The 288,358-nt window shown below is 48.3% G+C and overlaps 3 protein-coding genes across 20 annotated transcripts in view; 1 reads left to right on the forward strand and 2 right to left on the reverse strand.

Annotated features, from left to right (window-relative positions):
* LCOR (ligand dependent nuclear receptor corepressor) overlaps window positions 1-8,672 on the forward strand; it is a 142,723-nt gene extending 134,051 nt beyond the window's left edge. For all 14 annotated transcript variants that reach the window (XM_046027060.1, XM_046027061.1, XM_046027067.1 and 11 more), the window contains one exon: window positions 1-8,672. This exon is cut by the window's left edge and continues 6,479 nt beyond it. The gene's annotated coding sequence lies outside the window, so the exon portion shown is untranslated.
* Window positions 8,673-13,218: 4,546 nt separating this feature from the next.
* On the reverse strand, window positions 13,219-177,989 carry SLIT1 (slit guidance ligand 1). The gene is made up of 37 exons (XM_046027075.1): window positions 177,472-177,989; window positions 154,355-154,426; window positions 152,236-152,307; window positions 147,020-147,091; window positions 64,567-64,638; window positions 63,319-63,390; window positions 62,645-62,716; window positions 61,973-62,136; window positions 60,624-60,771; window positions 60,005-60,076; window positions 59,420-59,491; window positions 57,202-57,273; window positions 56,315-56,458; window positions 51,618-51,781; window positions 50,887-50,910; window positions 50,604-50,748; window positions 49,946-50,020; window positions 49,618-49,761; window positions 47,087-47,230; window positions 46,627-46,793; window positions 44,552-44,684; window positions 42,290-42,358; window positions 39,625-39,696; window positions 37,345-37,416; window positions 36,436-36,507; window positions 27,875-28,038; window positions 26,051-26,175; window positions 25,641-25,738; window positions 22,820-22,959; window positions 22,596-22,689; window positions 19,912-20,049; window positions 18,394-18,631; window positions 16,813-16,943; window positions 16,219-16,373; window positions 14,904-15,192; window positions 14,359-14,570; window positions 13,219-13,577 (listed from the first exon to the last, which is right to left on the reverse strand). Exons 1-37 carry the CDS (start codon window positions 177,666-177,668, stop codon window positions 13,339-13,341), a joined length of 4,605 nt encoding a protein of 1,534 aa, XP_045883031.1. The 5' UTR covers window positions 177,669-177,989; the 3' UTR covers window positions 13,219-13,338.
* Window positions 177,990-215,880: 37,891 nt separating this feature from the next.
* ARHGAP19 (Rho GTPase activating protein 19) lies at window positions 215,881-280,182 on the reverse strand. Of its 5 annotated transcripts, none has more exons than XM_046027916.1 (12): window positions 280,123-280,182; window positions 255,377-255,642; window positions 254,039-254,119; window positions 251,929-252,138; window positions 248,830-249,056; window positions 246,446-246,532; window positions 239,207-239,272; window positions 236,468-236,659; window positions 229,733-229,831; window positions 224,391-224,501; window positions 223,815-223,893; window positions 215,881-219,654 (listed from the first exon to the last, which is right to left on the reverse strand). In XM_046027916.1, exons 1-12 carry the CDS (start codon window positions 280,176-280,178, stop codon window positions 219,644-219,646), a joined length of 1,485 nt encoding a protein of 494 aa, XP_045883872.1. In that variant the 5' UTR covers window positions 280,179-280,182; the 3' UTR covers window positions 215,881-219,643. The 5 variants fall into 5 exon arrangements, with proteins under 5 accessions (XP_045883872.1, XP_045883876.1, XP_045883873.1 ...); XM_046027920.1 differs by lacking the exon at window positions 280,123-280,182 and adding an exon at window positions 279,856-279,954; XM_046027917.1 differs by lacking the exon at window positions 254,039-254,119.
* Window positions 280,183-288,358: the final 8,176 nt, after the last annotated feature.

A 288,358-nucleotide genomic window follows, 5' to 3' on the forward strand; every position in this document is an offset into this window, starting at 1 on the left:
ATATAGTCGTCACTGGATCCTGTTTTTAACGGTGACTTAAACAGCTGAGGTTTGCCGAGGCCACATGTGCCGACTCCAGGTGCCCCCTTAGCGGCACGCAGATGCCTTGTAGCGCCGCTTGGATGAGGTTAGGGAGAGGTGTGAGGCAGGGAGCGGGTGCAAGCCGTCCAGTTTCAGGCTTATAACGCATTCCATTACCTTCCTAAGTTCTTTTTCATTTTAAAAAGCTTGCTTTAAGATAATAACCTTTTCTGTCATCTTAGGTAGCAGTTGAGAAAAGGTATCAATGTGTATGCATTTTTTTTATATATACATTGCAGTGGTCATCTTTAAAATCAACTTAACATTTTACAGTAGTAACAACACTTTAATAGACTGAGATTCTACATAATTAGAACACTTAAAAGTTTAGAGGTATTTTTGTATTTGTTGAATCTCATTTTTGCTGATTCAGTTAATTTTGCTAATAGAAGAAGGGGGAAAAAAGTGAACTTGAGGGCTGGCTCTGAAATGCCCTTTTACACTTACAGCCAATGCTGTCTAGCTGCTCCTAGACACCTCCAAGCCAGACCTGCAGCTGACTCAAGTCTCCCCTGGTTTTACCTGTCTTGCAGAGACGTCCTCTTTATAGCTGTTGTCACAGTATGGCTGGCCGCCAGATGCAAAGGCAGTCTGTCCCACATTCCAGATTCCAAATCACAGAAGAATTCTGCTCCTGGGGCTAGCACCGTGACTGACCCAGCCCCAGAGCTGAAGTTGCTGATCAGAGAACACTGGTATTACCTCTGAGCTTCTGGGAGAGCTCCAGAGAAGCAGTCTCGGAAGCTCTACCTTAGCTCCCCAGAGCTGGGCTCTCTTTGGGAGACCTCATCTTCTGGCTCCCACTTCCTGGCCCCTAAGGCTCCCTGGGTCTGGGAGGATAACATGCAGACTGTCCCTAGTCAGGGCCCAGAGCCTCACCACAGCACTCCCTCAGACCCCAAGCAAGCTACAGCACACAGGGAGGCAGCCACCCTTTATTCTGCTCTTAAGGCTTCCTGCACAGGAACGTCACTGCTGTCTGTCAATCTGCAGTTGCTAGATCCGTGGGTACCATAGGTAGGCCAGTTCTGTCACATCTATATTTCAGTAAAGATTTCTACACAAGCCTTCTCCGAAAACAATAATCTTGGGCTGTGGGTTTGGTTCTTGCGGTAGGATGGATAGGAGAGGTGCATGTCACATCCCTTCACAGATGTGCTCCTGACGGGCTCCTCTGTGCGCTTCTCACTGTTCATGTAGATATTAGTGGACAGTTGCTTTGAACTGAAGTTTGGTCTCTTTCCTGCCTTGTGATGGAGTGTGTAGTAAGGGCTGTAGCTGTTACTTTCCTCTCTGGGCGGCGTCTTGCTGATTGAAGGACCTGAGAGCTAAGTAGGAAAGGACAGCATGCAACACAATGCAGACATCACCATCCGTGAGTCTGGTGGCTTGTCACCACACCTGGGACTGTTTTGGAATTTCCCAGGGTGCTGGGTCCAGGAACCACCCCTGTTCCTTTTGGTTTCCTGTCGTCAGCCCACACAAGCCATCTTTTTTACAGACACCCTATCAAGGGTCTGCAGAATATGGGCTGGTTGCTCTTTTGTAAATAAAAGTTTATTGGAACATAGCCATGCCCATTTGTTTATGTATCTTTCATAGCTGCTTTCCAGCACAGCTGAGTATCTACAACAGAGACCATATGGCCTGCAAAGCTGGAAAGATTTACTGTCTGGGCTTTTCAGAAAAAATTTGTCGACCCTCCTTGTTTAAGAAAATAATCCTTTCTCAAGAATAAACTTTGCATGGTTGATCTCCTTTCTTTTGCCTCCCCGTCCTTCTTTTCTTCTTTTTCCTCCTTATCTTCCCTCAGTTTTGTTCTTCCTTTTAGATTTCTTTCTTTCTCCTTGCTGCAGAAGAGACACGGTGTGTTGTTACAGCACACTGAATACGTCTCCTAACACTTGAGCTACCGCAGCCTCACATCTGCCTTCTCTAAGCCGCCCACAGTGAGGCCTCCGGCAGCCTCCAGAGTTAGGCCTCACAGGCAAGGAGGGCTTCAGAGTTCTCCGTGCAGCCCAGGCCTCTCATTTCACTCTTGTCCTTATCTTAGACCTGACTCTGGCTTCACATCTTGAGTGTTACTCAGACAAGCCAAGATTTGGGGGTTTTTGAGGGGGGGTTTTGTTTGTTTTCAAAATTAGTTGAGAATACTTTAGTTGGAGACTCAGTTTTCTGAGCCCCATGTTTAGGGAAAATATGGAAAAAGCCTTTCCACAGAAGGAAAACAAAGTGCAGTCACTAACCCAAAGTATTCATTATGTAATGTTTTTGACCAACTTCTAGGAAAATAAAAATGTATCAGTACTGATACTTTTTTTAGTCACATACTCTTCAAAATAACTTCATTAAAGACAAGCCAACAAATAAAAAAATAGGGGCTTGCTTTGAACATGCTTTTAGGAAAGAATAGGAAATTGGAGCACATTAGAACCTGAGTGTGACTGCGAAGTTGTCCATTGTGTCTTTGGATAAAATCCAGTCGGCCTCCAAGCTATTGGTCTTTCCTCTCCCCAACAAGTCAAGGATAAGCTTCTATACTGTTCTGCAAATGAAGCTGAATGTCGTGTTAGTGAAAAAATTTCTGTCAATGGCCCCAGAACAGTGATGATTTCAATTATTTTGAAACAGTTAATTATTATTTTGACTTCTCAGCTATTAATTTTTGTTTTCTTATGGCTTGATGTCCCCTGAAATGCTGGAATTTTTTCCTACAAGTATGAAATCGTGTCTGTGTATATCTCATTGGGAAGGCAGTCATCACATCCCCAGCGGTGAGCATTCTTCCCCCAGCTTGCTCCCAAATCCTTTTTCAGGGAAGAAATGAAAATAAAAAGATTATTGTATTTAAAACAAGCAGAATTGTGGAAAGCCTTTTGAGGCAACCTTCAATACAGTTCATCCCTTGAAATGTCAGAACAAACTGCTTGTTCTACAGTGGACAGATTGGAAGACTTGAAGGTCTGACCTCTCTCCTTTAATGATATTAAGTCATACTCAGGCAGAAACCCAGAGCTCTCTGATGCTGCTTCCGACTTTGGGCTTTGCCATGTTGTGCCGGGGGTCCCAGAGGACCACCTGGGGCACTTCTGCAGACGGTATGCTTGCTTATGCTTTTGCTCTTGGAATTGAGCCAGCGCTGGTCAGTTCCTTCCATTACCTCCCGTCTGCCTGATCTTCCTTTTCCCAGAGCACTGGTGGTGTACTGCTCGGTGCTCAGGAGACATCCTTGGCTTTGGTGTTCAGCGGGGCAGCTGTGTGGTTATGCCCAGCTGGCAAGCACAGTGACACACAGAGGCTTTCTCCCCTGCCTGAGACCAGTCCATGTCACACAAGGTACTCAGCAGTAGGCAAGGTACGTGAAAAAAACAGGTTTCCCATGAAACAGCCAACAACAGCAGCAAAAAACAGGTGCTTGTGGTTTTATAATATACCAGAGGTTGGAGGAATGCATTTTACCTTTTTTTTTTAAAAAAAAAAAAAAGGATTGTATTAAAAGAAAATAAATAACCGGGACCTACTGTGTAGCTGACACAGCCTAAAACATAAAATATCCACCACCTGGCTATTTACAAAAAAGGTTTCCTGGCCCTTATAGTGTATCATTCGAGGTCAGTTGTGCAGTTAGGCACAAACATTTTCCCTGCATTCCAGCCTTACACCATTTCTGTCCTTTCGGACGGGAGGGCATCTTGCTACGCTGTCTCGGCACACAGCCGTTATTGCACGTTACTTCTGAGTAATGCTTGTGCACTAAAGAAAAAGAAAATATTCCCCTTTGTTGATTGAATATTTGTTGAATCATGATCTCGTCTAGTAGGATAAGTAGTTAAAACTAGAAGTACAATGTCTTTTAAGTCTTCCTCTGTGGCAACAAATTTAGTAATGGACCTGAAGCGAAATAGGCCTCTCCTGGCCAGCCCTGGTGGGCTCCTTTCACCCCCTAGTGCTCTCCTTTTCTTTTCCGTGTACAGTATATTTGCAAGCTCGCTCCCCAAGCTTTGGTCACTATTTGTGAATATAACTGGCCGGCCTGGGCCTGTTTGAACCTTGAATCCAGCCCAGCTATTCTCAGCTCTCCTAGAAACACCAGCATGTTGATGGCCCTGGTTGGCACACCAGCAGCTCAGAGCCCTCCAGCCTAGCTCGGCTCGTTTGGGGGAGCTGTCCTAGACACCTCACCTCTTCCCTCTTCTGCTTAGGCCACCCAGCCCCCTTCCAGGAGGTATCTTCTTGGAGACGGTCTCCCATCTCCTGAGCATGTCATTGACCACAGACATGTCATGCTAGAAGCATCTTTTCTCCCCGTAACTCTATTTTCCTTCTAGAATTTAGCCATTGGGTCCGGATGCTCTTCAGCTTATCAGCTTTTTCAGCCCACTTGTTTTCTACAATCTGCACTTCATGCTTCTTGCTGCTGAAACTGTATGTAGTATATGGGAGGTCGTGTGTGGGAAAGATGCTCTACAGACAAGATCCGCATAATTTTGTATATTTATACCACAGATAGGGATTCGTTTTAGAGCTGCTGTAGCTTAAGGCTATTAGTTTCACCAGTGTTCTAGGAGACTGTGATATGGACTATGGTTTCAAATATGTTATATAATACATAGTTGTACACACCACCATGGAATTTATTTCACTGTGTAAATAGTGATATTTTCCTGTTCAAATGCTTCTATAGAAAATATTTATTTTAACAACAAAAAATTAACTGTCAAAAGGGCTTTCCAAAAAAGTGTTCTTTCTAGCCACTCATCTTCCCCAATTACCATACTCATCCATTAAACCCCCAAACAACATCGTGAAGGCAGAGGGTGCAGCCTTGAAACCTTCCCTCTGTTTGGGCATATGCAATGTGGATTGGGAGCCTGAGTGCTTCCCTCCACTGTCATCCCATCCCAGAACAAAGTGGGTCTCCCACACCGGTATGGCTGTGCCAGGTATGGCACCAGGGCTCGCCTCAAGCAGCCCACGTTTTGCATACAGTTAATATCTTCCGACTGTCCAACAGCCTGTAGAGGGAAATGAGCCTTAGTTGTAACCCCAAGGAAATCCAAACCCATACCTGTGGGATATGGAGAAACCACTGGCTGCCTAAAGAAAGCATTAAGATAGGTTTTAGTCTTTCTCATGTTTGTGAAAGACACACACCTATTCACATTCATTAACCATGGGAGATAAGCGTGTTTCCTTCTGCACCTTGGCAGCACTCACGGGCACCTCAACTCTTCTCCTCTTCCTCCTCCTCCTCCCTGTCTCAGCAAGCATCTGTGCAGACGTGGGCCAGTCCCACCCGTAACCTGTGTTACAGAATGAGACCGTCTGTCCTAAGATGCGTGCAGCTTTTACTTCTCAGGAGTCTTGCTCTGCGATTCACAACACCCCTAGATGTAAAGGAACTGATGGCTTTATGATCATGTTCCTCTTCCCTGTGCCCCATTCCTGGGCACCTCTGTCCGAGTCATGATTCTCGTTCCGCCCAGTGGCTGGACTGAGAACCAAGGCTCTGGGATGGCAGAGTGCTTGGGACTGGACACAAGGGGGGGTTTTGTCCTCCAATTGAATTGTAATTTGCATGTTTTCTAATGGCCTCTCTTTTTTCTAACAAATGAGGAGGACACTTGAACAGTAATGCTGGAGAATGTTTTTTCTAAGTGACTATTTGTAAGCAAATCTGATTTTAAGATGAAATGTGAAAGGGTAACTAGGTGCCAGGGAATTTAGCACTGAACTAAACAGTCAACACTTTTTTAACCTTTGCAGGAGGAAATAGATTTTGCTCTCATCTAATGTTCACAAGAAGTAATGTTGTAAATAGTTTTTAAAAAATATTTATTATGTGTGCTGTATACAGATTCACGTTCTGAGTGGTGTTGGTCTGCACTGTAGTATTTGTAGAAGGATATATTTTGAGCAGTGGACTTACTTTCATAACACAGTTCACACATGGAGAAAGAACAGAAACCAGCAGGTTGAGAGCTGTTTGGGGCATTTGATCTGTAATGCTACATCAATCCAAGCTTTAACTGCCCCCTCTTCTCCTCTGGTTATGTTATATGTTATATATATTATATATACACATATATGTGCATATATAATATATAGGATAAATTGGTCAGTTCCCAGATCTGCAGAGCAGATTTCCAGGTGTTCTTTCTGATGTGTTGCGCATAAGCAATAAGATCCTAGGAAATAACATGTATTCTGGGCTCTGCGTTGGCCCTTGTCTCAGAGGATAGGGTGGGGGTAGAACAGCTCTTGCTAAGACCTCTTGCCTTTGCCAGAGAGGTGGCTATACTTGAAATTGTTGCTTCTGTTTGTCTGCACGCTTCTTCATGTCATACAACTCTAGCAATGGATGAGAAATCTGCCAGCACCAGACACATCAAAATTCGGGCATGGACTGAAAAATGATCATTTTTCCATGAATTTGTAGGGCTTCTAGAATCTAGTTGAGGCAAAGCTCATTTGGCTGTAAACATAAGAATTTTTTATATTAGGAATTTAAATTGCCAGCTAAAAGTCCTTTGAGTCTATCTGCCCTGCCTTTGAAGACTAAACCCATTTCCTGGGGTCCTCCTCTGTGCCTGGGTTTGAAATGTCTGGGGTAAAAACCCTTTAGAGCTGAGCGAGGCAGGCAGTCCCTCTTCCATGGCTTCCAGCGTGTCCAGTTCCACAGCTTTCTGAGCTGTTTAGCAGCCTCTCCTGTGACCGTCCTAAACTTTATGAAAAATACCCCACACCCAAATAACCATGAATAGAATAATGTAGTTTTTTAGGCTTTTGGGATATGTCTTCTCTTTTGTATTTATGATGGTGTTTGGAATTTTTCACTAGTGTTTTTTTAGATTGAAGTGGGTGCGTTAGGATAAAACTTTCCATTGCTGAGCCTGAAAGCAAGCAAGAGGAAAGAAACTGACCTATATTGTGTCATTGGGAAGGTGACTACTTGTGGTGGTGGGAGGGCGGGGAGGGGGCATTGTAGATTATGTGGGAGTAAAATAGAACTATGGCCTGAGGCTCCCCAAGTATTATTACCTTGTAATAAATAATCCCCTTATTAGCCTCACTTAATCTCAATAGAAGCCTGCTGTTTACCCTCAGGGAACAAGTAGTTTTCAAAATTGAGCTCCTCCAAGGTCACTGGCCAGTGCCTATGTGGAGGCACTGGTCATCTTTGTGAACTCATGGCATTATTTCCCCATATGCATTATGATACTAAGAAATTCACCCCCAACCTGTATGAAAAGCACAGCCCAGGGTCCTACTTCAGGCTAGAGTCAATGCCTTTCAGGGGCCAGGGGGGCATAGGAGGCCCATGCAATTTAACTGAAGCTCAGGTGCCGTGTTGGGTTTTTATTCTTTATAGGCCACGACCCTTCAGAATGAGATTAGGGCAGGGGCTGCTGATCCGGCTATGGATCCAGGGAGCTCTAAGATGAATCTCTACCGTTCCTTTAAGGTCTTTCTGGTTCCTCCCAGTGTTGTCATTGCCAAGGTCAATCTTATAGTTGTTCAGATGTGCTCCTTTTTGCTGTCTTGTGAGTCTTAGCCAGTGATCCAGATGCCCAAGGAGAGAGTCTCCGGAGGGCCTAGCCCCTGTCCAGTACCAAGTGTGTGCTCCTAACCTATGCGAAGGTGGTCTTTCCAAAAGCAGTGAATTGAGAAATTCTGCAAATGGTAATCTGGATGATCAGCATGTATCTCTTGGGCCTGGATTTCCATGATGTTAGTGAGTGTAGGAAAATACTGTGTCTTTAATGGATGAAAATTCAATGTATGCTGTGAATTTGTTGGTTTGAAACATTGAAAATTTTTCATTAGACAATGTTTACATACCTCACCTGAAGAACCTTTGAGAGTGTATATATGAAATTTAAAAATATATTAAGTTGCTTTAAAACAATATGTATAGCTATAAAAGTTGGAGTTATTTTAACTTTGAATATGTACCACGTCTCTTAAATATTGGAATCTGTGGATTTTTTGTGCTTCTGTGTTTTACTTTCCTATTAGGCCATATAGGAAACTGTGTTCTTGTTACTGGTAAAGGGGCCCTCACTGAAATCCAAACTTGGAAGGATTTCCTTTGTTGTTTCAGATTTTCTTGTTTGGGTTTGAGGGATGGGGTATGGAACTAGAGGATGTGTGGGAGGGATTTCTCTAACATTGACATCTATTCCATGAGCTTTTTCTAGGCGCTTATTTTATTGCAGCGTATTAAACTTCTTTGATATTAAAGTGTGTTTGTGTAGTTACTGGAGAGGGAGCAGAATGCATGGAAGCTCGGTATTCCACTTGCAGCCTCTGGCGAAGTTGAGAAGTTGCCAGAAGGAACAAAAAGCAGTACTTCTTTATACTTTTGCCTCAACCACAGTGTCAGGACTTAAAGGAGCACTGTTTGGTAGATCTGTGGCCATTTTGTGAGGTATGCCTAACTTCGGGGGCAAGAGAACACCATGGACGAATCCTTGGGAATTCCCACCGCAGACTTGGAAAGTTGCCTGTGCTTCATCCCAGCAGCAGAGAGCAGCTGAACCAGGTAAGCCACTGTTAAATTTGGGGGTGATTCGTACAGCCCCCGAGGAGGGCTACCCCCATTCCCTAGAGTCCATGTTGGGGCCTGGCAGAAAGCTGGCAGGAAATTCTTGCATTTCCTAGCCTTGTGACCTGTTCCACTGTGTTCTTTCAGTTCTGCTTGAGCAGGGTCCATGTAAGCATCCAGGGGGCCTGTGATTCCTGTGAAATCAGCCATGATTTCATTAATAAGTTAGAGGACGGTGGCCACTGACATGGAGAACTATATCCGAAACATAACCCTGCAGTTGACAATCAGGCTACCTCTCAGTCTGGATTAGGAGAGACATCTTGTCCCATGTTAGGACTTTTCATTATTAAAAGAGACTTCTTTTCCTCCCGTATTGATCCTATGGTAGAATAACTAGACTGTATCTCGGAGGTGCAGGCTGACTGGCTGGGGGTGAGGGGCCATCGGGAGAATTCTCTCTCAAGAACGCAGGGCATCGGGACAATAGGGACGCATTAGCGCCGATCTCAGGAAAACTAGGCAATGTTAGTTGGAAGCATGGTCATTCATTCTTTTTGTTGCTTCCACTCCCCAGCCAAGCCCCGCTATGGCCATTTCCTTGGCTGGGGATTTCCTTTGACCTATTAAATTTGCTCCTTACTTCACTTTAACTCAGAGGTTGTAAACTGGTGGCTCACAGGTGTGTTTTATTTAGCCTAGTGTTTAAAAAATTATACACTATGAGTGTTGACATAAAATTTTGGTTTCTGTCTTCTCTTTTAGAAAATGATAGTGAAGATCTGGTAAAGTTAGTGCGTGGTAAGATCCGCTGGAGTTCAGTAGATTGGAAAGTGTGCCTTGAAGGTCACCACAGTCCCTTTTTTCTTTAACAGTCGGGAAATAGGTCTCTTTATCAGAAGTGATACAAACAATGGGCCAGACGGGCATGTAGCTGATTGACTGACTTAGCCCACTGTCCAGACACTTGAGCTTACAACCGTATTTTAACCCATTTTCTCTCCTATATCCAGGTCATTACATTGCATCCCAAATGGCTAATTGCTTTGCAGGCACTGCTGTTAACCATCACTGCCCACTTTCAAGGTGATCACGTGCTGTTAAGGTATGATTGGGCAACCATCATTACAATCTAGTGGGAAATCATTCTGTAGTTGTGGCAACAGAGGAGGGCCAGCTGGGTTCCCTTGGTGGTAGGGGCCTTGCCCCGCCTGACTACCAGGGCTGGGTCTCCCCTAGACGCTTATATCATGGATCCTACAAAACTCCCAAGAGCAATTTCGCAGTCTGAAATCATAGTTGAACTACCATAGAAGTACGTTTGCCTTCTTTCTCCACTGATCCCTGTGAACCCCTGGTTCATGGTGACAGGTTAACCTTATAGGACAGTTTCAGAAGCCACATTGCTTTCTAATCTGTTGCCCTGATGAACTGAAACCTTCAGAGCCAGGTTAAATGTGAATGTGGCTCTGTTGGCAAACACAAAATGTGGGTGTGGGAAACACTTGAAGGGAAACAAGGCTGAGCAGCCTCTCCACTTCTCTGTGTATGCTGTGCCATGCCGGGGTCTGCCTGGCCTGACATCCCCAGGGCACTCTGACCCAGCCATCCCCCTTCAGGAGGAACCCATCTCCTCTGCCACTTCAGGAAGACTAGAGAGTTCCAAGGGCAGATGTCCTATCTGTGCTGCATCTGAGGGCCATCTCTGGATTATGGCCAGTGTGGGGGCAGCTCAGAAACCCCCAAGCCCTGGGAGGCGGCCATGTCAGCAGCCCTGCGCTCATCCTTGGTGCAGAAAAAGAGATCAACAAGGCAGAATCTGAGTGAATCAATGTCGTGTTCACATGGAAGACAACAGACAATATCCAGCACGTTCTAGAACAATTCTAGGGAAAGGGTGGGTGTGGCTCCCTCATGGGCCTGTTCTAAACCAGTCTCTCTAAAAGAGTGACAAGACTGCAGAAACCCCTAAACAAAATGTCACAACCACACCGCATCTGCAAAGCAAAACGAGACACCAGATATTGACTTTAACATATAAAAATACTGTAACAAAATGAAATACAAATATATATATTAGAATCTGTTAAGTATTCTGTATAAAGAGATACTTTCGTGGTTAGGCTAATAGCAGGAAAAAAGGAGACGAGTCTGGCCTTTTCCTGACACCTTCACAGGAAGCCAGGGCTGCCGTGGCCAGCAGTGGTAGCAGCAACCCCAGGACTTGTCCTGCTTGTGTCTCTTCAGCGCGTGTTTAATGGAGAGAGCCAGTGGCGACATGAAAGCGAACGAAGGTCTTTACTGAAGGGGTGACCAGGTATGGAGGTCATTTAGCAGAGATGATCTGGCCAGAGTCTTCTGGGCCTCAGTGTGAACAGGCAAGTGGAGTGCTGATCCCGCTCCTTAGCAACTTGCAGGTTGGTGGGTAAGCTGAGGGAATGTGGATCTGGGCCACGGAGCTCAGCCCCTTGCTGCCTGCACTTCTGTGGCAGAGCCCAGCCTTCCAGCTTGACAGAGGGTAAGCGTGGGGCCAGGCTGGGATGTGGGGTGTCATGGAGGGGTGGGTGAGGGCCATGGCCAGCTCACAGGGCACTCCCTGTGAACAGACCCCCTGACCCCGTGGCACTTGGGAGTGCATCCACTGGCAGCCATCACCTATCTGCAGGTGAAGAGGCTGCTGCCAGTCTGTGCCCCTCAAGCCCAGGGAGCCTCATCTACTCCAGGGCGATGGGGAACAGTGATGGCCAAAGGCAGGTAAGTGTCTCGGGGCCGGTGGTCCCAGAATGCCTGTCTTCCACACAGGGTGAGCTAGTTACACTTGAGCTTTCCTCCATAGATCAGCACCTGCCTCGGCTAGAGCTGCTTGCTGCAGTCCCCCAGGGGCCAGAAACTGTAGGTAACAGAGGGATGACATGCAGGCCTAGGAGAAGCCTCTCAAAGGCTCCACTGCTGTGCATGGAGGGGAGCGGCACCACAGCCTTGCTCAGAACTGCAGTAGAGCCCCGTCCCTGGTGAAAAGCCAAGCCCGCCGTGAGAACACCTCTGCACTTGGGCAGGACAGATCCCCTTTGCATTACAGGACTTCCAGGACTCAAACTCAGTGGTCGGAGTCCCAGTGTAGTGGAACATGCCAGGTTTCCCCAGCTGTAAGGGGCTCCAGCCCTCTGCTGTTCAGCATCCAGAGCTCCCGCCTCCCCCGCTCCTGCCCATGGTGGCTGAGGATATGGGCACCAGACCACCTCAGCCACACCACAGCCTGCTCCCCCAACCCTGTCTTCTGGTTGTAGATGGAAGGGGCCAGGAAAGGGACACGCTCACTCCCCTTGCCCACTGCAGTCCCCTGGTGCCACACTCTCTTGGGAAGACATCTGGGCAGGAGAGTGACCTATCTTCTAGCCAGATTGCTATTTAAAGATAAGCTTTTTGTGTTTTCTGCATGGAAAAGAAGCATTTGTAGTCACGTGGCCACACATTCAGTGACTCTTCAAAGAGTCCTTCCTTGCAAATGCCTAGGTGAGCAGCTCTAGCCTGGGCCAGCATCTGTGGTTGGTGGTTGGAGCCCTCAGCTCCTCTCTTCCCAGGCATCCTGTTTACTCCTGGGATGCGCTACGTTTGTTCGTATCTGTCCAGTAGAGCAGCCCCGTACCAGCAGCCCATAGGCAGGTAAATACTTGTTGATCTGATTAATGACAGTGGATCTTCTGGCTCCTCCAGCCTCCCTTCTGGAGCCACGGTGGGAGGGTCTACATTGCTCCTACCTATGTTCAGTCAAACCACCTCACCATCTGATGGCTGAGGAGACAGAGGCCCAGAGTCACAGAGGCAGCAGAGGTTTCCTGGTTCCTGGACTGCTGCTCCCTACTGGTCTGCATTGTGAGGGATCTGAGCCCTGTGTCCATGGGAGCAGACCCCTCCTTGGCTAGGGGATGGAAGAGCACGGGACCAATACCTCTTCGGTGGTCAGTGTCTGGATGGGATGGTTATTCAGCTGGAGCCAAGAACTAACCTCCCCTTCACTTCCCCACCCCCCATTCTCTCTGGTGGGATTCCCATCCCAAACAGACCCAGGGAACACTGCCTCCACCTTCCTTGAAGCTACTGTGGTCAACCCCTAACTTTAGGATTTAGAGGTCTGGTCCTAAGACCCAGCCTCCTTCCCCATGGAGCAGTGGCTGCAGGGCTCCTCAGCCCAGGGAGCAAGGGTCAGTCCCTTCCTGGCCAGCAGGAGAGGCCCTTCCCCTCTGCAGCCTGGCCTACTGCTAGCAGATGCTGCTGCAGCAAGCGGAGCAGAGAGCCAGGCTGGCTACCCCAGAGGAGGCTTCAAGGTCATCCGCAGGGGCAACGACCTTCTGAGGCCAGCATGGGCCACAGGTGAGAAGGAAAAGCTGGTTTGGGAAGGGGCCAGTCCCTTCTTCAGACCCAAGTAGTAAGCAAGCAAGGGATGTCACCATTCTGCACTCTTGGCCTGACCTCAAGCACACATTCATTCAACAAATATTTATTAAGCGCCTATTTGTGCAAGGCACTTCTGGAGAGGGCAGCCTGCAGCCCGGGCCCCGCCCACCCATCCCGCCCCCAGTGCTCTTGCTCTGGGAGGTTGGCCCAGGAGCCGCTCCGCTGGCCCACACCCCCAGCCCGACTGCAGGCCACTGGGCTCCGCTGCTGCCGTGTCCCCTTGCCCACCTCACCCCTCCCTGTCCAGCCAGGCACTACGCGCAGACAGCACAGCCACACTTGGTGGGCTTCTCCACCTCCTCCGCAAAAGAGGTCCCGTCGCTGCACTCAAAGGTGAACTTCCTCCGCTTCAGCCTCAGGCCCTGGCAGCAGCCCTGGCCTGGGCATGAGCCCCGGCACTCCACCCACGACAGCGGGCGCGTGGTCTGGCAGATGGCATAGCCCCTCTGGACCTGGTGAAAGTCCCGGACAGGGTCCCCCCGGCACTCGGACTCTGGATAGGACAGACACCAAGAGAAAGCCTCAGGGCCCACCCGTGGGCCAAGGCCGGCACAGGGGGGGAGGGCAGGAGGAGGAGGAGAGGCAGCCTCCAAGGACCAGGTCCTCCAGCGCTCAGACTCCACCTCCGTCCCCACCAGACATGCACATGCACAGTCTTCCTCCCGGGCCCACAGTCCAGTGAGTAGGAAGGAAGAACTTTCTAGCTGCCAGGACCCTCCAGGACAGCGTGGGCTGCCAGGTAAGTGGGCACCGTGCAAGAGGAGGCTGGCGGCTGGGAAGGCAAGAATAGAGAAGGAAATTGTGCCAGGAGCAGGGGGGCCCGCGGGACCCTGAAGGTGCTTGCATTCTGGACTTCCCTCTCTCCAGCCTCAGCAGTCTCTACTCCAGCAGGAGCATCTTGGTCACAGGGGCCAGGGAGGGCCTGGGAAAGAGTTCCCAACCCTCAGACTTCTGCTGCTCCCAGGGGCCCAAAGTAATAGGACCAAGATGTGGAGGTTTGGGCAGGAGCGCTTACCCTGGGCAGTCTCTTCTGTAAGGGGAGACCCCACCACAGTGGTCATGGGTAAGGGGGTACATGCCCTGGGTAAGGGGGCTTCAGGGCAAGCTGGGCCAGGTGTCTGGTGGTGGGGCTCAAAGCCCAGGACTGCAGCCCAAGAGCAGTCTAGGGTGCAGGAAAGGGGAGCGGGCACAGAAGGGGATGCCAGGTTTGGAGGAGGAAGTCAAGTCACTAATGCAAGTTGTGGAGAGGGCATGTCAGGACAGGGGCCCCTGACCTTGCTCACACAGCTCGCCCGAAAAGCCAGGGTCACACACGCAGTGTGCCCCCTTGGTGGCCAAGGTCTGGCAGTGGCCGTGGAGGCACCGCAGGCCCCCACAGGGGTCCACAGGTGCCCCAGCCTGGTTGCACAGAGCCCCCGAGTACCCATCCTGGCACTGGCAGTTGTAGGAAAGAGCGTCGAGGGGCACACACTTCCCGTGGACACACCTAGAGGGGACGAGAAAAGGTATTGTGAGAATAGGCTGGAGCCAGTCCAGCCCTAGGGCACCCCACAATCCCAGCCATGGTGTCAGGGGATGTTATACTGTGCCCAAGAGCAAAAGGGAGCAAAATGGGATTCTGTCACCCCAGCCACCCCTAGGGCCCTCTTCCTATTAATAAAAACTGAAAACTAGAAAAAATTAAAATCCTTTGTTGGGCCACATGTTCCAGTTTGGAGGGGTTTAAGAATACAGTCCATGCAGCAGCCCTCGCCCTGGAGCTAGGAGCTGGCAGCCAAGGGAAGAGAACCTGCAGGTGGGGCAGGGACTGAGGGCTCACTTGTGGCCATGGCAGGGCCCGTCCGCTGGTTGGTCACAGTGCCGGCCCCCCCAGCCGGCCTCACAGTGGCATACGGGCCCCGGGGTGGCATTGGGCTGGCAGATGCCATGGAGGCAGTAGAGCTTCCGGCAGGGCTCACAGCCCGGCACCACGCCTGGCTTCATCCGTGTCTTGGTGAAGTCCTGCAGCTCGTTGTTGATGTAGAGGTTTCGGATGCAGCCATGGAAGCTGGTGCCATTGAGGATCTGCCACAGGCGGAAGGCGGCGGAGTTTACATCCACAGGCATCCCTGGGGGGGCGGGGGGCAGGAGGGGACAGAGCTGGGCCAAGGCAGGCTCAGACCATGCCTGGCACTCACCACTGAGGTCTGCTGGACATCTGCACAGGGTTCCCTCCTGCCCTTGCCCTTGGAGTCCTTCGGTCTCCGCAACCCTGAGCCAAAGTCCTTTGCCACCTTGGAGGGTCCAGACTCCTTTCCCAGAAGAAAAAGAAAACCTGCGCCCTATATGACTAGAGCCCAGGGGCGCCAAGCCTATAGCAGCCAGCTGACAAAGAGCCCCGAGTGCCTAAGCTCAGGCTGCCCTCGCCCAAGGCTCCTTCCTGCACTGTGAGACACAAGCTCTTACCTCCTTACTCCAAGAGCAGCAGAGGACTTGGGCCTAGAGCTTTGTCACCTGCTTTTGTGGTCGTCGCAGCAACCCTCTGAGGTCAGAATGGCTAAACCCCATCTGGTACTCAGTGACTTGCCCGAAGTTGTACAACTAATAAATCGCAGAGCTGGGATTAGAACTCAGGGTTCTCTCCTCTCCTCCTGCTCAGAGTCTCACCAAGGCCCTCCACAGCACTGAGAAAACCCCACTATTGCAGAAACCTGACTTGTCTGGACCTGGAAATGTTTGTAGGTACAAAGCACGGAAAGCCAGCTGGGGCATCCCAGCTGATGTGGGAACTCCGTGCTGGAGCCTCATGCAGCAGCTCTGGGCCTCAGAGAGCCCCAAGGACCCTGAACACTTGACAAGCTCCTGCTGGTCCAAAGCCAAGAGGAAAGGTGCCCACTTTGGAAAACAACTAGGAAAGCTCCAGGCTCCCCTCAAGGCCAGACCTCAGACCAAACCCAAGGTACCCATCCTCGGTCAGCCTGGATTCCAGACGGGAAGGGCCATCCACCAGTGGGCTGGAATACCCCCCCAGTCCAATGGCCTGGGCACCAGCCCTCCTGGCAAGCCTTAGGCCAGAGAGCAACAGAGGCTCCACCTGGAATGGCTGTCGCCATCACCTAAGTGAGCCTTAGCCTCTCCCTGGGCCAGGTCCTTACCTCCCACGTAGAGGGGGGCCTCGCTGTTCAGCGTGTAGTGTTTGCCAAAATTGTCCATGGTCATGGGACTGCCTCCATCAATGGAGAGATTCACCATCTGGTCAAACGTGACCAGCTCAACGGTATGGAACTGTCCATCATTGATGGTCTCGGCACTGGAAGAAGATGGGGTGCCCCCACCCCAGGGAATGGGCTTCAGTTTGGCCCATTTCTGCCTGGGCCCTTCCCCAGAAAGGCCACTGTTACTCAGCTGCTTCCCAGGGAACATCTCTAAGGGAGGAGCGTGTGTAGACCTAGGCCTAGGGTCTAGTCCCTCCTGCTTCCCTCCTTAGGACTCCCTGGGCCAAGCTGAGCAGTTTGGGACAGGGGTTTCCAACTTACCATCTCTCCCGTCCCCTAAAGAAACCCCAGTGAGGAGGAGATGAGATAGGGAAGGGACGGCCCACTGCTCAGGCCTCAGCTCCAAGCTGGGGCTGCACTAGATGGTTCAAAGGCCCTTCCCACTGGAGCCGCCCAGTCCTGGTGGTCCCCATAACTACCTGCTCCTGAACCGGGAGACCCTGAGGGAGGGCAGTGAGCATGATGGAGCCTTACCTGTAGATGGCAGAGCTGGGGTAGCTGCCTGGGTCATAGCTGACACGCACATGACCCTGGTATAGCTCCACTGCAATGTGGTCATTGTCCCCATTGTACAGCAAGATCCCATTGTCCTCTGCCGTGGAGACCTGTGGGGCAAGGGCACTTTCTCTCCCACATAGCCATGGCCCAGGGAGGTGGGGCAGGTGGGGGATCCACATTTGGAAGACGAGTGCTATGTGCAGAGCGGGGCCCCTGACTACCCAGCCTACCCAGGGGATACATCCTCCAAGGGATGCTGACAGAAGCTAGTAGCCCCTGGCTCACATGCCATCCACCACCAGTAGGAGAAGTCAGATGGACCAGCTGAGGCCTGGAAACTGTGTGCTAGGAGGGGCAGGTAAGAGACCTAAGGGCACCTGCCCGGAGAGGAAAGTCCGATGGCGTGAGGTAACCCGTTCTGTGGACCTCTGGGAGCCACCAAGAGGACAAATAAATGAAGGCTCTTAACAGCCATGACCACCCCAAGCTGGAAGGAGCCATTCAGGAGGGAGGTAGTACCTGTCTCCAGAGCCGTACATGCAAAAGCTGGAGCTATCGTGGGAGGGAGAGCGCTCTCCAGTGCTGTAGGGGCCATCATCCTGCCTTGTCCCTCTTCCCCCACTTCTTGGTAAAGAGCCTGACTCCCTGGTCGCATAGGGCTGGCACAGGGCCCAGGCTGGACCCAACATAGTACCCCATCAGGCTGGACTTCATGGCTGGGCCAGGGACAGGCAAGTGACTGAAGGCAGGCCAGTCCGAGATCTTCCCTGAGGTCGGTGGCTGCTGTCCAACCAGCTGGCAGGGCAGAGCCTGCAATGGGACAGCAGGGCAGACCCACCTCTCTGTGGAGGTGCCGGAGGACGTGGGGGAATTTATTTTATCAAGCAGTTAGGCTGTGTTCTTGTAGTGTAGACAGTGGACGTGGGTGGGATGTGGGAGAGGTGATGAAATGCGGGAGCACAGTGAGCATGTTGGGAGGCTTAGGGGCTCTGGGAGCAAAGGAGGAAGACGTGGCTGCTGGGGTGGGGAGTGCAGCTGGAGGAAGAGAGCTGGCCAAGGAGGACACAGGGACTTTGATCATTTCATCGTACACCATTCCCTCTTCTCCCTGAGAACTGTTGGGCAAACAGTGCGGTTCAAGGGGGATGTGCTTTTAGGCCTCCACAAACTGACCTTGGGAGATGAAATTCAAGACATGGAATGGCAAAGTAAGGGCCCCAGGGCTAGGAGGCTAAAAATATAAGGCCAGAGCTGAAGCCCAGAGCCAACTCTGGCTGTGTTGCAGCCATATGGAGTGTGCGCAGTGCTGGAGACTGGTGCCGAGGAGCAGGCGAGACAGGGCGGTGGGAGAGGACCCCAAGACCACTTTCCCTATTCCCTCCTTCCCTGATGGGAGATTGCTTTTGTGAGCCAGTAACCTTCCCACATCTGCTTTACCCATATCCAAAGGGTTTTAATTAACATAGGCTCCTCCCAGTTCTCCCAGGCAGGGATGCTCCTCACTGCTCTGACCTGCCTGACTCCCTTCTCTGACTGGGCACACTGGGCATGACGCACCTGCAGCGTGATGTTGGCTCGGGGCCAGTTCTGCAGGTCCGTGAACTGCAGGTAGGTGTCCCGATCCACAAAGTTGACACTGAGCAGCTTCTCACACTCAGGGCCGCCGAAGCCTGGGAGGCACTGGCACACGGGCCCGCTGCCCTGGTCCACACAGTTGGCCCCGTTCTGGCACTCGGTCCCCTCACAGGGGCTTCTGGGGGCGGGAGCGGGGGAAGGTACCTCACAGAACTGCCCACTGAAAGGAGAAAGACACAGGTCAGAGAAGTCAGAGCAAAGGGGCAAGGGGACAGCTTCCTCTCCCATGGTCCTGGAGAGAAATACTGAACATCAGGAGAAACAGAAGATGCTCCTAACGAACACTTTTCCCAAGAGAACTAGGAGCCAGAAGGATACTGAGAACAAGGTGAGAAACAAGTGTGGTCCCTGGGACAGCATCATCGCTCTCCCCTGGGCCTCTGTCAGAAACGGAAAACCCGAATCTGCTTAATAAGGTCGTGTGCACGTTAAAGTCTGAGAAGCACTCACGGCTTAGGGCAGTGAAGTCTGCCAGCAAATTTACTATTGCCACAGGAGAAAAAAACAGACACAAGGAAGAGAGAGAAGACTCAAATGACTAAAGAAATAAAAGAGGGGACAGGACCACCAGCAGGGAGTTCTGATCCACGCTACATCCCCAGCACCAGGACTCACGGCCTCCGAGAGCGGAAACAAATTAAAGGTCTCTCCGTAGAGGATCAGATCCACCACTGTGGTCTGTCCATACAATGGAATACTAGTTGGCCACAAAAAGGAATGCAGTTCTAATGCACACTACCACGCAGATGAAGCCCAAAACCATGATGCCAAGGGAAAGAAGCCAGTCACAGAAGACCACAGATGGTGTGATCCCACTTATAGGAAACATCCCGGACAAGCAACTCTATAGACACAAGTAATAGATTATTGGCTGCCTGGAGCAGAGACTGGGTGGAGGGTGACAGATAGGAACAGAGTTTCTTCCTGGAGTAATGAAAGTGTTGATTATGGTTAATAGATTCTCAATCCTGATAGTACACTACAAGCCACTGAGTTATATACAGAAACTGGGTGAATTATAGCTCAATAAAACTGTTAAAGAAAAAAAAAAAAGACTCAAAGAGAGCATGGGAGGTAGGTGGCCAGAAGGAGAGGAGGGATGCCCCACCCCAACCTTTCAGAGAAGCCACCTTTATGCCAGGACGGGTCATCATTGGCTCACTGGACAGATATGTGGCAGGCACTGGCCAGTACTCTGTACCCACTTCCCAGTCCCTCTACCAAACAGTTTAGGGACCCTGTGCTTATGGTCTCAGTGACTGGGGAACTTTCCCAAGGTCACACACCAAGGGAGGGCATAGCCACGGATAGACCCTCAGGATCCAACTTCCCGGCTCAGACCCTTACTCCCTCCCACCAGCTGTGCTTGGGTGCTCCTGCCAGCTCTGGGGCTGGAGGCTAGGAGGCCTCAGTCGCTCACAGTGCTCTGGGGCCACTCACCTGTAGCCCTCAGCACAGAGGCAGGAGTAGCTGTTGACTTCGTCCACACACTGGGCCCCGTGCTGGCAGCGGTGGTCCCTGCAGTCATCCTTGTTCTCACTGCAGCTGTCACCTGCATAACCTGGTGCACACTCACACCTGGGAGGCGAATGGGGTTGGGGGGGATGGGTGGAGGGATGAACAGGAGTTGGGGGCAAACGGGTGAGGGAGAGGATTGAGGGGGCAGTCAGGCCCTCAGAAGCCTGTGGGGCCTGGGGGCCATGTGTGTGACTGAGAACCTCAAGGCCCATGCATCTGTGGGACAACCAGGAGGTCAAACAGAGCCCTAGAGAGAAAGATGTCCCCCAGTACATCCTGGGACCCTTTTCTGGTACAGGAAGGGAGCTTGTGTGGGCCTCTGTGTGGGGGCAGATTCTGGGCTGGGAGGTTGGCTATCCAGTGGCAGGAGAAGGGGATCTTGTCATGGAGGACCCACCCTGACCACTGACAGAACATCCAAGGCCAAACTTCAGCCCCTCTCAACCTGCTCAACAGAATAAGACTCCACATCATAGGGCTCAACTAGCTGTCTTCAGCCTCCCCATATCCACTGGACCAGCCTCCTAGCCCTGCCCCAGCAAACCTAGTGCCCCCGCTCAGGGATGCCAGGCCAGTCCCCAGCCCCCAGCTCTACTCTGCTGCTCCCATCACCCGGAGAGCAACCATTTGCCTGTCACAGACAGAGTACACTCCATCTAACTTCAGTCAACAGCCTTGCAAGACATCCCCTGTCCTGCCCCCCCCCCCCGATCAGGCCCACCCTGTGGTCAGAGCTATCTCCACTGGCAGCAACACCCACCCCACCAGCACTTCCCTGCCTTCATGCCTATTGATTCTAGCACATCCTCTTCTCTCTCCCTGCCTCAGTCCAACCTGGGCAACACCACACCTCCTCCAGGAAGCCCTCCCAGCTGCCATCAAGGGATCCCTGTGCGAAACTCCTCCAAACTAAACTGCAAATTCCACAGCTCAATCACACAACCTGGCAGGCAGATGCTCTGCTCCTGCCTGGATGTTTTTATTCCCAGTTTTTCAAGCTGTTCAATACTTTTCTACGCAAATAATACATACACGTACATATATATACACACACACACACACACACACACCCCTAAAGTCAGTTTACGCCATAATACTACTCCTTACTACATAAAATGGCATGATTCTCAGTTTCTCTATTTTAGTTTTTTTTTTTTTTTAAGATTTTATTTATTCCTGAGAGAGAGCACGAGCAGGGGAAAGAGCAAAGGGAGAGGGACAAGCAGACTCTGCCCTGAGCACTAAGCCCGAGATCACGACCTAAACCACCAGATCCCCCTCTATTTTAGTTTTTAATGTTCATCTGGACCCACCGTTTGGATCACAGGCCACGACTAGGGCTTGTGCTGCAGTCTGGACAATGCTGCGGTAGCTAAGCCTCTGCCCACGTTCACGTTCACTCGCTCACTCAGGGAATGTACTGAATGCCCGCTGAGTCCCAGGCACAGCAGAGTGAGTCCCGTCCTCCCTCCAGAGGGGAGGGAGGGGGTCAGTCCTGCTTTAGTCCACTGTCTGAGGTCCAGCCCCTCTGAGCAGCCGGTGTACCCCTTGGTCTGCCACTGCTTCTTGGTCTGCCGTGCCAACTCCACCCCAGCAGCTCACCGGCAAGTGCAGCAGCTTCGGCTCCCATGCACCCCCTTGGTCTCAGACCAGGCCTCAGGAACCCCGCTCTCTTGCTTCCTGCCCCTGTCCGTGGGTGGCCCCTGCTGAACCGTGGGCTCCGTGGGAGGCTCCACTCCCCACCCTCGCCTGAGTGTCTGGGGTTTGGTCCCTCAGCCACAGGCCCTCAACCCTGACCACCTGGGCTGTCCTGACTGGTGGAATGGGTCCCAGAAATGGGACTGTGTTGACAAAACTGCAGTTGGAAACATTTTAAAAGCCCACAACCTTCATGTAGTCTTCTTGTGACCATGCACTTCCATATAAGCCAGTAACAAAGAAGGCGACAACAGTCAAAGACCTCTTATCCAAACCTTCCGGGGCCAGGCAGATTTTGCAATTCTGAAATTTTGGGATTTTGGAAAGGTTATACACGGCCTAAAGCATTATGTAACACAGCAATGGGATCTGGGGCAGCCCCTTAGTTCAACATGTTCACATTTCTGCAGCAAATTCTACATACGTTCTAACTACATGGCAAGAATAGTGACCTTAAGTAGCTTTGTAACCAACCGTGCGGGTCAGGTTTTATTACCAAATATGTTCTGGTCAGACCAGATTTTGCTATCAAATGGGCTTTTGGCTTTCAGAGTTTTGTGCATTTTGTATTTGTGGAGGAGAAATGGTGGATCTGGAAAGCTAAGAGCCCTTTACAGAGCACCTACCAGAGGTCAGCCTTGGAGTGAAGTGCTTTCCACGTGTTTGTTCATCTGACCCTCGCAACCACCCCAGGAGGAAGCCACGGGGGGCCCACTTTGCAGAGGAGAAGACAGGCTCAGAGCGGTCAAGGCATCCACCATTACCCTGTCCCCATATTGACTCACAGGGACCCTGTGTAGCCAGGACCAAGCCCACTTGACAAGTAAGGAAATAAAATGGGGGGAACGGAGATGAGGGGACTTCAAGGCCCATGCCCTTGTCTGGCCCTGAAAACAGGCAACACTGACCTGGGCCCGTCTGGAGTACCCACACACCGGGCCTCGTGCTGACATGGGTTCAAATCTGGGGAGCAGAAGTCCACCAGCTGCTCACAGGCCCTTCCTGGGGAAGAAGGAGGAAGGAGGAGAGAAGTTGGTGCCGTGCTCTGCCAGGCAGCTGGGCCAGCAGAAGCCTGCCACGGCCCTTCCACTGCCAGGAACAGGCTCAGGGCATGAAACCCCACCGCGCTCACCAGTGTACTGCAGGGGGCACCTGCAGCTGTGGTTGCCCACGCCGTCGACACACACGCCCCCGTTGGCACAGGCGTGCTCTCCACAGTCGTCCGTATTCACCTCACAGGTTGGTCCTTCAAAGCCGGTGGGACAGGAACATCTGCGGGCGGAGGGCGAGGAGAGCGCGCCAGGTGGGCCCGAGCCAGGCCAGCAGCCTTCCTGAGGCACTGGTGGAAGCCCATGTCCCCCGGGGACTATCCTCATCCCAGAGCTCTGGTCCACTTCAGGCCAGGCCCTCACTAGGTGCTGGGGTTAGAGTGAATCAAACAGGCCTGGACTCTGGGGGCTCACTCACAATCTAGTTGGAGAGACAACGAGGAGACAGGCAACCACACGAGAGTTGGGAAGTACTGGGATGGTGCCACATGGAGGCTGGGAAGGGTGGACAGAGGCCGGGGACTCTTAGCTCATACATCAGGGATGAAGTGAGAACAGGGCTGGAGGAGGAGCAGGAGTCAGCTCGTGGAGAGTTCCCCCAGGGAGGGCCCAGGGTCTTCCAAGTGAGAGGTGGGTCAGAGAGGTCTGAGAATTTTCCAGATCCTTCAAGTTCTGCACAGAACCTGAACTGTTCCCTGAACAGACCTACTCCAGAGCTTCAGAAATGCACACACACCTCCCCAGCCTGAGTGTGAGCTGGGACTGCCTGGAGCCTAAAACCCTCGTGCACCAAATAAAGGGACAGTTAAGAAGGCAGAGGTTTCCCAACTGGACAAACACTTTTGCAAGACATTCCAGTTCTGTGTATTTAAAAAAAAAAAAAAAAAATCACTGAATGGTCAGCTGATCGAGCATTAAAAATAACTTTTGATGACAGATCAGTCTGGGGTTTGGGTATATAAACTCGGAAGGGTTTCAAATAATTGAGTGACATGCTACAATAAAACTTCTAATCCCAGTGATTTATGTGCACAAACTTTCCAACATTTCTAGCTGTATAGATTTTTTTTTAAAAAGGAACATGTTGGATGCTGAGCCTTCTCTCATTCTGTCCCATTCACCCTGGGACACAGGAACCAGGTAGAAGAAAAGCATCACAAAAAGCCCCACCTAGCTCATTATGAGTCATAACATTTTCCTTTCATGTGTAACAATTGCCAAAGTTTGTAGAGTTGGGTTCTGATTGTTGACAATATCATTACAATTGTTGACAATTGTAATGACAACTCTGCAAAGGATACTTCTCAGAGGTTGATGGTGACAAGAAAAAAAATCTATAAACTTACATCCCCACGTGGGTGGCAGAGAAGTAGGGCAGCGGGCTTAAGAACAGACTCGAGCATCAGAACATAGACATTGGAAGAGAAACGGAGGTGGGGGTGAGGAGTAAAATCAAAATACTAGTTCGAGGAGCAAAGGAAGGAGATAATGGGTTTAAGCTGTTAAATGAGCTTGTTGGGGTGATTTTTAAAAATGGGATCAAATTGCTGTGTTCATCAGATTCCACTGGAAAATGATAAAAGTGAACTAAAAAGGGAGATTTTTAAAGGTTCATATTTACAGTATCCTGGAAATTCACTCTTTTACAATAAACAGTTCAACTTACACTGAAAAATGCTGGCTGTCACTCTAAGGACGTACAAGAGGAGACATTGTTTAAACACCCGTTTGGCGCAGGTGATTGAGCATAACGGTAAGAAGCTCAAAGTTTCAGGGCCCACCCTCCAGCTGGGAGGGGGCTACCGCAGCTGCACCCGCCCTCTGCCTAGCAGGCATTTCTGAGGGGTCCTCTCAGCCCCCCAAGCTCCATAGAACACCCCTTCCCAAGAGCCTAGTTGGGGGGTGGGGGGGGGGCTGGATGGAGCGGCTGCCAAAGCCCAGAGGAGGAGGGAGACGATTCTAAGGACGTTGTTTCCAAGGTGACGACCTGTGAGAGCCTGTGTTTTATTTTTTACATCTGGCCATTCGGGTTTGCAAAGGCAGGTTTGGCCATTCCTGCCAAGCAGATTCAACATCTTTTTCCAGAGAGCAGATTTGTTCACTGGGCAGTTTATTTTCAGCAACTAAATACTATATATTCCTCTGGAAAAACTCTGGGTCCAGGAGAGCTCTGGGGAGGTAGGGGGCTCCTTGAAGGGGCCTGGGGGAAATCCGTGGTGGGGGCGCTTACGTGGGAAGGTTAGACAGGAGTCAGGAGGGCTGGCCCTTCACGAAGTCCAAGGCGGGGTGGGCATCGGCTACCCAAGTGTGACCAGTGGGACCCAGATCATGGGGAGAGGCCATGGATGGCGCACCTGGGACTTGCTCCCACCTCTGGGAAGGCCTCCCCACCTGCCTTGCGGGCTGCCTGATACGAAGCAGCTGCCTGATACGAAGCAGCGGGCTAGGGGCCCTGCCTTCAGGCAACATGGGCACAGCAAGCAGCTGTTTGGCTTCAGGTCAGAGGCCTTGGGAGTTAGTGGAGATTAAGGGGTGTAAAACACCCCCGCACTGCCCCTCAGCATTGCCACCACATATGCCCTTGGCCACGGATTGCCAGGACCATCCGAAGACCCTCTGGCCCCTGGCACGAGCAGGGAGAGGGCTGGGGCAGGGATGGGCAGCACAGCTCTGAGCCCCAGCCCTCCGTGCTGCTGAGACTCAGCAGGACCCCATCTCTCTGGGCAACAGGGGTCCGGCCTGGCATGAAGGGGTCTCTAGCTGCCTTCCCCAGCACAACCCCACCTTCACCTCCAACACAGGGAGCACGGGGCCATCCTACTTGGAGGAGGGAGGTACCCAGGCTCGGGTGCTAGACCCATCAACACCCCTCCCACCAGGTTCCGGCCTGCCCAGGCAACTCACATGAAGCCAGCATCCTCGCCCTCCTGTGGGTGGCAGGTCCCTCCGTTGCCACAGGGGCTGCTGGAACAGCTGTCCAGGGACACCTCACAGTTTCGGCCCTGGGGGGCAGAGTGAGTGATGAGGACCTCAGAGAGACCCAGGGATTGCTGTGAGTCAACAGAAACAGCCAGCCCCGCAGCAGGAAGCCGCCCTGGCCCAGGAGTTACCTCTTCCTTCCTTCATTCATTCCTCCCTCCCTCCCTTCCTTCCTTCCTTTATTCATTCACTCAATCACATGCTGGATCATTGATTAAACACTCCCTCACGCGCCTGCCCTGGACACGGTGGGCAAAGTGGTGAACAAGCCAGCCCAACCCCGTCCTTGCTGGAAAGAGCAACCCTCCTCCTCCCCAGGCCCAGCCTCCACTCACCTTATAGCCGCTGGAGCAGGCGCACCTGTAGCCCTCAAGGGGGTCATTATGGCAGGTGCCCTCATTCTGGCACGGGCTGGACAAGCAGGGATCACACTTGGCCAGGACAGCCAGGGTTGGGGGACCTGAGGCAGGGGGGAGGTGTTAGGGCAGAAGGGAGAGAGGAGGGCAGGACAGCCCTCAGGGAGAGCAGTGGAAGTCCTCTCCCCAAGGAAATTTTGGGCCCTCCCTCTATTTCCTCTGGGTCATGTTCATGCCCTCCTTTGACTTCTATAAAGTGAAGTTAGTCGCAGGACCTGCTCGGAGGCCATGAGGACTAAATATGCTAATTGGAATGTACTCAGTGGGCGGGCGCGGGATGCCCATGGAGCCCCCACATAGTGGTCAGAGCAAAGCCATCAGGGTGAGGGCGTCACAATCACAATGACCGAGGTGGGCTCTGGCTTTCCACCCCGTCCCAAGGAGCAGGAGTCCGAGGGCAGCCACCTCGGCAGGGAGGGGCACGGCTCTGCGAGGGGCCATGCTTAGGAGGAAAAAGTACATTTGCCTTCAAGTTGTTTCTCTCCAAGGCTGAAGGGGGGGTTGGTGTGGGAGAGTCTGTCCCATCACCACAGGCAAGACCTTCTCCAGCCCCTGCAGGACTCGCGCGTCCTCTTCCCTGAACTTGGAAGTGGGCCAGGAGCGAGCAGCCAGGCTGCCTGGGGCACCACCTATGAGGGGAATGAGGACCTCACAAGAATAAAACTCAGGTTTCCACTCAGGTCTCCTTCTAGAAATGGAGAAATATCAGTCCTGCTGAAGAGGCGTGAGCCTTAAAAGAGACAAACACTTTTCACTGGAAGGATACGTGAGTGGATTTCCCAGGTACTGGGATTCTGTTCCTTCCTCTGGGTGCTATTTCCCTGGTGTGTTCAGTCTGAGAAAATCCAGGGGAACCCCCCCCCCACTTATGATCTGTGTACCTCGATGTTATCATGTTATATTTCAACAAAAAATTTTCTTAACTTACCAATACCATCTAATAACCATTAGTTAAATACTGAACCAATGTTTTGCTGCCAACAGCCAAGCCACAGATCAGGGCCCTCTGAAAGGTTACCCCCCGTGACAGCAGCCTGCACGCCAGGTGACCATTAACTCAGGGCTGTCAGTTTCATTTCCGATGAAGGGCCGTGAGCTTGCAGAGTGCAGGGGCTGGGCCCCCTGCTGGCCCCTGGGGCACACAGCTGGACCTGGGGCAGCCCTCAGCCCCCTCCCGGGCTCCCCTCCCAGCTGGGCTCCCAGGCTATCAATCAGCCAATCCACCTCTGAAGGAGAATTTCCAGACACCCCAGGTGAGGCAGCTTCAGTGCTAAGTGTGTGGAGTCTCCAATCACACTCGGGCCCTGTGTTTCTGCAAATGTCAGGAGAGTGGCAGCGGGGTCCAGTGGCTTGGGGCAGGGAGGAGGGGATCAGGGCCAAGTACAATTTCTACCAAAGGGAGTCCTGAGCCCTCCCGCTGCTGAGAGGCTGCTACTATTTTTATTTTCCTTATGGACCCCAGGGAGAGGGATTAAGGCCTTCACAGCCTGAGCTGTTCTACCCAGCTTTTCTCATTCGCTGGACATCAAGAACAGAAAGAAGGTGGCCATGCTAACAAGCAGCAGGCCCATCATTCCTGCCACCTGACCCCCCACTCAGCTGGTCACCATGGGGACACAGGAGCCCCTGGAAGGCCCTGCCAGAATTAGGCAGGTCCCGTAGTCCCCCAGTAGCAGGTGGTGGGGACGCAACCGTGTACCTACAGCCCCGCCCCAGCCCCTGCTCTCGTGCTTCTGGGCTCACCTTGGCATTCAAACTTCTTGGCAGGTGTGGTGAGGAGCAGCTTGCCCTCCATGTCTGGGGGCCCCGCACAGCGGGCAATGCCCGGTTCCTTATAGCCTGTCTTCACCCAGCCGGACAGCCAGCGGAGGTGGCAGTCGCAGTACAGAGGGTTGGCCCCAATGGCCCTGCATCAGAGAGCAGAGGGCAGCAGTCATCCCGAATGGGGTCCTTCACCCAGCAGGCACTGAGCTTGCCAGGCACTCAGCCAGGGGCTGCCAAAAATCCTAATAGTCCCCATGGCATGAGCCTTTACTGCACAGCCAGCCCCGCTCTAAAAACTTCCTATGTGGTATCTTCTTTTTTCTTTTTTTTTAAGATTTCCTTTATTTCTTTGACAGAGAGAGCACAAGCAGGGGGAGAGGAAGAGGGAGAAGCAGGCCCCCCGCCGAGTAGGGAGCCTGAGGCGGGACTCGATCCCAGGACCTTGGGATCATGACCTGAGCCCAAGGCAGATGCCTAACGGACAGAGCCACCCAGGCACCCCCGTATGTGTTATATTCTCAGTCCTCCCCACAGCCTGCTCTTTTCATGGCATATATTGAAACAGGCTCGAAAAGCTTGGGCACCCGCCTACGATGGCACAGAGAGAAGGGGGAGGTGGGATTTGAACCGGGGCTGTTGAGGACAGGGCCGCCTCCAGAGTGCATGGGAGGGGGGAAGGAGCCACCATTTACTGCTGAGAGGAACCAGCTGCTTTCCCACGGCCCCACATCGAATCTTCTCATGAGTCCCACGGTGTGAGCTTTCTTCTCTGTCTCCAACAGGGGGAACTGAGCCTCACGTGGACCGAGTAAATTCCCTGGGGTCACACAGCAGTGAACGGCAGCCCCCAGCTCCAGACCCAGGGCCGTCTGACTCTGAAGCCCATACTCTTTCATTTTTCTTTTCATTTTTAATTAAACAAGGAGTCACGAACGCATTCTCATTGTAAACCCCTTCCAAGTACTGCAAACAAAGTCCCCACCTCCTGGTGAATGTACTAAATGCCACTGAATTGTACACATTAAAATGGTTCATTTTATCTTACGTGAACGTCCCCTTAATTTCTTCAAAAAGGCCCATTCCTGTGACTGGTGGGAGAGCAAAATGGCGTTAACTGAGACAGAGGGGGTTTTGTGATGTCTATCAAATCACCCATGCAGTGGCCTTTTGACCTAGCGATTCTGTTTTTGGGAGTTTCTCTCACAGATACACCTGCCTGGGTGTGTAAAGTCACCTGCGCAGCGGTACTAATCACAGCACTGTTTGCAGTAGAAAGAAACAATACATCCACGATACAAAGGCTGCCCACCCCCCTGCCAACCCATCACTACCAAGCACAGAAGGACCCATATCACAAGGTCACCACTCCCAGGCCTGTAGCCTTCCGGTTTCTCCCAGAGTTACACTTAGGGCTCTTTTTTAAAAAATTATTTTAATTCAATTAATTAATATATAATGTGTTATTGGTTTCAGAGGTCCGGGTCTGAGATTCATCAGTCTTCTGTAATAGCCAGTGCTCGTTACATCACATGCCCTCCTGAATCCTAATAGTCCCCATGGCATGAGCCTTTACTGCACAGCCAGCCCCGCTGTGGGGCTAATGGGAGGGGGGCGACACCTTCCTTTCTCCACTGAACAGGGCCAGGGCTGCCAGAGGTCGAGGAAGCTCAGAGGCTCTGATTTTTCTGAAGCTATGCGTGTTTAAAATAAAAAAAAAGACTTTCTGTGAATAACAGGAATACAAAACCTTTGAGCCCCAACACCTAGGGCTCAAAGTATATCCACCTCCTGGATCATCACCGGGCAGCTTCTTGTCACTAAGTGGCACGTCTTGGAGATCTTCCCAGGTCGGCACAAAGGGACCCCCCCTCATTTTATCAAAGCGCTTCATAGCATCCCAAAGGAATGGATAGCTCAGAGCTTACTGAGCAATTTCCCTACTGCCATTCTGGTGTTTTCCAACGGTGTGAGCATTTCTCTAGAACAGGTGCCTAGAAGTGGGCTTCAGGTCACAGAGGAAGCTCAGGCAGGATGTTCAGAGCTGCCCTCCCAAACAAGTATCAGCTCGTGCTTGCCGGCAGTAGCGTCAGGCCAGGCCTGCCCCCTCACCCCGACCCAACACCGCACCCCCAGCACTGCAGTGTTCACCAACCAGCCGCCACACTCAGCAACCCTCTGACAAACAGTGGGAGGCTGAGAGAGGAGCGAGAGCTGGCTTTGGGAGAATGCAGGGGCCAGAGCTCCTGGGTCCAGCGAAGAGAAAAATCAGAGCTTTGAGCCTGCCGTTCATTGATATCAACACTATTTTGTAAGTATAAGGCTAAGGGATGATAATGAGAATGGGCACATTATTAAATAACGGCTGCGCTGCCCTTTTCCACCTGTTTCTGGGTGATAGAGAGGAAGTGGTTCCCCCGAGGTATGTTTGGTCTGATGATAACAGCAGCAGCTCTGAGCAGGAATTCCCCAAAATAGGCCAGCGGATGACTGCACAGTCTGACAAGGCGTCTGGACAACTTGGCCTCGGGCCCCAGCGCGGCTGCTCCCTGCCCGCTGACCTTGAGCAAGCCGCGTCCCCTCTCTGGGGCTCACTTTACGACTCGATAAAGAGCCTGCAATCTGGAGGCGGGCAGGAAGACAAGCACAAATAACCTAAGATGGGCACCAAGGGAATAACGCAGCGTGGAAAAGAAGGCCAGTTCAACCTCGACGTGTGTTTCATTTTTTCTGTCCTGATTTGCTGACAGCATCCATCCCGGCTAATGGGAGGGGGGCGACACCTTCCTTTCTCCACTGAACAGGGCCAGGGCTGCCAGAGGTCGAGGAAGCTCAGAGGCTCTGATTTTTCTGAAGCTATGCGTGTTTAAAATAAAAAAAAAGACTTTCTGTGAATAACAGGAATACAAAAATTGTGCTATATTTAAAATGTTTATGTTAACTAGATGAATATTTTTAACATAAAAAGTGCAACGTAATGTGATTACGTTATTCAAAATGTCAATACAGACTTAAAATATTTTTTTTGTCATGCACTTGCAGGAGTGTGGTCTGCTAATGAGCCATGAGCTGAAAGTTTATTATAAATGACTTCTTCTCTCAGTCCTGTAGCTAGCTCATTTAGAGAAAATGCCCCAGAGACTGAAGCCACTGTGAATGTGGAGACCTTGACAGGTCAGGATTGTCACAATGCTGATTCCCCCTATGTCCACCCGCCCCCCATAAAGGGCAGCAAAAGTGCACCTCAAATCTTTTCTTCAGATTTTTTTAAATTTTTTTTAAAGATTTTATTTATTTATTTGACAGAGAGAGATCACAAGTAGCTAGAAAGGCAGGCAGAGAGAGAGAGAGAGAAGCAGACTCGCCGCTGAGCAGAGAGCCCGATGCGGGACTCGATCCCAGGACCCTGAGATCATGACCTGAGCCGAAGGCAGCAGCTTAACCCACTGAGCCACCCAGGTGCCCCAAGATTTTTTATTATTTATAAGTAATCTCCACAGCCAAAGTGGGGCTCAACCCTCAGCCCCGACATCAAGAGTCACGATCTCCACGCACTGAGCCAGCCAGGAGCCCCGTGTGCACCTCCAGTCTAAGTGTTCCCTCCTGACTCTTTACGTAAAAATAACAGTAAAGAATAATAAAAACTCCCAAAGTCAATATTGCTATTCAAAAGTTAAGTCGGGGTTGACACGCGTTTTCTTTGTTCGTCTACAGAGCCAGCTGTGAGCCACACCTGGTTTCAACCACTCACCCTCTCTGCCACCTGCAGGCTGGGGTTTTGAGACCCCTTCACTTTCGCCTGGGGCCATTTTTCCCATCCAAAGTGACTGAGAGCTCAGGGTGGAGCAGAGAGTTACTGGCCCAGCCCAGGCGCAGTGATGGGGACAGCAGGCAGGCTGCTTGTCAAGCCAGAAGGGCTGTGATTCAGGTTTACACCCTCGCCAGAGTGTAAATAATTCTGTGTTGTTGATCATTGGTGTAACCTGGAAATCGCTGAAACAGCAGACACTCGGTGTGTCCACGCCAAGGCCCTGCCGGGCTTCGGCTAACGTAACCGCGGCCAAAATAGCTCTCCCATGGCCGTTTCCCAGATTTAGCACGTACTCGGAATCGCTTCCACCCGAGCCGGACCTCCTCTGCCTGTTCTCTTCTCAAGCAACTTTCTCGTGCCCTGCACTGTCTCCTTCTCCTGCCCTGAAGCAGGACACCAGCAGGCAGCCCAGGAGTGCCCGTGAAGCAGCCTAACCCTGACCCTGCCCAAAAGCATGAGGAACGCACGGAGCTCAGTGTGAAAGCAAAGCAAATTCACAAGGAAAAGAATCCTCCCTTGTCCCATAAATCTAACTAATTTAATTTTTGTGTATTCCCTTCCAGGTCTCGTGTTCACACATGTGTGTCCGCGAAATCCGAGTGTCGGGTCTTCCTTATGCCGCGTTTTCATCAAATAGTAAATTATGGTGCCATAGTGCTCTGACTACTTGCTGTGCTGTCCTGTGGGCATGCCATGATCTAGTTCATCGTCCGTACTGACTTTTCACACTGAATTCTTTTTTTTAAAGATTTTATTTATTTATTTGACAGAGAGAGAGAGAGATCACAAGTAGGCAGAGAGTGAGAGGGGAAGCAGGCTCCCTGCTGAGCAGAGAGCCCGATGCGGGGCTCGATCCCAGGACCCTGAGATCATGACCGGAGCCGAAGGCAGAGGCTTTAACCCACTGAGCCACCCAGGCGCCCCTTCACACTGAATTCTTAATGAATTCGGAATCTAGCTTCCCGGCACGCAGTAAATCAGAGACAACAAAACGCCAGATTAGAGAAATGAAGAATGATGTTGGGAGCACTGGCTCAGGAACTGGCACACAGTAAATATTCACTAATGAAGAGATGGTTGGATGGATGGACAGACAGACAGACAGACAAGTGGAGGAAAGATGAGCTAACTGCAAAGTGAAGATAAAAGTTAACAACAGTAGAGAAGTGTGCAGGGTATTGGAACCCAGGATGGTGATGAGCGCTCAAAATCATTATGGTATATGGACCATAGTGGACCTTAGAAATAACCTTTGTACAGGCAAGGAAAGAGGCCCAAAGAGATGAATGAATTGTCAGAGATCCCACTGCAAGTTGATGGCAGAACAAGGCCCTAACACCACACATCCTGATCTTCTAGAGTTCAAGAGGTTTAAATATGGTGGACCTGAGCCTCCACTGCACCCTCTGCCTACCGGCCCCTCCCCACCACATACTGCTAGTGAAGAGGAGAGGCCCAGGCTAGAGTCATAGTAGGAACAAAGGGCACCTCCAGGAGCCAGGGACACTGGATGCCAACTCTTGGGTGACTCCTGCCCTGGTGCCCGCCGGGACAAACACAGACTCTCTCTGGAGAGGAGCATCTCTAATTTAGGTCCTCAGGATTCCAAACTTCAGCAAAAAATGAGCTCACAACAACTAACCACCAAATACTGATGGAAACAAGGCCCTGTTGAATGGGAGTCATCATGAGCAATGACCAATGTGGCCCTGGCCTGGCCTTTGTCTAGAGCCACCGTCTATCTCTAGCCAGGCTCCCTCCTGCTTCATCCCATGCCAGCCGGCCTCCACACGTCACCATGGCTTTCCAGGACCTTTCTACAACTTTGCTGTTCCACTATTCCCTTCTATTTGTAACATAAGGTCCACGCTCCTTAGCATGGCACAAAAGGTCCTTCACAATGGAATTCCAATGCCCCTTTCCAGATTCATCTCTTCCCACCCCACACTCCTCACCCAACCAACCCCCTACTATCCTATGTTGGACAACATCCCTGAATAGGTCATCTAATTTCTTGCCATCCTGCCCTTGTACATGCTGTTCCCTCCTCCTAGAATGTCTTTCCCTATCTTCTCCAACGGCAAATCCCTAGCTAGTCCCTTTCTGATGGCAGCACCCGCGTCACCCCCTCTGTGAAGCTCCTCAGACTTCCCCAAAGTTAGTCACTGCTGCCTTTAAATTTGCTTCATAATATTCCTGATGGTCACAGAAGGCAGAAAGTTGTTGGTAGTAAATTCTTCAGCACTTGGCTCACTGAGGTTATTCAGGCCATAATTTATTGAGGCAATACAGAATAAATCAATAGCTTTGGAATCAGATACACCTAAGTTCCAATCTTGTCTCTATCATTTCCTAGCTTTATGACCTAAGGAAGCTGCTTCATTTTTCTGAGCCTGGGCCTGAGTGGAAAATGTAAATAATAAATGTAAATAAATGCAAATAATAAATGTAAATAAATAAATGTAAAATGAGGGGTGCCTAGGTGGCTCAGTGGGTTAAAGCCTCTGCCTTCGGCTCGGGTCATGATCCCAGGGTCCTGGGATCGAGCCCCACATCAGGCTCTCTGCTCAGCGGGGAGCCTGCTTCCTCCCCTCTCTCTGTCTGCCTCTCTGCCTACCTGTAATCTCTGTCAAATAAATAAATAAAATCTTTAAAAAAATGTAAAATGAAAATAATAAATCCTACCACCTAGAACCTAGAGCCCTTTTTCCCTTTCATCCCATGGCAGACATCACGAATCAGTCACTGCACTCTTCCCACGGAGTCCAGACCAGCACTGGAATCCTCACTGTGGGCTCCATCAGTCCCTGTCAAACTCGCAGAACTGGTGAGCACAATACCTACTTCTCACTTCAGTCTTGGAGTAAACGAAACACCACAGATAAAGTATTCACACACAGTTAAGTACAGGCCCTCAATAAATAGTACATATTACTACTTATTTCCTCAAGTCTAAGGTTAATGCATTACTGACGTAACATGCTTCAGGAAGTGAGGAGAAATATTATCATATTAAATAGATCGTTAACTATAGGTAATGGTTTCATTCCCTACGCTACGATACACTATGATTTCAGAGACGAGCATGAAGAAAAGGCGAGTCTTCTCAACGGAGAAAACCCAGTGAGATTACGGGAAGAATGAGCCTCAGATGGCGATGCTGAGGGCTCCAGAGGGCTCTCTGAGGTTGTGTGTCAGCGCTCCACTGTGCACATGAGTGTGGGTCCCAGGAACCCCCGGCGCCCCGGCTGCCGTGCTCCTGGCCTGATCCCTGCCTCGGCCTGGAGCTGGGACCTGGGACCGTGAGCTCAGCACCCAGACCCACCCCCAGAAGCAGGATGGGCCTGTCATGGCCTCGCTGCTTTTTCTTTCTTTTTTTTCAATTGTGGTAAAAATACACACAACACAAAATTTGCCATTTGGGGGCGCCTGGGTGGCTCAGTGGTTTAAGCCGCTGCCTTCGGCTCAGGTCATGATCTCAGGGTCCTGGGATCGAGTCCCGCATCGGGCTCTCTGCTCGGCAGGGAGCCTGCTTCCCTCTCACTCTCTCTGCCTGCCTCTCTGCCTACTTGTATCTCTCTCTGTCAAATAAATAAATAAAATCTTTAAAAAAAAAAAAAAATTTGCCATTTGGGCCATTTTAAGTGTACAGTTCAGGGGCATCCATGAGCACAATATTGTGCAACTCTCACCACTCTCGGGCTCTAAAGTGCTTCGTCACCCCCGAACAGGAACTCACTACCCACTGAACAAGACTTCCCCACGTGCTCCTGCTCCCGGCACCCAGAAGCCTCCTCTCCCCTGCCTCTACCTGGGGAGTCGACCATTCTGTACCCCATGTCAGCGGAATCAGACAACATCTGTCCTTCCACGTCCGGCTGACGTCCCTCAGCATGTCACCAAGGCCTGGCTGTGTTTGTAACAGAGCCAGGCTTTCCTTCCTTCTTTCCTTCCTACAGCTGGAAAACACCCCATTGTACGTGGACACCATCTTTTGTCCAACAACTCGAGCTGCCTCTGCTTTTTGACTACTGTGTGAAGGATACTGCTATGTGCCCGGGTGTACGAGTTTTCTATTGTGAGAATCTGCTTCCAATTATCTGGGAAAGACGCTTAGGAGTGGATTTGCTGGGTCACAGGGTAATTCCACATTTAGCCTTTTGAGGAACTGAACATCCTGCCTTTTACAACCCCACACGGTCCTGCCAGCTGAAAGGCTCTGGAAGCAATCCTGCATCGCATACAGCACTTCCTGGGGGGGCAGTAAATGTCCAGAGCTCTTCCCCCACCCTGTGAAGTCAGAGGCTCCAGAGAGGAGCCATGCTTAAGAGCATGGGCTTCCGAGCCAGAAGATTCTGGCCCCTACCAGCTGTGCAGCTTTGGGCAAACTTCTCACGTTTTCTGGGCCTGTTTCCTCATGTATAAAATGGGGATCACTGTGCCCACGTTGAGGGAAGGCTGTGAGGATTAGGTCAGCTGACGCAGTCCACAAGGGCATTACTCCTCGTAGGACTGCTTAGGAAGAATGGTCCTCCAGCCCCACAGCTGGGACTGAGGAAACACAACGTGTAAGGGTCTGAGATGGGCGCTGCTTGAAGGTCATGAGCTTGCCTAGCTTCAGGGTAAAAGCCATCCACTCTGCCAGCTCGGGAGGTGGGGGAGGGGTCTTCCTCGGAATCCAAGCTCTGTTGAAATCCAAAAAGGCCTCAAGAACTGGCCCAAGGTTACTTACAGGTGAGACAAGGAGGTCACGTCTGTGAAGATGCCCTCTTGGAGGGTGGAGATGTCATTGCCATGCAGGGACCTGAGGAGAGAAGAGGCCGTTGGTGACTCACCCAGGGGCAGAGACCCGAGAACTGATGGAGGCGTGTGTCGAGCTCCTCCATGGGTCTGTCATGGCCAGAGGGAGACGGCCCTCAGCTCAGAGACCTGGCCCCGCCGGCCACTGGCAAGGGAGAGGGAGCCCCCTCACAACCCAAGTAGACGACCCCGTGCCCCAGCCCTCCTGGAGGGCTTGTTTTGGCCAGCACAAATAACTCAAAGCTCCATTTCTGTTTACACGGCCAATGGAACGTGTGCGGCCCCGTGCCCGCCCTCCCTTGGCTGGTGAGCCCGATGTGTAGGCTCCCCCTGGGTGAACAGGTTACCATGGCCAGCCATAGGCTGAGGGTAAAGAATGTCCCCTTGTCCCAGGCTCGGCTGCCGGGGGTGGGTCCCATGCACGAATCGTCAAGGGGCCTTCCTAACAGGCGTGACAGCGGGCTTTGATCACAGGGCAAAAACTTCCCAGTGGGAATTCTTAGAAAATGTTCACAAGTCTCTTGCAAACATTCTCCACCTGAACCGGAAACTCACAGGCAAACAAGGAGCCACCTTATGTTCGACGGCACTCCCCCAACACACTGCTCCCCCAAACACAATGTGGGGCGGATCACAACCCTCCATTTCTCAGTTTCCCATTCGTTCTTCAGCCTCCGGGGGCCTTGAATGAGCACCGGCAGGTCTGCTATCTCAGGACACGATTGGCCCTGCTGGGGCCACACACATGGAGACATGTCTGCCCACAGGGTGGATCACAGCCCCCCCCACCCCCCACCATGGGCTGGATTTTCATGGAGGAATGAAGAGCGGGGAGACTTACAGCAGGCGCAGAGAGCGCAGCCCCTGGAAGGCCAGAGGAGGGATGCACTGGAGGGCGTTGTAGCTCAGGATCCTGTGAGAAGAGAAGGATGAGGGACAACCGGAGGTTGGAGCGTGGGGGACCAGGACAGGGAGGGGACGGCGCCAACTTAGGGACTGGGCCCCTGCAGGCTGGCTGCAGGGGGTGGGGTGTTGCTCAGCAGCAAAATGAGGGAGGCCTGAGCATGGGAGGGGGCACAGGCTGAGCCCCAGGCTAGTAAGTCCTGTGACCCGGCCACGTGCCCCAGCCCTTCCGTGCCTCCATCAGTTCCCTCGGCTGCAGAGCAGGGACAAAAATGATGACAACTTGGTAGGGCTTTCCTGTGGGTAAGGGGAAATGGCCCAGGTGAAGTCTTCACCGCGCCATGCCCAGGCTCCCCGTGAGTCTTCGGTGAGGACACTGGGCACACTCCCCTGCAGAGGCTGCCCCAGTGATGGCCGGAGTTGGTGTCCCTGTTAAGTTGTCCCCTGACCAGTCCCAGCCTCACTCCGGGAAACGACAGGTGAGGTCTGGGCCCACCTAGTGATGTGCTGTTAAGAAGCTGTGATGGGGGCGCCTGGGTGGCTCAGTGGGTTAAGCCTCTGCCTTCGGCTCAGGTCATGATCTGATCTCAGGGTCCTGGGATCAAAACCCACATCGGGCTCCCTGCTCAGCAGGGAATATGTTCCTCCCTCTGTTCTCTCCCTCTCCCTCTCTCAAATAAATAAATAAAATGTTAAAAAAAAAAAAAAAAGAAGAACAAGAACAAGAAGACAAAGAAGAAGCTGTGATGGTGTTGGGAAGGGGCTGTGACCCCCACCCCCATCATAAAGATGGGGACTGAGGCCCTACAGGGAGAGAGAACTTCCCCAGGATGCTGTAATTAAGTCCCTAAGCTGGCTTTCTAAGTCACCTTCTCAGCTTCCTGGGTCCACAGGCTACATCACTCTCCCCCCTAAGGCTTCCAAATGAATGAATGAGCAAGGGCAGACAGGCAGGTTGATGGTAAAGGAAACAACTCTCACGACAGCCCCACAGGTCCGTCAGCGGACAGACAGATATGGAGCCATACAGTGGGAGACCACCGCTCACTGACCAGGAGCAGGGAGCCACCCCATGCAGGGACAGGGAGGAAGGTCAGAGTAACTATGCTGCTGCAGAAGCCAAACAAGAGAGAGAGGACTGTGGGAGGAGTCCCTTCATGTAAAACTCCAGGTGGTTCACACTCGTCCATAGACGTCTGGGTGGGCGGTGCTGGGGGCAGGAGTGGCAGAGGAAGGGCTGTCACAGGGCGCGAGGAGAGAAACTTCTGGGGGTGATGGAAGAGGTCACTGCATGGATTGCGGTGATGGTTCCGTGGATGGAAACATAAGTCAGGCTGTAGCCACCTGTGGGCTTTCAGTGAGTACAACTGGCTTTCCTAAAATAATGAGAGTGAGGAGATGCTCCTGTCCCAGGGACGGGCTCTGTGTCCCCTTGCAGGGGCCAGAATCACTGAGAGCAGGACTGCCCAGCCTCGGCACTATGGACAACTCGTTGTTGGTGTTTAGCAGCAAAACCCTGGCCAGTGGCTCCCTCTGGCCCCCTCCAGCCATGACCCGCCCCCCCCCAAAGTGTTTCCAATGTGACCAAATGTTCCCAAGGGGGCAGAATCAGCCCAGCTGACGGCAGCTTCAACACTGGCTCAGGAAGACTGACAGGGGACCCGGCTGATGTTAGACCCCACAGCAAATAAGCACAGGTGCGGAAACAGCATTTCATGGCCTCAAGCCCAGTCCTGCTCCTGGGGGGTCTGGCTGGCTCATGACCTTGCTTTTCTGGGTCTTGGCTCAATATAAGGTTCAAAAATGGGCAAAATAAAACTTCCTTGTATGGACGTGCATATGTAGATGGCGAGACTGTAAAGAAAATCAAAGAGTGATTGCCATAAAGGTCAGGCGAGGCACAGTCTGGAGATGGGAGGAAGGGGAAGGATCAGGAAGGGATGGGGGGACTTTGGGGTGTTGCGTTCTATTTTTTTCCTTAGGTATTCACATATGGGCCAGCTTTATGACTATTTGTTAAATGGTACATTTATATTTTTTGCATTTTCTGTAGGACTGCTATATTTCCCTTAAATAAAAAATTTGGTTCTTTTCTTTCCGGCTGGCAGGCCCTGGCACACTCCCCAGGGTGATGCCGCCGGTGCCAGCAGGGCTCGGGGGATGTCTCAGTGGCCAGAGCGCTTGTGCCCTTCCTCTGCCTCCCCGCCCCGGGACTCACAGGGTGGTGAGCTGGCTCATGTTGGTGAAGGAGGAATTACTTAAGGAGCTGATCTTGTTGTTACTCAAGTCCCTGGAAGACAAAAATACATTGTTTAGAAAGGAAGAACTCTAGCCTGCTCTCAGCTATGGGCTCCTCCCCTCCCCCACTCTGCCCACGGAGGCCCTCCCTCCACCAGGTGGCAGCTGGTGGGGGCAGGAGGGGTAGAGAGGGGCATTGGGTGCACAACTAGCTCCAGTGCTCTGTTCTGCTCCCCGAACCCCCACTCCATCTCCAGGGCTGCCTGTCTCCATTTCCTTACCCCCACCCCAGGCTTCTGCCCCCTTCCTCCCTGGAAATGCTCCCACCAAGGAGACGGGCTGCCTCTGAACTACCAGATCTAGTGGGTTCTGGGCTTTCTCCTCTTGCTAGCACTTAGCTAGCGCCTTCCTAGCCCTGCCACAATCCAGTGGGGAGACAGTAACCACCGTTTTTCAAATGAAAACACGAGGTCTCAGATGAAGCCCGTCCAAGGTCACAGCTGACACCCCTCTTCTCAAACTTCTTGCCTCCCCATCTTTCCTTCCTCGGACCCAGACTCCCTTCCCACACTTCCCTCCACCTCCTTGGCCACACCTCCTTAGTCTCTTAGGGAAGCTTCTTTCCCAGCCAACCCTGCCTTCAGCCCCTCTCCGCATAGCCCACTCTGGGAGCCTCAGGGGACAGGGCTGAGTGCTCTAGGCTTCCCTCCCCACAACAGGCAACAGTGCTCTCCTCTGTGGGGCCAGCAGCCTGGCTTGTGAACTCTCCTCCAGAGACATTCCAAGTCCAGTCCACATCTTGGGCGTCTTCCTCCACCCACCCAGAAACATCAGCCCCCCCGCCCCCTCAGCCTCCTCCTCTCCTGCTCACTTGAGCCATCTCTCTCCCAGCTTCCGGCTCAGGTGTTCTCTCGTCTCTTACCTGCAGCTTTGCCCCCTTTCAACCCATCTTCCATGTGGCTGGGCACCACCACCATCCTTCTAGACACAAATCTGACCAAGTCACTTCCTTGCCAAATCCTGCAATGGCCCCCACTTGCCTAAAAAATTGGCCCAGACACCTGCTAAGTGCTCTGGGTTCTGGCCCATCTCTCCCTCACTGGCTCCCCCATGCCTGGCGTGGATTTGCTACCCTTCCTGAAATTCTCTTGCCCCTCTGCCCTTCTCTTGTTTCCTCTGCCCACTGGTGAGCTCTGCCTCCGCCCCAGCCCCCCACACTGAGTTGATCACCACCGGCCGCCCCCCCCCCACCCCACCACTTTGAGCCAGAGCCCTAATGTGCATTTCCCTCTGTTGGAACACTCATCAGTCCCATGACTTTGTGTGCCCCAAGACTCTCTCTGCATGCCCACCAGACCACCACTTTTGGGGGGAGGGCCATGACTTAGGGGCCTTTATATCTCCTCACTTCATCCCTCTCTTGGCTCAGGAAATATTTGTAACATGAAACCATATGCCCTACCTTCAACTTGCCTTCATGAACATTCTTCTAACTAATCTCATTCAAGACCAGTCCCTTGTTCTTAGGACCCCCTGAGGTTTTTCCCCTTAGCACTCAGCACACTGGGTGGCCCCTCCTTGTGATGGGCAAGGACTGGCCGCACATCGGTCCCGTCTCCCTCCCTCCCTCCCAGGTGTATCTGAGCCACCAGTGCAGCTGCCCCAAATCAGAGCGGAGAGAGGGTGTCTACGTCTTTGCTAATCTGTCACCGCCTCCGTCCCCTCCCCACCATGGGAACGGTCCAAACACATCTGCTAGGTCTTTAGCAAAGACAGATACACCAGAGCTTCGAGATGCTGGAAGCCAGTGCTACTCAGAGCAGCCGGTCCCTGAACCAAATGTCCCACAATCAGGAACTTCTACCAAAGTCCATATCACTTATGACACTGAAACACATGACGTAGTTTAGCTAATAGGTTTGTCAGTGAAGGAAGCAAGACATTGATTTACCTTCTGGTGCAAGTTTCTTATCTAGCTGTGGACCCATGACCAACAGTTCTCTAGGGACCCCTGGTCTATTTACCGCACCTGCAGAGCTCCGCTCCAAGCCCGACTGAGATGGAATGCCATCTGGTCTTCTTTTGGGGGAGAATCTGGCCAATGAGCAGACCAGGACAACTGAGGTGAAGTGTTAATTAGGCTGGAAGGCTAAGAGGAACTGAAGTTATTCTGAGGCTTATCTCATGTACTTTCGTGGGGTGAAATAACAGAAAAAGATGTTAGCCTAAATTCACAGACGTGAATTTGTAGCTGTCATCTTTCCTGTTTGGTCTGGGGACCATGCTGGAACTGAGAAGTTTCCCATCAGCCTCTTCTTCTCTGGCTCTCTCCTTTGCCAGGATGACCCTCGTTAGCAATCATTCTCAGCCCAGAGGGAGGCTTGGGGTGATGCGCTGGGCAGAAGTGGACAGGGTCCAACCCAAGGGAGCCGGGAACATGCCATTCCCAAGAACGACCACTAGGTGGCAACACAGCTCTATGCACGGACCTTCTAGGCGGGAAGGGGCAAAATTCAAAACCTGGTCAGCCCAGAGTGGGGTGGTAGGGAATCCCAGGAAACCTGGAGCCAGAGGGTTAGTTAGATACCAGGGGCTCCCTGGCCTCTGAGGCAGGCCTGGGATCCTCGAGAGACCTGGATACTCACACAAGCTGCAGGTACTTGAAGGTGGACAGCTGTCCCGGAACCAGTGTGAACTGATTGCCGTCCAAGTAGCTACAGGAGAGAACACAACCGTTAGTGGGCGCTGGGAAGCCTCCCTGCCCCAGCGGGCTTGCTGGCTCCTCTCCGCTTCTCTCCTCTCCTCCCCTCCCCTCTCCTCTCCTCCACGCAGGCCACACAACTGGTCCAGAATCGCTAACTGGAGGAGAAAACATACACTCTCTTAAGTACATGGGTAGGTGCCAGCCAAAGAACTTGGTAGAAGCCCTGAGACACAAAGCCTCCCTCGGCTTCCTGCCTTCCCCTGCTTCACCCTCTCAGCCTCCTCCTGTTGGTGGGCTACCCCCCCAACCTGCCCGGGGCTCACTGCTGGGCTCCTCACCCATCCCATACCCTCTCTGTCCCATGATTTTCCTGGCCAGACAGGCCTGATCTGCATATTAGTCCCTCCCAGGCCCACCTGCCAGGCCCCTCGCCAGCTAGCGGGGCCCCTGCTCCTGCTGGTAAAGTGCGTGAGGCTTGTCCTGTGGAAGCCCCAGACCCAGACAGGCCCAAACCTGAGCTCAGTGCTTTTACACCCAAACGGGCTTCCTCTGACTCCACCAGCATTGCACCCATGTCCTGCCCACCTAGGCTCAGGACCCTGATGGTGATGCTCTGACTCACTCAACAGTGCCCCAGGGCCACTGACTCTCCCGCCTCCTGGTCGCTGTGTTCCAGACTCACATCTCCCCCAAATACACACGATCACCCACACCTGGACTCCTGCAGCTGCCTCCATCTGTTCCCCCACCTTGGTCTCCCTTCTGGGACCCACTATATACACGACCTCCCAAGTTGTGGTCCTCAAAGCCAAGGCCACCAGAAATCCTAACACTCCTGAAGTTTCCCCTTGTCTGTGGGATGGTGCTTGGGATTCAAGATGCTGTGAAGGTCACCTACCTGCCCCCAGCCATCCTTGCTAAGCAGTGACCCAAGGACCAGGAGCTGAAACCACAGCTGGGCTCCCTGCCCGAGACCCCCACCAACCACAGCCCTCAGGATGGCCCGCCCCCAACCTCCAAAGATTCAGAGAGCAGCAAAACCAGGGCCTTACTCACTCTAACCCATCACTGTGTCACACAAAGTGACTTCCCACCCATCTTATGTGACCTTTTCAATGGGTCAATACACCCGTTGTTGATACATCCCAGTGGTCCCATTTGACAGCTGGGAAAACGAAGGCTTAGAGAAGTCAAGGGACCTTCCCAGCCTCTGCACTTCAGCAACCTCTGTCAAAGAAAGCAGGCTGTCCCCCCTGTCCCATTATGCTCAGGGTTGCTGTGAGGCACCAAGGAGAAAGCAGGTCACTAATGGGATGATAGAAAACTGGGCAAAGGACAGGGTGGCAGGCCACAGGACAAGGACAGCAGTGGTTAATGTGCTTGGGAGCAAAGAGCCTGCCTCGCTGGTAAAGATAGAAACACAAATGAAAACCTCACGTGCTCCTTGCAGAGGAAGAATAGCCCAGCCTGGCCAGGGGACGGACCACGTCCTCTTATTTGGGGGTGTCTGTTGAAGAAGCCCAGCTCTCCATCTCTGTGTGCCACACACACAGACATCTACACCCCCGTGTAAGCTCAGATACCACATCCAAATCAACAAAGAATTTAGCACCATGACGCCCAGAATTGATGGGGTGGGGGTGGGGAGGTAGTGGTGGGAGGAAGGCCATTTCCACACCCGGCCAGTAGGAGGTGCAAAGGCAAGGACTTTTCTGGAAGGCTGTTAATGCGAAAGGCAGCAAGAGTCCTAACAATGCATTATTCTTTAACTAGCAGCTTCCCTGAAGGGATAGTCGCCTTGGCACTATTTATAATAATACAATCTAGTAAAACACTGGAAACAACTCTCCAGCAAAGGGGGATTTGTTATGTAGATCATAGTGGAGTCACAGGGTGGAGTAGTATACGGCCAGCAAAAATGCACGTCTGTGGGAGCTTTCGTCGCAGAAGGGGACGCTGAGGAGGTGATGTGAAGTGGAAAACACACGTTACTTCTTATTTGAACAGCAGACACCAGCTGAGAGTGAGAAAGCAGCCACTGTGGGTGACTCAGGCTGGCGGGTGACTACAGGGGGTGTCACCCCAAAGCTCAAAGCCTCTTGGAACCCGTGTCTCCTGCAACACCCTAACTCCAAGCCCTAGTCAACCACTGTCCGTTCTCTGTCACCTTGTCCCCCCCGACGCCAGGCCTGGGGCTACTCACAGTTCTGTGACGTTCTTGGGGATGCCCTTGGGCAGGGCCTGGAGATGCTTGTTGCTACATCGGACCACCGTGTCGAGGCAGGAACATTCCTGGGGGCACTGGGGGCGGGGCAGGCAGCCCCCCTCCTCCTGGCCTGGGGAAGAAGGCCCGAAGCCACGTCAGTGAGGGGACAGGGCTTCTTAGGGCCTCGTGCGGCCGGGGCCCTGCTCCACGGTGCCTGGGAAGACCTTCTCCAACAGTCTCCCAGGCTCCAGGAAGTCTCCTCTTAGCTGTACCCCTTCCCCACCAGGAACAAAGCCCCCCGGGCCTGTTCTGAGGTTGAGATGGGTCTTGGGTCAATCTCCTGCCTCAGATCCGAAGTGGACGAAGGCACAACACAGAAGGAGGATGGCAACACACAGTTTCTTGAGCACCTACTGTGTGCCAGACACTATGCTGACATCATCTCTTTAACAGTGCACTAACAGGCCACTAGCTCCCCTAGAATGCAAGCACCAAGGACAGAGGCTGGTCTCTTCCTCTTCTTTGCTCCCAGAAGGAGCCCTGCCTCTGGAGCACAGCCTGGCACACAGTGGCCCTCAAAGCAGACCAGCTGACTGAACACATAAATGGATGTGTACTTTATTGAGGCCTGGAGAGGGTCCCTAACCTGCTCAGCTCCCAAGGCTGCTCAGAGGCATCGCAGGGTCCACCCCCATGTCCAGCCAACACAGAACAGGCTCCTATCACACGTCCTTCACGTATTCATCCATTCCTTCAGCAAATACTGCTGAGAGGCCGCTGCCTGCCTTCCCTTCTGACTGGGTGCAGGAAGACTAATAAGGACACTATGGCAGGAGTGGCTGAGGGCACTAGGTGACCGTGACGGTGGGGAGGCTGGCTGTGGGCAGGCACCGAGCAATATAGATGAATTCCCTGAGTCCTCAAACCAGCTCTCTGGCAGGCGTGCTATGAGCCCAATTTAGAGATGAGGAAACTGAGGGCAGAGGGGTAGGGTAACATGCCCCAGGTCCCCCTAGCCTGGAAGCGGTGGCACAGGACAGGAATTGAAGCCGGCCGCCACCAGAGCCTGCCTGCTCAGCCGCATTGTTCTCCCTCCCGGCAGCAACATCTCAAAACATCCCATCTTTCACCTCGAGGAAGTTCTCCTGTGGGGGTGAGCTGAAGAGAGCTGTCTGCCAGCATGTCCTGCCAGGCAGTGTGCGGCATGAGAGCAGAATTCTGGGAGCGTCCGAACACCAAGCAGCAGGGGTGGCTAAATCCATCCCGACACTCTCCAGACAATGAATTTCATGTCACAAATGTCTGCACAGACGGCACTGCATGACCCTAGGTGTGTCAGGTGTGTTCGCGTGCACACAAACACACACACACACACAGAGCAAAGCTCAGGAAGGTCATACAGTGAATCACACAGGAGTCATTCAGGGCTGGGAAGCAGGAGGGGGGACATAGTCATGATCTTTTTACTCTTTTGGATGGTCTGTGGTTGCTTTTGAAGGAAATGATGATGCCTCCCTTTGCAATAAGAAAAATAAAAAGAGGGGCCGCCTGGCGGGCTCAATTGGTTAAATGTCTGCCTATGGCTCAGGTCATGATCCTGGAGCCCCAGGATCAAGTCTAGGATCAAGTTCTGTGCCAGGCTCACCCAGACACGGGTGTGAGAAGTGACCAGGTTTCCCACAGGGAGGAGGGGGACCCGGGAAGCGACCCTACCCACTGCCCCTCACAGACACGGGGAAGCTGTGAGCCTGGAGTGCTGAGGCACAGCCAGGAGGCAGATCTGTCCCAGCGCATACTTCTATTAGAAACCACACTAACAGGTGAACTATGATTTTTCTCTGAGTGATGGAATAATAGGTAATGTTTATTTTCTTCTTTTATCCATAGTTCCCCATTTTTTAAACAATAAGCATATTATTGTTTTTAAAATCCCACGAAGCCACTGCCAGGCAAGGGTCAGTGCAGGATGAAGAGGGGGTCTCCCTGCTCTCCCCCCAACACACACACCGGAGCCCTCCTCTCCAGGGCTGCCAGCCCGCCTCTCCCCTCCTGCCCAGGAGCCCACAGCTTACCCTCCTCACACCTGAAGTCTGGGAAGGCCACGTCCTGTAGGGGGATCTGCCGCAGGAAGTCTGGGTTCTGGCACCGCGGGTTCCCGGTCACGATCTTCCTCCTCCGCAGCCAGTTGCCCAGCCAGGCCAGCTGGCAGTTGCAGTTGAAAGGGTTGGCCAGAAGGTTTCTGGAAGAGGTGGCCGTGTGACCAGCAATACACCCTGCCAGGCACGGTTTCCCTGCAGAGCCCTCTCGCGCTTCCGCGGACAGGCCACGCCGCCACACAGCCACCCGGGGCTCCCTCCCAGACGGCCAGCACTTATGAAGACATGGCACCCGGACACAGTGGGACCCTGGGGACCACGAGCGCCTGACACCCCCCCAGTGAGTAACAACATCAGGAGGGCAGGTGGCTGCCAGGGAGCGGACGCTGCTGCCAGAGCCCCAGGCCCGCCCGCCCTCCCTTCCGGCCGGACTTACAGTGTGGAGAGGGCCTGGAGGGTGTCGAAGGCCCCAGGCGAGATGGTGGCGATCTGGTTGTCATAGAGCGAGAGGAGGCGGACATTGCGCAGGCCCGTGAAGCTGTCATTGTGGATGCAGCTGATGCGGTTGTTCCTCAGCATCCTGGGGGGCGGGAAGGGGACAGCCCCCACTGTGCCCTGCTGCCATCCAGCTGCCCGCACTGTGCCCCCCCAAAGGTCCCCCCCAAAGTCTCCTCTCAAGGCAGTAGCCGAGATGGAGGACTGCAGCACCAGGACTCCCTGCACCTGTGCTCCCCTCCGCACCCTCCCCCCAGATGCTCCCCTGTCCATCCTGCCACCGCCTTCACTTCCTGGGTGCCCAAGGCACCGCCAGGCCAGCTCCACATTCACCCCCAGGGACATTTGCTTAAAACCTACACCTGGTTGTGTTCCTGTCCAGCCTGAAGCCCCAGGGGTGCCCGTACTGCCCACAGAATAACGTCTCCCCACTTTACTGTGACCTGGGGGAGCCCGTCTGACACAGGCCTGGACAAGCATCTGCCCACTTTCTAAGAGAGAGACACACCTGCCCTCATCTGGCCTGTAGGCGTGCCATCTGGGCCTGCATGACCATGCCCTGGCTGTGGTTTCCTTCTAGAATGACTCCTTTCCTCACGTATGTCTGTGAAAGTCTCTGTTCACCCTCAAAAACCTGGTTCAATCCCCCCCACACAAACGAAACCAAGATTGACCCAGGATAGGCAACTCCCAAAGAAATTAAAATGGCTTATGAAAGTTGATAAAAAATGTTTAAACGTGCTGGTCATCAAGGACACATAAGCACATTGAGTCTTTGCCTGACAAACAGCAAAATAAATAAAAATATAATAATAATGCCCAGGGTCATCATGGGGGGATGGGCACTTTGACACTTGGGCTGGCAGGAGAGTGAATGGGAGCCTCCCTGGAAGCGACAGACACCAAGGACCCTGAGAGGGCCCTTCATGCTTTTTTCCAGCCAGGCTTCTTCTAGGAATTTAGCAAAAGGGAAGAATCCTGGAGGGGCACAGAATTTCGTGATAAAGATATCAATCAAACATTGCTTATAACAAAAATTAAAATAGCCTAAATTTCCAGTAATTACATAATACATAATCCTTCAAAATAATGTTGTAAAGGAAATTTTAATGATACGTACAGGTGCTCGCGTTGTGTTTAAGGACAGAGCAGGTCACTGAATAAAATGGATTCTAGGATTCTGTTCAGAAATAGCTACATGGAAGCATCCCGTGTGCGGTGCACGGGTGTGTGTGAATGCCAACATACCTGGGGGTACACGAGACCAGAAAGGTGGCTGCTTGCCACCCGCGGTAACAGCGGTCACTTGTGTGTGGTGGCGAGGTTCTGGCCTTTCTCTGGTGCCTGCACTGTGGCTCCCGTGTGCTGCTCTGCCCCAGCTCTGCCCCAGCACCCCACTGCCCCTCTCCTCCATCCCCCCGTCCCCCTCCAAGCCTCCCTCAAGGGGACCCCGAGTGCTAAAGAGCCCACAACACCCTCATTCAAGACAACCTGGCCAGGGTGAGGACAAGCGGGGCAGCTCTGTAAGCACAGCCTGGGAAAGCAGCCCCAACCGATTCGCATGTGACGAAAGCAAGTGGCGAAACACAACACAAAAGGAATCCCCGTTTGGTAAAACAAGCCAACAGAAAAACACAGAAAGCCACAGGGAATCCCTTCAAGTATTCATTTCCTTTACATGAATCCCACGGGATGTGCTCGGGAATCAGATTGCTAGCCCTACAGCCGGGCCGGGGGGATGGAAACCCAGCCAGGCGGCGTTAGGAGCTGTTCTGCCCAACGTGGTAGCCATCAGCCACATATAGCTGTGGATGATTAAGATGAAATGAAATTCAGAATTTTGTGTCTTAGTGGTGCTAGCCACACGTCAGGAACTCCAGAGCTACCCGTGGCTACTGACTGGACAGCACGGTCTACTGCACACTCGGAAGGTCTACTGGTCATCAGAAGGCTGGCGCTGTCTGGGTGGAGAGAGGGTGCTCCCTGAGGGATGAGCCCAGGATCCTACTTGAGTCCTGACGTCTGGTCAGCTCTGGCCAGGCTCTGGGTCACAGGATCCCAGAATTTCAGAGACGACGGGCCCTCCCAGCTCCCCCATCTGTGCTGGCTGAGTCTCCTCAGCCATGTGCCCCTTGGGGCCACCCAGCCCTCCTGCCTCCATCCCTGCTGGCCACTCCTGAATGAACACACGGGGGAGCTCTTGCAGCCTGACTGGAGGGCAGCTAGAGGGGAACACCCAACGGGGCCCACCTCCGCTCACCCCTTCACGGGGCATCGACCCCACCCCCTGGGTGACATCTGATCACCGGCCCCACCGGCCCTACCGCAGACAGGGTCCCCAGCTGTCCCTCGCCCACTGCAAGCTGGGGTTAGGGGAAGAGGGAGTCTCTCGTCCTCTCAGTGCAGATGCCCATACTCTGGCTTTGGTTTGCCTGGGGCAGACCGGCCCTGCTCCCTGGACTGCACACTCACAGGGTCCTCAGGCCATCCAGACCTCGGAACATGCCACTCCGGATGGACTCCAGCTGGTTGGCGGTCAGGTGCAGCTCGCTCACAGAGGCTGCGCCCTCGAAGGCCCCATCTTCAATTTCCGACACCTTGTTGTTGCTCAGATTGCTGGATGGGAGGCAGCAGTGGGATGATGGAGCTGAGGATCCCCGCCCCCTGACCCCGCCTTCCAGTACCCACCCCCTGCACAGGAGCCCTGCCTCCCCGCTGGGAGCACCCCCACACCCAGGATCTCCCTTCTCCCTCCCCAGCCGGAGTCCTCACTGCCACCTCCCGCCAATGGGTAACTCACATCTTCTTCAGATGAGTGAGTTTTTTAAATATCCCAGTGGCCTCCAGGATGGAAATCTCATTGTTGTTTAATCGTCTGTAAGAGGCAATGAAGAGAATTCACACATTCATAAATGACAGACATGAGAGCATCTTCTAAATTGAGATTATTTGGGACTCAAAAAGGGTTCCCAGAATTTATCTGGCAAGGCAAGCGGATCCTATTTCAAAGGAAGGATGGATAGGCATACTGGGGGCTATTTTTAACATGGCATTAAAAATGCCACGAAAATGTACCTACACAAATGACAGGCATGTGTAGCTATTCACAGATGCGCGCGCACGTGAGCACAAATTTACATTTTTTAAAGAAAGAAAACAGCTGAAGGATGGCTTAAGAGCCAACTTGGTCTGATGGGATCATATCCCCCAGAAGAAGGCAAAAGCATGCCGACCTGCCCGTGGGCCCGAGATTTCTTTGAGGGTCTGAGGCTGTGATTGGGAGCAGAGGGGCTGTGGGGGGCGGGGGGGGGGAGCCTCTCCCTGCCACACCCGCAGCTGCCACGCTGGGATCTTCCGTGCTCCCCGACAGAGCTGGACCAGAGGGAAACCCAGAGCAGATTGAGGGGGGTTAGTGGGGCTGGGGGGAGGGGTGGCGTGCAGAGGGCAGGGGGCCTCACAGTTCAGCTGTGGACTGGGGGATGCGCTCGGGGATCTTGGTGAGCTTCAGGTTGGAGCACTCAGCCAGGCTGGCCTCACAGCGGCACTTGTGGGGACAGACGGCATCGCTGTTGCACTCGCTGTTCAGCTGGTAGTCCTCTGTGCCTGTGGGGACAGGGCAGGGGATGGGGGCTGAGCAGCCCAGAGCAGGGCCTCCCTGGCCCCCCCTCACAGCCTGCTGCCCCTGCCCACCCATTGTCATCGGCCCACCCTGACTGGCCTCAGTCCCTCCCACTCTCCTACCTGGAATGAAGTACTGCTCTTTGGCTGGGGAGAGAAGCAGAAACACCATGAAGCTGTGATCCTCTAGGACTTGCAGAAGAGCCCACGCTCCAACCCCACTGCCCAGGTGAGGGCACCCCAGGAACAACACTGTGGTCCCGAATCCGGGCTCCAGAGCCCACCTGCCCAGCCCCCAGATGGAGAAGAGCATGGACGCTCCCGTGATGGGCTGAGGCTGCGGACAGTACCAGCCCCGGCTGAACCTCTCAGGGAGCACCAAAAATACGAGAACGCTCATGTGCAGTGGCCCAAGACAGGGATGGGGCTGCGAGGCACCACGTCCCTGACCAGGATCCAGGCTCGGAAGCTGACCCACACTGTCCCCAGCCAGTTTCTGCTGCTCCCAGAGCCTGGAGAAGTCAGTTCTCTCACTGAGGAGAGGTCCCAAGCTTCCCGAGTCTGAAAGCAGTACATGAAAGCGAATTGACCTGGGAGCAAAGAAACCTGGGTCCTTGACCGGGCAGGCCTCCCTCAGTGACCTCCGGCCAGCCCTAGTCTTCCCTAAGCCTCCATGCAAGGCGGGGTGGAGCTGGCCGACCACTCAGATCCGGGGCTACGATTTGGGACCCTCTGGCGGGGGTCTGGAGTGGCCAAGGACACACCATTGGGGCCATTCAGAAAGCATCACGGGTCCCTAAGCAGACTGAAGACAGGCCGGCCGGTGGACAGATGGGGGAGGGGCGGACGCCTACCTGAGCAGCGGAACTTCTTGCTCTTGATCTGCCCGATGCGCTTGTTGGCGAGGCGCCGGGGGCTGGCGCAGCGGGCCCCGCTCGTCTCGATGGGGTTGGTGCGCAGGAAGTCCGCCAGCCACTTGAGGTTACAGTCACAGATGAAAGGGTTCTGTGCCAGATGCCTGTCCCGGGGGTGGGGGGCAGAGCGGGGATCAGAGACAGGGTGGCAAACCGTGCTGACCTCTGCCTGGAGGTCGCTGCTCGCTGGTGGCTTGAAACACACGGCCTTGGGCCACCACCTGGGTTCGCCCACCAACTACAGAGAAGCCTTGCCAGAACCTGGCAGCGGGGAGGGCTCTCCACAGGCTCTGGAGCTTCCCGCTGTCCCTGCTGAACCCCCCTGCAAGCCTCACTCTGTCCTCTGTCCCTCTACCCACCTGTACCCACCCCCCAGCACACTTCACGGACACGAGTGGAGGCAAGAGTGACCTGGGGACTGGCCGGACCACCCCAGCCTTCCACGGATGAGGGGACAGAACGGGTATTAGAGCCCAGGACTGTCAGTGCCCAGAGGCCTTTGTCGTGGGTCGTCCCCTCCCTGCAGCCTCGGGCAACAGCAGCTTCTCTCCATAGCCTTTGTCAGGAAGGGAAAGGGGCCGAAAACCATGGCTGAACAGCTACTTATTGGGGAACCACTCATATTCTCCTGCCAGGCTGCCTGTGCGACCGGCAGGATAAATGTGGGAGGGGACAGCCGGCAGATGATGCTGACTGTAGGAACCTGGGGTGCTCTCAGCGACCACGCGGGTGGCTTTCCCATTCGCGGGCCCTCTGCACCCCAACAAGGCTCAGACCAGCCACATCTGAACCGCCAGCGGCCAGCTTGCTGGCCTGTGTCGTGGCCATTACAGCACTGGGCAGGCCCTGCTTTCTAAACTGACACAGGAAAGAATATTCTAGCACCTGTACCTGAGAGCCGACGTTTTTGCACGCCAGTACAGAGACAGTGCAGGGGCCAGCTCCGGGATTTGCCACGGACAGCCGCTTTTCTCCACTGAATGCTGCCAGGGTAGACCATCTACTTATTGGCCTCAGCTCAGGGCCCTGATGGTGGTCTGGGGTTGTGCAAACAGAGGCATGAGCTCTGCCCAGGGTCTGCACCAGCTCAGCTCCGACCTGGCTGTGCTCTCTCCTATTCGTCACCTCCTGGGCTCTGCTTCCTACTTGGGCTACCTGGTCAGAGCCTTCTCTGCCCAGATGTCCCTGCCACTCCCCTGGGCTCGCCCTCACTTTCCTGCCTGAGTCCAGGCTCCCGTCAGCATCGCCAGGTGATCCTGCCCCACCCCCACCCCTTCTGCATCTCATTGGACATTTGTCCCTCATTTAAACTGTCAGTTTGCACGGAGAAGACGTGTTTGCTGACGCCCCATGACAGAGTCCATCAATGACTGAAAATACATTGGGATTCGGGCCCTGCTCCGGGATCCGCCCAGCTGCCCAGCCACATTGGCCCAGGCCGCACTGCCGGGCCTCTGCCTGAACTAATTGCTTCCCTTTATCACAATCTCAGTAGAGAACTCTGTTTAAAATCAATGCAATTATGTTGTTCAGGCATGTATTAAAATGTTTAGTGGGTGTGGGGTAGAATATATCCTTTCTAAGAACAGGTTATTTGTGTCAAAGTCAGTTTATACAAACTGGAACCACCCACAGAGACAAGTGGCTTAGGTATTTGACACAAATTGGAATTTTTAACAATCCTAAAGAGCAGGGAGCTGAGAAGGGAAAATGCTCAGGAAGAAGGAAAAAAATACCTGCTTGGGAAAGTAACATCATGCTAAAGGCACACCCAGAAATGAGCTGCACGTGGGGCCATGCCGTTCCCTCCATGAACATTTGTGGGAGTAGGTAGAAGGCAGAAGGGAAGATTGAAATACACATTAAGACGTCACAGTTAGAAACCTTCTGGGGCAGGTGCTCAGCATCATTAGTCCAATTAGACCCACAATAAGACACCACTTCACACCCATTAGAGTGGCCATAATGAAAAAGACAAGTGATACCAAGGATGGGCAAGGATGTAGAGAAACTGAAATCCTCATAAAACACTGCTAGTAGGGATGTAAAATAGGATTTACCTCCGCTTTGGAAAACTGACAATTTCTTAAAAAGTGAAACTTAAATTTCCTATGAGACCCAGAAAGCCCAAGAGAAACGAAGACATTTGTCCACATAAAGATTTGTAAGCAAGTATTCGCAGCAGCATTACTGATAATGATCCCAAAGTGGAAATCCAATGGCCATCAACTAGGAAGGATAAACACAATGTGGTCGATCCATTCAGTGGGAAATCACTTGGCCATAAAAAGGAACCAAGCACTGATACATACTGAGGTGCAAATGGACCTCAAAAACATGAAGTCAGTCACATGACATATTATGATGATTCCATTTCTTTTTTTAAGAGAGAGAGAGAGCTAGCAGGGGTGGGATAGGGAGGGGCAGACAGAGAGAGAGAGAGAATCTTTTTTTTTTTTTAAGACCTTATTTATTTATTTATTTGACACCGACAGAGATCATAAGTAGGCAGAGAGGCAGGCAAAGGGGGAGGGGGAAGCAGGCTCCCTGCTAAGCAGAGAGCCTGATGCAGGGCTCGATCCTAGGACCCTGGGATCATGATCTAAGCTGAAGGCAGAGGCTTAACCCACTGAGTCACCCAGGTGCCTTGAGAGAGAGACTCTTAAGCAGGCTCCAGACCCACTGCAGAGCCCAACTTAGGGCTGGATCTCATGACCTTGGGATCGTGACCTGAGCCAAAATCAATCTTCAGACATTTAACTGACTGAGGCACCCAGGTGCCCCATGATGACTCCATTTTTATGAAATGTTCAGAAAAAAACAAACTAGAAAGACAGAAATTAGATTATGGGTTGCGTGGGGATCAGCAGGAACTCGCAGACTGTAAAAGGGACACAAGGGAGTTGAGGGAGGTTAGGGGAACTTTCTAAAATGTGATCGGGGTGATCATGGGACAACTGGAAATCTACGAAAAATCATGGAGTTGTATGCTTAGCACAGGTGGCTTTTATGGTATATAAATTATACCTCATTAAAGCTGTTTAAAAAAAAAAAAAAACACTTTGAAAAATCTCTTGGAACAAGGAAAATGGCAGCAAAGTCAGGAGCAGGTCCCAGGCACTCGGCCACAGATCTCAGAGAGATCAAGCAGACTGTGGGTTGTTTAAATCCACTCAGGCCTGACCCGTGACTCAGTCAAGGCGTTTAACCCTCCAAACCTGTATTGAGAGCATCTGATTATTCTTGGGTCTGTGTTTCCTTTATTCTTCTTCCAAACTGTGCTCTGGTTGTTAATACATAATAGTTGTTCATGAAAGGCCGGTTCTGCTCTCCCGCCTTAAATAACGAGGTCTATTCTGATGGAAAAAGCACAGTCCAGGGCAAAGCTAACTAACTTCTCAGGGATGGTGAAGAGGCGCCTGAGACCAAATCCCTGCTCTGCGAGTATCGTGTGACCTAGAGTGAGTCCCGTGGCCTCCTGCCTCAGTTTCCTCATCAGTGAAGTCGGGACGACAGACCATACGCCCACCGGCCTCTGTGAGAGTTCAGGAAGATAACGCGCGGAGCAAGCCACGGCCTGGCACTGGGTCAGGGGCTCGACAATCAGTAGCGACTGCTGTTGTTCTCAGGGTCCCACTGTTTCTGTCTTGCCTGCAGGAAGACTTCCTGTCCCAACGTTCTGCCCCAGCTCTGTGCCCCACTAGCACCTGCCGGCAGTGGCCAGGATCTCAGGCCTGGTGTCTGGCAGGCAGAAGCGCTCTCTGAGATCGCACCAAAGACAGAGGCCACCCCCAGGAAGGCCATCCATGTGATGATGTGTTCACTCTGCTTCCACCCACAGAGGGAGACAAACTCCTCAAATGGACCCTCGGTCCTGGTCCCTATTCCCCCTGCGCTCTCCTGTGTGGCAGTCCCCAGCAACGAAATCTCTTTCGTGCATTTCCCTTGGACATCCTGCCAGCTGCATGAAACCTTCCACCTTGTCTGTGTCTCCCTATAACTTCTGATATCACATATTTGGCAAGATTTCCCTGTTGCACTCCATCTTCCTCTCCCTGCCAGAAGTAAGTTAATTAGCAGGAGGGGGGCTGCAGGCAGGAGTGTGTGGGCTTTAACAAGTTTGTCTTCGTGGCTTACGTCCTTGCTGATGCACAGGGTCCTCAGGGAGTAGGAGCTGAGCCTTTTATTTGACCTGTTTCACACCTGTGCAGCCTCCCCAATGCGGATATTATCTGATGGAGAGCACTGTCCGGCAGATAAACAATGGCCATGACAAAATTAATAATAAATGCCCATTAAGCATGCATTTAAGAAGCACTTACAATGAACTCAGCTCTGTACAAACGTCCCCTTTTGTCTCCTAACAACCTATGAAGAAGAGTATCCTCATTTTATAAATGAGTGAACTCAGGCCCAGAGAAGATGATTAACTTGACCAGGGTCACACAGCTATAAGAGGCACAGCTAGGAGTTGAACTCAGGACTATCCCACCCAAAGTCTGTGCTCTTTCCTCTATAAGAGGCCACTCCTGGTGAGCAAAAGGCACAGGGCAAGACAGCTGCCTGTCCCCAGAGTCTGTCTCTTCTCCCTAGGTACTTTGCTGGGCCCGAGGGGAGGAGGGCAAGAGGGCACTCACAGGGTCTGGATGGCCCGCAGGGAGGTGAAGGTGCCCTTGGCGAGGCTCTGGATCTTGTTGTCGTACAGGGAGAGAAGTGACAGGTTCTGCAGATCCTGGAAGGCATCGGGCCGGACACAGTTGATCTTGTTGGCATTCAAGAGCCTGTGGGCAGACCAGGGCCAGGTGCAGGTGGGGAAAGGTGCAGAATCAGCTGCGTCAGCATGCCCAGGGCACCTCTCTGGCACCAAGCATGACTGTGTCGGGGAGAAGTGCCCAGGAGCAGGCGCAGGGAGGCTGGCCCTCTGGACGTCTACTGCATACAGGAAGCCGAGAACTCCAACTGCCCTCTCTGTGCAAGGGACTGTCCTGCCCCCCCTGCATCTCTCCCTTTCAAGGAATGGCTACGAGTGCTCACAAGGTTCTTGGGAAGCAGGGAGCACAATGGTCAGGCCACCTCCCAAAGGCATTTTGGACGCGCCCCTCCTTTCCAGAGTCTGCGGGGTTGCCAGGCACCTGAGATGGACCATTTGGGTTCTGCACCTCTGGGATCCTGGGAGGGAACCCCTGCCTGAACTCTCCTGCTTCACGGAGCCTGCGCTGGGGTGTCCCCTGTAGGAGACAACCCTGTCCCCAGCCCCGATGACCTCCTCGGGAACACAGGCTGCCTTTCAGGAGCCTCTCAGCTCCGGCGTCCTGTGATTAGCTCTGAATCTCACCCCCTTTCCCTCCCTGGCCTCGCAGGGCCCCAAAGTCCCTCGCGGCACCCCCAGCTCTGCCATCATCCAAGCTCCTCACCTCATTGAGTCCCAAACCCCAAAGAGGCTGGCAAGGCTAGTCTGAGAGGCCAGAGGAATACCAGCCCCCACCTGCACGCCACCCAAGGACACCCGCAGATGGGTCCTTACAGGAGCTGTAGAGTGTACAGGCCTCCAAACACACCCCGGGGGAGGTCTGTGATCTTGTTCCCATACAGGACCCTGGAGACAAAAGGCAGCAGAAAGAGAGAGTAAGAGGACAGCCACCAGGCGGACATGACTTTGCAAGGGGCCCCCACACAATGGCACCACCTCTCAACCATTCACAGGGCACAGCGCAGGGGTGTAGGTCGGCTGTAACAAGTGGCCAGCAGGTGGCAGTAATGTGTGTTAAGATAGGAGCCTCCTTTTGTAGTTTGCGAAAGGTACCCTATGGGTTGGGGCGGCCATGACCCCCACTACTGTGGAGCATTCCCCCAATACCCGCTCTCTGCCTCATGCATGGAACCCACAGAAGCCTGCAAAGGGGCCCTTTGGGGAACTTCACAGGAAGAACCTGGCCCCGGATGTAAAAGGAGACATTCAAAGAGGAGACAATCCCATGGGCAGGATAATGTGCATATTTCCAGAGAATTACAAGAAAAAAACCATGAGTGCCAGACATTATACACGGAATGAGCTCTGACATCAAACAACAGATAATACACCAGAAAGAAACAGGTCAAAGTTTAGCTGTGCAGAGGCCTAGGCAGTGGGGGTACAAGTGGGTTTCTTCACCTTAGTTCTCTTTGTTGAGCAGGAATTCCGAGTGTGATTAGAAAAAAAGCAAAGGTTCCACAAAGCCATGCAGGCAGGAATGGGTTCAGGCAGAGGGAGAAGTATCAACGGGGCTTGGGGACAGGGCACACTCCATTCCCAATATTGAAAGCAGCCCTCACGAGCCACCCCGGAAACAACTCAGCCTGTGTCAAAACAGTACGTGCTTTAAGATCCTTTCTGGAGGAGGGCATGGCAGGAGCAAAGGCTCCCCAGTGGGATCCTGGTTGGGCTGGAGGTGGGGGGTAGGGGAGGGGGACTCAGTGTGGCTTGAGTAGAAGAAACAAATGGAATAATGGCTTGGGTTTTGCTGGGGGAGCACCAGGAAGCCTCTGAGACAGGATCAAATTTGCATTTGGAAAGATCAGAGTGAAGGGGGCAGGGGCTGAAGCAGGGAGACCAGGTCAGGCTCCGCCAAGGTGGAACTGTCAATGAGGTCTATAAGCTTGACATCAGCACACAAGTTCCATATACTGGGGAGATGTCTTTGTGAGCAACAGGAACCCACTTAAATGGGTCATTGTCGTGTTCCAATTTAGGAAGGGTATCATTTGCTTCTCAGATGAAGAGCCCTGCATTTTGGAGGTCACCTCCAGAATCTGATCTCCTCAGCCAATGAGAGAGACCCATCACCAAGTTGTCAGGTACAGCTGTGTAGGTTGTGCACTGCACAACTTAAGGGGTGCCATTCATAATTGGCCCCACCCACTAACTCACGCTCCACTCCAAGAGAAGAGGGTGCACACAGAGGGACTGAGCTGGCAGCCTCCTACAGGTCCCAAGGGGGAGTTCCATCCTATTTCACTTCCCAGGTCCCTAATCTGTGCAAGGCATGTATCCAGTGCTGCCAGGGATAAGCAGAAACACTCACTCCTCAGAGAAACAGAAGGCTCCTCACAATGGGGGGCTCACCCAACTATAGGGTGCCCTGAGTGTACTCTGTATAGACAAGTGCTGTGGGACCTCAGACAGCGAGGGGCTTGGTGAACCTGGGGGGTGTGAGCAAGGGCACTGGGAAAAGAGAGATGAAGTAACATTTCCAAGAGAATGTTTGATGTTGCATGGCATTTTGTAGATTCATGGACAACCCCCCCCCCCCCCCCAGTAAACCCTCCAGGGAAGGGAAATGGGGAGAGGTGGAAGAAAATGTTTTTTTCTTGTCTCCCACCACAACTTGGGAGCACACCTGGGATGAAAGGCACAAGGTGTGGCCGATGTCACAACTGGAGTTGGGAGTGGCAGCCCTTATCGGGGAGCTGAGTAAGGTTTAGGAGCACAGAACGCTGGGCCTCAGTGGGGAGGCAGGGCCAACATGAAGGCTGGGCCACGTCAGGTGACTGCCGCAAAGAATGCTGGGAAAATCCCTTCCCGGCAGGAGGAGCATCAGAGTTGCCAGGGGCAACAGCTCTGCCTGGATTCCCTCTACCCTTCCCAGTTGCAGAGTGTCCACCAGTGAGGAAGGGGGAGCTGGACACAGCCTCCCCCTCCAGAGGGACCCTGGCACAGGGACGGGGGCACCCTGGACCCTGGGAGACTTGGTATGGCTACTCACAGCGAGTTCAGCGAGCGGAGGCCCTGGAAGGCATCGGGCGCGATCTCTGCAATCTGGTTGTTGCTCAGGTCTCTACAAGGGGAGCAGGAGGGAAGATGGCTGAATCCCTTGGCAGCCACCAAGCCCTGCTTGGCCCCTCCTCCCAGGTGCCACAGGAGGGAGGCATTTCTTTGACATTAGGGAAATAAGAAGCCAGTTCGGTCATCCACCTGAAAAGCCCCTGGCCACTGTTTCCCTGTGCAGGCTGAGGCTCGTGCTCGAGCTGGGCCATCCAGCCTTGGTCTGTTCTTGAGGAAACTTTACCCTGATCCCAGCTATGCCCTACATCTCCTCTCACATCCACAATTGCTCCTAGGAGTACCCCCGCTGAGATGGGAGGATGACGGTCAGCTCTGATCATGTGCCAGACTCGGGCTCAACACCCCATGTGGGCCTCACACTGACACTGTGAGGAGGTCACGCTGCCACCCTCCACGCTCACAGATGAAGCTGGAGGCAGAGTCAAGACCTGCCCCGTGGCCTGCCAGCTCTAGACCCTGCCCCCTGCCCCAGGCTGACTCCCAAGAAGTAGCAGGAGACACTCACATCCTCCGCAGCTTTCTGTAGGGAGAGAAGGCTCCTGGGGGGATGGACTTGATCCCATTCAGCTCCAGTCGGCTGCAGAGAGAGAACACAGAGGAAGCCTGGGGTCCTGACCAACTGTCGCCTCCCAGGCTCACCTGCCCAAACCAGGCCCTTTGCCCTGCTCCCATCCTCCATCTGGAGTAGATAGGCTGGCATGGGCAGAGGAAAGGAGCTGCCGTTTTTGAGTCCCATTACCCCAGATTTTGTGGCCGAAAGGAGCCCACAAATCAGGCTACTACTGAGAAACCAACTCCAGCAGGCTCACCCCGCTGGGCTGGACAAATGGACCTCAGAGGGACACCCTCTCCCAACTCTCTAGAGCTGCCCAGCTTTGGGTGGCCACCAAGGATCCGGCCTGCTGATCTGTGGACCTCACATAAATGAAATCAGACAGCAGGTATCTGGCTCCTTCCGCTCAGTGCAAAAACTCTGACACTCGCCCACGTTGTTGTGCGTCTCGGCAGCTTGCCTCTTTCCTCCATGTGTACGGAGGGGCCTCAGGCGAGCTGTTCACTGGGCCACCAGAGCCCAGCCCGGCTCCAGGGCCCACATTCCAGCACCTGCCCTGGACCATACTCACATTTCCGTCATGGTCTCAGGCAGGTTGGCGGGGATGGCGGTGAGGCCCTTGCCGCGACAGTCCACAATGCCATTGCCACAGGTGCACATGGCTGGGCAGGAGCCGGAGGAAAGGGTGCAGGAAAGCGATCGGCCTGCCTCCCCTTGGCCTGCGAGAACAGAGGGTGGTGACCTGGGGGCATCCCATGCCCGCACCTCCACCCCCAGACATGGTGTTGGGGTGGGGACAGGGCAGACAGTGTTTCTCTGAATGCCGATAAACCAGAGGAGATCCCTGAGAACGACCATGCAACTCTGTGGGCGTCCCGCACACAGCACGTGCTGGCTGAATGTTTGCCGATCTTGAATCTGAACCTAACCTAACTGCTGCCTGAGAGTGTGATTCACACACAAGGAAATCCTGGCCCACGTTCTGAAGCTCCAGGTTCTAGTCCGTGTCACCCAACATTCTGGAGCCTCAGTCTCCTCACTGGTCACCAGAGAATGACGGGGACCCCGTTTATCATTCTGGGCCACATGCTGTGGAAAGGGTTGTACACGCAGCACCTCATTTAACCCATCGTGGCCATTTTACAGGTAAGAAAACTGAGTCCTTGATATTAATTAATTTGTGGAAAACCACACAATACTGATAGGTGACAAAGCCAGGATAAAGCATAGTGGCTGATATAAGTTTTTTTAAATTGAAGTATAACACACTCGTCACCATCTTCAGTGTACAGCGGCTAAAGTTCTCAGAGGTGCACCCACCGAACCGTCCCCAGACACAGAACATTTCTATCCCCCAAGAGGGCTCCCTTACGCCTCTACTCCAAGGCAGCTGCTATTCTGAGACCTGCCACCAAGGATCTGGCCTGCTGATCTGTGGACCTCACATAAATGAAATCAGACAGCAGGTCCTCTTGTATCTGGCTCCTTCCGCTCAGTGCAAAAACTCTGACATTCGCCCACGTTGTTGTGCGTCTCGGCAGCTTGCCTCTGTCACTGCTGAGCAGTATTCTATCGTACGGACAGACCGAAATTAGTTTATCCATCCCTTGCCGGTGGACATTTGGGTTGTCGCCAACTCTGGGCTAATACGAAAAAAGGCTGTCTTGAATATTCTCAGACATGTTTTTTGCGATGGGAGGTGATGGGCGGGGACAGGAGGTGATGGGCGAGGACAGGGGTGGTGGGTAAGGACAGGAGGCGATGAGCAGAAAGTGATGGGCCGAGAGAGGAGGTTATGGGTGGACCAGCTGTTAGTGCAAGGTGACGGGGGTCAGGGGAGGGAGCAAGACATGGGGGGTGGGGCGGGGAGCAGAAGGCAGGTGTTGGGCAGTGGAGAGTCCCAGCAGGGCAGGCACCCACCTGAGCAGCTGAACTCGCTCTTCTGGACCTCAGCCACGTTGAGGCCACGCAGGCTGGCAGGCCCTGAGCACTGCGTGAAGAGCCCGATGGTTGGCCGCTGCCTCAGCCACTGTGAGAGCCAGGCCAGGTGGCAGTCGCAGAACAGGTGATTGGAGTGCAGGCGGCTGTCGGGGGAGAGGGCAGCTCGCAACCTACCCTCCTGGGGCCCCAGCCCCACAGTGGGAACCCCCTGCCGGGGAGTGGGGTGCTGCACGTAGCCCCAGCCACCCGCTCAGGCTCACTAGGGGTCACCGGCAGCAGCAGGATGCTTCCAGCGGCCGCCCCTTCCCTCCCAGCTGTTTGGGGCAGCCGCTGGCCTGAGTGTGACCAGAAATGATTCATCTCCCTGAGCTCACACAGACCCGCTGCCCGAAAGCACAAAAGTCATTTCTAAATGCAAAAACAAGTCACCTGTTTTCGGAGGAAAAATCAAATAGAAATGACATTCAACATCCATTTTAGGTCACTTCCATCTCGCTTGGACTCCAACACCGCCCCCCCCCCCCCCCCGCCTGAGTGGATGACTGCTGAGAATGCAAAGAAGAAGAAGGAGCTCTTTCTCCCACCCGTGGAAGCCTTCATCCCCTTCCCGGCCACCCCCGGCCCCCCTCAGCCGCCCAGGGGCTGACTCACAAGGTCCGCAGCTTGGGCATGTGGTTGAAGCTGGACACGGGGATGGTGCTGATGTTGTTGTTGTTCAGGGTCCTGGTCGGGGGAAACCAGAGTCACTGGGCGTCTGGGCGGTAGGCAGTGATACGGGAAGGAGGGATTGGGCTTCTCTCTGACCAGCCCTCAGACTCTCACACCCAGATCCATGGTCCACCTTCCAGGGGAGCTAGCACCGGGCTGGATCCTGGGGAGTCCGCCCCGGGAAGAGCGAGAGACACAGAGCTACCCTCCGAGGAAGGCCTGAGCTGGGACAGTGGTGATAAGGCAGCCGGGACAGGGAGGAGGAGGGAGAGGAGAGAGAGGCTGCCTGCCCGCTGCAGCTGGTTGGGAGGCAGGAGGGAGTCCTTCATGCCTCTTGTGTCAGAAAGTCCTGGAAGACACAGACACTGCCCTGGGCTTGGTTGTGAGCAGGGTAAGCCTAGCTCTTACACTACAGGCATGACCCCATGAGCAGGTGTCTCCATCACCCTGGGTGGAGAGCCCAGGAGAGCAGAGAGTGTGGCCTCTGCTGTGGGCCAGCACAGCGTCGGGGGACTCCCACCCCTTGGACTGCTCCCAGCCCCGGTCTGGCTGCCCAGCCCCAGCTCCCGCATTCCCAGGCTCTGGAGCCCCTGCTGCTCTTCCCTTGTTTCACTTACAGCACCTCCAGCCCCCGCAGGGCCCGGAAGGCCCCTTCCTCGATGCAGCTGATCTGATTCTTGTCCAGCTGTCTGTGAAGCAAAAGAAAGTTGTGCAGGAAACCATGCTGCCTAGGGCAGGGGCATCCCAACGTTCTGATCAAGCACTCCGTTAGTTTAAAACAAAGAGGCCTGGCCCCAGTCCTTTGTTCAGGATATAGGTGTCGATCTAAATAGCAAATACTAACAAAAGCTTATATTCTTTCTTATTTTGTTAAAACAATAAATATAGGGGCGCCTGGGTGTCATGATCCCAGGGTCCTGGGATCGAGCCCACATGGGGCTCCCTGCTCAGTGGGAGCCTGCTTCTCCCTCTGCCCCTCCCCCTGCTTGTGCTTGTGCTCCCTTTCTCGCTGTCTCTGTCAAATAAATAAATAAAATCTTTTAAAAAAATAAACAATAAATATTTAAAAAGTTATATCCTATTCCTCCACCTAACTTTGGATATTCTCCAGGGAGCAGGCGCCTGCCCCCTGGCCCACTTTGGAGACCACTGGAAGGTGCTGGCCGCTGGAAGAGGAGACAGTGTCTCCTAAGGGCAGCGGCAGCCAAGCTTGCTGAGACTGACCAGCCATGGCCACCTGGAATGCCGCTTTTGGAATAAACTGAAGCTGTGATTGGGGTCCCTGGGAAAGAAGGCAGTGCCCAGGTGTCTACTACAGACGTGGGGTCAGGGAGTGACAAGCATGCTGGGCATTTGCCATTCTAGCCGCAGTCAGAGCTCGGGGAGGTGAAGAGCCTGCACCGGGATAAATGTGAGTAGTAGGAAGAAACCATCACATTTAAATAGCACTTGAACAAGCCTGGGAGGTAAATATGACCATCCCATTTTATAGAACAATATACTGAAGCTCAGTGAAGTTAATTGACTTGCGGCCATTTCCACAGTATGTACCTGGAAGAGAAACTCACACCCGGCTCTCTCTCAGTTTACTCAAGGGCAAGAGCATGCAGACTGTGCCATTCAAATGGACCATGAACTTCACCTGAACACCCACAGTTCATGACACTCCCTTCTACCCAATCCCCAAAGGCTGCCTGTTTCCTTCGACCCCAGACTGTTCCAGAGACCATGCTGGCACCAGCATCTCAGAGCCCATACCAGCTCCTGAGCTGCCTGGACCACAGGGCTTGGGGAGATGCACGGGGATACTGCGAGGGGCAGCCCTCCAGCCCCTATACCCTTCTCCCTCCCAGGCTTGGACTCACAAATTTTTGAGGTCTGTAGCTCCACGAAAAGCTTTTCTGGGGATGGCCTGGATTGTGTTCTCACTGAGGTCCCTGAGAGGATAAAGCCAGAGGGAGAAAAACACTGGTCAGGGAGGCCAGGATGGCCCAATGGTGCTCCAGCATCCGGGAGAGTGCTGGGCACCCAAAGGCTGGCTCAGGGAGCATCTGCTGAATGAAGGAAGGAAGGAAGGAATGAAGGAATAATGGAGCTGGTGAGAGGTACCCTGCTCTGGATGGAGGTTTGTCCCCAACCACCTCCCCTCTCTGTGCAGAGGTGGTTGCGGCTGGAGGAATGAGCCTGGGGCAGCCGTGACTGACTCCACCAGACCCCAGCCCTGCCCGCAGACCCCCCAGAGGTTAGCTCAGCTCCCAAGGCATCATCCAGCACTGGGAAGGAGCAAGCAAAGGAGGGGTTCCTTGATGAGCTCACAGCTACCTGACACCTGTGGTAACACACCCATGACCCACTCTGTTTTACTGATAAGGAACGAGGGCTCGGGAGGAAGGCACTGCTGGAAACCCGGCCAGTATGTGGCAGAATCAGGTCATGAAGTCCAGCCTGGGTCTGACTCTGGATCCCGTGCTCTCGGGCCTGCCGTCCGTCGAACCACCTCCGAGAGTCTGAGCCCACGCTGGGGTCGACCCCGTGCAGCCCCTCCCTCATGCTGGCAGTCGGTCACGGGGCTGTCTCCCTGCACCACAGCCTGGAAGGCAGGGGTCACCGAGGACATTAGTCTTCACATTATCAATGCCCTGACAGGAGGGAGGAGGAGCCGCAGGGACTGAAAAATCCCTGGCCCCGGCAAGCCCAAAGCAGCTTCTGGACACCTCCTCTGGCCCCACGGGAAGACAGGGCTTCAGGCACCTGCCCACCAGCCTCTCCCTTCCCCTCTCAGCATCCTTCCTGCAGACTTTCCCAAAGCCCTTTTGCAGGGCAGCTTTTGCTTGCCACGGTGGTAGGCTCAGCTGCCACCATGTTCCAAGCACTGCCCAGCACGTCACATACGGGGACCCACTTAACCGTGGTACTAACCATGGAGCAAACACTCTTACTTTCCCCTTTTCCGAAGGAGAAAAGGGAGGCAACGGGAAATTCAAGGGAACACAGCTGGTGAGTGGTGGCTCCAGAACCCTAAGCCAGGCAGTGAAGGCCCCAGAGCCGACCCTCTGCACAGCTGCCCCAGGCGCAGGAACTAGAAGTCGGGGGTGGACGCCCTCCCCTACTCTGCAGAGGGCATTGAGCTCCAAGAAGTGAAGCAATCTGCCCAAGGTTAAAGCAGGATGGGACCCAGGCGGTTTATTTACAGGAAAGCCCACCTCAAATGTGCCCTCAGGGTCCTTGAGCTGGACAGTTGGGGGCTGACCTGACATGGGATCCAATGCTGGGCAATTCCACAGACCCTCAGCCCCTACTGGGCTAGGCCTTCAGGGTTTTAACCATGACCTTCCTTTCAGCCTTTCACCCCACAGGCCTTAGGTTTCCCTGCCAGCCCCAAAAACACGGCCACAGGGCCCCCCCCCGCACACAGTCCCTGGGCTGTGAGGGCACCACCCCTCCACCCGGGTTTTCCTGCTGAGAGATTGAAACAGAAGCACGATGTAGCAAAGTCCCACAGAAAGGCCATTCTGATCCCGGCCCCCTGGCCTCCTGACTGTGCATCTGAGGGTCGGGCCCCTTTCCCTCCTGAGCCACAGCATCCTCGTGAGCCAAGTGCAGATAAGAGCCTGGCAAAGATAGTCCCCCAGGTTTGCCCAACCCTGTCCCCTCAGGATAACCTGTGATCTCTCTCCCCCGCAAACCCTAGCCTCTCCCCTCCCCCAAGCCCCTAAGTGGCCCCAGGCCTATGGTCTAAAGCCTTCACCATCACAGCAACCTGTGCCCTTTTCTCTCCCTCCTGGAAGGAAAGCATCGCAAGCCTGTGACACAGACACTTTTCTCCTCCAAAATGATATAATTTTCCATTACAGCTCGGGCCCTACTTCACTACAGCTGGCTGTCTCTGTCCCTTAATGCAATAGTCACTCCACATTGGACTCCCACCTCCGGCCAGGAGGCAGTGGGTTTCAGGAGACGCTGGAGCCCACCTTCCTCTCCTTCCCCCACCCCACAGGCGAGTCTTCCGGCTCTTTCCAAGGGTCTTTGATCTCAGCTGTCTTCGAGCATCTCAGGCACCTCTGTTTAGTCTGTCCCTGTTCCCAGAGACACTCTCCACATTCTGTCAACAGGCTGCTCCCAGAACTGCCCCCAGCGCCCCCACCCCACATTACCTGCCCAGCTGCCCCTGGTGTCCCCACCCTGTGCTACCTGCCACCCCGCCCCCAGCCAGCACAGCCGCTTCCCCTTTTCTCCACAATTCCCAGCAGCCCCTCGGTCTTGAGAGGACGGGAGAGTTCTTGAGCCATTCCTTATCTGCAAATCCTGTTGTCACCTCTTCCTTGCCTGGAGACAGCACCTTGGTGGCTCTGTCCCCTGCCCAGTTTCCTTTATGCAGGTAATTGCTCCCGAGAAGGTACACCCTGTACTGGACTGGGCCTACTGTCCCCCTGTTTCATGACCTTGATATCTCCTTCTTGTTAAGTAGACGTTTGCACTAGGCAGGGCGGTCTGATGCATAAACTTCTGACTTGGGAGCAAGGGCTGTACGGGCCACACAGGGAAACGAGAGATCGCTGGCTCACAGGGGCACACAGTCTCAGGGGTTCCCTCCTCACGCTCTCTGGGAGAAGCCAGCCGCTGTGTCCACAACACTCAAGCAGCTCTCTGGAGAAACGCACATGGAGAGAACCAGCAGCCTCCTGCCAATGGTCAGCACCGGCTTCCAGCAATATCCATCAGTCATCAAGGAAACAGACTGCCCAGCCCGTCAAGCTTCTGGACTCTGTACTGATGTGCCCCCCAGAATTCAGACCCTGAAATCCTAATGCCCAGTGTGACAGCACTGGGAAGCGGGGCCTCAGGGAGTGCTTAGGTCCTGGGGTAGAGCCCCCGTGAACAGGATGAATGGCCTCCCTGGAGAGGTCTGAGACGGGAGGACACAGCAATGAGCCAGGAAGTGGGACCTCCCCAACGTCAGTCTGCAGGCACCACGACCCGGGACTTCCCAACCTCCACGCCGGTGAGGAACAAATAGTGCCTGTTTATAAACTACTCAGTTTATGGTATTTCTGTTACAGTAACCGGAATTGACTAAGCTACAGCCCCAGCCAACGTCTTGCCGGCAATCTCGTCCAAGACCTCCCAGCCACCTACAGAAATTGTGAGACGGTACATGTTTTTTGTTCTTTTCAGCCACTGTGTTTCAAAGTTCAACAGTCAATGACTAACGCAGGGCTACTTTGGGGGGATGGTCCAAGAGAGAGGCCTCGATGCTGTGCTGGAGAGCCTGCTCTGACTGGGAGGGGACAACGGCCCCTGAGAACCTCTGAGGAAGGCAGGGTCACACTCAGACTTGATGTGAATGAGCCGAAGTATGTTCACAATGTGGCCCCATCGCTTTGCACTTTGGGCCTCAGTTTCCTTGACTGTCAAATGCACAGACTGAACCAGACAATCTCTTCCTCTCCCACCCCCAACACAATCCCACCACATGCTGACTACCCCAAGCCATGGCAAGCCACGCTGCTCCCACACAGCAAGTTTGGTTCCTAGAGCATCTGAGATCCCAGGGGGAGGGGAGAGGACGGAAGGGGAGCCCATCGCTGACAGCACACTTTCTGAGAAAGGCAGGATAAGAGAAGACAGACAGCCCTCCACTTTCTCCTCCCCACAGGGAGCCAGGGAGAACAAAGCATGGATGGTGAGGGCAAGAAAAAGCAGGGAGGGGCAGGGGCCTGGAGACTTCTACAGAGTCAGGACTACGGAGAGCGCACAGGAGGTGGGCAGCTCCAGCGGGACAGTCATCTCGGCCCCAGCTGGCAGCTGACCCTCTGGCCAAGCCTGGGAGGGAACTCTGGGCTGCTACTGACATCCACTATCCTGTTTAATCCCCACCACCACCCTGCAAGGAAGGTTTTTTATTTGTATTGATTACTTTATTGATTTAAGCCAACCTTGTTTCAGAAAGGCTTTCAAGTGGCTTATAGGGATTTACAAAACAGCAAGAAAGCAAGAGTGAAAAGTAGGGCAAAGAGAAGAAAAATCAATGGCAGATACGAAGAACAAGGCAGGATGTCCCCCATGCACATCTGTCAAGTCTGGGGCAGAGCACGGGCTCTGGGCTCTCTGAGAGCTGATGGAACTGGGGGGACTCGTCCCTTAACAGTGTCCCCAGTATATGTATAAATTCAGTTTCTCAGGAGGATAGCTGCTCAGGGCACTAAGATAAGACAAGAATTCTCCAGGGATCCTTATAAAAAATGACAGTGTGGCCTAATCAATGATACTAGACCCTTATAATAAATGGGTTTCAAGTGTCTGGTTCTTATAATAGTATTGCATCAAAGTACAATTCAGGAAACGCAATTCTATAAGGACTCACACGGGGAGCTAAGTAGGGAAGGAAGGGGCAGAATAGTCTGTACGAAGGCAGGAGGCCTAATCGAGGCTGGCACCACCCAGGAGCGGGGAGGTTTGCCTAGAGTAGAAAGTGCCAGCAACAGGACAGAAAAGGTGACAGCTTACAGCAGAGAGGTCTTTGATCCGATGGCCTTTTAAGACACTGCTCGGGAGCCCCAGAGCTTACGGAGGAAACATGCTGTCCCCAGGGCAGGGAGGAGAGGCGACACCAAGAGCCCATCCAGGAGGAGAGGGTGCAGGTGCAGGGGTGGGTGCAGAGGGGCCCAGGGCCAGCCCCCAGGAGCAAGCCCCTCCCACAGGAAGGAAAGGGAACTTAAGGGAACTTAGGACCCTAGAAGAAGCCAGCCTCTAGACCTGAGGAAAGGGTGGACCTTAAAAGCCTGGGGAAAAGGCAGTATGCCTGAGGCACAGGAGGTGCTGAAAAGAGCCAGAACTCTGGGAGAAGCGGATCTGGGTTGGAAGCCTGCTGGTACCATTCATCAGCCGGGCCCCTGGAAGGTAGGTGCTGAGTCCTTAAGTGTCCCTGCTTATAAAATGGAGACAAAAACATCACATGGTGGCAGGGGTGCCTGGGTGGCTCAGTGGATTAAAGCCTCTGTCTTCGGCTCAGGTCATGATCCGTGGCTCTCTGCTCAGCAGGGAGCCTGCTTCCCCCTCTCTCTGCCTACTTGTGATCTCTGTCAAATAAAAAATTTTTAAAAATCTTTAAAACAACAACAACAAAACCCCAAAACAACACCACACGGGTTTGGAGAAGATGAGTTCTTACAATTTCGCTTCTGTCTTAGGACCTCCATTGGCAGAACTTAAGAGAGCGGGCTTCTGTCCCTCGTCCAACATAGCGGGCTGGTCCCTTTCCGGAGGGTCTGACTGTTGTCCCCAGTTTCCTCACAAGGGGGCACCAGAAGCCTGCCCTGGCCTCCAAGGCCTCAGCCACCGCACAGACCCAAACAAAGCTATTCTCAGGGGGGTTTTGCCCCAGTTAACCTCCTATCTGGTCAAAAATTGTCTTGTCTTTCCCAGTCCTCTTTGAAGTAATGTTTCTCCCCTCCATTTTGCCTACATCTTGTTTTTGCTCTACCTTCATCCCACAGTGACCTTGTCACAGGCACAGAGGTGAACATGGCCTGGGGTCGGTCAGGGCAGAATGAGATACACTGAGACAGGGAGAGTGCCAGAGCTGGAGAGACAAACCCAAACTGGGAGCCGCTGGTGGCCGGACCCTGGCCAGGGGTAAGCAGAGGGGGCAGAGCCACGGGGCAGATAGGCGCACAGGAGGAAGTCCCAGGCAGGACAGTGAAAGGCAGACTGGAGAGCAAGGACATAGCAGCCAGACAAGAGTCAGCCTGGGGAGATAAATAGAGGCCTGGGGCCAGATTCTAAGGGTAAGGATGAGGTCTTGGGCTTTGACAAGCTCCCCGGGGATACGAAGGCTGCTGGCCCAGGAAGCACACACTAAGAGGCAGCGTGTGGACAGGAGAAAGCCCACAGCAAAATGTCATCATAGAGATGGGTTCAGTAAGCCCTGGCTTACCCACTTAAATCACATGGTCTCGGGCAAGTCACTTAAACTCTCTGGCCTCAGTGTTCTCATCTGCAAAATGGGGTGGGGATGAGAAGTGGCACCGACTTTGCAGGGTCTGATGTGACAGGTGCTGTGGTCTGTCATCCCTGCCTATTACTCTACTTACGCTGTCACTCCTTCAGTTCCTCAAATCCCTCCTGCCACAGGACCTTTGCAGTTGCTACTCCTCTGCCTAGAATATTCTTCCTCTACCTTTTACCCAGGAAACTCCTATTCATCCTTCATATCTCAGTCTAAAGACACTTTCCCTGACTGCTCCATCTGCTTCAGACTCCTAAGACCCCATGCTTTTCCTTCTTAGCTCTAATCCAGGTTTATAATGAAATATTAGTACACCGAATAATAATACTGACCTTGGGTTAACATCCTTCTCCCACTCCAGACCATCTCTCTCTCTGTCTTTTTTGCCCCAGACCATTATCTCTTAAATGAACTGTCTCCGTGCTCCCTACAGTATTGCCGGACCTAGAACATTGCAGGAGCTCACTAATTTTTAATTGAACTGAACTAATGTGGATGTGATGTAGTAAAGACATTATTAGGGTTGAAAGCTGACAGCCAAGAAATAATTCTTGAGATGTCTTGGTGCGAAAAGGGTAATTTTATTAAAGCAAGGGGACAGGACCCATGGGCAGGAAGAGCTGCCCCGGGGTCATGAGGAGGGACCCATTATATACTTTCAAGTTGTGAGGGGGTTAGGGATAGCTAAGTCTCTAAGAATTTGTGGAAACAAGGTTTCCAGGACCCTGAGGGGGCTAGCTATTGTTGGGAAAAGGTCATTTATTACTGTCTTAATAAAACCTTAGTCATGAAACCCTTCAGATATATATCAGTGGGTCATATGCTTGGGGGATGGTTGCCAACATGTACCTTGGGAAGATTCCAAAGGAATTTTTAGTTAAGGTAGACTTTCGGGATCTTGGGGGACTGGGGGTCAGGCTAAGATTGCCTTTTGCCCTTTGCAAAGTCTTAACATTGAGGCAGTTAAGTCCCTTAGAGGAATGTCACTCTGTCTGCTCCAGAACTTATCAGTGGGCTCTAGGTAGTAAAGAAATTTAATTTTTCTTCTGTTTTTGTTTCCCATATTAGATGCACATTCTCTCGCTGTGATCCATCTGCATTTTTCAGGCCAAAACAAGGAAGGAAGACAGGCAGAGTGACAGAGAGAGGAAGCCAGGAGCTTGGAGCTGGACAGGCTGCCTTTGTATAGTCTTTGCAGGAGACCTAAGCCTCCTCAGTCGGGCACCGGGTGTGCTTGACCTCCTCGGCCTAAAGCGGCCTCAGCAGACCCAGCGGGAGCTCTGAAACAGAGAGGAGGCGCTGGAGAAGCACTGGTCGCTCTTGTTTTCCTATCACCCCTGCCCTTGCCTTCACGTACCCTCACGGAGCCTTAGTAACTGAACACCCTTGGGTAGTTCTGAGCTGGCGCCAGCAACATGAGCAGGGAGGTCTGGGCAGCATTGGAGGAAGGTGACTCCCCTGGGACCCCACAAGATAGAGAGGGAGCTGGAGCCCTTAAGAGTCCACCTGGGCTGGGTGGGGAGCTCCAGTTGAGAGTCCTGCGGCTAAGATCCTTACATCTGAACCCCACCACCCAAGATCAAGGGCGCTGAGAGGCAACCGTCCGCCAACTGCAGCACCCCCCGGTCTGGGAACACCCCCAGAGACCCCGGTCTGGCCCCCTTTCTGTGAAGAGAAGGAGTTAGCCAGGCCCACACCCTGACTTGGGTGCTATCCCAGGGGCCCCCTCCTCCCGCACACTCTGCCAATCCCTCCAACTTCTGCCAGGGCTGGGGAAAGCAGGGCCTAGGAAGCTGAGGTCAGGACCCCATGTTCTTGCTGCTAATCCCCCTTCACGCTCTAACCAGATTGGGCCCTGCTAGCAGACCAGCCTCTGAGGGGATCAGCAGGGGGCCCAGCTGGGGACTGCTGGGCACCAGCCAAGGCCAGACTCGGCCCTAGGATCCCTGCCGCCAGCTTGCCAACCCCACTGCAGAGCTCAGGACCCTCTCTGTCTGCCTCTCAAGCCACAAGGAAGCTCCAGGCAGCCCAGCCTGTTCCCTTGCCCTCATAGCCTGACTGGTGACCCAAAGCCCACCCAATTAGCGGCCTAGAGGGGAAGGAAATAGGTCACCTTACCCAGGTCTTCCTTGTTGGGAGACTGTCAGGGAAGGACTTGAGCCTGGGATGGACCCATTGTGGGGACTCACACAAGTTTTCTAACCCCTAGAGGCTCCTTGGCTGTGAAGCAGGAGTCATCACGGACTTGGGGGCGTCACTAAGGCTGTGTGCAGGGCTCTCAGCAGGCCCGGAGCCATCAGCTGCCACACCTGGCACTGGAGGGAGGGGTGGGGAGGTCAGGGTTGGAAAATCCAGGACAGGAAATCCGGAAGCTGAGACTTGAGGCCAGTTCTGCCATCAGCCCCCTTGGCAACCGGGATGAGACCTGCAGTCAGTTCCCAGTCCCTCAGGCTCCCCTTCCAACACCACGACCCCTCTCAGCAAGGTGGGTGTGTGGTGGCCCGGCCTCAGGGGTGGGGGCTGGCTCCCACAGCTACTGCTAGTGAGGAGTGTCCCCTCCCCCCCACTGACCCCCTTGGCTCATGCCCACATCCCACCCTGGGCAGCTCAGTGCCTGGGCGGGCCTCAGCCGAGCCCCTAGGGACTCTGTTCGAAGTCCAGATTTCCGGCCCCACCCGCTGCATCAGAATCTGCATTGCAGCGAGCAGGCCAGGTCATTCATATGCTTATTCAAGTTCTAGAAGCCCCAAGAGGGACGCAGGGAAGTTTCCAACATTCTCTAATCCTCAACTAGGGCCACCCTGCTCCCAGCCAGCATTTCAAAGCGAGAGGCAGGGGCACCAGCCCCTACGCTTGCGGCGCGCCCCCTCCCATCCCCGCACTTAGACACAACCTTCCCGTAGTGAGCGGACAGAAGGAAGAGTAGCAGCCTCTGGCCCGTCCTCTTTGGCTTGCTCCTGCCTGCTGTCATAGGCCAAGAGGAGGCCCCCACAGGAGTGGGGAGAATGTCAACCACCCCGGCCCCATAGCTTTCCTTGCTTTCTTGGTGGAGTTTGCAGGGCAGGGGGACACTGCCTGGGGGCCTTGGGGAGAACTGGGCTGTGGCTGGAATCAGCACAGGAGTCGCTGCTCCTGGGAGACTGAGCCCCCGGTCTCCTCTGCACCCCACTCGCTGCAGAATGCACCCACTGCAGTGTGTACTGTCAGGATAGAGGGCGGCAGGGCCTCCTGGGTGGGATACTGGGATGCTCACCCTCCTCTGAGGTGCTCCTAGGATCTGGCAGGAGAAACTCCCACCTTGTCTCTGCCTGTCCTTCAAGCTTGCCCTCAAACTCTACCCCTCCCCCCAGGAGGGAAATTAATCCTGCAATTGCCCTTCTCTGTTGGCTCTCCCAAGCCCATGGGATGACATTCAGGTGCCCCAGGTCTACCCGGTGGGTGGACTGCCTATGTGTGCACCTATCTCCGGCTGACCTTCAAGGTGGGTCTTTTAGAGGCATTTGGTGGCAAGGACCTAAACTGTGCTGCTTCATCCTCTGACCTCGATGACCTTAACGACTTCGATGACCTTAACGACCTCAACAACCTCAGCGACCTCAACATAGGGAGCAGGGCTTTGTCTGCTCAGAAATCTCAGGTACTCCTAGGAGATGCAAACTTTCTCAGAGCTGATCTCAATGTGAATGAATTTGTTTCATTGCCTCCAGAAGTCAAGTTTGAATAGGAAGAAAGAGGACGGGGCAGAAGTGACCAGGGATCAATGCCAAAGGGGCACACGGCGGGGGCGGGGGAGGGGGGTAAAAGATGAAGGTGAAACTAGTTTCCTCTGGCCTCGGCCAAGTGGCCCTGCTGTTGTCAAGACAAAGGAAAGACCAAGGGAGCTGCCTTTGTCTTCTGCTTGTGGGCTGACTGCCCTCCTAAGTGGCCAGTTCCCCTGCTAATCCTTGTGTGCCCTCCTGACCCCCTTTCCTCTATTCTCCTAATCAGCAGAATCAAGCCAGCAAAGGGCAGGGCCAAGAGATAGACCAGTATCCCGGGGGGTCTGGGGGTGCTCAGTGATGGTGAGGAGCTGGCCAGGCAGGAGCCAGTCTGGGACGAGAGAGCCAGGTGACCTGGGTTCAAACACAAGCTTCTTTGTGCCTCAGTTTCCTCATCAGTAACATAAGCTTGTAAGAAGAGTAAATAAACCGAAGGGTGTGAAATTATCGAGAGGAGTGTCACATACAGTAGGGGACAATGGCACCGCCGACAAGGCTTCAAGCTACCCCTAGGAATTATTGCTGCGCGATCCCCTCTCCTTCCTCTCCTCTCCCCGTCCTGAGCCATTTTTTTTTAAAAGATTTTATTTGAGAGAGAGTGCAACAGGCACACACAGGCAGAGAGGGAGGGAGAGGGAGAGGAAAACAATCTTCAGCAGACTCCACGCCCAGCACAGAGCCGGAAGCAGGCTGGATCCCAAAGCCCTGAGCTCAGGACCTGAGCCAAAACCAAGAGTCGGGTGCTCAACTGACTGAGCCACCCAGGCACCCTGTCCCCCCTCCCATACTGGTTTTAAGATTCACAGAATTAAAGCTCACACGTGCTCTGTGAGATCTTGAGATTTTAACAAGTGTTGAATACCCAGGTTCTTCTCAGAGAACCCTTGATATCCAGACTCCTGTGGGTGGTTTTAAAGGCTGACATCATGGATGGCGGGGTTTGAGCTTTGCAGGAGAAATGGGCTGATCTGAACACTATGTGCCAGGTGCTGTCAGCTGGGGAGTTGTCCTCCCTTCTCTGCCCTCCATACTTCCCCAAAGCCACACACTCTTCGGGGGCTGCGTCCCTCCCTCCAGCCCTGTAGAGTTAATGTTGCAGAAACCTCATTAGGAAGAGGCATTATGCAGCCCTGGCTGGCTGCACCATAAAATCAGCCTGGGTAACTTTTCCTCCAACCGGGCTGTGTGTTATGCAGCCGCTGAGCATCACTGTAATCAATTCCCACAACAGAGATCTCAGATGAGATGCTCACACCCCAGAAAGCAACCTCAGAGCCCTGCCAAGGACAAGCTGCTCAGAGGCTGGCGTCCCATTCAGAAGTGAGTAGCTCGGGGACAAGCAGGAAACAGAACCAGCGGGCATGGGTCCCAGCAAGCATGGCAAGAACAGAGTAATGGCAAGAGGGTAAAGAAGGCAGGGGGGAATGCAGACCCCTTTTAATCTGAGTGCCAGGGCAAGGCCTTCCCTATACACAACCACCACACACTGACCCCCAAGAAATCACCAGGCATTCTACTGAGCCCAAGCAGAGATGCACGGGGCAGACAGAGCTCTTGTCCTGAATACCTACAGGTTGGTAGAAGCAATAACTTCAGGCATGCCCAGACCTGACACACATGGTGGGGTGGGGGGGAGCACAACTGCAGGAGAAAGAGTTAAGATCTAGAAGAAAGAATGTGAGGTCTGGAGCCAGACAACTCTAGGCTCGACTCCAAGCTCTGGCACCATTTACTGCCTGTGTGCTCCTAGACAAGTTGCTCCACCTCTCTGAGCCTGGTGGCTCATGAGTGCAGGGGGGTTAAAAACAGCTCTCTCTTGTTGAGTTGTGGTAAGGATTATAAACCACACATGCCTTTTATATAAAGCACGAAACTAACCGATGTTGTTAGAAGTCAGAATCATGGTTACCCTGGGGGGTGGGGAAGATCAACAACCAGAAAGCGGGACTGGAAGATTCTGGGGACTCCAGATGTCTTCGTTCTTGACCCCGTGCTGGGTACATGGGTGTGTTTGCTTGTGAAAGCTCAAGTGAGTCATAGATACGAAATATAGATATGAAATATAGATATGATATGATATATAGACGATATATAGAAATACAGATATGAAAACACATGACACACACACAGATAGCTGCAGCTTGCTGTTTGTATGTTACACTTCAGTGACAAGGTTTTCAAGATTACATACGCAATGCCACTCCCAGTCCCTGGTGCTTTGTAGGCATGCAACCGACGCCAATGCCGGGCCTCCCTGACCCCTCACTGGAGGAGGCTACTGAGGGAGAAAAGCTGTCAGGGTGACAATTCCAGAAGAATCGGGGTCATGATTCTTAGTGGGGGGGGATATGCAGACTGAGGGGATGGTGGGGCAGGAACAATGCCCACCCCAGAGTGAGGAGGGACTAGAGACCAACTGCAAACAGACACCGACGTGGGAAAGCAGTCTCGGTGGGCACGTGAGGAGTTTGTGCTGGGCTAAGATGCTGCATTGCCCAAGGAAGACACAGCAATGCTTGTTTTGGTTCCATATCTTCCTGAATACAGGGGGTCTGTGCCCTGCCCCAGGACCAGACCTCAGGTGAGCTAAGATGCTGCTTCTGGAGGAGCAAGGATCTTGGGGAGCTCAGGGCAGGAGCAGGGGGAAATGGACCCACAGAACCGCCCTCAGAACAGGTCTGGATTCTTTTTCTGCCTTGTTTCAAGAAGGAGCTAAGACAGTTTGAAGGATACATTATTAAATGGAGTAAGGTAACAGAAACCAGAAGAGGTTAAAAAAAAAAAAAAGGACAAAGAGACAGACAGAAATGGGTAGACATATATAAAACAAGAGATAGAGGGGCACCTGGGTGGCTCAGTGGGTTAAGCCTCTGCCTTCGGCTCAGGTCATGATCTCAGGGTCCTGAGATCGAGCCCCGCATCGCATCGGGCTTTCTGCTCAGCAGGGAGCCTGCTTCCTCCCTCTCTCTCTGCCTGCCTCTCTGCCTACCTGTGATCTCTCTCTGTCAAATAAATAAACAAAAGATTTTAAGTAAATAAACAAATAAATAAATAAAACAAGAGAGAGAAACACACTCTGTAAAAGCCTTTGCATCTACTTACACAGGGGCCCTGGCTTCTCCTGACCGAGGGGAATGTGGAGACGGAAGTGCTGTGCACTTTATGAACCTGCAGACGAAAACAAGGTTGGGAGAGGCGTAGCCTTTTCTGGCTCCAAAACCAAGCATCGAGGCCTCCCGCCAATCTCCACAGAGAGTTGGTCAAAGGATGGAAAAGCAAGACCCTCATCAACATCTCCAAAGGAGGCCCAAGTGTGTGCTAGGTCACTCACTTCTCCCTCACTTCCCAAGAAGCCAAGTCACAGATCAGCCAATTCTCCAAGGGGTCAGTTTGCTAAATTTCATTGTTTCCTTTAACAATCTGGTTTTAGCTGGGTGGTTTCCCATTTGTCTTCACAGCAGCCTCTTAGAATCTTAGATCTTAGAATCTTGGATTGTCCCTGCCCCACCTCCCTGCTCTGCAGCCACAGGAAGAGACTAGGGGTGGTTTCACCATAGTTCAAACACCAGGAGTAGGGGCAGAGACAAATGGAGCAGTCCTGCAAATACTCTAATAATGACAAAATGCAAACCGGTCAACGCACACCAAACAGTTAAAGGAAGTAAGTCAAGGTGATGAATTGGTCATTTGACAAATTGGCCATTCTGTGAATTGACTTTTGGCAAATTGGCTTTTAGCAAAACGACATTTGTTTTAAATCGGTCTGCTTCTGACATAGCGATGTGTTTCACAGGACAATTACTTACACTCCCGGTCTGGTACCAGAGCTTAGGAGAAGCTGTTTTGCAGACCAGTTAGCCCCCACACTATCTAATACGCTGCCTTCCACTAGACTGGCCTAACCCAAGGTGGGATTTAGACTACTTTGAGGGACACACAGCACAACATGCGGGCCATCCCTCCCCTGTATCATTTTCTTCAGTTAAGCTCACCAAAAATCTGAGGGGCACACTCTTTGGGTTTTCCCAGGTAAGGACCTTGGAGTGGGATGGGTGGGAATGAGTGTGGTTTGGGAAGGGAGAGAACCAGGGAGGGGGGCAACAAGGCTGGGCAACTAGAATCCAGGCTGTGCCGGGGGAGGGGGCTCCACTCGGTGCCAATGACCAAGTGGCCAGTCTGAGCTTCCCCACGGAGAAGATGGGGCCCTGACCAATGTGATGGGGAGCTAAGGCCAGAACAGATACCTGATTCTATCTGATTGAAGCCTGTGGCAGGAGGAGTGAACCAAGGAAGCCAACAGAGTTTCACCAAGTCCCTGGACCATTACCAGTCCTCTATTTCCTGACATCCTTTTTTTTTTTTTTAAACCAAAGGCAACACCCAATGTGTCCCCATTTCTTGCAGTACACTCCAGGCACTGTAAATCTTGGCCTCTGGAATTGCTCAGAAGAAAAGGGGAGCTTGAGGGAATGGGGATGGCAAGAGAGAGGTCAACCTCCCCTAATGTCCCTTCCATATAGACACGCAGGGGCACCCAAAGAATATAAGACCCCTAACCACTTCCCAGGCAGGCAGAAAAACAGAGCCCTGGCTGGTTACAGGGAGAGGATGGTCTTTAGTTGCTGACAGTAATCCACAAGGGGACACCGTGGGAAAGCCCAGGAGCTAGGAGGAGCCCTCGCCCGGAGGAGCTGTCCATGGTCCGAGGAGCCCTCATCTGGAGGAGCTGTCCGTGGTCCTGAACCCTCTTGGCTGCTCTTCTTCTGGTCAGGACTGAAGACACATTTTGGATCCCATCAAATTTCAACCTTACCCATCTGGCCCACACACTAGAACTTGTCTACTGAGTTTTCCCAAAAAGCCCATAGGACTTTTAGCATACACAGAGAGGGTCAGGTAAGCATCATTATAAGTTGCAAGGGACCCACTCTTAGAGAATGTGCTAAGCCCAATCCACACAGTGAAGCTACTTCCAGATAGGGGTTATGTTTGATCCCGTCCCATTTCTCCAGAAGTCAGACCTCCCATTGCCCGGACACAGACCTAAGCACAGAGAGGTGCTGAAAACTGGCCCTGCCCCCAAACACCTTCCCTCAGATTCTCCCACCAAAACAAATTAACTTTAATCCTTAGGACCCTAATGGTCATCACTGACTCTTGTATAACACACAATTATAATTAATGATGATGATGATAATAACTACATATATTAGGCACATTTATTATGTGCCTGGCACTGTGGTAGGTATTTTATATGTTATATATATATTATTTTACCTTCTAAGATAAATACCCCCACCACTCGGCTGTGCTGACTGTTGACAGTGAGGGAGGTTGGGCATGTGTAGAGGGTATGGGAACTCTCTGTGTTTCCCAGTCAATTTTGCTACACATCTAAAACTGCTCTAAAAAATAAAGTCAGTTTAAAAATTTATCACCATACCTATTTTCCAGACAATGTAACTGAAGCAAAGTAACTTTCCCAAGCTTTCTGACTGCAGACCCCACAGCTCTCCCACTATGCTACACTGGTTTAGCACGTTGGAATCATCAAAGTGATGGACAGGTGGGTGGGAGGCATCTAGATGCAAATACATGTCAGCAGTGACATTTGATGAACTTGGGGGAAGGAGGTGAAAAACCTAAAAAGCAGAGTGTGATAATGAACACTCATAATGTTGACATTGAGTCATCAAAAAAAGGTTAAATTACGTTCAGGGCCCTCTGTTTTAGAACTGAGATGACTGCATAGTAACTTTTAGACATATCTCATTTTTACAAATGGCAGGAGGTTCAAGTATTTTTCCCTGAGCAGTCATGCTGTGGGGAGAGCAGAATGTCAGCCTCAGGCTGGGATGAGCATGGTTGAGGGACTTCTTACAACCGGATTCCTATAAGTATCTCAGAAACCATCACTCCTTCCAACCCCCCTTGTGGTTGAAAGACAGGGAGGCATGCTTTTGAATCCTGTGATGAGGGACGTCAATCACAGTCAGTGCGGGTAGGTGTGTCCCCAGGCCTCTCACCCTGCCGCTGTTCCACTCTCCTCACCACCTACCCACTCCTCCGTGCTTCACAAAAGCATCTGCTGTTTCACATTGCATGTCTTGAGTCTCTGGCTGTCAGTAAGGACAGCACAGCTGTTGGGAAGGACACATCTGCCCTCTGCCTGCCCCCTGGAGAAAGGTGGACTAACATGAGGAGACAAACCAACATCTAGGTCACATCTACAAATGGGCACAGCCATGCCACCACGGAATGTCAAGTGCACTGCATGCCAGCCTAAGATTGCCAATCATGGCTTTTGGTTCCTGTGTAGAGCATCTAGCCAGGAGGCAGTAACATCCCAGCTTGCAAAGCCCAGGGCCTCCAGCCCAACCCTGTGCTCCAATTCACATTTGCCAGAGCTCTGTGCTGGAGAGATTGTGTGGATCAGCACACAGCCAATATTTCCCATTTTTCATCTGTCTGTTTCAGAACAAAGCCACATTGGAAAATATGCAGTAAAAACTACAGCCTTACTACTCACAGTGTGCTCAGAGATGCACAGTATTGGCATTGGAAGAAAGGCAGAATCTCATCCTAGACCTTTGCCCTTTTTTGGAGAACAAGCACCTCAGAGGAACAGAATCAGACTCTGCATTTAATAAGGTGACTTGTATGCACATGTAAGTTGTGAAGAACTGGGTAGAGAACTAGTGCTTAAACTTGGCTGCACATTAGACTCTGGGGAGCTTTAAAAAATACTGATGCCTCGATCCCACCTCAGAGATTCTAATTTCATTGGTTGGGGTAGAGCGTGGGCATTGGGACTTTTCAAAGACCATCTTACCCATTCCAGTGTGTAGCCACAATGGAACATCGTTCTTCTACACATGTGATCTTTAACCCTGTCCTCTCTTCCCCTCAGACTCCTCGTCTTGTCCTCCTCCACCCAGCGTACCTCCCCTTACAATGCTGTTTGCTTCTCCAACTCTTTCTTTCTCAGGATTTCAATCTACCAGGATTACTGAAACTAATTGAGTTCAAGAAAAGTAGTTCAGGGGCACCTGGGTGGCTCAGTGGGTTAAAGTCTCTGCCTTCGGCTCTGTTCGTGATCCTAGGGTCATCCCAGGGATCGAGCCCCGCGTCAGGCTCTCTGCTCAGCCTGGAGCCTGCTTCCGCCTCCCTCTGCCTGCCTCTCTGCCTATTTGTCATCTCTGTCTGTCAAATAAATAAATAAAATCTTAAAAGAAAAGGAAAGAAAGTAGTTCACACTAGAGGGTGAATGACTGACAGCCTTGATGTCCATGAAGTATGTGCATTTTTAAAAGAGGAGGATTCCTTCATCCCTGGTGACATCTGATTCGTTTGAGGAATGTAAAGAAGATGCCTGTAGCAGAAAGGGCTTTTCTGGTCTCTTGAATTTACTTTTTCTATTCAGTTAAACTTACTATACTATACAGGAAAAGAGCTATTTATAGCATGGGTAAAAGTTTACTATTAAATTCTATGGTTAAGCAAAGACACCTGCCTGTTTACCTGTGTGTATGTGCCACTCTCTGTCTCCTACTGATGGGGGGCTGTCCTGAGACATTTTTGGTGGGAGGGAGAAAAAAAGAAAGGGGAGAGGGTAAGAGGTACTTTCAGAAGTCAGGAGCAGAGCCTGGGGGCCAATGCCATAGGAGACAGTATCAGATGGTGACCACATCTATCATAACTTTTTTTTTAAGATTTTATTTATTTATTTGAGAGAGAGTATGTGAGACAAATTGAGAGAGAGCACGAGTGGGTGAGGGGCAGAGGGAGAAGCAGGATCCCTGCCGAGCAGGGGCTTGATTCCAGGCCCCCGGGATCACATTCTGAGCCGAAGGCAGACACTTTACTGACTGAGCCACCCAGGCGCCCCATCCCTCATACCTTTGTGGTGACCCTGGTGCCAATGTTTCTGCACGAGTACACTCCCCTCAGAATCAGGAGCTGCCGTGGGGAGGGTCCAGAGACTGAGGGAGGGTAGAGGCCAGACCAAGTGTATTTATCACATGAGCAGCAGAGGCTTGAACCGAAGCCAGAATCCCAGGCAAGGCCTCTGAGCCCACCAGCACACCCTTGGGAGGCACCCCAGAGGAAGACCCCCTGCGGGCGCGATGGGCCACAGCCCCACAGCTGCAGCACCCACCCCCAGGCTCAAGGGACAAGGAAAAAAACCCTGGTGGAAAGGCAAGGAACCCAGAGACAGAATGAGAGACATGGAGATGAGAGACCAACAAAGAGAAATGGGCGAAAAGAGAATGAAGGAGAGAGCAGCTGAGAGAAAGAGACAAAGAGAGCCAGACAGAAAGAGATGGCGGGGCGAGACCCCCTGACTGAGGCTGAGGCTCAGAGGCAGGGACTTGGCTTTTCACAGTAGCCAGAGGCGAGCCTGTGTCACGGCTGACAGCCGCTGAGGTGCAAATGAAAAGAACCAGTGTGTGAGCCTGCTGGGGCCCTAGGCTCTGGGCGCTGGGCTCAAACACCCGCCCCCCACCCCCCAGCCTCTCTCCTTGGCCAGCGGGGCGGCTGGGGTAATTTGCCCCTGGCTGGAGGTGTGAGGCTCCGATGATGAGTGTGAAGCCTGCAGGTGACCTGCCCTCAGGGACACACCCTGTGTGAGTAATCACCCGGCAGAGGTGGGAATGGAGCCCGGGCTACTGCCTGCTTCTTCCAGGCAGAATCAAGTCCTGGGGTGTGCGGGTGTGTGTGTGTGTGGTGTGTACGTGCACATGTGTGTGTACATGTGTGGGGGGCTGCTGTCCTCGCTCGTGGCTGGAGAAGGAAGGCTTTTACAAAGAGAAGGACCTGAGGGCTAGTGGTAGGCTAGGGGCCAGAGCCAGTAGGGATAGGAGATTGTCGTGGAAGGGTGGGGGGCTCTGGGAAACAGTGGCGTGCTGGGTGCACCGTTCATGTTCTCTCTTGCATACCACAAGTCCAACAAGCACTTTCCATGTAAGCTAAGAACAGAGACTCTGGAGCCAGACTGTCTGGGTTTGAATCCTGGCTCTGCCCCTTACTAGCTGGGTAACTCTGAGCTTGTTGCCTAACCTCTCTGTGCCTCACTTTCTTCTTCCTTAGACTGGGAATAAGAAATAATAATTCCTTCGAGCTCATGGGCTCCTGTGAGGATTCGATGAACGAATATGTGTGAAGTGTTCAGATCAGTCCCTACTGGCCCACGATAATTGCTGCGTGTGTTAGTCATTGGCATCCTTGTTGCCGGTAGTCACGCAGCCCCTGGAAGTGCTGGCCAGTGAGCTCGGGGCTGGGGTGCTGTCGGAGCAGCAACCAAGACAGAAGAGGTCCATGCTTTCCATTCGGGTTGGGGAGAGAGAGAGAATAAAGAGCACAACCGAAGACCTTCAGGCTGATTTCCAAGATGGATGAGTGCCACGTGGAAACTAGCACAAGGCACCCTGCTAAGGTATGACTGGGAAGGAAGAGGTTTTAGTGGCCAGTGTGGTCAGGGAGGGTTGCCCTGTTTGTCCAAGGGGAGGCCAAGTGGTGAGAAAGAGGGAGCCAGACAGTCCTGGGGAAGAGCATTCCGGGCAGAGGAAGCAGCAGGGGAAAGACAATGAGATAGGAAGGAAGTGTCAGGGGACAGAAAGGAGGCCAGTGTGGCCAGTGTGCCATGAGCAAGGGAGGAGACATGGCTAGAACAGAGGCAGGGACCAGCCATCAAAGGCCTTGAGAGTGTGGCAGGGCGTTAAGCTGGACTCTACGTGAGTTAGAGGGTGTTAAGTAGGAGACAGGCCAGGTCCCACTGATACCTTCAAGACCGGCTGCTGGGAGGTGAATGAATTATGAAGGGGGTGCAGCAGGGGGCAGTGAAAGCAAGAGTTGAACCTTCTTAACAACCAGGGAGGGAGGGTTTTTAGGATGAGGAAGCTGAGGCCCGGACAGCAGCTCCAGGATAAAGGGAGGACAGGCCCACAGCACTACTCTCCATAGAGTGCTTACGTCTCCCACGACTTGGTACCTTCTCTCACTACTTACAGAACAAGTTCAGTTGGGATCCCAGCGTCATCCAGCTGGTCCGGAGTATGGTCGGGTCCCAAGTACGGCTGGCTCCAAAGCCCCTGCCCACGGAGGCTAGCCCCCTGCTGGTGCTGAAGGGGGGCAGAAAACCCCCAGGGGCACTGGTTCTGAACACAGAGCTCTTTCCTGTCCCAACCCCAGGACACCTGCCCCCGTCATAGATGGAAATAACTCGCTGTGATGGGAGGAGGGCTGTTCAATGTCAGAGGCGGTGCAAGGGGCAGAAAACTCCTTTATGATGCATTTGAGGTCACTTCCCTAAGCCAAGAAGACACCTACCTCCCCTACCAAACTTTGGTCCCAAAAGGACACTCCGGTTTGATGAGATTCTATCCCCATCCCCAGAACTCAGCATCTGTCCCTTGCAGAAGGCAAACACTATAAATTCAAAGCATGGATTTATTTTGATTTTTTTTTTCCCCATTTAACATGGACTTCCCAGCTGCATCAGAAAACCCATCACTGTGGGCCTGTTCAGACACATCCCCTGCGTCATTTCCACCATCCTCTCCCTGGAAAGGAGCGTCTCTTGATGTCTTCCCATGAAGCCTGCCAGGCTCCCTAGGGAACTTAACCTTTGTTCATCTCACTACTACCAATTAGGGTTTCTACTCTGTGAAGTTACCCGCGACATGGGAGACTTTTGTGTGGCAGAGTAGCAAATTATTACTGCCGGGCAGCGAAGATAACCCCCAGGGTTATTTACTGCCCCACAGGACACTAACCAGCTCTGTATCTCTCGCTGTCATTTTACTTCAACGTTTTCAGTCTTTCACTGCATATAAGCACTCAGTGCCTGAAACTCTCCTTGAGACAACTTTACCAGCCTGCTGGCTTTCTCATTAACAACATAAATAAACCTTTGGCACACAACTACTTTCTATTTGTAGGAGATCAAGTTTCTAGCTTTTTTAGAGTAATGCTCGGGCCGTCGTTTATCTTCGTCTTGCAGGCGAGACCAGTGGGGCTAAGAGAAGCCAATGAATTAGCTGAAGGGCACAAAGCCAGCAGGTGCATAGGCAGGACTTGGATGCCCCGCAGTCTGCTGCCGGGGCCCACAGTCCCAGTGCCCCTGCAGGTCTCATGGTTCATCTGGGTGGACAGGGGGCCTTCGAATGACCCGATTGAACTCCTTTATGTTACAGGAGCGGACCCAGAGACCATGGGAGTGAGAAGGCTTGCTGGTGAAGGGCAAAGGACAACTACAGCTGAAAAGACGTTTCTCTCTTAATGACTGCCTCGTCTACTGACATTTAGCTCAGGTCTTTGCTGGGTCAAGGCCACCCACAAGGAGCAAAGAAGAGTGCCAGCCACACAACGAAATCTCACCTGCCTGCTGGGGAGGAGAGTCATCTCCAGCAGGGAGTCACTTCTTAGAGTGTCAGCAGGGCTCTGACGCTCTGACCCGGAGGCCGCGGAGGCCCCAGAGGACCAAAGAGGGGCCGCACAAAGTCTGCACATCTCCCGGGATTACGTGCATGCTTTGCCCTCTGTGCACATTGCCTCGGATTCTCAAAGGGATACAACTCCAAAAAGATGACGCATCCTGCCTTGTCTGCAGAAGGCCCCTGTCAGAAGCAAATGAGCTGCCTGAGAAAGAAACACATTCATCTCCGAGCACTTGCAGAGGTCAGCCTGCCCAAATGGGCCCATTTGTGACTATGAGAACAAAGCCATTCGAAAGTCATTGTTTTTTTTGTTTGTTTGTTTTTAAAGATTTTATTTATTTATTTGACAGACAGAGATCACAAGTAGGCAGAGAGGCAGGCAGAGAGAGAGGGAAGCAGGCTCCCCGCTGAGCAGAGAACCCAATGCGGGGCTTGATCCCAGGACCCTGAGATCATGACCCAAGCCGAAGGCAGTGGCTTAACCCACTGAGCCACCCAGGCGCCCCCGAAAGTCATTGTTTTTAATTGGGTCATTTCATTGGTCAAGTACCTAAAAGGCCCAGAATCTATAGGACTGCCTGTGGAAGGTCCAGGCCTAGGGACACATATACCCACTCAGATGCCACTTCCAGGGACACACGAGCAGCCAAGGGCCACAGGGCCTCACCCAGCAGAATGGAACATCAGCTCCCTGAGGTAGGGATCCTCGTCGGCATTGTTGGCCAAATACGTCAGGACTAGAAGGGAGCCTGGTATAGCCTAGATGCTCCGTAAGTGTTTGCTGACCAAATGAGAATTGCCCAGGAGGAAAGAGATATGTTACTGACTGATGAGACCTCTAAAAGCCATGCCAAGGGCACAACCCAAAAATAAGATTAATAGCAACAAATACTTGTCCAAGGTCCCAGAGCTGGGGAGCCAAATTGACACCTGGACCAGGTCTGTCTCAGTCCAGGTCTTAACCACACAACACTGCCTCCCTCGATTCGTGGGAGAGGTGGCGGAGGACAGAGCCACAGCAGGGAGAAAGGAAACATTAAGTGGGGTGAGGAGAGAGCAGTGCAACATCAGAAGACGTGACCTGTGTTGCTGGGACAGTACTTATGAGGCTCGTGGAAAGGAAGAGGGGAGAAGCAGCAAGATGTGACAGAGGCTGCCAGAATCCATTTTTCCCTTTCCCTTCTACTAGAACTGTGATTTTATTTGGCTAACAATGTGCCCAGATAAAAGAGTACATTTCTGGCTTCCCTTGCATGTAGGTATGGCCAAGAAGAGGTAAGCAGAGGTTGCTAAGTGAAAAAGCTTCCAGAAAATCTCTATAAAGAAGGTTGACTTCGTTGGTAGAGATCCCCTTTTATCCTTTCCTTCTTTTTTCTGCCTAGAAACCATATGAGATGACTGGAGCTCCAGCAGCCTTCCCGAGCCATGAGGTGACATTAAGGATGGAAGACAAAGCCTAAGGATATTGAAGCAAAAGGCAGGAGGACCTTGGGACCTTGACTCCTAGCTGGTTCTGGAGCTGCCATGCTTTGATGTGAGAGAGAAACTCCTATACTTAGTTTAAGCCACCTTTTAAATATTAAAAAAAATTTTTTTTTTAGTTTTCTTTATATAGACTCAAACTCAATCCTCCCAACTGGCACAGAAATCACCTTTGGGGAGAAGACAAGCAGAGTTGTGCAGCACCCAGCACTCTATCTGCAGAAACATCAGATGGAGGAGCTGCAGGCTTTGACATTGGGCTTGACCACAGCAGGAAGCGAAGTCCTGAGATGGGGGGTGGATATGCTTCCTTCACATCCCAGACTCTCTCTTGACGCAGGTAACAAGGGAGGGTGGGAGGACACAAACAATGATGTTAAAATGAGAGTGAATGCCAGAGAAGCTGATAACTCCAAAGATGAGGATTTTCAGAAAGTTCCAAAAGCATGTTAATCTGTGGGAATAACTGTAGGCAGCAAGTTCCGGAGCTAGTCCTAAAGCCAGAACCTTCAGGACCACTGCCAGGCCACAGGGGACCTTTATGGGAATTGGAGAAAGGTGCCCCTCCCTCAAAACACTTTTATATACTTGGAAACTATCAAAATAAATATACAAATCTATATCTACAATGTGACTGGTGTCCCTTAGAGATGGCACCCTTGGACAGTGCACAGCCTGCACAACTGTAGAGTGACTTTGCACATCCATCTGCTCCCACCACACCTGCATCAACCGCACAACTCCGAAACTGGCTGAATGCTGTGCTCCTAATGATGTCTCAGCCTTATTAAGTGAGGATTGCATAAAGCCATGTGGGCCCTGGTTAAAAAGGCAGGAGATATTTCCACCCTAAAAAAAGATGCAATGTCAAGTTCAAGCACCTGGTTAAATGTCCTTCAGAAGGAAAATGCAGCTATGTGGAGCAGGGAACAGTTACACTAAGATCAGAAGTTACTATATCTCTTGTCCATGAGTGTGATAAAGACCAAGCACACGGCTTAAGTAGAAAGTCACAGTCTAATAATTTGTGGACTGCAAGAATGCATGGCAAAATGAGAGGGGGCACGGATACCTCCGGATTTTACTGTAATTAATTAAAGTTTGTTTATGTCATTTTATTGGTCCAATCCCAGCCCCTTGGAGGGAGGAAAGCACTTTTACAATTTATGGAATTTAAATAAATACAAGCAAATGATAGATCTCAAGAAATAAATTATTCCAACTTTAATTCTCTGCCCCTGCCCCAACTACCAAAAAGTCCCCAAACCAAACCCAAACCAAACCAAACCAAGCAAGAATGAATTAAACTCCATCTGTGCTTTCCAGCCAGGGTCCAGCTGCTGACGTCACCACACCTTAATGCTATTCCTGCACTAACCACGTTTCCCAGGGAAGGTCCCTCTGCTTGGGGCTCTCCAGGCCCACCACACCCCTGTCGTACTTCACACCTTCGGATGCCATCTCCAGGACAAGAGAGGAGAAGTGAGCATGCCTCAGATGAAGGGGGGCGGGGGTTGAATTAAGTGCCAGTGAGAGTCTTAATGAGAAGGGCTGGAGTTCACCCATCAATGCCAGACAGTTCCTGGAACTAGTGCCCAGGACAGAGACAAGCCATCCCACTGTGGCAGGGAGAGAAAGGATAGCATCTTTGGTGAACGTGCACCTGTGCCTGGCTCTCTAACGGATGGGGCACTGTTGGGAAGCTGACAGGGGAAAACGCTCTGCACCCTGAGGCAGAGGCTTTGTTTCTTGCACTGTGTGACCTTGGGCAAGTCCCTTGGCCCCTCTGAGCCTCAATGTCCCCACCTAAAAAACGAGGGCCCTAGCTATATCTAAGGCAATGCTTCTCAAGCTGTAGTGCGCACAGGTCCTCTGGGGTCTGGTTCACAACCTAGGGTGGCCTGAAAGTCTGCCTTTCTGACAACACTGGTCCTTTGCCTCGTTCTCAGCAGCCGCACAGGGAAAGCAAGCCTCTCGCTGAGTAAGCTTGGCAGCTGGTCCCTCTCCAGGCTCTATGATTTCATCCCAGCAGACAAAACAGCGAGCTGCGGACAGAGCCCAGCGAGCTAGCCAGCTGCCTTCTGCATTTCCCTTTCCGAATAAAATTTGAGATGTCACTTTTTTTTTTCTCGATCACAGAACAGCTGAGGAAAGAAAATAAGTATTTCCTCCATCTCCATCTCTGATTCCCAACCCCAATTACCACTTGCCAGAAACTAGCCTTGATATCTTCCTGTCCTCTACTCCCAGCCCCCACACCCTCACTCTTACCTGACAGGGTCCCCCCAACTCCTCAGCCCCCCCCCCCCGGCTCTCTGAGCTCACCTCTGGCAGAGGATCACCAGGCTTATTTTTAACAGCTCTGATTGAAGCTGGGATCCCGCTGCCATTTATACTCCCTCCTCATTATCAGCTCCAAGTTTCCAGCAGCCAAGCTAAAAAGGCTTCACAGAGCAGGAGGGGCCAGAATGAAATGGCAGCAGCTCCACACCCGTGCCTCTTGACTCTTGCAGAGCTGTCCCACCACCTTACGGTGGCCATGGTCCACCACCAGCCCCCCCAGCCCCCCACAAGCCTCCCCACCAGCCCGGCCCGGTGTCAGCGGGGTCTTGTTCTCGTGACCACATTTTCTCTCCCAAGCATCAGGACACGTGGTATGATTTAGAAATGCACAGATGTGAAAAGACTCATAGAAGCAGAAAAATTAAATCCCATTTAGTACTGTACTGAATGAGAGGCACCAATGAGCCCCTCCTGGGCAGCTTTGTCCCCATTTAGACATTAGACACATGTAAACCACCCACCCATCACTCTGCTGAACTTAATGGCCTTCTTGCCCCTCTCTTGAGTTCTGCAACACCCAAAGCTCTGTTTTCTCCCTCTAAAAGGGGATTGCCATCCCCACTCTTTGGGTTATTGGGACAGTGAAATGAGAAGAGGCAGGTGCCTGCAGTCGGGCTCTGCCAGCGCCCCACCTTCCACAGCCGCCCTCTCCCTCAGGGGCCTCCCTCATGCTATACCTCAGACATCAAATGCTACGATCACCTCTGGTCCTTGAAGCTGCTGACCTGTTGAGCCTCAGAAAGAAGGGACAGGCTAGCAAGGAGCGCCTCGACACTTCACTGTCTCTGAAGAAATTTAAGGTCATGTTTTACATCTGCTCTGCAAGGTCAGGGTTCATGGGAGTGCGTCGGACTCACCACGAAATAATTTACTCCTGGGTCATCGGGGCAATAATTTTTATTGAGAAAGCACTTCCAGCTCAGTACAATAAAATGTCAGTTCATTAGGGTCGTGGGGGTGGGGTCAGGTTTAGAGGTGAGAATTAGGATCTTGGTGACACTTCTGTTGGGAGGAGAAATGAGCTGTTAAAAGCACAGAGACAACATGAGATGGAGTGAAGTGAACCACATAGGCACTGGGACATAGCATTAGGTCACCACTGACTTTCTGATCATACCTCAGGAGGATCGCCTGCTTCTGGCCCAGAGTTGACCATGGGTAACTGAAACCGGGGAGGTGAAAAGCATATGGGTACTGGCACAAAAGAAAACAGTCTAAAATGTATGATAAGTGAGTATCTTAAAAAAAAAAAAAAAAGCCTGTGCGTCTCAAGGAGACCCCTCCAGGAAGTCTTCCCTGATTTACCCCAGTCTGATCATTGAAGACGACTTTATAGTCTTTCAGCACTTGGCTATGTGGTCTTATCTGCAATCCATTGCACCTCAGGAAAACATTAAATTTCTCCTTGTTTCCAGCATTCAGGGAAGCCCATCCCCAGCCACACACTGTCCACGGGCAGCCATGGGCCTTATCCTCTCTGCCATTCCCACACATACATCTACAATCACCAGCATAACAATTTTGTTAAGTTATTGTTTTGATATTACCATTTCAAGTGAACCAGGAAGCCCAGATTATAGTTCAATTTGCAAAATTCTGATCACACTACCAGCTATCAAATGTCTGGCAAATCCAGTCGCCTTAAACTGTGACAGCTGGAATGAACGATTATTCCCAGAGTGCTTTCCACATCAACACAGTGACTGGACTGTGTAAGGGGTACAAGCAGGCATGTAGGACAGGCCTTGTCCTCACGGAGCTCACCGACGAAACTAACAGCGATGAGTGATCCTGATAGCTGAGAGTTCTGGAACTCTCTCTGTGCTCTATACCACATTTCACCTTCCTCAGAGCCCTACAGTTCAGTGCTATCCCGCTCCTCAGTTCAGAACTGGGGAAATGAGGCTGACTTAGGAATGTGGTGACTCAGAGAAAGCTGTACCGCTAGAAAGCAGAGGCCAGGTTTCCAACTCTGATATTCTTACTCCAGAGCTGAAGTATTAACCATGACATCCATTCTACCACCTCAGACCCTGACTGAGACAGGACCCTGAGTGACAAAAAACCTGGGGGGAGGGGGAACCCTGAGAAAGAGAGAGAGAGAGACAGGACCCTGAGAGAGAGAGAGACTAGACTCTGAGAAAGAAAGAGACTAGACCCTGAGAGAGAGAGAGAGAGGCAATCCTGAGTGAGAGAGAAAGACAGATCTCTGACAGAGAAAGAGACAGGACCTTCAGTGAGAGAGGGACAGGATCCTTACAGAGAGACAGGACTGTGACAGAGAGAGAGACAGGACCCTGACAGTCAGAGTCAGGACCCTGACAGAGAGAGAGAAAGACAGGATCCTCAGTGAGAGACAGGACCCCGAGTCAATGGGACGAACGTGTAACAGTCACCCAGCACCCACAGGCACGGCTACCCAAAGGACCTGACTATGGAAGGAAGTCATGTAGAAGAACGCCCCTGGGCTGGAGAGGCCTGGGAGGGTGACTGGAAGTCAGGTGAGTGTTGAAGGGAACGTGAGGATTCAGAAAGGCGGAAGATGAACCACGCCCACGGGGCTGAGCTGTGCTGGGACAGAGCTGAAAAGTGGGTCTGCTGGGGTGTATGGGAAGAAACAAGCCTGGAAGGGGCCTGGTGCCAAGGGGCCCCTGAAAGCCAGCAAAAGGAAGGTAGACCTGAGCCAATGCAAAGAAAACCACTGAAGTTTCAAAACCAAGAATGGACCAATCAGAGTGATGGCCAGGCAGGTGATGCCTGGTGCCCTGAAAGGGGACGGCCCAGGAGGGAGGGGGGCCATCTGGCTTCCCCCAGATGTGGAAATGTCTAGGGCAACAGATCAGTGTGGCTCTGGACCTCGCCAGCTGTGTGGCCCTGGACGAGACAGCTAGACCCTCTGGTCCCATATTTCCCGAGCAGTGAAACAGGAACAACCCTAGCCCCTCACATGGAGCTACTAAAGGATAGAATAATCTCATGTGCATGAAACACCTAGCCCAGCACCCAGCTCGCAGTGCCTCAAGGTCATCGGCTCTTATGACATTAACAGAAACACAGGCAGGGAGGTCCTGGGATTTGCTGGGACTGCACCTCCATCAGGCAGTTGGGAGTGAGAGGCCGGGCTGGGGACAGGGGTCGCGGTGAGCAGTCTTGATTTGCAGGTCACCTCGGGAAGGGGAAGGCTGAAGTCAGAGGAGGGCGGGAGGGGTCAGATCTCCCAGGCGCCCAGGGGACACCCAGAGCAGCAGGTTCAACAACAGCAGTGTGTGGCCACTGCCCCTGGAGAATTTCCAAAAGCAAGGATGGCAGAAAGGTCGTGAGACTCTCCAGGGGCAGAGGTCCAATGTTACCGGATCTGTTGTGCATCTACTCAGGGGTCTGTCTGTTTGCCCCCAGTCACAGCTGGCTCAGCCCCTTTCCACCCCTGCCCTTTCCCCAGGCCCTGGCCCCCATCCACATATATGTGTTAGGTCTTCAGGGCAGGGGCACTTTCGGTTGCTTGTTCTGCTTTTCCTTTTCAAGCAAATTTAGTTCGAAGGCCCTTGAGCAGCTGTCCTGACCCAGAAGGGGAAAAGGCAGCCCCAGGAGGAGAAGGAGACTCTGGCAAGCCTCTGGCCTGGGGGAAGCCACACACCCAGGCAGCGGCCCAACAGCGGCTGCCTGCCAGGAGATGGAATTCATACATGAAATCAGAAGACAAGCGGCCCCAGGCACCCCCGGCCTGGCTCTGACAGCAGTGACAGCTAATTAGAAAGTTCCATTTGAGCCTCACGTTGAAAAGCCATTTAATAATTAAATGTCTTATCTGTACTGAAATTCCTCTGACAATATATACTTAGAGTGTGGCCAGAGAACACATTTTCTCACTTCCGTCACCATACAAGACACAATATTTGAATCCAAGCATCTCCCCCACTGACAATAAGTGACACCATGTCACACCATTTGTATTGAGAGTGTTTGAGCGTCAGGGGGACTCTTCCTCCAGGTCCGTGGATCGATGTGGCACAGAGAGACTCACACTCAGAAACAGGCTTGACACGAACATTTCCCTGCACAACTCACTGAGCTGGGCGGCAGGGGACAGGGGAGGGCCAGCAGCCTCATGGGCTATGAGGAGGGGCAGTGTGATCTGCGTGGTCCCCCGAAAGTACACCCCATCCTGCTGGAAGCAGGGGCCATAATGTCACCAGCATCCCTAGGTGCACTCTGAGGGCAAAGCAGAGCTGTGGGCAGAGGGTAAACCCCAAAGGAACACACAGAAGTCTCTACAGGGTGACCAGATTGAGGTGGGAGGGAGTCCCAGATGGTCCCAGTTGGGGCACAGAAAATAAGAGAGAGGGAGACTTCCCACATCCTCCTGCTATTGGTTTGAAGCTCTCCTCCTGGGACAACCCAAGCACTACTTCCCCCCCTCGACCCCACAGCAGGCTCTCAGAGAGCACAAAGCTGTGACTCTGTCTCTGTTTCTGGAACTTTCTCTTGCCATCCAAGCCAAGGAAACCCCCAGCAGAGACTGCATACTCAAAGGAATAAGACCTGGAAGGGAATTTAAACATGACCTCGTTCAACTCTCTCCTCTGACCAATGTAAGAAACCCAGAGAGGTCAAGGGCCTTCTCCAAAGTCACCCAGCTGGTTAGCTAGTGCTCTTTCCACACCCCTGCCTGCCATGCCTCCGGGAAGCATTATGGCATCGTAGGGCCTTTGCAGTCAGCATGTTCAGGTCCAGATCCTGCTCTCGTCTTACAGCCGTGTGATGTGGTCTACACCACCAGCACTGCCCAGCCTCGGGTAGCAGCCGGGACTGGTGGCTGGCCTGACGGTGAGCGTCTGTGCAGGGCCACAGGCCCAGACAGCATTGCCCTGCTTCGGGGTGTTTATGACTTTGCATATCAGGGATGCTTGAGTCGCAGCCAAAAAACCAAGCCTCTCTCCTCAGTTCATGCTGTCTGCTTAACCATTGGAACTGTCCTGGACTATCATAACTCAGGGATTCCAAGGGTCTTGGAAAACACTCACTGTACCTGCCCCAGCTGCGATCCTGCCCTCAAGGTGCTTTCTATGCTCTTGGGTTCAACTGTTGACTTACTGTGGGCTCAACTGCTGTCTCGCCATGTGTGGTCCTCAGAGCAAGAGGGTCCAACCACCTGGGAAAAGCAGAGCAGCAAGCCCCTCCCGGACCTGCTGGGCTCTCCTGCATAGACAGGAGACCCCCAGGGGACTTGGATGCTCCTTCCAGGCTGGGAGGCCCTGATTTAGGACACCGTGGGGAAACTCGAAGCTGAGGGCCCCAGAGCCAGGCCAGCACCGAGCGCACCATCAGAGACCATCACAGACCACGTGTGACATGGTGCCACTGTCCCTCTGCTCTCGAACAGGAGGGCAGGAGAGGCCCAGCTCGGCAAGAGCTCAGGTGGAGAGGTTCTGAGTTTCTGCGGACAGCAAGCCTGCTGCAGCGGGAGTCGTGGCAATGCGGCCAGCCACCGAGTCAGGAAACCATTACACAGCATCTGAGGGGCACATGTTCCAGGCTCCCCGACCTGGGTCTGCACACCCACTCTTATTCCCCAGCCCTGGGACCGCTGCAGTCTGCTCGGGGCTCCAGGACTGGTTCCCACATCTCCACTGTGACGGACAGATGCCCGGAGAGCCCACAGGTGAAAAGCGGGCCCTGGCCCTGTCCCTGATCGGGGTTCCAGCACTGACAGGTCTGACTGTGATCGGGGCTGCGGAGACAAACTGCTGCTCCACATATCCTGGGGGTAGAGCTGGGCCGGAGAACAGTGGGTGCAAGTCAGGACAGCAGTCGGTGCCGAGCACACAGGCCGAGCAGGAGCCGTGAGCTCTCCCACAGGGAGCAGGGCGTGTGCCGGGGTTCAGGACAGGGAGCAGGGTACACGGGGGGCCAGGTGAGACTGAGAGGGACATTCTTTCTCCTCCTTTCTGTCTCCCCAACACACAAACAGACAACTGCACGTCCTCTCTGCCTGTAGCAGGACACAAGGCCCAAAGGATCGAGCTGCCCTGGGGTAGAGGCGGGCGAGAGGCCAGAGGCCCCAGAACACTGCCCCGGACCACAGCAGACAAGCAACTCTCCCTGTGGGGCCGGGAACCAAAAACCAAGTCACTGCCGGCCTCCCTAGTAACCACCTCCTGGGCCCCTCCGTCATGACTTTAACAAGCTTCCACACAACTGCTTAATTTTTACAACAGCTGTACTCTTTTTTTTTCCTCCTCGAAATGTTCATTTTAGCACAACTGAACAGAACACTGGAAATTCCAAACCTAGGTAGACCGTGATTTCTTCAGAGGGTCATGCCCCAGGTTAATGAGCCCTCCAGGTGTAGAGTTCCTTCTAACAAGGATGCCATTAAACACAAAGCCCCCCAGAAACCTCACACAGCCCCTAAGTGTCTGTCACCCAGTCACAACCAACTGACAAGAGGGTGTGTCCAGAGCAGGTTATGCGGACAGCTGGGAGCCGGGCAGGCTCAGCCATTCCTGGCTGCTGAAAGGAAGGGAACTAGATACGTGGGTATCTGGAAGAAAGATTGTTCTAGGCAGTGGGAACAGCCCATGCAAATGTCCTGAGGCTGAAGTATGCTTAATGTTCACGGAAAGGCAAGGATGTCAGGAAGGCTGGGGTAAGAAAGGGGGAGAGTGGTAGCCCGCTAAGGATTGAGGATATCACACAGAAGGAAGCAGGAAGCCATCTTATAGGGTTCTGAACAGAAGAGCAACTTGATTCATAAGATGGTGCAACTAAGTCACTGAGAACAATATGGAGCACGGAGTCAGTGTTCTATTAACATTAACTATTGTTAGACTTTACCCCCTGAATTTCCACGTACGCACCCCACATATGTAAATGCGTATATCATTCAAAGCCCTTCAGTAACACCCCTCTCCCTACTGAGGTGTTCCAGGTCCTTCTGTCTGGGATTCAAGCCCCGCTATCATAAGGCCTCATGTGCACTTACCAGCCCAACACATGCCCAGTGGTAGACTCACTCTCCCTAGACCTGCACACCTCTCCTCCTCTTTGCTTTCGCCTATACAGTTCCCTTCTTCCCGAAGGCCCTTGCTTTCCTAATGTCACATCCATCTCAAAGGCCACTTCCTCCATGAAGGCTTCCCTCAGCCCCAGATGGATTTCAAGTCTCCACCATTAGCCAAGCATGCCGTGCCACTCATGGATCTTCTTATCCTTGGTGCCCATTTCATCCCCCCACCAAACCCCACCTCCAGCCCCTGCCGCCATCCATGAGGAAGGTACCTACCAAGCTCCCTGACTGGGCTTAGACCAAGCACTGGATGAGCCACTTTGACGATCAGCAGAATAACACAATAAACGCACAGCCCCTGCCTACCCCCACCCACTTGACGAAGACCTGGCCAAGACTCCGCCAAGCAGAGAGGGGCAGCCTGCTCTCCCAGGCTGCCGGGCTGCCCAAGGGGCCAGTTAATTATAAATAGAAAAGGTAGGAGGGGAGCTTCTTCTTCCTTCAAATATAAAACTTTTGTCAACAGACAAAAATAAATGTAACAACTGCTCAGATCAGAACTGTTCCCCTCTTAAGCCTAAAGGCTTTGCCCCACACCCCATGAGCACAGATGCAGGCATTTCCCAAGACAAAGAGCAGCCATGATAAAGAGGAGGAAGGGGTTCAAAACCCCAGCCCAACACCACACACACACACACACACACACACACACACACACGTCTAGCATGGCTGCATGGCCATGTTCAAGCTCTTGCGTCTGGAGAATGGACATTCTTCACGTGTCTGGTAAGGCCCAGAGCAGCCACCAGGCATGAACCCGATGAAAAGGACCTGAGGTCATCCTTGGAAAGTCAGCGGTGGTCAGCACTTCCCCTCCCCCACAGAGGCCTCCAAGACCATGGTGTGATGACGGCGGGGAACACGACTCACCACCTGTCTTTACAGAAGACATATTAAAGCGTTCTGAACTCCCGCACAGTTTTCTAAAGCAGGCAAAAGAGAATGGCATATCAAACAGGGGTCAGAATCTTCTAGATGACTGACTAACCAGGTGCAGATAAATCACAGGACCCCAGAGCAGGTCCAGAGGGTCTGAATTAATGAACTCAAGGTGAAAATGGGTCCAGGACTCGTGAGCCGGTGCTCCCCGGGCGCCTAGGGGAAGCTCTGGCTTCTCTCTCTCAAGCTACTGCACCAGGTTAGCCCCTGCCCATGGCCAAGAACCCAAGAGATGAAGCCAGACAAAGCCAGCCAGAGAAGCAACTGGTACCCAGAATCTGTTCCAAAGGCCTCCACCAAAGTACAGTCTATTGGATCCCCGGTCCCGTAAATGCACCCATAATGGACATCCAGTGGTTCTGCTCCATTTGTTGTTATCTGCACCATCAGCTCAATCTTCTTCCCAGTGATAAACCCAATTTTTTTTTCCTCTGGGAATCTACCCACCCCCTGCTGTGCGCTCATGGCCGGGTACCTGTGACTCCACTCCCAGCTCCAAGCCCCTGCCTCATCATCTCCCTGGCCACCGTGGCTGGTTCAAGACGGCCACAGAATCCATCAGAGCCAAGAGAATGGTGTGAGACTTTTGGGACAGAGGCTAACACTCTTTCCTGGTGGACTGGAGCTAAAGGCTGGAGCTCCTGTGGGCACCTTGAAGCATGAATGCAGGGAGTGCTGAGAAGGGGGCCAGTGTGGAAGAGACTTGGGGTGGGGCGACAGAGACAAAGAGAGAAGAGATGGATGGATGGACAGAGGAGTGAATGAATGAATCATCACATAATGAATGAAACACCCTGGTATCATCTTTTGAGCCCCTGATCAGGCCTCATCTGATGTAAACTCAGGTCTGCCTGATTCCAAACGAGGGAAGGAAGGTAATGGGTAGTGAGTGTTTATCGCTGGGCACGATACAAGTGTCATTGCATTTAGTCTTCATAATAGCCCTGTGAGGGGGGCTTCTTCCCCCCTTATTTCACTTGTAAACAGGGAAACTGAGGGGAAAGAGGTTTTTTGAACTGTCCCAGGTCAACCGATTCACTACAGGCAAAACCGCAGCCAAGGGTCCTTCATCTCCAAGGCTGTGATCTTCAAGCCGTGCCACTCCACCCCTGGGCGAACAGGCCGGGGCTCCAGGCCAGAGCCCTGACGAGCTCCTCAGAGGGCTGCGGACCCAAGGGAATTCACATTTTGGTAACCAAGCCAGAGGAGGGCTGCCAGTAAAACACCTGCATGAGGAAACAACAGGCATAATGTTCTCTGGGAGACAATGCCATGTCTGCTGGAACATGCTCCAGAAATATCTTTGAGGGCCGCAGAAGCTTGTAGAAGAGCTGCTGACGATGTCAGTGCCCACAGTCCTCCTGGCACTGGGGCCGGGGTGGGGTGGGGGAGGGGGACAATCACCTAAACTTCCTGAACAACAGTGACTCCACTTGGAGCCCTCAGTCGCAAGGCCAGAGGAAGCCTTCAGTTTTCTCTGGGGATTGCCAAGGACACAGACCAAAACCAGAAAAGTCACAAAGCAGTAAACACCATCAGGAAGGTGTCAGCAACAAAGACAAAGCCCGTCACATCCTCACCGTCCCATCATCACATCGGGGAACCCCGCTGCTCCCGCAGCCGGCGCCTCGGGCTGTGGGGGAGCAGGGAATGCCACCAGCCTGTGTTCTGACCACCACAGTGTGCTGTAAAACGCGGGGCAGTGGTGTTATTTTAACTCTGCTTGGTTTGTGAAGACTCAACTTCCTTTGTTAAGATGACCCCACAGCCTTTCCCCAGGGAGGGCAGTGACAGCTCTGTTCCCTGGGTGTCACCTCTCTCTGGGTATCTCACCTCTAACTATACCACACAACCCCCATCGGGCTGCTGATTCCCCCTGATGTTCAAGCCCATTTGGTCTTGGGCCAGACCTTATTCCCTACTGCAGAGCTCTTCGCTGCCCAAAGAGGAATAACCAAGAGCTGCAGGAAAGACTAAAGAAACAAAGGAAAGAGTGGGGAAGCAACCTCCGCCAGGGGCTGGCTGGGACAAAGCTTGCCCCTCACCCCAGTCCTGGCTCCCCCTCCAAGACAGGAGGGCCCTGTCCCATCCCTCGTGCTGCCATCCCAGCTGAGTGGGGTGAGCCGGGGCGGATAGGGAGCCCACTGGCAGGGCCCGCACTCAGGATAAAGCAGGAGCCAGGCTGGGCTCGGAGAGGTCCCAGCCCCTGCAGAGGGAGCCTCGAGCACCCCACTCACGTTTCACCCACGAAGAAGTGCAGAATTGCTAACAGGAGGGCAGAGCTAGAGGCCGCTGTGTGAAGGTTTGGGAGGAAACAAGATCCTAAGTGAGGCACAGTTGTGCCTGGGTCTTCCCCGCCTTGGGGCCCTGCCCTCCTCCCCCAGCTGCGCAGGAGATCCCTCCTTCAGGAAGTCCTCTGGGACGTCCACCCTCCTCCTCCTCTTTCCACCCAGCCCCTCTCCACTACCAGGGGCTGTGCCCTCCCCTGGGACTGGATCAGCACCTGGCAGGTACCTGCCTGAAGCACTTTCTGGAAGATAAGAAGCAGAGGAAGTAGGGGTAAGAAGGCAGGCTCTCCTTGGCTGCCTGGGTTCACACCGCAGCTCTGTCACGTTCGTCATTTTAACCAAGCCACTGAACCTCCTCGCCTCATCTGTAAAATGGGGAGAACAGAACTGAGGCGTGAATGAAATCATTCATGGAAGGCATCTGGCTCAGAGCCTGGCTTATGCAATAAACGTGAGTTTTTGCATCTCTAACTTGTCCCTTTCCTCCACGGAATGGAGAGTTTCTCAGGGGTGCGGGCTCTGTGTCACCACCCGCCCCCCACCGTGTCTCCAGCACAGAGCCGAATCCACTTCCCCAGTAACAACATGGAACAACCACTCCACAGGGTGATCGGGAAAGGTCAGAAATGGAGTAAGGGACCCAGGCGACGCTAAGAGCCGCACTGAACTTAGTGGTCTTGCTCCGAGTGGGTCCTGGATCAAGTATGAGAGCAGGTTCCTTTATTCCTCTGAACCTCAGTGTCCTCATCTTTAAACCCGAGAAAAAAATGACAAGTTCACAGGGTTACTGGAAGGAGTAAATGAAAGGATGTTTCTAAAGAACTTAGCACAGTTCCTGGCCCACAGTAAGTCTCAATAAATGTAATGGGTTCTGTCACTTTGGTAATAATAATGCTGGATTGCTATCAGTAATGAACACTGACTACCCTGAGGTCATTTGCAGCCACAGCTACTCTCTCAAGAGGTACTTAAAGGAAAAAAGCAGAACAGAGGACTGCTTCTGAGATGCTGGGGGAGGAGAACTGCCTACTGAGGGCCCAGATCAGAAGAAAGTTCTGGAAGCATCCTGGCAGGGACCCTTTCCAGTGAGAAGCTGTGGGCCCCTGCCGTTCTCTCGGCATCTCTTCTCTAATTCTGCCTTCTTCCCTCTTTGCGCTGTTAGCCTTGTCACACAGAGAGGAAGGCGTGAAAGGTTGGAGTCTGGAAATTAACATTTCAAAGTCAATGTTGGCTGAGCTCTGCCTCCCGCTTCCCGAGCACAGAGGAGGGTTGAGGGGCGGAGCTGGCATGTGCGGTCCCCACAGCTTTTGTGCCTGATCAGTCATCTCACATTTTCCTTCTGCAACACATGAACGAGAAACATCACTGACAACGCTGTCCCAGCCAAGATGAGCCAGCCTTCAAATGCAGCTCTGTCCTCTCTGCTCAGGAAGACATAGAGAAACCTTAGGCCTCCTCTCTGCCTGCAGACCTTTGTCAGACAGGCTGGGCCAGAGTCTGGGAGGAAGAGAGCATTGCGTTCAGCCCAGTCTGCTCAGATACCCACCCCAGCAGCCATTAGGTCAGACAGCGAACGACCTCCCAGACCGGCCCCAAATGAAGCACAGAAAAGCATCAATCGCTTGCTCATGGATCCACTGTCCATTCTACAACCCCTGTGAGTAGATTCTACCTAGAATATTTGCTGGCTCATTCTCTTCCCATCTGAGAATCATGCCTGGGGAGAAGGCACCGAGAATATTCTATGGCAACCCGACAAAGGTATGGCTCAGCCCCTCATCTGTGTGTGGTCAGAACAGTCACAGTCCCAGGAGACTCCCCTAAGAATGACACAGGGTGAAAACGCACAGACATTCTGTAAAATCATTCTGTAAAACCATTTGCCAAGAGTTGACAACGCTCATGCATCCTAGCAACCCCACTCCCAGGAATTCACCTGAGAAACTCTCCCCAGTGGGCACCGGGAAGCACACGTGAGGACTTTCTCAGTCACACTCTCTGCAGCCAGAAAACCTGGAAACAAGTCAAACATGTACTGGCAAGAAAACGGATGCACTGTGGAAATGTATACAGTGGTGACAATGCATGGGCCGCAGTCACCCACGCCATCATGGGCGAACTTCAGAGACATCGTGCTAAGTTTAAAAAAAAAAGAAAGAACGAAAGAAAAAGGAAAAACCTGATTGTAGAAGAATGTACATCGCTGGGTTCCTTTTATAAAAACTTAAAGAGTAAGCAAAACAAAGTAACGCTTACATAGACATGTCTTAATAATACAAAGAAATCAAGAAAATTACACGCACAAAAATCAGTGAGCGGTTCCCCCTCTGTTCCTGGGAGGCTGTGGTGGGGTGGGGGGAATAGGGGGCCTTCCAACAGCATCCTAATGCTCTTCTGCCTAAATAAGTTGGTGAATTCATGGATACTCATTTTACTAGGATGCTTCGCCATTAACATATACATTATTTATAACACATTATAAATATTATTTTTGTATCATGAAAAATTCACTTAAAAATCATTTTCAAAAAGAGGACTGGCAGTAATATCGGTCGGGACACATGAAGGCCAAAACGGACTGAAACCCCAAGGAATGCTGAAGCTGAACCAGACGATCGCTGACAGCCCTCCAGCTAAGGGTTCAGGTTATGAAAACTGGAGACAAAGATACAATCATACGCTGCTTCTGCCGCTGCCCGCCGTGTCATTGGCACACGCTGGGCTCGCCACAGGGTTGACTCTAATTCCCACTTGTGGACGCTGGGTGCCATTCCTGCCATGGAAAATGTGGCTCTGAGAGGTGAAGTGATAAGGCCAGGGTCATCAAGCCGGTCCTGCCGCGGAGTGAGAAAGCAGATGCTCCCCATCTGTCTGCGCCTGCAAAGACTGCGTCTTTCCACGATGCCAAGCAGCCTCTCAAATATTTATAGACATAAATGGTGAATGAACCAAAGCGCAATTCAATCCAACACATATTTATAAATATTTATAACCAAATGTTTTGCTTTGATAAGGCCTATTCTCTGAAGTGCCTGGCGTCAGACACACGGGGCTCTTTCCATGGGAGCAGGCTGTGGTTCACCTGGGAACGTTAACTCATTTCCATGAACGCACGCTTACGGCTGTGCTCACATCCTACACAGATGGCCCTCCGCCCCCGTTACTCATCATAATCAACTTAACACACCATGAAAAGAAGGCTCGGGTGCTTTGGGACCACAGGATGCTGTGTTTGTGAGGGAATTCATGCCTCTCTGCCACCTAAAATCTGCCAGAGGCTCCCCACCGTTTTCGGAATGAAATCCAAACGCCTCGGCAGAATGACACTCTGCCACGTCCTGGCTGAACTCATGCCTTTCTGCTCACGGCTCACACTCACACTCACACCCTGAAGGGAAGGCTGGGCTCCAGTGGCAGGTTCTCGAAGGCCTCGTGCTCCCCTCTGGCCACCTGTCCTTGCACAGGCCGTTCCTTCTGCCCTTCCCCTTTTCTTCACCTCTCTGCAGGCCAAGCCCATGCCCGCTGCGCTCAGAGCCCAGCAGAGGATCCGCCTCCCGCAGGGAGCTTTGCGGAGCCGCTGGGCCCCCACCACTCCTGCACAAACTGTCCCCTGGCTCTCATCCCTCTGCACCAGCTCTCTGTTTTCTTGTCTATCCTTCACCACAGACCCTGAGCTCCCCTTTCTACATCCCCAGCCTCGCGGCTGCGCAGATATGAATTCAGAGCTCAGCAGAAGCCCTGCTGCCACCTGAGCCTCCTGCCCCGGGGCCACAGGAAACAACAGGGGGTTGGGACATGCGATCCGTGTTAACGGGCCTGTGCCAGCCTGTGTTGAGCTGTAGCAGCGCGATCTGCCGGCAGCGCGATCTGCCTTCAGTCCTCACAGCCACATGGTGAGGCCGCACCAGCCCCATGCCACCGGTGAGGAGACCGAGCTTTAGAAAAGTCCGGGAACGGGAATGAAATCATGCAGCCAGCCGCCCAGGCCTGTCAGACTCCAGAGCCCTTGACCTGCAGGTAACCTTTGAATAAATAACTGAATGCCCTCAAAATCCAGAAATCGGAGGACTGAAAAGCATCTTGGGAAAGCAGTAACAACTTTTAGTTGTCCCTTCTGGGTCCCTGAGAGTCTTTTATTTTTTAATCATCTGCAAAGAGGGCTAATGAGGACACCTTAGAGATTTTGTACTGCTTTGTAATTTCAAAGGATTTTCTATCTAAATCGGCTTTTCTGAAAATTTGCCTTTGAGGACTTTTGAGGTGGGTTTTATGGGTTGTCCCAACGGTGGGACGAGCCGATACAGAGACCTGGCCACAGACACATGAAGAGACTCACTAGCCACCTGCCCTCTCCACCCAGGGAGAGGCAGAGGATGGCGGTGAGGCCCAGTGGGGGATGGAGGACCCCCCAGCTCCCCCCAGCATTCTAGGCCTTCCATACCTGAAGTCACGCCCACCCCTCCAGGCCTTCAGGACACCAGGGACCTTCCCCCCAGGACAGGAGATGAGAATGAGTGACCCAGAAGAGGAGCACCATCTGCCTTGAGAATTCTTGACCACTTCGCAGTATGATTATAAGCCAGGGACCAATGGGACAGGTAGGAAGAGCAATTCATCACAATCTTCAGGGTCAATGTGGTGGCAGCCAAGGCCTCAAGTGCCCCACAGAACGAAGTGGGCTAGACACAGGGTGCATTGGGCCAAGGCCAGGGCCTCCAACTCTGGGGCCCGCCCAAGAGAGCCCAGAAGCAGAGAAAGGATCACTATTGGACAGTCCCAAATCTTCCCCTAAGGACAGCAAAGGCCCTGGGAGAACTAAGCCTGGACCCCAGGAGTCCTGCCTTGGCCCAGGAAGAGGCCTACAGAGGCTCGGCCTCCCTGCCTCCCCCAGCCCTGGCTAGTCTGAGCCTTGGTTTCCTCCTCTATGAGATGCAGAAATTAACAAACAATTCCAACCTCATAGGCTTTTGAGAAGATTAAATAAGACAAGGCATCGGAACCCCTTAGCACCCGGGAGGCCCCGACACTCGGGATCTCTTACTGTTCGGAGGTTCTGCTGTGACAGGCAGGCTTGTGAGCTGCACACGGCCTGGGAACAGGGACCGTGTCAACCTCGTCACCACTGAATGCCTGCATACAGAATAGGTCCTCAGCAAACAGCAAATGACTGACCCATCAGGCCATCAGAGGCCATTCAGACCGGGAGGAAAAACCTGGATCACAGAGTGTGGGGGCTACTGGGCTCAGGAGCCCCTTCCTGGCTTTCCTGGGGCGGGGGGCTGGCGGGCTACCCACCAGGCTCTGCGTGATCACCCCCAGGGCCAGAGTTCTCCATACTGCAGGAGGCCCAGCACCCTCTCTCAGGCCGCTCTTCCTCAGACTCGACCTCCGCCTACCTGCCAGTGCTGATCCTCCTTCTGGAGAATGCAGAAAGAGCCGCATCCTCCTGTGCCTGACCCCTTTCTCAGCAGCTCTGGGGACCACCCCATCATTGGCTGACATCGCTCCAGTTTCTTCACTGACCCTTCACAGGCCGATGCTGGGTGCCTGTGGGTCTGGCAAACTTTCCAGGCAAGAGCATGGAGCCTGGCAACCCATGCTAGGGAAGGAGGCTTCCTTCCTCAGCTCCCGGGCTTCCTCCCTCAGCTCCCTTACTGGCCTCCCTGACCCCCAGTTCTGGGCCTGAAAAACCCTTACAAATCCTGTCCCTGGAGTCTCTCCTATCCCTCTGTGGGTGTCATGTCAATGTCATGTCAGTGATTCAGGTCATTGATTAGGGGAGGGCCAATAAGCAAGACCCATTACTGGGCACCCAGGTGTGCTAGGACCTCTCCCCTAGAAATCTAAACCCACCTATGAACCACCCCATTCTCCCATAGCACCGTGGAAATAGTATTTTTCTGCCCTTCCTTCTAAGGAGCCAGGTTCAGAGAAGAAGATTGTCAGATTCCAAGTTTGTGAAAACTAAAGAAACATATACTCCTCCCAGAAGGACTAAGGGGTTGGGGAGAGCTGGGCAGCTGGGGAAAGCTGCCTTCCCATGAGGGCAGCAGGTTCTGTCCTTGTCAAGAGAGTGTGGGTATCAGGGATGAGTGGACCTAGCACAGACTTTGGAGTGAAATTTGCAATCAAGTGTTGGCTGTGTCAGCTCCCTTGCTGTGTGACCTTGGGCAAGTTGCCTGACCTCTCTGAGCTTGGATGTGAAAGGAGACTCAACAAAATGTACTTCACAGGGCTGTTGTAAGAATACAATGAGATGATGTATGGAGAGTCATTAGCTGGCCTGGGTTAGGGCCAGTACTAAATAAGTCTTCAACTATGATAATGATGAAGAACCAGGAGAAGGGGGAGAAATAACCATTCATCACCACACCACCCCCACCTGAGAGGATGGCTTCCTGAACTGCTAGAAGCCCACTGCAAACATTCCAGGTTCCTCCCCACCACGAGCTGTCCTGAGGCTTGGGGTCAACACCCCTTCCCCACCTTACAGAGCCTGGAAGAGTGGAGACCACCCACAAACAGGCACCCACCGCCCCCAGGCCTCCTGGCCCCTCTCCGCAGTGTTGCTGACCGGGAGCCTGCCCCCGCTCCCTTACAAGAGAGGGTCTCTTCCTGCCTCACTCGTTCTGGAGACAGTGGGACCTGGGGCTGGGCACCCTGCCCAATTAACACTCTCAAGAACGCAGCTGCAGTGGCAGCTGGACTCCCCGGGGGAACAGGCCCAGGTGTTCCTGCCTCCTCTCAGGTGCAGGCTGGGGGGTCCGGAGCACTGCCAAGGAGTGGAGAAGGCGGGGTGCCTGCCAAGGGCCTGCACTAGGCCTAGGGCCCACCCCAGGGCACCTGGCCTTCCCCTATAAGCATACGGGGGCCTCACGTAACACTTGTCCCTTCTGTGACAGGCATACCGTGGAGACAAGAGAATCGGTGGCCTCTGGAATGAGCAGACCTGGGATTCCCTGCTGGCCCCAGCTTATCCCCCGTCTGGAAAGTGACAGCACGCTCTGCCCCATGTTGTCACAGAGTAACATGAAGACAAGGCTTGGAACTTGGTCCACAGTCAGCACCCCAGGAGACACCTGGGTCCTCTCTCCCCTTGCAGGCAGCAGACACACGCCAGTGCCGTGCTTTCCAGGGAGGGAGAAGATGGACTCGGAGCCACACACAGAGAAGCAACTTTCTCTCTGCCTCTGAGAGACCAGCTTGAAAGAAAAACACTTGGCATGAAGAAAAGTAAAAGAGGCTCTGATACCAAGGAACCTACCCTGTCAGGTCTGAGAATAAAACACACAAACGGAGTGTGCAAAAAACTATGTAGGCACAAAATGAACCAAATACAGGGAGAAGAGAGATGGGGAACAACACCTATTTAAAAATCATAAAGACAGCTTCTCTCCTCTAATAATTTTCTTGCTTATCAACATACAACAACTTCAATAGCTGATTGATGTTTGCTTGCACTGAGCTAGTTTAATAAAGCTATTTACCTTTGTGTTTAACAATAACCACCACCACAACAAGAACAGGATGTGACTATTTCCAGTAGTTTAATCCTCAAGGGGCTGGAGCACACTACCGCCACCTCGTGGCAGGGCACCTAAATTGGAGGGACAGAATCTGAGAAGTATATTAAATCCCTATGGTGGCTGAATCTGAGAAGGAGCCAGGAAGCTTTGGTCATATCACCCACATGCAGGTCACCCCTCAGTTACCAGCAACTAGTTAGAAAAATCAGCAAACTGGGGCACCTGGGTGCCTTATTCGGTTGAGTGTCTGACTCTTGATTTTGGGATCGGGCCCCACATTAGGCTCCACGCAGGGTCTGCTTGGCATTCCCTCCCTCTACCTCACCCCCGCTCTCGTGCTCTAAATAAATAGATAAATAAATAAAATCGTAAAAAGAAAAATCACCAAACTATGCTCCATTCCCAGCCCTCCTTGAAGAAAACTCATTCTTTTTCTTATCCATAAAAATGAAGGGAGACTACCTTAAAGATCTCTGCTGGTTCTGACATTTGAAAGTTTTATAAATATACTTCAGAACCTCTAGGAGTGTCTGTTAAAATGCAGATTTCTGGAGACGTCTGGGTGGCTTCGTTAAGGATTTGCCTTCGGCTCAGGTCATGATTCTAGGACTCTGGGATCCTGCATCAGGCTCCTTGCTCAGTGGAGAGCCTGCTTCTCCCTCCGCCTGTGCTACCCCTGCTTGCGTACACTCTCCGACAAATAAACAAAATCTCTCTGACAAATAAATAAATAAACTCTTAAAAAAAAAGGAAAATGCTGATGTCTGGTTCTAGCCTCAGAGTCTAAATGATAATATCTGGGGAAAGGCTCTAAAATCCACATTTTTAACAAACAGGCTCTTATCTCTTTAATGTTTGAGAATGGCTACCCCCAAGTCCTTGCATGTAATATTTAAGATGCTGCTTTATTAAATCTAGAAGTTTTGAGGTGTCTGGGCACATCATGGCACCCTAACATTTCCTGAGGGCCTAAATATTACACAGCATTCAGTGCAGTTTCATAAGGACTCCATAGGGTAAATCAGTTTTAGGTCCATTTTGCTGATGGAGAAACTGAGGCTCAAAGAGGCACCATGAATGGCCAAGAGCACAAGCCGAGCGAGCTGGGTCTAAAACTTCATTTTTCGAATATCCATCAACCTGCTAAGGAATCCAAAACCTTCTTGACTCCAACCTCCATTTCTCAGTGCAGTGGGGCTGGGGTTCCCAGAAAGCAACTGAGCTCAGGGCCTGCTCCCAGCTCTCAAGAGCTCTCGGCAGCCCTGTGGGACGTCAGATTCCAGCCCAAGCTAACAGAAGATCGTGTCATCCTGTGCCATCGTTCAAAGCGTTCCTTTCACCCAAAGCCGTCACTGTGGGTTTTGATATTCAACTTAAAAAGACAAGGCTGTGACCAAAACCTGCACTCATCTCTTCTGCCAGGAGACCACACGTTACTTGAGGAGGAAGGAAAGGTGCCTAATCTTTGCTATGATAGCTACCTGCACTTTGCAACTAGAAGCCGTGTGCTTAGGGTTCGAACTCCAGCTCTGTTGCACACTGGCTCTGTGACCTTGGGCGACTTTCTCTCTCTGCGCCAGTTTCCTCACTGGAAAAATGAGGATTACAAAATCTGACTTCACAGTGTTGCTGTAAAAATTCAATGAGATAATAGACATAAGGTGTTCCCATGATGACTGGGATACAGGAAGTGCTCAATAAATGGTAGCTTAAAAAAAAATATTTACACACATTCACAACATACGGCTCAGAGAGAAATGGAAATAAATCCCATTTCCCAGACAGACACGGAGTCCCCCAGAGGCTGGAAGGATGCCACACCGTGTCGGTTATGGGCAGGCACTGGGCTAGACCCACATCTGCTCTGCTAGAGCGCCAGTTTCCTAGCCTGGGAAAGGCTTTCTGGCTCCAGTTAACATTAGAAAGAGTTTCCCTTCCCCACTGCCCCTGCCACCTTCCTGTAAACCCACAGGAAACTTCTCTGGGGAACCCGACCTTCCACGTGAAGGTCAGGGCATCCGCTCGTCACCGTCTTTATTATTACATGAGATGGCAGGCAAATCCCCTTTTCGTGATCCTCGGAGGGATGGGGGGGTCTGTTTATCTTTTAATTGAAACAGGAGGGGGGGGAAGGGAGCCGCTCCTGACCAACCTAACCACCGCCTCTGTGTTCTTCAATTACTGGTACAAAATGATTTGATGAGAGGAACCAAGCCGACATCTGGGTTTCAGTGAGCATCTGACATGGGGCCTCGCTAATTAATCTGGAAACATGAATTGACAAAGGCTCAAATCCAAGCGCAGTCAGGGAGAAAGCTGGCTGACGGGCCGTGAACAGAAGGTGGTGTGTGGCAGGCGGGTGCAGAGGTCACTGGGAGTGGCCAGAAGGACTCTGAGATGGCGCCTGGCTTTGTCATCTGACCCCCAGAGGACGGGCTGGAGGTGGCCCAGGAACAGCTGGGAGGGGCCGGACTGACGCACCGCCTGCTCTGTGTGGGCAGCCCGGGAGGCAGACAAAGGGACCCAAGCATTCAGCGCCATCGACCAGACCAGTCGTTTTGTTCCCACCTGGCCTGATGCCGGCACATTGTTCCATCTTCCCCAGTCCTAATTCTTCTCATGTAGTCTTAAAAGTTAAAAAAAAGAAGAAGAAGAAGAAAGAAAATCATCTGTATATACAAGAGTACTTACCATTTCACAGTCATTTCTCAGTAAGTCCCTTTTGGAGTTGATCCCTTATTAGGTACCAGGCGCAGAGCTAAGAGCTTTACATACATTATGACCTTTAATCCTTTTAAAATCCTTATAACCAATGTAATGAAGTCTTATTTCCATTTTACAGTTGAGCCAAATGAGGCCCAGAGGGGTTAAGCTAGTTGCCTAGGGTTGCACAGCTAGTAAGTAGAGAGCCAGACTCCAGCCCAGGACTGCGTGCCAGGCCCTTGCTAATGCACGGAACTTCCTACAACAATTTCAGTGTGACGGCCAAGGGCGGGGATGCTGGAGTCCCAGAACCTCTGCCAACGAGAGCTAAGGAAATCCCAGAGATCATGGGTGACCGTCCAGCTGTATCCCACACAACGTTGGAGCAGGGCCTGAGGCTGAGGGGCAGCAAGGGAGTGGCCCAGGCCCCTGCCCTCCCCGCCAGTGTCTGTTTCATATCTCGGGTTCCCTGTGAGATTTACTTTGACTGAACAGGTTGCTGCTTCTAAAATCCGTCCCCTGCTGATTCAAATCCACTACTTTTAGAGTGAAAGGTACACAAATCCGGGAGCGTGCAATGACTCATCTCAGAGCACAGGAGCCAGAACCCATGTCTGCAAGCCTTTGTGCTCCACGCCGTGTCCAGAGGGGAGCTCCACACAGAGGCACAGGCTTCCCTGGCATGGCATTTTCACGGGCTGTGCCCCTACCTGTTCGTTTGTCCTTCTGAGTGCCTGGCACCCAGCAAGTGCTCCGGAAATCCTAACTAGTTGGATTGTCTTTCATTGTTCCCTGGTGCTAACATAAAGCCTCCCAGCACCCGGACTCTGGCCCAACCTCCCGACCTCCCACCACCACCCAACAGGAAAGCTGTGTATCTGAAACAGGGCCGATCCAGTCCCTGGCTTGTAACTTGTTGTCCCAACTTCATTACCTGCAAAGCTCCTCTCCCCTCCTTCCCACTGCGTCTATGAGCCATCAAGATCTGTGTCACCGGCCTGGGAGTGCCAGCATCTCACACCTTTCTCCCGGCTGACAGTTGGCACTGCTCTACATTCTCTCCTTCTGTAGACCTATTCATCGCTCTCCCGTTTCCTTTGGCTTTTGAAAATTAATTATCAGTGATTTGTTAAGTTCATTAGCTCTGCCTCTCAACAGCATGGAAGGCCCGCCATCTGGACCCGTATTTTCATTTTCATGCAAGTTGTTCCATAATTACACAATAAGTGGTGTCACCCTGCGAAGCCACGCTGAACGCACGCAGCTCACCCCGCCCTTCTTCAGACTTACACGATCTCTCGCCAGGACAAGGCAGGTCTGTCCACCCTGCTCCTGGAGCCCCCGCCATCTTGCTCTTAAGCATTTACTGACCCCATCCTAGGACCGCAGCCAGTGTAGGCACTCTGACACGTGCTTGCATACGCGCCTGTCATTCTAGGAGGTTACTATCATCAACCCATTTGCAGATGGGAACACTGAGGCTCAGATGAGGAAGTCACTTGCCCAAATAATGCTGAATTTTTAAGTAGTGGAGATCTGAATCCAAGCCCTAGGTCTATACCAGAAAACCCCCAGGCTGAAGGTGGTATGATCCTTCAGGGCCACCCCTGACTTTCCACTAAATCCACCTTCCTTCCTGCCTTCTAGCCCAGGACCTTCCGGGCGTGCAGCCCTCACCTGAGTTCCACTTTGTCACCCATTCCTGCCTGATCAGCTAGAACCCCGGTCAACACCACTGCCTCACAGACACCAGATTCTTGACAGGGTGGACGCACATGCAGTGATATGACGAATAAATTCTATTTATTGAGCACTCACTACATGATAATTGCCAAATGCCTAGATTATCTCATTTAAGTTACACAACAGACAGACTCCCACGACTCCACTGTGGGCACATGAAACCCTGTTTTCAGGTGAACAGTTACTGATAGGGAAGATTCCTAGAACTCTCATTCCACAAACATCTACTGGAGGTCCATTAGAGAGCAAGGACCACACTGGATGTTGGGGACACTGAAGACAACAGATCTTCATTCCATCCTTCAGAGGCCACAGACGCTGGACAGAGGATGACAAGTGTCCAAGCCTGATGCATGTTACAAAGAGGTGAAGTCAGGGGTGTTGAGGGAACACATGGCAGGGGGCCCCACCCAGCCCACGAGGTGATGAGAGACGGCTTTGCTGAGTAAGCAGTGTCTCCGGTGAGACCCAGAGGATGACAGGAACTGTCACATGATGTGTGTCGGTGTGTCTGTGAGAGTCTATTGTGCCTCTCTCCAGGGAGCGCATGTTCTGGGCCAGGGGAACAACAGGAACAAGCCCAGAGAAGCACGAGGACAGCACCCGTGAGGAGCTCAGCGAGGCTGGTACCCCACACAGCAGCAGGGGTGCCCCCTCATTCATTCAACAGATGCATACCCAGTGCCAGAGACACTCTCTGGGACCGCCTTGTCTGACAGCTGCTCTGCGAGCCCAGCAAACCTGGTCAGTCCTGGAACTGCCTTATTTTTGGGCTCCTCAAACCATCTCTGAGTCTGTACCTCGCCCACTCACAGCTCTCCCCGAAGTCCATTTTATCTGTCTCTGTCTCGAGAGTCACCCCCTCCAGCACCTCCTAGAACTTCAATGCTGGTCCTTGTCCACAGGCGCTACAGCCACTTCATCCAGGAAGGGAACTCGGCTAATAACGTTTACTGAAGCCAGTCCCACACCAGGGGCCTTCTGACACCCTCCAGTGAAGCTACACTACACCGTACCTTGGACTCCCGTTATCTCCCTTTACAGATGAAGAAACTGAGCCCGGGAACGGTGTGACGTTTGCCCCACCTCACAGAGCTGGTCCTCTCTCCCCAGCCTTGCTTGCTCCCTCTTTCCCAAAGAAATGACCTTCCAAAACCAATGTTCTGTCCTCCCTGAAGGGACTGTGACAAAGTCAGGGACATGAGGCTGCTTCTCCCTAATAACTTGACATCACTCTTCAGCAGGTCACATTCTAGCAAAAGGAATGGATTCCTTCCAAAGTTCTGTGGAATGTCATCTGTGAGCCACCCACCCAGCAAAGCGGAAGCGAGGGGCCCTCCCTTCGTTTGACAGAGAATATAACCCATGGGGAGACTAGACAATTAGATTCCTCTGGAACAGCTATGCCTGGACAATCCAGAACAAGAACCTACTATGTGCCGAGCCCAGTTTCCAGGAGAAACCTAGGCCTGATGTCCCCTTCCTGAGGAGTTAACCACTGGCCACAAAAACACCAGAAATACTTATGCATCAAAGCCAAGCCCTAAAGCTTCATTCCCATCCAGAGGTTTGCCAGCCCTCGGGCAGTGTCGGACACACGCCAAGGAGGCCTGAAGCCCTCCGTCAAACGGTGTCGCCTGAATAAACAGTGCGCCTTCCCCATGTACACAGACTCCGGTGGGATGAGTAAAAACAAACTCACTTAAAAGCATTTCTGCAACAGAAGCCTCGGGGATGAGACCACACAGGATCTCACTTTCCCTATGACACAGTTCTGGGATCTTTACATTTTTAAAGTGAGTATGTATGACCTTCATGAATTTTTAAATAACCTAAATTAAAATGATATTAAACTCACAGTAGCTTTGTCCCTGTATTTTCTGAAATGACACAGGCTCCAAGTCCACTTATGACCAGGCAGGGCAGTGGAGGCAGAGGAGGTCTTCGAAGTCTTTTGACATTGGGAGGGACCCCTGGCCTTGGGAAGGTTGGGCCCCAGGGACAGGGGCTTTTCAGCCCTGAGTTCCTCCTCAGCACAGCGGCTGCCCTCCCCCGAGCCCTGCTATTCCAAGGCTGAGGCCATTTCATGCCTTATCAATAATTCACGGCTACAAACAATAGTGCCAGCTGGATATCTTCGAGTGGGGGAGGGGCCTCTGAGGAGGCTGGCAGGAGAAACCTTTAACCGCCTGGAAGCAAACAACCACACATGTGCCCACACTGCCTACTAGAGAGAAACAGGACCTAGAAGCACTTTAAAAGTCAAGGTCCAACCTGAGAGGAAACCCTTGCTTGGAAACCCTCTCAAAGACCCCCACATTCCTCTCAGGGCCAAAGGTATTCCCGAGAATGCCCCACATGAGATCCATCCCACTCCCAGGGACACAGGGTAGGACTCATCCAGCTCTCATATAGGAAGACAGCCTGGGCACTAGAAGAACCACTAGATCCGAAATCAGAAGAATGAGTTCTGGTCCCGGCTCTGCCATGTGCCTGCTGTGTGACCTAAGATAACTGAATTAACCTCTCTGAGCTTCAGTGTACTCTTATACAGAAGGCAGTCAAAATAGAAAAATGGGCAAAGGACTCAAACAAGAGGTTTAATGGAAAAGGAATACAAACAGCCTTAAAAACATGAAAAAAGGATGTCCAACCACACTTATAATTAAAGAAATAAAAATTAAAACACGATTTTTTTAGCCCATCCAACTGGCAAAAATGAAAACCTTAACGATACCCAAAGAGTGTGAAAAATCAGAGATCCTCACGCACTGTGGCAATGGTACAGCCCTCCCGGATAGCAATTTGGCAACAGCCATCATAAAATAAAATGCATTTTGACTGAGCACTTCCACGGCTAGGACTGTGTCCTGTAGACCTATCCGTAAGGGCAACAGACAGACAGACAAGGATTTTTCTTTTTGTTGTGTTTACGAGAGCAAAAGAACACAGTTTAGTGACCCTCGATGAATACACAATGAGAGTTCACGGTGCCAAGGAAAAGAACAGCAGCTCTACATGCGTTGACACTCAGCACCCCCGAGCTCTGGGCGGAAAGAGAGAGGGAGAAGTGGGAGGAGAATACATCTGTTTTTCCACGCACAGAATATTTCTGAAATCTCCACACGAGGCTGTTTCAGTAGCTGCATCTAGGAAGGGGAACCAGGAGGTCTGGACTGGGACAGATTTCTTTCCATTGTATAGGCCTTTGTCCTAATCTATGTTTTGAACCAGGTATTACATTTTCAAGAACTTTAAGACACGAGGGTTTTGTCCCACTTAGACGGGGAACATCTTTTTTTTTTAAGATTTTATTTATTTGACACAGAGAGAGAGAGAAATCACAAGTAGGCAGAGAGGCAGGCAGAGAGAGAGAGGGAGGAAGCAGGCTCCCCACTGAGCAGAGAGCCCGATGTGGGACTCGATCCCAAGACCCTGAGATCATGACCCGAGCTGAAGGCAGAGGCTTAACCCACTGAGCCACTCAGGCGCCCTAGACGGGGAACATCTTATCTGCGTGGAAATTCAGTGCCCCTGCTGGGAGCGTCATTTCTCAAACCATAAAGGACCATGGATGTGCCAAGTGCTGTTCGTTGGCACACACGTGTCAAGTCTCATGTGCAATGTGGGCATTTCTGAGGGAAGGAAACCACTTGAACGTCTAGGGGAACGATGAGTTCGGACAGACTGCTCACTGCTTCCAAGTGCTCACACCTCACTCTTCCCCAGAGATGTTTCAGGGGCCACTGAAAACGACAGGGTGTGAACTGGCCGTCACCGGGTTCCAGGTGAGGACGGGGACTAACCGATTCTGTCTGATGAAGGCACCCTAGGGCCAGAGGCTGGATCTCCCAGTGCAGGGCGCAGAGATGCCTGAGGGTTTCGTCTCGCTGATACCAGGCTGTCTGAGCATGCCACCTCACAGCCGGAGCGGGGGTGTTCCCCGGGCCCCCAACACCTGGCTTGCTGCCAGGCACAGGCACCCACCCAGCAAACATCTGTGGAACGGATGAATGAGTGCCTGTGAGTGGGCTGCCTGCCTGGGAGCTCACAGACAGATCTGGAAGGTCTTTCTGGAAGACCCAGCGCCCAGGCACAATTGGGACTTGCTCAAGGCCCATGGCAAAATGGGACAGAGGCAAGACTGGGACCCAAGATCTGTGACCCTCCCCGAAGCTTCCTGGCCCGCTTGCTCCCTGAGTGTCCACAGAAGTCACCTGGTTCCAGATCCAACGTGCTCCCTCCCTCTGCCCCCTCCTCAGGCTTTAGAGGTTTTTAAGGTGGTCTCCGGTCTGAGGTTTTTGTAAAGCATCCACACCCACTGGCAGGGAAATCGTAGTGCTGGCCCGTGCAGCACCCCCATTAGGCCCTGTCGTTCCAGACCCTGCAAGATACCAGCGTCTGCAGCTCACTGTCTTCAAGAGGCAGACTTAAGGTCTCTCCCCAGCAGGGTCACTGCAGGGCTGAAGGCCAAGGGACTCATCATAGACCGTGTCCTCTGGGTACAAAGACGAACCCAGTGAGCTCTACTGGCTCCCTTTTCTGTCTGCAAGTGGCCCTTTACAAAAAACCATGCACCCAGGTAGAAATCTGAGTCTGGGGTCCAGCTCCCAGCCCTGTTCCCAGCCCGCTAAGAGACTCTGAGTAAGTCATGCCATGTCTGTGGGCCTCTGTTTCTGCATTTGTAAAGATGGGCTGTGGATTAGAACCTCTCTCGGGCTCTTTCCCGTTCACACAGAACTAAAGCAGTAGCTCCCCCATGATGAGAGATGGAAACCCAGAGGCAAAGATTTGCAACGAATTGACAAGCATTGGTCCTGGACAGACACAGCTCCACACCAGCTTCCTAAACAATGCCAGCGACGAAGGCCCTTGGAAGCCACCATGGGGCTTCGGGTGCTGTCCACCCTGCAGGAAGCCAGGCCCTCCACATCCCACCTCCCATGAGAGAAGCCAGCCTCATCCCTGGCCCCAGATCTCTTCTCGGTCCTTCATCCACACCACCCTCTCTCCGCAGACCTCTATGGTCCCAGGGTCCCAGAGCTCCCTTTCCACGCAAAGCCTGAGCCAGAGTCCCAGGGAGCTCTTCACTGCACTTAAGAAACAAGCCTTTTGAACAGACATGTGTAATTGGAAAGATGGGCCCAGCAGGAGAACCAGGAGTGTTTGCCTCTCACCTGGCACAATGCCGGCCTCAGGCAGCTCAAGCCGCTTGGGGTCCGCATGCACACATGCACACACACACGCACACACACACACTCCTCAGCAAAGAGCCGGGAGCAAGTGTCCACCAGCTCACCTCTTCCTCCTAACTTCCCAGCAGACCCTCCCCTCCCCACTCGACCTCCAAGAGGGAGCCCACAACGTGCATTGTGTGTGCAGGATCCACAGAAAGTATTATAGCAAAGAAAGGCACGCTTGGAGCCTGGAGCCCAGAGCCCAGGGCTGATGGCGGTTGCTAAGAGACAGAGGATGCCCAGCTGGAACCGTGACTGCGGTTTCTTGTTTGTGCAAGAGCAAGATGAAGAGGAAAGGAGAGGATGTGTTTGCTGTGATGAATTTCAGCCTCCACCAAATCCTGCCAGAGGAAGAAGAGATCTCACTTGAAATTATACCCAGTGACGTTCAGTCTTTCTAGCCTTCTGGCAGCAGAAAAAGCTATAAGCTCCATTCTTTCCCTATTTCTTAAATATATACCCCAAATAACTCAGCATCGCCCCCCGCCACACAAAATCCTGGGAGAGGATAAAAGCTAGCCGTTCTATTTGTCAAGGTGCAGCGCTGTAGGGAAGAAGCTTCAAGTCCAATCCATGGGCTTGAATGGTCTCCATTCAGTCCCAGCTTCTCTGCTTACCGGCTGTGTGTCTTTGGAAAAACTGCTTAACTCATCTGTGCCTCAATTTTTACTTACATAAAATGGGACTAATACAAGTGTTGTGTACTTAGCACAGCCCCTGGCTCTCAGATAAGACCCACAGATGCTCACTTTTACTAAATGTGGCTTGTCAGAGCTAAATCTTCCAGGATCCTAATTCTGAGCAGAAGAACGAGCGCTGCAAAATGGTCCAAACCAGGAGTCCTGTGACTGATTCATACTGGGTTCGGGGAAGATAGGGCCGCCTCCCTGCTCCTCCACCATCCCTTCTCTCCCCTCCCCCGGGAGAGGCAGCAGCCCAGTTCCCCAGCCTGCCGAAAAGGGAACCCTGAGCCACTGCCACTGGAGCCTTTTAGCCTCTTCATGTCCTCGTCTCTGCCCGGCTGGCACCACCTCAGGCCCTGGGCACGGCACAAGAAGGTGACAGAGCTCTTCTCCCCACCCCCAAGCTTCCCACCTATGAAGCTCACACGTGTCCCTTTACCACCAGATGCAGCCCAGACACTTCCCCCTGTCCCCCAACCAGACTCTTAGCCAGGAAGAAGGCCACTTCTCTCGTCACCCAGGCCCTGCAGCCAGTACACACACCCGCCTGGCCTGGCCCCCAGATCCCAAAAGTGGGGAAGATAATGAGAAGAGGGAAATCAGAAGGAAACAAACTCCTGGCAGGGGCGTCCCTCTCTCACTTGCACAAGGACACAGGTCCAGGGAGAGGGAACACTGGGGAAAAAGGAGAGTGCCTGGACAGCAGCCAAATGGGCCACATAAGTGAAGCTTCTAAATCCTAAATCGGACATGTCCTTGATGCATGGGTTTTTTGTGTGTAAAAAATTCTGGCAGTATGGCAGTTCCTCAAAAAATGAAACACAGAATTACCATTTGATCCAGCACTTCCATTTCTGGGCACAGACACAGACCAATGAAAGCAGGGACTCACACTGATTTGTATACCCATGTTCAGAGCAGCGTGATGCACAGCAGCCAGGTGGACATAACCCAAGTACCCGTCATCAGACGAACGGATAAGCAAAACGTGGTAGAAGCACACGATGGAATATTCCTCAGCCCTAAAGGAGAGGCAGTCGTGTCTCATGCTGCATCGTGGACAAACCTGGAGGACACTATGCTGAGTGAGATCAGCCAGTCATAGAAACACAAATACTGGGCGAGTCCACTTCCAAGAGGTGCCGGGGTAGTCACACACAGTGGAATGGAGCCTGCCAGGACCTGGGGGTGTGGGGGGAATGGGGAGTAGTTAGACTTTACTGGATACAGATGTTACCTGGGGAAGGTGGAGTAAGTCCTGGAGATGGACGGTGGTGACGGCTGCCCCAGTGTGAAGATACTTCTGTCACTGAACTGTGTACTTAGCATAGTTAAAAGGGTCACTTTTATGTTATACACATTTTACCATACACTCAAAAACAGTCTGGCAAAGGCTTCCCACCAAATCCCATTTAGCTGCATACCGAACACAGTACGCTTCTGGCAAAGACTGAAATAACAGGCCATTTGGGAAGAGCCCAGAAAATACAAGAGGGTGAGTTCTCACCTGTGAGATGGAAACTTCCAGAAAACATCCCATGAATGAAGCTCACAGAGTACCCAACCCCCGGCCCCAACCAACTCCCACATTCTCCAGAGTAGCTGGAACCAGGAAACAGGTCTCCTTGGCCGCTGACTGGGAGACTAGGAGGCAAAGGGGAGATCACATGTCCCTCACAAGTGGGTACTGGGGCCCGGGTGCCACCGGGAGGGGCCACACAGACAGGGCTCCAGAATCCCACAGAAAGAGCCCATGTTGGGGCCCACATCCCACCCAGCTGGGGGACCTCAGAGGCTAGTTACTCTGTGGGCTTATTGTTCTCAGTAGAAAGATCAGGGGAAATGATCCCAACTTTGGAGAAGTGTTAAGAAGATTAAAGAAATAAGGAGAAACCTGATGTAATGGGAAGGAACAGGAATCCTGGAGCCAGATGCCTGGGTTCAAATCCTGGCTCTTCTACTTTCTAGCTGTATTCAGCTGGTTACTTAAACATTCTGTGCCTCAGTTTCCCCACCTGGACAATGAGGATAACTGCATTTACTTTGGAGGGCAATCGGGAGGATTAAATTAGTTGATGTATGTCGAGCATTTGGAACCACAGGGAGCGCATGGAAACACATCAGCACGTTATTGTGATCGGTGGTGGCGGTGGTGATTCTACCCAGAGTCTGGGTGTCTAAGGACATTGCTGTCTTCTTTCCTTCTGCCAACACCTCTCAGCACACACTCCCCTCCCAGGCAGGCCCGCTCAGGCAGCTCATCTCAGCCAGTACCACCTGTGTGCTGATTTCCTCTGGTGGCCAGGAAAATGCAAACAAGGTCTCTCCTGGCCACCCACCCCACCCTGCATGGGGCAGGAGAGCTGAGCAGCCGCCCTCGGCATGCAGGCCCAGGCCCCCGCCAGTGGTGCCAGACGTGGGCCGATGGCACCGTCCCTGTATGTAGCAAGCAACTGTGGCCACCCCATCTGCGCCAGGCACTGGAGAGCCCTTGTGAACAATGGACCGGGTTCTGCCCTCTGGAGCCCATGGCATTTCTCCAGCAGCTCCCCTCAAATACCCCAAAAGCCAAGAACAGCCGCTCCTAGCACATAACTTCTTGGAGGCCTTCTGCTCTATGTCACACGTTCCAGTCCCTTTTGCATTCTCCTTAATGGCCCAGATTTGGTTCTACCAATGGTCAGGATAAGAACAGCCACTATCTATGGAGAACTTGCTTGTTTCAGGTGATTTCCTGACCTCTTTATAGGTGTCAGTTCACGGGCTGTAAGAAGCCTGTGAGGAAGGCACTGTTAGCACCCTCAGGTCACAGATGAGGGCGCAAAGGCCAACAGAGGTCAAGCAACACGCCTGGGAGTCACACATCTTGCAAATGGCAGGGCAGGGATGTGGAGCCCAGCCTGACCCGTAAGGCCACTTCTTTAACCACTATCTAAATGTAATACGCAAAACCATTTTTAATCTCCTAAATGCCCCCCCACACACACTTTTAAGCAAAATTGAAACTCCAGGATAATTGCCCCATTTAGCCCTAGGACTGCATACCCATCCTGACTCCCTGACCTGGCCCCCAGGGCACCCACTCTCCTCATAGGTCAGGTTCTAAGCACTGTGAACTGGGGCTCTGGCTTCCCTACCTTCTGCAGACTCCGGTCGGGCCCCTCTGCATACTCGGGGAAACCCAATTCTCAGGCAGCCGCCTCAGGGTACCCCTATAGTCTCAGTGCTCCCTTCTCCACTACGGCAAAAGGATTGAGAATTATAGCACATATTCTTTAGTTGCCTTCTTAGGGGTTCCAAAGCTGACCCCCTCATTTCCCAGGATGCCCCAGTCTAGCCTGGACTCCTTCGAGTAGGTTCCCTAAGCCTCGGGCCACCTCCAGAGCTGCCACCCCACAACAGATGCCTGTGCCAAAGTCCCACAGCCAAGACCTTGTACTTGAATTGTCCATGTGAGCTCCACTTTGCCCCCCACCCCCGGCTACCAATCCAGTAACCAGCCCATCCCCCCTCCCCATTCATATCTTTAAACTCCAAACTATCACTGGACAAAACCGCAAAATACCAAATGCTCCCTCACTGTATTGCCAAGGGACATACACCCCAATTGTTCATTGTGCATTCCCCTACCTAAAGGGGACTGAGTTATTACCACGCTCTCCAGTACCTGCCAGTATGCCGGGAAGCCATGCACCTGAGACACCGGGCCTTGTCCACCCGCCGACATCCTCAGCATTTGGCCGGGCCAGCACTCCATCTCCCAGGCCTCCTCCCCCTTCCTGCCTGAATGAAGACACAGAAGTCATCAAGCAGAAGGAAACAGCCAAAGACGAGTATCTTTGGTAAGCATGAAAGGAATCACTGCCGGTCCTGCTTTCAGGAAGCCTGGAGTATTTGGATAAGGAGCAAGGCAAACAGTCACCTGCCAATGTCCCTAAGTCATAAAAAGAAGTCAGGGTGAGCTTCAGCATGAAGGAGAGGCAAGTTCAGAGCAAGTTCACAAGAGCCAAAGAATGGAAGCAACCCACCAACGCACACTACAACGTGGGTGAACCTTACGGATGTTATGCTAAAGTGAGAGAAGCCAGTCACAGAAAAGACAAGCTCTGCGTGAGTCCCCTTCTAGGAGGCATCGCAAGTAGTCAAATTCTCAGCAATAGAAGGTAGAGGGGAGGTTGCCAGCGGCTGGAGGGGGGAAATGGAGAGTTGTTGTTTAGTGGGGACAGAGTGTCCGTTTTAAGATGACAACGCTCTAGAGACTGGTCACACGGTGGTGTGAATGCACCTGACCCCGCCCCGCTGTGTGCTTTCAAATGGTTAAGATGGGAAGCTTTATGTTATGTATATTTTGACACAACTAAAAATCTAAACAAATACAATAAAATCAAAGTGGGAAAAGGGCTATGTGGCAAGCTGATCACACATACCGGAGCTCCTCTCTGGGCCCTCGAAACCGCCTCTGTGAGAAGCTGTGCGTGAGAGTTGGCGGAGGATCTGGGTCTGTCGTGGGCCTGCTATGATGTGATGTCCCTGTCCTACCCCTAGGTTTCCCACGGCCCCTGCCCACGGCTGGGTCTCTGATTTGCTATCATTTTTGGACAGCCTAGTGTCCTTGGTACTGGCTTTGGAGAGTCTCTTGCTAAGCGGTGCCCCTGGGCTCTCCGGGCCGGGGAGCAGAGGTCCCATTCAGTTGTTGACGATTTCCGGGAGCATCATCAGGCCTGAGGTCTGGCAAGCCCCCAGCTCCCAGCGGGCAGTCCCGGACCTTCATCAGACCCTTCACAGGCCTTCTGAAATCTGGGGCGGCCTCACTTCCTTTCCTCAAAGGGGCATGTTTGCTCTGCTCTGGGGGGGGATCATTAGCCTGCCCCATCTCGTGCCCCTCGGCCCATCCAGACCCCACCCACCTCCTCCCCCAAACCCCCGTGTCTCCACTGTCGTTGGGAACCGCAATTGCGTGACAAATGACTGAGGAGGTCCCGGGGACGCCATTTCATTCTGCAGGCGTTATTGTGCCTGACCTAAACCCAAATACCCAGGCGCCAGTCTCCCGGGTGACACCTGAAGGCCCCAGTTTCCTGGCAACTGGGAACAATGGCCCCTGGGAAAAGCACACACAGATTGGGAAAGGGCAGCCTTTTTTCTCTGCGCCCCTGGGTAGGACAGGGAACTCCCACTTCTGCAGGCAGAGTCTGGAGGGAAAGTCAAGCCATGAGGGTATTTGGGCCTCCCATGCCCACCTCCCCACCCTAACCCTGAGCTGCAGGAAGTCTCCCAGGCGAGCTGGAGCTCACCCACCTGGGGCTGCCTCTTCATGGGACAAAAGCCCCTTTGAGCAGACTCACTGCCCCTCCTTTCCCCGGAGCAGCCCTCCTTGCTAGTCCCCAGTTGTCTTTGCTTCCCAGAGCTGGCCCAAAGCATTCGGACTTCTGTTCTGGTGAGCCCTATGTCACCTTTTGCCTGCAGAAGTGACATTCTCTTTCCCCTCTGAATGCCCCCAGAGAGTGTTAGGCTTCACAGCAGCTCAGGCGCATGGCAGGAGCTCAGTACCCAGCAGTTGCTGTCCAGGCCACTTTCTGGCTTCTGGAGTAGCCCCTCTGTCCCAGTGGAAGCAGAGAACCGAGTGACCTGAAAGAGACTGAGGAGGTCCGGGGGCTGACCCGGGCCCTTCACCATCCACCCCTCAAAGCGCAGACATTGGGGCGGGGCTGGACTTCCTGGGTGTGGCATCACAGCCCCCGGGCTCCCCACAGATGCAAGGGGCTCTGATGAGGGTCCCAGAAATCTCCTTTCAAAACCAGGAACTTTCTGGTGAATTCTACCGTGTTGTAAAGGCTGCTACTTATGAAATAACGCTTGTCTGTGTGCTCAGAAAAGAAGATCACAATGTGTTTTAAATTCACCCAAGTCCTGCTCATCTAAAAAAATTCCATCTGACAGAAACCCCACAAGGCAGCTTCTGCAACCTGAACTAACTGAACTTGGAGTAATGTCTCTTCTCTTCAGCCATTCTGCCGTGGCTTCTGGGGCTCGACGTTGCTGCCCATCCCCAAGAGGGCAAGGAGGGAGGAACAGTGTGGCTCCTGTTCTGCACAGGGGATCCTGGAGTACAGGACACTCAAGGCCAGCAACGTCTCAGCTGGGTAATGTCACAGCTGGGACCGGGCTCGGCCATCCTTTTGGCAGAGAGTGCCAAGAGCAGAGACAGGAGCCCCGAGCACATGTTAGAGGAGGGGCTGGGGTGGGGGACCCGGGCCACAGGAGCAAGACCAACTCCCAACCACAGACACAGGGAGAAGACGGGCAGCAGCACAACACTAGAGTCAGAAGACACCACGGCCAGGGACGTCCTGAAGCAGGAGGGCTCTGGGCATCCTGAAGTGCTGGGGAAGGTGGGACAAGATCTCAGTTGTTGCAGATCTGACCTCCCGAGGCTAGACCCGCAGACACGGAGTCAGACGGGGCAGCTCGAGTGAACAGGAAGACAAAGGGCTGCACTCCAGCATCCCAGCCGGCCCTCAGCTCCATGGCCCCCGTTTTAGCTCCCAGCGAACCACAGCCCTTGCCTTCATCACCCTCATCGTTCCCCATTGGAGTGCCAGACCAGGGGCTATCTCGGCCCCTGGTGGTGTCGGCCCTGGTGGCGCAGTTCCGTCCCGCACTGCCGGCCGGTGGAAGTTCTGAATAAAACTCTTTTTCTTTTTTTTTTTAAAGATTTTATTTATCTATTTGACAGAGAGAGATCACAAGTAGGCAGAGAGGCAGGCAGAGAGAGAGGAGGAAGCAGGCTCCCTGCTGAGCAGAGAGCCGGATGTGGGGCTCGATCCCAGGACCCTGGGACCATGACCTGAGCCGAAGGCAGAGGCTTTAACCCACACCCCTCTCCCACAGGACCTATCAGCTCTAGAAAGCAGAGATCACCTGCTTTCTTTTCTCACGGCTCTGCTCCCCAGAGACTGGAATGAGGCCGGCAGAGAAATATTTGGCCAAGGAAAGATTGAGGATCAGACCCCAGAAGAGCCAGCACGAGGCCCTGGGCATGCCGACTCCCAGGCATGAACTTCTCGTACAGCAGCTACACAGGACGGCGAAGCATTCTGGGAGCATGTGGCCCAAATAACTTACTCCGGATTTTGTTCCCTTCCCAGCCCTTCTGTGTGCACCTATGTCTTCACTGGATGGATGATGACAGGTGAGCCCACTGACGGGCTGTTCCGGCAAACGGAGGCCAGTGGCCACGCACCGTATGACCCCATCAGCTTTTCCCTGGGAGAGCAAGACAAGGGGCCAGCCCATTCCAGCCTCTGCCCTAGAAGGGACACCCCTCAAAGACAGCAGTGGACCTGAAGGGCCGGGGCCACGGAACAGCCACCGCTCCCACCAGAGCAGCCATTCACAGAGACCCAGGCACGGCCCCCTCATCCTCCTGTCACTCCACGCTGGAGGCGTGTTCATATCCCCAGTTCGCAGAGGACACAGGCTGGGCGGTTACACCGTGGGTCCACAGCCACGTGGCTACCAGTGGCAGCCAGGGAACTTGACTCCAGAGCCCTCTCTGGCAACCCCCACAGCCTGGGCCTTGACGTAGGATCCCCTCAGGAGGCAGGGAGTGAGAAAGCAGAGAGGGGCAAACTGGAATCAGCAAGGATGAGACATTGGGAACTGGACCAACATCGGCGATGCCCAGGGGGCGGTGGTCTCCTGCAGGGCAGCCCTGAGGTCCCAAACCCGAAACCGGAGCAGAGGTAAACCCAGGAGGGGTGCCGCAGTTACCTTAGCTGAAGACCCCTTCAGCCTCCGCCGCTTTCACCGGACCCTGGGCTCCAGAGCGCGTCTTCAGGGGGAGTGGGAGAGGGAGAAACAGGCTTCCCACTGAGCAGAGAGGCTGAGGCGGGGCTCAATTCCAGGACCCTGGGATCAGGACCTGAGCTGAAGGCAGATGCTTAACAACTGAGCCACCCAGATGCCCCAAGGCCCCCTCTTTCTAAACAACGCGATGACTTGGGGGTCAGTCTTCCTCTACAGATGTTCCCTTTAGGCTATCCTATTTTGCTCGCCCTTCAGAAAAACCCCTCATGAACGGACCCAGCAGGCCTTGGGCGGAGTTCAAGAAGAGGTGGTGGCTGGATGGGCACTCCAGACCCCTGCGTGGGCTCCTGAATTCCTGGGCTCCCCAGGGGCACCCATGCTGGGTGGGACCCCAGGGCTTGCTAGCCTGAAGCCTCGGCATCTATATTCAGCATTAGTGATAAAGACCAGGGACTGGCTAGTAAAACCATGCTCTGAGAAAACCCATCTCGCCCTCAGGTGAAAATACAAACCAGCCATCTCTGCAGGGCTTCCGGCGGAGCGCTGACAGGCAGGATGCTCGCCCTGAAGGGCTGCCAAGGCTGCGAACTGAGCAGAAAGGAATGATGCTCCCATGTTCACAGAGTCCCTCATTTCAAGACTCGGAGGCACATTCTTGGTGAAAAAGAGGCAACACCGTGTCCTCGGGGCATGCTGGGACATGCCTGAGGGCTGTGGCCTCTGTCACATGGGGGGTGCCGCATGTCACCCCAGGACCGCCTGGGTGTGAGCTCATGTTCACAACGGGGACAAGGGCTGGAACACACTGAACAGGGCCGAGTCCTCCCTGTTAGAGCCCAATCGGGCACCTGCCCAGGCCTGTACCTCAACCACGCCCGACGCTCTCCGAGTTAAACGACCTATGATGAGTGGCGTCCGTTCACCTGGGCCGTGTGGACGCCAGTGGAGTCTCATAGGAGGAAAAGGAACCATTTTGCTGGTGAAGCTGCCGTTCCCAGAGCCAGCATTAAAAACCATCACGTTTCTGTTTTATTTCTTTAAAAATAATGGTTTTCTCCTCCTAAATAATACAGGGAATTCTTTACCACACAGCTCAGTCAGGAAACATTAGTGATTAACAGAACCATTCTGGAGAGAGGCACTGTTTTCATGGCTCACTGCCATCCTGCTTGAAAGACTCCAACATGTTTACTATCCAGAATGAATTTCCAGAATTTCAGCCACCTTTGGTTGCCCAGTTTTCTTTGTTTGGCGGGGCGGTGGGGGGGGGGGGGGCAAATTACAAATCAACAACAACAACAAAACACCTTTGGAAAATTTTGCCCTGACAAATTCTAGGTATAGAATGATAATAAGAGGCTGATTACTGGGTAATGGAAATGTGACTTTTCCTTCTTTTCCTGCATTTCCTACGGGGCAAGGAGCTAGGGCTTAACTGTGAAGGAAAATACAAGCTCAGTGTTTCCTGATGGTTCACCACAAGCACCACGTGGGCCAGAATCCCAGCCCCCACCCTTGGCATCATCTTATTTAATTCCTGCTCAGCAATCTGAGATGTCTTTATTATGCCCTTTTCTCAGGGGAGAAAACGGAGTCCACACAAGCTGAAGCAATTTGCCCAGTGCCGTTTGGTAGCAACAGGGCTGTTGGATTCCAGAGTGCAAACTCCTAACTTCCACATTATGTCTGACTCCCAGCTCTGGTTATTTCGGCAGCCCAAAGGATACATACACATGCAAACGGAAGCCGCATAGGGTTTCTAGCAGGGTCCCTGGGTCACCAGTGCCCATGCACCCCTGCCATCAACAGATGGCGCTCACCAGCAAGGGCCACACCCCTGCAGGGAACCCTGGGGGACTGAGCCATTTGCAGTCTGTGGTCAATGTTCAAATGACCACAGCTTTCCCGCAGGGACAACAGAGGTCTTGTGCTGTGTCCAGCTGGCTGTGAAAGATGCTATTAAAAATCATCGATAAATGAGGTCTAGCCTTTGCTTCCACAGTTTACTGTAAGGACCTATCAACAATGATTTCTTACCCTTTGTTTCCTATCAGTGGAGCTAATGACTGTAGGAAACTGGGTTGTATCTTCCAGATGCCTTTACAAGAAGGGAAGTGGGAAATGCCCAGGTGTAGTGACATTTCAATAGAGTGTGGGGAAATTCATGTCTGACCAGTGGTATAATTGATGCATGCGCATTTGTCCCCATGAAATATGATTTTTCACTTCTATTAGTTTTCTTTCACATTTCTTTCTTTCTTTTCCATTTCATGAGCACTGAGAGGAAAAAATCCAGGCTACAAACTGACCATCAAACTCTCACAGCCAAGCCCACCATCCTCTTGAGGAATCAGCAAACACAGAACCACCAGTCAAGCTCCAGCCAAGCCCTAGACCATAGATAATTCACCCTGATATTCCTCGAGCCCAACAAATCACAGTGCACAGCAGGTTTGTAATAAGTTTGTAAAAGTAAGTAATAAGAATGAATCCATCCATCCATCCATCCATCCATCCAGAAAAGCTAGACCCAGAATCCCCAATGCCATGCTGGGCAAAGTGACACTCAAAAGGAGGGTTGCCTCTCAGCCAGGCAGCAAGGCCAAGCACTCGGGAGCCGAGGACCAGTTGCTGCTTTGCAAACATCCAGCAGGACTTGCATTAAGGATTCCCACCCACAGCCGAACACCAAGGAGGGGAGACTCCCGACGTGATGCCCCTTTACTAATGCCCCAGACCCGCACCTGGGGCAGATGTGCCTGCGGCCCCCACCCAGGGCCCTCTCTTCTTTCTTCCACATTTCCTAAGTGTTATGAAGAGCAGAGCTGGTCACACATCCAAATAAATAGATAAAAATTTGGTCTGCTGTTTTGTTTTCTAGTAAAAGAATATTAACGTAATCGAAAACTGGTTGCCTCCACCAGCGAGGCACCATTCAGGACTCCGGGATGGCCCTGGTTGTTTGGGGGAACCTCAGGGAGGCCCTAAAAGTCCAAATACCAATTGCTAAATGGCCTCCTCCAAAAACCCCCAGGAAATAGCTACTTCCTCCTTGAGAGTTGACGCATCCAAAAGATTCTTCTAGAAATGACGGGCAGAGTTATGGGGCTGGTTGAACTAGGGCCCTGATGTCTTGGGTCTTCCTCCACAGCAGAGGTGTGCCAAAGACAAGGGCCTGTGGCACCCCCTGGCCAGCTGGGGACTCTTGGGGGTCTGCCTGGGGGATCCACAAGTGGGTGCCCTGGGGTGGCACCAATACGGGGCGGAGCCTCGGCTGGGTACATCTCCCTCTACCACGCATGGAGAGGTGGCCGTCGGACCCCTCTTCTTTGCACTCCTTTCTGGCCCTCAGCCTGGGGCTGTGGCTTCTGCAGGGAACGCTCTTCCCTTCCTGTCCATCCTTTCCCAAGGCTCCCTTGGGCCATGAAACCCCAGCTCGCTGGTCGCCTCCTAGCCATCCCTCACTCTGGCCTCCTCCCTGAGAGGAGGAACATCTCTGGCGTTGGCACTGGGGAGGGGAAAGAGTGGCCCCTGTCCCCCTGCCAAGGGGGATGTCACGCCACCAGAATTTATGTGCCAGCTCTCCTTGTACCAGCTTTTCCCAGGTTCCTCCCCAGCCATTACTACCCCATTAGTTGCCCCGTGTTTCCCCCCTAACTGTCACCAGCCCACACTGCCTCTTTGTTAGCCTGAGGAGCTCAGGCCGGCCCCTTCCCAGCCAGGGGCTGAGCATCGGGAACTGTTTCCTCCCTCGCTCCCCGCCCCTCCCCCCCACCCCTGCCCCAGGGCCTTGAGTAAAACAAACCCACCAAAGGGCATTCTGGCTCTGTTTGCACAGCACAAGCCCCCCACCCCACCACCACCCCCCGCCCCCAGTTGCCTGGCGCCCCTCATCCTCCATGAACACACTTCCCCTCCTTATTGGTATTCAGTCAATACCGTCCTTTTCTGACCCTTCCCTGCTTGGCCCCTGAGATCTGCTGACAGAAGGGCCTTTGTTGAAGGAGCAGAGGGTGCAAACACCAGGGCTCTGGAGATAGCACTCCCCGACTTCAAAGGGGGGAATGAGTCACTGCTCATCTGGCTGGGCGGAGGGGACCAGGAGCACGGCTCCTCTGCGCACCTCCAGGACCAGACTCTTCCTGAGGACAACCCTTCTGTAACTTCTCACAGGCCAATAGCATTTCCAAAGCGGTAAAGTTATTGTTCCAGGACTGACTACAAGATGTGGGCCAGCCGGAACCCGAGGTCTGGTAAATATTCTGTTACGGAATTTGCTGGAAACCCTTTGCTGCGAAGGATGGTCTCCAGCACCGAGGCTCAGGCTAGGAGACTTCCAGGCCTCCGCCGCTGCCCAGTTTCATGTCTGTGAGCAGATCACCCGTCCGAGCGCCCCTCGGAGCCAGCCACTCCCCCACTCACTGGCCACCCCTGTGAAGCTGTTCGAGGGCCCTAGATCCACAAGCTGCCGCGACTGCGAAACCCAGGCTCACGGCATCTTGGGCACATGGTTCTAGCAGAGGCCAATTCCACTGCCCCGGAACTCTTCCAGGGAGGAGGCAGAAAGCAGAGTCGCCCAGCTGCAGTCAGCTCTTGACAAGCCTGCCTCGCTCAGAACAACATCCACTTGCCCACCTTCCACCCACTGGACCCACTTCTGCTTCTGCAACCAGTCAGCTCCCTTGTTCTCAGGACAGCCCTTCAGATAGATTAGAAAACTGCTCTGAGTTCCTCTGCATTTGTTTTCGTCACACCAAATAGCCTCAAGCTGCTTGACTACATCTCCCATGAAATGTTTTCCAGAGGCTCCCAGTGTTAGCCAACCTTGTCCAGAACACAAGTGGTGTTCTCCCTGCAGCGGTCCATAACACAACCCAGATTCCAGTACGGATCCTGTTCTCCGCACGTGCGTAAGTCAGCACAGACTAGAACAGGTCTATCCCCTCCCCCAGAAAGGACACCTTTGCCTCCATTAATTCAGCCTGTGATCACATTCCCTCTTAGAGCCACTTTCCCACACTCAGCTCATCCTCATCTTTTTTTTTTTTAAGGATTTTATTTATTTATTTGACAGACAGATCACAAGTAGGCAGAGAGGCAGGCAGAGAGAGAGGAGGAAGCAGGCTCCCCGCTGAGCAGAGAGCCCGATGCAGGGCTCGATCCCAGGACCCTGAGATCATGACCTGAGCCGAAGGCAGAGGCTTTAACCCACTGAGCCACCCAGGCACCCCTCAGCTCATCTTCATCTTAAAGTCACAGGCCCTTTTCCTAACAAGTGCTCCCAAACCAGTTCTCCCCCTTTCAGCGCTTTCAAAGTTGTCTTCATATTTCTCAGTATTTAATTTCACCTCATCGATTCCAGCCCCGTGTATGGAGTTCCTTTTTCAGTCTTGTGTCACCTTGGCTACAATGCTTGTCCCTTTGCTGTTTTGTGCCACCAGCACATCTGCTGAACATCCCTTCTGTGTGCTCACTCAGTCCATTAATAAACACGACAAACACAGCAGTGTGCAAAGATATTGATGACTTGTCCAAGGTGTCACAGCCCGAGGGGGACAGACCCAGATCTAGAACACAAGCATCCTGGTTCTCAATCCAATGCTCATTTCTGTCACAGTCGGCCCAAAAGTGTGGCCCCAGGCCCCCTCAGACTACTCTCTCTCCGGCCCTCTAGTACCCTCCCTCCTTACTGGTCTATGCCAAGAGACCCTGATTACAGACAGGAAGGGCTGGTAAGGGCTGGCTTCCTGAGAGGAAGATGGGGAAATTACCCCCTACCTAAAAGATCCTACTTTGTTAAATTATGCCTCTGTTAAATTATGCTTCTGGCAGCTATGGTCCTACACTTCTCAAGGGAGCCTCTGAGCAGCCCACCCAACAGACCAGTTCAAACAGGACCAGGAAGATGAGGAGGTCCTGGGAGAGAAAAATGGGTTAGAATGAGGAGGCCAACAAAGATTCTGAGGATCGCCCTGAACGTTAGAAAGATTCTATATAACGGACTATCACTTAAAGATAGCTTCAACCCTAGAGCCTCTCATGAAGTCTTGCATGGTCCCTTGAAGATAATGAAGATAAACCTACATCCGTGCTCCGAGTAGAACTCTAGAGAGCAGCACCAAGGTCACTGGGTGAACATGCCAGGAAAACAGGTCAAGGTTAGTATGAGAATTCCTAATCATCAGAGCCACTCGCCACAAGAACCGCTGTCTTGTGAGCTCCCCATCACTGAAGTGTTTAAGTGGAGTCTGGAGCAAATGACTTTTGTCCCGTTTGAATCCAGAGATCTAAGTTTCTGTAGCCTCTTTTCTGTTGTGACAGGTCCCTTGCGCTTCCAAGTAAAAAGCCATCACTGGACCCCAAGTGATTTTGAAAAAGAACAAAGTTGAAGGACTCTTACTTCCTGATTTCAAAGCATATTATAAAGCCATAGTGATCAAACGGTGTGGTATTAGCATAAAGACAGACAAATAGACCAAAGGAATAGAATGGAGAGCCCAGAAATAAACCCTTACCTGTATGGGCAAATGATCTCCAACAAGGGTGCCAAGACCATCCAATGGTGAAAGGACAGTCTCTTCTTCAAATCGTACTCAGAAAACTGGATAGCCACACGCAAAAGAATGAAGTCAGGCCCTTAGCTTTCACCATATATAAAAATTGACTCAAAATGGATCAAAGACGGGTGGCTGGGTGGCTCAGTTGGTTAAGCATCTGCCTTCTGCTCAGATCATGGTCCTGGGGTCCTGGGATCAAGTCCTGCATCGGGCTCTCTGCTCAGCAAGGAGTGTGCTTCTCCCTCTCTCTCTGCCCTTAACCTGCTTGTGATCTCTCTCCCTCACCTCTCTCAAATAAATAAAATCTTTCTTTTTTTTTAATGGATTGAAGACTTAAATGTAAGACCTAAAACTCCTGGGGGGAGTGGGGAACAGGAGAAACGCTTCACAAAATTGTATGTGGCAATGATTTCTTCAACATGACACCAAAAGCACAGGCAAGAAAAGCAAAAACAGACAAATGGGACTACATCAAAAATTTCTGTGCCTGTAAGGACACAATCAACTGAGTGAAAAGAGAACGTATGGAATGGGAAAAAACATTTGCAAACCATACATCTGACGAAAGGCTAAATACCCAGAACATACAAAGACATTTCTCCAACAATGACATATGCGTGACCAGCGAGCATACAGAAAGATACTCGACATCATTAATCATCAGAGGAATGCAAATCAAACCCGCAATGATCTATTGTCTCACACCCACTAGAATAGCAACTATCAAAAAAAAAAAAAAAAAAAAAAAAAAACCCAGAAAATAACAAGTGTTGGCAAACTGGTGCAAGCACTATGGAAAACATCATTGGCAGTTTCTCAAAAAATTAATAGAACTACCAGAGGATCCAGCAATCCCACTCCTGGAATATACTCAAAAGAATGGAAAGCGGGGTCTTGAGGTATCTGCACGTCCGTGTTCACCGTGGCTCTATTCACAGTGGCTGAGGCTAGAAACAACTCAAATGTCCATCAACACACGAGTGGATACATGAGACAGAACATGATTCAACCCAAAAAATCAGAAATCTTGAGCACATGGGAGCGTGGATGAGCCCTGAGGACATGACGCTGAGTGGGATGAGCCAGTCACAGAAAGACAGACATTGAATGAGTCCGCGCCCGTGAGACCCCCAGAGCGGTCACATCCATAGACAGAAAGCAGAATGGTGCTTGTGGGGGGGCTGGGGGGAGGGACAAGGAGGACTTGGCTAATGGGTACAGACCCACAAGATGCAAAAGTTCCAGAGCTCTGCCTCATAACAACATAAACACACTTACCATTGCGGAGCTGTACACGTGAAAATGGTGACGATGGCAAAATTTATATGATGCGTTTTTAGTCACAGTTTTGGGGTTTTTTTTTAAGCCACATTTGACAAGAGATGGGACAGACTAGAACTGGGAAGGGCAGGTGAAAACCTGGATTTAATGAAGCAGAACCAAGCTACAGATATGTCAGGGACAGCTGAGAAGACTTCTGGAATATCCGGTCCTTCATTCGCATGGGACAACCTCTGCAGTCCCCGTGGACTTCTAGGGCCAAGATGGCCTCAAGTCCCAAAGTAACAAAGCCACGTGTGTGCTCTCAGGTGAATGCCTGATGCTAAGAGGCTCAACGTTAAGGAATTTAAGAGCAGATGAAACAGAGATCACTACCGGTCCAGAATTCACGAAAATGCAGGGCGCCTGGGTGGCTCAGTGCATTAAGCCTCTGCCTTTGGCTCAGGTCATGATCTCGGGGTCATGGGATCGAGTCCCCCATTGGGCTCTCTGCCCAGCAGGGAGTCTGCTTCCCCCTCTCTCTATGCCTGCCTCTCTGCCTCCTCGTGATCTCTCTCATTCTGTTAAATAAATAAATAAAATATTTTTAAAAATTCACGAAAACAGTAATGAACAGTCTCTAGCATTTCCCCCTCAACTCTGTGCTATCACAGATCACAGATTTAAATGTTATGAGTTATCATTCGTGTTGATAGTCACGCCAAGTTCATCTACTAAAGCTCTCTCCATTAGCTGAACTCCTGGGGAAGGCATTCAGAGAAAGAGGCTGTAGAAATAATTCTTCCATTGGTATGAAGTCACTCTCATTTTCAGCCTATAAAACCAAGAAAAGAAGAGGCTGCGTGAGTAAAACTCTCGGGCAACAGGCTAAGCTGCCTGCCAGATCCAGAGGGAGTTGCGGCAAGATGCAGAGGGAGGTGGGAAGCTCTGGCCACATGGAGAGCACAGGTGCTGAAACGGAAACGGCCCTGCTCTGAGCCAAGGAGACAAGTAAGAAGGCAATCGGGACCCTCGCACCAGGCCTAGCCGGGAACCTCCCGCTAAGGCCTGAGGGAAGGGGAGCCAGAGAAGCCCACCAGCCTGAGACAACCCAAGAAGACGTCTAGACAGCAGATCGTTCTCTGCATCCAAGTAAGATGGCTGGAGGGGTCATGCCCGTCTACCACCTCCATTGCTTGCAGGATGACGGTTTGAGTGATGATCGAATTCACAGCACTTGAACTGGGTGGTCTGTACAAAACACCCTAATTCTCACAATATCCCCCTCCCCATTTTACAGATGATGCAATAGATACAGAGAAGTTAAGTAATTCACCCAGAGTCCCACAGCTAATCAGTACCAAATGATCGTCGGAGGGAAAGAGAGGACTCAATGCCGATGAACCTAACCATGACCTGAAAGGGCCAGGAAGACTGCCCAGAGGCGCACTTCTCTGGAGAACTTCTGGAACTACAATGGTATGTGCCCATGATTCCCTAACCCTAGGCAGGGAGGAGCTATACCATGCTTCTGGTCACTGAGAGTTACTGTCCTCCAAAGGGAAGCCACAGCGCAGTATTCAGAATAATGTCACCTGAAGCTGTCCTTGTCCTTAACTCCCAAGGCCCCTGAATGTGACCTTACATGGCAAAAGGGGTTTTGCAGATGTGGCGTTGTTACAAATCTTGAGACAGGGAGGTTATCCTGGCTTATCCAGGAGGACCCCATGTAATCACAAGGGCCTCACAAGGGAAAGAAGGTTCAAGAGAGACAGGGAGACATGGAAGCTGAAGTCATTGGAGAGAATGATGCAGCCACTGGCCAAGGAACGCACCTGACCTCTAGAAGCTGGAAAAGAAAAGGAAGAGATTCACCCCAAGCCTCCGGAAGAAACACAACTCTGCCCACACCTTGACTTTAGCCTCACATCGAGACCCGTTTCAGATTCCCAACCTCCAGAGCTGTGTGATAACACATTTGTGTTGCTCAAAGCCACTGAGTTTGTGACAGTTTGTCCCAGCAGCATAGGAAACAAATCCAGACAGGAGGGCAGAGCTGCCTGTGGCTGTGGCTGTGTCCCCGTACGGGTCCCCACCAGGGGAAGACAATCCAGCAAGTCAACGTCCTTAAAGGCAAAAGTGGTTCCAGCTTCATTAAACCCACAAGGCAGTACGGGGAGAGGAGGCCCGTGCTCTTTATCAGTTCAGGGAGCCAGCAACCTTTAGCCAATCTCCAGTTGCCTCCTTAAGAGGTGGAAAAATATGCCATATACCAACTCCAAGAGGTTTGCTAAGAAGTTTTTTTGCAAAGTGTTAAGTGGTCTAAGAATATACAGTGTCCATTTCATGATGCCCACTTCTCATAAAAGACCAGCGTTTCCTTTCAGGTTAGTGCACACCTTTACTGGCTCTCATCAGGACCAATTCTGACCCTCCTCCCTCCCCGGCTGGAGTCTACTCTCTCACCCACGGTCTACACCAGGGTCTGCTCATGCCAGGTCACTTCTCAGTGCCCACAACTGGCCAGGTAGAGGCCTGCATCTTTTTTTTTTTTTTAACCTTTTTTTTTTTTAAGATTTTATTTATTCATTTGACAGACAGATCACAAGTAGGCAAAGAGGCAGGCAGAGAGAGAGGAGGAAGCAGGCTCCCCGCCGAGCAGAGAGCCTGATGTGGGGCTCGATCCCAGGACCCTGAGATCATGACCTGAGCTGAAGGCAGAGGCTTTAACCCACTGAGCCACCCAGGCGCCCCATCCTGAGGCCTGCATCTCTTTAGCAAAGGTCTGGATCCCACGGAATTATGGGGAACAGAGCCAGAGATTTGGGAAAGACTTGGGATGGGTTTTCAGCTCCCTGCCTCTCCTTTACCCACTCCGCACCACTCACCCCACTCCCCACCAAGAGCAGGAGACCCAGAGCTGTCCTGGGACAAAGATGGAGCCTCTGCCGAGAAGCTCCGTATCAACACTGGGGCCAAAGCCACACTGACCACGGAGAAGAACAACCAGGGGCTCCTTGCCCTTCAGCATGGGGGTGGGGGGCGTGGGGCATAGGAATAGGTCCAAACATATAAGCCAATGTTTCCCAGCCATTTGCCAAAAGAATGCCTTTTGCTACTTCCACTTCACACTCCCCAAACATTTGAAATGTCTGGGCCATTAAAATATCTTTAAAAAAATAATAGTAATAAAATATCTTTATTAATAATATATCTTTCCATATTTTTATTATTACTCAAGAGCCAATTAATCAACTGCCAGTCGGATCTTTTTAGCAAAAGATGGCCAGTGTTACTCCAAATTGATATATGATTCCAGCCAAAAATCAAAAAAAATATAATTGAGTTAGGTCATTTGGCCTGACTGCACACACTGCAAAGAGCTTGAGGAACCCCAGGGTTTCTTCTTTGAGCTTCTCAAGCCCTGTGGGCAGCTGGCTAGAATCCCAAGTAGTAAACAGAACCACTGAAGCCACAGAGTTCCGTGGAGGGGAGGGTCTCAGCAGCTCATGCAGGGGTCTGGCCCAACCTAACAAAAAATGGAGTCAGTCGAACCCTGCCAGGCATCACCTGGGGACGGTTTCTTGCTGACTCGCGTCCATCTCCACCTCCTCCTTGGTTCCCTCCTCCCTCGAGCTCTCATGGCCTCCCAGAAACAGGGGCTCCCTATAACCACCCTCCACACCCCATTTCAAGCAGAGGGATACCCCTGCCTGCTTCTCCAGAGACTCCATCCTGCCCACACTCAGTAGAATTCACTTCTCCTACAAACCATCACTAAGCCCTTGAACAACTGGCCTCATATTTCTGGACCACAGGTCAAGGTCAACCACTGGTCAAGCAGAACAGAGACCGGCCGGCAAGGACTGAGTCTATCAAATCCATGAAGCTGACACACAACACACAAGTGTGAAACCCGAGCCCGGGGATCAGAGAAGGAAGGATGGAAGTCCTGAGCCCCTTACAAAGAGCAGAAGCCATTCATTCTCCTCCCATAGCCTTTGGGACAATGTCTGCCACCAGAAAGACACGGTTTGCCAGCCCTGCTAAAGCCACATGTGCTGGGGAAATGAGGACAGGCAGGCCTTCATCCCCGAGAACACCAGGCTAAGTGAATAAGCCAGCCCCAGAGGGCAAATGTCGTCTGCTTCCACATGCGTGACGAACTCAGGAGACGAACATTCATGGAGACGGAAAGTAAAAGAGAGGTGACGAGGGCTGGAGGGCCAGGAAAGGAGAGTTACTGTTCAGCGGGCTGGGGATGACGAGGAAGTGTGGGGCACAGACAGCACCAACTCCCAACATAGGAATACATCGTGAATGCCACTGAACCGCGCACTTAGACACAGTTAAAACGGCAAGTATTAGTTTATGTTTATTTTACACCCCCCCACACACACAAGTTATAAAGGAACTAAACAGAAAGCCCTGAAGAGCCAAGAGTCAGTTCTGCGTGGGGAGGGGGGACGTGAGGAGCTGTGACCAGGAGGTGGCATTTCAGGCAAGCCAAGGAAGGCACAGAGGCCATCTGTCCCTCACGTCTCAGGTACAGAGACTGGGAGGGGAGAGGGGGGCCTTCATTGAGAGAGTGGGGTGTTGAGGAAAGATCATATTTACTCTCTGCTCAGTTGCTCTGCTCATAAGAACCCTCTGTGGCCCCCTCTATCACCCTTTCCAGACTCTTCCCTCTAGAAAAGAGAGACCATCTACACTGCCTTCTGCTGAGATCCACACAACACTCTAGATTGTGGTGTCCCTGCTCTTAGGCCAACTCCATCCTCTCCACCCACCCATGTCTCCCACAGCCCTCAACTCCAGAGTCAAAACTTTTTTTTAAGATTTTATTTATTTGAGAGAGAGACAGCACAAGCAGGGGGAGAGGCAGAGAGAGAAGCAGGATCCCCGCTGAGCAGGAAGCCCCACAGGGGACTGCATCCCAGCCAGGACCCTGAGATCATGACCTGAACTGAAGTCAGACACTTAACCGACTGAGCCACCCGGGCACCCAACTCAGAACTTCTTGCCTCCCCAGAAGACTGCTGAGCAATCTCTTTCCTCTTCCTATTTCTCTGTTTCCTATCATGAAAAGCAGGATAGCATGGAGGGTTAGAGCGTGCCCCACATTCAAAGCCTGGATCCGCCAACAACAGCTACACAATCCATTACTTCACCTCTCTGTGTCTCATTTCTCCCCACTGTAAAACAGGATAATAGTTGCATAGGACTTTGAAAATTAAAATGAGAAAATCCACAAAAAGTGTTCAGTGCACAAAAGCTTAACAAATGGTAATCACTGTTATTGTAACAGTTATACATTGCTTTGGTATTAAACTAATTTTAAAAAATATTTGAATGAGGGGTGCCTGGGTGGCTCAGTGGGTTAAAGCCTCTGCTTTTGGCTCAGGTCATGATCCCAGGGTCCTGGGATGGAGCCCCAAGTTGGGCTCTCTGCTCAGGGGGAGCTCAGGGGATCTCTGCTCCTTTCTGTCTGCCTCCCTGCCTACTTGTGATCTCTCTCTGTCAAATAAATAAATAAAAATTTTTTAAAAAATATTTGAATGATAGCTCAAGTATTTTTAAATACCTTATTTAATTTAGAAAACTTTCTTTATTGGCATGGCAAAATTATTTATATAATAATTTTATATATAATAATATATAAATATATATAATTTTTTATTTATATAATTTCTGGAAGGGCTTAAAAACAGTCCTCACTCTCCTAAAAGTTATTCACAATAGCCCCCTCCTGTGCGCACTCTTCTCTGTTCAGAATCTTCTTGATGCTTATGGATTCAGTTCGTTCCATGATGATTTTTGTAAATGCTGTAAGAGAGGACCTTTCATTCTTTTGAGCCCCTGGAAAATGTCCCCAGCAGAGCACTCTGCCTTCGCCGGGCATTCTCCTGGGGGCTGACCCATCGGCGGCTCTTCCCTCCAGCCCTCCTCCAGGCCCCGGCTGCGTGTGTTTGTGAAGGCCTGTGTGGTTCTGAAGCTGCAGGGTCAGAGCCAGGGGCCAGCGCTGCGTTTAGGACATTAAACCATGCTGGGCGCATCAGCCCTCTCTGGCACTCAGGACGTCAGTCTCGGGCTGGCTGCCCTCTTCTGCAGAGGCTCCCGGCCAGCCCAGTGGGACGCTTGCCTTTTTCACTTGAGTCTTGACAGCAGGCACAGATTTAATGATTGGAAAGCACTTTGAGAATTCAGAGTGCTCCATAATTGCTAATTCATAATCCCCAAATTGTTCTCGGTGTGGCTGCGGGAGGCAAAGCGTCTGCCCTCGGGAGGGCCTTTGTTAGCGTGCCCCCGCCCCCAGGAGAACCCAGCCAGGCAGGGGCAAAAGGGGGCTCTGACCGTAGAGGAGTGTCTACCTAAGTGGACTTCTCTTCAAAGTGTGCTGAGAGCAAGGCTGCTCTAAGTGTGAACCAGATAAAGAGGGGCTTGATAAGGATGCAGATTCTTGGGCCCTTCCGCAGTAACAAACTCAGGGTCTCTGAAGATAACCTGCATTTTAATAAACTCCCCTAGACAACTCTCATTCGCACTAATTAGAGCACTAACGGGGAGAGGTAGGTGCACAGGTTTGGGGTCAGAAGGACCTGGGTTTGAGCTGGCCTTGACCCTCACTGTCAGAGCTCCACAGGCTCGTAAGATCTCGTTTGGGCAATGACACGCCCCCCCTCCCCCTACCCCCATCCCCATACATGTGCTTCATAAGGCACATAGCAGCTTAGAGGGGCTGAACAGTTCCTCTACAAAGAACCCTATTTGACCCAGAACTTCCCAAACTGTCTAACCAAGGAAGTTCCTTTCCAGCGCTAATGCCAGAATCATCTCACAGGCTTACTATCTCAGAAACAAAGCTCGTGAAGGTCCTTCCTGGGGACCGTGAAGCCTAGGGAGTAGGGGACAGCACCTTAAGGCAGGGGTTCTGGCAGGAAGGAGGCCCCAGCTGGTGAGGGGCAGCTCCTGGAGCCCTCCTTATCCCACAACTAGGGTCCTAGGCAGCATGGCTTGTTCCGTTTTCCACAGACCTGCCGCCTGGAGTGGACGTGTCACAACAGCGAGGTCACCTTCCTGCTTCGGGTAATTTCCCTCAGAGGCAAGACAGATTCATTTTTTAACAGCTCTTCATTTCAGCAAAGAATGCCCTCCCGCCTCCGAGGGGGCTGGGTACCAAGACTGGAAGGGAGGCTTTGTTCTTCTGACCAGTGCTGACAGTTTAATTAAACCCAGCTCCAGACGGGGTCAGCGGGGTCAGGCATTCTTCAACAGGACTCCTGCAGGAAATCACCTCCACGCCTCTCCAGACACCAGGGCCCTGTTAATGAGCTATCCTGCTCCTCCTTACAGCAGGGATATAAATAAGGGGAAAGAAGTGCCCTGGGCTGCCCTTAATCACCCACCCCCACCCCTTCCAAGTCCAGCAGAGACACAAAAGGTTGATCTTGTCCTGACGCATATTGGTTTCAAGGCTAAAAAGAAGCCCAGAGGAACTGGGCTGCCGGAAGTGGCTTCTGGTCGAGGAAGGGAAGGCAACCAGAGAGAGGAGGAAGTACAAGGCACGGCACAGACCCCGCCCCAGATCCAGAAGGACAGAGGCACAGAGTCTGACCCTCACTGTTCTCCACCCCAAACGCGCATGGAGACTGGGTTTTGCTGATATAAGAGAAGCTGTGAGGTTCAAGCGTGGCTGAGCCCTGTACGCATCCACAAGACACCTCCACATTCTCCTGTGATCGACTGTCAGGGAATGAAGCACGCCAAAAGCCCAGGCCACCTGCCCCCGGAGTGGAGCCGCCCCCGCAGGGGACAGGGATCCAGCCAGGGGAGAGTCCGCCCTACCCACTGCGTCCTGCTGCTGGTCAGACACAAGCCAATCGCTCTCTGAAAGCGCTGATGATAACCCTCCCCTCCCGGAGAGACAGCGCCTGCCCTCTGCCCTACACAGCTCCCTCCCAGTGTTCTCACCACCTAGAACAGCGCCTGGCCCACAGGAGGCCCTGAGTAATTGTTAAATGAATGGGTGGGCGGGGGAGGGGGGGGAAGCGTAGGATTATAGGTAGATTGATTGGTACATGGGTCAGTAGAAGTTGAATGGTGGGGAGCTGGTTGGGGATGGTGACGGTTGTGGGTAAGTGAGTGGGAGAATGGATGGGTGAGCAGATGGAGTAGGGGGGTGGGAGTGTGTTCGATGGAAAGATGGGTGGGAGGAGACGGGAAGATGGAGGGATGGTACAGGGTATAGAGATAGATGGGCAGATGGAGGTTGTCTGGTGAATTGGTAGATAGGTAAGTAGGAGTGCAGATGAGCGGGGGGTGGGTATGTGACAGATTGATGGGGTTGGAGCATAGGTAGGTGGGTGGGTAAGTGAGTAGGTAGATGAGAACAGGAAGTGGATGGATGGTAAAGAGATGGAAAAGGGGGGTGGATGACCGGCAGGGAAGGGTGAGCTTTAGCATCAGAGAGACCAGAGTTTGAATTTGACTCAGCACCTTGGGCATGTCCCAAACCCTCTAAGCACATATGTCTTCATCTGTAAAATGAGGGAAATGCTGACTCAGAGATGTTCTGATGACGAAATCAGATCATGTTTGAAGATTGTCCCCCCCCCCCCCCCGCCATGAGCCTGGAACAGAATTCCATCTGTCCTAACAGTTACTGTAACAACTGTGGTTCCTCAGACCTTTCATGACAGTCCTGGGAGACCCAGGTGGTGAGAAGATGTCACAGGATAGGCACACTTCTGCAGGGGCTCCAACTCCCACTACCTGAAGACAAGGGGTTGGCGGGCGCTCTCTTCTAAAGAGGTCAGGGAGTGAGGGTGCTGAGCGGGAACTCAGGGTCCACCCTTAAGGGGGGGCCTCCCCAAGAAAGCAAAGAGCACACAAGTGACTCCGGGGCCCTAAGAAACATTTCAGGGCAACATCGCCTACCAGCTCGACGCTTGCCCAGGAAAGTACCCGAGAGTACAAAAGGCACATTCCCTTTGGCAGCTCCTGGGCCTGAGTGACACCAGTCCCAGGTCACCCCCCCACTAGCCCCATGGCTGCAGGAAAGCACGCCAGCCACCCCCCTCCACAGCCCCTAGGGGTGTCTCTGCAGGTGTGCCTCATGAAACACAGCCTCTCGTGGAGAAAAAACAAAACAAAACATTTAAACCTGTTGGGGGAGATCCCTGCCATGCGATGAGATGGTTCTACGTGAAAACAGACAGATGGACAAATGCTCACGTGCAAGGTCAACTTGGAGACCATGATGCCACTGCCAAACCAGTCCTCACGTGGATTCACCCCATGTTCCCTAAGCATCTATCACCGGCCACAAAGTTTACACCTGCCATCAGAGCAGGTTACATCTTTCTCCAATCCCCGCAACAGCCTGCGAGGTAGCCAGAATTCTCTTTTTCCGACAAAAGAGCAGAGCAGCTTTCCCCGGGGTTGGAGGAAGCCCTCCAACATCACATGGCCAGCACTCACTTTAACTCTAACCACAGAGGCTTTCCAGCGCTTGTAAAAGCTGGGAGGTCTCCTACCATAAAAGTCACACATGCTTCTTACAGAACATCTGGGAAACCCAGAAAAGAAAAAGTCACCCGAAGGCAACCCCTGTTGGCATTTTAGGGTCTTTTTCCATGCCTTCTTTACAGGGATTTATTTAGTGATTTTATCGTCAGTACAGTTTTGCATCCTGGCTTTTGGTAATGCAACATTTGTCTGCGATACTCTACATCCTCCATAAAGACCACATTTGACGGTGATATAAATATTTCCTCAAGCAGCTATATTATAATTTACTGAACTGTTCCCCCAACATTGGACATACATTTCAATATTCAGTGTTCTATATTTCAATATAGGAATATTCTACATTTCAGGGCACCTGGCTCAGTCCGTTACGTGTCTGCCTTCAGCTCAGGTCTTGAACTCAGGGTGCTGGGATCGAGCCCCACATCGGCTTCCCTAAGCAGAGAGCCTGCTTTCTCCCTCTCCCTCTCCTCCCTGCTCATACTATCTCTCTCTCTGTCTAATAAATAAATAAAATCTTAAGAAAAAAAAAGGAATATCCTACATTTCAAATTCTAAATTTCTAAATAATAATAATAATAATAATAAATTCTAAAACTCTAAATAATGCTGCAATGAATGTGTTCGTGCTTATGTTTTATTATTTCCTTAGGCTAGATTCCTAAATGTGAGTTTTCAGGATCTTCGAAGGCCTGGTATCTAATTCCAGCCCCAACACCAAACTGCTCTGTGGTCCAAGGCAATTCACGTCTCTGGGCCTCAGGTCCCACATATGGAAAGCAATGGACAGACCAACCCAACAAAGGGGAAATATTCCTGAAATAGGCAGTACCGGGATTTTAGCACCTGACAGCCACACACACAAAGTCAACCCAAATATGGACTGTGCCATCTGACCCACTCTGTGAGCACCTCACCTACACATTTGGTCTCTCTCAAACCTGTTTCATGCTGATTTAGCATAATGGCCTCTGCTGAAAGTCCATGATTTGCTCCAGGTGGGAAGGATTAGCAACAGATCCCTCAAAGCAGAGGGGAGGTCAACAGAACCACCAGGCCCTGCCTCCTAATGGAATGTGGCCCCCCCTCCAGTTCCTAGAGGAGTGGGCTCCCCAGTGAGACAGGACCAGGCGATCCCACAAACCCCCAACTCAGCTTCTTGGCCCAGGAATGACCTCATGACCAAAGGTGAGCCAATCAGATTCTTTCCCCAGAAATCTGGAGTTGGGACCTGAGACACGGGGATTAACTCCAAGGTCACAGGAAGTAGGAGGGGAGTCAACACTGGGGCTAAACAAAGTCATGGAGGAACTGAGATGCTCATAAGCCCAGGACACTGGTCTGCAGGGAGAAGCAGGAAAATAATGAGATATTCAGAAAGAACTGGAAACACCCTTCACCTCTCCGTTCTGGTCCCAACAATACTTCAATTCCTGTCCCGGGAACGTGTAAGTTGGCTGATTGTGCACTTGCAATTCCCCACCACCCTTCCCATCACCAGCCTGCAGGGGTTTCTGTTTCCAGAGCCCAGAGTGTCCAAGTGTTCCTCAGCCAGACCAAGCAGACTGCGACAGTTATCAGAGACGTTTGCAATGCCAGATGCTCAAGACAATAGATTGAGGGTGCAGATGGGACAAAGAATGTCAGCAAATAAATCTTTGAGCACCTACTCCTGCATCCTTCCTCAGCACAACAACAAAGGTAAAAAACCCAGGAACAAGCAACCAGATCAATAAAAGGGTCTGTTTAACCATTTCCCCCAGGATGTGCACTTTTGAGATGGCCTGACTTGGAGGGGCGCCAAGTGGCACTAAAACTGGTTGGGCCCAGCCCTAAACTCAAGTCCCAGCCTGACCTGAGCGGGGACACTGCACAGGAGTCCTCCTCAAAGTCCTGCGGGCTGCCACACTTGTGCCTACAACCGAGCTTCAGAAATATTAACAGGAGAGCTGAAGAAAACAGTTTCCCTCCACCAGATCTGGCTATGCTCCTAGATAGGAAACATCTCCTGCCAAGAGTTAGGGACCCATTGCCTAAAAATAAAAAGCAACAGGCACTGGGGAAATATTCTGGCTCTAGAGCCTGGCAATACTCCCCAAAGAACCACCAAGCTTTCTATCAGGGGTGCCCTTCTCCTGGAAGTCCCTCCGTTCGCTGCTGACTGGCCCCCTCCCCAGGAGAGCCAGCCCCAGGTCACAGGGAGGAGAACATCCGGTGTTTCTGGAGGCCGCTGCCTCCCCTGGTTCCCAGCCCCATAGGGTGCCAAGAGCAGGAGTCAGGCAGACTCCTGTCCTCTTCAGTGGCTTTTCCACTCCTTGAATGGAGTTCCTAGTGCCAGCCTTTACACATAAAATCCAGTCATTTAAATTTGTTAAAGCATAGAAGTACTTTTCTCCAGTAAAATACGAAACCATGAAGAGCATTGAGTGGGGAGCCCAAAAGGGACTTGAATTCTGACCCTGAGAAGGTCACTTCGCCTCTCCAACTTCAAGACAAAAATTTGAAGGCAGGTCCAAGGACACTGGGGTTGCCTGGGGACCACTAGGCTCATCGAGAGCTCTGGAAATCGTGACACATGTGCAAAGAACTGGCTGTGCTGAATCCAGATTCCAGGAACCCACAATCACGATGTCAGCACTCAGGCAGTCTTGGGGTGCTGTCTCCCTCCCAGGCCCCACGCCTCAGGCCTGTCAAAGTCACTTGTTGCCTCTTCCTCCACCTACGCGCTGCCCTACAAGCTTTTCCAGGCAAGACTGACAGACTCACTACCATGCACACAGTGCTCGGCTGGCCACGCTGAAGGTCCCAACCAGGGGTCTTTCAGGTTGTAAATGGCAACAACTAAAACGACTCAAAAACCTCCCAAGTCAAAATTCAAAATCCAGACAGCCCTTCAAAAATCTAACAAGAGGGCCCCCTGTGTAGTGCAGTCGGTTAAGTGTCTGACTCGTGGTCTCAGCTCAGGTCATGATGGCAGGGTTGTGGGACTGGGCTCTGAGCTCAGTGTGGAGTCTGCTTGGGATTTTCTCTCCCTCTCCCTCCGCCCCTCACCCCCCTCCCCCTGCTCATGCACTCGCTCTCTCTAGGGCATAAATAATAAATAAATCTTTTTTTTTTTTTTTACTCTAACAAGAGTACACAGTTGTTCTAGATGCTTACAGAAAGCAAAGCTAAGAAAAACATAAATTGTTGGGAAACAGATTTAGGGCTCAAACTTAAAAAAATGTTTCTAATATGCAGATCTGTCCATTACTGTAACTGACTGTCTGGAGAGGGAGTGAACTCCCCATCATTAGAGGTAGCCAAGCAAAGCATGAAGGACCACAGGCTAAGGAACAGCAGAGGAGATTCCTTAGGGAATTTCTAAAGTCCTGCCCAACCCAAGACCCCCAAAATGAAATAAACGGTAGAACAATCACTGCCACATTTAACAAACCATCGAGCAGCAGAATTAGACACTACCCTTGAAGCTTGAAAGAAGTACATTTACAGAAAATAAAAGTATGACCTTATGCCATGGTTGATAAGCTTCCCGATCTCGTGGCTCCGATCTGATAATAGAAAGAGGTCCAAAAAGGGCTTCATTGAATGAATCAATATTCAACCCAAGGCAGAACACCGAAGGCTGAGACAGATGTGCAGGGTTGGAAAGCCTGGCATCATGGCTGACAAGAACGCCCCCACCACCACCCTAAACATTCTCACACCCTCACTGTCAAAGGCAGCACAGAGAACTGAATGAGCCGTGGATCCCAGTGGGCACGACCACTGAGAAACGCAGCACCTTCCTACAGGAGGGCCTGGCCTTTCGTGCCCAGCACGATTCCGGACAGGTGGGGAGAAGGGGGTCATGGTGGCTAGAAAGTCCGGCCCCTCTGACAAGACACAGCCCCACCCACGGGGTGAGGGACAAGACCCACAGCCAGAGCATCAGTCGCCGTGTCACTCACAGCCTCGACAGAGCCTGGTTATTCTGGAACAGCAGTTCGGGTAACATGTGCAGCTGGTTCCGGTTCAGTCGTCTAAAAGAGAGAAGAAAGAAAGGGTTGGAAGGTGCCTCACAGTCCAGGAAATGCAAAGACTTTTCAGAAAGCCCTGGGTTCAGAGTGGGAGGGCGTGGGGTGCAAATCCTAAGAGGGTCGCTGTGTTACTCCCAGGAAAATGAGCTTCCCTGGGCCTCGGTTTCTATGAGTGGGAGTTCATCATCGACACGTGGGGAGGATGGCCCTGAGCAACTGGGGAAGCTGCCCGCCAAGGACCCGATGTGTGGTGGGCAGTCGACCCCTCCCAGGGTTTCTGCCCACACTCCTCTCGTCGTTACGTTACATGCATGACGCCCATTGTAATTCATAAGACACGGAGTGAAATACTATGCTGGCTCTGTGAGCTGGAACACCTGACTCCACTTGAAACGGGAGCAGGGGTCGGACTAGCCCCAGGGTTCTGATTCTTCCTTGCTTTCACCCACATTTAACTCAGGGGCAACTTAACTTTATTATTTGCTTTAGGTCTTTTTCTCAAAATGAAAAGAGCGCTATTGATTTTTTTTTTTAATTATTTATGAAAATGCATGCTAAATTCTTTACAAACCTCAAATAATAGAAGAAAATGGATTTGGCCACCTGCATTTTCCTTACCCAACAATCTGCAGATGTCTCTCCATGCCAGACAAGAAAACAACCCCTTTATTTTTAATGACTGGTATGTCCATCATTTCTAATTGCTCTACTGGAGGACAGAACAACTTCTCAGTTTTATACACAGAGGCAGGAGTGGGAAGTCTGGTTCTGGAATGTGACCTGCACGGGAAGATACAATGTGGAAAAAACCCAGACTCTTCCTAGGAAAGCTGCGACACCTAACCGCACGTCAGCAGCTCGTTCTTGGACACGGGAGCACGAAACTCCTGCCCACCGGGGGTGGGACCCCTGCAAGTATGGAAGCTTGGTGCTCACACTGTGGTCCACGGGCCACCTGCAGGGGCTTCGCCTGGGAGTTGCTAAGAGCAGCAATATCGCAGCCTCTCCCCTAGACCAGTGGAGTCAGACTCCATTTCAGCAGGATCCTCAAGCGATCTGGGCGCACCTGAAGGCTGGAGAAGTTCTGGTGTAAAACCCAGCCTCCGGGCACCTGGGTGGCTCAGTGGGTTAAAGCCTCTGCCTCCGGCTCAGGTCATGATCCTAGGGTCCTGGGATCAAGCCTCACATCGGGCTCTCTGCTCAGCAGGGAGCCTGCTTCCTCTTCTCTCTCTGCCTGCCTCTCTGCCTACTTGTGATCTCTGTCTGTCAAATAAATAAATAAGATCTTTTAAAAAAATAAAACCCAGCCTCGGCCCTACAGACCACAGCGCAATTCGGATCTCGCACAACTATGTCCTTTAACAGCACTGGATGAGGATAAACCAACTCGGCAAAAGCTTTCTTGTGCTGGGAGGGAGGAAGAAACATAATTGTTTGTGGCTAATAGTAACTGGCCTATGGTTATCTCCTGGGAGGTCACCCCTCATCTGATATGTGAGAAAGGCATCGTTTTCCAGCACGGTGCAGACAAGGAGACCAGCTGGAAGAAGTTTACTCAAAAGGCCAGGCTCCTAGAGAAACACATCACTGCCTTGGGGGAAAAAAAAGACCATCAGTAGAATCCTTAAAGCACAGGGGTGGACATCAGATTACCCTAAGTTCCTTAACCTTGTCCAGTAAATTAATTCTGTATTTACACTGCCTGGTAATCATCGGTTTTTGTTTTGTTTTGTTTTCCCCCAAGACTTTCTCATTTTTCCAGCTTCAATTTCTGCAAACACTGGAGAGGGGAAAAAAATTCAAGAGCCAGTATAAAGTAGAAAATCAAAGAACACCAAAGGAGGGCCCCAGCATGGTGAAGGAAGGGCAGGTAGCTAAGAACAGATGACAGTAATGTGACCGATCCTTAGCCCTCCGGATGTGCCAGGCACGGGGACGAGTGTTGTAGGGGCACTACCTCACCATCAGAGGGAAAGCACAGGTGGGTGTCTTTCTCTGGAGCATGACAAGGGCTCGCATTCACACACCTACCCTCCCGTCTCTTTCTCTCAACAACCTGCGGGAAATTTTTACCTCTACCGTCTTACCGTATGGCTTGGCTCTTAATAGATGCTCAGGATGTTAACCGAGTCCACTGAGCTATCTCTGTGATAGCTGAGGAAGCTGGGATGCCCAGAGGTGAGTGACTCACCCTCGTCACGGCCAAGTACGAGAGCTGGGTTCCAAAGAGCGCCTTTCCCCCACAATTCACAGCGGCCCCCCACGGCCAGCGCAGGGCGGCTGAGCGTATCACTCCCCCTCCATGTCCATGGCACGCCCACCCCCATGGCCAGCGTGACTGCACACTTCCACCTCTGTACTCGGGCCTGCAGGAACTGCTTGCAAAAACCAGAATGTCTGTTCCCAAACTTACCTATACCAGAGGCGCTTATAATTTTACAAGGTAATTAACTGTGACAGAGGGGAACAGAATACTCTTGTGGAAAGAATCATCTCTGGGAAAACCAAATTGGAGGCTTTGGGAGAAAGTCAATAAACCAAAAGCTGTTCGTTGAAGGGCTGTTGAATTAAGTAAAACACTGGGCCAGGGACAGGAGGGTCACAAAAAATCTTGGGGGCACCTGGGCGGCTCAGTCGATTAAGCACCTGCCATCGGCTCAGGTCATGATCTGTGGGTCCTGAGTTTGAGCCCCTGCTCAGAAGGGAGTCTGCTTCTCCCTCTCCCCCGCTTGTGCTCTCCCTCTCTCTCAAATAAATAAATAAAATCTTAAAAAAAAAAGGAATTCGGAATTCTCAACCCAGATAGCTTCTAAGGGCCTTTTAAACATCTCCCTCTACCTTAAAGAAACCAAAAAAAAAAAAAAAAATCATAAGCAAATCACTTGTGTGTAGTGTAGGTGACAGAAGCAATACAGAACTCCAGTCTCATACTAAGAAGAAAAGCCTTAGGAGGGGATTAAAAAAAAAAAAGGTGGGGAAGAGAGTCGATAAATGCACACTTCTATGTTTGTGCTCAAAAGGGAACGTTTTAGAGTATGTGCGGTGTTTACGACTGCCCGCTTTATGCAACTTGTATGATTAATGGATCTACCACTGGTCTCCAGCAAGTCAGAGGAGAGGGTGCCGGCCCGCTGTGGTGAGAGCCACACACCCCCCAGGACACAGCAGTCACACCCCTCAAGAAGAACCACCTTCTGGGAACTTGTGGGGCACCCGCACAGGAAGAAAGGAATAGGAGCAGGACAGAAGAGACAAAGTCTGCAGTGACAAGTCTTGACTCAAAAAGGAGGGCCCTGCCCCCTCCCGGAGGCAGCAGCAGACATGAGGCGGGCACCCCCATCGGGTGTTGACACCCCCCCACCGCCCACATTTCCTACTCCAGCACCCAGAGCGGAGCTGCGGGGTGGGGGGAGGGGGGTTCGGTCCGGGTCCCAATCAGCCTCACAGCCAGGTCAAGAATATGTACTTTGTCCTGAGCCTTTGGAAGAAAACAAACAGCACCAGTCCTCTATTCTCCCTGCAGGCCCCTTATTGCTCACTCTGGGGCCTGGGTGAAGAATGTAAAAGACACGCCTTGATTTTCTTCCAGGCTGCAGGAAGGCAAGGCGACAACCATAGTCTTCTCCCTTTGTTTAATACCCTACTCTCTTTGAAGTAAAAGAGAAAAGTGAGGTATTAGGTCATAGTCGTTAAGAGCTCAGGCTTCGGAGGCAAAATGATCCGGGTTCTAATCCCCTCTTAATCGCTTAATAATGCAAGTGCCTTAACTTCAGTGCCCTTCTGTTTCTCTTCTGTAAAATACCACTGACCACAGCGTTGTTTTAAGGATTAAATGAGATATTGTAGGGCAAAGAGCTTATCTTGGTGCCTGGCACAAAGTAAGGCAATCAACTGTAGCTATAGTTATAATTATAAACTCATTGTACGAAAATCCATAAAAGCGATAAGCACAAAGAGTAAAATTAAAGTTACCTGATATCCCACCACTCAGTGCAATGGGAGTTAATCTTCCCAATTACTTTTCTCCTCCTGTGTTCTATATACACAGAAGTTGATGTGATTTACATAAACATCACTTCCTGCCTTTTTCATTTAATATTATATTGTGAGCACATTCCAGTGGCCTTAACCGTTCTTCAAAAATGTGACTTGATACCCTATGTCTCCACCAGAATGGCTTTCTCCATTTTTTTGTTGTTGTATTTAAGTGATGTGCAAAAAATATCCCGGATATATACATTTTTTAGCCGCATCTCTGATAACTGCCTTAAAATAAAATGGACTTTCTGGTTCAGAGGGCATGAACTCGAGGACTCTTGACACCTCTTGAGAGCCAAACCAAAGCAAAACAGTGAGACATGTGACCCCGGAGAATGGAAGTCCATCTCCCACCTCATTCATACCACAATCCTTTTTTTTTTTTTTTTTTTTTTTTTTTCATTTTTGCCAACCTGAAATGCAAAACTTGATCAAGACCCACTCTCGGGGTGCCTGGGTGGCTCAGTGGGTTAAAGCCTCTGCCTTTGGCTCAGGTCATGATCCCAGGGTCCTGAGATCAAGCCCCGCATCAGGCTCTCTGCTCAGCAGGGAGCATCCTCTCTCTCTGCCTGCCTCTCCGCCTACTTGTGATCTCTGTCAAACAAATTTTTTAAATCGTAAAAAAAAAAAATAAGACCCACTCTCAAATGCAAAAACCCTGGGTTTCGAGAAACCATGTAAGTCAGAAACATCACCTTCCAGTGTCTGTGCTGTGGCCCCGAACGTCCAAGACCCAGCTTCTCAGGTGGCCACTGGGTCTTCCCAACAGTCCCCTTGGCATACCCATTCTTCCCCACCGCATATACACAGGAGCACAGACAGTGGTCACGCCTGGGCTTTGAGATAATAGGAGGCAATTTCACTTCCTCTGTACTGCGTGGGGTCTTTGCCATAACGCATTATCAGGGAAAGACAACAAAGAGACTTGCATTTAGAGTGTCCATTTCCCTGGCTGTGGATGCCCCTGGCGCCCATCAGCCAGCAGGAGGCAGTGGGGTGGAGGGGGTCGTGCCAGCCTCTCCCCACACCCTGTCCTCGCTGCTGGGCTCAGCTGTTCGGTCCCCTCAGCGCCACCCCACCGCCCTGAGCCTGCGCCCGCGGATACTCACAGCCGCTCCAGCTCCTTCATGTCGTCAAAAGCCCCCCGCTCCACCACTCCAATCTGGTTCTCCATCAGCTGCCTGGGGAAGCAAAGACACAAGGACACCTAGAGGATGCTGGACAGGGACTCCCAGTAGCAGCCGGCAGCAGGCAGTGAAATGGGAGCAGGGTCCCAGACGCACGCAGACCCAGGTCCCGGCCTGAGTGAACAGAACTGCCCCCCAACCTTGCAAATTCCCAACAGGTATCCTCAGCACCCCCAAGCCTGACAGCAAGACACACTTCCAGCCCCTGAGCCTGTGCAGAGCTCTCTGCAGCCACCAGGGCCACGGGGCACCAGGGCACCAGAGCGCCAGGCCATGGCTCCAAAGGCATACTTGCTCCGGGAAGCCGGGAACCCAGGCAGCAGGAGCGACTTGGGGCTCCTGGCACATGCCCTCGTTTGGCCCAGAGGGCGCCTGTCCAAGGGGCAGAGCAGGGGGACGGGCCCATAGCAGAGGGAGGGGAGGTTGTGCCAAGTGGGCAAAGCCCACACATGCAGCAAACACACTCTTCAGTTGGCAGACAATACCCCCTCTGCCTGCACCCCTGCACTGCCTGGCCTCATCTGCTGCCAATTCAGCCACCTGGCTCCATGAGACTGTACGTCCCTACAGCTCAGAACATCCGCCTGGCAGGCGGTTTGCTTGTTGCGTGGTACCTTCTGAGATGCTTGAGTGTAATTTTCTCCCGCCTTTCCCCCCATCCACTCCTAAGCAGGTGGCTTGAGGTTCCATGTGGACCTCACACCCTCCTAGGGAAGGAGGCAGAAGCTGTTACCGCACACTTCTCTTCTTCCACTTTGTTTCCAGAAGCCTGAGCTGTTGAGGAGCTCAGGCTGGAGGACAAGGTGGGTGAGGTATGCCAGGAGGGAAGGAGGGTTTCCCCAGACTCAGAAGACACTCCTGGAGATTGGGAAGGAGTCAAGGGTCAGTGGGTTCTGGAGCAGCAGAGACCCCTGCCCAGCAACCGAGAGCTAGGACCCCAGAGAAGATAGAGACACAAAGTCCCCAGCCCCACCAAAGGCCCTCTGAGCTGAAAAATAGTTCTCAAAGAATTGAGGCCCCGGACCCTTGCACTACCCTGGGAGTAGGGGGTAAGGATCCTATGATTGTCTGATACAGAATGTGTCAGAATGCATGCATGTGTCTGAGAGCCACAGAGCAGGGAGAGGTGAAGGGATCCACTCCTTCCTCTCCTCACACCTCACCCCTGCCCAGCTCGACAAGGGAAATTCTACAGATGGCTCCTTTGCTGGTTATTGATCCCAGTAGAGCCACACCTGCCACCTCCAATATCTGCCACTGTCAGACACCCGAGGAGAGCCACCCCTGTCCTCAACTGTCCCCACTCACTTACCCTCTCGAGTCAGTGGGAACTGTAGCCTCACTGGCGAGTCTGTCTGAGGCACAGAGTCAAAAGAACTATGGAGACGGTCATGGACTGAAATGCGTCCCCCAAAATTTGCACACTGAGGCCCTAACCCCCAGTGTGATTTGGAGATGGAGACTAGGGAGGTAATCTATGTTTAATGAGGTCAGAACAGTAGGTCCCTAATCTGATAGGACTGGTATCCTCATAGAAGAGCAAGAGACACCAGAGACCTCTCTCTGTGCACACGTGAGGACACAGCAAGAAGGTGGCCCAGAAGAGAGGCCTCACTACGAATAGCCTGGATGGCGCCTTGATCTCAGACTTCCAGCCTCAAGAACTGCGAGAAAATACATTTCTGTGTTTAAGCCCCCAGTCTACGGTCTTTTGTGTGGACGGCCCCAGCAGACCAAGCCAGAGGCCTAAAGCTTCCTCACAGTCACCCAGGCTTCCCTCATTCCAGGATAGGATGCCCCATCTGCCTGGCCCTGGTCTTGCCAGGTGGCGACCGCTGGGGCCTACACCACGTCCAGCTCCTCAGCCCTGTGCAAGGCGGTGGCTGTTGGGGCTCAGGCCTCTCCATCACTTCCACCCCAGACCCCTCGGGGCATCTGAAGACTGACTCCACAGGCAGGGGCCCTACAACCCACAGCCAGGACCGCTGCCTGGGGCAGAGCAGGAAGGAGGCAAGGAGCGTGGGCAGCACCCCATACTCACAGCACTCGCAGCTGCTTGAGCCCCGCGAAGTCGTTCTTGTGGATCCGAGTGATGTTGTTCCCGTTGAGTTCCCTGGGGGAGGAAAGGAGAATGGAATGGTGAGATGCCAGGGGCAGGCCCCCAGGCCAGGGCTCAGCTCCACACTCCCTTTCCACGGAACTCCAGCCTGTCTTCTCACCAGTGGGGCTGGGTGCTTCCCAGCCAAGCCCTGGGACCCCCGAGTCCATGTCAAGGCCCAACAAGCCAAGGCCCATCTTTGCAGCGCAAGCCCAGCCAGGGAAATGCACAGGGCCCGGGATTGCTGCTGGGAGAGCTGTGCGAGCCAAAGTCATGGCTTTTGCCCAGAAAGAGCTCAGGCTGATTGGAGAGACAAGACATTCTTGCAGGGAAGAATTTGGAAACCAGCAACTGGAGGTTATTCAGGTAGATGCCCCATCTATAAAGTGAGGGTAATAATTGCGACTGTCTCCTTGGGTTAGCACGGGGCCTAAACAGTAAAGTGCATGGCCTGTGCCGGGAACGGGCCCCCTTGCAGACACCAAGGCTCCTAAGAGCTGTCCGGAGTCTGAGCAGGAGGGCACAGGGTGGGCCATGCATTTTAAGGAGACTGAGGACGTGGGGCTCAAGCTGAGGCCTAAAAGACAAGGCAGATGTGCCCAGTGAGAGGGATGGAGTGGACATTCCAGGAGAAAACACCCCGCAACATCTGGGGGCTGAGTGAGGAGACAGGCTGGGAGTCGGGAGCTGCAGGAAGCAGGGTTGGGGGCAGGAGAATACAGATCACAGGCGGCCTAAGAAAGCAAGCAGAGGAAGACAGGGAGTCAAGGTGGCCCGCAGGCAGGAGGGCACCATGAGGACAGTCCTCCATCAAGGGGAAGGATGGCAGGGCCAAGGAAGCCACTTCTCTTCCCAGGGAGCTGGGGCAGCCTCAGATAAGCAGGTCCTTCCAGGAGGCAGCTACAGCACTCCCCAGAAAGCTCTTCCACTGAGCCACACACAGCAGAGTCTCTGTCAGGCCTGGCCCCACACCCAGCTGTCACCTCCGCATCTGATCTGTCTCCCTGTGGCAGCTCCGTGTTCACATCCACGCCCCCTCCTCCTCTTTCTCACCACCTCACAGTCACTCAGGGTCTTGGCAACAACCTAAGCATCCCCATCCCAACGCGCATGTGCGCACACACACCCTGTTCCCCCACAGCTTCCTCACTTACGAGCCCCGCGCAACCCAAATCCCAGCGGCTTTGAAAAACACCAAGATCCCTCTCCTGTAAGCATTCGGGGAGTACGTTGGGCCTAGACGGTGTTCTAGAAGTTGCACCCACTACAAACCCCATATTTTAGTTTCCACACATTCCAGACACAGGGCTCTGGGGCCACCGTCATGAGGGGCTGGAAAGTCGTGTCAGCAGCTATGTTACCGATGAGGACATTGTGCCTCAGAGCAGTCAGTTGTCTTTCAGAGGTCACCAGCTGGGACACGACAGAGCAGAGATCTGGACACAGCTGTCTGATCCGAGGGCCCACACTTCTTCCAACAGGCCGGGCCGCTGACACACGGGACACACATTCACCCATCGCTCTCTCTGCCCTTCCCCTGAGCCTGTCTTCTGATCCCGAGGAGCAGCTGGAAAAACTTATTCCCTGTGCCTCTCTTTTCAAACAGGATCTCTGTTTGAAGAGAGAGGATTGAGCCCTCTCCAAGGCGACGGGGCCCTTGATGAGAGCTCCAGGCTGAGCCACTTCCCACCCTAAATCCTGTGAGGAGGCCTTCTCCATGTCAGACAGGCTCTTCTCTTTCTTTCTTTCTTTTTTTTCTGTTTTGTTTTAAAGATTTTATTTACTTATTTGAGAGAAAGAGATCGAGATGGAAGAACAAGTAAGAGGAGGGGCAGAGGGAGAAGCAGACTCCCCGTAGAGCAGGGAGCCCGATGCGGGACTCCATCCAGGACCCTGGGATTGTGACCTCAGCTGAAGGCCCATGCTTAACCGACTGAGCCACCCAGGCGCCCAAGAGAGGATCTTTCCAACGTGAGGCTCTTTTCTCTTGAATGAAGTATTCTTTCCTGAAAGCGCCACCTGTGAGCCTCACCCACGCTGCACCCCAACCTGCTCCTTCTGCTGACAACCACGCTTCAAGCTTCAAGAACATCACCAACAAACCCTTCAGACGGGTTCCCTCTGCAAGCAGGGCCGGTTTCCTTGGGCCATCCTGATGAAACCTTCTTCCCCAAACCCAGAACCACACGGAATTTTTAGTTGTTTTAATTTTTTTATTATAACGACACATCGGCACTGATGACAAGAACAAGAATGTTCAGCTTAAATGGACGTCACCAGAGCAACGTTTAATGGACCTTCCAGGACATCTGAGAAACCAGACACTATGCAGTCGTTTAAAATGCCACAAATCATCTTGTACTAACAGGGAAAGATGTCCACGATACAGTCTGTGGCGAAAGGGCCACGAGCCAGCTTGTATTCTATGAGCCCACTCAGGAAAAATCGACATGCGTGTCCATCCTGGTCTGGGAACAGAGCAAGCTCCCCGGGGGCTGTTTGCCACACAGTAATGCCTAAAATTGCTAAATGGTGGTTTGAATTTCCTTTTTATGCTTTTCCGTACTGCTTGAAATTTTTAAAAGATTTTATTGATTCATTTGAAAGAAAGAAAGAGGGAGCACCTGAGCGAAGGGGGAGAGGCAGAGGGAGAGGGAGAAGCAGACTCCCTGCTGAGCAGGGAACCCAACACGGGGCCCGATCCCAGGACCCCAAGATCACAATCCGAGCCGAAGGCAGATGCCCAACCATCTGAGCCACCCAGGAGCCCTTGCTTGAATTTTTAAAATTAATCAGTATTTTTATAAGCCACCATAATATTCAAGTTATTGCATTTAAAAATAAGAGTAATACAGAGCACCTGGGTGGCTCAGTTGGTTGGGTGTCTGGCTTTTGATTTTGGCTCAGGTCAGGATCTTGAGGGCCTGGGATCAGGCCTCCTTTCAGGCTCTGTACTGGGCATGGAGCCTGCTTGGGGTTCTTTCTCCCCTTACCCTCTGCCCCTTCCCCACCCATGCATGCTCTCTCTCTAGTAAAATACATAAATAAAAATAAAAGTAAGAGTAATACATGCACATTGTTTAATTTGTTTCAGTTTTCTGAATAATAAGGAAAAAAATTCAAATCACACATAAATTCATCACCCGGAATGAAGCCCTGTTAGCATTCTGGAATAGTTTCATCCAAGCCTGTTTTCTTTGCACACAATCTTTATATAGTTGAAATAATTTAATAAATATTGATTGAAGACTTACTGTTTGCAAAACATTTTGCAAGGTTCTGAAGATACAGGGATGAGTGAGACATACATGGTACGGACTCCTTCCACAATGTTATGCCCTGTTCGTTCCCCACTGATGATTTTTGAACGGCCATCAGTTAACCCTGCATTCGCATATATCACATTACTGGGGCATTCCCTGAACCCTGGCTACAGGACACCTGGGCTGTTTTGATATCATTCAATTATAAACAACACTTTGCAAAGCTTAATTGGCATACGGGAGGACTATATCCCTCGATATGGTATTACACAGCCAAAAGTCATGAAAAAGCTAATGAGTTTGACAGTAACTGGCTCATTCTTTCTTGGGCCAAGCACAGTTTATAAGACAATTGACTTCAATAATTGTTCATTTCACAGGCAGCAAAACTGAGGCAAACAAAAATGTTAAGACTTGTCTGAACAAGGCAGGGCCCAACATGGAAATCAGGAATCCCTCACCATGGAATTCCCACGAGGTTCACACGGACTTCTGGTGACACCGTAGTCACATGCCTCTCTTCTTACCCTTTGGCACAGGCCCCACTGCTCAGACCCCAGATCTGTTCTTCAGCCCAGTCAGGTGGCTCCCTGCCCTCCTCCTCACTTCCTGCTCCCCACTCCACTCCCCATGCAAGAGAAGACCTGGGACAGGCAGGCGAACAATGCGGCAAATACAGCCTCTCTCTAAGGAGGCCCTGCTGCTTCCGAACAAGAATGTCCACAGACACCCAAGCCCATCCAGCCCCCACCTCTCCCCATCAGGCTGGGTCTCTAAGCTGAAGCTCAGCGCCTCCTCTCAGGGGAGCGCCCTCTGGAGGCAGCCTGGGAGGCAGCCACTTGGGCCCAGAGAATGACCTCCCCTGGGCAGCCCACCCTTGCCCCATCAGCAGGGCAGCCCCCCAACCAGGATCACGTTTCCAACTTGGACCGACCTCTTCCCCTCAAACCTTCAGCAGAGGCCGCTGGAATGAGGCAAGGAGGTCATTTTTCTCCGACGCCTAATTCCTCCAACAGGTGGTCCTTGAGTGTTGCCGTGGAGACACTCTCTCCAGCAAGCCACCCGGGGGGGAAAAAAGAAGCTGGGAGAAGCTGCTGTCACCTTAAGACCTTCGCAGCCAGAGCAGCCAAGTAGGGTGAGCCTCCAGGGGGCGTCCCAAGGCGTGGTTTCCAGGAAGAACCCTGATCCAGAGCTCCCCAGGCTCCTCCTCTCTTGTCGCGGGAGCCCATATCCGCCACTCCTCCCAACTGGGCACCCACCGGGTGCAGGCTCTGAGCCCAACTCCAAGCACGCTTCACCTCACTCCCCCCTCACCCTCACAGTGAGTCGAGTTGTGTTCTCTCTGCCTTGCTGAGGAGGAAACTAAGGCACAGAACTGATGAAGCCATTGCCCAGAGCCACACAGCTAACTAGGAACAAACCCAGGCCGGTATGGTTCCATGTTCTTTCCCCCCACCCCCCGACCATCGTGATGCCTCCTGCCAACGACACTTTCAAGCCCACCCCTCACCCCAAGTGCTCATGAGAAACAACTTGGAGGCTTTGGGTAGGAAATCCTGGGGCCCTGTTCTAAGGCCCTGTGCTCTGCTTAAACAACAATATCAGGGGTCCCCAGCCAGCTGCATCATGTGTGTTCTTAGTGGCTTTGGAACCAAACTGTCCGGCTTCAGATCCCTGCTCCACCATCACTAGCTTTTAGCTTAAATGCTCTGTGCCTCGGTTTCCCCATTTGTACAATGAGGACAATGACAGTACCCACCTCTTAGAGGTGTGGTGAGGTGTAAATGACTTAATATTACGTTCTTTTTCCCTTTTTAAAGATTTATTTATTTATTTTAGAGAGGGGCAGGCAGAGGGAGGGGGAGAGAGAACCTCAAGCAGTCTCCCCCGCTGAGCCTGGAGCCCCACACAGGGCTTGATCTCAAGGCCCCGAAATCATGACCCGAGCCGAAACCAAGAGTCAGCTGATTAACCAGTTGAGCCTCCCAGGCATCCCCATGACTTCGTACGTCTAAAACACTGAGACCAATGCCTGGTACACACAAGCCCACACAAGGCTCTCCACATGAGTGTTACGTACTGAGATTAGTTTACTACTCCTGCTCTAGCGGTTTTCCTCAAGGACATGGCTCCACCGGGAGGGTGGTGACCCAGGCTGAGCTCGTGCTGGTGCTGGACAGGCCGGGCCCCACTGAGCAGGGAGGGGCCGGCAGCAGCCGGTGGCCTGCAGGTCCTGGGATGGGAAAACCTAGGGAAGATGGCCTAAGACAGTTCTCTCTCTTCCAAAAGTGAGGAGTGTTCCTCCATCTTTCTCTCCCTGGAGAAAATACAACCTAGTGGCAGATGGCCCTGATTTCTATCAGCTTCTGTGTGGTCCTAACCTGAAGGAAAAACCTCTGTGGTGGAAGATTTTGGAGAAAATTCTCTGAAGCCAAGTAACCAAGATAAAAACAAAAGCACACAAGGATTTCTTGAATCCTGTCAGGAAACAAAAATCTGATCCCCAGCACCTGGGTGTTAGGGGATACACTGAAAGAACCCCTCAGAGCTCCTAGAGCTGCAGGAATAAATGGCCTGAGTCACTCACAGTGTGTTCTAGGGGTCCCATGGGCCTCACGAGCCCTTTTTTTTTTTTTTTAAGATTTTTTTTAATTTTTTATTTTTTTTAAAAGATTTTATGTATTTATTTGACAGAGAGAGATCATAAGTAGGCAGAGAGGCAGGCAGAGAGAGAGGAGGAAGCAGGCTCCCTGCCAAGCAGAGACCCCGATGTGGGGCTCCATCCCAGGACTCTGGGATCATGACCTGAGCGAAAGGCAGAGGCTTTAACCCACTGAGCCACCCAGGTGCCCCCCTCACGAGCCCTTCTTGCCCTAGAGCTCCATCACTTCTAACACCAGTTCCCTAAGGGACTGGAACCTTCCCACAGCGCCCCAAGTCTCCAATGGCAGCGGGGAGGCTCAGGCCACCCTCCAAATCCCTTCCTGCCAGATTCCAAGAAAATAAACACGCAGCTCTGACTGGGGCTGAGACAGGCCTCTGGGCTGGGGAACTGTACACCTCGGCTCTGTCCTTTGAAATCCTACACTGGCCAAATCCGAGGCAAGGAGCACCTGCAGAGTCAGAAGGGAGATCAGAGGGGAGGGAGAATTTCCCTACCCAGCCAGGGCCCCCGGACGGCAGGTTGAACACCCCGGCCTGCAGGCCACCCAGCTGCACGCCCATGCCCGTGGGTCTGGAGTCCCGTAGAGCCACCCCCCCTGGGTATCCCACATTCCCCCTGGCTCCCCTCCAATCTGATCTTCTAGCCACAGCCAGAGGGCTCCTTTCAAGGTGCAGATCTAACCGTGTCACTCCCCACTTAAGCCCTTCAATGAATCCCCATTGCTCTTGGAATTGAGACAAAAATCTTCTTACGGAGAACTACAAGCCCCATGTGGCCTGCCCCACATGCCCCCATTCTGATTCACTCCCTCCTGTCGCAGGGCCTTTGAACGGCCATCCCCTCTGCCTAGAACACTCCTTCCTCTTTCCTGATCCCAACGCTTCCTTCCAGCAGGTCAAACTCCCTATCACAGACCTGCAGAACACCCCAGCCTCTCCCCGGCAGCAGGAGCCAGAGGGCATTTCATATGGGTCTGGGGGCTTCCTTGACTGCTCTCTCCACCCCTGCAGAGGACACGGACTGTGTTGGTTTCTTCTCACTATTGTATCCTCAGGGTCTAACACAGTACATGGCACCTCAGAGAGGTAGCAGGATGTAGTCCTTGAAACCATGAACAGACTTGCATTAAAATAGACATATTCCAAACAGCATAAGCTGAGGGTTTTTCCGAGCTTCCCTGCCCCCCAAAGCAAAGAGATACACTAATTAAGGAATGTTCTCTGTTGGGGCACCTGGGTGGCTCTGTTGGTTAAGCCTCTGACTTTTGATCTCAGCTCAGGTCTGGATCTCAGTGTCATGAGCTCAAACCCCATGTTGGGTTCTACTGTGGGCGTGGCGCCTACTAGAAGGAAGGAAGGAAGGAACAAACGGAGGGAAATGCTCTCCCTCATCGAATCATTATGTTGTACACCTCAAACTAATCCATCACTGTATATCAATTACATTTTGACTTAAAAATAAATAAATCTGGAGGCACCTGGCCGGCTCAGTAGAGCATGCAGCCCTTGATCTCAGGGTTGTGTGTTCGAGCCCCATGCTGGGTGTAGAGATTACTTAAAAATAAAATATTTTTAAAGTAACAAATAAAAAAAAAATATTTAAATAAATAAATATTTAAATTTAAAAAATAATTTTTTCTTTTTAATTAAAAAGAAAATGCTCTCCCCAAATGGACATCCGCCAAGAAAAGCTCCACACACAGAGGACACTGTTGTGTTCCCAGTGACTTCTCACACAGCTCAAGGTTAAAACACAGATTTTTCCCCAGTAGCTCTCACAGGAAAATACCAGCCCCCAAGCTTTCGGCAGCTCCGCTCCTCCACCTCCTTCTACACACCAGCACTCCTGCCACAGAGCCTTTGCCCATGCTGCTCTCTCAGCCCAGAACTGCCCAGAACAGTCTTCTCCTGCTCACCTGCCCACCAACACACACACCTGACTGACCCCAACCGTCCTTCGGGACTTTGATGGAAACATCCGTTCCGGGCCAGCCTCCCCTCTGTGTTCACGCAGCTCCTCTCCCAGAACTGGGACTGGAATTTGGAGGCATGTGCAATATGATTTCCTTTGTTAAAGGCTAGTCTCTGTCCCGCTGGGCTAGGAGGGGAGAGGCCACCTCTGGCCTGCTCCCGGCCGACACCATAACCCAGTAAGAGTGAACACAGGCTGAAGAAGCCGTCCTGCTCCCTGAGCCCGGCTGCTGCTGGCGTCTCGCAGCCGGAGGGCAGCCCACACTCCCATCAGTGGGCAGAGCCTTGCCCACAGTCCTCAGGTATCAGTGAGTGGGTCATGATCCGGAGGATCCCCCAATCCTCCCCCAGCCCCAGCAGAGCCCACAGGCCTGGGACCAACCCCAGCGCTGTGACTGCCCTCCAGAATGGAATAAATCGTGAAGCCCGGGGATGAGTGGTCGGGGGCCTCTGGGCCAGGGCAGACTTGCCACTGGTCCCACTCTGCCCCCGCTCCTGGGGACCCGTCTTGTGGCCTTGGCTCGAATTCTAGCAGTCTCTATACTGTCACAACCAAGCCGACTCATTGAAGCCTCATGACAGCACCTGATTCCAAGGTTTATTTTCAGCCTGGACACACATTATGAGGAGACCGAGGCATGAAACATTTAAGTGACTTGCTCGAGATTAGCCCACCGGTAAATCGGTGGAGGAGGCAAGCCCAGGCATGTCTGACTCCAGGCCCGGCTCTTTCTTTCCTTCCTTTTTAATTCTAATTCCAAGAAAATACACATAACAAAATTTACCACTTTAACCATTTTAGGTTCAGTAGTGTTAAGCACATTCACATTGTTGTACAACAGATCTCCAGAGATTATTTTTTTTCATCCTGAAAAACCGAAACTCTGTTTCCATTAAACAATAGCTCTCCATTCCTCCCCCTTGACCCAGGTAACCATCATTCTGCTTCTGTCTCTGTGAACTAGACTATTTTTTTAAGATTTTATTTGTTTATTTGAGAGAGAGAGTGAGTGAGAGAGAGAGCACAAGCTGGGTGGAGGGGCAGAGGGAGAGGGAGAGGGAGAAGCGGGATGCGGGACTCAATCCCAGGACCCTGGGATCATGACCTGAGCCGAAGGCAGACGCTGAACTGACTGAGCCACCCAGGTGCCCTGTGACTATTTTAGATACCTCGTACCAGTGGAATCATACAGGATTTATCTATGACTGGCTTATTTCATTCAGCATAATGCCTTCAAGTTTCATCCACACTGCAGCATACGATGGGATGTCCTTCCTCTTTCAAGGCTGAATTGTATCCCACTGTGTGTGCACACATCCCCCTGGGTTTAGCCCTTTTACTGCAGGCGGACACAGGTGCTGCTTTCCCCTGCTAGCCCTTGTGAACAATGCTGCAAGGAACACGGGTGTACAAATACGTTTGAGACCCCCTTTTCTTTTGGTCTTTTGGGTGTACACCCAGAAGCGGACTTGCCAGATCATATGGTAATTCTATTTCATTTTTGGAGGGATCAGAATGTTCTTCAGGGGGCTGCCCCATTTTGCATTCCCAGAAACAGCACACCTGGGTGCCGATGTCCCCACAACCTCACCACCAACTGTTATTTCCTGTTTCTTGAAAGCAGCCATCCTGATGGGTAGGAGGGGATCAGGGCGCAGTTGTTAACCTCAGTTCCATGCTGTATTCTGTTCTGAGGTCCAGACTGCCCTCGGGTCTCTTCATTACCAAGCCCTGGCCTTGCTCTTGCCAATCCCCTTCCCAGGTCTGGAGCCCACCCCTAAACCACAACCCTACAGCCAGCACCCAACTGCCACCCACCAAGCCTCTGTGTCCACTGCCTGTCACCCGCTCCCCACCACTGCCCATTCCAGGCCCCCGAGAGGTCATCCACCAGGTAATTCCCTGACCCTGACCTCCATCTGCAACATCACCTCCTTGCATCCCCCCAACTCTGCTCACCAACCCCCACCCAGAAGCCCTCCCCACGCTGGCCTGCACGTGGGTCCACCCCGTAAACATGTGCAGGTTGAGCTCAGTCGTGGTCAGTTTGCCTTTATGCTCCAGTGCTCAGCCCTGACAGAGGTTTTATAGATGCTGAACGAATGTTTGATAAATGAATGGACAAAAGAAGCCAGGGCTTATTAAGGTATGCGGTGTGGTAGTCTGAATTAAAAACTAAACACGTACACGTCTCAGAGCCTTGAGGCTTAGGGGCCCTGGGCACCCCACTCACCAGCCTTCTTGCGCCCCAGCCCTTGATACACCTCTCTGACCTTCTCCTCATCAGCAGACTGGTGATAACACCTTCCTCCGAGGACCGTGATGAGCAGTTAAAGGGTAGAGGAGGGTAAAGCATCGCTCTGAGCCTGGCCTGGAAGAGGGGCTCTCAGCGGTGACCGCTGACACCACCCCAATTCCTCACTGCCAGTCTCATTCTCTGATCCACCTCCCCCACCCCCACGTGTCTGGCTCCTCCTTTCCAAATCACCCCCCTCCCCTCGGTGCTCCGGTCCCCCCCTCGGAGCTCCCGCATGTTCTCTCCTCCCACAGACTTCCTCACCACTGGCTTGCTCCCACCCATCTGTCTCTGCTTCCCACTTCTCCCAGGAAACTGGCTGCCCAGCATGGTCAGTGACCCACCCACCACCACCACCACCACGGGTCCAGAAGCTGTCCTCGGCCCTCGTCCTCAGACAGCCAGGCCACTCTCCCAGGCCAGGCCTCCTCCCCATCTCCGAGCTCCTTCTCTGGCACCAGCAATAACTCCCCGGCCAAGTTCCGATCCACAGCTGGCCAGGAGCTCCTCCAGCCTCTCCGCCTTCTCCTCCTTATGGCCTGCCCTCTTTTTTTTTTAATTGAGATACACAGCTGACATACTACATTACCTTATCTCCAGATGTACAACAGATTGATTGGAGGTCGGCATAGATTGCAAAATGATCAGCTCAGTAAGTCTAGTTAACATCTGTCACTTCATATACTTACGCTTTTTTTCTCGTGATGAGGACTTGCAAGATCTACTCTTTTAGCAACTTTCAAATACACAATAACGGCTGGTTAACCGCAGTCTCTGGGCTATACATCACCTCCCCAGGACTCACTGGTGTTATACCTGGAAGTCAGTACCTCCGACCACCTTGAGCCGTCTCACCTCCTGCCATCTTACTACAGGCAGGAACTGAAGACAGTCCTCATGGGTCCATGAAGCATGTACCTTCCTCACCAGGGAACCCCAGCCAGAAGCAGTGTTTCTCACACGGTAATCTGGGCACCTCCTGCTTCTGCATCACCTGGATTGCCTTTACCAAAAACCTGCTGAATCAGCATCTCTGGGATGGGCCTGGGAATCTGCATGTATACCAGCTTCCTAGGAAGTTCTCTCTCTCTTTTTTTTTTTATTTGTTTATTTACAGCATAACAGTGTTCATTGTTTTGGCATCACACCCAGTGCTCCATGCAGTACGTGCCCTCCCTATTACCCACCACCTGGTTCCTCAACCTCCCACCCGCCCCCCCCCGCCCCTTCAAAACCCTCTGGTTGTTTTTCAGAGTTCATAGTCTCTCATGGTTCATCTCCCCTTCCAGTTTCCCTCAACTCCCTCTCCTCTCCATCTCCCCATGTCCTCCATGTTCTTTGTTATGCTCCACAAATAAGTGAGACCATATGATACTTGACTTTCTCTGCTTGACTTATTTCGCTCAGCATAATCTCTTCCAGTCCCGTCCATGTTGCTACAAAAGTTGGGTATTCATCCTTTCTGATGGAGGCATAATACTCCATTGTGTATATGGACCACATCTTCCTTATCCATTCATCCGTTGAAGGGCATCTTGGTTCTTTCCACGGTTTGGCGACTGTGGCCATTGCTGCAATAAACATTGGAGTACAGATGGCCCTTCTTTTCACTACATCTGTGTCTTTGGGGTAAATACCCAGCAGTGCAATTGCAGGGTCATAGGGAAGCTCTATTCTTAATTTCTTCAGGAATCTCCACACTGTTCTCCAAAGTGGCTGCACTAACTTGCATTCCCACCAACAGTGGAAGAGGGTTCCCCTTTCTCCACATCCTCTCCAACACACGTTGTTTCCTGTCTTGCTAATTTTGGCCATTCTAACTGGTGTCAGGTGGTATCTCAATGTTGTTTTAATTTGAATCTCCCTGATGGCTAGTGATGATGAACATTTTTTCGTGTGTCTGATAGCCATTTGTATGTCTTCGTTGGAGAAGTGTCTGTTCATATCTTCTGCCCATTTTTTGATATGATTATCTGTTTTGTGTGTGTTGAGTTTGAGAAGTTCTTTATAGATCCTGGATATCAACCTTTTGTCTGTACTGTCATTTGCAAATATCTTCTCCCATTCCGTGGGTTGCCTTTTTGTTTTGTTGACTGTTTCCTTTGCTGTGCAGAAGCTTTTGATCTTGATGAAGTCCCAAAAGTTCATTTTCGCTTTTGTTTCCTTGGCCTTTGGAGACATATCTTGAAAGAAGTTGCTGTGGCTGATATCGAAGAGGTTACTGCCTATGTTCTCCTCTAGGATTCTGATAGATTCCTGTCTCACGTTGAGGTCTTTTATCCATTTCGAATTTATCTTTGTGTACGGTGTAAGAGAATGATCGAGTTTCATTCTTCTACATATCGCTGTCCAGTTTTCCCAGAACCATTTATGGAAGAGACTGTCTTTTTTCCATTGTATATTTTTTCCTGTTTTGTCGAAGATTATTTCACCATAGAGTTGAGGGTCCATATCTGGGCTCTCCACTCTGTTCCACTGGTCTATGTGTCTGTTTTTATGCCAGTACCACGCTGTCTTGGTGATCACAGCTTTGTAGTAAAGCTTGAAATCAGGTAACGTGATGCCGCCAGTTCTGTTTTTGTTTTTCAACATTTCCTTAGCAATTCGGGGTCTCTTCTGATTCCATACAAATTTTAGGATTATTTGCTCCAGCTCTTTGAAAAATACCGGTGGAATTTTGATCGGAATGGCATTAAAAGTATAGATTGCTCTAGGCAGTATAGACATTTTAACAATGTTTATTCTTCCAATCCAAGAGCATGGAACAGTCTTCCATCTTTTTGTGTCTTCTTCAATTTCTTTCATGAGTGCCCAGCCAGAAGCAGTGTTTCTCACACGGTAATCTGGGCACCTCCTGCTTCTGCATCACCTGGATTGCCTTTGCCAAAAACCTGCTGAATCAGCATCTCTGGGATGGGCCTGGGAATCTGCATTTATACCAGCTTCCTAGGAAGTTCTCTCTCTTTTTTTAAAAAAAGATTTTATTTTTGGGAGGCGGCTGGGTGGCTCAATGGGTTAAGCCGCTGCCTTCGGCTCGGGTCGTGAATGTGGGGTCCTGGGATCGAATCCCGCATTGGGCTCCTCGCTTGGCAGGGAGCCTGCTTCTCTCTCTGCCTCTCCCTGCCACTCCCTGCCACTCTGCCTACTTGTGTGCTCTCCCTGACAGATAAATAAGTAAAATCTTTAAAAAAAAAAAAAAAAGAGTTTATTTTTTGGAGTAATGTCTATACCCAACATGGGGCTCCAACCCACAACCCTGAGAACAAGAGTCACACATTCTACCAACCTAGCCAGTTAGGTACCCTGTCCCCACCCCCAGGAAACTCTCATACCCATTGAAGTTTCTGTTCCCACTCTTCCCCAGGAGGCCCTCCCAACAGTCTCTCCAGCCCACATGCTCTACAGAGTAACCATTCCCTATCCCTAGCCTTAGGGTCATCTTTTCCACGTAGCTGATTATTGGTCACTCAAACAAAGAGAGAGAAGCCAGCTTCATGGCTTCTCCTCCAGGCTCAGCGGTGCTCCCCAAGTTCACTCCACTCACAAAATCATTCTCTCAGGCTGGAGCCTTGGGGCCCCATGACCCTCCTATTTGCTCTCTCTGCACCTTCTGCCTCCGTCTACATCTGCTTCTTCCTGCCTCAGCCTCTGCGGCCAAACTCCATGAGGACTGTGGCCACGGCCTACCACCAATGTGACAAATTACCACTCACTCAGGGGCTTCAAACCACACAGACGTATTCTCTTACAGCTCTGGAGGCCCCCCTTGGCCCCTTCTGCCACCACTTCCTCCTCCTGCTTCCATTGTTACTGTTTCCATCTCCCTCTCCAGTGTTGATCCTCCTGCCTCTCTCTTTTTTTTTTTTAAGATTTTATTTATTTATTGGACAGAGATCACAAGTAGGCAGAGAGGCAGGCAGAGAGAGAGGAGGAAGCAGGCTCCCCACTGAGCAGAGAACCCTATGCAGGGCTCGATCCCAGGACTCTGGGATCACGACCCGAGCCGAAAGCAGAGGCTTTAACCCACTGAGCCACCCAGGCGCCCCTCCCACCTCTCTTACGTCACCCAGGGATGATGTCATGCCTGCCCCAATAATGCAAGATCATCTCATCTCGAGGTCCTCAACTGCATCTCAAAGCCCTTGTGCCACGTAAGGCAACATGGTCCCAGGCTCCCAGGATTGGAACATGGACATCTTTGGGGACCATGAGTCAATCCACAATGACTGTATTTTCTAAAACAAAGATCAGAAACATAACATGTCTTACCAAATGTTAAAAAAAAAAAAAAAAAAAAACTCTTGGAACTCTTGGAACACACCTTTTGTGAGCACCTACCATGCATCAGGCAATGGGAATACAAAGATACATGAGACACAGTTCCTGCCCTCAGGAAACTCAAAACCCAAGGTACTCACCAAAAGAACCAGCTTCTTAAAAAGCAATAAAGTGCTCTTCCCTACAGAAGAATTCCAATTAATAAATGTAGAAGTTGTGAAGGAAATAGAAATTCAAAATTGGATAATAATGGTTGCAGGCAAGATCCATTAATGGGTGCTAAAATTAGTAGGTGAGAATTTGAGGACAAAAAAACTATGGCAATCTCAATGTGTCTCCCCCAGATAGTTATTAACTGTGGACGCAAATTCAGGAATGTCACAGGGAAGAAAACTGGCCCAACACCATCATAACTAAGAGGTCAAGGTTAACATCACCAGCAATGAGAGGTATCAGTGTCACCGACCCCCCATGGGATGTCCCGAGAAGGGCACACCATCCCCATCGCATTCCTGCCAAAAACCCATAACCTCGATCCAATCAGGAGAAAAACACTGGACAAAGACAAAGTGAGGAGCACGCTACAAAGTAACTCACCAGTACTTTGCAAAAGTGTCCATGTCATGAAAAGCAAGAGGAGACTAAGGAATTGTCACAGACTAAAGGAGATTAAGAGGAAATGACAAATAAGCACCATGCGGAATCCTGGACTGGGTCCTGGAATAGAAGAAAGACATTAGTGGAGAAGCTGGTAAAATCCCTAAAAAGTCCACAGTTCAGTTAATAGTCTTGGACTAGTGTTAATTTCTTAATTTTGATCATTGCACGATGGATAAGAAAGACGTGAACACTAGGGGAAGCTGTGTGAAGGGTATATGGCAACTCTCTTGGTACTATTTTTGCAATTTCTCTGCAAGTCTAAAATTATTTTAAAATACAAGTTTTCAAAATTTTTGAAGAATAAAAATACAGCGATGGCAGCAAAACCGTTGTCACAGACAAGCCAGAAACCACAGTCACGGTCACCATAACCAACTGGTCTCCCCACTGCCAGCTGGTTTCCTGCTCCGTTCATCCTTCACACCAAAGCCAGGCAACAGAATGTCTTAAAACACTATTTTACACTTGTCACCCTCCACTCAAAACCCCTGTGCCTAAGTGCTCAAAGGGTCTTTTCAAAAGGACACAGGGGCAGCATGAAGGGGCTCCCACCAGCCAAATGTGGGACACTCTGAACAGCAAAATAAATAACGATAGTAACGATTATAACCCAAAGAATAACACAGTAATCCATGAGTCCCTACAGTAATTAACTAACAAACAGATGGAGGAGAAGGAAAATTTCTTTCTTATAGTAGAATGCCAACTAATAAACCGAGAAGAAAAGAAGTTAGAAATGTCTCAACGATACATATTAACACCAGTGAAAGTCCGATGAAGAGCAGGATATTTACATAGCCTCAAAGTACTCCCCCCCACTAGTGGCTTATCAATGATAAAGGGGAAAATAGTCACTTTTCAGCAGAGAAACCTGGCAGACACCCACTTACTGAGTGAACAAAATGAAAATCACCCGTACTGGGACAAATTGACATCATGTGTCTTCCAACATGACCCACCAAGAAAGGCAGAACATCGCTAACTTAGCATTCCTGCCTAAAGGACATAACCTCAGTGTGATGGTGAGGAGACCTGATGAAGCCATACTGAGCGACATTCTACAGAATAAGTGGTCTATATTCTTCAAAAACGGAGAGGTCAAGAAGAACAAAGAAAAGCCAAGTAACTAGCCCAGATTAAAGCAGACTAAAGAGCCATGACAAGTCAATGTCATGTGTGATCCCACCCTCTGATCACCACAGAAGACACTGTTGAGACAACTGATGAAACACAGACATGAACAATGGCGTAGATAACAGTACTGTATCAATGTTCAATTTTCTGATTTTGATAGCCTTATTCTTCTCAGAAAAACACACACCAAAGTATTTAGAGGAAAAAACTTACATCTTCAATGTAATCTTTTTTTTTTTTTAAGATTTATTTATTTGAGAAAGAGAGATGATGTGTGCCCAAGTGAGGGGGAGGAGCAAAGGGACAGAATCTCCATCAGACCCCATGCTGAGTCGGAGCCCAACACGGGCTCCATCCCCTGAGATCATGACCTGAATAGAAACCAAGTCAGATGCTTAACCAACTGGACCATCCAGGTGCCCCTAATCATTTGTGTTTTAATTTTTTTTTTAAGTAAACACTATGCCAATGCCCAATATGGGACTTGAACTCATGACCCCGAGATCAAGATTCGTACACGCTACCAACCTAGCCAGCCAGGCACCACTCCAACCTAATCTTAAACAGTTTCAAAAAAACTGTGCACGTGTATAATACATGATAAAGCAAATAGGTAAAAATATAGACAACTGAATCTGAACAACAGATATATAGGAGTTCCTAATACTTTTGTTGCAACTTTTCTATAAATTTGTAATTATAATATAATAAAAAGTTACAACAAGCACAAAGGATTCTTTTGGGGGTGATAAAAAATATTCTAAAATTGGATTGGGGTGATGTTTGCACAACTTTGAAGATTTAAAAAAAATCACTGAATAGTAAGGAAAAAAAAAAGAAAGAAAGAAATTATAAAAATACACATACACTCCCTTGGATGGCCCCTATTTCCCAGCCCCACGACCCAGTGCCCACCCTTCACTTGAATCTCCTCTCTCGGAACTCACCAACACAAAAGTGCACCCCACCAGTTGGCTCTGTTCCTCACTCTCCTCCCCAAATGCATGGCACACACCCCCTGATGCCCCAGATTCCCCCACCTTCGCTTTAGCTCTGTGCCTCCCGAGGTCATGCCCAGGCCTCAAGCCCCATCGGTGCAGGGGTCCAGCCCTTCCTTCGCACCCACACACCCATCTCCTCATCTCTAACACCAATAGAGCCCCTTCTGTGCACCAACATTATTCTAACCACTCTACACCCGGTATTTCATTCGAGCTCCCAGCCAGGCATGGTTAAGTGCCATCGCTGGCTCCACTTTACAGATGAAGAAACTGAGTCACTAGGGAGCCAGCTGGGACCTCTCAGATGGTCGTTGATGGAGGCAGGATTCAAAAGGGGCCACTTTCACACCAAAGCCTGCTGGGGCAGCCACTGTGTTCTCCCTCCCTAGAGACATCTTGACACATTTGCTCTTCTGCAGACAGCCCGTTCTTGCGTACCAGCCTGCAGGCTCCCTGGGGAGTGGGTCCACGCTCTGGACCTCTCTCCACACTACGCACCCGGCAGGTGCCCAACAGCTGTTTGTCCGCCACAGGCTGGGTTCCAGAAAGCAGAGGAGGGGGTCGCAAACTCCATCAAAAAGAGGAGCCAGTGCTCCACCCCCCCACCCCCACCCCCACCCCCACCCCTGAGCACAGCCCAGCTTCCTGGCTACTGCCCAAGGCCCGGCCGTCATCTGCTCTGAGTAATAAGTATTTGTATGGCGATAATTACAGCATTTGGGGAGAAAATCCCATTAAGCAAGAGCCCTGCCGAGCTGCTAATGCCGGCACAGAACAGGAGGCAGCAACTCCGCCAAGCTCCCGTCTGCTTCCAATAATGCAGGAGCTGCCTGTCCCCACCGCCCTTCACCCGGCCCCAAAGAGCACGGCCGCCCCTGCTGGCAGCCTTGGGCAGCCGGGGCCGCCGACAGCTACCCCCCTTCCTCAGAGCCCGGACAGAGGCAGGGGCAGGGTTCGCTGGGGATCCAGAGCCCTGGGGTTGCACAGGGAGGAAGAGGAAGGAGAGTCAGGCTGGGATCCATCCCGGAGTGGCGCCCCAGGCCCTTTCCTGTCCCTGCAATTCTGTCATCTTAATAACAATAATAATACTACCACTCACAGGGCCTTTGCTGCTGTGCGCCAGGCCCATGCAAAGTGCGGGCTCCCAGCCCGGCCTGTAGGCAGTCCTCACGACCAACCTGTCCTTTAACCAGCAGGTCCTGTCATCATCCCCACTTTCGGGGCAAGGAAACAGGGGTGCTGAGATGTCACCCGTTCCTCCGGAGCACTGACCCCACTTTGCAATTATGTGTTTATTCTCATACTGTGCCATTCATCGCTTCCTCCCTTGCTGGACTAAAACTCAGGGAGGGACAGAGAATTGGGATTGTGTCCGGCCCCATTCTCTCAGCTCCATGCAGACAGTCAATAGACAGCTATCTGTTGAATGAATTCATTAAACCCACAATTTGCCCAAGGTCCCCCCAGCTGCTGCGTGGCAGAGGGGGGCTAACAACGCAGGCAGGCTGGCTCAAGGACCATGCCATCACACCACCCACCCTGTAGAGAATCCCTGCCTGCTAACCCCTGTTCCTTTTTGCAAACACGGGAGACTGAGACAAAGATGCCCGGGACAAGGAAGGAGAACGCTGCACAGCCAGATGCCAGGAGAGCAGGCTTGCACCATGGCCAGCTCTCCTGTGCTTACCTCCCAAACCCTCTGCTGCCCCACTGAATCCTCAAACCTTTGCTTGAGCTCCTCAGATAACAAAAATAATCATAACATCATGTTTTATCACGAAGCATTTCTACACACCAGCCCTGGGCCAAGTACACCACCAGGCCCTCTATGTGCACTGGCTCCCTGAATCCTCGCCACCGACCTACAACACAGTCATCCTCCCCTTTTAAGATGGGGAAACTGAGTCTCACAACAGATGGAGTGATGGCACCAGGGGCCTGCCACCAGTCATGCAGAAGCCAGCGATAAGCCCAGGGCACATGTTGCTGGAGACACAAGCCCCACCCAGAGGCAGCCTCCCCAGCACAGTGCAGGGCTCTGCCCTAGGAGACCACGGTGCACACATGGCATCCGTCTTCCCTGACCCTTCCCCAGGACTACCACCCCAGTTGTGATTTGGCTTTCCAAACAGGCTCCCAGGCAATCCATCTGGGGTGCCCTGTGAAGTCCCAAGCCTGACCACCCAGCTCCATTGAATGTGGCCGCCAGTTTCGGGGGCCAAGTTGGGAAAAGGCAAGGGCCTTCCAGGCTTCTGCAGCAGGCAGTGGGCTATGGCAGTGGACCAACTGGCCAGGGGGCAAGAGAGTGACCCCCAAAACTGATGAACAGCAGACCATCCTGGGCTGGGGGAGCACGTGGAAGCCAGGAGGCCTTCCCCAAGGACTTTCCTGGCCATACCACCATCCCCAGGCCTCTCCCATCTCTGCACCCTGTACCCACAAGCCTAGAATACAAGTGCCTGAGACAGAAGGGGAAAACGGTGTCCCCCCGCCCCACCCTATACTCTCTTACCACACTCTCCTGGATACTCTAGCCTAAAAGACTTTTTTAATTAAAAAAAAAAAAATCCAACTGAAAGTCAAAGTCCTTGAGTGGAAGAAAAGACAATTAATAGTGGCCACGGCTGGGTCCCTCTGAGGCTGAATTCTACAAAGAGAGGAAGCTTCCAGGCCTCCTCCACCACACCCCTAACCCTCACTCTGTATTTTAATTGTTCCACTGCAGTGAATTATTCAGCATCCCTTCCTCAGCCCAGCCCACCAGCCCCACAGCCCCTCTGGCTCAGCCAATTTCCTCAACAGCCCTGGGGCCACACAGCTTCTTCCCAGAAGTCCCCACAGCACACCAATTCCTTCCCACTTGAGGGGATAGGCCCAGACCCAGAGTCATGGGATAGAGGATCATAAAGTTGCCGGGCCTCCCGGGCTGCCATAGAAACTGCCCACGAGACAAAAGGCGAATGCACAGCTGCAGCTCTCCAAATATCACGGCCTCAGAGGCTGCTGTTCTGGGCCCCAGGACGGCACGACGTCCATATCGATGAGAGAGAGCATTTGCTATGATGATTCTGAGTCTGCCTGAGCTCTCACCAAGGCCTCTTTTTGGGGTGTTCTTTTCTTCCTTAAATGGCTCTTTCAAGGCCTGCCTGCTGCAAAGGCAGCCTCCCCCTGCTTTCTACATCCTTTCCCCACCCAAGAAGTTTTGCCCACAGCAAAGACCAGGTCTCCGCTGACTCCCCCACAATAACTCACCCGTGGATTGCATCCCTGAAGTCCCCAAAGGGAAAATCCAGTGAGAAAAGACTGCCTGACTCTTTCTAACCTTCCCAGCCGCAAGCCCCATCACATTGGACTGGCACACTGCAGCCCCAGCCAGCTGGCCCGTTCACCCGGCCCGTTCACCCATCGGGCAGGCTCAAGCACACCTTCAGGCCTTTCACTCATGTATTCCCTCTGGTTGAGCTGCCTGCCCTCTCTGCTTAGCAGGCTCCTACCAACCACTGTTGGGTCCCAAATTGTGCTAAAAAATGAGCCATCCTCTGAGAAGCGCCTTTCCCCCAAGAAAAGTGCTTCCCACCCCAATGCTCCCAACCACAGCCCCATCACATTGCCAGCCTTGCCCTCTCCCAAAAGCTTACAGTTAGGTGTCCCCTGTCTGGTCCCCTCAACTGTACATCCCTTGAAGGCAGGGATTTGCTCACTGCCTGCTGGAGCCTCAGCACTGAGGGCAGCTCCCAGCTCTGTAAATGTTTGCTGAATTAAATAGTTAATTAAATAGGCTCTTCTCCTGATCCTATCATAATGATGCCTCTCACTCAGCGAGCATTATCAGGAACTAGGCACTTTCCACACATTGTCTTTGGTCCTCACAAGTACCAAAGACTTTAGTATCAGCACCCCCATTTTCTGCATGGGAAGCAACTAAGGCTCAGAGAAGTTAAGTAACTTCCCTAAGGTCACACAGCAACCTAGGCAGCTGGACCTCTTTCTTTTGCACTAGGAAATTTCACTTCCATTCCACTCTGATTGCAAGAGAGCTCATGAGTTCCTGAGCACCAAAATAGACTCTGTCCTCAAAACTTAAGATGGAGAGAAAAAGCAAAGCATGAGATGACTTCAAGATTCAGATTCAAAAGCAAAGGCAAGGGGCTGCTGTGTCTCAGACCTAGGCTGCTACCAGGGTAACAACTGCAGGAGAAACACCCTGTGGGCAAAGGAACAGAGAATAGATCCAGAGTGAACAGGTATAGAGGACGACCCTGCAGCCTCAGGGATCCTCTGGGCAGATTTCAGACCCTCAGTCCCTCTCCACAGCCACATAGCATAATGCATAGGAAATTTGACTTGGTCCAACCTCTCTCCACACCAGCATCTCTCCCCAGCCCCACAACACACACTGTACACACACACACACACACACACACACACACACACACACACACACTAGTTTCCATCTAGATTGCATCTAGATTGCAAATTCTCTGAAACCTCCACGGGAATTTTTCAGACTCAGCCAAGAAGCGTCTAGGGCAAATGTGTGCTCACTAATTGCTGACCTTGGTACAGAGTTTGATCCAGGAGACAGCTCTCCCCAGGGTCAAATTTCTGCCTCTGGCCAGCTGGGAGCCATGAAAATGTGCTCAAGTTATCGAAATCTGTACGCCTTTCCTGAGAGCCACTGCAGTCGCCCAGGAGTGTGGGAAGGAGCATGCAGGTTTCAAAGGAGCCGGCAGCCTTCTCCAAAGTCCAGTTCAAAAATCTCCTGAAGCAGTCACCTCTGCAGGCAGCACAAAGGCCCAGCATGTGACCAAAAATCACATACAGGGACTCTCACAACCTCCCATTACTGAGGTGTCACCACAGATACTAGGAATTCACACAGACGCACATTCTGCAGGAGAATCTAGGAAGGCAAATTATATTGGTCCATAAACACACACACACACACACACACACACACACACACACACACACACACACTCTACAAAGCTCAGCGGGTCTAGAAAGAGCCGAGTTTCCACCAGAATTTAGAAGTGAGAGAGAATAAAGGAAGAAAAATTATTTTTTAATGACTTTTCATGGTCAATGTCTCCACTCCAGGCTCCTGACCCCTCGGCATAATTCCCGGGGCTCCCAGGCCAGGTCACATCTACCCCTTCCTGGTGTTAATGTAACATACCCCAGGCCCCAAACCCAAATCCCTCAGGTCCCATTGTCTGCCTGGGTTGGGGATGGCTGGATGTGAGTTGGGGGACCAATGCCTGACACCTGCAAGAGAAGAATTCTTAAGGCTCTGGGGCAAACAATGGGGAGGAAGGGGAAGACTGGAAACTTCAACTCCATTCCATCTTGCTGCCCATCACCTGCCTGCTGGCTCTCGGAGTCCAGTTCACAAGCGCTGCTCAGAACACTGCCCAAGATCCATATCCCCGAAAGGAAATGTGCCTGGCAGTGTGAGGAGCTTCCCCCCCTGGGTGCCAGGAAGGCTTCCTGGCACCAATTCACAGCACCCTGGAGGAATAAAGTGCTGGCGCAGTGGGAACGGCCTGTCAGGGCTGAGTGCAGGGTGCAGGTGTGAGGCTGGGCGCTGACAGCCCCGCCAGGGCCCTTTGAATCTCAGCAAAGGGAAACAGTGATGCTGCTGGCTCCTGGCTCCGGAAGGCACTGACCCCTCTGTTGGCTGCAGAGCCGGGGGCCCCAACGGTCCTGCCCCCACCCCAGCCCCGAACCGCTTCTGGGTGGGAGGGCAACCTCGGGGGCTCATTGCGCACTGGGGACGGGGCCGTACTCACAGGCGCTCGGTGTTCCGCGGGATGTTCTTTGGGATGGCCTGCAGCCCCGTGCCGTGGCAGTCCACCGTGGTGCCGGTGCAGGTGCAGAGGGCGGGGCACGCGGTGGCACCCAGGCGCCACGCGGCTGCCCACAGCAGCAGCCAGAGCTCGGGCCGGACGAGCCCCGCCGAGGGCCCCCTCCGGGGCGTCAGCGCCATGGTGCCCTCACCGCGTCCCGCTCGTGTGCCAGACGGCGGCAGCCGCTTACCATCCCCGTCCGGGGCGGCCTCCAGGTGCAGTCCCGGGGCAACGCCGCCGAGCAGGCTCGTGCGCGGCGCCCTTAACGGGCCGGGAGGCACCTCGCTCCTCCAAGCGACGGCGCTTGTGTGCGGACCGAGGGAGGGCGCTTTGGGCGGAGGGCGCTCGGCTCCTCTCCGGTTTCTCGCTGGCTGCGTCTCCCTCTCTCCCTCCCTCCAGCTCCCAACTGACTGCTGCGAGGAGGAAAATGGGCAGGCCCCGCGCGCGCACGCACCCCGCGCACACACACACACACACACGCACAATCACACACTCACACCCCCCACGCTCGCTCCCACCCGGCAGTCATCCATCAATCGAAAAGCACACATCCAGAGCCAGACTCCTCCCCGCCCTTCCCCAACATCCCCCTCCCCCGCCTCCCGACGACCACTCGGCGGCTGCAGCGAGTCGCTTACAGTTTCAAAGGTGGAACCTTAGAGGCGCCAGGCGCGGGCAGGGGACTGCGCGGGGGATGGGAGGATGGCCACGGCCCGACCTGCTCAGTCTTGGCCCTGGCCGGCTGCACACACACACACACAAACACACACACACACCACGAGTATGTGCACACTGAGACTCCCGCGCTCAGAACGCCAACCCGGGCAGTTGGGCCAGAGTGGGGAGGAAGATCTTATTTGGCCGCCTGGACCCCTTCCCTGGCCCCAGACCTGCTTTCCCCCGACGGCAGAAACGCTTCCCCCTGCCCACCAGACTTGCTTTGTCAATACTTGGTGAAAGCAAGCCCCCTGCCCCAGGTCTCCAAGCCCCCTGCTTTACTTAGCCTGGGACCTGGAGGACAGAGCTTGGGAGTGGGGAGGGAGGAGTGTATAAAAGCCCTAGATCGAGTACAGTCTTCTCCCCTCTGCCACCAAGATGGCAACAACCCCACTTCTCTGAGGAGAAGACCGAAGCTAGCTGCACCCAGAAGAAAATGGCCCTGATTTGGACATTTGCCCCATGGAGAGATGTCATTTCTGCCATTCGGCTATCCTGGCTTCCCAGGTCAGTGTTAGGGGGTTGGCAGAGTAGCAGTGGGGGTTGGAAATCCAGCAAATACCTTCCTCCACTCGCACCAGCATTCTCCCATTTCTGACAGGTGCAAAGGAATATTCATTCCTGTCATCAGAGGACTGCAGAGATGGCTGGGAAAGGGCAGGGTGGCATGCTTGGGAGAGTAGCTCCACGGGCCACCACTGTCAGACCCCAAGATTTTACTCTCCTCCCAGCAGGCAGCGACTCTTCTTACTCTAAGGCAGGTGTAGACATAGATGTGGGCGTGGGTGTAAACAGGAAATCCAGATGGGGAGAGAACCACCCTCAAGCCCAGAACAGATGAAGGGACCTCCCCAAAATCAAGAACAGCGATGATGGCTGGCTTGGGCTCTGTCGGACCCAGACGTCCTCGTCCTCTGTCCATCCGTCCCCTGATTCTGGGCCTCCTACAGGCTGGCAAGGACAAACACTTGAGCAGCTCAATAAGCATCTTCCTTTCCAGGAGTTGGCTACCTGGGTTTCCCCGTGAGAGAAACCAGAAAGAATCGTAGCTGGTCCAAGAGATGCCAGGAGAAGGCACAGAATGGATACCGCTTGTCACAGGGGTGGTGGGCTGTGTGGACACACTCCACAGGATTAAAGCCTTATCCACCGGGTCTCCAAGACTTGGGGGTTTTCTTTGTTTTTCTTTTCCATCTTGATGAAAATTTTCAGTTTTTTATCCCTGTGGTCATAGCGCAGAGAGAACTGTGGCCATCATCTCACAACTAATGTGACTGGTCTTACGGGCTTTTGACAGTTCTTTTTAGAGTTTTTACACCCTCCTGGCATGACCTCCATCCAAGGCCATGGGTTCTTCAGCATCATCAATTCAATGAAAACTGAGGAGGAAGGGGCTTTCTCACGGGTCCCGAGGGGGTGTGATCATAGAGAAACTTCCCACAAATGAAGCCAGAGCTCCTCACTCCTCTCCCTCACAAATTTCCACTGCTTGGGGCGTCTGGGTGGCTCCGTGGGTTAAGCCTCTGCCTTCGGCTCAGGTCATGATCCCGGGGTCCTAGAATCGAGCCCCGCATCGGGCTCTCTGCTCAGCAGGGAGCCTGCTTCCTCTCTCTCTCTGCCTGCCTCTCTGCCTACTTGTGATCTCTCTCTCTGTCAAATAAATAAATAAAATCTTTAAAAAAAAAAATTTCCACTGCTTCTCCACAGGGTGCTCAGCCCCCCTCTCCTCACGGGCCCTCCCCAGCTGCCTCAGGCAGCGTTAAATCCTCATTCCTCTGAGCCTGCTGCTTTGTTTATCCCCTCTTAGCTGGAGCTGTTTACACATGTGGCTCCTTCCCTGACACTCCTCCGGGGGCAGAGCTCGCCCCTTCCCCCAGAGCTTACTCATTTCCTCACTTTGGCGATTAACCAGCCCCTGCACTTAGTAGGCGCTCAGGTTGTTGAAGATGTCCGGTTTCCAACCTTTGGCTCCAGCGGTGTCTCTCCAGCCCTGTAACCTCAGAGAGCTCCTCAGAAGCCAAGACCCATGTGGGGAAGAGAGAGTGTTGATTAACTGGGCCACATGCCCTGGGGGCTTCAGAGTAGTCCGGTGAAGCAGTGGAAGGAGGGGTGGGGTGGGCCGGGGTGGGGGGCGATATCACCCCTGCCTGTGTCTTCCAAGAGTCAGCCAGTGCCCTAGAAGCTTCCAGACTAGACTGGACAGTGAAGCCCAAATGGTCACCACCTGGCAAAGTCTGCCCTTTCCTATAAAGGGGAGGGAAGGAAGGAGGGCTCCCTCGGATCCAGGACAAAGACTCACCATGCCAGCCTAGTCAAGGGAGGCCCTGCCCCAGTAGCCAGGCAGCTCCCCAGCTTGGCACCTATCCCCAGTTCCTCCACCCCAGAACCTGGCTAGATCCCCAATTTGGGAGGCAGCTAGCCATGAATGGACGCAGCTCATTAGTGTTCCTAGCACATTTACTCGGAAACCACCGCCTGGCCAGCAGCTCACCCTCCACCCCCACACCACTTTGCGGGTTCAGTTTCCTCTCCCAGGCCCCTCCCTCTGTTGGATCTCCCTACCCCCTCCCTATAGCAGGGCCACCTGCTCCCTCTGCAGGGTCGGGAGGAGGCAGCCCTGTCACATTTCTTCTGCCAAAGCCCACTGGCCACCATCAGGGCAACCGCTGGGCGGGGAGGTGGGGGGGTCTCCCCACCCTGGTGGCATGAATCTTCTCCAGTGCCCTCAGCCATGCATGCTCAGTGTTGAGGGCCACCACCTCCTGCCTGTGACTTGGGGAGATTTGGGGGAGTGCCTCGTTCCAGCTTTCTGCACGGAGCCCTGTCCTCTGCCTCTCACAGCCCTTCTGAGACACCAAGAAGCAGAGAGACTGGGTGAGGCTGCAGAGCCCAGTGGCTTGGATCTCTGGCTGCAAAATGCAAGAATGAGACAAAATGCCAGCTGTCTGAGCATTGATTAAACACCATTTATTAAGTATCCATGTACTATGTGCCCAGAACTGGGACTTGGCGATTCAACAGGGCCTAAGAGCTGCCCCAGGCCTGCAATAGGCTCATAGTCCAGTGGGGAATAGAAAGAGGAAAGCCCACTCTGCATGGTTAGTTTGGTAACAGGGAGCGTGGAATTGCAGGGAAGGCCCAGAGTACGGGGCTCAGGGATGGGCCCAAAGGGTCCCTGGAAGAGGAATCACTTGAGCTGAATCTTAAAGGATAAGTAGGCATTGGCTGGACAGGAAAATAGCAAGAAATGTTTTCCTGGAAGAGAGAAGTACAGAGGTAAGGCACACAAATGATAGCGGTGTCCTCAGTGGCTGAGCTAGGGCAAATTCAGCAAGGCTAGAACATGGCAGGGGTTCGTGCAGGCAGAGGTCAAAGAGGTGTGGGGAAGGAGAGGAGTAGCACATTCCAGATGCCCTAGTGCAGCCATTTTGGCTTAACTGGGTTTGCAGAATTTCCTGGCCTATCCCTGGGCTCCAGCATAAGCCCATATACTCATGCGCCTGCAATGCACTATCTCGGGACCCAGTGGCTGTGGTTGCTCCCATGGAAGGGCCTGGATGATGGCAGGGAGACAGTTTCAGTATATGCTTCTACTGTTAGGATTTTTTTACCTATATAGTATGACTTAACCTTTCCATCACCACCAATGCATTTTTTTTTTAATCACCAATACACTTTTTTTTAAAATATTTATTTATTTGACAGAGATCACAAGTAGGCAGAGAGGCAGGCAGAGAGAGAGGAGGAAGCAGGCTCCCCACTGAGCAGAGAGCCCAATTCGGGACTCGATCCCAGGACCCTGGGATCATAACCTGAGCCGAAGGCAGAGGCTTTAACCCACTGAGCCACCCAGGCACCCCTCACCAATACACTTTTAAATCCCCTTGAATGCTTATTATAAATGCCAGTTCTCAGGACCTTCTTAATCAGAATCTTCACTATTAGCACAGCGGGGGCGGAGGCAGTATGATTCTGATGCAAGATGCCCCAGAGACCATGATCTAGAATCAAGGCCTGGTGTGTTGGGTTAATGAGTTTGAACTCAGACCTGAAAACTCTGGGAGCCACTCAAGGAAGGGGCCCAGCAAGGACAAAGGGTCTGAGGCCTGTCTGCCTCCCTCCTCTTCGTTTTCCACATGCTCTTAGCAAGGATGAGACATCAAAGAAAAAGATAGCCACAGGGGACTGGAGGGGAGGGAACAGAGCCATGTGACCCTGGTACATCATGGCTTCAATCACAAGATGTCAGAGCTGGAAGAGGATAAAGAAATGATCAAATCCAACCACCACCATACAGCTGGCAGCCCAGAGAAAATGGCCATGGCAAAGGCAGAGGTGAGCCATGAATGAGACTGGATCTTGCTCCGCTGGGCCATGCACCAGGGGAGAACCCAGCATGCAATCCATCCTGGGCACTCCTCCTGACCCTGCAACCCCCACAGGGACTGAAAAGCCAGGGGTCTCTGGGAAGTAGTGTGAGCGGTGTTCAGGATATTTTACCTTTAATCCCTAAATGCCTCAGATTTGAAGGAGGCTGGCAGGATTGCTTGAGGCTTTCAATGAAAAAGCCTAAAGCAGAAAGAAACTACTACTAGACTTCAGATCAGTGGTTTTTACAGAGTCTACCATATGCATGCAGGACAAATCTGACAGATAAGAAGCAAGAGAGAAGCAAAGAGGGGAGAGAAGAAATCAGGAGAGAAAATGAAGGGAGAAAGCGGGGGGAGAGTCTGCAGGCAGCAATTTGCTTATTCATTTATCAGACATCGATTGGATGCCAACTATGAGCTGGGCATTGGAATAGAAGAGATTTTTTTGCTTGGGATTCATTGGGCTTCTTGTATCTTGCTCATGGTTTTCATCAAATGTGATGTTTTCAATCATTATTTCTTCAAAAGTTTTTTACATCTCCTTTTCCCTCGCCTCTGGGCACCACACTTATGCATATATTAGGCCACTTGAAGTTGTCCCAAAGCTTACTGATGCTCTGTTCATTGTTTTAGTCTTCCCTGTGTGTTTCATCTTGGTGAGTTTCTACTGCTGTGTTTTCATGTTCATTATCTTTTCTTCTGCAGTGACTCATCTGTGGTTAAGCCCATCCAGCGCAGTTCTATCTCAGACATTGTGGCTTTCATCTCCAGAATATCTATTTGGGTGTTTCTTTCTCTTCCATGTATCTTCTTAATGTGTTTATGTTTCCTCTGCCTTCTCATGCATGGGGAATATAGTTGTAATAACTACATCTATGAATGCTAATATCAGCATCATTTCTGGGTCAGTTTTGATTGTTTGCTTTTTTTCTTCATTTTGGGTCATATTTTCTTACTACTCTGTATCCTGGTAATTGCAGATTAGATGCCAGACATTGTGGATTTTACCTTATTGGGTGCTGGATATCCTTGTATTTTTAAAAAAATAATCGTGTGCCTTGGTCTAGAACAAAGTCAAGTTATTGGGAACAATTTGATCTTTTCAAGGCTTATTTTCATACTTTCTTAAGCAAGACCAGAGGAGCCTTTAGTCTAGAGCTGATTTTCCCACTACTGAGGAGATACCCTTCTGAATATTTTACCCAAGGCCCAGTGAATTCAGAGGCTTTCTCCTCTAGCTGGTGGGAACACCAAATCTGTGGGAGCTCCAAGGATTTTTTTCTGCCTACTCCATTTGGGTGGAACTTTCCCCAGCTTCAGGTGGTTTACAGTATGCCCTGATTGGTGCTCAGCTGAAGACTGGGGGTGGGATGGATCACAGGAAGGAACCATCTGCAGATCCCTGGCTGCTCTCTCTGCAGCAATTTCCTCTCCCACCTCCCTGAGAACTCTAGACATCCCGGCCTCCCAAACTCTCAGTTTCAACTCTTCCACTCAGCTTCATGCTGGGTTACACTTGGGCACCCCTCTTGCCCTGTGTCCTGGAAACTCTAGCCTATATGCCAGGTCAATTATAATGTTCACCGTACTTGTTTTCCCTCTCGAAGGAATCACCATCCCACATTACCAGTTATTCAACATCGGAAAACAGTTGTTTCATTTTTTTTGTTTGTTTGTTTTTAGTTGTTTAAGATAGAAGGGTAATTTGGCCCATTACTCCATCCTGCACAGAAACAGAAATTTGTAAGAGATTTTTAGCAATACTTTGTACCCTTTAAACATTCCCAGCATGCAAGGGAGCTACAGCCAAGCAAACAGTCACTCGACTCTGACAAGTACCATGAAACTGGCCAGAGAGGAAGGAAGGAAGGGGCTTCTCTCAGTTCATAAAGCACCTCACACTCCTTGCATAGCACAGTGCCCATCCCAGCATGTTCTTTCTGTCGTTCTCAACCTGGCTTAGTCCTCCTCACCCTAAGCAGCACCTCCTCTGGGAAGCCTTCTCTGACCCTGGGTTGAGTCCACCTTCTCCTCTGTCATGCAGTCTCCTGGCTCCTTGTGACCCCTTCAGAGCACTGATACTATTGCTTGTAATGACTTTGTTTATCCAAGAGCTCTCCTCCCTCCTAGGCAGGAGCTCCACGAGGGCAGATTTCCATTGATCTTGTCCCCTAATGCCTGCTTTAGGAACGGGGATGCAGAAAATGCTGAAAAAATATTTTTTACTGAAGCATAAGTGCGCATTCAGGGGAGGTGTATCTTGAGAATAAAGGTGCAAAAAAGGCAGGTCTCCTGTCAAAATCAGGGCAATGAAGAGTCACATTTGGCTTGAAAGATAATTCCCCAGGGAGCAGTGAGTTAGGGTGTTGGGGAGAGACCTGGATGCTGAGGGACTCAGAGGCCAGGCTGAGACCCTTGGATGTTATTCTGGAGACCCTAACGAGCCAGTGGATGGATGGGAAGAGTCAGCACAGGGCACAGGTTGGGTTCCCTAGGCAGAGCCTCTGGGATGAAGAAGAGCCTACAGAGCGTTTATTAGGGAATACTCTCAGGATCAAGGTTGTGGGAGGAAGGGAAAGGACAAGATTGCACGGCGGTGATGCTGACCTACAATGCCGGTTCAATGGCGGACTTGATAAGCTCTACAGAAAGTTCTGAAGAGAGGCCCTTTTGCAGCCGTCCCTAGTTGTGGCAATAGCGCTGGGCTTTTATCCCATGGCATTGACCATTCACTGGACGAAGGCTGCTCCTGGAGGGAGGTGTAGCCTTGTTGAGGTGGTTTTTCAGCTAAGGGCAAACACCAGAGGGGACTGACAGCTGAGAACCATCCTCAGGCAGCTCTTCCTGCAGCTGGGGGAGAAGTCCTTCATTCCTGAATGTAGATTGGGGAACAGAGTAGGAGAAAGCCCAGAGGCAAAAAATAGTCACAGAGCCTTTGGCATGACTGGGAGTAGCTTTCAAGGATGGAGATGAGACTGGAGTGGGGGTCAAAGAGGGGTAGATCTGAAAGGGCTGAGTAGATCTGTTGAGGTGTTGGGCCAAATCCCAAGGGGAATAGGAAGCCATCGGGGGGGTTTAAGCTGAGGAGTAAGCTATGATCCATTTCTCTGCTCTACTTCTCCTCTGATTCAGCCCCTCTGCCTCCTTGGCATGTAGGAAAGGAACAGCCCTGCTTCAAAACCTATTCTTTACCCATAACCAGCCATGAAAAGGAGGAGGTATTCTCTATTCTCTCCAACATCCAAGAAGATGGCAGAAACTGTCACCAGGGAGCTCATTAATCCTCCCAAGTTTCAGGGCCATCATTTGTTAACAGCTAACCTAAAACTTCCATTGTGCCTGTACATTCTAAGAGTTTATACTATTCCAAGAGTTTTACATCTTAAATCATTTAGTCTTCCCAAACAAACTTATGAGGCAGGGACTATTTTTACAAACCAGAAGCTAGAAGCACAGAGAGGTTTAGTAACTTGCCCAAGGTCACATAGTATTTAAGTGGCAGGGGCAGGATGTAAAATGCGGTAAGTTCTACCTTCGGGAGAGGAAGTGGAATTGAATGAAGGTACATATGAAAGTGCCTTCTGTACTGTGCCGACCCATGGTAAGTGTGTTCATTTTTTTAAGAAAGCCAAAATTGGTAATAATGACAGCTTAGAGAAAAAGTCCATCTAAGGATGTTCTTTCTGATAAACATTGTATGGTTAATTTTAGAGGATTCCCTCCTCTCCTTTTTCCTCAGCTCCTGCAAACGAATGCCCTTTGAGTCTGCTTGGCAACATAACCCACACAAAGACCCGATATCCTCAGAATTTTCTTGCCATTAGAGAGTACAGGAATCTTCTAGCCTCAGATGCGGCCATCCTTCTCAAACTGGCAAAGGCCCAAGTTCAGCAGGTTATAGCCTAAGAACATCAAATGAATTAAATGTAAATCTAATTTTTTTGCATATATGAATTTTTTTAATTGTAGTTGACATATTATTTTAGTTTCAGATATATAACAGTGATTTGACAATTATATATGCATTACAAAATGCTCACCATAATTAAGTATAGTTGCCTATCACCATACAAAGTTATGACAATATTATTGACTCTATTCTCTATATTGTACTTCTCATCCTCATGATTTATTTTATAACTAGAAGTTTGTACCTCTGAATTCCCTTCATCAATTTCACCTATTATCCTCTGGAAACCACCAGTTTGTTCTCTATGTTTTTCTTTTTGCTTGTTCATTTGTTTTGTTTTTTTAGATTCCACATGTAAGTGAAATCTTATAGTATTTTTCTTTCTCCATCTGACTTATTTCACCTAGCGTGATACCTTCTAGGGCCATCCATGTTGCCATCAATGGCAAGATTTTATTTGTTTTTATGGCTGAATAATATTCGATTCCATATATGTATGTATACACACATATACACATGTACGTGTGTATGTATTTGTGTACATGTGTGTGTGTGTGTAGCATCTTCTTTATTCATCTTCTGATGGACACTTGGATTGCTTCCATCCCTTGTAATATATTGTAATACATTGTATTATAAACAATTGCAATTATAAATAATTGTAATTTAATTGTATTATAAATAATTGCTGCAATAAACATGGCGGTGAATATATCTTTTTGAATTAGGGTTTTTTGTTTTGTTTTGTTTTCTTTGGTAAATACCCAGAAGTGGAATTACTGAATGGTGTGGTATTTCTATTTTTAATTTTTGAGGAAACTCCATACTATTTTTCATAGTAATTGGACCAGTTTACATTCCCACCAACAGTGCATATGGGTTCTTTTTTCTTCATATCCTCACCAACACTCGTTCTTTTCTTTCTGATACTAGCCATTCTAACTGGTGTGAAGTGATACCTCACTACGGTTTTGATTTGCCTTTTCCCGATGATTAGTGATACTGAGTATGCTTTCATGTATCTGCTGGCCATCTGCATGTCTTCAGAAAAATGTCTATTCCGATCCTCTGCCCATTTTTAAATCAGGTTATTTGTTCTTTTGGTGTTGAGTTGTAGGATTTTTTTTTAAGATTTTATTTATTTATTTGATAGACAGAGATCACAAGTAGTCAGGCAGAGAGAGAGGAGGAAGCAGGTTCCCCACCGAGCAGAGAGCCCGGTGTAGGGCTCGATTCCAGAACCCTGAGACCATGACCTGAGCATGACCTGAAGGCAGAGGCTTTAACCCACTGAGCCACCCAGGCGCCCCTGTAGGATTTCTTTATATTTTTTTTGGATAGCAATCCCTTATCAGATATATCATTTGCAAATATCTTCTCGCAACCAGTAAATTACCTTATTTTTTGTTTATATTTTCCTGTTATGCAAAAAGCTTTTTAGTTTGAAATAAGCCCAATTATTTATTTTTGCTTTTATTTCCCTTGTCCAGGGGAGTCAGATCCAGAAAGATATTGCTGAGTCTGATATCTGAGTTTATTGCCCATGTTTTCTTTAGTTTTATGGTTTCAGGTCTCACACACAGGCCTATAATCCATTTTTAGTTTTTATTTATTTATTTGAGAGAGAGAGAGAGTAGAGAGGGTCAAAAGAATCCTAATCAGGCTCCATGCCCAGTGAGGAGCCCGGTGTAGGCCTCTATCTCATGACCCTGATATCATGACCTGAGCCGAAATCAAGAGTTGGTCACTTAACTAACTGAGCCACACAGGCACCCCCACTTTGAGTTTATTTTTGCATAGGGTATAAGAAACTGATCCAGTTTCATTCTTTTACATGTAGCTGTCCAGTTTTTCCAGAACTATTTGTTGAAGAGACTGTCTCTTTCCCATTGCATACTCTTGCCTCCTGTGTCACAGATTAATTGGTCATATAAATGAGGCTTTATTTCTGGGCTCCCTATTCTGTTTTATTGACCCATGTGTCTATTTTTATACTAGTACCCACTGTTTTGATTACTATAGCTTTGTAGTACATCTTAAAATCTGGGATTGTGATACCTCCAGCTTTCTTCTTTCTAAAGATTGGTTTGGATATTCAGAGTGGTTTTTTCCATACAAATTTTAGGATTATTTGTTCTACTTCTGTGAAAAATACTGACATTTTTGAAAGAGATTGCATTGAATCTATAGATTGCTTTGGACTGTATGGACATTTTAATAATATTTCTTCCAATCCATGAGCATGGTATATCTTTCCATTTATGTGCATCATCTTCAATTTTTTTCATTAACTTCTTATAGTTTTCAGAGTACAGATTTTTTACCCCCAAGGTTAAATTTATTAATAGGTACTTTATTCTTTTTTTTAAGATTTTATTTATTTATTTGATAGACAGAGATCACAAGTAGGCAGAGAGGCAGGCAGAGAGAGAGGAGGAAGCAGGCTCCCTGCTGAGCAGAGAGCCAGATGCAATGCGGGGCTCCATCCCAGGACGCTGGGATCATGACCTGAGCTGAAGGCAGAGGCTTTAACCCACTGAGCCACCCAGGCGCCCCGGTACTTTATTCTTTTTGATGTAATTGTAAATGAGACTTTTTCTGAATTTTTCTTTTTGCTAGTTCATTGTTAGAACTAGAGGAAATAATGTATAGAAGAAATGCACAGACTTCTATATATTCATCTTGTACCCGCAAATTTACTGAATTCATTTATTATTCCTAACAGTTTTTTGATGGCATCCTTATGGTTTTCTATATATAGTATCATGTCATCTGCAAATAGTGAGAGTTTTACTTCTTCCTTAGCAATTTGGATGCCTTTTATTTCTCCTTCTTGTTTGATTGCTCTGATCAGAACTTCCAGTACTGTGTTGACTAATCGTAAATCTATTAAAAAAAAAAAAAAAAACACTTACCAAACATTAACATTATTGGGATAGCCTCTTCTTTTATACTTTTATATTTTCCATATTTTCTACAATAAAAAGGCTGTAACAAAAAACATTATTTTAGAAATAAAGATGTAATCACTAAATCTATAATCACTGCCTAAATGAAATTGCCATTAAACTTAATATCCCAAATTTAATTATTTTATGAGCAAACTAAATACTGAATAATACATTTTACACTCCTGTATTGAAGAGCTGTTATAAATCTGCAAAGGATGCTTTAAAAATAAGTGATGTCTTCTATGAAATATCTAGAATAGGCAAACTCAGACAGAGAATAGATTAGAAGTCAGCAGGGGTGGGAGGGAAGGAGGAATGGGGAGTTATTGCTTAATGGGCACAGAGGTTGTTTGTTTGAAAATAGGGTGATGTTACATAATACTGCAAAAGTGATTGATGCCACTGAATTGTACACTTAAAAATGGTTAAAGTGGAGATAGATAGATAGAAAGATAGCAATAAAAAATAACAAGTGATGGGGCCGTTAAGGGAGAGGCTGTGTTATAGAATGCCTGTCCAATCACTGGTCTGTCACTAGCTGCCCAGGATGGACCCAATAAATGAGGAAAACAGCAGTTATCACTAACAAGAAGCAACTGCTACCCAGAGGTAAATAAGCTGATCATCCTCATCCACGGACAGGGACAAGGGGATAGAACCCAGGCAAGGTGATTCCAGATGTCACACCTTTAACCCATCTCACTGCACTCCGCAACAGCAAAACTGTCTGCTGAAGATTTCATAGGACATGAATCATCTGTAGGTGACCCTGCAAGGAGGTGTGCCCGTCCTCTTTACAGACAGAAGTCAGAGGCTCAGAGCCAACTGCTTGCTAGGTTATTCAGCGGGTGGGGTCAGGGTCCCATTCTGAGGCCCAGGCCAGTGCCTGCAAAGGCCTGACAATGGGTTTCCAGGCAGGGCAGAAGGAATTGTTAAAATCAACTGTTAGATGGTAAAAATATTAGATTGGCGGCAGACTTATCCACAGAGACCTGGCAGGCCAGAAAGAGCTGGCATGATATATTCAGAGCACTCAACGAGAAAAACATGCAGCCAAGAATACTCTATCCAGCTAGGCTATCATTGAAAATAGAAGGAGAGATCAAAAGCTTCCAGGACAAACAAAAACTGAAAGAATTTGCAAACACCAAACCAGCTCTCCAGGAAATATTGAAAGGGGTCCTCTAAGCAAAGAGAGAGCCTAAAAGTAGTAGATCAGAAAGGTACAGAGACAATATACAGTAACAGTCACCTTACAGGCTACTAATGGCACTAAATTCATATCTCTCAATAGTTACCCTGAATGTTAATGGGCTAAATGCCCCAATCAAAAGACACAGGGTATCAGAATGGATAAAAAAACAAAACCCATCAGTATGTTGCCTACAAGAAACTCATTTTAGACGCGAAGACACCTCCAGATTTAAAGTGAGGGGGTGGAAAACAATTTACCATGCTAATGGGCATCAGAAGAAAGCTGGGGTGGCAATCCTTATATCAGATCAATTAGATTTTAAGCCAAAGACTATAATAAGAGATGAGGAAGGACACTATATCCTACTCAAAGGGTCTGTCCAACAAGAAGATCTAACAATTTTAAATATCTATGCCCCTAACGTGGGAGCAGCCAACTATATCAACCAATTAATAACAAAATCAAAGAAACACATCAATAATAATACAATAATAGTAGGGGACTTTAACACTCCCCTCACTGAAATGGACAGATCATCCAAGCAAAAGATCAACAAGGAAATAAAGGCCTTAAATGACACACTGGACCAGATGGACATCACAGATATATTCAGAACATTTCATCCCAAAGCAACAGAATACACATTCTTCTCTAGTGCACATGGAACCTTCTCCAGAATAGATCACATCCTGGGTCACAAATCAGGTCTCAACCGGTATCAAAAGATTAGGATTATTCCCTGCATATTTTCAGACCACAATGCTCTGAAGCTAGAACTCAATCACAAGACGAAAGCTGGAAAGAACCCAAATACATGGAGACTAAACAGCATCCTTCTAAAGAATGAATGGGTCAACCAGGAAATTAAAGAAGAATTGAAAAAATTCATGGAAACAAATGATAATGAAAACACAACAGTTCAAAATCTGTGGGACACAGCAAAGGCAGTCCTGAGAGGAAAATATATAGCGGTACAAGCCTTTCTCAAGAAACAAGAAAGGTCTCAAGTACACAACCTAACCCTACGCGTAAAGGAGCTGGAGAAAGAACAAGAAAGAAACCCTAAACCCAGCAGGAGAAGAGAAATCATAAAGATCAGAGCAGAAATCAATGAAATAGAAACCAAAAAAACAATAGAAAAAATCAATGAAACTAGGAGCTGGTTCTTTGAAAGAATCAATAGGATTGATAAACCCCTGGCCAGACTCATCAAAAAGAAAAGAGAAAGGACCCAAATCAATAAAATCATGAATGAAAGAGGAGAGATCACAACTAACACCAAAGAAATACAGACAATTATAAGAACATACTATGAGCAACTCTACGCCAACAAATTGGCCAATCTGGAAGAAATGGATGCATTCCTAGAGACATATAAACTACCACAACTGAACCAGGAAGAAATAGAAAACCTGAACAGGCCCATAACCAGTAAGGAGATTGAAACAGTCATCAAAAATCTCCAAACAAACAAAAGCCCAGGGCCAGACGGCTTCCCAGAGGAATTCTACCAAACATTTAAAGAAGAACTCATTCCTATTCTCCTGAAACTGTTCCAAAAAATAGAAATGGAAGGAAAACTTCCAAACTCATTCTATGAGGCCAGCATCACCTTGATCCCAAAACCAGACAAGGATCCCACCAAAAAAGAGAACTACAGACCAATATCCTTGATGAACACAGACGCAAAAATTCTCGCCAAAATACTAGCCAATAGGATTCAACAGTACATTAAAAGGATTATTCACCACGATCAAGTGGGATTTATTCCAGGGCTGCAGGGTTGGTTCAACATCCGCAAATCAATCAATGTGATAGAACACATTAATAAAAGAAAGAACAAGAATCATATGATACTCTCAATAGATGCTGAAAAAGCATTTGACAAAGTACAGCATCCCTTCCTGATCAAAACTCTTCAAAGTGTAGGGATAGAGGGCACATACCTCAATATTATCAAAGCCATCTATGAAAAACCCACCGCAAATATCATTCTCAATGGAGAAAAACTGAAAGCTTTTCCATTAAGGTCAGGAACACGGCAGGGATGTCCATTATCACCACTGCTATTCAACATAGTATTAGAAGTCCTAGCCTCAGCAATCAGACAACAAAAAGAAATTAAAGGCATTAAAGGTAAAGAAGAAGTCAAACTATCACTCTTCGCAGATGATATGATACTATATGTGGAAAACCCAAAAGACTCCACTCCAAAACTGCTAGAACTTGTACAGGAATTCAGTAAAGTGTCAGGATATAAAATCAATGCACAGAAATCAGTTGCATTTCTGTACACCAACAACAAGACTGAAGAAAGAGAAATTAAGGAGTCAATCCCATTCACAATTGTACCCAAAACTATAAGATACCTAGGAATAAACCTAACCAAAGAGACTAAGAATCTATACACAGAAAATTATAAAGTACTCATGAAAGAAATTGAGGAAGACACAAAAAAATGGAAAAATGTTCCATGCTCCTGGATTGGAAGAATAAATATTGTGAAAATGTCTATGCTACCTAAAGCAATCTACACATTTAATGCAATCCCTATCAAAATACCATCCATTTTTTTCAAAGAAATGGAACAAATAATCCTAAAATTTATATGGAACCAGAAAAGACCTCGAATAGCCAAAGGAATATTGAAGAACAAAGCCAAAGTTGGTGGCATCACAATTCCGGACTTCAAGCTCTATTACAAAGCTGTCATCATCAAGACAGCATGGTACTGGCACAAAAACAGACACATAGACCAGTGGAACAGAATAGAGAGCCCAGAAATCGACCCTCAACTCTATCGTCAACTCATCTTCGACAAAGCAGGAAAGAATGTCCAATGGAAAAAAGACAGCCTCTTCAATAAATGGTGCTGGGAAAATTGGACAGCCACATGCAGAAAAATGAAATTGGACCACTTCCTTACACCACACACGAAAATAGACTCCAAATGGATGAAGGACCTCAATGTGAGAAAGGAATCCATCAAAATCCTTGAGGAGAACGCAGGCAGCAACCTCTTCGACCTCAGCCGCAGCAACATCTTCCTAGGAACAACGGCAAAGGCAAGGGAAGCGAGGGCAAAAATGAACTATTGGGATTTCATCAAGATCAAAAGCTTTTGCACAGCAAAGGAAACAGTTAACAAAACCAAAAGACAGCTGACAGAATGGGAGAAGATATTTGCAAACGACATATCAGATAAAGGGCTAGTATCCAAAATCTATAAGGAACTTAGCAAACTCAACACCCAAAGAACAAACAATCCAATCAAGAAATGGGCAGAGGACATGAACAGACATTTCTGCAAAGAAGACATCCAGATGGCCAACAGACACATGAAAAAGTGCTCCACGTCACTCGGCATCAGGGAAATACAAATCAAAACCACAATGAGATATCACCTCACACCAGTCAGAATGGCTAAAATTAACAAGTCAGGAAATGACAGATGCTGGAGAGGATGTGGAGAAAGGGGAACCCTCCTCCACTGTTGGTGGGAATGCAAGCTGGTCCAACCACTCTGGAAAACAGCATGGAGGTTCCTCAAAATGTTGAAAATAGAACTACCCTATGACCCAGCAATTGCACTACTGGGTATTTACCCTAAAGATACAAACATAGTGATCCGAAGGGGCACGTGTACCCGAATGTTTATAGCAGCAATGTCTACAATAGCCAGACTATGGAAAGAACCTAGATGTCCATCAACAGATGAATGGATCAAGAAGATGTGGTATATATACACAATGGAATACTATGCAGCCATCAAAAGAAATGAAATCTTGCCATTTGCGACGACGTGGATGGAACTAGAGCGTATCATGCTTAGTGAAATAAGTCAATCGGAGAAAGACAACTATCATATGATCTCCCTGATATGAGGACATGGAGAAGCAACATGGGGGGGTAGGGGGATAGGAGAAGAATAAATGAAACCAGATGGGATTGGGAGGGAGACAAACCATAAATGACTCTTAATCTCACAAAACAAACTGGGGGTTGCTGGGGGGAGGTGGGATTGGGAGAGGGGGAGCGGGCTATGGACATTGGGGAGGGGAGGCGAACCATAAGAGACTATGGACTCTGAAAAGCAACCTGAGGGTTTTGAAGGGTCAGGGGTGGGAGGTTGGGGGAACAGGTGGTGGGTGATGGGGAGGGCACGTTTTGCATGGAGCACTGGGTGTTGTGCAAAAAGAATGAATACTGTTACGCTGAAAAAATAAATAAAAAGGGAAAAAAAAAATCAACTGTTAGGTTGTCTGGGGCTTCTGCCAAGCCAGGTTGGGTCCTTGCAGGGTCTCTCGTCATCAATGAATGTTTACCAACTGGCCCTGGGCGGCAAGGGCCCTCCCAGGAGCCAGCGTCCTGAACAGGTTTGCAGACACTCGCTCCCACAAGCTCTGCCTGTCAGGGCACGGATGGGGTGCTGCTACGGGTTCCCCGGAGAGAGGGAGGCAGGTCAGGGTGGCAACATGAGGACGTGGGAGGGCAGGGTGGGGCCATCTGGACCCGCCCCCTGGGGTGGGCAGTGTCTGCTAATGGGGGGCGGCTCCCAACGCACGGAAAACACGCACTTTTCTCAGATCAATCAGGACAGCGCCCCTGGACAAATGGTGATGGGTGCTGTGCAGAGGCCCTCTGGGTGGTTTCAGGCACCATCTGCGAGGAGCTGAGGGCAGGGAACCCTCAGGGAAGCACTGAGCTGGTCCAGCTCTGTGACCAGTCCTGACTCCAGCCACCCGGTCTTCAGTTTCCCTCTGTGAAGACAGATGCATAGCACAGCCCAGTGCTTCTCCAGAGATAAACACTGCAATCCTCCCACTTCAGGCCCATTTTACAGATAAGGAAATAGAGCTCCTACAGGAGAAATAGCTAAACCAGAGTTACAGAGCTTATTGGCTATCTATCAACTTGTGCACTGTTCATGGGTGCTGTCTAACACCTTGCCCAGTACCTGGGACCTAGCAGATTCTCAGTAATGTTTGTGAAACCAAAATAAACTGGAATGGGAGCTGAAAACACAGGTCCTCAATCCCTGAGGAAAGACAAAATTTAGAAATCCAGTGATAATGACAGTCCAGAGACAAAGCAGCTAGTGGCTGGATAAATGGGCCCAACCAGGGTCCTGGACTGCTGCCCAGGCATCTCCACGCTATTCTGCTGTGAAAATTAGTTACTTACCCTTCCTCCAACTGCCTACTCCAGGGGCTTAGGGTGAGGAAATCACCTGAGGGCTTTGCCTTAAAAACTTGGAGCTGGGAGGAACCTTCCATAGCCTCCAGTTACAGTTCTGTGTAATGTTTTCTTAAATGATTTTCATTAAGTTCATTCAATAAATATTTATTGTGCTTCCACCATGAACAAGCCTCTGTGTTGCTGAAACAAGAAGTGTGATCTTTGTTAAATTTAGATACAAGTTTGTAAGTCAAGAATTTTCTACAGCCAGAGGTATTTAGTGAGCAAACATAATCAACATTCAATATAAATGGTATATACAGCAGCTCGTCGTTCAAAAAGCAAAGAGTTAAAGCTAAAAAGAGGTCATTTTTTAAGAGAAACTACTGCCTTCTGGATGCAAAGAAAATCATAATTTCCAAGCATAGAGAACTAATCAGTGGACCGGGGAAGTATCCCAAGGCTTTTTCCAGCAGATATGGGCAAGATCTGCTCTAGGACAACAATTCAAGAGAGCTAAAGATTTGACATCTGGCAAAGCAAACCTAGAAAAGCCCCTGAAAAGTCAAGAAAGAATTAGAGGGAATTCCAGATTTATTCAAGCCTGTAGAAAACCGAAGTTCAATCATGTGATTGAAAATATGAAATACTACAAAAATATTAAAACAGTGAACGTTTAGAAGAGGAGCTGCCTGGTTGTATATATGCGAAATTGATGTCCGATCTCAGAGTCAAGAGTTCAACAGCTCCACATGGACTGAGAGCCCAGCACCATGTCTGATGTGCACGGAGGCTTGGTTCATGTTTGATGCAGTTCAGTGCTTTGTGAGTAGAAATCCAGCTAAACATTCACCTACCTATGACCAGCTAGTTCTCTTCTAGGCAGAACTATAGATATAGATAGAACTACAGATAGAGATACCGATAGAGGTAAATTAATGTTTTAGCTCTGGCTGCTATGATAAAATATCACAGACTGGATAGAGTGGGTAGCTTGAACAACAGACATTTATTTTTCATTGTTTTGGAGGCTGGGAAGTCCAAGACCAAGGTGCCTGCATGCTCAGGTCCCTTTGCCTGGCTGGTAGACAGCTGCCATCTTGCTCTATCCTCACACGGCAAAGAGAGGAAGGTCTGGAGCTTCTTCCTGTTCTTGTAGAGACACTAATCCCATCATGGAACTCCACTTTGGGTCTTCATCTTAACCTAATCACCTCCCAAAGGCTCCACCTCCTTATACCATCCCATCAGGGATTAGGGCTTCAATACAGGAATTTGGGGGGATACAAACAGTACAGAACAATACCCAAAAGAAACGAGGGGGTTGGTCAACCAAAAGGCACATACAAGAATAGCTGCAGCCACCTCATTCATAATAGCCCAGACTTGAAGAGGATTCTAGTGCGCATCATCAATGGGGAAGTGGATAAACTGTGGTGTGTCCATAGAGTGGAATAATGAGTAAGAACATGAATAAATCACACAGGTATTATGCCGAAAGAAAGCTTCACACTAGAACACTGTTTAATTTTTTTTGTTTAATTCAGTTTATAAGAAGTAAAACACAAGCAAAACTAATCTATGGTGATAGAGGTCAAAATCATGGTTGCTTCTGAGGGAGGAGTGACAAGTTCTTCCAGGCTACTGGAAATACTCTGTTTTGATCTAGATGTAATAACATGTGTGTGTGTAAAAAGACACCAAGTGGTGCACTTAAATTTAATGTACTTTATGGAGGTTATGCCCCAAGAAAAAGGAAAAGGATGTTTCTATCAGGGATGACAAATACCTGGTTGGCGGGCAGCCCTTATCCCCTCCCTGGGGATACTGATTAACCACCATACTCCTTCTCGCTGAGCTCAGTTCAGAACCGTTCTCAATCCAGCACTCTGGCCAGATTGTGCTGACTCAGAAACTACTACCATCTCCTCGTGTGCACACACGGGCACCTTAATTAAGATAGGCCATCATCTTTGATTCGTTTGGCCATGCTTTGGAGAAGCCTGGCTTCTACTCGCTGACTTATGGCAACCGCTCCCTTCCAGGTGAAGTTCCCAGGAGGAAATGGCTTCGGAACAGCAGGCTGGGAAGCTGGAGAATGAGAGTGGGAGGGACCAGAACTATATCCCAGGGCGAGGTGATGACTCAAATCTACAGGTAACGCTGGCACCTGGCAAAGGCTACAGTTTGACGGGGGCCCGCATTCTACTATGTAGAACAAACTGGCTTTTCTCTAGTAGCAGAGAACAGAGAGGGACAAGAGGGAAGAAAAGGCTGGACTGCAGGAAATGACAGCCTCTTGATTTGTGCCCAGTCTTCTAGCAGCTGGAAATATAGCCTCCATGTCAGATCTTATCAGGGATGCTAACTTCCTGTGGGTTCGCTCCTCAAGGTTTCCAAAATCCCCTCCATCCTCCATCAGACAACAATGCCATCTGGACAGAGCAGGAATCCCCACCCCATTTTAAGTAAGAAAACTGAGGCTCAGAGAGCAGAGATGTGTGCCCCACAAACACCCTCTTAGCCAAGTAAGGGATTCAGGATTCATACCCAGGTCTGTCTTTCTCCAAAGCCCATGCTCCTTCTTTGTCTTCTCTTTTAAGTTTCTATTTTTACATCAAAGCGATACAAGCACCAAAATGGTCAAATCATCCTGTAAGATTAGTTTTGAAAATGGCAGGTGTCCCCACCCCCTACTACCACCACCACCATTTCCCCTCCCGAGAGCTACCAAGATTACCTCTTACAACTGGTCCTTTTGGAATTTATCTCCACAATGTATGAAAACAAATCAACACCAAGCTAAGCCACTTGTAACATCTCAGCATCCTGAGAACACAAAGAAGATCCCACAAGCTTCCAGAAATAGTAAAAACAACATCCCCCACAAAGAGCTAAGGATGAGAACGGTCTCAGTTCTCTCGACAGCAACAACACTAGAGCACAGAAGGCAAATTGTGAAGGAAAAGGATTCCCAACTTAGAATTCTATACACAGCCAAATTATCAATCAAATGTGAAGGTAAAATAAAGACATTTTCACATATTAAAGGTCTCAAAATATTGATTTCTCATGTATCTTTTTCTCAAGAATCTCTGAGGATGATGAACCCTTTATAGTGGATCCACAGTTGTGTTGCTATTATCCCTCTTTTCTCTGTCTTGCACCTTCAAAATATCCTTTTTCTGTGAATTTAGTAGAATTTTAAGAGGCTGAAAATGGACATATCCAATGAATTTTCATTATCCATCACCTCTCTCATTCCTTGTTTTTAAAGCAGTGGACCCTTTCTTCAAACAAAATCTTATCCAAAAGACAAATACCTAAAACACACCAAACCAATATTGCATTGGTTGCAGTATGGTTTCTCTCCAATGGTTAACTGTTAAGAAAGTTGCTGCAGCTAATTAATGAAAAAGGAATGAGCAAATTAGAACAATAGTATTTTGTGCCCACAAATTAATTAATGTACCCAAGTATTGAATATCAGCAGCTGTTAGCATCACTCCGTACGTGCACACACATAAAATGACAGCACAACATTGTGAGCACTTTTTTTTTTTAAAGATTTTATTTATTTATTTGAAAGACAGAAATCACAAGTAGGCGGAGAGGCAGGCAGAAAGAGAGAGGAGGAAGCAGGCTCCCTGCTGAGCAGAGAGCCCGATGCGGGGCTCGATCCCAGGACCCTGGGATCATGACCTGAGCCGAAGGCAGACGCTTAACCAACTGAGCCACCCAGGTGCCCCGTGAGCACTTTTTGATAGAAGAACACGCCACTTATAGTCGCCAAAAAATCACAACCTGAATTGACCAGGCCTCTGTATCCTACTACGCACTGATTGGAAATACAGATGCTGAACTTCATGCATCACCAGTATGCAGTCAGCAATATCCGGACTGGGGAAGGCCAACTGGTCCAATGCCCTGGGATCTTCACCATATAATTAAAAGAGGGGGATGAAGGAATGATGGGAGTAAAGAGTTGGGTTAAAAGAGACTTTGAAGACATATCAAATAAAAAATTAGGTAAGTATACACCCGTGTTCACGGCAGCCTCATTCACAATGGCCAAGAGGTAGGAGCTACTCAAGTGTCCTTCCACAGATGAACGGACAAACAAAATGCGGTACAGCCATACAACGGCATTTGATGCAGCCTTAAAAAGGAAGGAAATCCTGTCACGTGCAGAAATGTGGATGAACCCTGAGGACATTAATGCTGAGTGAAAAAAGCCAGTCACAAAAAGACAAACATTGTGTGATTCCACTTATGTGAGGTAAGCAAATTCATAGTAGAATGTAGAATGGAGGTTCTTGGTGGGAAGGGGTAGGAAGAGGGGATAGAGAGTCGTTCAACATCGTTCAACAGATGCAGAGTTCTAGTTAGGCGAGATGAAGTTCCAGAGAGGGACGCTGGTGATGATCGCACAACATGAACGTACTCCGCACCGCGGAACTGCGCGCTTGCCCGCTTGAAATGGCTAAGATGGTGAATTCTAGGCTCTGTGTTTTTTACTACAATTTTTACTACTAATTTTCAAAAGCAGGTAAAACTAAATGGTAGGGTTTAAGAAGGTGCTCTTGGGCAGTGAGGTTATAGAGAAATGCAAGGCAGTGATCAGCATCAAAGTTGGGATGGGGAGCTACTTTTTGGGAAGAGAAAGATGTGCCTTGGGGACAGAGCACAGAGAGGCTGCCGCGGGCCCACTTCTTGATCTAGGTGCTGATTTACCAGAGTGGTCACCTTATACAAATTCACTCTGCCTCTGTCTTCTGTGGTTTTCTATATCTGTTTCAAGTATAATTTAAAAGTGAAGCGGGGGGCACCTGGGTGGCTCAGTGGGTTAAGCCTCTGCCTTCGGCTCAGGTTATGGTCCCGGTCCTGGGATCGAGCCCCGCATCAGGCTCTCTGCTCAGTGGAGAGCCTGCTTCCCCCCCCCCACCCCCGCCTGCCTCTCTGCCCGCTTGGGATCTCTTTCTCTCTCTCTGTCAAATAAATAAATAAAATCTTTAACAACAAAAAAATTGAAGGGGGTAAAAAAAAAAAACCTGGGGCGCCTGGGTGGCTCAGTGGGTTAAGCCGCTGCCTTCGGCTCAGGTCATGATCTCAGGATCCTGGGATCGAGTCCCGCATCGGGCTCTCTGCTCAGCGGAGAGCCTGCTTCCCTTCCTCTCTCTCTGTCTGCCTCTCTTGTGATTTCTCTCTGTCAAATAAATAAAATCTTTACAAAAAAAAAAAAAAAAAAACCTGCGAAGAAAGAAGGCTGCTACAATCCTGTCAGCCAGCATACTCCAGTAAGACAACCACTTCACCTGAATTAACAGAGGAGGATTCGAGAGCAAGGCTGCCTGAAGCTGGGCCTACCAGCTCTTCCTCAGCTCCCCCTTGCTGAACACTTGTGACAGCCCCATGTGTACCCGGTCTCCTCCCTGTATCTGAGTCCCTGGTCCTGCGCACCGCCCGCCTCTGCCCCTGGGGACTTGCTCACAGAGCTTAAACAGCTGAGTTCTGCCAGGCGTCACAGCGAAAGGATTCAGCACCACGACAACCAGGGTCTCCCCCACAGGAGCACAAAATTTTAAGACTCGGATGCCTCTGTTGTCAGCTGTCAAATTCCATTTTCTGGTTCCCAAATTCTCTAATGTGAATTCCGCTAACATCTTAGTGCCACCATAACGTGCCGTCACAGGGTTGGGATTGGAACAGCTTCCTGTCAGCCTGTGGTGAGGAGCAACCCAACACGGGGTCCCTGAAGCTCACGCAAACGGTACAGTGACGCAGCAGGTAAGAATGCAGGGTCCAGATCTGGGCTCTGCCACCTGACCTCACACAACAGGCTATGTAGGACTTCTGGGCCTCTGTTTCCCCATAGGTGAAGTGGGCAGTTACAACAGTATTCATTCTCTGGGGTTGGTACGGGGCCTCGATAAGCTGAAAGATGTCAAGTCTTTAAAAAAGACAGCCTGGCTCTGGGTAAGTGCTCAGTGCCTGTCCTTACTTCACTTAAGGTCCTAGCCCCAGGCTCACAAGGGCCAGGGACGAAAAACTGGGAAGAGGGGAATCCACTCATCTACAGAATTTCCCTGTGTCCTGGGGATGGGAGAGCTGGAGAAGTCTAGCTGCTTCCAGACCTATTCATCCAGTTGCCTGGCTGAGTGCATAGCTCAAACTCAACAGGACTGAAAGCCCAATTCATGAGCAACCCCTGCTCCTCTCCTCCAGCCTGATTCTCTTCCAGTGTTTTCCATCTCTCCGAATAGCAGCCATATCTATCCAATTCGATGAGCCAGAAACCTGAGGGGAACCCCATACTCTTTCCTCTTTCTCACCTCACTGCTGACCTGTCTCCACGACCTTACCTTCTGAGCACATCACAAAGTCATTCTCCTGTCTTCCTCTCCCTGCCATCTCCCCCTGGGAGCTCATGTCACTCGCCTTGTCAATACTATGGCCACCATTTAAATTCCTCCCTTTGGTTGTTTGACTAAGATCTTCCTCTCCCACTAGACTAGCAGTCCCAGGAGGACAGGTGCCGTGCTGGTGTTACTGACCTTTGAATACTCACCAGCTTTCAGCACATGCTGGGATATCGCAGGTGCTCGGTGAAGATACATGGAATGAGCTAACTACTGGAGTAAAAAAGGGGCATGTTTCCCCCATTCACACGCTGTGGCCCAAGGGAGCCTGCCACCGCTGCAGCCCTTAGGGCCTTCCCAGGAGGAGCCACAGCCCCTCCCTTCACCTGCTCCCTCCTTTCCACCCACCTGGCCTGCCCCTCGGAGTCTCCCGCGGAGCAGCTGAGTTTGACCGCCATGTTGGTTGGAAGTCTCCATTACAAGTATGACAGGTGGGAGCCAGCCAGCCTAAGCTCGAGAGGCATGTACAGGCTCTGTTGCCACCTGCAGACAGGGCAAAGTGATGGCTGGATCCAGGAACTCAGACCATTCCGTCTCGTCTTTGCTTCTCTCTGACACCATGTCTTCAGACCAGCTCCCTGCTAGACTGGAATCATGACCACCAGCACACTTGGTCTCACATGCCAACGGCCAAGGGCCAAAAAGCACAGGGGTCTCCCTTTCCTCAGTGTGAGTTTAATCAGCTCCAAACTTGGGCCCCACACATTCACTGTAAGTCTGGATCCTGAGTGCCACCTTTGGGTTCTGTGGCTTGGCCCCTCCAACCTCTCTATGCCTCAGTTTGCCTGTCCTGACTAAGCAGAGTAGCAGCACCGGCTTCGCCAGGAGGGTCATTCATGTGTCCAGCAAACACCTCGTGCACGCCAGGTACCAGTCAGGTGGCATGGGAGGTGCTGGGGCCCAATCCCTACACTTGTGGGACCCAATCCCTGCCCTCGTGGAGTTTATAGTCTAGCAGGAAAGGCAGATATTAAATCCACAAACATGGGAATGAATATCTCTGTTATAACTCTGCAAAGTGTTCTAAAGGACAAACACAGAGACACTGGGAGAGAAAGAAAAGAACTGAGCTCAGATCGAATGCGTCGCCTTAGAAAGACTGACTCTGGGCACGGAGTAAGCATTCAAGTCGAGGGTAGCTATTACCTAGGTTTTCCCTAGGCCTCTTCCCAGTCACCTCCCGCCCACAGTGACTTACTGTGAGGAGAAGAGCTAGGTGACCTTGTGGCCCCGCTCTCCATCGCTGCAACCAATTACAAGCCTCCTAGGGGCTGCAGCGCAAGTGTGACGCATGCACTGGGACAGCGCGAGCACAGCAGGTCCCAGGGCAGCCTGCTCCTGGTGGATGGCACACACCCAGCTCTCGGCAGCCCCTTCCTGGCTCTGGCTGAGGCTCCAGGGGCTTCTCGGGCTCCAGGGTCTCCCAGGCTCCTTCCGCTGGCTCTGTGTCAAACCCTAAATGAAGGAGTGCTGGAGAGAGATTTACTGCTTAACAAGCTAACTTTCCATTCACTATTGCCAGGTTCTGCTGTCCCCACAGCTCCTGGCCATAGGGACAAGGGCCCTGACCCTGTTCCAAGCCTCAGGGCTGTCTAATCATGTCCTGGTGACTGCCTCTGGAGGGACCATTTGTGAAAATCTCTTTGTGATCAAAGGCACACACTCAGGCCCCTCTGGGGTTCCACAGCCATCTCCCTCATACAGACATACTGTTTTTTCAGGGAAGAAGAACCAAGCGCTGCCGGTTAGATTAATTGCCACAAATGCTAACTCTATTCCCATATCCACCATCATTGCTATGAGCCCAGCTCAAGCCCTCAGGACCCTAATCAGGATGGTGGTGCCAGCCCATCTGACCTCCCGGCCCCAGCTCTTCTGCAACCATGGAGACAGCCAAAGGAGTTGACCGGCACACACATCACTCCTCCATTTGCCACCTCCCATGGTTCTCTGAATCTGAACAATCTGAATCATCCCCCTTGATGTGGCCATCAAGTCCCCCTGCGATCTGGTCCCCCTAACATTTCCAACTGTGTGTTCTCAGGAAACCAGGAGGGATTTTACCAGAACATCATACACTTCTTTCATCCAAGATGTTTCCAGCACATGCCTTCCTCTTATATGAGTCTGTCCATTGAATAATGAATGCCTCCTATGTGCCAGCCTCAGTGCTGGCTCTGGGATGTGACAGTAAGTCACACGGAACATCCCTGCCCTCAGGGAGACCATGATCTAGTAGGGGCGGCAGACATCAGTGAAAAACAAAGAATCGCCAGAGATTATAATTACCAAAAGTAACAAGAGCTGTGAAGGAACCATGTAGGATGCTGGGAGCCCAAGAAGGCTTCCGTGAGATGATGTTCAACCTGCCATGGGATGACACATAGGTCCCTCTGGGTGGGATCTGGGGATGGGACAAGTCCTGATTGTGGGACAGACAAGTCCTGAGGCCAGAGGGCATCTGCAAGCTCTGGGATCCAAAAGTCTGGTTAGCAGATGGGCAGAGAATGTGCAGATGGGCTGGAGCAGAAAGTGGGAAGAGCCCCAAAGATCATGTTAGAAGATACTCCTGACACAGAGGACCTGGGGGAGCACTGAGCTGTTACAAGGAACTCAAACAGGGCATGAGCCCTCTGGACTGGGAGGGGATAAGAATGACAACAAGGAAGGCTAGGGTGATATGTCGGGGACTGGACTGACATCACCACAGTTGAAATGCTGGGTCAAAGAGGACTTCATTTTTTAACTTTGTATTATGTACAGAGATTTTCTACTGTGTATGTGTGGGTGTGGGGTAGCACCCCAGCCCCCACGTTATTCAAGGGCTAGCTGTACTCAGAGGTACCCTAAAGTTGCAGATATAGCTCTTTTGCCCCCACTTTGTAGCAGCAACCCCACTTCCCTTTGGTTCAGAGGCACAAGGAGCCCAGCATGGCTGGATGGCGGTCTCAGTTCAACCGACTCATTGTTGTGTCCCCTGATGGAAGCAAACCTCCATCACAATTGTGGCCTTCAAACCAGCTAAGCTGTAAGTTTCTGCAGGTAAGTTAGAGGAGTGACTTGCCTCAAAGTAACTCGACTAGCTTAACTGACCTTGACTGAGGATAAATTAGAGGGTAAGAAATAGTCCTCCCCTTCCCACCCCTTGACAGCTATGGGAGACAGTCACAGATTCAGAGCATACAGTGTGCATCCCTTACAGCAGAACTCAACCTTTCGGGACAACTGGTCCCATTACCAAGCCTTTAGAGGATCATCCCACGTTCCATCAGGCCAACTGCTTCCGGGTTACAGGGTATGTGGCAAGACTAGTGAACTCCTGTGAGCACAGATCTGTTGCTCCCCTTACACTGCTCTGGAAGGAGACCCCCCTGGTCAGAAGCAACATCATGTAGAATACCAGGACAGTGAATGAGGGATTCTGTGAGCACACAGATGGTTGAGCTGGTGGAAGCACTTCAGGAAAGGGTGGAAATCCACATCCAGAATAAGTGTTTATTGCAGTGATGACCAAACCAATGCCTTCCATGATGGAAGGAGTCCAGTGTGATCAACCTGCCACCAGATGGCTAGCTGATGGGTCCCTGTCACCTTCAGGAAGGATGAGCTTCTAAAGTGTCTGGAGGGCATTTCTTTCCTTCCTTTCCTCATTCATACAATGATTTTCTGAGTGTCCCCCTGCGCCATAGGCCCAGCCCTAGGCTTATCCTATAAATAGCACACACAGCAGGGGCTGGGCTCTTGGCCATGGGGTGTGAGGCTCAGGGGTTTTGTACACAGACACAGAGAAACAAGATGGCTGCAGCTGCCACTGCTTCTCAGATGGAATGACATGATGGAAAGAGCCCTGGACAGGAAGTTGGAGTGCTTGACTTCTAGTTCTGCACCAGCCATCAGCACTCCTCTGATGTGGAGAGAGGCACATTGCCTTGTCAACCTCAGTTTCCCCATTCTTAAAACAGAGTGAGGGGCGCCCGGGTGGCTCAGTCAGTTAAGAGTTGACTCTTGATTTCCGCTCAGGTTGTGATCTCAGGGTCATGAGATCAAGCTCCACGGCAGGCTCTGCGCTCAGCAGGGAGCCTAAGATTCTCTCTCTCCCTCTGCCCCTCCCCCCTCTAAAATAAACATATAAATCTTTACAAACAAACAATGAAAGCCCCAGGACAGCAGGTACAGTGGTACCAAAGGTGGGGTGCTCAGATTGGTTCCCCTTGGGTGCAGGCACGAGGGAATCAGTTGTTTATGGAGAGTTTTTTTGTTTTTTTGTTTTTTTGTTTTTTTTTTAAAGATTTTATTTATTTATTTGACAGACAGAGATCACAAGTAGGCAGAAAGGCAGGCAGAGAAAGATAGAGGAGGAAGCAGGCTCCCCGCTGAGCAGAGAGCCCGATGTGGGGCTCGATCCCAGGACCCTGGGATCATGACCTGAGCCGAAGGCAGAGGCCTAACCCACTGAGCCACCCAGGTGCCCCAGTTTTTTTGTTTTTAATAATGAACTAGGAGTTGGTCTGCTTTTTATTATCACCAAATACCTGCAATTCTAAAGAGTTATCAGTGAAAGAATACTCCTCACCCCAAAAAGCCTTTTGTTTGCCTAAATTCTAAACAATTGCTACTGTTAGTAGTAAATTGTAGTTTTATAAATTTTATATATAAGTATATATATTATATATAATATATATAATTTATTTGTAAATAAACACATTTTTTACTACCTGTCTTTTAGTGAACATGGATATTTACATGGTTGTCATTGTGGCGCAATCCCAGTTATATAACTGGCCCCAAACATACACAGATCCAGCTGCAGATGTTTATTTCTAGAAAACGTTCATAATGGTTTGCAATCTTTCAAGCTCACTTCTGACTAACACATAAACAAATAAGGCAGGGAGATTTAAGAGAGGTCCCTGCTCACCCAACCTCTAACGCCTGATGCATTAACTGGGGGAAGGTCACCTGCGCCATCTAGTGGTAGAGGTGGTGATTACAGGCACACACGCTTCATAGGAGAAAAAAAGAACAAAATGGATTGCGTGTGGAAATGATAGTATTGTGAGGGGGAGGGAAACAACCAGGAGACTTAATTAGTCAGCCCCAGGGCTGACTGTATCACAGCTTTGCCTAGATAACAGTGAGCACGTTCCTTCACTTCTCCCCGCCTTCCTTTCCTCCTTCTTAAAATGGATTAATGATACCTTTATCATGGAATTGTGATGATTAAATGTGATAAGGCGTATAAAATTCCTGAGAAGGAGTGAGTGCTCAGAAGGTGGTTCCCTTCCTCTCAGAGCTGATCAAAATGGGAGAACTAGCGCAGGCGGTCTCCCCAGGCACCGTCAGAGGCTCTTGCCTTACCTCCCTGGTCCCATGCTCTCACTAAGCTGCGGGTGCCATGGCTGGGGACCAGCTCCAGCAGTAGCCCTCCTGGGCACTGCACCAACTTGCTCCCCACTCCACCAGGCCAGGCTGAATCTGCCTCTGCCCGGCTGTCACCACGTCCATACACCTGCTTGTCCCCTCCCATACAGCTGCTCCCTGCCCCTCCAGCCCCCATATTCCACATCCATGACTGGTACCAAATTTCTCACCCACAGCCACCTCTCCATTGGCAGTTCTCAGGGGGGTCCCTAGACCAAAAATATTAGCATCACCTGGGAACCTCTTAGAAATGCAACTCACCAAGCCTCAGACCAACTGACTCAGAAATGCCAGGGAGTGGGCCCAGCAATGTTGTTACATATCCTCCAGGTGACTCTGACACGTGAAGTTTGAGAACCGCTGCTCTACAAAGAACCAGCGCCCCCCGCCCCAACCAGGCCTATTCCTCTCAGATTCCTGAGGTTAGGTCCCACCTTCTCCTTGGCCACCCCCTCCATCCAGTGACCCCCTATCCTATTATGAAGAAACTCTCCCAGCACCTAAACCATCCTATACTCTTCCCCTCGCCCTCTTCACCTACAGTAATGTTGAGCAAACCTGTCATTAGCAAACCTTCAATATATTTATCACACAAGCAGACCACTTTCTTATTTCTTGCTCAACATTTTTAAATTTGACACTAATTCAAACATACACTTCACCCTGATCCTAAACAATCTATAAATTCAGATAATATGTGAGTTATATTTTTGTTATGCGTTGACATAAACACTATTAAAAATCTGAGCAGTTCATCCAAAGTACCACCTAAATGTTATTTGGGGGGAAACAATGCCTTAAGTGTAGTCTGGCTCTCTCAGAACACACACAGACCCACTCTGTCCATTCCCCAGAGCTGCATGTCCCCTTTGCCTCTCATCTAAACTCCACACTTTTGTCAGTAATAACTTCCTGGGCCATTTAGCACCCCCATTCATCAGCCCTACCCATGACTCTGATACCCCTGAGAACTCCCCATGAAACATCCCAATTCAGGAAATATATATGGAATGACTCAACTCTGGGGACCCAAGTTGTCCCCTTCTGCTCCATAGGACCCAAGTCCCCAGCACTACATATTCTGCCTAAGCACGACCTCTAGGAATGGTCCCTGGGCCTCCCCTGCCCCCATCTTTCCACCTTCTCTCTGCACCACCCCCTCTCTCTCCTGACTTTCCACCCTCACCAAGGCCAAGAGCCAAACACCTAAATAATCAGTACCCAGTTAAAAAGCAATCTCCTGGGGCGACTGGGTGGCTCAGTGGGTTAGGCCATTGCCTTTGGCTCAGGTCGTGATCTCAGGGTCCTGGGATCGAGCCCCACATCAGACTCTCTGCTCAGCAGGGAGCCTGCCTCCCCCTCACTTCTGCCTGCCTCTCTGCCTACTTGTGATCTCTCTCTGTCAAATAAATAAATAAAATCTTGAAAAAAAAAATCTGTCCCCTGGGGCAAGGGTGCGCAGTGGGTTAAGTGCCCAACTCAGTTTCCACTCCAGTCCTGATCTCAGGGTTGTGAAATCAAGCCCTGCATTAGGCTCTGTGCTCAGCACCAAATCGGCTTGGGTCCTCTCTCTCCCTCTACCTTTGCAGCCCCCAACTGGCACACATGCTCTCTTTCTCTCAAATAAATAAATCTTTTATAAAAATAAAAATAAAAGCAATTCCCTTTATGCCCCTCAAAATACACACATATGCATACATACTTTCTATCGAAGCATAATACACATAGAGGAAAGTACAAATATTCTAAGAGTATGGCTCAGTGAATCTTCACAACCCAAACACACCTGCATAACCACACGTCCCAAGTGCCTCACGCCCACTGCCAGCTCACTAGCACCCACTGGCCACCCTCAGCCCAGAGTAACCTCTCTCGTATCTTCTAAAGTATACATTCATTTTGCCCATTCTTGTACTCATGTAAATGAAATCATACAGTGTGTTCTCAGGCACACTGTTACATGTAATTGCCAATCATTGTTCTCATTGCTGTGTAGTATTCCACTGCTTGAATATTCCCTGTATTCGTTTCCCATTCCTGCTGTAACAAAGTACCACAATTTGGTGGCTTACAACGATACAAATTTATCATCTTACAGTTCTGGAGGTCAGAGGTCAGAAATGGGTTTCACTGGGCCAAAATCCAGGTATCAGCAGGGCCGCGTTCCTTCCCAAGGCTCTAGGAAAGAATGTTCCCTCACCTTTTCCAGCTTCCAGCGGCCACCCACATTCCTGGGCTCACGGCCACTTCCATCTACAAAGCCAGGAATGACCACTTCAGTCTAATACTATCACCTCTGGTTCGGACTCCTCTGTCTCCCTCTTCCTGTTAAGGAACCTCGTGGTACAGTTGGCCCATCCTAACCATACAGGATAATCTCTTTATTTTAAGCTCAGCAGATTGACCTGTTATTCCCATTTGCTACCCAGCCTCCGCCCGGCTATGTAACACAACATACACACGATGTGAGCCTTGTTCTACCACGTCCACCACGCAGGTTATCACCGCTGTGGATGGCCATCTTGGTGGCTCAACAGGTACAAGCCTGTTGGTGAGCGTACGTCTGTCAGTCTGTCAAGTATAAACAGATCAGGGGCACAGCCACATTACAGGCTGGATGTTCCGCTTAGTAGATGTTGCCCGTTTTCACCAAAGTGACTGAACCAATGTAACGCTCCCACCAGCCACATACGAATTCCAGTTGTGCCCAGTGTTGCAATATTTGGCATATCCCACAGCTACTTGCTGATACCGGGGACTTCCTTGCCGCCCTGCCTTTCTTCATGTCTGCAGGGCCCGGCCACGTTTCACCCTGACCATCCATTCCTTTCCATTTCTGTTCCCCGGATGCAAGACCTTGTTGGAGAAACTGGCCATTTGCAGGGCATTTTCTGACCCAAACCTCAAGTTTGTATGGATATTTGTGGGCATTTGCAGCCATTCAACTAAACCTACTACTTACAGAATCTTAGGATGACAGTAACTTCAGGAGCACACGTGGTCCATCTCTCCCTTCAGAACAATTACGTCACATGCGCCAGGGTCTCTCACGCTGCTGCAGGTTTCCTTAGGCTGTTGCTCCTGTGCCAAAATCCTTTTCCACGGGCTACTTCTCACCATCCTTCATGGCACACGCCCTCCGCATAAGCTTCCCCAAATCTCTCAGTTGGACTCTATGCCCCACCCCTCTGCTGCCACAGCACTCAGCACTCCAGACCACCCACCAGAACGTAGTAGAACCCACCATCTGTCCCACTGCCCTGCACCACCAGGTCAAACCAAGATGATTGGACATGGCTCTTGCCCTTGCATCTATCATGCAGGTCAGAAAGCTCAAACTCACCTGTGTTTGTGAGTGATGGGCACCACCGCTGCAGGCACATTTCATCCCGGACGGAGCTAAACAGCTTCTCCAACAGGTAATCATTCCCTTGTTGGACAAATCTGAGTTCACAGTACATTTACTAGGAGCCTCCTGTGTGCCAGGTGCTGTCCTAGGTATTGCAGAAACAGAAAATAAGGAATCGCTCCTGTCTTCAGGGAACTCAGGCTTCCACAAACTAGATTCCCTCTTTCCTGCCATTGGCCTCAGAAACAGAAACAGGTAACAAGGGCCCTTCCTCCTCCACATGGGAACACTCAGATAAAGTCAGCCAGGCAGTGAAAGGAAGCACGGTCAGCACTCCCAGTGCAAATCAGGCAATGGGATTAGAGGCAAAAGTAATCTCCAGTGGTAGAAATGAGATGGTAGCCTGGGGCAGGCACATGGGGGATTCACTGTAAAGTAGCAAAAGAGAACTTTCTGGAAGGATGGAAATGCCCATCTTAATTGGGGTGGTGGTTACAAACTGTATGCTTAGAGTTGCTTTAAAAGGAAACATGGGTTCAAGTCCACACACAGGGACTCGCAGCCACTCATTGGGTGTATCACCTCATTTCTATTTGTAAATCTCCATTTCTATCTGTAAAACATGGTTTGTGAGCTAGTTCGATGACTTTCAGGCCCCTTATTTAAATAAATTCTTGCTGTGAACCAGAGACAAAGGAGCTAGCTCCCTGGCTGAAGTGGGCAGGGGCGATCTGATGTTGTCCTTCCAACCCCTTCTTCTCCTCACAATGAGAGGGTGCCACTGTCTCCAAGTCCCACCTAGCTCTGACAGGCACTGCTTCTGTCTCTGCTGAGGATTTGCCTCAGGCTAAATATATCCCCTCTTTCTCCATACCATATGGTTTCCAGATTCCTCTGGAAAGAGTAGACTTTTGTGCTCCCATAGAAGAGGGAAGCAGGGACAAGAAGAGCCATGCCTCTCCTCTCCCTTCCCCTCCTCTTCCTGGTTCATTCCACACAATACCCGCAGCGAGTGTTCAAGAAGTGGCTGCAACACGAGACCTCTCATTAATGGTCAATTCCAGTTACATTAAAGTACTTAATAAAGCCTGGATTACTGGGTCATTAGGTTTCTCGTAAATCCCAGTGGCCTTTCATCAGGGAGAAGCAGAAGGCCTGGCCCTAGGCCTCTAAGCTGAACAGAAAAATTAATGGGTCTTCATGCCCAATATAGTTGGTCATGGGGAGGAAGGTCACATTTTAATGTTTCTCTCCTGCTCTGACCAGCCCAACTTCTGCTCATTTTGCTTTTAGAGAATTTATCACTAGTTCCCTGCATTTGGGAATATGAAGACCCTTCTTAACATCCACAAAGCTCAGTTTCTACACTTTTACAGCTGCATTTTGATTCCTATTGAAACTTGAGGACACACACACACACCCCTATCAGTTCATTAACTTAAAAAATATCTTGATGGATCACAACACAGATAAACACTGAAGGGCAGACTCTCCTCTGGAAGAGGCAGGCAGTGTTCAGGACACAACTTGACTTGAAGACCCCAAGTAGCCATCAGCCCCCTGGGGCCATGCACACCCACCAGCTGGATATCGCGGAGGCACGCTCCCATAACCAGCCGTGGCGGACAGGAGCCAATCCCGGAAAAGCCAGTGGATAAACCTTTCACCACTTTCCTTGCGACCTTTCTCCCCTCTCCAGGGTGGTCTCATGACTAAAGGAAAAGAGGAGATGTGGCCACAAGTGCCAATGGAGTTGAGGAGTAGGTTGGCAGTGGGGAAAGAAAGGATAGCCTAGGATTAGAGTCCCAGAGGTTCTAGAACATACCAATATAACATGAGCCATTTATGTATTTAACATTTTCTAACATCCGTGTTAAAAAGGTAAAAAGAAACATGTAAAATTAGTTTTAATAATTTGCCCAATATGTCCAAAATATCATTTCAATGTGTAATACTTATAAAAATTAAGACGTTTTAACTTTTTTGTTTTTCCTAAGGCTTTGAATTCTGGGGTGCATTTCACATGGAGAGTACCTCTCAGTTCAGACCGCCACATTTCAAGTACTCAATATCCACATGACTAGAGGCTACCCTATTGGTGAGTGTGTATGAGAAAGCAGGGAAATAAGGATAGACTCACCCTCAGCAGTTCCCAGCAGTGGCGGGTGGGGTGGAGGGCAGGCAATGGTTGTGGTGGACGCCACCCTCCTGTAGCTCACCACCACTCCCGACAGGCACACCTACTGTGTCCCAGAGCCAGCACCGAGTAGCTCAGGAGCACGGCGTGCGCAGACCTAGAGCCCAGGTAGAAGATGTGCAGCAGTGTCCTACAGACGATGCCGAGTGCAGCTTGTGGGCCAAATCCAGGCCATGGAGGAGCTGCATTTGGCTCCCTCCAGTGTTTTTCAATCTCTTGAAGTAGTTGTGTTCATAACCTTGTATTTCCTTCTTGGCTGTTGCAAAAACATTGAGTGTGTAACTCTGCTGTAAGACCACAGTTCTTGAAGACAGACAGTCCTGGATGTTCATCTTGACTCTCCCACTTTTTAGCTGACATTGGATACATTGCACTCTTCATGGGTCTCCTACTATAAAAGTGGAGATCACGATACTTCACAGAGATGTTTGACTTTGGTGAGATGAGGAATTAATTGGCTAGCTCAAAGCTGGGTACATAGTAAGTACCCAATAAATGATGGTATTGGTTTTCACTCACAGGAGGCTTGAACTCCTTAGAGCCCCAGTATCTCAGGATGGGAAAACTGGGAAGTATGTGCACAGCAGGAGTTCTCAAAAACAAACCCCACTTACACACACAGATGTTGGCCAACGGTTCCCACACTCACAATTTTCAGTTTGTATCCTTTCTCTGTTGCCCACAGGTATGGTTCAACTGAATTAAGCAATCTTCAGTACTAAGGCACTACAAATTTTAAAAGGCTTATTTCTGGGAAGGAAAGGGGAAAGCTAGCAATGACACCAGCAGCCCCTCCTGCTAACCTTCATCCTGCTTCCAAGGTGGAAGACTCTTGGAATTGGCACTGAATGCTGCGGGTGAAAGATATTAACGACCAACTTGGACCAAGACTTAGCCATTGTTCGACCCCTATTTTTGTTTTTCGTTTTTGTTTTTGCTTTTTACGGGGGAAATTAAGAGTCAGGGACTTTAAAACATCTAAGCCAATCATGATAAACTCTATACCATGACCCTCTAGCCTGGGGTTCAGTCTTGCTGACCATCTCCAACCCCATATGCTTTAAATTCAGAAATGTAGGTAGGAGCAAAACATGGGCAGGCAGTCACGGGGAACAGAGGCCACAGAACTAGTCCATGAGGGAGACTATGGAAAACTCTTCCCAGGCAAACCGTTTTCCCATCTTCCCTTTCTGCTGTTTAATGCAAATTTGCTTCGTCATTCCTTTCTACAATTCACATATTGACTATGTGCTCAGCACTGTCCTAGGCATTTTGATCCTCCTATTTTTCAAAATAACTCTTGTCCCCTCTACCCTCTTTTCTTTTCTTTTGCATTACTCAGTTTCCTCTGTGTGTGTGTGTGTGTGTGTGTGTGTGTGTGTGTGTTTTAAGAGTCTCCATGCTTCACTCTCAAGAAAAAGACAGGGCTCCTTTCTTTACAATAAATGAGTGGGTCCTGGGGGATTAGGAGAGGAACTGACAGTCTGAGCAGCACCTAGAGAGCCAATATGGAAAAAAAAAAAAAAGGAGCACGTAGATAGATAATGGAGCAAAGACAACTGCAGGGTTTTTATCTGTGCTCTAGATTTAAGTAACTCTTTTGTTATCAAAAATAACTATGTTAGCATCAATAACCTGCTGATTATAAAATGCATTCTTGGCAGAGAGGGGGAATTAACATCTAATGAACACTTGCCATCTGCCAGGCACTGTACAAGGCTAGTGATTCTCTGTATTTTAGTGGTCAAGAACTCCTCTGGGATTCTTGTGGAAACTATAAAATCTTTCCCTTAGAAAAACTCAAATGAACACAAAATTTTACAAAGAATCACAAGGGCAAACAATGTTCCAAAGCATAATCACAGACTCCAGATTAAAACCCTTTGTGTTAAGCCCTTAAGATCCCAGAGCATGTCATTATTGAGACAAGATACCATTATCCCCACCTTACAGATGAGGGGCCATCCCTAAGGTCACATACTAAAGTGGCAGAAACATTTCAGACAGAGTTGTCTGAATACTACTTGCTGTCCTAGATAAAAATGTCATTTGATTTTTACTGTTATTATAACTGTCACTCCTTATTTTTAAACAAAGAAGTAAGATTCTGTGAGAAACTGAAACCTGTACAAAATATTCTAGACTCAGCCACAGGACATCAGAAAGCTCAGAATTCCCAGGGGTTCCAGTACCATTTCCTATCAGCCAAAAGCCCCACTCCTCCTGAACTCACCTGCCCAGAAAGGAAACAAGCCAAAGAGGTGCTTTTCTTAGTCAGGTTTCATAAGCCTCAGAACAAGAAGCAACCTGTCAATAATATCTCAATAAAACTAGGGGGAAATTTTTTTTTAAAGATTTTATTTATTTATTTGATAGACAGAGATCACAAGTAGGCAGAGAGGCAGGCAGAGAGAGAGGAGGAGGCAGGCTCCCTGCTGAGAAGAGAGCCCAATGTGGGGCCCAATCCCAGGACGCTGGGATCATGACCTGAGCCAAAGGCAAAGGCTTTAACCCACTGAGCCACCCAGGCGCCCCTAGGGGGAAATTTTTTTAAGAGGCAACTTCTCTTTAAGATAATCTATTCATCAAAATGGGAATTGAGAGACCAGTCAAAGCCTATGGATATGAAACAAAAGAAATTTAATTTCAGAATATTACATGAATAACAAAGACAATGCATAGGATTGTTTCTTTACAGTTACATATATATATATGATATATAATCAAATAAGAATGAAAGACAAAAAATGGTGATACAGTTAAGAAACCTTGTTTCACTTGCTGAGCAAGCTCAGGGAGAGCCAAGGGCGACCTCTGCCACAAAAGGCCCTGGGGAGGGAGTGTTTTTCCCAACAGGCTCTGCCAGTCTCCCAGTGTCTGGTAGAGTGCTCAATGGCTCTTCAGCACCCCGGCTGTGGCCTCGCATACTCTAGTTTCCATGGCAACCCAAGCACTCAGGCTATTATGTACTCACCTCCTCACTAGCCCCTCCACTGACTCTCCACGAGTGGAAAGATGTCGGTTGGCACTGGCTGCCTGGGAAAACTAGCTTTTCCGTGAGGAGTTTTAGATTGGGTTAATTACCACTGGTTTGAAAAGCTTGTCCATTTTAGGGACCCAAATTTTCCCCAAATTCTACAGTAATCTTGCCAAATGCCAATACCCAGGTTTAGATCAAGGTCCTGTCTTCAGTATAAAAGCTTCAGGATGGAGGGGACAGGGATGAGGATCTCCCTGGGAAAAGGAGTTCTATTTAGAAAAGCCCTTCCAGCATCTGTGTGAGGCCCTGTACGATGTAAGAAAGCAGGGAGAGTCTAGAGAAGTCTGTTGCCAAAGATGGCTTCCCTGGCTATGCATGGGCCACGCGGCTGGTCACTGCAGGGCACAGGTGCAAGGACCACAGGTTCTCTGTATCCAAACAGAGGCTCCTGGGAGGGAAGCTGCCCCAAACCACCACTGTCCAGGCGGAGAGAAGGGATTTGCTGGCTTCCTTACGACCCAAGAAAACGGCCACCTCTGGATCACCCAGCAGTCACCAGAGTCAACTGCCCTGTACTACTCCATTTCCTAAGGGTACTCCCGAGAAGGACATTTAGGGTGAAGAGCTGGGGAAGGCGCAGCTGCGGTTTGTTTGTTACAATTCGTTAAGTACCAGCTCCTTGAACATGTTCTGGCACTCAGGTACAATCAGTATCTCCTACCTTTCCCTGTGGCACTGGAGTTTTCAAACCAGATTCCCTGGTCCCAGGGCAAAAGTCTATCGCACTAAAAGGTTAGAAACTCCAGTGTCTATGGTTTTCCCGGTGATCTGAGTTGAGGAGGTGCTCTGCGTCTTCACGCTTATGCCCACTGGCACGAAAACACTGCCCATCAGAACCATCACAACCGACCACAGAAATAAATGAAATGTTAAAAGCCATAAAAGGAGGCATTTCCAAAGAGACTGTTCCAACATGAAAAATAAACATATCAGATTAAAAAAAATGTATAGATTTAAAAAACTGTTAAATACTGGCTCAAAAATATCCACCCACCAAGTCAAAAGGGAGACAGTACCTTGCTGTGGCAAATGATAAAGGGCTTTTGTCTTATAGTTAGTTCTCCGTAAAATTCCACAGGATTGGAACACTTACATATTGCAAGACAGAAAGTTATGCTGTTTATTTCTCAAATTTGGATTCCAACTAGATCACAGCTTCAACTTAAAAATGACCTATCACACCCTTTAAGCAAGGGAAAATATATTTAATAAATAACTTAAATGAAATACACATGCTCAAATTCACACACAAAGTGCCCAAGGGGGCGAGCTATACAAAAGCATGTGTGCGTGGCAAGCACCTCTCCCACCACTCTAGGCCCGGCACACTTCCCTGGGGTACCAACCCATTCAACCAGAGAAAGTCTCCTAAGTCTTAGCTGCCTCCTCAAATAGAAGCCCAGGACAAAGCTGGTGACAGGAAGGTATAAGGTCACTGCTCTGCGCTCTCCACCTGATGCCACGCCATTCTGAGAGGAACGACTTAGTAAAGAAAGGAAGCTTCGGGTTAGGGAGAACACTATTTCAGTCTGATCCTATCAAAAGCAGTCTCTGTCTGCATTCACTTGTAGCTGGTGCTTATTTTCTCAATAAGGAAAAGTCAACTGGAAACCTACACAAATAAATTTGCTAACAAGTATTTTTAAGAAAGACATAAAAATGCTCTAGAGAAAGGGCCTTCTAAGAGGCTTATACTCCTCACCATCTGTTGTTCACAATCCATCGAGCTGGAAGGCCAAATCTACGCTTCTCTTCACTATTGTTGGAGTAGCCAATGAGACAAGAAGTATGGAAGAGAGGACTGACAGCTGGACACAAAACCAAACCGTGCTCCGCCAGCAACATCCTCCGTTTCAGCAGAAACGCAGCTTTTTCAAGAGTTTAAAGGTAACAAGTCCCACTTTGCTGGGCAGCCGCTCCCCAGGAGCCTGACTGGGCTCTGGCACAGGGTGAGGGCAGCTCAACGGCTCCACAGAGCAGGCCAGCTCAAATGCTCCTGCCACTGGCCACACGCCCTCAGGCAGTGAGTATTTACACCAGATCAAAGCCACGCTGCTGCTTACCTCTAACACACACGAACATCCTCAACCCCGCCAAAGCCCCAGCCTCACCTCCAAACTACTCCTGTGCCCACCTTGACAAGGAGAGGGGCGGTGCGGCAACCCTCCTCCAACACTGGTGATCATGCACAACCGCTTCTAAAGGAGAATGTGCTCTTTCAAATCCTCTCAGCCCTGCAGAGTGACGCGCTCTTCCTCCCAGGGACTCCAGCTTGCCCTCGGTGGATAGTCTGGTCTGCACACCTGATCCCTTAGAAGGATGCAATATAATCCCACCCACCAGCAGTCACCCTGGACATAAAACCAGCTGGTCCCATCCTAATCACACTCCAGAGTTTCCAGTACATTCAGATATTTCAGCAAATCTCTATTGAGCCGTTGGTGACTTCCCTTGAGTCACAGGGATCTGGCACAGAATATTGGCACCAGAGATGTTTTAGGTGAGGGGAGACTGAATGAAGGAGACGAGTTTGGCAACCACACAATTACTTTGGCACCACGGAGGAAAGGGGAAGAGAGGAAAGGAGGGAGGAGGGACAAAGTTTAATAACTGACATTTGTTAAAATATGGTATCATTCTGAATTCTCCTTTTTCAATAACGCAGGTCAAATATCCTACACTCTCAGGTCCAAGAAATTATTTTTGTAATTCCAAGGAAGCTGGAAGTTCTTTGGACTAATGGTATTGAGGAATACAGCCTCATGAGATCAAGAGCTTTCCCAAAGCTTATGGTGAAAAAACAAGGGAAAGATATCTGTCTTAGGCATAATTTAGATGACCTATCCAAAAAATGGCTTTAAAAAAACAAACAACAAATTAACAAGAAACAACCAAAATAACACCCATACTATCAAAACAGAGAAAAGCTCCAGTTAAAAAAAGTATCAATCCACCAGGACTGACAGCACTTTAAAAAACAACAACAACAACAAAACAACTGGTAGTTGAGAGAACTTTCAGATTTTTAAAAAATAATATCTGCTAAAACAAATACATGGAATGAGCACTGGAGCCCAGCTGGTTCTGCCCATTTACTGTGCTGTGTGAGCTGGCTGGCTGCTTAGTGGTTTCCCCACAATGCTTTCAAAGACAGAGAAAGAGAGAGATGCCAGCAACCATTCAGTAGACAGAGTCTGCAGACATTATCCAGTGAGTGTGGTTAGAGGTATCAGTCAGGTCACAGGATTAGTTGACTTTCACAATGCTAAACGCAGCAAGCTGCAAGTCCAAGCTTCTCTGTGAGCAGTAATGATGTCGGCCCACTAAAGAGGAAATTCCGGGTGGACAACAGGAGCACTCTGGATCCTTCAGAGGAATCCTAGGTTGAAGAAAAAACAAGAATATTAAGCACATTCATAAATATTTCTTTTTGCAATCATCCCACCTGAAAGCTAGCGAGGCTGTACTTAATATTTTCTACAAACTGAGGATTAAAGATTAAATTTATGACTTCTTAAAAAAAATGAATAAATAAATAAATTTATGACATCTACCAAGTAATTATTACTTTGTCTATGTGCCCTTATCTCAGTGCATTAAAACAACTTAATGGCAATAACAGCTACCGCTGTACTAAGTGCATATTTTGCACCAGACTCTGCTCTGAGTTCCTTGTGTACATGATCTCATTTATCTTCACAACAATCTGTGCATGAGATAAAGCTCTTGCCATGTTACAAGTGAAGAATCTGAAGCCTACACAAATTAACTTTCCCCAAGATAAATAGATACAAGCAGAAAAGCTGGGAGTTGAACCAAAGCCTAAGTGAATGCAGAGCTTTTGGCCTTCCCACCACTATGCCTCTTGCCAGCAAATGTTTACTAAATGCCTAGTAGATGCAAGGCACTGTCAGCACCAGAAGGAAGAGAAGAACAGAAAACAGGAAGTCACAAACCTATTCTTAAATCTGGCCCTTGTCTTCCAGAAGAGAAACTAGCTACAGATACCAGACAATACATGTGAAGTCAATAACTACAATAAATCATACTAAATGTCAATGTTTTAGTAGCATCAATAAGCAACAGAAAAGGTACATCTGGCTGGATTAGCCAAAGAAGGTTTCAAAGAGGAGGTGTGGTTTAGGTTGGGCTTTGAAGAATGGGTAAGGTTCTCACTACTGAAAATAATGCCCATGAATAAGAAGGTGCTAAATCAGGAGTTCTAATCTGGGAGTAAGTTTGCCCTCTCCTCCCTAGGAGATACGTGGCGATGTTTGGAGGCATTCTGGTTATCTGAACTGAGGGAAGAAAGGTGCCCCGGCATCTAATGGGTAGAGACCAGGGGAAGCTGCTAACCATGGTACAATGTACAAGGCAGCTCCCCACAACAAAGATCTGACCCAAAATGTCCACAGTGCCACATCGAGAAGCCCTATGCTAAAGAAATGCCTTTATGGAGTATGCTCTTGATGATGATAAAATTACATTATTGCCTTCAAATAATATTGCTTTTACAAGATCACCATCAAAAACCTCCAGTTAGGGGCGCCTGGGTGGCTCAGTGGTTTAAGCCGCTGCCTTCGGCTCAGGTCATGATCTCAGGGTCCTGGGATCGAGTCCCGCATCGGGCTCTCTGCTCGGCAGGGAGCCTGCTTCCCTCTCACTCTCTCTGCCTGCCTCTCTGCCTACTTGTATCTCTCTCTGTCAAATAAATAAATAAAATCTTTAAAAAAAAAAATTAAAAAAAAAAAAAACCTCCAGTTATATTCAATGCATAAAAGAATTAGATGGCAGGTTAGTGGATCTGGGGCCTTGGAAACTGGAAGAGAGTTCAGATCTGGAGATGCAGGTCTGGGAGCAGTTATCCTACAGAGAAAATAGAGCTGTGGGTTAGCCCAAGTTGCTGAGAGGTAAAAGCAAGAGCAGACATAAGCAGAGAATTCAAGATAGGACACTTAAAAACACAAAGAGGAGGGGCGCCTTGGTGGCTCAGTCAGTGAAGCGTCCAACTCTTGGTTTCACTCAGGTTGTAATCCTGGGCTGGGGAGAGTGAACCCTTTATTAGGCTCTGGGTTCAGCACGGGTCTTCCTGTCTGTCCCCTTCTGCTCCTCCTCAACCCCACTCACGTACTCTCTCTCTCAAATAAATAAAATCTAAAAAAATAATAAAATGAAGAGGGGAGGGGTAGGCCAGCAGTAGTAAGCTACCACAGAGATGGAAAAGTCACAAGGAAGAACAAGAATAAGGTAGCATCATGACAATCAAGGCAAGCCTTTCGGGCTATAGGAGGTGACCAAGGAGAGAACAAAATGGAAATGTCACTGCCTAATCTAATTCCAAATGTTCGTTATCTATAGACCCCCACTTTTCTGAATCACTAACTTTTTTTTTTTTTTTTTTTTTTTTTTTTCTAATTTTAAAGTAGGCTCCATGTACGACGTTCAGGGCAGGGGGACTGAACTCAACCCTGAGATCAAGAGTCGCATACTCTGTTGACCAATCCCAGCTGGGCACACCTGATTCACTAACATTTTTGAGAATCTAATAAAACTATACGTTCTGTCCTCCAAAAAGGCACCTACACATAAAACGACATCAACAATATCAGGAACTTGAGGGGTGCCTGTGTGGCTCAGTGGGTTAAAGCCTCTGCCTTCAGCTCAGGTCATGATCTCAGGGTCCTGGAATCAAGCCCCGAATCGGGCTCTCTGCTCTCTGTTCAGCAGGGAGCCTCTGCCTGCTTCTCTGCCTACTTGTGATCTCTCTCTCTCTGTCAAATAAATAAATAAAACCTTAAAAACAACAACAATAACAACATCAGGAACTTGATCAGAGCCCTTAGGAGGTCCACACATAACAGCTCAAGAATCCCAGGTCTAAATCTTTTTTTTTTTTTTTTTTAAGATTTTATTTATTTATTTGTCAGAGAGGGAGAGAGAGAGAGAGTGAGCGAGCACAAGCAGGGGTAGGGGCAGAGGGAGAAGCAGGCTCCCCGCTGAGCAGGGAGCCCAATGTGGGACTTGATCCCAGAACCCTGGGATCATGACCTGAGCCGAAGGCAGATGTTTAACCGACTGAGCCACCCAGGTGTCCCTGCTCTAAATCTTCTTGCTAAAATGAAGTTGGCTTATTTCCTTAATGCATTTCTCTCTCCTCAAAGTATAACTGTCAATATAAAAAGCCTTACCATTTCTTGATTCTTTTTTTTTTTTAAGATTTTATTTATTTATTTGACAGAGAGCCTGAGTGAGAGAGATCACAAAGGGAGAGGGAGAAGATTCCCTAAGCAGGGAGCCCAACACAGGGCTCGATCCCAGAACCCTAGCATCATGACCTGAACCGAAGGCAGATGCTTAACTAACTAAACGGAGCTACTCAGGCTCCCTTTATATTATTTTCAAAAAGGAAAGGTATATATGTCTGATACAAAACAATGTATCCTTCAAAAATAACTTAAACTTAGGTTTGATTCACCACACCCAAGTAGAAATACTTAGACACACATAACTCAAACACCCAACTCCCCTCAATCAGACAGCCCTGCCTACAAGTCAGAAGCAAGATGGAAAGAAAAAAGTGCTAAGATAATTCATTCAAGGATAAGGACTGAGACTCTACCAAAATCTAATCTTCTAGAGAAGAATAAAGATTTCTCCATAAGGACTGGACTTTAAGTTCTCTTCCTACTGCTGATGTCTCAAATCATAATTAAGCTCATGTCTCAGCAGTAAAAAGCACATGTCAAACCAGGGATCACTTCATCAGTCATGTTCTCTCTAGTCGTAACTATTGTTACTTGTTAATGCTTCTAAAACATTATTTCAATTAAGATTCATAAGAAATCTGTGAACTTAATATAACTATTATCCTTATTTTCAGAGGAAGAGACAGGCTCAGAGAGAATGAATCGTTTTCCTGGGCCAGACGAAAGATGACTCAAATCAGGTCTAACAGCAAATCCCATGGTCCTCCCCGTGGACCACACGGCTTCTTCAGAGGAAAGTACAGCAGCCGCTGCCTTTTACCAGGAGAGCCTGGGGCAACTGGCACTCTCCACGCCAAATAATCTTTTTTGTTCTAAGTATCCTCAAAAATAAGTTGTATGAAAAAAAATACGTTGTACAATGTGATTTCCAGGATCCGTCAGCTGTTTATTAGCTGGAAAGCCTCACTGAAGTCTACACAGAAAAAGAACATAGCTATTCCATGTTTATGGAGCATATTCTTAGCACTTCTGTACTTGGTTTCACAAATTAGTTTACACTTGCTTTTAATTTGCTTAACAAGTGTTCTTAAGATTTCTTTCACATTGTCCCATCTGTCCAAGAATGCAGAGACTGTGTGGGTCTGTCTTCACAGCTCTACCCCTCAGCACCTGGGACAGTGCTGAGCAGATGATCAATAACCATCTGCTGAAAAAGACCAGCTTGGCAACCTGACGTTGCTTCTGACACTGGGAATTCAAACACTATGACTGACGGACTAGACACAGAAAGGACTTACGCTCGGTAAGAACACAGAATAAGTACAATCAGTACCTTTTTTCCCTTCTTTCTTCCCCTCAGGCCATTTCAATCTTGTTGGTGTCATCGTGACAGCTGGAGAGCCAGAAAATAACTGTAACAAGAACATTTTATAGTGGCTTAAATTTGCTAATGTCATTCCTACAGACAGACTTTACTAACAGAATTATTTGCTTGTTCAATTTCCATGTGAAGAGTTTTACTGAGGCTGATTATATTTATATATCATTAGTCTTAACTGATTTTATTGCTGGCTTAATGAAGCCACATGTGTGGGGCCTGAAGAAGGACTACCCAACAGATACCGCAGTGCCAGCCAGGCCCATCTCAAAGGTACCGGCCCCACAGAGTCTCCCAGCAGGAACTATGCCCTTCAGCACTGTTTGTGGAGGTCCTTCACTGTATTTGGCATCGCCGCATATGACTGGCTATATCCTTCTGGAACTCCATGTATTTGTTTTGACCATCAGCATAAATGAAAGGATTTAGAAAAAGGCACCAGAGAAACACAGTAAAACAGGCGACATCATATCATTATTTCTCCTTTCTACAAATGTACACAAAGAGGAAGGCCAAAGAACAGTATCTTACTAAGTTCATATTTTCTTTGCTGGCTCTCTTCAATTCACCAATGGCTACAGATTCCGGAGTAGGGTACTTGTTTTTCTTTTCTGACATCATCTGATTTCCCAGGACCTTCCGCTGATTTAGGAAGAGAAAATATGTGATTTATAAAGATCTACTATATCTGTATTGTAGCTAAACTGGCTGGTCTTTAAATCTATAGTTTCTTAGTTTAAAAAAATTTCAGATTTCAAATAAATAAATTTCAGATTTCTGATAAATTCTCCCAGGCCGTCTTATACAAGGGAGGCCAAAGCATGTTACAAAAAATCCTGAAATCATTGCCTTCCTTTAGGTGATCCTTTTCCTCTACATTTGAAATAGCTGAAATATAAGAAAGTTTTACAGTTGATTTAGACTAGCTAATGCAGGCAAGTTACAGTGTGCTTCTAAGACCATTAGAAAAGGGGTGCTTGGGTGGCTCAGTGGGTTAAGCCTCTGCCTTCGGCTCGGTTCATGATCCCAGGGTCCTGGGATTGAGCCCCGCATCGGGCTCTCTGCTTGGTGGGGAACCTGCTTCCTCCTCTCTCTCTCTGCCTGCCTCTCTGCCTACTTGTGATCTCTCTCTCTCTGTCGAATAAATAAATAAAATCTTTAAAAAAAAAAAAAAAGACCATTAAAAAAAAACAGTTATTTAGCAGTATAATTTTTTTAAAAGCTTTATTTAGGGGTGCCTGGGTGGCTCAGTGGGTTAAGCCTCTGCCTTCGGCTCAGGTCATGATCCCAGGGTCCTGGGAGTGAGCCCCACATCGGGCTCTCTGCGCAACAGGGAGCCTGCTTCCCCCTCTCTCTGCCTGTCTCTCTGCCTGCTTGTGATCTCTCTCTCTCTGTCAATAAATAAATAAAATCTTTGAAAAAAAAAAAAAAGCTTTATTTATTTGACAGAGAAAGAGTACAAGTAGTGGTGGCAGGAGAGGGAGAAGCAGCCTCCCTGCTGAGTAGGGAGCCAGATGCAGAACTCGATCCCAGGACCCTGAGATCATGACCAGAGCCAAAGGCAGATGTTTAACCAACTGAGTCACTGAGGCGTTCCTAGCAGTATAATTTTTCCCCCAAAGATGTGTTGTCCCTGGCAGCTGTTAAGAGTCCCCTCCCCACTCAGGGATACTTCTGCTAGGTCCACTCTAAGACTGCTTCCCTGTCATGTCTTTGCACAGGATTAGAAAGCTTGGAGAAAGTCTTTAAGAGTTTCTAATATAGCACAAGAGCGCACAGGCCATCTTAAGGGGGTCACTTGACTATACTGTCATTCAGAGCATGACTAAAATCGCTTTCATCTCTGAATAGCTTAGAAGCTGACATAACCTACTGTAACAGCTGATAGTGACAATTCTACCATCTTTGGGGAAATCTTCCCTTTTTTTCTTTTTAGAGAATAAGTTTAAATCCCAAGAAAAAAACTTAACAAAACTAGAACATGAAACTCTGCAATATAAATCTTAGCAGCAATTTTTTAAAAGATTATTTACTTATTTATTTGACAGAGAGAGACAGCGAGAGAGGAACACAAGCAGTGGAAATGGGAGAGGGAGAAGCAGGCTTCCCGAGGAGTGGGGAGCCCAATGCAGGCCTCGATCCCAGACACTTAATGACTGAGCCACCCAGGCACCCCTCTTAGCAGCAATATTAAGAATATTCCAATATAGGGGCGCCTGAGTGGCCCAGTGGGTTAAAGCCTCTGCCTTCGGCTCAGGTCATGATCCCATGGTCCTGGGATCGAGCCCCGCATTGGGTTCTCTGCTCCGCAGGGAGCCTGCTTCCTCATCTCTCTCTCTGCCTGCCTCTCTGCCTGCTTGTGATCTCTCTGTCAAATAAATAAATAAAATCTAAAAAAAAAAAAAAAAAAAAAAAGAATATTCCAGTATAATAAATTATTTACATGAGAGAAATTCTGGAGGAAAAAGTCTAGCCCAAAAAAGGGATCAAAGGAGAATATAAATTGAATAGCTAAAACACAGAAATGCTGGCAAAATGAGACCACTACATCTTCCTTTCAGAAATCAGTTGTCACCTCAGAGTAAGCTGAAATGGGGATGCCAGGAGCCACAGGACCAGCTGTAAAACTTCTAATGAACATTTTTTAAAGAGATTTTATTTATTTATTTGAGAGAGAGAAAGAGCAAGAGAGAACACAAACAGGGAGGAAGGAGAATAAAGGAGGAGAGGGAGAAGTGGGTTCCCCACCTGAGCAAGGAACCCCATGCGGGGCCCACCCTGAGATCATGACCTGAGTCAAAGGCAGCTGCCCAACCAACCGAGACACCCAGGAGCCGCTCCAATGAACTTTTACTTTTTTCATTTTTTTTCCATTTTTTAAAAATTTTTTTATTATGTGATGTTAGTCACCACACAGTACATCTTTAGTTTTTGATGTAATGTTCCATGATTCATTATTTCCAACAAACTTTTAAAAAGACATTTCAGGGGCACCTGGATGGCTCAATCAGTTAAGCATCTGACTCTTGGTTTCCGCTCAGGTCTTGATCTCAGGGTGGTGAAATCGAGCCCCAAGTCGGGCTCTGCACTCAGTGCAGAATCTGTTCAGTGCAGAATCTATTGGAGATTCTCTCCCTCTTCCCCTCCCCCAGCTCTCTCACTCTCTCTCTGAAATAAATAAAATCTTTTAAAAAAGGGGAAAAAAAGGAAAGTATCTCCTTAAAAAAAATTAAAAAGACATTTCATTACCCTATCACTATTGAGCAGAAACAATTATCTATTAATAGCTCAAATGTCTCTTCATTCATAATGAAAATATCCTGTTTCATAAAATTCGTTCACATTTATATTTAAAATTACTGTTCTAAAATGTCTTATACTGATAGAATAATAAGCTCTTCTATAATTCTAAAGTCCTAAATTCTCTCTCCGTAAAGAAACTGGCAGCTGCCAAGAGGATACTCCATATTCACATTTCAATACATCTAGAGCCACTGCAGAACTTTCTTTCACTAGGATGAAAAAACTACACCCATCTAGCTTCAGTTAAAGAAATATTTGACTAATAACTTTTTAGTTTATTTGACTAATAACTTTTCCGTTATCAATCAGCTCAATGACAGGAAGTCAGAGGGAACGACAGACTTCCAAGTAAAATGAACCAACAAGGATATTCATTTTATGAACTACATGTCGCAGGTAAATATACTGCTAGGGTTCTAGAAAAATAAATGACTTTTTAATTATAGTAAAATATATATAACACAAAACTGACCATTTTAGCCATATTGACTGTATAGTTGAGCAGCATTAATTCCATTCATACTGTGCAACCATCACCACCAGCCATCTCCAGAACTTTTTCGTCTCCCCAATAGAACCTGGGTACCACTAGACAATAATTCCCAAGTCCCCCATACTCTTAGCCCCTGACAACCACCATTCTACTTTCTCTATGAATTGGACCATTCTAGTTATCTCATATAAGTGGAATCATATAGTACTTGTTCTTTGTGACTGGTTTATTTCATTTAACATAATGTCCTCAAGGCTCATTGATGTTGTAGTATATGTTAGAATTTCCTTTCTAAGGCCAAATGATATTCAATTGCATGATATAACAATATTTTGTTTATCCATTCACCTGTCAATAGATACTTGGAGTGGCTTCCACCCTTCACTTACTGTAAATAATGCTGCTACAAACATAGGTGTGCAAATATATGTTTATGTCCTTGCTTTCAATTCTTTTGGGTGCATACCGAGAAGTGGAACTGCTGAATATTTAATTTTTTGAGGAACTGCCATCCTGTTATCCATGACAGGTGCACTGTTTTACATTCTCACCAACAGCGCATGAGGGTTTCAATGTCTCCACATCCCCACCAACACGTGTTATTTTTCTGGCTTTTTCCATAATAGTCATCCTACTGTGACTTGCTAACTTGCCCTGGTTTTCATTTGCATTTTTCTAAAGATTAAGTGATACTGAGCATCTTTTCATTTGTACATCTTCTTGGGAGAAATGTCTAAGTTCTTTGCCTATTTTTTAATTATTTTTTCCTGTTTTTGTAAGAGTCATTATATATTCTGGACCTTAACTCCTTCTCAGACATATGTCTTACAAATGTTTTGTTCCATTCTGTGAGTTGCCTTTTCATTCTGTTGATCACAAAGGAAATTTTGATGGTAAGCAAGACTAATGCCTCAGAGGCTACTGGTCCCCACAGAATTGAGAGTGAATTCTAAATTTCTATTAATGATAATAGCTAAGACCAAAATGAGATTTAGATAATGTAGCAATGGTTAATAACAGCAACTTAAAGAAAAAAATATATATATTAATTTTATTTTTCATTTTAATCAGAGTTCCTTACTCTTGCTGGATTTATAGATTTTAATAATGTTAAAACAATTTTAAAAAGAAAAACAGCAGAACACAGAATGGTGCTTAATCTCTCTCCAAGTTAACCAGAACCTTGCCTTAGTTTATGCCTGAAAATGCGAACCCCATTATCATGTTATCTACTGCCATCTGATGGCAATATGCAGTAGCTACAAGTTCAGATCGTCCATGAGGATGTGTAAATCGAACAAGCATAGCGATGGCATCAACAGCACAGAAGCAGATACTGTACTTGTTTTAAAAAAAATACTTTTAAGTAATTTGATACAAAGGAAGAGAATATACAACTGAATTAAAATGTTAAGCTTACAAAAATTTCAGCTACCCAAAACTCACTAGCCTATCGGAAAATCCATTTCCTAACCATTTCTGTAAGTCTGTCCACTCCCTCACTTCTCCATAGCTTCTGCAAATTGTTCAGTGAACCTTGTGGCACAAAGCAAAGAACTCTCCACACTGCTCAGGAATGGGGACTCTGTCCTCAGTCCCAAAGAGAAGGAAGGACCTTTCTTTTACTCTCTAATCGTACAGCCCCTTCTCCAATTTGAAAAACAGCAAAATGCTGTAAAAATTAAAAGTTTTTCCAAATTCTATCTTTACCTTCTTACAAATGAACCCTTTACAGGATCCCAAAGAATAGAAGAAAACTGTTTATGCCTAAAAAAGTCAGACTGTTAAGCTTTCTCAAAGTCAATACTAAAAATGACAGCATGGGGACGCCTGGGTGGCTCAGTTGGTTGGGCAGCTGCCTTCGGCTCAGGTCATGATCCCAGCGTCCTGGGATCGAGTCCCACATCGGGCTCCTTGCTCGGCGGGGAGCCTGCTTCTCCCTCTGACTCTGCCTGCCAGTCTGTCTGCCTGTGATCCCTCTCTCCCTCTCTCTCTCTCTCTGACAAATAAAAAATAAAATCTTAAAAAAAATAAAAATAAAAAAATAAAAATAAAAATGACAGCATGGCATACCAACCTTAATAAGGCCACTGAAGGAACGTGAACGGGCTCTTTTCTGTACCCGAGGAGTAGAAGATTCTCGCCCTGGCGTTTGGGTCACAGACTGTTTATTAAACTAAGAGAAAACAGACATTTTATTATTATTTCCCCCCATCAAGAGCTAGGATTCTATGACAATCAATAGCTAAGTGTAAATATCCAGACAAGTCCAGGAATAAGTAAGTCTGTACACATATGGATTAGTAGGGTAGAAAGCAAATCTCAAAGGCAGAAATCATGTTGCCAAAAAAAGTCAAAATTTATTAAATTAATCTAAGGAGATGGTACTTTATTTTCCTTTTTCTTATGTAATATAAAGTTGTACGTATTACCCCTATTTTACAGATAAGGAAACCAAAACCCAGAGAGTTACGTAATTTGCCCACGATCTCAGCTGGTAATCAAGATTTCTTGGCAGAAAGTATCTTGGACATAGAGAGTGATTAGCACAACAAAAACAGTTCTTAATTTAAAATAAATTGCATACAGAATAAAGAAATTACTAAAGCTCTTTAAATGGACATCTATCATGATTGTTTGCCAGAATTATCAGAGGAAATACATCAAAATAAAAAGTGATTAATTTTATCAATATAAGCTGTTTGATAGTATCTAACATGGAGAAATGCGAGATATAAAACACTGTTATTGTCTCTATGTGGAAAACCCAGAAGTCTCCACCCCCAAATTATTAGAATTCGTATAGCAATTCAGTAATGTGGCAAGATACAATATCAATGCATAGAAATCAGCTGCTTTCTTACACATTAACAATGAAACCACAGAAAGAGAAATTAGAGAATCGATTCCATTTACAATAGCATCAAAAACCATAAGACACCTTGGAATAAACCTAACCAAAGATGTGAAGGATCTATACTCTAGGAACTTATGAAAGAAATTTAAGACACAAAACAATGGGAAAACATTCCATGCTTGTGGATCGGAAGAAAAAACACTGTTAAAATGTCTATGCTGCCCAGAGCAATCTATACTTTTAATACCATTCTGATCAAAATACCAATGGCATTTTTCAAAGTGATGGAACAAACAATCCTAAAAATTGTATGGAACCAAAGAAGACCCCAAATCGACAAGGAAATGCTGACAAAGAAAAACAAAGCTGGGGCATCATGCTGCCTGATTTCAAGCTCTATTACAAACCTGTGATCACCAAGAAAGCATGGTACTGGTACAAAAACAGACACATAGACCAATGGAATAGAATTGAGAGCTCAGATATGGACCTTCAACTCCATGGTCAACTAATCTTCGACAAAGCAGAAAAAAATATCCAGTAGAAGAAAAACAGTCCCTTCAATAAATGGTGCTGGGGGGGGCGCCTGGGTTGGCTCAGTGCGTTGGGCCTCTGCCTTCAGCTCAGTCATGATCTCAGCGTCCTGGGATAGAGCCCCGAGTCTGGCTCTCTGCTCGGTGGGGAGCCTGCTTCCCTCTCTCTGCCTGCCTCTCTGCCTACTTGTGATCTCTGTCAAATAAATAAATAAATAAATCTTTAAAAAAAAATGGTGCTGGGAAAATTGAACAGCTATATACAAAAGAATGAAACTGGATCATTCCCTTACACCATACACAAAGATAAACTCTAAATGGATGAAAGACCTTAATGTGAGACAGGGATCCATCAGAATCCTAGAGAAGAATATACGCAGTAACCTCTTTGACATCGGCCACAGCAACTTCTTTCAAAACACATGTTCAAAGGCAAGGGAGACAAAAGTGAAAATGAACTTTTGAGGCTTCATCAAGATAAAAGGCTTCTGGCATGGCAAAGGAAATAGTCAACAAAACAAATAAGCAACCCACAGAATGGGAGAAGATATTTGCAAATGACACTACAAAGATCTATAAAGAACTTCTCAAACTTAACACCCAAAAATCAGATAAGTCAAAAAATGGGCAGAAGACATGAGCAGACACTTCTCCAAAGAAGACATACAAATGGCTATCAGACACATGAGAAAGTGTTCTCATCATTAGCCATCAGGGAAATTCAAATCAAAACCACACTGAGATACCACCTTACACCAGTTAGAATGGCAAAAATTGACAAGGCAAGAAACAACAAATGCCAGAGAAGTTGTGGAGAAAGGGGAACCCTCTTACATTATTGGTGGGAATGCAAATTGGTGCAGCCACTTTGGAAACCAGTGTGGAGGTTCATCAAAAAATTAAAAATAGGGGCGCCTGGGTGGTTCAGTGGTTTAGGCCGCTGCCTTCTGCTCAGGTCATGATCTCAGGGTCCTGGATCGAGTCCTACATCCGGCTCTCTGCTCTGCAGGGAGCCTGCTTCCCTCTCACTCTCTCTGCCTGCCTCTCTGCCTACTTGTGATCTCTCTCTGTCAAATAAATAAATAAAATCTTTAAAAAAAAAAAATTAAAAATAGAGCTACCCTATGACCCAGCAATTGCACTACTGGGTATTTAGTCCAAATATACAGACATAGTGAAAAGAAGGGCAATATACAACCCAATGTTCATAGTAGCAATGTCCACAATACCCAAAATCTGGAAAGAGCTAAGATGCCCTTCAAAAGACGAATGGATAAAGAAGATGTGGTCCATATATACAATGGAATATTACTCAGCCATCAGAAATGGCTGAATATCCAACTTTTGCATCAACATGGATGGGACTGGAGAAGATTATGCTAAGTGAAATAAGTCAAACAGGGGCACCTGGGTGGCTCGGTGGATTAAGCCGCTGCCTTCGGCTCGGGTCATGATCTCAGGGTCCTGGGATTGAGCCCCACATCGGGCTCTCTGCTCTGCAGGGAGCCTGCTTCCTCCTCTCTCTCTCTGCCTGCCTCTCTGCCTACTTGTGATCTCTCTCTCTGTGAAATAAATAAATAAAATCTTTAAAAAAAAAAAAGAAAGAAGTCAAACAGAGAAAGTCAATTATCATATGGTTTCACTTATTTGTGGAACATAAGGAAGAGCATGGAGGACACTAGCTAGGAGAAGGGAAAAATATAGGGAGAAAAATCAGAATGGGAGACAAACCATGAGAGACTATGGTCTCTGGGAAACAAACTGAGGGTTTTAGAAGGGAGGGTAGTGGGAGGGATGGGTGAGCCTGGTGATGGGTATTAAGGAGGGCATGCATTGCATGGAGCACTGGGTATTATACATAAACAACGAATCATGGAACACTACATCAAAAACTAATGATGTACTGTATGGTGACTCACAACACAATTTTTTAAAAAACCACTGTATTGTCTTATTTAATGCTTTGATTAGCCATTCATCTCCCCAGTTAAAAAATAATGACCTAGTACTTAATTCTTCTATATATCTGCTTTTTCTAACTATAGTTTTTAAATACGTGAATTGTAATTTTGCAAATTTTTATCAGTTCAGATTCAGTTCTGGAGCTTTAAAAAAATGACAATTTTCATACATATTATACGGGTACCAAAAAGTTCTCAAAGTTAATTATCAGAAAATTTAGTCACTTCTAAAGAGCTTAGAAAGCAAGCATCCCTCCTGGATATATTGAAACAACTGACAAACCATCATTTCTGATAATGTTGACCAGGTACAGTAAGAGGGGCTCTCTTGTATCCAGCTGGCTGGAGCATCAACAGTTTCCTAGGAAGCTGTTTAGCAATGTGTGTCCAGAGTCTTTTCAAAACACATACTATAGTCCCTTTTATTCATGATTTTGCTTTCTGAGGTTTGTTACCATAATCAACCACAGTCCAGAAGCAGATGGTCCCCCTTCTGATGTATTTTCAGAAGGTCAGTAGTAACTTAATGCTATGTCACAATGCCTATATCATTCAGCTCACTTCAGCTAATCACATAAGCATTTTACCATCTTTTTTTTTAAAGATTTTATTTATTTATTTGACAGACAGAAATCTCAAGTAGGCAGAGAGGCAGTCAGAGAGAGAGGAGGAGGCAGGCTCCTCGCTAAGCAGAGAGCCCAATGCAGGGCTCGATCCCAGGACCCTGGGATCATGACCCAAGCCGAAGGCAGAGGCTTCAACCCACTGAGCCCCCCCAGGTGCCCCAAGCATTTTATCATCTTACATCATCACAGGAAGGGTGAGTATAGTATAGTAAACTATTTTGGAAGAAAGAACACATTCAGGTAACTTCTATTATAGTATACTGTTATACTTGTTCTATTTATTAGTTACCATTGTTAATCTCACACTGTGCCTTATTTATAAATTAAGCTTTATTTTAAGTATGTATGTATTAAAAAAATCATATATCCATGGTTTTCAGGCATATACTAGGGGGTCTCGGAATGCACCCCCCCCCCACAGATAAGGGGCAGGAATGAGTGTATTAAAAAAATACACACAACCTATGAAGTCCTTACCCAAAAACTAAATAAATAAATAAAACTAATTGGTATTCAGATCAAGTTTCTAGAACTGGATCTAACGACAAATTTATCATAAATACAGTGAACTGAGGAACATGTTCAATAACACCACAAGGGTGCAACCAGCAAAATCTAGACTGTGGGAAACAAACTATATGGTTTCTTTCACAAATAAAGGGCAGAGAGAGAGAGAATGAGTGAATATGTGTGTTTAAATGTGATATAATAACCTGGATTAGATCCTGGCACAGAAAAGGGGCATTAGCAAAAAAACTTCTAAAATCTAAATAAAATCTCTAACCTTAATAGTAATAGACCAATATTAATTTCTTAGTATTAACAATGTTAACATTAGGAGTGAAGGGTTCCCTTGGTAAAGGGTACGTGAGAATTCTTTATACTATCTTTGCAATTTTTCTCTAAATCTAAATTATGTCAAACTTAAGTTTATTCAAACAAACTTTGGCAATTTTTTAGGGGGAAAACAAAAAGAGGGGAGAGAAAGAAGGACCTATACATTAATAGGGACCCAATAGCTACATCCAGGAAAAAAAAAAATGCATACCCTTTGGTCATGCCACTTCTAGAAAAACTCTGCAATGAATATGCCTATGAAAATTTATAGGCTAAAAAATAATCTAATTCCCAAATATGTCCAATAGTAGGCAAACTGTATACACATTAGGTTATATGTGATGAAATATTACACAGTCGTTAAAAATGTTCACAGCCTTTTAACAACATAGGAAATGATCATGATATAATGTTAAAAGGATGGGAATTTTAAAAACTGAATATATATTATGATCTCAAACAAAAGAAAAAAATGTTAAATACATATATTCATGGAAAGAAAACACTCATAGAAGAAAATACTCCAAAACTTTTATCAGTGGTTATCTCAGGATGATTACAGGTGATTTTTCTTCTTTACACTCTTCTGGAGGTTGCACTGCTTCTATAGGGAATCTTTACTATTCTTATAATCACAGAGAGAAAAATCAGGAAATAGTAAAATTATAGTTTCACCAAAACAAAGCAGCAGTATTTTAAATGTAGGCAAGGAGTTCACAAGGAAGCATGAGAAAATATTTATGCTATAATGTTTAGTGAAAAAGAGAGAGAAAAGAATGTGGTATGACCCAAACTATGTAGAAATTTTTTGACAGGAAAAAGTCTGAAATACCGAAAATGTAAACCCTGGTGGGATGAATGATTTATTCTCTTCTTAACCTTCCTCATGATTTCCTATTTTTCTAAAAAGAGCAAAAATGATGTTTTTCCTTTGTATTATCTCTAACCCTCTGCTTTCTTGATGACAGAAGTCATGACACTTGGTCCTGAACTGTTGTCTTAGTTTCCAACAAGAATTAAATCACTACACTGCTTTGAAACTGCAATAATACTCAGCCAACACCCTTGAAAATTCCAGTCATAACACGATTTGCTAAATCTCAAAGTAACTTCAAAGAGCATAACAGAAAACTTCTCTTGAAGGATTCTATCAATTGTTAAGAACAGCTCAGTTCAACATTTTTCTGAGCACATGGTTATGTCTGGCCCTAAGCTTCAGATTAAGCATAAAAAAATAAAAACACAGACTTCCCTCAAGAAGGTCCCAGTTGAATAAGAAGTCAGGAGACTGACTATGCCTGTTCAGCTAAAATTCAAGAGGGACTGAGACAAAACAAATTTCCCAAGAAACTAACAAAGTCATGGGGATTTACTCAAACTACACTTTAGTCTCAAAATGGCAAATGAGAGACCTAATTTTGCTTCCATTAACTCCAAAATAAACAAACTTAGCTACCAGAATTTCTACTTTCTAATATCGAACTAGGTCCCTGAATTTATGGTGTTTTCTGACTCATTAGTAAAACTACCACTTTTGCTCTACTGTGCCAGCCACTTTACGTAGACTCTTTCTAATCCTTATATAGTCATGAAACATGGACATTTTAATTACTATTTAAAAGACAAGGAAATTGAAATCAGAAAGATTAAATTATTTGCCAAGAAAATCTTAAGGATTTAAACTCTGGAACAATATAATGCAACTGCTGGTTCTCTCTCAGCATGCTTGGTACATGACCAAAATTAGAGAAACTCTAACCATACTTGGATTCTTCTGTTTAACTCTAGAAATCCAAGAGCCTCCACTCCTTTCTGTAATGGGACAGTAGTTCAGAGACTACCATTGAGGTTCCACTGACAAGTCTGCTTTCCTGGCCAAGCCAAGCTTGGGCCAATAAGAGCCAAAAATTAAATGAGATTCTTAGCAGTATTCTTTAGTGATTCCACAACCTTGATCATATTCCAAAGCCCCACCACTGTTTCCCTGCCTTCGGGTACCTGTCTAATAAGTTGTTTCTTCTTTGCTGACTCTGGCATATTGTGAACATGTTGGAACAACTCTCTCAATGCCTCTTCTGTACGCTGCTGGGTCTCTTCCTGGTGAGAGCAGGAATCTACCCAGTTCCGTTTCTGAGATTTTGTCAATTGGAAGGACTTAGTAGGACATGAAGCTATCAGATCAAGATCATCCTAGAGAAAATTTAAAAGAAAACAAATTAATATATCCTGCAGCTTTGTTTTCAGGTTTCTACAACCCTGAAACAAAAAAGGAGGAAGAAGTGGGGAGCAAGGTATGCTCATACCTAGGAATAAGAAAAAATTTAAATAGAATTATCACATGAAAAGAAACCTACTAATTACAGACTATATTAATAGCCCACTCCCAAAATCTGCCTAGAGAACCTAAATTTATTTAGAATATTGCTACTGTAGGATGCCTGGGTGGCTCAGTTGGTTAAGCGCCTGCCTTCAGCTCAAGTCATGATCCCAGGGTCCTGGGATCAAGTCCCATATCCGGCTCCTTGCTCAGTGGGGAGCCTGGTTCTCCCTCTGCCTGCCTCTTCCCTTGCTTATGCTCACTCTCTCTCTCTCTCTTTCCCTGACAAATAAATAAAGTCTTAAAAGAAAAAAAAGAGTATTGCTACCAAAAATTATATTTATGTAAGAGTACAATTTTCAGGGACGCCTGGGTGGCTCAGTGGGTTAAGGCCTCTGCCTTCAGCTCAGGTCGTGGTCCCAGGATCCTGGGATTGAGCCCTGTGTCAGGCTCTCTGCTCAGCAGGGAGCCTGCTTCCCTTCCTCTCTCTCTGCCTGCCTCTCTGCCTACTTGTGATCTCTGTCTGTCAAATAAATAAATAAATAATCTTAAAAAAAAAAAAAAGTTCAATTGTCAAAGCTTTTTTTTTTTTTTTTAAGATTTTATTTATTTATTTGACAGACTGAGATCACAAGTAGGCAGAGAAGCAGAGAGAGAGAAAGAGAGGGCTCTCTGCTGAGCAGAGAGCCCGACTCGGGGCTCAATCCCAGGACCCTGGGATCATGACCTGAGCCGAAGGCAGAGGCTTTAACCCACTGAGCCACCCATGCGCCCCGTCAAAGCATCCTTTAATTACACATAACTCTCACTGCTTTCCTATAAGGTAGCAGGGAAAGTATCATCATTTCCATTTGATAGAAGAAAAACCTGAAGTTAAGTCCTAAGTTTAAAGTCATTTAGATACTAAAGTGACAGAGCCATCTGGAGACCAAGTGCAAAGGCTCTTGGCTGGTGCTCTTTCCTCCCTCCAGAATATGATAGAATAACTACATAACAGTCGTTAGAGGGAAAGAAACAACTCTATAAGAAAAGCTATACTGCAGTTAAACTAGTTGACTAGTTGTAGTTATACTGTTTTCCTGGTCACACCAAATATTTGCTGAATGAAAAGCAGAAACAAAGAGGAGCAGACACAAGAGCATAAGATGACAACGTAAGTTCCTAACCAAGAAAGGCTAAATAGAGATCATCAAAAAGTACTTGTGAAGTTTTTTAAACTGCTCAATTTTGAAGTTTAATAATTATATAGTCTTACTTTTTTAAAAAAGATTTTATTTATTTATTTGACAGAGAGAGAGAGAGAGTACAAGCAGGGGGAGCAGCAGAGGGAGAGGGAGAAGCAGGCTTCCCACTGAACAGGGAGCCCAGTGTGGGACTTGATCCCAGGACCCTGGGATCACCACCCGAGGCGAAGGCAGAGGCTTAACCATCTGAGCCACCCAAGTGCCCCCATAGTCTTATTAATAAATACCATAATTTGCTTTCTAAGCCCCTGTGGTCTCAAGTCTTTGAGACATTTGACAGAGTGTTACCACTGAACCTGAAACAAGAATGTATTATAGAAAACCGTGATTTATTGCTGTAAAATATTTAATACATTCGCTATTTACAACCTGTTTATATCGTATACTATAAGAATGCACAGAGGGTGAGGGGCGCCTGGGTGGCTCAGTCGCTGGGCATCTGCCTTCGGCTCAGGTCATGATCCTGGCATCCTGGGATTGAGCCCCATATCTGGCTCCCTGCTTGGCAGGGAGCCTGCTTCTCCCTCTCTAGCTCCCCCTGTGCTTGTATTCCCTCTCTCACTATCTCTCTCTGTCATAAAAAAATAAAATCTTAAAAAAAAAAAAAAAAAAAAGATGCACAGGTGCTTTATGGAACCCTTTAAGCACGCAGTCTACACCATCACTCATATGTACAGGACACCATCCAGCAGTGGTGCATCTCTGAGAGGAAACAAGATGACTATGTGGGGGCACTTTTATTTCAACATGTTACTTTCATCTCAGTCTTTCTCCTTATCTTAAACTGACTAGATAACTTTGAACAATAAAAGTAACAATATTCTGGGGCGCCTGGGTGGCTCAGTCGGTTAAGCATCTGCCTTCGGCTCAGATCATGATCCATGGTTCAAGGATCGAGCCCCACAGGAAGCCCGCTTCTCCCTCTCCCACTCCCCCTGCTTGTGTTCCTTCTCTTGCTGTCTCTCTCTCTCTCTGTGTCAGTTAAATAAATAAATAAAATCTTCAAGAAAAGCAAAAAACAGTAACAACATTTTATTTTCCATGTTCCAAAAAACATTTATTTTCCATTTTTATTTTCCATTTGCCTTTACTCTGATTTCACACTTTGTTTTAAAACTCCACTAATCTTAATTAACTCTCTCCTTGTTTGGGCTAAGATCAATTTCCTATTCTTACCTTTGATGCTTGAGTTCTGGAGCCCAAATAGTGCAATCTGGCACATTCCCGAATATAAACAGGAGCCTGGGCAGGATATAAAAAAAAAACCAAGAACAAGTAGTTAGCAGTATCTAAAATTCCTTCAGATCACAAGAATAGTGATTCTTGAAATAATCTGACTGGCAGGTTATTTCTGAAAATCAAAAGATCCTTAAAATGCCCTATTCCATAGCTTCCTTTCTCTTGCCACCAAATGGTATCTCAACAGTTTTCTGACAGGAAAACTGTTTTTGAAAAGATACTACTCTAGTTTAAAAAATCAAATATGGCATGTATATACTCAAATAAGCCAGAAACAAAAATACAGACATTTGTAGTAATGTTTATCTTTGACAAAAACTACCCCAAAAGGGGCACTTGGGTGGTTCAGTCAGTTAAGCAGGCAACTCTTGATTCCAGCTCAGGTCACGATATCAGAGACCTGGGACTGAGCCCCATGTGGGGCTCCAAGTTCAGTGGGGAGTTTGCTTGAGTTTCTCTCCCTCTGCCCCTCCACATTCACACATACGCTCTTCCTAAAGAAATAAATCTTTAAAAAAAAAAACACAAAAAACCTTACAAATTACAAGTGGTCCCTAAGTCACATTTTAAAATCACTGTACAGAAAATACCATTTAGAATTACTATGGGGTAACAAGAGACAAGAAAGAATTTAGTTTATTGATACATTGCACAGAATTCTATGACACCATACCCTGATACAATCCCAGCAGAAGTGTCAAATAATATAACTGCAATGGGAGAGAATTCAGTAACATCTAAGAAAATTACATTTGCATTTACCCTTTAACCCAGAAATCTCACTTTTGGAAAACCATCCTGATGATACATCTCCAGAAATCAAAAACATACTTGGAAGAGATTAATCGAAGATTAAACACAACCTAAATGTCTATTAATAGAGGACTGGTTGAATGAATTTTTACACATCCATACAACACAAGACTATCTAGTCATTAAAAATGAAAGAAGAGGGCAGCCCTGTCAGGACCCTTCTCACTCTTCAGAGCTTTTTCTGTATCTTCACTTAATAAACTTCTATTGCTTTACTCATAAATAAATAAATAAGAAAGAAGAGAGGGAGTAGGGACAGAAGAAATACTTTATGAACTAATAGGAGTAATTTCCAGTATCTACTGTTGAGTGAGAGTTAACAAAGAGTATATAAAGTATCTGAGTAAGAAAGAAGAGGAAATAGGAATATACATAAACACACACACACTTATTTGTTTTTACAAAAAGAAACACAAGGGGCGCTTGGGTGGCTCAGTGGGTTAAGCCTCTGCCTTTGACTCAGGTTATGATCTCAGGGTTCTAGGATCGAGCCCCGCATCAAGCACTCTGCTCAGCAGGAAGCCTACTTCCCCCTCTCTCTCTCTGCCTGCCTCCCTGCCTACTTATGACCTCTGTCTGTCAAATAAATAAATTAAATCTTTAAAAAAAAAGAAACATGAAAGAAACCAGGATATAAATGAGAAAGTAATGAAAATGGTTAGGATAATGACTGAGATTTATCTAAGTATACCTTTTTGTGAAGTTTTGACTTTTGAACCATATAAATATTCTACAGATTCAAAAAATACAAATAGGGGCACCTGGGTGGCTCAGTGGGTCAAAGCCTCTGCCTTTAGCTCAGGTCATGATCCCAGGGTCCTGGGATGGAGCCCCGCATTGGGCTCTCTACTCGGCGGGGAGCCTGCTTCCTCTCCTCTCTCTCTGCCTGCCTCTCTGCCTACTTGTGATGTCTGTCAAATAAATAAATAATGAATCTAAAAAAAAAATGAACACAAGCAGGAAAAAAAGTGAGTATATCCGTATATATGATTGATAACACAAAGAAGAAGAATTATTCTACCTAAATTTTGAAAACTGTATTCTGACTATACATATTTAGTGAGATATAGTCAGGGGAAAAAGAACTGTAAGGAAATCTTAAATCTTAAAGTTTACATAGGCTTATTTTTGAAACTAATTTTTTTAAGATTTTTTTAAAATTTTGTATTTATTTGAGAGAGAGAGCATGCACAACTGGAGGGTTGGGGCACAGATGGAGAGGGAGAAGCAGACTCCCCACTAAGTGGGAAGCCCAACATGGGGCTTGATCCAAGGACCCCAAGATCATGACCTAAGGCAAAGGCAGATGCTTAACTGACTGAGCCACCTAACCATTAGCTATTATTATAAACTATTAACTATTATTATAAAAAACTAATTTTTTATGTACTGATATTTTATATATTGAAGGATAAAGCAAATAAATTCTATTAAGAGCTGGAATTTGCAATGTGCGAAATAGGTACAAATATAAAGTAAAAGAAATCAAGAAAAAGCTCTGGAATGTTAAATATGATTGGAAATAATATGAACTAATCAGGGGCACCTGGGTGGCTCAGTGGGTTTAGGCTTCTGCCTTTGGCTCAAGTCATGATCCCAGGGTCCTGGAATCGAGCCCCTCATTGGGTTCTCTGCTCAGCAGTGAGCCTGCTTCCCCCCATCTCTTTCTCTGCCTGCCTCTCTGCCTACTTGTGATATCTGTCTGTCAAATAAATAAATAAATTCTTAAAAATATATATATATATGAACGAATCATTTCTTTAAAAGAATTTTAAGAATTTTAAACTACTTCTTGCCCTCACAGAGCCTAAAAGCAATGATACTCCAGAAACAATGAGTGTAACTAGTGTCACTCAAAGAAACCAGGGCTCCTTAAAGAAAATAAGTGATTCCAGGCCCAGGGCAGAGCAAATGCAAAGTGAGCTGGGGACATTTTTATGCCAGGAAGGAAACAGACTAATGGAGTCCTGTCAAAAAGACACAGCAGGAAGAGCTTGCAAGGGCTCTCACTGGCCAAATTTGAGACAAGTTGAAAATTAAAATTAACTGAAATTGACTAAGACTTTGAGTAACTACAACCCTATAAGTCTATAGAGATGTTCATAGAAACAGAGGAAAGGAAAGCTCTCTTCCAAAGAAAAAAGTCAGCTAATAAAGATTAAACAGTAGAATTAGAAAACTACTGTTTTGTAATACCCAATATAATCATAGATTCCAGCAGGATTATCAATGGATGCTAAAATCATTACATTAGGTAATCACTCTGCAGGTTACTTACTAATTGCGAAGAGAAAAGTGTACCTTTATAACTGAGAGATGTGGCAGTTAGCAAAATTAGCATCCCTAAGAGGGAGACAATCGGACATGCTGAGCCTCCTAATGTGATGCAATCTGACGCGATACGATGTACACAAACACCACCTGTGAAGCTTTGCCAAAAACGTTTAACGTGAGTCTAATCAAGCCTCTAGACCTAACTTACAGTTTACAGGAACTACAAAAAAAGGGATAGAGAACAAGTCACATAACCTTGAGAAAACAATAAGATAAAATTTAGGATATGGAATATTCTATAACTCAATTGGCCTGAATGCATCAACAAATCAATGACATGAAGGAAAAGCATCAGGTCTGTTCCAGATTAAAAGTGTGATAATCAAAAGTAATATATAAACCTCCATTACCTTATGTTATTAAAAACAGCAGCTATGAAATACACTCTTAGGACTTACTGGGGGACTTTGAATCTGTGATGAATATTAGCTAATATGCAATTTTTATTAATCTTCTTAGGATAATGGTACTGTGACTATTGGGAGAATGTTCGTAGAAGATGCATGCTTCAGTATTTACATATGAAGTATTACGATGTCTGCAATTTACTATCAGGAGTTCAGCCAAAAACAAAACAAGCAAAAAAAAAAAAAAAAAGAATATATAGAATAAGATAAAGGCAGATATAGCAAATGGTAACATTTGTTGAACCTCAGAACAGTGAGTGTTCACTGTTTTACAACTTTTATCTATATTTGAAAAACTTCAGAACGAAGTTTTAAAAAAAGAGTCTTGAGACAAAAACCTTAAGACACCTACAGTTTAATTTTCTTTTTAAGATTTTATTTATTTATTTGACAGAGAGACAGGAAGAGAGCGAATACAAGCGGGGGGAGTGGGAGAGGGAGAAGGAGGCTTCCCGCCAAGCAGGGAGCCCGACGCAGGGCTTGACCTGAGCTGAAGGCAGACACTTAAAGACTAATTTAATTTTTACCTTGGTAAACTATAAAGGCAGAGCTCAAAACCAAAAGAAATTTCCTCTAAACAAGACTATGACAGAGCCCATACCCACTTATTCTACGAAATTCACTTAAAAAAAAAAAAAAACAGGCGTCTGGTGGCTCAGTCAGTGGAGCATGCGACTTTTGGTTTTGGGGTTGTGAGTTCAGGCCCCATGCTGGGTATAGAGGTTACTTTTTAAAAAAGTTAAATTAAAAAAAAAAAAAAGAAAGAAAAAACAGGGGCACCTGGGTGGCTCAGTGGGTTAAAGCCTCTGCCTTCGGCTCAGGTCATGATCCCAGAGTCCTGGGATCGAGCCCCACGTCGGGCTCTCTGCTCCACGGGGAGCCTGCTTCCTCCTCTCTCTCTCTGCCTGCCTAGTTGTGATTTCTCTCTGTCAGATAAATAAAATATTAAAAAAAAAGAAAAAAAAAGAATAAACAAAAACAGCTCTGCCCCCAAAAGACACTCTCTCTAAAAACAAAGCAAAACATGGGGTGCCTGGGTGGCTCAGCTAGTTAAGCGTCCACTTTCAGCTCAGGATAGGATCCCGGGGTCCTGGGATCAAGCTCCATATTGGTTCCTTGCTTAGCCAGGAATCTGCTTCTCTCTCTCCCTTTGCCCCTACCCCTACTAATGCTCTCTCTCGAAACCTTTTAAAAAATATATAATAATAAAAACAAAATAAAATAAAAAACATTCTTTGTCCTGTTGTCCTTTGTCTACTGTTCTAATCCACTTATCTAGATCTTGACCTCTAACAGATGAAAATCTTTGACCTGAGGACCCAAGCCTGTGATGCAGTCCTTTGTTTGCCAGCCTACTAAGTTTCTGATCTTTCATTTCTAAACTCTGGACTCTGGATCACTCACCATCCTATAGTCAATAAATCCTAGGGCGGCCTCTCTGTTCACACTCTGCATTTACTACAAAACTATAGTCATCACAATAGTATGCTACTGGTATAAAGACAAACTAATATAGACTAACTGTATAGAGCAGAGAGTCCAGAAATAAACCCTCACATATATGGTCAAATGATTTTCAATAAGAATGCCAAGACTATTCAATGGGAAAAGGACAAGTTTTCAACAAATGATGCTGGGAAAACTAGATATCCATAGCAAAAGAATAAGGCTGGACACTTACTTAATACCATATTGGAAAATTACCTCAAAATAGATTCATAACCTAAATATAAGACCTAAAACTGTAAAAAAAAATTTTTTTTAAAGATTTTATTTATTTATTTGGCAGAGAGAGATCACAAGTAGGCAGAGAGGCAGGGAGAGAGAGGGGGAAGCAGGCCCTGCTGAGCAGAGAGCCTGATGTGGGGCTCGATCCCAGGACCCTGAGATCATGACCTGAGCCGAAGGTAGAGGCTTTTACCCACTGAGCCACCCAGGCGCCCTGTAAAAAAAATTTTTTTAAAAAGCATAGAACAAAAGCTTTGCAGCACTGGATTTGGCAGTGATTTCTTAGATGTGACACCAAAGGCACAGTCAACAAAAGGAAAAAAAAACAAATGGGAGACTTCACAAAAAATTTTCAATTTTGTGTACCAAGACTCTATTAACTGAGTAAAAAGGCAACCCACAGAATGGGAGGAAATATTTGGACATCATACATCTATCCAGATATATATAAAGAACTCCTACAACTCAACAATAAAAGAGCAACCCTCTCCAAAGAAGACACGCAAACAAGCAATAAGCACGTGAGAAGATGCTCAATGACTCACAAATCATTAAGGAAATGCAAATCAAAACTACCATGAGATACCACCTCATAACTATCACCAAAGAAAAAAAAAATAACAAAATAACTGTTGGTAAGGATGTGAAGAAATGGGAAATCTTATACATCACTGGCAGGAATGTAAAATGATACAGTTGCTATAGAAAACAGTATGGCAATTCAGTGAGAATTACCTTGTAATCTAGCAATTCCACTTCTAGACACCCAAAAGAATTAAAAGTAAAAGCAGTGTCCAGGGCAGTGCTCAGCAGGGAGCCTGCTTCCTCCTCTCTCTCTGCCTGCCTCTCTGCCTACTTGTGATCTCTGTCTGTCAAATAAATAAATAAATTCCTAAAAAAAAAAAAAAAAGGCAGTGTCTCGAAAAAGATATTTGTATACCCATGTTCATAGCAGCAATATCCACAGGAGCTAAAACATGGGAGCAACCCAAGTTTCCTCAACAGATAAATGATAAGCAAATGTGATATATACAATGAAAGGGGTATTGCTGATCCTTAAAAAAGGAAGGAAATTCTGACAAATACTACAACGTGGATGAACCTTGAAAACATGCCAAGTGAAATAAGCTAATCACAAGAAGTGTGATTCCACTTATATGAAGAACTTAAGTTAATTTTCTCTCAATTCTCAGCTTTTGCAGATGGCAAGACACTAAAATTGAGAAACACTATTAGGAAAGTTTGCTCTACAGAAAAGACGAAGAATATGACTGTGCAACTTTTTGTTTGAATCTTAGAAACATCAAAAGGTCAAAATTTTCCAGTCATAGAAAGGGCCCTTTCAAGAGAATAAAGATTGTCTCAATCAAATCAGAGGGCCTCTAGGAAGCAGAAAAGGTACTATCCCTCAGTCTTCTCAGTAGGAGACCATGGTAGAAAAGGGTTTGTCTTCAAAAGATCTGTATATGTGGGTTTTGTCTAATGGAGAGACTCCCTGTGAAATCCACAGAACCACAAAGTTGAGAAAATTATGTGGCCAAAATATTGACAGTTTGGACTAAAAGGGACAAAGTACAAAATGAAAAGAGATTGTCAGACCCTCCAAACCCTACTGGCAGGAAGCAGACAGGATAAACTCACCCAACTGCCAATACACACTGGCTTTCATGAAAAAGGAAAAATGACTCAGTGGAGCCAATTAACCCACTCAGCCTCCAGATACCTTCCTATTCCTCCCCACCTTGGCTGTTTTCTCTGGGTTTTGCCACTGTCCGACCTGGTTTCAAGTCCCAGTCAGGGCCTTTTTTGTTGTCATCCTTATATCCCTGATGAGAACCCCACCATGCTTCAACCTCCTTATCTTGTTACCACCCAAATCCCATCCCTTACTTACCTTAAAAAGTTTCTGGGAGTGTTTAATCATAAAAGCCATCCCATTGTTTAACTTTGTGATATTCTCTTGAAGGTCATTTGCAGTGACCTATTCAGAGGAAAAGAAATCAAAAGAGGGGGATTAAGGCTGGGAAATGGAAGAGATACTCCATTTACTTACCAATAAGCTTATTTTTTCAAAGATACAGTGTCTTTTTTTCCCTAACAGCAGTGCTTCCAATATAATGTTTAATTCTGGAAAGGCCTTTTGGTTCAGCAGGTTTCTACTGAAAATGACATAACCTAGGAGAAACCAGGTGTCCCTGAAGTTACCAAGAAATCCTTGAAAAACAATCTCTGTTTCCTAATTCTGCTCAAGAATTATACATGCAAGCAGAGCTGCTAAAGAGAATCTAGTCTGGGATTCAAAATGGGCAAGAAGAACAGAATCTATACCAACCATCAAGGACACTGCCTCTTCAGAGAAACTGGAGTTTCTCCAAAAGGTGAGAGAACTGTCACTACTAGTTGATACCAAAGGTGACATCTGTTTCTTAAAAACACACATGGTCATTGATTTTCTTCTTGTTTCTCCTGCCTCTAAAAAAGAGCACTTGAGCATCTCTACTATCCCAAAGCCCTCATATCTCTGTTATTTAATCTGTTTGCTTTTACCAAGATCTCTTAATATTTTTTATAGGCAGAGATTACTCACTTTTTTCATAATTTCAGTTGGTTGGTTCTAAGATTCTTTCATTAGGAGGCTTGACCTCCTTAATACAGACAAATATTGGTGTTCGTTTATTCTTTTTATTCTTACCCAACTCCCCCCCAACCTTTATCTGGGCAGAGGTTCTTCCTGGCCTGGAAGATCACGTTTTTTTCACTTGTTACTTGTTATGTAAAATGTTCCATACTACTCCTTTCCCTTTTTTTTTTTTTTCTTTTTTTTTTTTTGGTAAAGTAAACTCCATGAGCCCATTGTGTAGCTGGAACTTAGGACCCCAAGATCAAGTTTCAGCAAGCTCTACTGACGGGCCAACCAGGCATCCCACAACTGCTCTCCTTAATCTTCCTTTTCTCATTTTTAATAATCCCAAAAATCTTTTATAAGTCACCATATCCTATCTATTTCTAGTCCAACAACCTTATGAGATAAGTGATAAAGTACTAATTTATGCCCAGTTTACAGAGGAAGAGCCTAAGTATAAAAAGGGTAAAGGATGGGCACCTGGGTGGCTCAGTGGGTTAAGCCTCCACCTTCGGCTCGGGTCATGATCTCAGGGTCCTGGGATTAGGTCCCACATCAGGCTCTCTGCTCAGCGGAGAGCCTGCTTCCCCCTCTCTCTCTGCCTGCCTCTCTGCCTACTTGTGATTTCTCTGTGTGTCAAATAAATAAAATCTTTTTTTTTTCAATAAATAAAATCTTAAAAAAAAAAAAAGGGGGAAGGGGCAAAGACACAGATAATATAACTGGTTTGCAGCTTCCAACCCAAATATTCCGGCTCCCACATTATGAATGGGCAGGAACAGGGGCACCTGGGTGGCTCAGTCAGTTGGGCATTTGCCCTTGGCTCAGGTCATGACCCCAGAGTCTCAGGATTGAGTTCTGCATCAGGCTCCCTCCTCAGCTGCAAGTCTGCTTATCCTTCTGCCCCTCGCCCTGCTCATGTTCCCTCCCTGCCTCCCTCTCTGTCAAATAAACAAATAATATCTTAAAATATATAATATATAAAAAATATATCTCATATATATATCCATATAGATAGATAGATAGATAGATAGATATAGATATAAATTTATGGGCAGGAACATAAAGCTACATGCCTCCAGGTCAAAAATTAGTTCAAAAGACTTTTAATAATTTATTTCTCACTTAAGTCACTGAGAAAACCATGGTCTCAGTAATAAAAAACACATTCAGCTTTTTCCAAGGAAAGCATATCTACAAGAAATAGAAAAGTCAGGATAAGGCAGGATTGTTCTATATCATCTTACATAAAAGCTTAGTGATATTATCCTGTAAAACTGTATGGTTCTAGTCTAAATTTATATTACACAATCTTCAGAAATCAATCTAATTTTTCAAAAGCCTTTCCTGTTAAGAAGGAATATACCGTGACCAAGCAAAATGAGTATTCTAGTTTAGTAGCCATAATTTTCTACTAAGAGCTTCCATTAATAAATTATCTTCCAAGTTTATCAGAGATTGATTTATACATGAGGTTACAAGAATTGGCCCCTTCAAGTTTAATGACTCCCAAATGAACTAACAAAGTATGTTCCTAACATTGTAAAGCTGAAGAGTAGACCTTGGACCCTTGATAACCTCACCAAGGTACAGCCCCAGGATGAGGCCAAGCCCAAGAAAACCAAGCAATCTTTGCTCTTCCCCTCAACACTCACATTTTTCGGCCACAGGACATGGGGTGCAAACATAAGGGCAAGGTTATAGGCAGACATCTTATTCTTGTCTTGTTTCTTTGCTGTCTGGTACAGGAGATCAAGCAATAACTTCAGCAAATTACGATTGGGTGGAGGGAGAATGAGGAAGAGCAACTGGAGAGCCTCAATTTGCCGCTCCTTATCTGGAACATTGGTCTTGTTTCCTTTATCATCAAACTGCATCAAATCTTGAGGACAAAAGAAATGATTGCAAAGGAGGGAGAAAATACAAGGAAGAAAAATCAACATGCCTACTATTATCCTCCCCTCAACTCCAATCCAAAAAAGGATGAAAAAAAGAATCAGGCATAAACAGATTATAGCAAAATATAATAGTGTCAGTATTCAATAATGAAAAAAAAAACCAATAAAAATTTTAAATAGGCAAAAGACTTGAATAAACATTCCTCCAAAGAAGATATACAAATGGCCAATATGCATTTGTATATTCTATATCACCAGCTATCAGGGAAAAGTAAATTAAATCCACAATGAGATACTGCTTTATACCCACTAGTATGGCATAACCAACAAACTGAAAATAACAAGTGTTGGCAAGAATGATGAGAAAATTAAACCCTCCTACACTGCTGGTAGGAACGTAAAATGGTGCACTTTGGAAAACAGTTTGGCAGTTCCTCAGAAAGCTAAACATAGTGTTACCATGACCCAGCAATTCCATTCCTAGGTAACATAGTGTTACCATATGACCCAGCAATTCCATTCCTGTTCTCTATATCTTAGGGATATAGAGAAATGAAAACATGTCCACACAGATCTTTGACAATGACACCCCCTCACTTTTCCTCACCCAGATTTTTTACTGTTAGAAGAAATATGATAGTGAATTACGCAGGGATAGGAGGATGATCCACACAGCTCCCCCATGGAATCAGAATCACTGTTTCTCCCCAAAGAAGCTACACACATTATCAACAAAAACAGTCCCCTGGGGCGCCTGGGTGGCTCAGTGGATTAAGTCGCTGCCTTCGGCTCAGGTTATGATCATCGCTTCTCGGCCTTTTGGCTAAGATCAAGTGTAGGTTATGATCTCAGGGTCCTGGGATCAAGCCCCACATCGGGCTCTCTGCTCCGCAGGGAGCCTGCTTCCTTCTCTCTCTGCCTGCCTCTCTGCCTACGTGTGATCTCTCTCTCTGTCAAATAAATAAATAAAATCTTTAAAAAACAAACAAAACAAAAAAAACAGTCCCCTGGATAATCAGAACTTCAAAGGACACAAATAACCATTTGGATAAAATTCCTATCATCCTGAAAATGATTACGCTGTGTTGTTTAAACTATTTAACTTCAATAATAATTCCAAGTTTAGGAAAGGCAGATAATATTTCTAAAAACTATTCTCTGTTAACATGAAACTGAAAACAAAAATCCCTTCCAGTTATCAGCAAGGCATACCAAATGCTACAATTGTGCCACACCTCAATATGATCACAAGGAACAGTGAGTCATGGGGTGGAGGACCGGAGGATTTCAAATATTGCACTAAATAAACTCAACGGAAAAGTGAACAGGATAAGCATTCTCCATGTTAACACTTATAAAAAAAAGTATCAATATTTTCTATATCTTTTTCAAGATCCAACTTTATTTCTCTCCAAAATAATTATAAAGTTATATAACATTCTAATAGTATTTATTCATTTGTATAATTCAGATTGCCACTGAGAGTGCTAAAAAAATCTACCCTTATGAGATTTTACAAATTCAAAGCTAGTTTTTTAAGTAGTAAAAATTAGGGATACCTGGGTGGCTCAGTCACCTGAAAGTCTGCCTTCAGCTCGGGTAGTGATCCCAGGGTCCTAGGATGGAGTCCCACATCAGGCTCCTTGCTCAGCAGGGAGTCTGCTTCTCCCTCTGCCTGTAGCTCCCCCTGCTTGTGCGCTCTCCCTCCCTCCCTCTCTCTCTCTGACAAATAAATAAATAAAATCTTTAAAAAAAAAAAAAGTAGTAAACATTACTCAACAGAAAAACTTATATTTTCCTTAAAATTAGAAAGAAAGAGGAAAATGCCCAAGGACAGAAACCAAGTAAATACAGTATGGATTTTGATGCCCCGTGCTCTGAGTGCCTATAGCAACCTAAGAGCTGTGCAGTCTAAGAATGAATTCCCCACCGCACAGACATAAAAGAGAATGAGGGAAATATGAGCTGAAAATGGAACATCCACCAGAGAAAAAGAATATATGTAAGTATTTGTTTGTAAATGTGTAAAATACCTCTGAAAGGATACACTAGAAATCAACTGCCTTGGTTGCCTCGAGGAAGAAAAACTGGGTATGAGGAAACAGAAGTGGGAGAGGGGCTTTTTGCTGTATACTTTTATGAATCTTTTGAATTTTGAACCGTGTGAGTGTACTGCTTATTTAGAAAACAAAATTATTTTCAAGAAACAAGTTTCCGGGGCAACTGGGTGGTTCAGTGGGCTAAGCCTCTGCCTTCGGCTCAGGTCATGATTTCAGGGTCCTGGGATCAAGTCCCGCATGGCGCTCTCTGCTCAGCAGGGAGCCTGCTATGCTTTCTCTGCCTGCATCTCTGCCTACTTGTGAGCTCTCTCTCTGTCAAATAAATAAATAAAATCTTTAAAAAGAGAAAAGAAACAATTTCCAAGATTACAGATGATCTCAACTGAGCCATAGTAAGACTTAGCTAAAGCCCCAAACCACCGCAAATACAGCAAACCTGCAACCATCTCAGGTACGTGAATCAACCCACAGAAAAGCATTCATTTATTAAGCAACTAAAATATTCAAAGCACAATGCTTTGTGATCCATCTTGTATCCCTGCTTCATCAAGGGATAAGTAAATATTTATCAAGAATAAATAAAACCCAGAATTTATCATCGAAGAAGCTGATTTAGCAAGAAAAACAACTGAAAACCTAATTAGCCAATACTACCCAGAGAGCCCAAAATATGAAGTCTTAACCAATTTTGGCAGAAGTACTGCTATGGGTTACAAACAACAGAAAATGCCAAACAACATTACTCAATCCAAAGAAATGTATTCATTTACACCTCCTTCTCACCCCCTATACTCACCAGCAATTTTGAGGTGTGCATGGAAATGTTTATGAGTCAGCAGGGGCTCAGGTAACTCTCCCAGAAACATCTTCAGCAAGGTAGCAACATCATTTGAATGAAATTCCCCTGATTCCAAGTCAATATCAGTTCCATTATTGAGAGCATCTCTTAAAATCTGTTGTCGGACACTATTCCCTGGAACTCTAAACAAACCCTCTACTCTCAAGTCTGTTTAGCATGGGAAAAACAGAGGACATGCAAAAAGAAGTTACAATTAAAATAAGTCATCTAGAAGACTATATGCTTGTAAGACCTTTTATAAAGACCTTGAAGGAGGTTTTCTCCCCATTTCCCACAAAAGTTTTAAATCTACTGGCCCCTAAGGAGACTTGTCTGAACATCCCTGAGCACCTGGAGACAGTCTGCCCAGGACCAGTCACATTCAGAGACTGAATTTTACCTAAACAATGACTGGAATGAGCTTGAAAAATAAGTTGGAAGAAAGCCAAATCTCCCAGAAGGCTCCTTCCCTTTAGTTATCTCAGACTTTGTCTGGAGGGAATGAATTCATCCGTGGTAGTATGTTGCTCCTATAAATGGTTTCTCAGTCCAAAATGAAGCTAGAGTCTCTGCACTGCCCCAGAAATTAGAATTCTAACCTGTCAGATCACCTTTAGGTCTGAGACTCCCAGCAGCTTAGGCTCACCCCAACTGAACTGTTTTTCCCTTCCAACTAGGTTCTAAGCTAATCTAAGAGGATAAAGAAAGATGAGAATTAGAGTTTGGGTTCAATCTGGAAGAACCATGGGAGTTCATGTTTTCAACTTAGGTACCTATTTATTTTTATATAACCCCCTAATTCAGGGGTTCAAGTTCAAATGCCTTAGAGGGCCAGACAGATAATAATAAATGAATGAATGGGAACCAGAACAAACTAGAGAGTACATACTTGTGCTCCAGCTGATTGTGTCCAAGGGAGGGTCCCAGGATACTAGATCTTCCTATCACCCATAGAATTCAAAAACCTGGACTTTCCCCATTCCCCACTGATAACTGGGTTTATTTTTACTTTAATCCTTTCCCAACCAAACAAAATATGAATGTAAAAGACTCAAGTCCTTACACCATCAATTTGCAACCTCTGCTCTAGCTCCTACCAGAGTGCCCCACATAAAAAAGTCAAAAATAAGCATTTGTATTGAATTTATCAAAGTATCACATACACCACACATTTCACAACACTCAACTGTACCAAGCACTTACAGCAAGATATAACCAGCATGACTACCACAAAATAAATAAGCATTAAGCAAAGAATATATATATATATATATATATATATATATATATTTTTTTTTTTTTTTATTTATTCGACAGACAGAGATCACAAGTAGGCAGAGAGGCAGGCAGAGAAAGAGGAGGAAGCAGGCTCCCCGCTGAGCAGAGAGCCCGACCCGGGGCTCGATCACCAGGACCCTGGGATCATGACCTGAGCTGAAGGCAGAGGCTTTAACCCACTGAGCCACCCAGGCGCCCCGAGCAAAGAATATATTTTAATTATAGAATTCCAGAGATGAAAACTATCTTTAGTGATAAATCATGTTCCCTTGAGTAAAGATCATGATTCTTTATAATGTATTTTTCCAGGAAAAAAAAAAAAAGCCTGAGTCTAGGAGAAAATGTGATTTTATAGATACTATCTAATTTATCTACATTTGAGAGTATAAAACAAAGCAATATATGAGATGAAATTTAAAAGGGAATATATTTAGGGGTGCCTGAGTGGCTCAGTGGGTTAAAGCCTCTGCCTTCGGCTCAGGTCATGATCTCAGGGTCCTGGGATCGAAGCCCGCATTGGGGGGGCGGGTCTCTGTTCAGCAGGGAGCCTGCTTCCCCTCTCTCTCTGCCTGCCTCTCTGCCTACTTGTGATCTCTCTCTCTGCCAAATAAATAAATAATAATCTTCAAAAAAAAAGGGGGGGGAATATATTTAGAAACATGCCACCTAAAATTATCATTGGTTGTTATCTTTTGTTCACTGGCACCTACTTACTCAAGGAAGTTAGCTTTCAACAGAAAACTGACAATTCTTCATTAACAAAGAATAATAAAATCTTGATAACTCTTACTTTTGTGTAGATACTCAATTAGTTGGTATATCTGGGCAATGCCTTCCTCCGTCAATGGGGATCCAAATACCACTCCTTTTTCTAAAAAACCATACAACAGGAAAGAGCTATATCTTCCATATATAGTACAAAATCATCATTCTTAAAGCCACTCATGCATCCTATGTTACAGTTCAGCAAATGCTTTCACAAATTCAATAAACAGAATCTTAAAGCTGAAGTATACCCAAAAATTCAACACCTCTCCACAAGTTTGTTTGGTTTTTTTTTTTAAGATTTTATTTATTTGCTACAGAGAGAGAAAGAGAGAGAGATCACAAGTAGGCAGAGAGACAGGGGGAAGCAGGCTCCCTGCTGAGCAGAGAGCCCGATGCGGGGCTCGATCCCAGGACCCTGAGATCATGACCTGAGCTGAAGGCAGAGGCTTAACCCACTGAGCCACCCAGGTGCCCCAACTCTCCACAAGTTTAATATTAGTCATAGCTTCCTTGAAGGCAAAGACCATCTTCTTAGTTAAGCAACAATACCTAGTGTGTTGATATTTAACTTAAAAGAAAAACAGTGTGGCGCCTGGGTGGCTCAGTCAGTTGAGCATTCCACTCTTGGTTTCAGCTCAGGGCATGATCTCAGCGTCCCGAGTTCGAGTCCTGTATTGGGTTTCAAGCTCTCACTGAGTGCATGAGATTCTCTCTTTCCCTCTCCCTTTGCCACCTCCCCCACTCCAGCCCATGCACTCTATGATAAATAAATAAAACCTTTAAAATAGATAAATAAATAAACAGAATTTAGAACCACGACTGTCAAAGTATGACAGATTATTCACTGGCATTGGTATATGCCTGATCTGTTATAATGTTCAAACTTTTTTTCTACCATAAATGATTTTCTTATACTTAACAGAATAGTACCTCTTTAATATCTTATCAAAAGCAGTCCACAATTTATTTTCTGAGAAGGCTTTTATTTTGGGTGACTCATAGGTATTTGCCTTATCAAAGCAGTCCATAGAATGAAAACATTTGAGAACTGCAATAAAGGATGTTCAAACTTTCTTTACTGTACTCTCCAGCTATGTCATAGGGCATGAAAATCAAGGTAACTACCTAAACTGAATCATGTCACCTTTCTCAGGGACTGATATACTTGCTTTAGTTTAGCTACTTTATAAATTTCTATTGCTAACCTGAGATTTTACTACTTAAGAAAATGAGAAAAATGGCAAAAAAAAAAAAAATAATAATCTTTACATAATAGCAACTCAGTGAAAGTACAGATATGAGGAGGTGAAGCCCAGGGAGCATCTGTGATCCGCCCACCCTTTACAGACACATGCCCTACCCTTTCGCTTGAGAGACATTAGAGACCGGAAGAATCCTGACGCTGGGCCGGCCCCACCAGGCAATTTAAGGTCCACTTCCCCCATCAGCTGAGCTAGCTCAGTTCCTGGTAAGTCAATGAGCCTTGTGATATTGCTGACCACCAACTCGGTGAACACTTCAGGTTTCTCATGTCGGAGTTTCTCCACAAAAAAGTCAGGATTGAAGATAATGGGCTGCCCTCGAAGGGAAGAGTCATTGCAGATAACAAAATTGCAGATGGCATCACTGAAAAAAATGAAACAAGATACTTTAGAGGGATCATTTGTGCATGTTTCTCATGCTCTGAAGCCATACAATTACTCACTGTTTCTGTGGGTTAACCTACATATTGGTTTAAAAAACCTAATCCTTAATCTGCTCACTGTACAAAAGAAGACAATTTGAGCTTGTTGCTATTTAGGTTATACCCACCTAGATACTTAGGAATTTCATTTAATGAAAAGATACTAAATAACCTCTAAATCCCTGCTCAGTGGGGAGTCTGCTTCTCTGTCTCCCTCTGTCCCTTCCCCTCCTCCTGCTCATTTATGCTCTGATAAATAAAATCTTTAAAAATAAATAAATAAGACCCGATTTGCCCCTTAATTTCAGGTGTACACCATAAGACATAGATCCTTAGAGCCTCCCAAGCCCAATGGTATATTTAAATTTGGTAGTCACACAGAGCACATTTCCTTATTAAAACAGCCAAACCCTGAATTTTTACTGTTAAATACTAGTAAGATGCCAGACCTGCCGCTGTTCTTCCTAACACAGCATGGGTAATGTTAAGGCCTTCTTGGGACTATAGTCAATCCCGTACAATATTTCCCATGCAGTGTCCCAACCGTTGACAGTACCACATTTAGGCCAGGCTCAAATGCCACGGAAACCACATGACAGAAAGCATGAGCCTATTTAAGAGCTAAAACTACATCTAAGTAGTGTAGTAGACATTTTGGAGACATTTATTCGCCCCATACAGTTCTTTGGTTCCTGGGTCCCTACACAGGTGTTTGTTTTCTTTCTTCTTTCCCTTTCTTTCTTTCTTTTTTTTTTTTTTTTAAAGATTTTATTTATTTACTTGACAGACAGAGATCACAAATAGGCAGAGAGGCAGGCAGAGAGAGAGAGGAAGGGCAGCATGCTCCCTGCTGAGCAGAGAACCGATGCGGGGCTCGATCCCAGGACCCTGAGATCATGACCTGAGCTGAAGGCAGAGGCTTTAACCCACTGAGCCACCCAGGCGCCCCTCCCTTTCTTTCTTTCTTTCTTTTTCTTTCTCTTCCTTCCTTTCTTTTTCTTTCTTTCTTTTTTTAAATTTTATTTATTTATTTGAGAGGGAAGGAGAGGGAGAAGGAGAAGCAGACACCTCCCCACCTCCCTACCCCCACCAAGCACGGAGCCTACACAGGTATTTCCTAATCAGCCTGCTTCAATTGAAACAGCTGCTTTTGGATTCTGTTCCTCATAATCAAAAAGCCTTCACCAGAATGGAAGGCATTTACAAATATAAAACATATTAATTCCACCTTACCCAGGTCCAGAAATAGATTTTATTTTAAAATCCTTCAACTCTGGATGCCTCTGCTCCTCATCTAAGACCAACCTTTGTTCAGGCAGGTTCTTCTCTCTAGGGCACTTGGAAAAATTCTGTATCTTGCTCCTAATTTCACTTCTCTGTCATTGAATAATACTAAGCAGATACGTTCTATAGGCCTCTGATTAGCTGGTTTTCCACTCCTACACTACCTGGACTATATTCCTGGCAAAGCTCCTTTGACTCTCAAGAATTATTTTCTTCCCTATTCACTGTTTTCCAATGCCTAACTACTATACTGCTTTGTACTTTTAACATGTTATGTTAAAGTTCACAACACTACTTGTTTGTACCCATTATCAATCATCTCTAATGGCTTATTCTAATCCTTATTATATAAAGTCATCTATTATATAACCAATGAGTAGACAGAACACAAACCAGAAAGAACAAGTCATCACATCTATCAGGCAAAGTTGAAATTCACCTGACACATATAAATATTCCCACGATAAAAAAAAAAAAAAAATAATTACAACTTAAAAGTCTTCCACAACATCCTAGGTACCAAAAAACTGTTCCAGGAAAAATGACACTCTAAATATTAAATATTAGTAATCTACAATCTACTTTGTCAACTACACAGATAATTTCTAATAATGATATAATGAAAACAAGGCATGGGAAAACTTCAAATTTCATCACTTCTTCCTTGAGAAATTACTACATAATTTTAATCAACAGTATAAATTTTCAATTGATATCTACTAAATTCTTTTCTATAAAAGAATTCACATAAGAATTTAAAATTATGGGGCGCCTGGGTGGCTCAGTGGGTTAAAGCCTCTGCCTTCGGCTCGGGTCATGATCTCAGGGTCCTGGGATCGAGCCCCGCATCGGGCTCTCTGCTCAGCGGGGAGCCTGCTTCCTCCCTTCTCTCTCTCTGCCTGCCTCTCTGCCTACTTGTGATCTCTGTCAAATAAATAAATAAAATCTTTAAAAAAAAAAAAAAGAATTTAAAATTATGAACATGTATTCTCAAGCCAAAAAGTCATTAAGAAAGATCTAAAACTGCTTAACGACTTAACATTTTTATATACAAGGAAAGGTTACTTTTCCTGTAAGGGTGCAAATGATTATAAGGCAATTAAAATCAAAAGCAAGTGTATCCTAAACCATTGACAAAATCTCTTTTCCTTTTAGTGTCAGCTTATTTCAGTGAAGAAACATGAGTCAATATAAAACTACTGTTTATAATCACTGCCAATGAGAAATCACTACTCTGAGACTGCCAGAAAAATCATGAAACGTGTTAGCACTGAAAAGAGTCTTATAATTTACTGAGTCAAAACTATCATTTTATGGACTTCAGATCCCTTTTAATCCTGAAAAACAGATTTCAGATCAAATTAGTTCTAACACGTAAATATGCATAAATAGCACCCATTAGGGGCGGCTGGGTGGCTCAGTCAGTTAAGCGGTTGCCTTCTGCTCAGGTCATGATCCCAGGGTCCTGGGATGGAGCTGCGCATCAGGCCCCCTACTCAGCAGAGAACCTGCTTCTCCCTCTCCCTCTGCCTGCTGTTCTGCCTACTTTTGCTCTCTATCTCCCTGTCAAATAAATAAATAAAATCTTAAAAAAAAAATAATAATAGCATCCACTACTGCCTGAAGCAGAAACACAGAGACATATAACCTTCAGACTTTTATTTTATTAATATCCCAGAGCAAGGGCGCCTGGGTGGCTCAGTGGATTAAGCCGCTGCCTTCGGCTCAGGTCATGATCTCAGGGTCCTGGGATCGAGCCCCGCATCGGGCTCTCTGCTCCTCGGGGAGCCTGCTTCCTCCTCTCTCTCTGCCTACTTGTGATCTCTCTCTCTCTGTCAAATAAATAAATAAAATCTAAAAAAAAAAAATTAAAATATCCCAGAGCAATATTCAGTTAAGATTCTAAAACTTGCACCACAGAGGTGCCTGGGTGGCTCATGAGTTAAGCCTCTGCCTTTGGCTCAGGTCATGGTTTCAGGGTCCTGGGATCAAGCCCCACATCAGGCTTTCTGCTCGGCGGGGGGCCTGCTTCCCACTCTCTCTCTGCCTGCCTCTCTTCCTACTTGTGATCTCTCTCTCTCTCTCTCTGTCAAATAAACAAATAAAATCTTTTTTTTTTAATTTATTTATTTGACAGAGAGAGATCACAAGTGGGCAGAGAGGCAGGCAGAGAGAGAGAGAGGGAAGCAGGCTCCCCGCTGAGCAGAGAGCCCGATGCGGGACTCGATCCTAGGACCCTGAGATCTAGACCTGAGCTGAAGGCAGCAGCTTAACCCACTGAGCCACCCAGGCACCCAACAAATAAAATCTTTAAAAAAAAATTAAAAAATAAAACTTCCATCACAGATGACACTCCAGCACTAAACTGGATCAAATACAAAAATGAGAAAGGAGCTAGAAGCACAAAGCCCTAGCTACATAGTTTCTCAACTGAGTCCTTCCTACGTGACCATCACCTTCAAGTCTGCCCCCTCCTAAATACGTAGAACAGGTAGAAGAATAAGTAAGTTCAAGGCTCCCTCTACCCATTCACAAAGAATACCAGAAAAAGTTCCCTTGGAAGTCCTAACTCACAGGTAATAAGCAATGTTTCTTTTCACCTTCTGCTTTTTCTCCCCTTCCTTCCCATGACCATTCATTCTTGTTTTGCCCCACTTGAACGTCTTTAACCTAATTTTTTATTTCTCCTTTTTCACTTTTTCTGAGAGTAGCACCTATCCAGTAAGACAGGATGTAAGAGAGAAAAATGATTAAAAAGGAAGTAAAATGGAAGCTAGGAGATGGAAAAGACAGATACAGTGGTTACATTTTTTTAATTGCCCCCATACCACATAGCCTTTCCACAGAATACACAATATCACAATATAAAGTTGAGAATATCTAGGAACATGATTAAGAACTTAAGAGATTTCTAGGACTAAAGAAAATACTACATTTAAGTAAAAACAACTTCCTACTCTACAGTATCTTATTTTAAAACAAAGTCTAAGTTTGCTCAAGTCCAAGAAAAAAAAATTTAATTTCTTACATAAGTGCTGAAAGCTTCTGATGAGGCATTGGTAAAGCGAAGAGACTGGAAAAAAAAAAATTTCTCCTTGCTTGTTATGACAAAGGAACCCTCCTTTCCCTGCCCCATTACAGCCTACACAAATTCCAGACATGTTAAAGGATACAAGGACACATTATGGGGCCTGAAAGGCAGTACTTATCAGGACTCTAAGCACTCATTTGCAAGTAGGAACAAAACAGAAATAAAAAATTGGATCAGTTCATTGTATTTGCCAATGTGTAGATAAAGCTCAACAGTAGTCTCCCATCACACTAAAAGTTGTATTAGACAAAACAATCATATAATGTAAGAGTATAAGAACAAGTACTTTTATAGTATGGAGGGAAGGATGATCCCTACCTCACATCATACACAAAAAAATAGAAAAAAGATCAAAATATGAAAAGCCAAACTTTAAACAGTTTAGAAGAACAAATAAGAAATGAGGCAGAAGAAATGTGTCTTAAACAAGGCATAAAAAGTACAGTCCACAAAGAAAAGACTGACACATTTAACTACATTAAAATTTTAAATGTGTGTACAACAAATGACATTATGAACAAAGTTCTTTATAAACGAAGTCAAAATGCCTCTGGAGAGAGGAGCTGGATGAAAGAACAGGAGTGGGAGAAAAACTTTTCACTGTATGTTCTTTTGTATTTTCTGGATTTTTGATTCATGTGAACATACTACCCATTCACAATAAATACATAAACAGATTTAAAAAAATTTTTTTTTTTTAAAGATTTTATTTATTTATTTGACGGAGAGAGAGATCACAAGCAGGCAGAGAGGCAGGCAGAGAGAGAGGAGGAAGCAGGCTCCCTGTGGAGCAGAGAGCCTGATGCGGGGCTCGATCCCAGGACCCTGAGATCATGACCTGAGCCGAAGGCAGCGGCTTAATCCACTGAGCCACCCAGGCGCCCCCAGATTTAAAATTTTAACTAGAAAGCCATAAACTGGGAAAAAAAAACTTGTCATGCATATAAAAGGATTAGTATTCAGAATTTATCAAAAATTTTATATCTAAAATTTAGAAGAAAAACACGCTCAAAGAAAATTAGACAAAAGATAATTCATAAAGGAGGAACCCTAAGTGACTAACAAACATGAAAATAATCTCAACCTTAAAAGTTACAAGGGTTGGGGTGCTTGGGTGGCTCAGCTGTTAGGCAGCTGCCTTCGGCTCTGGTCATTATCCCGGGGTTCTGGGATCGGGCCCTGCATTGGGCTCCCTGTTCAGTGGGAAGCCTGCTTCTACCTCTCCCATGCTCCCTGCTTGTGTTCCCTCTCTCGCTGTCTCTCTCTGTCAAATAAATAAATAAAATCTTTTTTAAAAATAAAAACAATTAAAAGTTATAAGGTTGGGCATGCTGGGCATGGAAGACTGCTTAAGATTCTCTCTCTCCCTCTTCCTTTGCCCGTCCCCCACTCATACAAGCATGCATACTCTCTCTCTCTCTCTTTCAAAAGGGGGGAAAAAGTTACAAGGGTAAGCAAATTGAAGAATGGTATCTTTCCCCAACCATCATTTTGGCAAAAACTCTCAGACTCAGGCAATATCTTTTTACTCCTAGTTTGCTAAGGGTTATTTATTATCATGAGTCAGTGTTTAATTTTACCTATTTTTTGTGCAGCAGTTGATATGATTTTTCTCCTTTATTTTGATAATGTGGTGAATGACCTTGATTAATGTTAAACCAATCTTGCATTTCTTTTTTTCTTTTAAGATTTTATTTATTTATTTGACAGAGAGGGAGAGAGACAGTGATCTCATATAAACTAAGTATATAACTATACCTAGTTATTAGATAAGAGATCTCTATTAATCTCTTAATGTACTTTACAAATTAAACTGTATTGTAACTGTGTATGTATAGGGAAAAAGTATATATGGGTTTCAGTACTATCCACAGGTTCAGACATCCATGGGAGGCAGTCTTAGAACATATTCCCCATAAACAGAGGGGGACTACTGTATTGTCTTCATTAGGTTTTATATCAAGGTTGTACTAGCCTTATAAAATTATTGAGGAGTAGGGCTTATTTCTCTACTTTCTGAAAAAATTTATGTGAGATTGGTGTTATTTCCTCTTTAAATGCTTGCTCAAATTGCCTGATGAAGCCATCTAAACCTAGAGTTTTCTTTGCATTGCAAGGTTTTTAATTATATATTCAATTTATGTTACAGGACTATCCAAATTTTCTATTTGTTCTTATATTAATTTTGGTAAGCTGGACATTTCTAGGAATTTGCCTATTTCGTATAAATTTTCAAACTTTATTGGCATAAACTTGTTTATCATATTCTCTTAGGAACTTTATTATTTATTTATTTGACAGAGAGAGATCACAAGCAGGCAGAGAGGCAGGCAGAGAGAGAGAGGGAGGGAGAAGCAGGTTCCCCACTGACAGAGAACCCGATGCGGGGCTTGATCCCAGGACCCTGAGACCATGACCTGAGCAGAAGGCAGCCGTTTAACCCACTGAGACACCCAGGCGCCCTTCACTATGTAACTTTGTAGTTCTTAAGAAGAACCATTAAAAAGTTCCTAAGAGGTGCCTGAGTGGTTCAGTTGGTTAAGCTTTTGCCTTCTGCTCAGGTCATGATCTTAGTCTGTCTTAGGTTCAGGCTCCTGGGAAGGAGCCTCCCCTACTCTTCCCTCTCCCTCTGTCTGCCACTCCTGTTTGTGCACGCTTGCTCTCTCTCTCTCTCTCTGTCAAGTAAATAAATAAATCATCTTTAAAAAAAAAAAAAAGTTATGTCCTCCTCTTTGTTCCTGATGTTGACAATTTTTTTTATAATATTTTATTTTTTTAAGACTTTATTTATTTGACAGAGAGAGAGATCACAAATAGGCAGAGAGGCAGGCAGAGAGAGAAAGGGAGGCAGGCTCCCTGCTGAGCAGAGTGCCCAATGTGGGGTTCAATCCCAGGACCCTGAGATCATGACCTGAGCTGAAGGCAGAGGCTTAACCCACTGAGCCACCCAGGCGCCCCTGATGTTGACAATTTGTTTTCTCTTTTTATTAACTTATGAATCTTATTAGAGGTTTATCATTTTTATTAGCTTTGTCACATTTCCAGCTTTTGATTTTGCTAAATCCCTCTATTACATGTTTGCTGTTTATTTTATTAATTTCTGCTCTTATCTTTATTACTTCCTTTCTTTACTGGATTCAGGGTAAAGGTGGGGCTGCCACTCTGTGGAATGGATGACCTTTTCACTAAGTGGTGCTGGAATACTTCTGATATCTACAGAGGGGAAAAGTGAAAATTGATTATCTCACACTATACACAAAGATCATCAATTCCAGGTAAATGGCAGGTCTAGAGATGAACAGCAGAACGATAAACCTACTAGAAGGTAATACAGAAAAATACACTCTTGAACTGAGGCTGGGGAGATTTTTTAAATAACTTTAAAATAGCACATTAAAAATATTAACCACAAAAAAGATTAACACATTTGAGTTCATTAAAATAAGAACTTGTGCTTATCAAAAGATATCCTTAAGAAAGCTACATTGTAGGAATATAGCAAAAAAAGGGCTCACCTGAATATACTAAGCATTCCTACTATCAGTAAGAAAAAAACAAACAACCCACTAGAAAAATAGGCATGAAATTTCAATAAAATCTCATTAAAAAGAGTAGCCAAGGGGCACCTGGGTGACTCAGTAGGGTAAGCACCTGACTCTTGGTTTAGGTTCAGGTCATGATCTCAGGGTCAACATGGCATCTGCTTGAGAACTCTCTCCCTCTGCCCCTCCAGAGGCTAGAAAATGTGCACACACACTCTCTCACTCCCTCTCAAATAAATAAGTAAACAAAATCTAAAAAAAAAAAAAAAAAAACAAAAAAGTAGCTAAATGCAAAAAAGAAATGCTCAATATCATTAGATATCAAGGAAATGCAAATTTTAAAACAATGACAGACTACTATCCAACAGAATGACTAAAATTAGAGAGAATGACAATGCCAAAGTTTAGAGAAACTAACAGTTAACTCTTTTATACTGATAGCAAGGCTATAAAACTGGTAAACCATTTTGGAAAACTGTTTGGTCTTATCTACTAAAGCTGAACAAAAGTGTGTCCTATGACCCCATCAGTTCTAAAACATGCCTAATGTGGAGTTTCCAATAATTTTCTGGTTTTCTTTTTTTCCTTTTTCCTTTTTTTTTTGTTTGTTTTTAGATAAAAAATTTTGAGAGAAAACAGAAAAATTCTAATAAAAGGAGAAAAATGGTAAAAAAAAAAAAACAAAAAAAAAAAAAAACAAAAAAAAAAACATGCCTAATGTGTGTAGCCACAGGTACACCAAAAATCACAAACAAGAATGTTCACTGAGGTGCCCGGATGCTCAGTGGGTTAGGCATCTGCCTTCAGCTCAGGTCATCCTCTCAGGGTCTTGGGATCGAGCCCCACATCCAGCTGCATGCTCAGTGGAGAAGTCTGCTTCTCCCTCTCCCTCTGCCCCTCACCCAGCTCATGCTCACGTACATGCTCTCATTCTCTCTCATTCTCAAATAAATGAAATCTTAAAAAAAAAAAAAAAGTTCACTGAACATTAATTTGTAAAGAGCAAAATATCCAGCAGAATGCTTTTATTAAATTGTGGCATATATAATGGTATATTTTACAGCACGAAAATGGACATACTCCAGTCAGATGCACCATCATGGATGAATCACATAAAATGATGAGAAATGAAGACACACACACACCCACCCGCCCACACACTACCTACTAAGTATGCGCTGACATTTACATCAAATCTTAAGAACAGACAAAAGCATATCATTTAGCAATACTTGTTTAAGTGGTAAAATTGTAAAGAGAAGCAAAGATATATTTATCATAAAATTCAGGATAACAGCTACTTTGGGGGGACAGTGATTAAGAGTGGGCAAGAGGGCATGAGGGGAATTTCCACGGTGCTAGCAACATTCTTGTGATAAATCACTGAGCTATGGAAAAAGGGAGATTCATTGGAAGTAAATAGCGCAAATGTTAAGGTATGTTAAAGCTGGGCAATAGGAAAATATTGACTATATTATTCTACATACTTGTAAGTAGAATCACATCTTTCTAGACAAAAAAAAATTTTTTTAAGATTTTATTTATTTATTTGACAGACAGAGATTACAAGTAGGCAAGAGAGGCAGGTAGGGAGAGAGAGGAGGAAGCAGGCTCTCCGAGGAGCAGAGAGCCCGATGTGGGGCTCCATCCCAGGACCCTGGGATCATGACCTGAGCCGAAAGCAGAGGACTTAACCCATCGGGCCACCCAGGCGGCCCTAGACAAAATTTTTTTTCAAAAGAGCAAGTAGCGGGGCACCTGGGTGGCTCAGTGGGTTAAGCCTCTGCCTTGGGCTCAGGTCATGATCTCAGGGTCCTGGGATCAAGCCCCGCATCAGGCTCTCTGCTCAGTGGGGAGCCTGCTTCTCCCTCTGTCTCTGCCTGCCTCTCTGCCTACTTGTGATCTCTCTCTGTCAAATGAATAATAAAATCTTTAAAAAAAAAAAAAAAGAGCAAGTAGCTTTGACCTAAATCTTGCTACTACTTGATATAAATATCATAGAAAATCAAAATTAAAAGTAAAGGTTAATTTCCTCATCATAGAAGCTTTTGCATAGATGACCAGAACCAGGAGAATTAGTAGTCAGATATGTAGGCATACAGAGATAGCAAGGACTGTAGTATCTAAATGCATGTATTAGGTAACCATCCCAAAGAAGAAGAGGCAAAGCTGATCAAAAAGGATAATTTGGGTGCAGGATAATTTGGAGGCACTTGGCTGGCTCAGTCAATAGAGCACATAACCCTTGATCTCAGGATCATGAGATCAAGCCCCATACTGGGTATAAAGCTTACACTGGAAAAGAAAAGGGTAATTTTTATTACCTACTTATCTGCTGTGATTACTCTTACCACTAGATGGAACTCTACATGTAAGGAGATCCGCTTAGTGAAAGGACTAGAAACAGAATCCACAGCTGAAAAATCAATTACAGAATAATGAAATGCAAGTGCTTTTCAGGCATGTTGAACCCATGAATCTGCAAAATTCAAGGCAGTGGGGAAAAAAACAACTTATCCTGCAGATGTATCTTTTGGCTGACTGCTACCAAAATGCTACTGCATACCCACAAAACTAAATATTTCCTCCCTAGTGAATTGCTTAACTCGATTTGTTCTCCAAGAACCACAACCTTGGCAACATCTATCAAAATAGGAGCTATATTTAAAGCTGTCTAAATCTGACTTACCACCCTAAGAGAAGTATGCACTCTCTTACTACTTTTTCAACTCTCTGGCTCTGAAACATGGCTTTCATTGTGTTGCTTTCTGGGAGAGCTGTTAATAAGAATACATATAAATATTAAAGAAGTTATTATTCTTCCTTTTTCTATATATATATATAAAATTTAAACTGGTATCATGAAAGTTGTATATATAGAGAAAGGATAAAACAGGTCCCATTTGCACAGCTGGCAGAATTTTTAAATAACAGAAACAGTTCAAGGTTGATTAGAATCACAAGATTTCTGGAAATTATATCCAATTTCTTAGACAAAAGTTTTGAAACATTTACATTCTAAGGGCTGCCCCTAGAGTAGTTGTCCACGGTTTTTTAATTAGGATCTCTTATCTCTAATTTAGACTCCAAAAGCATATCTGACCCCTATATTTGATTTCAAACTCATTTCAAAGTACTTAATTTCAAGGCAACTTAATCTGAATTAAATTAAACTAGTTAGAAATTAAATAATTCCTGATTGCTTATCTTTTTAAAATTATTTTATTAACATAAAATATATTATTGATTGCTTATCTTCTTAACCTTAACATTTTTTGGAAACCTGACCTAAGATTTTGTCCTATAGAATAACAATGCAATCAATGTCCTCAGCCAAGAAAGCAAATTATAGTTCCTCCAAGTATCAATAACACAAATTTATTCATATCTATTTACTTGTCAATTTTTATCCTTTTGGGTGTCAAGATAATTGGTATTAGTTCTTTTTTCTTTTTAAAATTTTATTTAGGGGCACCTGGGTGGCTCAGTGGGTTAAGCCTCTGCCTTCAGCTCAGGTCATGATCTCAGGGTCCTGGGATCAAGCCCCACATCGGGCTCTCTGCTCAGCGGGGAGCCTGCCTCCCCCTCTCTCTCTGCCTGCCTCTCTGCCTACTTGTGATCTCTGTCAAATAAATAAAATCTTTAAAATAATAATAATAATTATTATTATTTATTTATTTGACAGAGACATAGAGAGCAGGCAGTGGGAGAGGGAGCCCGATGTGGGGCTCAATCCCAGGACCCTGGGATCATGACCTGAAGAGAAGGCAGCCGCTTAACCGACTAAGCCACCCAGGTGTCCCGAATTGGTATTAATTCTGTTGCCATCACCTCTCTTAATTTTTCTCCCTCAGGCAGGCGTACAAGAAGAAGAAAGTTTATTTGTATTTATTTGTATTAGAAAAATAACATCTTGAACCTGGGTGGCTCAGTCATTAAGCTTCTGCCTTCGGCTTGGGTCATGATTCCAGAGTCCTGGGATCAAGCCCCACATCAGGCTTCCTGCTCAGTGGGAAGCCTGCTTCTCTCTCTCCCACTCCCCCCTGCTTCTGTTCCCTCCCTCTCTATCTCTCTCTCTCAAATAAACAAATAAAATCTTTTAAAAAAGAGAGAGAGAAAGAAAAGAGAAAAATAATATCAAAATTCCCTATTTATTTGGAGAAATTTCTATAAAATGCTTTGTTGACAATACAGTATCTCTCTTATTATAACCTAAAACAACTTCTATCTAAAAGTTGTTTACCACTCAGAAAAGTATAGTCCAAGCTTCAGAAGACTCTTTTCCAACTGACTTTAAATGACATAGCCTCAGGCAACTAATACACAAAGTACTTCTATGTATGATCAGATTAGGTTCCAAAAGACTGTGTCTAAATCCGTTTGTTCCAAAATCCAGAGTCATCCTAGCCAAGAGAGACAGCAAGTGCTTTTGCTCTGGCATGTGACTTTCACCTCTCACACAAGTTCTTAAAAAGAGCTTCTATTACCTAAGTCAGTAGTCATAAGTCTCTTTATCAACTAACATAAGAAGGTGAAATCACAGTTACTCAGGTGTCATTTAAAATCAAACTAACCACGACCTACTGAGTGCTTTGTAATTTTAAGAAATTCTAAGGTAGAAAATAAGATGTTATTTTCAAAGGAGTAGCAAATGACTTTTCAATGCAATCAATGGAAGTCAGAAGACTATAGACTGAAACCTTCAAGGGGCACCTGGGTGGCTCAGTGGGTTAAAGCCTCTGCCTTCGGCTCAGGTCATGATCTCAGGGTCCTGGGATCTAGCCCCAAATCGGGCTCTCTGCTCAACAGGGAGCCTGCTTCCTCCTCTCTCTGCCTGCCTCCCTGACTACTTATAATCTCTGTCAAATAAATAAATCTTTAAAAAAAAAAAAAAAGGAAATTCTAAGGTAGAGGGACAAGATACTAAGCTAAGTTGCTGGCCTCCGGAAGCTTAAAATTCACTAAGCTTTTATTCTTTTATTTCCCCACTATCTCTGTTTTCAAAGATACAAGTAGCCAGCTGCAGGTACAATTAGCACATGAGCACCTAGGAAGCCCAATGAGATAACTTTGAAAATTAGGACGCAAACAATTTTTGTTTTATTGCATTTGCATATACACACACACGTTAGCCTTTGAAGCATCACTATTTTAAAGAGATCTTAGGGCAATTGCCCCAAATCTTTGAAATTGGAAGTGTTTATGAGACTTTTTCCTCTGTAGTTAGTCTTAAGCGACCTCTACCTTGGAGAGACACAATATACTTTCCCATTCAGTCTGAATGATACCAATTGTTGAGATGATGAAATGCTGAAAAGATGGCATTCTAATATATGAGATTATTTCTTTTAAAGATTTTATTTATTTGAGAGAGAGCGTGGGGAGGGGGAGTACAGGGCTTAATGCTGAGTAGGGAGCCCCACATGGGACTCGATCCTAGGACCCTAGGATCATGACCTGAGCCAAAGGCAGACACTCAATCAACTGAGCCACCTAGGCACCCTAATACATGAGATTTTATGGTGCAAGGCTCAATCCTTTATTAAGTATGTAATACTTTTGAAATTTTTTGAAGTATTTCAAAAAATATTTTTTAAAATTTAAACATTGTAACATCTTTTTAACACTTCTATTTCTCAACACCTAAAACGAATGTATTGTGCTGGTTAAAATCTTTACGCTTCATGGGCGCCTGGGTGGCTCAGTGGGTTGAGCCTCTGCCTTTGGCTCAGGTCATGATCTCGGTGGGGTCCTGGGATCCAGGCATCAGGCTTTCATGCTCTCTGCTCAGCAGGGGGCCTGCTTCCTCCTCTCTCTGTCTGCTTCTCTGCCTACTTGTGATCTCTCTCTGTCAAATAAATAAACAAAATCTTTTAAAACAAAAAACTTTACGCTTTAATAAAATTTAGGCTTTATCCTCTGTATAATCTTAATATACATACCCTGTATTTAAATTGTCAATAAAAACTGTTAACACAATGATGTAAGTATATGTTTAATTCTGTAAAAGTATGAAAATAAAACAAGTGAAGAACTTTTAAATTATATTATCCCAGTATCTTTAGGTTAATTTCTAAATTAATGAGTTTCTCCCCTCCCAAAAGGTATAATTAAAACACATTTAGCAAATGTAGCTCTCATTATTGTGCCATGCAATTACAAATTTAATATTAAGAACTATGTGATTTCTATATTTCATTCGTGAATTTTTCTTTTTATTGATACTGACAGAACCCAGCTAAGACACCTTTATCTCTGTTCAGATGACATCTTAAAGCTGTCAAATCATGTTTTACTTCTTTATTATAATACATTTCAGAAACTTGGACAAAGATCAACCAAACTATTCTAATTTTATAGAGGAAAAAATAAGAACAAAAAAGAAAATTGGAATCATATAATCAGGAACATTTCTAAAGTAGATATAGCTTTATGTGATATCTTGGACATTTTCTGTTAAATTGGGAGAGGTTTATTTGTTATGGATTGGCTCAGATTATTATTGTAGGTTTTTAAAAGGTTTATTTTTGAGAGAGAGTGACTGAGCATGAGCAGGGGAAAGGGCAGAGGGAATCTCAAAAAGACTCTCCACCAACTGGGGAGCCCAACGTGGGGCTCAATCTCACAACCCCAAGATCATGACCTGAGCCAAAATCAAGAGTTAGACCCTCAACCAACTGAACCACACAGGTGCCCCTATTATTGTGTTTCTGTAGTCTGACTGAGTCCCAAGAAATTAGTTTTACGCTATATAATACACTCTAGTCAGTAAGCAAGAGAAATAAGCCCAAAATTGACTTGATTTATTTGAAATTGATCTATATCCTTTAAAGGAAACATCTCTTTTTCATGCTTGCGTATATATGCAATATTTTAGTTAAAAAAACAAAGGGTTACTACTTCAGCACAGCTAAATTCAGCAGCTAGGTGACTGACTTTTTTTCTATGGTTCTAGTTCATTCTTGCAGTAATAAAACACTGGTGTCTAGCTTTCAGGTAATAATTCATCTTGACAAGTCACATATATTTAATCTGGCAACTGATACTGTTATTTATTATGTTTTCATCTGATTATCTTAAAAGCTATGGCTTTATATAGTGTTAGAGTTATGAATTTGACACTAACACATTTCCCATTATAAAACATATTATCATTAACCCACTTCATACTTGAATAATTATTTATAAGATAGATCACAAAACTTGTGAGCAACAGACAAAATTGTTTTCCCCCCACTATGTCACCATAGTTTTATACTTAATTACAGAAAAGAATGATAGTTTTCCTACAAGATTTTAAGAAATAACTAAAGACCACAACACAAAAGATAATACAAGATCATTAACTGCCAAATCCATGCTACAGACAATAAAAGATGTACAAATTCAGAAAGAGAAGAGAAACTTTCACCCTTATACAGGAGTTGAGATTTGAGGTAGGTCTTAAAGATGAGTAGGGTTTGGACAGTGGAAAAAATAAATAAGTAGTACTTAAATAAAAGGCCCTTTAAAAAAAAATGTGTATTTATTTATTTGTCGGAGAGAGAACGCACAAGCAGGGGGAGCAGCAGGCAGAGGGGAAAGCAGGCTCTCTGCTAAGCAGGGAGCCCAATTCAGGACTGGATCCTGGGACCCTGGGATCATGACTTAAGCTCAAGGCAGAAGTTTAACCGACTGAGCCACCCCGATATCCCAATAAGGGGCCTTTTTGTTTGACTGGTTTTTTTTTTTTTTAATATTTTTCAAAACATAACCTTAAATAAATGGGGGTGTACAGAGGGGTCACTAAGATTAGTACAGTGAACATCTATTATTTTTTCATCCCCAACATCTATCTTCTCCTTCCTCTGATAACATCATACCAACTTTCCTTTGGGCAATAACCTCTCCCCCTCTTTCAGTGTATGTGGTTTGGTGGGTTGACCCTACTCCCTGGGCAACAAGTGTGAGCACAAGACCCAGACTTAACTAACCGAAACAGTCTATCCTCCTCATTGATTGAGCAAAGGCCCACAAAGTCAAACTAGGAAAAAAAGACTCAACTCCAAGACTCTTGCTGGATGCTAAGATTGTTAAACCTGTGGAATGCCAGACTGAAGCTGCTTGTGGTCCATTACTGCTATCTTTGGTGAAGAACCTGCCTTTTCAAAAAGCAAATACACAGGAAATCAGATCTAAGAAAGTAAGAGGCAGATGCCTAGTGATACTGAGTTGAGAATTTCAATACAGATTAACCATGTTTGATCTAGTCCCTGGACTTTCCAGTTTCTTGAGCCAATCAACAGCATTTCTTTGCTTAAGCTAGTTTAAGTTGCTGTCACATATAACTGAAAGAATCCTAACAAAAAAATGTTTAAAATGTCAGCTGCTAGGATAAATCCGAGCCCCTCTTTGGTTGTTTGGTTATTCTGCCTCCTTACCTCCTTCTTGGGAAATCTCTGTTCTCTGAGATCACTTCTTGCTGGGCTCATTCTCACCACTGCCTCCAAAGCCTGCCCCTGCTGTGGCAGGCAGCCTCTACTAGAAAGTCACCCTCTCTTTCCTTTTTTAATTTTTGTCTGATCTCCTGTGCTTCTCCCTGCTGACCATTTTTCCAACACTTCTCAGTTTTTCATAAGCCAGTCTTGGTTGTTTTTTTTTTTTTTCAGTCTTGGTTTTTCTTACAGATGTGAACTTCTGTTCAGCCAAATGCACCAATCACAGCATATGACATGCAGCCTTTCTTTGGTTCTTCAGCTTAACTCATTTCAGCAATTTTCATTGTTCTACATTATTCAAAAATTCTTTTTAAAAAATAGCAAAACCATCCGTGCAGCTGAGTAGCTCAGTCCATTAAGCATCTGCCTTCGGCTTAGGTCGTGATCTCAGGGTCCTGGAATCAAGCAGCTGGAGCCCAGCATTGGGCTCCCTACTCAGCCGGGAGTCGGCTTCTCCCTCTCTCTCTGTCCCTCCCATGCTCATGCTCTTGAGCTCGCACTCTCTCTCCCTAATAAATAAATAAATGCTTTTTTAAAAAACAGCAAGTAACCGACGTTGATGTTAAATCTAAATTCAGGATAAAAGGGTATTACTCAATAATTATAAAAACTACACTTGTTCCAAAGATTCAGCCACAATACCTAGTCCTAGAACAAAACCCCCCAAAAATTACTGTACATTAGACCCTAGCAGAAATGCAGTAACTCTTTTGAAATTATATATATTTCAAGATCATTACAAACACCAATTTCTAAAACCTCATATAACTACCTATCAGAAGTTCCAGGTAAAAAGATAGGGAAATGTGAAACTAGCTTGCTCAAAGACACACACTGCTTTAATTGAGAGGAAAGTATCAACAAACAACACACCCTCTGGGATCTTTGCAAGTTTGGAAATGCCAAGATCAATAAGGTAATACTAATTACTTTAAATACCAGCATGCCTCAAAAAAATAAAATGCAGATAAACAATAGTTATTAGGTTAAATATAACTTAACAGTCTTGCTCCAGGTTCTTTAACCCAAGAAGCAGTCATTCTATTGGGAAAGCATATAGACTTTTACAAGCTTACATGCAAATAAGTGCGTCATTGCAAATTTAACTACCAATCACTTTCTTGTCCTCACGGACTTGTTCCTGCCCCTTCTCCTCCATTCAGATCCTACATACTACCTCCCATACTTGTCTTATAAGAGTCTTAGGAAGTGCTGCAGCAAGGGAAGCACAGAACTGGAGGGAGATGATTCTCCACATGTGCCAGTTATGGATTTAAGTCCTCTCACCCATCCTTGCCTACTCTGCAAAAATGGAGCTGGAGCCTTTAAATACATTTCCTTCTCCAGTTGGCACAATGTTGAGCATTACTAACAAAGAACACTGGAGACACACTGCAGGAGGACGAATTTTTCCCTTTCTGGTTCCAGCACACTCTGCTGGGCAAGCTCCTGCAGTAGGCAAGCTTCTCCAGCACCCAGTACCCACAGCAAGGGCAGCGTCTGGTGATAGCCTCCTGCAGTCTACAGCTCTCAGCAGCTTCCCTCCAAAACACCTCCCTATGAACGGCTTTCTCCAGTACCCTCAAGGGTGGATTTCTAGTAGGTTCTAGATGAGTTTCCAACAAATTCTACCACAGCAACTTTTCTGCCATTCAATGTGAGCCACAGTCATGCCTTAAACAAGGTGTGGACCTCTTCCTTGTACATTCTACCTCAGCCCTTAGGATTATAGTAGATTCTTTTTTTTTTTAATCAAGGTATAATTAGCCAATAAAATTGCAAAATATTTAAGGTGTACAGCATGATGAGTTTGATATATATATAAGCAATTGTGATTATCTACTGTTTATATAATCTTTAGAGATCTCTTTTCTTTGTTCAAATTACTGTATAATTTCTGTGTCCTAGTTGAACCCTGACTGATAAACCAAGTAAAACTAGCAAACCAACAGCACAAAAGAGATGGACTCTGGCATTTCTAGAAACAACCTGTCCTAAAAGATGGTTAATAAAAGTATAGTTAAGGGGGCTCAGGCAAGGTAACCAGAGAGTATCTTCAAGAAGAAAATGCTGATTTAAAAAAGAAAAGAAAAAGCAATAATCTAATCAACTGTAATATGTCCCTCCCAAAGATAAAATGAGACAAGCTAAGGGGCACCTGGGTGGTTCAGTTTGTTAAGCATCTGCCTTCAGCTCAGGTCGTGATCTCAGGGTCCTGGAATCAGCCAATTGAGCCCCAAATGGGCTCCCCACTCAGCAGGGAGTCTGCTTCTCCCTGTCCCTCTGCACCTCCCTGCAACCAGTTCATGTGTTCTCTCTCAAATAAATTAAAAAAAGCTTAAAAAAAAATGAAGCAAGCTGATATACCTATCTTGTATATTCTTCATGCAAATTACCAAATTTGCATTTATCTGTTGGCTTCTTGTGAGCCCGAATGGAGTTAGTCTCCTCATACCCATCTAATGAATAAAATAGTGTCTCGCCTTGAAATAACAACAAAAAGACTGCCACTCTCTGATGACCTTCCTCACAACCAACCAGGAACTTCCATCTTTAACATGTTAATTTCACAAATGTTACCAAAGGTTAGAAGCAAAGAAAAGTAAGCCACTTACTGGTTTATGAGGATTAATTTCAAAGATTTTTAAATTTATTTTTGCGAGAGAGAGAGAGAGAGAGAGAGAGAGAGAAAGAGATCTAGCATGAACAGGAGGGGGTGGGCAGAGAGAGAAGCAGACTTCCCCTGAGCAGGGAGCTGGACATGGGACTCGATCCCAGACTCCAGGATCATGACCTCAGCCCAAAGCAGACACAACCAATTGAGCCACTCAGGTGCCTGATTTTTAAAATTCTTTTCTTCTTCCACTCTTTCTGCCAACACTGGCCATGTCTATAAGTATAATGATCAAATTCTCTAAGCCAGGTAACTGATAAAAATATCAAATAAAATTACTCAGATTCAAGAAAGACCACTGAAGAATCTATTCAACATTACCCTTCAGATAGGATTTGACAGCACAAATACAAAACTGGATTCATATATTTTAAATCATGTTTACCCACTTGTGCATGTGAGAACAGGCAAGTCTTCCTAAGATCGGTAAAGATTCCATCTATCACTTTTCTTGAAGGGCCACACTGCTGTCTTATTAGAGAAAGAACACTTTGATTAAAAAATCTTCAGTAAATTATATGTTTAGTAACCAATATTCCATATCTAAGGTGTATGTAAATTAGCAGAATATAAGATCCTTTCCCCATCTATGGGCGCCTTCCTAATCCTCCAAAACCATTCCAAAATGGGATGCAAGCATCCAAAAGTCTGTTCCTAAGCTTCCTGCTGTTCCTAAGTTCCAGAAGCAGGCTTGGGCCCCAAAACTTTGACACTGCTGACACAGGAAAGACAACTTAAGACAAATGACAACTTATGACAAATGTTATCACTACCACAGCTTGCTTTGCTTCCCTACAACCCTGTACATTCCCGTTTGCTTTTCCTGGTTCCCTGCAGGTTCCTTTTTTCCCTGTAAATATTGAGGTTAAAAAGCCTGTGACTCAGGGCGCCTGGCTGGCTCAGCCGGCTGGGCCTCTGCCTTCAGCTCAGGTCATAATCTCAGGGTCCTGGGATCGAGCCCCGCATCAGGCTTTTTGCTCAGCGGGAGGCTGCTTCCTCCCCTCTCTCTGCTGCCTCTCTGCATACTTGTGATTTCTCTCTCTGCCAAATAAATAATCTTTAAAAAAAAAAAAAAAAAGCCTGTGACTCTTTGTCATCAATTTTCCCTCTTCATCTAATAACAGCACTTTCTTTATATATCTTTTCAAATTCAAAAAGTACTGATCTGTATGTATTTCCTACTGCCAATTATGTGGGGAGGTGGCTTTAATTCCTTTCCTGCTTTGTTTTTTTATGATGTTTAATTTAAAAAAAAATTTTATTATATTGTTAGTCACCATACAGTACATCATTAGTTTTTGATGTAGCGTTCCATGATTCATCATCTGCATATAACACCCAGTGCTCCATGCAATCTGTGCTCCTTAATACCCATCACCAGGCTCACCCATCCCCCCACCGCCCTCCCCTCTAAAACCTTCAGTTCATTTCTCAGAGTCCACAGCTTCTCATGATTCATCTCCTATGCCAATTTCTCCCCCTTCATTTTTCCCTTCCTTCTAAAGTCCTCCATGCTATCCCTTATATTCCATAAATAAGTGAAACCATATGATAATTGACTTTCTCTGTTTGACTTACTCCACTTAGCATAATATTCTCCAGTCTCATCCATGTTGAGGCAAAAGTTGGGTATTCATTCTTTGTAATAGTTGAGTAATATTCCATTGTATGTATGGACCACATCTTCCTTATCCATTCATCTGTTGAAGGGCATCTTGGCTCCTTCCACTTTAGCTTTTTCTCTCTTTGGCCTTTGAAAGTTTTAACTAATTTTATATTGCTGTTGGTAAAGTGGATAGCTTCATTTTGTGGATTCCCCCTTAGAACTGTCCACTTAAGGGGCGCCCGGGTGGTTCAGTGGTTTAAGCCTCTGCCTTCGGCTCAGGTCATGATCTCAGGGTCCTGGGATCGAGCCCCGCATCGGGCTCTCTGCTCAGTGGGAAGCCTGTTTCTCCCTCTCTCTCTGCCTGCCTCTCTGCCTACTTGTGACCTCTCTCTCTGTCAAATAAATAAATAAAATATTTTAAAAAAAAAGAACTGTCCACTTAAGAGTAACTAGAAGGTATAATAAAGTTAGTAAAACTTTAAAGCATTATTCTACCTGATAAAGACCAGAAACAGAGGGGAAAAAGTGTTTACCATCAACAGATCAAAAGAGAAAATTCTTTACAGGCAGAGAAATTTTTTTTCTTACACAATTTATATACTTATTTGAGAGAGAGAGAAAACACACAAGCAGGAAGGTCAGGGAAAGGGAGAGAAAATCTCAGGCAGACCCCACACTGAACATGGAGCCAGACTCAGGCTCATGACCCTGAAATCATAACCTCAGCGGAAACCAAGACACTTAACCAACTATGCCACCCAAGTGTCCCTACAGCAACTTTTTCTTACTTAATTTGATTAAAACAACTTAAAGCATTGCTAATTATTAGGAGCAGGCTTAAAATAATGATGAAGAAATAGAAAGCTAGTTCTTCTTTATGGAATGAATACAAGGTGCCACACCATCAATAGAACATTAGAAATATCTTCAGGGAAAAAAATAATATGTATGGTATTTACCACCACAAGGAATATTTTATGTCTTAGATAGGACTATTATTCATTCAGTATTGACCATCTACACAAAGCTAAGCATTGGGAATATGTAATAAAAATATACATGTGCCCTGCCCTCAAAAAGCCTTACAGAAATCCAAATTTTCTTTTACAACATGAAATTAATAAAAGAGTTTCAAATTCAGATAAGATTCTGTGAATACCTGTTGATCACATAACTAATACTAGCACTTAAAATTTAAATTTAGTTGGCAACATCATTGAAAGGAATTCAAACTACTTACTCCTGCTATAAAATAATGTTTTGTCTTCTATCTTCTTACTACAATTCAAGATTTTAGAGCAGGATGAGAGATGAGCTGATTGAATTTAACAATCACCTCTACAGTTTCCAGGCAAAAATGATCAATCATTTATAGGCACCTCTGAGAGTGAAAAACTCTTCCCTTTAAGATATCAACACTTTCAAACATGTTTATCCCCGCTAGGGAAGGAATCCAGTGGCCCCTCATAAACCCAGCTTCCCAAGACTTGGAATCATCCATTCAATACAAAGGGTACCAAGGGACACCAAACCAGAGACCATGTAAATAAGCTCACTCTACTAAATTCTATCATATGTAACTAGTTAAGACATGTAATGTCTCAAAAGGATGGCCAGATCACCTGGAAATTCTTTCTAGGAAAAGGTACATTTTGGTGTGCCTATAAAAATTATGATTTCCTAAACTACAGATCTATTCTGTTCTTTAGTTCTACCAGGAAAAAGAAAATCTATCATGTACTGAATGGTTATTACCTGCTAGGCTCAGTGCTACGCACTTTAAAAAGACTGTCTAGGGGCGCCTGGGTGGCTCAGTGGGTTAAAGCCTCGGCCTTCGGCTCAGGTCATCATCCCAGGGTCCTGGGATAGAGCTCCGCATCAGGCTCTCTGCTCAGCAGGGAGCCTGCTTCCTCCTCTCTCTCTGCCTGCCTGTCTACCCTCTGCCTACTTGTGATCTCTGTCAAATAAATAAAATCTTAAAAAAAAAAAAAGAAGAAGACTAATTTAATCCTGACATTCTCCAGAGTAGATATCTTATGTCCATTTATAGGTAAAGAAATTGAAGCACAGAGAGGTTTAAAAATTGGCCTGAGTATTTTATTCTTTTTGGTGCTATTGTAAATGGAATTGTTTTCCTAATTTCCTTTTCAGACTTCAGATTTTTGCATGTTGATTTTGTATCTTGCAACTTTACGAAATGTGTTTATTAGTTCTAACAGTCTGTTAGTCTTTAGGGTTTACTATATATAAGATCATGTTGTCTGCAAACAGGAACAATTTTAGTTCTTCCTTTCCAATTTTGAAGCCTTTTAAATCCCTTTTCTTGCCTAGGTGCTCTGGCTAGGACTATCTGCCTCATTCCTTATCACAGTGGGTTATCACTTCGCACCTGTCAGGATGGCTATTCTCAAAACAAAAACAAAAAACAAAAGACAAGTGTTGGTGAGGATGTAGAGAAAATGGAACCTCTGTACTGTTGATGGGAACGCAAAATGATGAAACTGCTAGGATAAATAGTAAGGAGGTTTCTCAAAATTTTCAAAATAGGGGCGCCTGGGTGGCTCAGTGGGTTAAAGCCTCTGCCTTCAGCTCAGGTCATGATCCCAGCGTCCTGGGATCGAGCCCCGCATCGGGCTCTCTGCTCGCAGGGAGCCTGCTTCCTTCTCTCTCTGCCTGCCTCTCTGCCTACTTGTGATCTCTGTCTGTCAAATAAATAAATAAAATCTTTAAAAAAAAAAAAAAAAAAAAAATTTTCAAAATAGAATTACTGTATGATCTAGCAATCCTGCTTCTGTGTATTTAACCAGAAGTAGTGCAATCAAGATCTTGAAGAATTACTAGCAGTCTCATGTTCACTGAGGCACAATTAATAATCACCAAGATTATTAATGTCCACGGGCAGAAAAATGCAATAGCAAAATGTGGTATATACATAGAATGGACTATTATTCAGCTTTTAAGAGAAAATTCTGCAATAGGTGCCAACATGGGTGAACCTTACAGACATTATGCTAAGTGACATAAGCCAGTTACAGGAAGACAAATGATTTCACTTACATATATTAGGTATCCACTGACATGAGATTACCTGAAATAGCCAAATTCATAGAATGAAAGAGTGGAATGCTGGTTGCCAGGGGCCAGAATAGAGGGAATGGGGAGTTACTAATTAATAGGCCTAAAGTTCTAGTTAAGCAAGATGAATAAGCTCTTGAGATATGCTGTACAACATTGTACCTACAGTCAACGGTACTATCTTGCACACTTAAAAAATGTGCTAAGAGGGCAGACCTCATGTTAAGTATTCTAAAGCATGATATTTTTTAATTGGTCCAACCCACTTCTAACGGACACTCCCTTGCTCCTACTTTAACACAATAAACTGCCTCGAAGCAGATTAGAATGTACTAAGCGGACTCTCTCCCAGCGCTGTGTGACGTTACGGAATTCGCTTAACAGCTCTGGACTTGAGTTTCCTCACCACCAAAATAAGTCTCAGCGCAAAGGCAACTGGTCGGTCTGCAGTCTTGGCCACCGGCCGACCTCGCACAAGCATCCGCGGGACCAAGAGGAGGTCAAGCTGGATCTCAGCTCCTGAGCCAGACCGCAGGCATGAAGCGGCGAAAACGCTGTAGGAGAAAAGAACAAAGCCTCGCCCCGCTGGGTCACTATGACCCAAAGGAAAAGCGTCAGTACGACCAGCCCACGGCCTCGTTTCCTAGGTAGCTGGACCAAGAACTCGGCTCACCTCGGGCGGGAATCATTGGCTGGCACCTCCCCTTCACTCTGCGCCTCAGTCGCCATCTTAGTCAGCAAACTTCTCTCACCGCCCCTATCTCTGGCCCCGCCCCCACGCATTTGGATTGGCTAAGGTGTTCCCCCTCTTCCGTGCGATTGGATGACTAAACAGTTTCATGATATTATTGGTCTATTCAAACAGCTAACGGTCATTGGTCACCCCCAGCCCTGGCGGAAAAGGAGTTGGGGACGAGACCCAGCCCCGAGGCCTCCTGGGAGTTGTAGTTTCTTGTTTTGATGAGCCTTTCCGATTCCACCCACTTTTTAACGTTCTGGTCAGAAATCCCTAGCCTACGATCAAATTAAGTCCGGATGTGAAATCTCAGAATCAAAGAACTGTCGAATTTGAAATTGACTTTAAGAACAACGCTCTAGGGGCTCCAGGGTGGCTCAGTGGGTTAAGCTGCTGCCTTGGGCTTGGGTCATGATCTCAGGGTCCTGGGATCGAGTCCCGCATTGGGCTCTCTGCTCAGCAGGGAGCCGGCTTTCTCCTCTCTCTCTGCCTGCCTCTCTATCTACTTGTGATCTCTCTCTGTCAAATAAATAAATAAAATCTTAAAAAAAGAATAACGCTCTAGGGGCACCTGAGTGGCTCAGTGGGTTAAGCCGCTGCCTTCGGCTGGGGTCATGATCTCAGGGTCCTGGGATCGAGTCCCGCATTGGGCTCTCTGCTCAGCGGAGAGCCGGCTTCCCTCTCTCTCTGCCTGCCTCTCTGTCTACTTGTGATCTCTCTCTCTCTCTGTCAAATAAATAAATACATAAAAATAAATTCTTTAAAAAAAAAACACAACGCTCTAAAATATAAGATTCATTTTCTGTCTTGACACAGAGCCTACCTAGAAGAGTAGGTACAGCGCGGCAATCAAGAAGTACTTGACTATCACGTTTAGCTCAAATCCAGCCACACAGCGTAGCGGTAGGTCACTTAGGCTTCTTTCTACACGCTCCCTTCCGGCTACCCAGAGAACCCAAAGGCTTTGCCTCTCTGATCTGAAACAAGGAAACAACAGCTCCATAACTTTGTCCCTGACTGAGCTTTAATGCTCAGTGATAGAAATAATCGTAATTATGCTTGTCCTGGGATCAAGCCAGTACTGGGCTCCCTGCTCAGCCGGGAGCCTCCTTCTCCCTCTCCAGCTCCCTTGAACTTGTGTTCCCTCTCTTGCTGTGTCTCTGTCAAATAAATAAATAAAATGTTTTTTTAAAAAATTATGTAGTTGTTTATGTGACTATTTATATAATGTGAGGGTTCCCAGCTAGACTTCCTACCACACTTGGGCAGAGATGACCTCTATTTTGCTCCCCATGGCTTGTGGCTCATAGTAACCTTTTCAATAAGTAGTTTTTGAACAAACGAGTAAACAAGTCCTCAGATTATAGGATCCAAAAATAAAAGTTGATTCACATGTTCTAATAGGTTATTTTCAGTCGATGAATTCCTATTAAAAGTTTGATGAACATGTCAAAATAAAATTGCTTTATTTTATGTTTATTCTGTGTTTTATGTTTAACAGATTTTCTTTGAGCAAATAAATACATGAAAAGAAACACAAAATTCAACAAACACGTATCAGTGAGATTATTCATTGAACCCAAGACAGTCTTAGAAAATCCAGGCTGCATATTTGGTGTATATATACAAAGCAAGGAACACAAAGCTCAAATTCTGCCAAGTATTTCTCCAAAGTATGAACAAGTTTTTGTCCCAGCCTCCTGATACCCCACATCAACTGACTGACTGACTGACTGACTGACTGACTAGATTAAACAGATGATTTCACACAGAAGAAATGTTCAAAACTTTAAAGTATTACTGCTACAGGGTGCCTGGGTGGCTCAATGGGTTAAAGCCTCTGCCTTCAGCTCAGGTCATGATTTCAGTGTCCTGGGATCAAGCCCCGCATCGGGCTCTCTTGTCAGCGGGGAGCCTGCTTCCCCCTCTCTCTCTGCCTGCCTCTCTGCCTACTTGTGATCTCTATCTGTCAAATAAATAAATAAATAATCTTAAAGTATTACTGCTACAACCAAGTAGAATACCACACAACGCTATTTCTGGTTTACCTGTTTGGATGACATTTTTATACAGAGTCCTTAATGTCTGGAGAAATGCTGTCCAGTAGTTAAGAGCAGTAAGCCTACTTTCAAATCCTAGCTCCATTACTTCTAACTGTGTGACCAACAACTTAACTTTGATTCCTTTTCCTCCTCTGTAAAACGAGGATGATAATAATTCTCAGAGCAGTATTGTGAAGATTGAAACGAGATAATCTCTGAAATGCTGCTTACCTGCACAGTGTCTGGCACATATTGAAACTAGATATATAGTCAAGGTAATGTGATAAATGTTAAGAATGCTAAATTCCCTTCTCAGATAACATTTCTATCTCCACTGCTGCGTGATAAGAACCATACTTTATACTTATAGTTACAGTTTAATCAGTTACGCTGGAGAGGAGAATGTTTCTTCTGAAAACCAACTATTCCGTGGCGACTTCTGATGAAAAGCAAGTATTGTTGCTGAGTACTGTAAAAGCCCAGCCAGCAAGACTGCCCTGTTTCTGCAAGGGTGTCCTGGCCCCCCTGAAATCTCACTCCATCGAGGTATTGCTGGCCAGCTTCATGATAAGCATGGCTGTCCAGCAGGTATTCGTGAAAAGTTCAGAAAGTCATCTTGTTTCCAACAGTCTGGCTGAACAAAAGGTGACAGGATAGTGGCCCCAGCCCTCAAGGAGTTACAGACTCGGGGAGATAAAATGAATACACATAAGTCACATACAACGGAAGGCAGATTAGAATCACCAAGAATGAAATAGTAAAGCAGAGAAAAGACTCCTAGGAATTCAGAAGTACAGAGAAGGGAAGAAGGCCAAGGCTCCAAAGGATGGTTTATGATCCCAGGCATAGAGTCGAATCTGCCCCAAATGTCATTGCGCATCAATCTATCTAACCCCAATGAACTTCAAACACCTTTTGCATTGTTTAATTACACAAATAACACATGAAGATGCTTCCCTTACAAATAAATCAATAAATAATACAGATAAAAGCTCTCTTGTCAACCATCCCTACATTCTAGCCCTTCCCCTAAGAAAATACCATTTTCAGTTCAATATGTGTCCTTTCAGGGGCGCCTGAGTGGCTCAGTGGGTTAAAGCCTCTGCCTTTGGCTCGGGTAGTGATCCCGATCTCACTACCCAATCGGGTAGTGATCTCAAAAGAATTGAGGCATTTCTTTCCTTTTCTTATTTTCCCGTTAATCTTTTTGTTTGTTTGTTTTTAGAAATCTCAACACCCAACATGGGGCTTGAATTCATGACCCTAAGATCAAGAGTCACATGCTCTACCAACTGAGCCAGTCAGGCACCCTTTAATTTTTAGATACATGGTGATATATTGTACATATTATCTTTGTAGGAGCATCTCAGAGATCTATGTCAGTTACCCTTTTGAACTGCTATGTTTGCCATGTAATGCTCTGCCATCACCGTTTTGAACTGCTGTGTAGCATTCCACCGTATAGATCTCCCCAGTTTACTTAAACCACCTCCTCCAGACATAAATTCGGTTTACGTCAGTCTGGATTGCAAGCACTGGAAGCTGACTTTGGCTAACATAACAGAAATGGACGTGTTGGAAAGATACTGGGGTAAAGAGCTGGCAGGAAGGGGGTTGGGGAGCCAAAAACCCAACCAAGGTCACACCATTCAGTGCCACTTGACTCAGCACAGTGACCCCTCCACTGATTTCCCGTCTACGCTTGGGTCTCTGTATCACTCCAGGGAGAGGAAGAGTCATGGGTGAAAACATCTGATTGGCTGGATCACAGACACCCGCCTCCACCCTTCTGCATGGAGGAAAGCCCTGTCTCCCACCAAAGTTTTCCCAGTGGGGAATTACCCACAAAAGGGGGGGAGGGGGGAATCATAGGACAAATGTGTGCTACACATTTCTTGCTTCCTGGGACACCTGTTTATTGTGGGCTGGGGCAAAGTTTAACCATCCATTCTCCTTCAAACACACCAGAGACTGACACTTACATTATTCCATATGCAAGGGGGAAAAAGGCTACCTGCAGCTTTGCTGTAGAATCCTCTTCAAGACTGGCCACCAGGTGAGTGGAAAAGGGAATTCAATGAGGTGAAGAGAAGAGCAAACCATTCTGTGCAGCTAAAAGCGACCCAGGTCAGGGCTGGAACCTCAAGGGAAGAACCCCGAAGGTCATTTTCCCCAGCGGGGATAACAAGCTGCGAAACAGTCAGGTCACAGGCAAAAGGCTGGCAGAGAAAAACTCTGGAAGCACACTCAGTCACAGAACATTCATGATTGGATTCACCATCAGTCAGGTACTGAGTTCAGCGTTGAGCACTGAACCATGAATCCTACCTCTGAAAGCTCAGACTGGTGCTGGGGGGCACAAGGGCCAGGCTTTCTGGGCCTTGAGAGAGGCAAGGAACACACTCTCTGAAAGCCTGGAAGTACAGGAAGCAGCCAGGCCCAGCGTGGGGGCTGGATTTGAGGGAGGCTTGAGGGGGTCCTGAGTCTTGCAGGGTGAGTTGAAAGTCCTGAACACTGGCCAAATCATTTTGTTGTTTTGTTTTGTTTTTTTGTTTTTAAGATTTTATTTATTTATTTGACAGAGAGCGAGATCACAAGTAGGCAGAGAGGCAGGCAGAGAGAGAGGGGGAAGCAGGCTCCCCGCTGAGCAGAGAGCCCTATGCAGGGCTCTATCCCAGGACCCTGAGATCACTACCCGAGCTGAAAGCAGAGGCTTAACCCACTGAGCCACCCAGGCGCCCCAGCACTGGCTAAATCATTTTGAATTGGAATCTTTCTGGCCCTCTAATCAAAAACACCCAGGCCTCAGGTCAGGAGGCCCCAGGTGCTGATGGTAAGTTTCAAACCAGTAACATATATGTGATATTCAGGAATGGGCAGGTAGGTTCATTGTGAACTCACTGTGTGGGGTGTTATCTCCACAGCCATATGAGCTGAGGCCTGGATGGATCCTTTTTTCTGCCACTGTAGCCCATTTTCATGGAGATGGTTTTGATATGGAGAGAAGTTTTGCACATTAAGCCTATATAGCTATTGGGAGACAGGGTGAAGGTCAGAAAAGGCTCCAAGCCTTCCCCAACCTATTTCTTCTCTAGACAGGAGCCTTCAGAGTCAGCTTCCAAGATTCACCCATTCAAAATCAGGAAGTAAAGGAAATTGTCCTTTAGCCCCCTGTAGGCCTGTATGGTCATCCCCACCCATATGACCCATCTTCTTTCAAGGATGTAAGAAGAGAGAATTGCCCTGTTCATTCATTCTTTCATTTACACACACCTCAGTGTGAATTAAGCCCAAGGGTACTTCGTTTGGAACATGTGAATGTAAAAGACCACTTCTAATTGTAAGATAAAAGGGTTCTTGCGCAGTTAAAATAACTTCACATAGTCATTTGGATTAGGAAACATGAAAACCTTCTGGGGACTCAATTGTGTCTCAGATTACCATGGCTGCATTTCTAGATTTGTTTACAGATGGCTTGATTAGTTTTGGCTTACCCCTCTAGACTGTAAGCTCCGTGAGTTAGGGACTACATTTGGTTTTACTATATGTTGAACTATATGTTGAAGGAATAAAGGACCAAATAAATCAACGAAATCAAGGAAGTAATAAATGAAACAATGAGGTTACTCAGGCCTTATGGAAAAACTACATCCTGCCAATACTGGGTGTAGGTTTTTATTTTGATGTACCCAGTATCTCTTAAGGGGTCCTCTGTTTCCCTTGGTATGACTGACCCTATTTCTAGCTATAGACAATATGGGCAAGAAGTCAGGCCTGGCCAATCAGAGGACTCTAACCTCTAGACTTAAGAGTCTTACAGTCTAGACCAGCCCAAGTAACTACTGAAATGAAGAATGCTATAAGAGCCCCATCAAGGGAACTGAATGGGATGGGAGAGCAGTGGGCAGAGGAACCATGACCTACTGGGGAGAGCAGAGACAGCTTCATGAAGGAGCCTCATGGACTGAGCAAGACTTAAATGGTTGGAGATTTGGGAGAAGACATTCTCTGCACAAAGAACTGGACCAAACATGGGAGATAAGAACATACCAGATGTGTTTGGAAGTTGGCAAGGGCCCAGTCTGACAGCACCGTGGGGGTGAAGGACAAGAGAACGTTACAAGAGTGGATTAGGGCCATGTCTCTGAGAGCTCTGGATACCATGTTAAGGAGCTGAAGGTTTTACTCAGGAGCCCATGTGGACATATTCAGGAAGGGAGTAGTGAGTAACCTGAGCAGGGTTGGGCATTAGGAAATTCATCTTCCAGAAGAGTGGATTAAAGGGAAAGTGGCTAGGGTCTGGACACAGTTGCTCAAGCTCAGCCAAAGAAACGTGAAGGACGGTCGGCAATGGAACCAGAAATAGGGCATGACTACTGGCATAGGCACTGAAGGCTCTGGGGAATAAGAACAAGGCTGAGTTAAAGGACCAGATTGCAGAGCTTGGGTAACAGCCTTTGGATAGTGGTTTGAGAAGGGCAGGTTTTTGGCATCATCCAAAACTGAGTTTGAATCCTGGTTCTTGCGCTGGTAGTCTGTGTGATCTTGGACAAGTTTTCGTATCTGTGGGCCTTGATTTTCTTACCCATAAAGAGGATAAAACCAAACTCAGAGGTTATTGGAAGACTAAAGGAAATAATATCTGTAAAGCACTTTTTGGTGTTGCTAATAGGTATGAAGTTTCTTTTGGGGGTAATGCAAATGTTCTTAAGTTAGATTATGGTAATGGCTGCACAACTCTGGAAATAAACTAAAAGCTACTTAACTAAACAACTGAAATGGGTGAATTTTATGGTATGTAAATTAGATCTCAATAACACTGTTACAAAGAATAATCAGTATGTGGTGGCTGCAATTATGATCTATTTCAGCTCCTGATCAGAGTACTTCTTATAGGCCTGCCTCACTGGAATTGGTCTCCAAACCACCTCTGTAGATTTTCTTGTTGTTGTTTTAGAGAGAGAGAGAACAATGGGGAAGGGGCAGAGGGAGAGGGAGAGAGAGAATCTCAAGCAGCTCCACACCCGGCACGGAGCCCAATACAGGGCTTGATCTCAGGATCCTGAAATCATGACCTCAGCCGAAATCAAGAGTTGGACGCTTAACTAACTGAATCATCCAGGCGGCTCCCTGCAGATTTTCTGATTATAGCAACATTATCTTTAAAAAGTTTCTGGGTGGTATCAACAAGGGAGAATGTTATTTCTTCCTCACATAAAAAAGATCCAGAGGTAGACAGTCTAGAACTGCCCTTATGTCTTTTTTTTTTTTAAGATTTTATTTATTTATTTGACAGAGACACAGCGAGAAAGGAAACAGAAGCAGGGGAAGTGGGTGAGGTAGAAGCAGGCTTCCCTCTGAGCAGGGAGCCAGATGTGGAGCTCAATCCCAGGACCCTGGAATCATGACCTGAGCCAAAGGCAGCTGCTTAACGACTGAGCCACCCAGATGCCCCATCCTTTGTGTCTTCAGAAATTGTTTGAGATTCCTTCAAATGCACTGCTCTCGCATAGTTCAGTATGGCTGTTGGAGCTCTAGCTATCACATCCACGTTCCAGGCAACAAGATGAAAAGAAAAAAGAAAGGTTTGCCCCCCGCTCCTACTAGGGAGACTTCTGACATATCTCACTGGCCAGAACTGAATCACGTGGCCCCATAGCTGCCAGAGAAGAAGCCGAAAATTGTTATTTGGGGGCTCTGGTGCTGCTGCAATGTGGGGCTCATTGAAGGGGAGAGTGGTACTGGGAAGTGAACAGCAGTTTCTAGCTAACGAAGGGAGGCAGAATACAAAGATGAGAGATAGATAGATGAATGACAGATAGATCTTTGAAAAGAATAAATATTACATAGTTTGCCTCCAGGGAGGGAGGCTGAAGACAGGGATGGGGCTGGACTTTTCACTTGGCTCATTTTGACCTTTATAATTTTGAACCATCTGTCTGTATTACCCTCTTCAAATAAATAAAACTAGAATCTTTTTTTGAGAAGACTGAATTGTGCTACCCGATCTACCCGATTTCCAGTTCTGTGGATTCCACGGCTGTTCCAGGCATCCAGACGGGCACAAAACCTCTGCAGATCCAAGACTGCTTAGCTTGACACCTTCCTAGCTGATCTGCAGATCCAAGACT

The sequence above is a fragment of the Meles meles genome, chromosome 13, assembly GCF_922984935.1.
Source record: "Meles meles chromosome 13, mMelMel3.1 paternal haplotype, whole genome shotgun sequence".
In the NCBI taxonomy this organism is placed as follows: domain Eukaryota; kingdom Metazoa; phylum Chordata; class Mammalia; order Carnivora; family Mustelidae; genus Meles; species Meles meles.

What these genes read in the sequence shown, in the direction of transcription:
- ARHGAP19 (XM_046027916.1), bottom strand. Translation starts at nt 280,178, where the DNA reads ATGGCGACTGAGGCGCAGAGTGAAGGGGAGGTGCCAGCCAATGATTCC. An exon ending in AATGTCTCTCAAGCGAAAGG is followed by an intron (nt 254,120 to 255,376) that starts GTAGGGCATGTG and finishes ATGGTTTTTTAG; the next exon opens with AAAAAGGAGTGGTATTTGGA. An exon ending in ATGTCCTGTGGCCGAAAAAT is followed by an intron (nt 246,533 to 248,829) that starts GTGAGTGTTGAG and finishes TCCTCTGAATAG; the next exon opens with GTCACTGCAAATGACCTTCA.
- SLIT1 (XM_046027075.1), bottom strand. Translation starts at nt 177,668, where the DNA reads ATGGCGCTGACGCCCCGGAGGGGGCCCTCGGCGGGGCTCGTCCGGCCC. An exon ending in CAAGAAGTTCCGCTGCTCAG is followed by an intron (nt 50,911 to 51,617) that starts GTAGGCGTCCGC and finishes TTCTCTCCCCAG; the next exon opens with CCAAAGAGCAGTACTTCATT. An exon ending in GTGCCCCCTGCAGTACACTG is followed by an intron (nt 22,690 to 22,819) that starts GTGAGCGCGGTG and finishes CTTCTTCCCCAG; the next exon opens with GAAGGGCCTGTGAGCAGCTG.